This window comes from Nyctibius grandis, chromosome Z (assembly GCF_013368605.1).
Source record: "Nyctibius grandis isolate bNycGra1 chromosome Z, bNycGra1.pri, whole genome shotgun sequence".
In the NCBI taxonomy this organism is placed as follows: domain Eukaryota; kingdom Metazoa; phylum Chordata; class Aves; order Nyctibiiformes; family Nyctibiidae; genus Nyctibius; species Nyctibius grandis.
The window spans coordinates 70,055,889-70,282,786 of NC_090695.1; the positions used below are offsets into that span (position 1 = coordinate 70,055,889).

The 226,898-nt window shown below is 40.7% G+C and overlaps 1 protein-coding gene, 1 long non-coding RNA gene and 1 other non-coding gene across 6 annotated transcripts; 2 read left to right on the forward strand and 1 right to left on the reverse strand.

Annotated features, from left to right (window-relative positions):
- Positions 1-24,012: 24,012 nt before the first annotated feature.
- Positions 24,013-28,648, forward strand: LOC137676657 (uncharacterized). The gene is made up of 4 exons (XR_011050113.1): positions 24,013-24,191; positions 24,903-24,973; positions 25,798-25,928; positions 28,462-28,648. It is a non-coding gene; the product is annotated as an uncharacterized lncRNA (long non-coding RNA).
- On the forward strand, positions 25,124-25,254 carry LOC137676968 (small nucleolar RNA SNORA13). Its single transcript, XR_011050199.1, has one exon. It is a non-coding gene; the product is annotated as a small nucleolar RNA SNORA13 (small nucleolar RNA).
- Positions 28,649-31,174: 2,526 nt separating the features above from the next.
- EPB41L4A (erythrocyte membrane protein band 4.1 like 4A) lies at positions 31,175-174,734 on the reverse strand. Of its 4 annotated transcripts, XM_068422367.1 has the most exons (23): positions 174,353-174,734; positions 117,734-117,838; positions 107,901-107,952; positions 106,683-106,761; positions 102,918-103,015; positions 101,115-101,235; positions 95,507-95,594; positions 93,270-93,358; positions 92,816-92,879; positions 81,472-81,563; positions 80,447-80,524; positions 76,458-76,570; positions 67,777-67,858; positions 63,541-63,624; positions 60,895-61,008; positions 58,990-59,037; positions 55,638-55,715; positions 45,185-45,304; positions 39,515-39,562; positions 38,807-38,875; positions 37,809-37,919; positions 36,862-36,943; positions 31,175-35,308 (listed from the first exon to the last, which is right to left on the reverse strand). In XM_068422367.1, exons 1-23 carry the CDS (start codon positions 174,449-174,451, stop codon positions 35,180-35,182), a joined length of 2,043 nt encoding a protein of 680 aa, XP_068278468.1. In that variant the 5' UTR covers positions 174,452-174,734; the 3' UTR covers positions 31,175-35,179. The 4 variants fall into 4 exon arrangements, with proteins under 4 accessions (XP_068278468.1, XP_068278470.1, XP_068278469.1 ...); XM_068422369.1 differs by lacking the exon at positions 63,541-63,624; XM_068422368.1 differs by lacking the exon at positions 58,990-59,037.
- Between the last annotated feature and the right edge of the window lie 52,164 nt (positions 174,735-226,898).

The following is a 226,898-nucleotide window of genomic DNA, read 5'->3' on the forward strand; positions in this document are numbered from 1 at the left end:
CTCCTTTCAGGTAGTTGTAGAGAGCGATAAGGTCTCCTCTGAGCCTCCTTTTCTCCAAACTAAACAATCCAGTTCCCTCAGCTGCCCCTCATCAGACTTGTGCTCTAGACCCTTCACCAGCTTCACTGCCCTGTCTTTGGACATGCTCCAATACAACTCCCCATGAGCCTGCTTTCTAAATAAAGTCAGAGTCCAAATTCAAAGAAAAAATAAATCAAGTGTAATTAAGAGAGCTTTACAGAAAAAGCTTGAAAGTTATCTTAGCTTTCTAAACTGTCCATTACTGACTCAGACATGGCCTGTATCAAACTAAACATCTTTGTTTAAAAATAAATATAATTCTCATTATTGAAAAGATCCTTTGATTCCTCTCTATCCATCATTCTTTTCTCCACACACGGTGGGTTGGCCACGTGTTTAGAGCTCATTGAAGTGGGATGCTTACAGAAGAGAAGGGAGTTTTTCTACCAAATAAGTGTCAGCAAAACCACATGTTAAAGACCCTCTTCCTTTCCTAAAGATGGGGAGAGACAAGGTATAATTACTATGGATGGTGCATAGAACACACTAGTCTTATACTTTCTAGTTTTTATTTTTCATGATAGACTTTCTGTATCTTATTCTTCTGGGCAATTTCATGGTTTGTGCATTTGAAGCAGGAAATGAAACTCAAATTCCATCACAGGTGTTGTTGACTGATAAAGATAAAGTCTATTTTTAGAGCTAACTAGCTAGCTAATAAGAAGTTTAATTGTTTATCACTAATGTTCCAAGACTCATATGTCATGAAAATTGCAATGGATAGTCTGAAGTGCAAGAAACAGATGCCATAAATGACAAGACATGAAAATGTTACACCAATGTACTTAAAGTTCTACTTCAATATATCCTATCCACTTTTAAAAAAAGACTTAAAATCTCAAAATGTAATGATTTTCTTCAAAAAGATCTATTAATTACAGCTGGAATTAGGCTTCATCCAAAATATGGTTTACTTACATTACATCACTTACATAATTTGATTTTTACCACTTAATAAATGCAAGAAAAAGATTTTGAAAATACAAAGCCCGTAGAAAGTAAGTAGTGCTTGGGGAAATTTCACTGCGAATTTTTAGATTTGTCTGCCTCCTCATCTTGTTCACATTTACTCTTTATTCAAGTTGAATCACTTAAGTTGTTCCTGGATGTCATCTGGTCCAACCTCTCACCCAAAGCAGGGCTAGCCTCCAAGTTGGATTAGGTTGCCTGGGACATGGAATCTCCAGGGATAAACATTACACATCTTCTTGGGGCACCTGTGCCAGTGTTTATTCACTCCCACAGTGAAGTTTTTATCCCTTATATCCAGTTAGAATCTCTTTTGCAGCAAGTTGGGTCTTTAGCCCTTCAAGCATACCCTCCTGAGAGCAGTATGGTTTCATCTTCTAAACAGTCCTCATTCTGCAGGTGAAGATTGCAATAAGATCCCGCCTTAGTCTTCTGAAAATTAAGCCAAACAAGCCCATCTCCCTCAGTCATGGAATATGTTATGTGCTCCACACATCTTCTGCTGACCTCTCTCGAGCTTGGCAGTATCTTTCCTGCACTGGGGTCCCCAAATTGGGTACAGTACTCCAGATGTGGCCTCATAAGTGCATAAAAAGAAGGGAGTAATCACTGGTGGTTCCATTCTTGCCAATGCAGCCCATCTTTCACACACAGTGTCCATCTTACTCACAGTGCTGTTACTACTTAATATTTGTCTCTACAGGCACTCAAGATCCAAACAGGCCAAAAAATTACATTTGTGTAAAGCCCCGTAGAAATAAAATCTACGATACAACTTCTTTAAGGAATTATTAAACAAACTTTTAATATAATGTCTCTTCAGACAGTCTGACAAGCAGAATAAATCTAGATGTCCAAATCTAAGATCATAAACCCTTAAACCATGTAACATGGAAGTCCTATTATTTGAAAAGCTCTTCTAACCTCAAGTCTCCAGCCACTAACAGTATGCAGAAAGCAATGATTAGTACAGTTCCAAAATAGCCTGCGGCTGGAAACTAAACCAAGCATTGGACTTCAGACTGGTTTGATGACAATGTTATTGTCACTACTGTTATTCTGAAATGCTAATTTACTCTGAACAATCGCTAGTAATTTGAGACTGTTCTTTGCTAACAATTTGAAAGGTGTAGCGCACCATGGAACATTTCTTCTGTTCTGCTCGGATAATTGTACATATTGGTCAGTATGGTAATTTCTTTTCTTTATAAAAAGAGCTGGTATCATGTTGAGTACTCTTGTGTACACAAACCTGAAGATATTTCCTAAAATTATTCACTTGTTTGCACAAGCAAGTTCTACAAGTAACTGAGAAGCAGTGGAGAGCTAATTCTTCATGTCTTCTCTTACATGGGCACTGGATTCTTCCTACTAAACAGAGCTTCCCAGAATGTTTAAGTACAGTCTACTTAACCCTGTAGTTACTAGTCTTGTAAATAAGTGATAGCCTTGGATAAGATAATTTTCTTAACTTGCTTTACACTATCTCTTCCTAAGCATAAACTACTTATCTGCTAAGCAAGGTCTGACAAACATAAGGTATAGAAAGAAAGATGATTTATTTTGTTTCCTATGACAGTTTTCAGGAAGGATCGAAAATGCTGTCTGAATGAGACCTTTTTCATGCAATGTTTTTTCAAAGTCTATCTAGGCACAAGCAGTGGTTTTGATAAAGTTTACAATAATGTAGGGATTGAACTAATAGTTTCTCGGGTCACGTGCCAAAAGATTAGAGAGAATCAATAAGCAATTACCTATATGATTCTGAAGCCAAAACAGATCTCACTGTTGTGGGAAAGCACAACCACAAAATGAAGGATAGACAAGATTTTTACATAAGAAGGTAAATGGTATTCATGTGTATATCACTGAAACTATTGTCTCAGCCTTGGGGTAGAAAAAAGTGAACAAACAGCTGTTCACTTACGAAGATAAAGCCCGTATCACTGAAAAGCACCTCAGGGAGAGCAAAGACAGTCTCCACCATTCACTTTTTTTCTTTATTAATCAGCATCTCCATTTCCATCTCTTGAAGTTTAACTCTTCAAGTCCTGTGCTGCTAGCACACTGCAGTCACATGTCTAGAAATGTTGGTGTCATAGTGTCAAAAAAAGACTGAGGCATATTTCATCCAGAAAAAATGGAAAAAAAAAAAGCTTTTGCTGGTATACGCTAGTAAATTTGCAAATAACTTGCAGTTCTGTTAGGAAAACATGTTGGTTCAGCTAAACTCATGAACACTACACTGGCAAAATCTTTCAATTGGGCATGAGTCATTTTTCCAGGGTACTTTATACAGGAATGGAAACTAATAAACCCAACCCATCTCCCAGGAGTTTGAAACTGCTGAAAAGGCAGGCAGGCCACTGGTGGCCAAAACCCACCCAGCCACTGTGCCAGCCACACTTCTTCAAAGAACTAAATTACACCATGCTTAATACCAGTGGCTGGATACACTCAGTGTCGACACTTTGGGAACAACTCTGGTGGAAAAACATTTTAAAAATTCATGTAGATTAGAACAGCAGATATGGGGGAAGAAAAAGGAGCATGACTGGGGGGAAAAAAGAGCACAAAGTTACATAAAAAGTCAGAATACAGAAGCAACTGCAGAGCCCTGTGGAGCAGAAACAGGCGTTTTCCACTCTGAAACGTAACTTGCCTATGAGAACAGTTCAGTTACAAAAAATTAACTTGGAGCAACTGTGCAGCCTAGATTAAAACTGTGAATTCAGAGGAATTTAGTTTCCATGGCTGTCAGTCCAGTATATTTAATGCTCACTAACCATTAGAAAAAAACCTAAAATTTTTAAAAATAATACTAAGCAAAAGACTGTGGTCATCATGAAGAAGACAGATATTTAAGAGAAGCTAGAATACAAAGTCAAGCAGCCTGAATTGTCCACATTCGATTAATTCACAGAAAAATATCTAGCTATACTTCAGTTTCAGCCCTTGTAAAAACAACCATTAGCACAGCTACTTATCCATCTACCAGAACAACTTTTGCACCCACCTGACAGGAAACTGATCAACAAAATATACTATAAAAATTGCTTACAATTCCTAAATAGACTATGGAAAAACAAATCCTAACTTACTTACTCTTCCCAAATTTACAGCATTCCACTCATGACAGAAATGCATTTCACTCTTTGAAACACTAAGGTCATATATTGTCAAATGAATTGGTTCCTAATGAATCAATCAATCGGCTTGGGAAAAAAAAAAATCCTCCAAGAAATCCTATTACATTATGATGACGTAGCAAATTTAATTCCTTTTGTCTTCTTATATTCAAAAAATATTATAATAAATGAGCGTGCAGACAGGAATGTCCCCCAGACAACATGGCCTTTTAAGTGAATATCCAAAAATTAGAATTATTCACATCAAAAACACGAACCTAAGAAGACGGAAATTTCTTAAGGGAAGAGAAACATACCTGATGCACAGGGAAAAGCAACACACCATATCATGTGACTGCTCTTTTCAACCAAAACTAATAAGCCTTTTCAATGTCATATATTAAATACGTGCAAAGAAGCACTCATAAATTATATTAATAGAAATTGCTTAGCAACTTATTTCAAATAACAGACAAATACAAGGAAACTACAAATCCTTCACATTAATTAACAGAAAGAGAACATATTCATTGAATGAAGGATTTGAATCAAATTATTGTCTTGCATCTCCCAGTTCAAGTTTCCATGACAACTTTTTTTTGCTCCTGAATAGCAGGTTATGAAGTAGTAACAAAGTATGATTCAGATGTACTCTACATTTTATTCGAGTTTATAAAGCAAAAGCCTCAGTAAAGAGAATAGAAAATACATGCTTATGACATTCATTTTACAAAGTACATCAGCATGCATTACAAAAGACACCACAACTGTGATGTGAGAGTAATTATTTAAATTTAAACTCCTGACTGCTTGCACTAGTGACAAATACTGAAAAAGCAAAATTTTGGATTAGTTGAGGTTCATCATTCCAAATCAAGCCTATGTTTACAAAATATTTAATTGCTATAAATGAGGCTAGCCAAATTAATTTCAAATCTGAAAAAGTTTTGTTTGCAACTGAAATATCTCCATATGTAGTAGGTCTAATCTTGAAAACTGCAAAGGAACTAAAACTCCTGCTAACATCAATGTATCAGTATATGAATGACCAGCAGTAGAAAGTATAACAGGCTGTTCCATTCTCATTATGTGAGATGAGTGTTAAATGAAAAGAAAAAAGTTTATGGTAAAAGTAGCTTTTTTTGTCCTTCCACTGACTATGGTGTCATCACAGAAACTATTTTAAATAAACCTATGATTTGGGGGCCTTTAGTACCTTTGTATCCAAAAATGCCCAAACTTTTCAGGATGACAGGATGAAAAGAGATGAAGTTGATAGAGCATGAGGCAAGGAGCTTTGCAATACAAATAAATGAGCTGGACTTCTTTTTCAGGATAAATTCTTCTTGCACAAACTCCATTCTCTAATTGAGTTCATCAATTTGAAAACCTCCCAGAATGAATAGGGTAGATTTAAAAGAAAGCATTTGCAATTATCGCAAAAGAAGTGTTCAGCTTTCCCCAAAGGACATATCTTTTTTCTGTCTCCTGAAGTAGTTCTGGATACAGGTGCAGAGACACATGAGCTTGCTCAGCACGGCTTATTAACTCAGGCTCAGAGCCATTGTAATGAAGCTATATGATCTGCAGGCCAAAGCTGGCCCGCTTACAAGCAAGTTTAAGTGCAGTCAGAGCAAACGTATTCACTTTTTATATCTACCCATAAAAATGCACTCACAGCCAACATTTCAACTTCAGGTATTCATTCTGGTTGTCTCCATTTTTAGAAGCTCACCATGAGATATGCCAGGAGTGAGTTTGGGAGATGTTAAGCACTGTGCACATTTAGGCATCAGCTATGTTAAACCCCAGAAACAGAGCTGTTCATTTGAGTTTACTGGTCATGTGCATTATTTTTATCTATCTATGAAAACCAGGCCTATCCTCCACAGGTTAAGATTAAGAACAAAAGGCACATCTACCAGAGTGCTTTTTAGAGAATCTGCAAGGTGAAAAGCACTGGCAGCTCTACCCCAGAAGGTACTCTGTTCACTGCCATGGAGCATCACTCCCCATCTCCCAGGACTGTACTGAGACTTCTCATCCCACCAGGCTGCTGAAAACACAGCTCAGGTGCAGAAATTTTTCTGCCCTCTATTTGTCGGTAACATTTTCCTCTATGACTAAAGTTTTGTGCATTGTTACTTGGCTTTCTGTATCTGCACAGGGCACCTGTTTTCTGTCACCTTGTGCTAATGAGTATTTACTCACAAAAGACTGTCACCAAGCACTACTTCAATCTGTTGCAGAGAAATGATGATTTTGAGTGTTTCAGAGTGTTTTCCTGAGGCACTCATTTGACCATTGCCTTTTACTTACTTGTGAAAGAAGACATTTTTAGGCACTCTTAACCAGCTTCTGTTGTTATCTTTTGTCCTTCTCCAGGAGATGTTAAGACACTAGAATCAAATTCTGTAAATAAAAAGTAGGTTTATCACATTAGATTTGTACCACATAAACTCTATCCCTAATAGTCTATACACAGGCTTTCTCAAGTGGTGTTTAGCATGCCTGATTTACTAACATGAGTCAAAGTCACAAGTAAGAGGTAGATATCCCAATTCAGAACTGTGTTGATTGATCTCAACACAAGAAAACAATATGAATAAAACATGCACAGTTGAGTCCCGAATAGCCAATCCTAGTGTTTTAAAGGCAAGCTCAGTTGTTCTTCTACCACATATATAGTTACGTTATCAGTAATTTCTGCCAAAAAAAAAGTACTAAGAATACTACTTAATATTACTAAAAAACACAAAATGAGGTGTTATGTATTTCCTCATAGTGTCTATACCATGTCATCTCACTTCTATACACTACACTCATCATATATATGAAAACAGAATTCATGAACACTAAAATATGACAATATTGTATAGGATCTACATTTTTTTTTCTCTGCTTACAGCACTTTTTTCTCATGTATTGTGTACCCAAATTACTGTGCTACAGAGGCATCATAATGGCATCAATAAATTATATAAGCTAGCTTTTCTAAAAAAAACTATGGATTTGATGTTTTAAGTCTTTTAAAACATTATACAGTTTTCAAACATACTAAATAATGCAGTTTTAAAGCATATTTTCCCTTAAAATTCCAAAGGTAGAACAAATACTGGATTAAATTATATTAATAATAGTTCATGAATAGAGATTATTTTGGACAAAAAACCTACATAACTACATATTTTGAGAAAGAGAAGGAAACATTTTGTCATGCACCTTTTTTCCCCTAATCATTTGTTGTGTTTAGAGGTTTCAAAAGTTGAAATAGGTGATAAATTAACGGGAACTGCGCATTACCATGATCAGAGTCATCAGATAAATTGTAGGGGTTAGCCTACTTATCAGACGAACAATCCTGCATTCATATAAACCTATAGGTAGGCCAGATGGAATGCACATGGGTAAGTCACTCTGTTGACGTTTTATCTGGAAAATACCTCAGCATTGCAGCACCATACAAAACATGACAGGTGGAAGATAAAGAATGATACTCTCTTTTGAACAATGTAAAGGTCGATTTATATTTTATGACATTACACGTCTTTATAAAAAACCAAGGGTTTATTAAAAATCCAGAGAATATTCCTGATATTCATAATATTCATAACCTGTATGTGCAACCTTTCAGAGCTAAACATACTTCCTACCAGTGACCTTTTCTATCAAGACCATAATGAGATAAACACATGGTGACTATCTTTCTTTAAACAAAGGCTTGATTTTGGTGTGTTAGGTTATCTGTACAGCAAAGCACACAAACAACTAAACTTCAGTAATAAGTCATAAGTCCTCCATTAGCTCCATTTTGTGAAAATAGTTCCGTGAACCATACTGAACTGTAGCAATGAAGTAGCACATATCTTCAGCACAACGCATAATGAGTGCCTTGATCTGGAAGTTAATTCACAGAATGCATCAAATAGTATTACCTGTATTCACTCCACAATGAATTTTTGTATGTGTATATGTCTGCAAAAGGGGTTTAGCAAAAGTCTATGGAAACAAAGATTTTATGTTTTCATGGCAGCCATGTGAAGTACAATTCTGATCAAGGGCCTTACATAATTGTGTTGAACTGTCATTCTCTACAAGACCAGACATACTAGAAAGTCTTACTTCTGCCAGGAGAAAAATCTGCTTGCTCTCCTCTCCATCTGCTTCCAGTCTCCCAGAGCCACAGTGAGGATATACAGGGACCCTCTGAAGCCCCTGTGCACACCACTCCACGCACAGCAGCTGACGCTTTGTGCTACACACTTATACAGCTTTATGGGCTGAGCTGCACAAGCTGCACAAGCTGTGTGAGCCACGGGTCCTGATCTTTGGAAGGTAATTATGTTAGCTGTCTAGGGATGAGAAGGGTTCAGTCTCTGTACAGAGCATGTTCTCTCAGGCTGAGGTACTGCACCTCTCTCTGACTCAGAGGGAAGTAACTCTGAAGGTGTTCAGCAACTCCCAGCATCAAGTCCAAACTTAGAAAAATAAAGATTGGTTCTGCAGTGGTGGAACCAATGAGAGCTTTCTCATATCCTCAAAAGAAGATACAGCATTTAAACTGCTCAGAAACAGCTGACTTAATACAGCTGCAAATCATAGTCAACAAGCCTTGGCATCATGACTGCTTGGAAATTCTGCCTAAATAGAGACTATCTTCAGCATGACTGACAAGGCCTGGCTCTACACATCTTTACTTTTATTTTCTTCCACTCCAGATGCAGTTAAGTCTTATATTAAAAAACAAAACAAAGCAAAACAAAACACTAGCTATTTTAAAAAGATACTCAAAGCTGTTGGTATTTGCATAGAGATAAAAACAAAAAAGGGGTAGATTTATAGTTACTAAGGATTCCACCACTTATGGAAGAAACTCCATCACTCCCCCACACTCTTAACCTGCCCAAAGTCATATCAAGCCCTCCATATGATCTTCACCATCTCCATCACCTGTTAGCATATATGACCAAGAAGGCACTTGTCCTGTAAAATGAAGTTCATGGAATTGACTTTTCCTTCTTCTTAGAACAAGGGTCCATTTGTAAAGTTGTGCAATGCTTCACTTAGATCACAACACTGTGATGGAATGACTTTGCGTAAAAAAGCACATTCAAGGACACAATTTTGTCATGCAAAAACACAATTTGGTTTATGATGCAACATAGCAAATTTTCTGAACTTCTCCCAGATCATTTCAAAGCAAGCACAAAGATACGGCTAAATTTTCAATTCACTTGAACCTATATACCTAAGCTCTCCACATCTTGTTGATGGTATATATGAGCTTCTGTTTAGTATTACGGCACTGGAATCAAGATTATTTTCCTTTCCAGTGTAGTATGTTGCTGCCAAGAGTGAGTCATCTTAATCACATGGCTTTTTAAGTGGCTAGTACTTGCTTTTTGAGTTGAACAAATTAAGCTTTCTGCAATCCTGACCTGCTGTGGCCTCTTTTTAACATAACTGTTTACCTTTCTAAAATCAGATAATGGTAATAGACAAATGCCTAGTTTCTGAGCTCACCTACATTTGTGTAAATCACCAGCTTTGCATCTGAGTTCAGTGAAGTTATTCTAGGGACAAAGTGACAAAAGCTTGTGAGTATCCCTTGACTAGAAACAGTGCTTTCTCTAACAGATTTTTAACCTAGGCTTAAAATACAGCTGTCCCTCTAAAATCCTCCAAGTTATGGCTTCCATGCCAGCTCCGATACACAACATGTATAGTGCTGTACAAAAAAAATATAAGAAAGATGCCCAAGAACTAATAAATTTATGTCCTGGTCCAATCTCTTTTCAAGTGCATTTTTCTAGAGATGGTCAGAAAACAGCTCAGTTATGTGGTGCATTATGCAATCACTCTAGCAGTCAAGTGCATTATATTGCTTCTTTTGAAGCTACTGTACTCTTTACTTAAAATTTAAAAATCCACATATGAGTGTTTTATTTTTCCCTTAGTAACAAACTTGCCTTTTATCTAAATGTTTTTCACACCTAAGCCAAATGGTATCTGCTTTCACTTCCAATTTTTAAACAACTATGTAATAGCAATGTAAAGAATGTAAAAGTATGTGGACATGTTTTCAGATTACCTTTAACATTCAGATTAAATTGTATCCCTCTTCTCTTTATTTTCAAATTACTCACTTTCTTAGGCCCAGATCTTGTATTTATGTATGTGCATTTAACCTTAAGCATACAACTAACAGCACTGTTACCCCGCAGGAATGCAGATAATCTAATGACACTGTTTTCACTAGGTCTTCACCACAGATCAGGCTTTCAGATAACAAGCTCTTGAGGCTGAAAATGGCATTTTTAAGAATTTTATTCACATCTAGGACAGCAGGGCTCCATTGGAGAGGTAACGGGCAGAGATATATGAAAAATCAGCCTAGATACAACAAGTGATTTCAGTTTGGACCCTGCATGTTTCTTGGTTTATCTGTAAAGAATGAAAAAGAAGATTAGCTCCACAAATAGAAGAGTGTGTCCATGAGCAATTTAGGATTTGGAGAAGCATCCAGCATGAGCATTAGGCCGTGCTAGAGTACATGTCTGGCTAGGCTTCAGCATTGATGCTCATCAACTACTGGGGCTCCAGCACACACTCTCTGATTCCCCCATTTCAAGGGCAAGTGAATTATCTGATAGTCATGTTCGGGGCTGTGTGCAGTGGGCAATGACATGTTTACCCTGTGGTCAGAGGTTTTCCTGGAGATGATCCAAGCAGGTTTTATACAGGTAACTGCAATTGCAGCGGTGTGGGGTTCTGTACAATCTGTTCCCACAAAAAATTGTGCAGCTAGCTTCTGCAGTGCTGCACACTTCTAAGGCTACAGTATTGTTAATGTCTGAACGGCACAATTTAACATTACCTTGCAGGTGTCTGCATAAGTGAAGGTCACACATTCCTCTACATGTGCAGGGAAGAAGAAAGTCGACTTCCACCCAACCTCCTATCCCTCTGCAACACTAAAGGATGTTCTTGTTTGTTCTGATTGAATATTATTAATTGTTCTGTTTTAATATTCTCTAATGTTCCCCATATAGATCCGGCCAGCCCAATATATCAGCAGTCCTGAAGAAAGATCTTATTTTACATTTCACATTGGATCAATTTCTGTTTTGAAAATATTGATTTTCTCATCATCTAAAAGTGTATTACAGGGTGTTCTGTGTGTAGTGGAACTAACAAGAGGGCTTCCTGTGGGGTTGTGTCCTTTGTTCTCTGCAGCCTCAGACAATACCCTCACAAGGCAAAAAACAGGACACGCAGCTGCTAATATGCAACTGTATGTGTTACTGTTGGCTGGCTAATGGGCTGCTGAACAGAACATCTAACAGCTGAGTTGTCTGTCTTTTTTTCTCAGTGAGGGCTTCTGCTTCTACAAAGCCACTAGTTTTCATTAGATCTGTAGGACTATACTTCATTCTCAGATTTTTTTTCCCTCCCCCTTGAAATCAGTTTAAAATGTCCAAAAGGGTTTAATAACTATGGGAAGACCTGGCAGACAGAAAGTCTGATCACAAAGGTTTAGTTTCCTTAGGAAAACAGGCTAACAAAAAAAATAACTGTAATAATAATAAAAAAGGAACGTATAATGTGTTCTTCCTTCTGAAAAACCCTTCTGGACAAAAACTGGTGAAGTTATTAGATCTTTCACTTAAGCAAAGGTATAAACTGTAGACTTTTTTACACTCTACTTCCATTGACTGGAACACCTGTGAGGCTTACAGAATTTCTGGCAAGGGGAAAGTTCTAAAAAAATTATTTGAAATGCAAAATCTTTAATACTTACCATGTTTAAAGAAAACATATTATTACACACATTTGTGATAGCCAGCCTCTGTGTTAACTATGCCTGTGTTCCAGCTGCTTGATTGCTCCAGCACCTGTTACCCATTGTCTGCTTCTGGTTTGTAAACACTCCATGGGATACAGGACTATCGATTATCATTTACCACATATTAGCATGCTGCATAGAGCTTTCAAGCCTTGTTGGTCCTTAGAAGTATTGCTAGCTTTAAATATTAAACAAAAATGAAAAAGCAGTGCTGCTGAAGTAAATCTATCATTATTTTAAGCTACTCAGCTGCAATTCAGGCATGGCACACTACCTGTCTTTATCTTTTCATGGCAGTCTTTCCTTCACATAAACCCACAAAACCAAAGATTTTTTGTTAACTCCAAACATTCTGGCACCTAGAGCAAAAAACCCCGCAACTTTACTGCACGCTACTTTTGATAGCTTGTTTTTTGGAAGTAAGTGAGTGATAATACACCTTCTCCCTTATAGCCATATGCCAGGGAAGTTCCCTATGAAGAACTACAGTGACACCTCTTTCTGAGAATCAGACCATCACACATTTGAGATGTATACAGATCTATTCTCTTGGCTACTTATGTTCCTGCCCATCTGTTGGAGTGGCAAGGTGCCTGCTTGCAGACTGATATGTCAGTTTCAATAAAGCAAAAATAACAATTAAACAAAAAAAAAACTTCCAGCTGACGTAATACTTCCAGCACTCATACTTCCACAAGGAATCCCTCCTCAGTCATAGCGATACCATATGCTTCTTTCACACAACACCTAGTTACACTTGTGCCAAACTAGTACGAGAAAAGAAGACCAAGAGTTCACAACTGCCAGGATGACAGACTGTATATAGCAGTGGGAACCTGAGAAGTACACTAAGGCAACATGTGGTGTCCAAACATGTCACAAAGAAGCACAACTGGTATCTGTGTCTGGTAAAAGCATTCATCTCTGAAGTGTAACAATTGTAACTGAGATATTCCAATTTGTCTCCTCTAACTCCATACTAAAGCAATAATGTAAAATAATTTTTTAAACTTGTGTCTCTTAGGCAGGTGTTTTGGGTATTCTGTATTTATTATTCTCCTGGAACCTTCATATCAGTATGTCCACATTAAAATGAGGTAATTGCTAACAAGCACAAATTTAGCATGGGATTTGAAAGGCGAGCTGAGTTAATTCCTGTTTGCATATGATCATGATAACAAACATTCAACAAGAGAGATTTTGCCTTTGTGCAGAAACAGGGAAACCCATTGTTTTCAAAAGACTTACACAAGTTGGCATTCAGTAAGCAACTCCATGAAGAATGTACAAAAAGAGGATTCAATGTATTCCTTTTAGACAAGCTGATTCTAAGGTTAACAGGAGGAAAAGTTGGTTAATACTTGTTTATCCTATCCTTCCTGAATCCAGTGGCCAGATTTGCTGAGAAACAAAGGCCTTTCCTGTAGCCACTTCCTGGGACAGAGCAGAGTCTTTAAGTTTGAAGTAAATGTAATTTGGGGCAAAATACTACCTCAAAATGCCATATCTGGTTGCCAGTTTAGAGGCAAACTTCCAGAGTAGCTGCATATATTCTAGATTTTAACCAGTTGAGATGGTTAATATAGAACACTAGGGAATTACATGTCAAGTTTGGAAATCTGCACTTATTCCAAACATTTAAATGACAAATTTGAACCAGGTAACAGCAGAGTCCTCCATTGAGAACTCTGAGTGAAACAGCAAGTACACATTGGTAAGCAAAGCCAGCACTAAATAGTGATAAATAGGCCAACATACATAGTGAAATAGTGACATCTATGTTTGAAAACTGTTTTCATATGGATATCAGGGTGCTCTGAAAGGCATCCCACTTCATGCCCGTATTGAGTCATATGCACAGGTCTCAGTGCATCCCAGTGCAAAATCAGGACTTGGCTGCCCAGAGGTCAGATCCACAGAGGAATGTAGGCTCCACAATGCTGAGTGTACTACAGTGATACCATGTACCCTTGACTTTGAAGCCTCTCTCTTTCTACCCTGGAAAAGGAAGAGTTAAATATTTCAGAATGAGCACCAGAAAAACCCCAGTATTTTGAGCAAGTACTAGCTATAATGGTCAATTGAAAGGCTATGACAAAAGTCTTACACTTTCCTTTCCAGAGTTTTGGCACTGTATTTACCCCAGCAAGAGGTCAGCCCTGCAAGGAGGCGTGGGTATTTGAGGGATCTAGCCCCTCAGTTGCCTCAGCCTGGTATGCAATCAATGTGCATGCCTGCATTGCAGCTGGGTATGTCCTCAACGGTCCCTGAACACGAACATCTTCTACAGAATGGACACATGTGACCAGCAGCTGTTCTACTTTGAGTTAAAGCCAATAGCTCTGGAGGACGAGTGAAAACTTGTATCCCATTTTACTGGTGAATAAAGCTATGGAGGTTTTCATATACACAGGACAAGAACTGAAAACCTATTTGTGTTGCAGTACAGATGAATACCACAGTGTATAATTTATCATTTATAATTCATATTTCATAATTGCGCTTAGTGAATGGGACAAATATTGTAGATTAATACTGACATTTTTCTTATTGAAGCCTGAAAGGATCTTCCAGTTTGTAATTTCCTAATTAAACAGGATGTGCAATCATAGAATGAAAGAAAAGCTCTGATTATCTTAGTCTACATCAGGCCAACATATTCTTCCAGTGAAACTACAATGGTGAGGGTTAACGTGCAGTGCTAGTGTAAAATAATGTTAATGCTGCATTTTGCCACCAGCAGATAGCATTATTTCTCAACTATTGCACAGTCTCACAACTGAATGTTTCATTCTCTCAATCACACAGTGCTGCCATTTAAAAAGAAAAATCTGGGATTTTACATCCTACTCAGAAAGAATGTATTACAGTAGTCTGAAACATGCAAAAGATAGATGGTCATCAAAGAATGTTATGGAGGTGCATGGCAGAAGAAGGGGAGGGAGAAAGAAGGAAGAAAAATGCATGGATTAAACTGATTTCCAATTCTGTGGGCTATTTGCAGCAAGCCAAGGCAATTTCTCCAGCCTGTAGTTTCCTTCCAGCTGCCCTCTTTCCTGAGGGCTCAGTGGAAGCAGGTCACAAGATGCACGAATTGTTAGGGCATCTGCAGCCTGCACCTAGCTGCCTCCTTTTGAAGGATCCCTCAAGGATTGTCACTGATTTATTCCAGATTTCTAGAAACCATCAGAACTACCATATAAGCAGAAGAGAACTGAACTATATGCATAACTGCTTTTTCTTGTCAGGGGCTGAGAAGTAGGGCTAACTGCTACCAATAAGAAAAACAACACTGCTCACTGACTAGAAAAATTGGCCAACAAGCAAACATATGTATGTGTCAAAATTTTCTGGATTTAAAAGGGCACCACTTCTTTCCTTATTTGTCCAAATTAGGCAATTCCTAAGCACATTAGGACTAGGAACTTCTAGCAGGGACACATAAGGAGGAGAAGTGGAAATGTCAGAACACTACAGAAAAGGCAAGATGCAAGACTTATTTGTTAACTTTTTTGAGGTGGCCATTTTTAAATAACTCTTCTCACCAGAAACTGTGTGTCAGTTCCACACATCCCTATGCTTCCATTTCGCCTGTGTCCCAGTGACCCAGAGACACAGTGACTTACAAGATAAGTCATTTGTATATAGACAGCAGCTCTTACAGTAATGATATGCCAGCACCCTTTTCAGGGTGAGAAATGATGGCAGCGCAGTGAGTGCAGAAGGAACTGCGACAACCTCTTAAACATATACAGAACCAAAAGGCACTGATGCATCGCTCTGCAATGCAACTATGGGCTCCATTCTGACAAAGTCAGAGGAGCTGCGATTATGGACACATTTGCCAAGAAAATCTGCTGGTAATTTGAGTACCCATATGCCCTCTCCTGATTATCTGGACAAGAACAAACAAGCCCTTTTCCGTACAACAAACCTGAGATCTCTTCTACCCCTTTTCACTAGAAAGTGAAGAACAGGGAAGAAACAAGTAGGTATCCCTGGACCTGTCCGAGGGACTCTGGAAACACTATACACTCTGAAGAAGAGTCAAGATACTGTAATCTTTCTCACTGTTGTCCTACCCATTGCCACAGGGCAAGAAGAACCTTATTCCAAGAAAACAGAAAAAAGGAGTTAAGCAAGACCTAGAAGCCATACTTCCAATGTGCCCAGTGCCAAATGAACTGAACACCCTACCCCTGCTAGCATGCAAGTGCCGAAATAAGACTGAACTTGTGTGGGAAGAAAAAAACTACTTTCACAAACCACCCTGAGAAGCTACCAGCACTACCACTACTACACGGTGGTAATTTAGAGAAACAAATAGTTCCTATGTTTACTCAGTGCCCACCTTGACTGAGCTTCTCAACAACAAATAAACAGTTCAAAGCCATAACAATGCTGGCAAGGATAAGTGGGTGTGTGTTTACATTAACTAATGTTTTGAAAATAAAAGCTATTTCTAGAATGTGTGAGTGTATCAGGAACTAGGTTAACTTTTCCAAAACAAGTGTAGTGTATATATCATATACAGAGCAAGAGAGTGCCAATATACACACAAAACATCTTGCTCTGAAATGAATCAGTCCTCCTACACAAAAATTAACAATCCTTTGGCTTCACAAAGGCTGCATTCTCACAAGCAGAAGCTGGGGTTGGTTCCTCTACCAGCTTCACAGAGCAGCTGAACAGTTCACACCAGGCTGCTGAGAAGAATTGTGGACACTCCACACCAGGAACTAAGACGTCATTTTCCTGCACCAGTTTCAAGTTTTCTTCTTAACTCAAGAGTAAATAGATACATGCTGCTGTTGAGATCTCTGCATCAAGCAGTTCCCATACTGACTTTCTGTGGCTTCTTCAATAAGTGTAAGAATTATTTATATCTACCTGTGGAAACATGTTTGCCTAAAAGTATATTTAAGGGAGCAGTCTGTGATTTGACACTGGCACCCAGATGCACACATCAGCAAATGAGTCCTCTTTTGGGGATGCTCAGAGTGTCTGAAAATCTGGTTTACTAACTGATTTGCCTGAGCCTGGGTTAGGTACTTCTTGTACTTGTTTCTACCAAACTTTCAGTCCTAGAGGAACCACAAAAGAAAGAGTCAATTAGTGGATTCACATCTCAGAGGGGAAAAGATACTTGCTCAAAATCTTTTTTTCCTCCAGGATAACCTAGTCTATTGCCATGTTCATAGTGGAAGAAATCATAGAACAGGAAGGAAAAACACTTCACCTCAAAGAAACAAGCTCCAAACGCAATCCACCAGATGAAGACTTGTGATACACAGTGGCTACAGAAACTTCTGAAAGAATAAAGTATCCCACATTTAACAGCATTCTTAAAGTGCCAGTATTTTACTGGGTTTTATAATTAAACATAGTTATTCAGGCTACCAATAGAAGCTGAGAGGAACTTCAGAAGAGCCTGCACACATCAGCTGAATAGGCAAATACAATGGCAAACAAAGTCAGTAACAACAAATAAAAAGTAAAACACATTGGAGAAAAAATTTTATGGATAGGAGTCCTAAAACGTTTCCAATTAATATCCTCAGTTCTGAAGGAAACTGACACGTCACTGTAGCCTGGTGAAGACCTTTATTCGATGCACAGGTGCCGCTAGGAAAAGGAAGGGAAACGTTGAAGTCTGTTGATGAAAGGGAGATGGGAAAATAATAAAAATAATACAGTGCTTCTGCAGAAACCAGTAGTACAGACTTAGCTGGAATTTTGTATGCTGTTACCAGGCATTCTACCTCAAAACAGGTGGGATTATTTCCTAATAAACTCAGGAAAACATAATAAGAATAACGAAAAAGAGAGCCTAAAAGACAGGAGTGCCTCTCTTCCATGGAAAACTGGTAAAACTGGTAATAACGTGCAAAATAATGAAGGGACAAATCCTGGGAACTTGTTCATCCTGCCTCATGATACTAGAACATAGAACTGAAAAAAAGGTGAGAAACTGAGTATCAAACAATTTTCTCCTTCAAACTGCAAATACGCTGTGACCTGTGTTAGCCACTAAGACAAGAGCTTAGCAAGACTTGGCCATTTCTTTGGCTCTCCAGAATATCTGGAATGCTGCTAATTGATGTTAACATCCTTTGAAAGACATAGCAAGCTTCATGCTTCTGGAGTTTAGTCAACCTCTAACACTCTCACCATCTACAGGTGACTTCACATTGACCTATTGCCAGCTTCATACCCTTCTCCTAATTCAACTGGTACTGACAGAAGACAAGGTACGCTGCTAGACAGATCACTGCTGCACTCAAGTAATTCCTGTGATCCTAGCCAGCAGCGGAACCTCGGCATTACTGTCCTGGCCCTACTCCTCGGCATTCCTGGCATCACACTGACCTCTGGTGGGTTGCAGGAAAAAAAATTGTAGAGAAATGAAGCACACAAAAAGCCAAAGAAATCACACCCTGCAACTTTGGTGGGAATTCAGCAAGGGCATGCAGAAAGCCTGGCGTTGAAAGTGCTCCAAATCACACAAGACAACAGGGCAGGAGCAACATCACACTAATGAGTCACTGCTCACAAAGCACTTTAGAGGTATTTCAGCTTCTACTCACAATGCCCCCTCGAGATACCCTCTTTATCAGCTTGTGTTAGGATTTCCTTTAACATCACTAAAATATTGTGTACACAGCAGCTCCTTGTTATGTATGAGCAAAAGGAAGAAAAGAATACGTGGATTTGCAAGCTTTCTGTGCAACACACATCCCAAACTAAAGTGCGTATGTTAAACTCGAACCTTTCTTGGCTCTACTAAGGTTCTATTTAACTATTTTTGTTAATTTTATTTTCTTCTATTGCATATTTTAATTGTGCCCGAGGCCAAATCACTTGTTTTTAGGAGTCCTGATAGTTTCAGTGACCTGTTTTATAGCATGCTGCCAGAAACACTGGCACTGACAAAATTCGTGGAGCAGTTAATTGATGCTGGGAACAGGAACAAGAGGCCACAAGCCAGGAAGGGCAGGAACTGTTTTTTCTCGCTGAAGAAAGCACAACGGGGAATTATACCCTTACAGTTAGTGTTGGAATTTACTCAGGAAAACTAAGGACACACCCAGACAGAGTGGAACAAAACAAGATGCTTATTACACATTCAGATTTTGACTGCTTATTAGTGTCCTGGGAAATGAATGACTACTGAGAGGGATGGGGATCCAAAAGTGTTTCTACTGCACTGTCCTTGCAGACTGAGACTGAACATTGAATTGGGTCAGACTATTAGTTTCACCCTCCCTTGCATGTAGTGGTAAACTTGTAATAAACTATCGTAATTTGACATGACATTTCCAGGAGGGGAAAAAAAAAAAGCCCTCATCTGAAGATGTCAGTTGCCAGCTGTTGAATTATACTTTGAAAATAGGAAGTAACAGTGAAATAAGAGATCATTGCTGCTGTGCAGTATTTTCTAGAACTACAGCCAGTGCCATCAAAAGCCTAAATAGTCTCTTTCAGCGCTAACTTGTCAGAAATATTCTCAGGTCTGACAAAATACTTCAGAGGCCTTTAGTGCATGCTCAGGAAGTGCTCAAAAATATTTAAACAGAAAGGGAAAACCTCAGGTTAGGTAGCTGGTAAGACTTGCTTCAGTGCTGGGTTCTAAGCAGCTCAGTGGAGCTGGGAAACACAACTCCTGTCCACACCTAGTTAGAGACAGGCCCACACCTACTTAGAGACAGGTACTTCACTGCTGGAAGATTGCTGTGCCACTCACAAGCTAGCTTTATGGATTTAAAAGAAAATTGTGGAGAAGTATACATCAGTGAGTGTAGATATTATCACTCCTCCCTCCCATGCTTTCTCCATTTGGCAGGATGACAAGTAGCGCATGCAATACTTAGAGGGTCTTTTGGCTAGCCAGATGACGATTTTTCACAAAACCTTCAAGAACTTAGTATTCCTCTAGCATTTTGACAAATTTCGCTGAAACCAGCTTTAAAAATATCACCAACTGACATAAAGCAAAATCATTAATCACAATCATTAAGATCATCATTAATCACATCTTTAGGAAATCAAATAGAAAATATTAACTTCAAAGCCAAAAAGGCTGAGTGTCTCAAGTCTCCAGCCTTTCACTAGGTAGGTAAGCTCTTCTGTCTTAAACACTGCAGGGTCAAGCTCTCCCCTTGTGCCCTGTGGCTAGGTTGACAGACTGGAATACCTCAGCCACTGCATGCTGCAGGTCCATGGTTTAGCTCAGACACCCCACAAGAGGCCATGAAAGCTACAACAGGGCTTTGTATCAGAGCAGCTAATTCACTCAGCTAACCGTGCAACAGGTACAGTAATCTGTGGCAGAACAACAAGGCAGACTGCTAGGACTGCAATGCCTTAGCCTGCTAAACCACGATTCACAAGCACCTTCTGTTAAAGCTCCTAGAGACTTAAATGTGGCAGCAAGGTATTTGTTTCCACCTCAAGACGACATTTTTATCCACTAGATAACTAAGAATTATTGTTAATTATGCCCTTAATTCAGCATGTCCTGTTTTCCTGAGGACACTTAAATAAAATATTCATGGTTTCAGAGATTAGGAATTCAGATTCCCTGTGATCATCTAGATCAGAAGCCACAGAAGTGCCTGACATGAAGTCATTCCTTTTTGAATTATATTGCCACTTTCAGAAAAATCCTATCCCTGATTGGACTAAATCAATCAGGTGATTAAAAAAAAATTCAGCAATGCAGAATCACTTCCTGTCCTTTGTAAATTGTTCCACTGATTATTTTTACTGTCTTGTAAGGTGTTCAGTAAGGAGAGGAACCACAAGATTTGTGACCAATGTAACTAACCCATGTCTGTCATATAAAATCAAATTTGGTCACTCTTTTCTTATGGTATCTGATTGTTTCAGCAACTTTGCACATGACACCAACCTGCTAGGCTTGAGGGCAGGGATGCCATTCAGAGAGGGACCTTGATAAGTTTGAGGAGTGAGCTCATGTGAACCTCATGAAGTTCAAAAAGGTCAAGTGCAAGGTCCTGCATCTGGGTCAAGGAAATCCCCAGTACCAATACAGATCGAGGGATGAAGGGATTGAGAGCAGCCCTGAAGAGGACTTGAGGATCCTGGTGGATGAAAAATCGGACATGAGCTGGCAATGTGTGCTCACAGCCCAGAAAGCCAATTGTATCCTGGGATGCATAAAAAGAAGCATGGCCAGCAGGTCGAGGGAGGGAATTCTTCCTCTCTACTCTGCTCTTGTGAGACCTCACCTGGAGTACTGCACAAGAAAGACATGGACCTGTTAGAGTGAGTCCAGAGGAGGGCCACAAAAATGGTCAGAGGGCTGGGACACCTCTGCTATGAAGAAAGGCTGAGGCTTGGGGTTGTTCAGCCTGGAGAAGAGAAGGCTTTGGGGAGACCTTATTTCATCCTTTCAATATTTAAAGGGGGCTTATAAGAAAGACAAGGGGGCAATGGTTTAAACTAAAAGATGACTAAAAGAGGGAAGATTCAGACCAACATAAGGAAGAAATTCTGTACTGTGAGGGTGGAACATATTGCCCAGAGAAGTTGTCAATGTAAGTTGTCAATGTAAATTGTCCCTGTAAGTGTTCAAGGCCAGGCTGGATGGGGCTTTGAGCAACTTGATCTAGTGAATCAACTTGATCTAGTGAAAGGTGTGATCTAGTGATCTAGTGAAAGATGTGATCTAGTGATCTAGTGAAAGATGTGACCAAGTGAATCAACTTGATCTAGTGAAAGAGCAACTTGATCTAGTGAAAGATGTCCCTGCCTGTGGCAGGGGGGTTGGACTAGAAAGTCCCTTCCAACCCAAATCATTCTGTGATTCAGTAACAACTTCTGGGGACACTTGAAATGACCCAGTTTTTCATATAATCAGATAGTGTTTTATAGATAGAATGTTTGCTCATGTAGCTATTTGAGCTCTCCTGTATGCCCCGGCACAAATAACAAATGTCACAACATTAAAGGCTTTTTCTTCACTGTACTATTCACTTACGTAATCAAATCTGGACTAGTTCCATTTGACTTAAACTTCTGTCCAGGCAGCTGTCCCTGAGCTGCAAATCAATGCTTGACTGCATCAGCAACACACAATAACAGATCTCCACTGATTTTCTAGCCTGACTGTCAGCAACAGTCTGATCAGCATCCTCTGCAAGACCAACTACATCTTTAAGTACCACTTTACTCAAAGTGACGACCTTTATGCATGCGCAAGTTAGGCCTGAGGAAACGCTTGAGACAATTTCCTTTATGTGGAAGACAAAATTTTGAATGACAAGCCAAATCTACTAAAGGTGAATCTGCTTAAAACTAATGTTAACAGTATTTGTTAGTTCTGCTATAAACTAACACCCTGTCTGCTTTGGAGATAATGACATAAAAGCAAGTTTCTGTGAAGCAAACTGAGCCTAAATTACCCAAGGAAGAATCCTGCACTCCTACAAGCCTGTACACTTCTCCAGAAGCTGTGAGTGGTGACATTTGTGTGCCCCTTAGCTTTTTCTTACATTTATCTTTTTTCCCCAACTATCAAGGCTGCAATGAAATCATGCCTCTTCTGTAACACTTGGGCATTTGGCAACCCTTTTATGATCTCCTGTAATTTAACTAAGATGTCACACATCAGCCTGTCCTGCAGAAGTGACTGCAACTCTGCCTTCTGGACACCAGACATAACCACTCTCTGCAATTCCCAGGTATGGAGGAGCTAGAAGCAGCAAGCAGGCATTAGCAACTGTAAGCAGCAGGGCAAGAAAGGCAGATAAGACAGCTGTACAAGGCTTAGGTTTCTCTACAGCTAGTACTAGCCTCACTCTACTTTTTCTCCAGACATGGTCCCAGTTTATCCTCCTGGTGTGCGTAGCTGCTCTGTTCCCCACTTCTCACAGTCATTCAAACATGTACTGCCTCCACTTACAGGGTCAGCAAATCTGGAAATTGTGCACTCAGAACCGAGCCTCTGCCAGCATTCAAGCGGTCAATGTCCAGGGCTACTGCACATTTCTCCTACCTGAATTGAGGTTGGTTACTTTGCATACACTCCTCCAGCTGGGGAGCAAACAGCAGGGCACTACCAACACGATCACAAATAAGTGATACACAAGATCAAGGTGTTTATGTGCTGTCACCTCACTATGAACCTCATCACCTTACACAGGAGAGCTACTGCACAAACACAAACCCAGCGTGCTCAGAACTGAAACCTCATGCGGCCTGTGAGCGCGAGGACCACCTCCCACCACGCAGGTCCTCCAGAGAGTGCTGCCCTGGAGGACCCGGTGCCTGCAGCAGGAAAGCTTAACGGCATGAGAGCTTCAGGCACGAAAGACGTTTCCCGTGGCAGCATAACTGCACCTCAGGGACCCAGCTTGGACAACCCATCCAGGGGAAGGCCCCACAGCGCGCTCAGCCCGCTGCCGTAAATACGCCGCACGCACGGCAGACCCTTTGCTACAAGAGAACAGCGACACCGGTAAGTTTCCCACAGCAGCCACTTGGGCACCACAGCCCGAGGCAGCGCGGGAGCGGCCGCCCGCCACCGCCGCAGCGCAGGGAGCGCCCACCGCGGGCGCCATCGCCCCGCGCTCCGGCCAGCGGCCCCGAGCGCAACGCGCCACTCAGCGGCCAGCGGCGGCAGCGGCGGCACTGCGCATGCGCAGGTGTCGGGGCGGGGTGGGGCTGCCCCGCTTCTTCTCCCCGGGGTGCCTCCATCGCTGTGTCCGCGCAGGTGGACAAGGGGCGGTGTAGGCCCAGACCTCGCCGCCTTGTTCCCGGCGGATTCACCTGGTCTGGACTCCGCCTGCTGAAGAAACTGAGGCTGTAGCCTCGCTTCTGTGAAAGACCCGGTACGCGGCCTCTGCGCTGCGGGAGAAACTGGCGTACGGTGTGTGTCCCACCCCTCCTTGAGAGTATTGGTTCGCCCCTCTTGAGGGACGCTGGGAGCAGCAGGGGCCGCTGGTCTCTTCCCCGGCCCGCGCGGAGGCCGCTGGGTGGTGGCTGGGTCAGGGGGGCAGGCGCGCGCTCGCGATGGGGCGCGCCCGCCAGTCCGTCCGTCCGTCCGCCGGGGCGCGGGGAAGGAACCGAGGCACCTTACGGGTCCTGAGCCTGACCGCTCTCAGCTAGCGGCGGCTGATCGGGTCGGGGTGCTCGCTGAAGCGGTAGGCCAGGCTGCAGCGGGCACTGGAGCTGTGGGGGCTTGGCCGGGGCTGCAGTGCCGCTCTGTCAGGGGAACGGCCGTGCTGCTTTAGCAGACGAACGACCTTCCCTCCCCGCCTCGTTGTCTTGTCTCTATGAAACAAAGCAGTGAGTGAATTGGTGGTCCTTCAGCCTCTGTTTATAGTTTTGAAGGTTTCTATGTAGGCCGCTCACTGCTGCTTGGGAGAACTATCCAGAAGCTCACCTCTTGGAAGAGCGAGTTTTCTAGTTTATCTACATAGTTGGTTTACGTTGAACTCTTTTAGGCAGGCTTTTGCCATGTGCGCAGCACTGCATAGTCTTAAACTCTCTCTATATATCCCTCGATGGGAGCACCACCCATTTTAAAGGAATACTTTTTCAGTAATGTGGAAGAGAGGAACGTGGCTGTCATACACAGTCTCCTGTGTCTGGCTTCCTGAGATGTTGGTGGGTTTCCGCATAATTCCTTGCTGTAGCAGGCCACTGGAACTCGTGTAATAGAGTAGCCCTTAATCTTAAACTGTGCTGATGGGGTGATTGGGCCTTTTTTTTTTGCTGCCAGGGGCACAGAGTCTGCTGTCTGTTCTTTGAAATGGGGCAATTACTTCAAGTCTTTCTTATTAGGCTCCTTGTACTGTTCATGTATCTCGGTCACTCTTCCAAGTGAAAGTGTGTTCTCCCTTTTATTTCAGATGAAAGCAATGGAAGTCTGTCGATGGGGTAAGCAAGCATCAACATGACCACGAGATGTCCCAAGAGCATGGTATGCTTGGCTTTTCTTGTTAAATGCTCACTCTGTATAAACCATTACGTACTTGTGAATTTTTAAGTATTTGCCTGTTGATGAATTGATCTTTTTAATATTCTGTTAATTTAATTTTGCAGAGATGATCAGTTCTAATACTTAAACTTTTGCCTTTGTGTTGCCCATTCATTCCTGTCCAGAATGAATGTGGTGTCAAAAAAGGCAAACAGGAATTCTTGCTCAAACTGTTTAAGGAGCTGGTTATTTACCTCCTCCTCCCTGTTTTTGCAAGGACAAAAGAAAACTGTAGAAATCATATGGTTGATTTTATGCTTCAGTCTTTTTAAATGAAGAATCTGACAGTTATTAAAAGAGGAAAAACAAAAATTATAATGGCTACTTTAGCATTGTTTAGCTGTCCTGTCTGTCATGGTAACTTCTTACATATGTGCTGCAAGTAATTAGTACATAACATCTTGGACTCCTGCAGTGGCCTCTAGTTTTTCTGTTGCAAAAAGAGATCTATAGCTTCAGAGTACTCAAGTTACAGAAAAGATTAAAATCTTTAACGGGGAAAAAATGTGGTTTGCCTTTGTGCGTTTGTCTTTTTTGTTATTTATGTCTGGTGTCAGAAAGGTATAAAGAGAATCCCTCTATTAGGACTATTCGATGTTGGATAATAATGTGTTCTACTCCTTTGCTGTACGTAGAACAGTCTTTCTTTGATGCACTTTTGAAAGTGTGAAGTATACTTTAATATTGCTAGCAGTGGCAGCTGTTAACTTGAGGACTGCAGGGTCTGTTCCTGCCAGAATGCTTAACACTATGAATGCTTCTTACAGAGTTCTCGCTGGAAGTTCAGAAGCTCACTGAGATAGCCCTATGTGGTGAAAGCCTCTGAGCATGAGAAGGGCCTGTAGGAAAAGGTTACAAAGTACTGATTGCCCAGCTGTCCTGCAACTTCCTTCATGAGGTGAGTGACAATAATTTCTTGTGCAGCTGTGTCCTTCAGCCTTGTCTCACTGAAGGACACAAGATGAAGCAGACTTTCTGTTGTAAAAGAAGTTCGGCAGAATGACTTTAGAGCAGAAATTAGAATTGAAACATTGAGAGTGGGATCAGCCTGATGACTGTGTTCTTATCAACAAAAGCAAAGTGGAAACCCTAAAGTAAAAAGTTTGGTGTGTGTGGCTTATCAAAAGCAGTGTGTGGCAGCCAGTGTGTCCAAGAGGCGTCTGTGCTTTTCCATGTTTGGTTTTTGGGGGTGATACTGTGGATCAGTTCAGAATATAAGGACTGAAAATGTTTAAAGACTGGCGAAACATGAAAGCTCAGAATCTTAATATGCAAAATGCTGTTTCACTGTAAAGTCTTGGAAAAGCCAACCCTTGAAAAGTTAAGTAGTGCAGATCAGCATGAAATTCAGTGGTACAAACAAGGCATTAATAAAATTGCATGTATTATCAAAGATTTCTTCAGTGTCGAAACTGTGGTTTATGAAACCTATGTACCCAAGGTCATGACAAGTAATCCAAGTCTTTGAAGCCAAGAACTTCTTCATCAATATTGGAAAAGTGATGTAAGAATGATCCAGTACTAGAAAAATCATTATGATACCTTACCTGCATTTCAGGGGATGTAAACCATACTGAATAAACTATTAGACAGACTATAAATTTATAGAGACTAAGTTGAAGGTGAGATTCAGAGTGCAAACTTAAGTCAAACTGAAGAAATGACTGATTGTCTTGTAAATTAGAAAGGGTTGCAGTGTTACACCACATGCTAGAGAGTGGTGTTCCTGTTGAATACTTTATGCAATACTCAGTGAAAGAAAAAGATGCTGGAGGTTTTTTTAGCAGGAGCAGATGACTTTTGTGACTGTGAACAGACTAGCTGCTCAAACATAGGAAAGTACAGCAGTGATGAAGTGTAGATTGAATGGAGTAGAAAGCCAATAAAAGATGTCCTGCTCACACATCTTGTGCAATTATGCCTCATTTAAACCTCATTATGCAGAAGCTATGTTCCCAGATGCAAAAAGAACCAAAAGTATCTTTTGCGTATTTGCGTTCTTGTTTTTGTTGTTTCACTGGTGCATCCAGCTCTCCTAGAGACATAGTGACAGGAGGGTACTGAGACACAGTGCTGCCCAGTGATATTTCTAGGGAAGAACTATAAATACTGTTCAAGAAAACACGGAAGAGAGAAAAGAAGTTCCGTAAAGAACCGGGGTGGCATTTGGCACCCATTAATCAGTCTTTTGGATTATTCAGGCTTTTGAGTCATAAACAATTTTGTTGCCATCTTTTTTGTTCTTCTTTCTCTTTTCACTGTGCTAGAAATCGATAATACTGTACGAACTACTGCAGAAGAGAAGTATAGATTGTATAGTTGTCTGGTGTTTGCAGTAGCAGCTTTCAAAATGTGACTGCAGCTCTGGGAAAGCAGACTGATTATTTGGCAGCTGCTCACAAAGACAACATGACAAGCTCTTAAGCAAAGCTGTGCAAACTGAGCTGAGTCAAGCTCTGAAGGAAGTTTGTGATTCAATAGTTGTCAGTGCTGGAGACACTCAGAAAGTTACTTCCCAGCAGCTACCAGACCAGTTGATCTGGCATTGTTTAAAGGCTATTTCTTGATGAGAAATAACTCAAGTAACTTTTTGGGAAAAATAAACTGAAGATGGTTTCAGTATTTTGCATGAACATATACATGTTCATACAGAAGTGAACTTGAGTGACACAAGATCCACTACATCACTGCTGGTTTCCTTGCAGGAGAGAATGTAACAGAAGTCTTCAGCGAAGTGATGAAATTCCTTCAAGTTTTTCATAATGCCCTTGAAGGTACTAGAATCAGAAAGTTTCATGCATTGAAATGTGAAAATCTACTTGAGCAACATGAAAAACACATACGCACTTAATGCTTTACCAGTGCTGTCACTAGAAAATGAAGTAGTGAAATCCATATCAGACCTTTAGCATCATAGGCACTGGGGGTTTTTGCAAGGCTGAAGAATAAGATGGGCACTTTTTTTCTATGAACCTGTCAGACACTGGGATGAGAAATGTATGTGTAATCCACTATGAGTTATGTAACAAATAAGAGGGCTGCAACTTGGTTTTAAACATAAAATTACTAAATCTTGGCTTTCTATTACTGGCTTACTATTCTCTTAAACTGTCGTATAATGCACAGACATATGTGTGCATGAGTTACTACTGCGAAGCTTTCTGTTGATTCCCACTAGCTAGGTGTTAGTACTGCCACCAACTTGTAGTTAGGATCTGAAGTCTTGCTTAGATGGGCAAAGAGCCTCTCTTGCATGTAGGCTCCTTAAAAATTAGATTTGCGGATTTTAGCTTTTGACTTTTTTCCAAAGGAATGAGGGGGAAACTGATCCTTGTAACTTTGTACCAGTGTTGGGGATCTAGAGGATGTTACTGAAAACAGCTGTGTGGTACATATGTCCAGTCTCACATTGTGTTTACTTTTTTCCCTAGAAAGAATTGTTAGAACCAGCCTGAGACCAGTGGCCATCTATGCAAGACTACTTCATAAAGAATAAAAAACTGTTAAAAAAGATGGAATATTAAGCCTGCATGTAGTAACAAGGTGCTTTTAACTGTATTGGGGCAGTGTCCAGTGATATTTATGTAGACAAAAAAAATAAAGATTTATGTTTCTGTTCTCAGAATCTCTTACCTTTCCCAAGCTATAATAGCAGTTGCTTCTGTTTGGCAGTTCTGACTTCCTGTACGTTTTTTGGGGGGATAACAATTCACCCCTTTGGACTGAATAAAACTTAGGAACTATTAAGTGGATTGGATGTGGTCTCTGAAACCATGGTCTTCTGTAGTACTCGGAGACTGGGTTACCTGAGATTTGTATTGTGGTGAGGAAAAGTAGAAGTTAAAATTCAGCAAACCTGGGTTTAAAAATAGCAGCAAAGGTATTTCTCCAACATGGAAAACTGCAAGCTTGGTTTATTATTACCTTGATCATCTGCATAATATGGTACTTCAGCTAAACTTGGAGTGAAATACTGTAGGGATAGCAACTGGAATTCTTGCTTGTTTCTTCAGGAAGACTTACTATAAATTAATCTTATCAAAAAGCAAATGCTGAAATTACGTATCTTGCAATGTCTGCTTTTTCAGTACTGAATGTAAGCAAATTACTAATGCAAAGTCTAAGCATAAGTTAGTTTTTAGTTTGTCAAGAGGGAAGGAAATTTAGACAAGAGTAATTAATTTTTAGGGATCCAACATGTAATTATTGGATACACTTGAAAGCTTACCGTTTCTGTTAGGGATTATGTTCCCTGAAGATAACCATCTGCTCAGGAGTTTTGCTCATGGGTCTTTGTTCTTAAAGTGCAAGACTGCAAGGAGTAGCTTTTAAGACTTTGTTGTTGTTTTTAAAATCTTGAGAGCAACAGCTAATGTCAAGTTTTAATGATGGCTGTCAAAAATGTTAATTCCCTTTCAACAAGAAAAACGTTAGAATCTTAAGCTTCAGTGTATAATACCTGCTTCATAGTGTGGTGGAACAAAGAAAAAGTGAGGTAGAGGGAGGAATAGGTGGGTGGTAAGAGGCACTGATTACTAAAATAGTAATGCTGGCAACCATGTAAGTATGGTGTTAAGCATTAGGACTGCCTTTTAGTTTTTATGAGTGGCTAACTGGACTGTACCCTTGGAAAAAAACCTTGAGACTCCTTAATTTTTTTTTCCCCTTCCTCTGTTTTACATGAACACAATGTCTGACAGACTGTTGAAGTTGATAGTATTAAAATGTAGAAAGGAGAACAGATTCTGAGGGGATTTAGGGGAGTAAGAGAACAAAGGTCTCCACCAACCCTTCTTTCTGTTACTTGCCTCCAGCGGTCTGTGGAAGAGGGCTCTTGGTAGCAAAGGCTCAGAACTCTTGAGAGGTGTGCACAGAAAGAAAACTGGCTTGTTCCAAATTCCTCTTAGCCTTTTAGCCCACTGCATCTGAGTTGACTAAGGCTAGCTCTGTTAAATGAAAACAGTCTGTATCAGTGGGTGACCTGTCGGGGCATTCTTGAATGTATATCTGTTAGCCCTTTGGCCTAGTAAAGCGGCTCATTTGTAATAAATGTAATGGTAGTATTTTTATGAAGAATGTCAAGTACATTCTGATATTCTCACTGAGGAAAAAAAATACAGAGTCCTAGCTATTTTTGAGATCTTAACATTACAGTAAGTAAGGTGTATCATTTAAATTATGACCAGCTAGGAGGGCAGTGGTTTTCTTCACTCTTGTATTGGGTCTGGTTGAGATGGAGTTAGATGCTGCTTTTCCGTGTAGCAGCCCTCATAGTGCTGTGCTTTGTAGTGGTAGCTAGAAAGGTGTTGATAATGCACCAGTGTTTTGGCTGCTGCATTACCGCTGTCTCTCCAACATTCCCCCCTCATCCCAGTTGGCTGGGGGTGGGCAAGATCTTGGGAGGGGACACACCTGGGACAGCTGACCCAAACTGACCAAAAGGATATTCCATACCATATGATGTTTGCTCAGCAGTTAAAGCCAAGAGAAAGGAGGGGGTGGGCGGGGGCATTTTTTAGTACAATATTTGTCTTCCAGAGCAACTGCTATGTGTACTGAAGCTCTACTTCCCAGGAAGTGGCGGGACATGGCCTGCTGATGGAAATAGAGAATAAATCTTTTGTTTCCCTTTGCTTCCATAGGCAGCCTTTGCTTTTGCTTTATTAAACTGCCTTTATCTTGACCTGTGAGGGTTTTTTCCATCTGATTTTCTCTCCCTGCCCTGTCCTCCTGAGGAGGGGAGAGATAGATAAGCTTGGTTGGCACCTGGCATCCAGCCAGGGTCAACCTACCACAACTCTTTATCAAGGAGAGAAATTAGAACAGGCACGTTAAGGAGAGAGCATCTGCCACACTGGGTCTGCATCTGTATGTTTGGTTTAACAGCTTTTGTAGTCTGCTCTTGCTTTCTGGTGATTTATAGGTAAGAAAGGGAACTGTAGTATGGATGTGCACTGGAAGTATAAAACTTAACGCTGACAACTTTCTGTTACCAGGAAAAATACTTAATCTGGAGAAGCTGTATCTTCAAGTGGATTTTAATTGGTACTACACCTGTTTTTACCAGATGGTGTTGTCAAATGAAGCTATGTTTCTGAAGGCTTTGCTCCTTTGTGTAATGTAAATAAGACACACAGGCAACCATGGAATGCCCTAAAAATTCAAGTTTTACTTGACTTTTAAATAACCTGGACACAAGTATTGACACAGCCATCTATCAAACTCAATTTAAAATAAAGCACACAGTTGCTTCATGAATACTTAATGTAAATAGAACATACGCATCACATTGATATGTTTATGAATGTGGTTTTCAAACATCTTTCTAGGGAGCTTTGAATTAAAACAGGCTTTCCCAAAAGAATATGTGCTATCTATTCAGTTCAATATTCACTTGTATAAAGATGATTGATTTGGCAATTAAATGGTAGTGATTTTTTTTTCCCCAACCAACATCTTCAATAAAATAAGCTTAATTAGAATACGAGTTGCAAGGTTAGGGATACTGGTAAGAAGTGCAGTTCAGAAAACAGCAGGTCAAGGATAGCTCCTAATGAAAGAAACCAGCTAACAAGCAAGGGGACCAATATGGGATATAAAAAAATGCTTTTGTGGTGTGGTTAGCAAGCCCTCTTTATTGTATAAAACACATGTTTTGCAAAGAGGTATATCTATGTTGTAGGTGTTGCTAATTAGTAAGTGAGAGAGTTCCATAACTTACCTATTCTTAGCAATTACAGAAATCTATGAAGAGGTAAATGCAGAGGCACAAAGTTAAAATTGTTGGCCTGAGATCAATTCAGCAGACTAGAAGCAGAATTAGGATGAGAATGTCTCTCAAATATCAGTCCTTCATCCATGCGAGAACAGGTCTCTATGGCATCCAACCCCAGGGTAAACTTTGCCTGACGTGGTTGTACATCTGTCTTTTGCCTGACTCATCAGGAGGTACAAGTACTTTGGACTGACATCCAAATTCCAGGTCTGAAAACATAAGTGCCTCTAGACAGTGAAAGCCGCAAGAAAGCCACAGAAGGGTAGGAACAGTGGAAAGGGAAAGGTGTAGCTCAGAGCTGTAAGAGGCCGGCCACTTAAAGATGTTGTAGGGCTGGTTTAGGGCTACAGAGCATAGCTGTGACACAGTAAGTGCCTTCAGTGATTGATCACTTGTAGGTATCTCTCACACAGAAATAACAAGATCTCAAGAAAAGGTTCATTTCCTCAAATGACTTGTGGAAAAGGAGCTTGAAGGGAAAGGAAGCTCACGCATATGGAAGAAGTTTCTTTTTCTGTACTATTAGCTGACAGTGACATCCTTGTCCAAGTTTTGCCTTGTTCTAGCACTGACACTTTACATGTAATAAAGGCATTAAGCTTAGTCTTTCTTTTGTGGATACAAAACTGTATTGTAGTGCCCCAGACTGAGCATTACACTTGCTAAAAACCTGCTTCCTACATAGTCTCATTGGAGAGAAGACCACTAACTCAAATCCAGGACTCTCTGTAAATTACTCATTTAAATGCAAAAAAAAAGTTGGCTTGATTTACAAAACAACTCTCCTGTGACTTGAGAATTGAAACCTATCACTATTAGACTAAACGGAAGCCTATTTTCTGATGTAATAGGATAAGTAAAATACCACATGCTTGGCTGATGGTATCCAGCAATAATACACAAAAGCCCACAGGCAGATGACAACATACAGGAAAACATGAGGTTGGATATAAACCTTACAAGTAATTTTCTTGATCAGTATTTGAGAATTGGCAAGATATGGACACTATGTACAGATAATTCTGAAATAAAAGTAACACAAATCCTCCTAAAGTAGTAGATACATTCTACTTGCCTGTGCCTGAGTAAGGAATGCAGAATAATGGTAATGATTTAGAAAGCAACAAACTACAAGCAAGTGCACAATGCTCCAGCGAACACCTTCTTCAAGAAATAAGGAGTGGCTTTCATTGCAGACACTGTAACCAGTTCTTGTGTAGTTTGTCATATTTCGGTAGTCTTCCGAAATATGGTGATGCTCTATAGATTAATCTGTATCACCACAATCTTTGCCACAATGATTTTTTTTGTGTGTTTGTGGGGTTTTTTTGTTGGTTTTGGTTTTGTTTTTAACTGGTGCTTGTGAGAATACTACACAAGGTCATAAATAGATCCTAAAGAATCACTTTCAATTGGAGCAATGACAATGAAACCATTTAACAGACTTACAAAACAGTTTGAGCAAATACTTTAACCCAAGCCCAATAATGTCCTAGGATGAAATCCATAGTAAATTCAGAAAATGCTGAAGAACTCCATGAAAACAGAATTTTTACCACATAGGGGTTCTAAGCTCTTTCCTTAGATTTGCTCACTGAGACTGAAGAAGCAGAACTGTCCAAAGAAGTGATCAAAGAAAAATATTTATGAAGTGAAACTGCCTTCCCTGGCATGATGCAGCATCTCCCAACCTGCAGACCAATCCATATTGTGACAGGAATATACAAACTGGATGGCTACCACCCTGGCTAGTAGCATCCACCTGACCACCTCAAATCATGAAACAATAAAGAATCAAAAAAATGAAGTGGAAAATAAAACACATCATACAAGGTTTCACTTCTCAGTTTTGTTACTTAAAATGTGTATTAGTAATCCCATGCCTCTTGTAAAGCATAACTTAGATGCCTTATGATCACTCCAGTTCTCAAACAGCATTGCTCTTCTGACAGCTGCAGTCCCCTGGTATGGTGTTGCTAGGGGCAGAAGACACAGGATCACTGCAAATCGCTGAAGGCGGCGGGAGTTGAGTTTAAGGAGAACAGATGTAAAAAGGCACATGAGCTACTACAGACATTTCCAATGCTCTTTGACAAATTCAATATTTAGTTTGGGGATTACACTTAGCAAAAGTTACTTTCACAACACAAAGATTTTGCTAAGCTTCTGAATAAGTTAGCAACGCCAGAAGGTTCATACCTGTGCTGACTGTGGACAAACGGGAGGCAGAGGAATGACTTTCAGCTATTTGTACAAAGTGACAGGACAGGAGAAGAGCTAGGCATCACTTCAGACACATACTAAAAATAACCCACTCAACGTGCAGCATCATTAAAACTTACTATTCCTACCAATAGAAAAAAAAATGCAATTTTTCATACCTGAAATACTGCCTTTGTCATTTTATCATAGTAGAAACGGCTCAGAGAAAGTATCAGAAGGTACTAGCATTGATTGTTTCATACGAAAAGAGATTAAGGCAGACTTTGCTAATCTAGTTTTAAAAAAAAAAAAGGCAGCTAGCTGTCTTAAATCCTACTCTACAAGTTTCATTTAACCAATACGTAAGTGCCTTGCTAAGCAGTCTTAATACAGTGGGTCAGTACGTATTCTCTAGTTTTTTTCCAGTGTGGTTCACTATAAGATGATAGATGTATTTCTATGGTATGGAATGTTCAATTAAATAGTCCACTTACATAAAAGAGGCACTCAAAGTTGAGAACACTTAAAACTGCCAAAGGAAAGTAAGTCTGTATCACCTCTGGAACTCTCTGCTACAAGGTGTCTATCCTTTCTGAGCTAAAATGGGTTGAGTCAACATTTATATTAACACAAGGATCTGTTTTGTGCTAGGCTAAAATAAACCTTGTAAGAGCTATTAGTCCTTATGCCTCAGGACATAAGTTGATCCCCATAAAAAATTGTGAAGATAATTCTCCCCATATCACACTGTATTGCACAATTGGCCAAAAATATGACTATCTTGCTTCTCTTGAAGCACCTAGTCCTGAACATGTCAGTTAACAGTCATTTTTTTGGAAAAAGGCTATTCAGTTACAGAGCAGACCATAAAGCCTGTTTTGTTGCAGCAATTTTTTTTGTTCATTTTTTTGGAAATGTAACTGCTGATCATTCAGTTTTACTAAGACTTTTCTTTTTGGTTGTCTAATCAGGCAGCTTCTCCTCCATCAGTCACACCACTAGAATGGTATCGGTGATAAAAGCATTGCTTGCCCTTCCCAGCAAGCAGGCTGCGCTTCCAAGCATCCCAAAGAAATTGCTACCATGTTGACTTCAGTTCCTTCCCTTGCACACACACACAAATTCTCAGTTTCCAAAGAATAAAATCCATTCACCATCTTCAGTTACAGAAATCAAGTCTCCACCTTGAAGCGTGACACCTGTATAGTTTTCACAGTTTTACTGGTGGGTTTTCCATAGACGTTGTTAGTGGATAGCAGAGATGTTTCTTCTATTAGACTGTCTTTAGATCCGTTCTGTCTCTGAAGGGAACAAATTAAAACATGTTGATGAAAAGGTATATCAGAATTTAAATACTGTATTTTGGTAACTGCTGCTATGACAGCCTTAGGCTAAGGATATAACAATTTTTATATATATATATATATATATATATATACACACACCAGGAATATTAAAGTCTCTACATTTATTTGATCAAACAGAACTCTTTCCCCCTCTCGCCTCCTCTCTCCCCTGCCAGCTGCTGCCCCTCTGTGCTATTTGAATTCATATTCCCTATTGAGGAAATGCCATAACTAATTATTTGGTATTTAGCAAAACACTGCAACCAAGTGCTCGCAAGGAATTACTGGCCACTGTTGTGAGGGGGCTGGGGCAGAGGGAAAAGAGAGGTGTTTGTGGACACTGAACATTGTAACATTAATTCCCTCCAGGGCATGAATTTAAGCTACGCGGTATTGGATAAGAATGGAAATAAGACAATGTGAATTTTGAACAGGACTCAATCACACAAGTTACCTATTTCTACAAAACATGTAAATGTGCTTAGCCTTACGTATAACAACTTCCCCTTCACTGCTGGAGCAAGTCCTTACAGAACCATCAAGGACAGCTCATTTTTTTTCAATTTCCACCCTATGCAGAAATACAAATATCCTTGAAATTAATTCCTATTAAATAACAGGTAGTGTGTTAGCTAGCCTTAATGTGAAAAATACCTGTTTATTATTTTAAAATTGTTCAAGCTTGATTTATTCTAACTGCTTATAAGATAAAATATGACATGTTTTGCTGGTTGTATTTTGTGCGGTTTCCACACTACATACAGTATCAGCATGCTGTTTTGGTATATCCATATGCCAGATGAACAGACGTGATGACTGGTGTGGGATGTTAGGTAACTGGAATTCTTCTGTGTTTTGGTTTTCCTTTTGTGTGCGTGTACAACAGACCTGCAAGTGCTTTTTGAATATAAACTGCTTCTCACATTTTGAGTTTAATAAAACTATTAAAGCTGAGAGATATGGTACCATAATATATGATGAAAGCCAGTGATTACATCTAAAAAGAGAAGTTCTATCCTTTTTAGGTTTCAATAACGTAAAAAAACATTCAGCATTTGGGGGGAAAAAAGAAAAAAACAGCAATGCTTCAAGCCCAAGCAACCTCTAATAAGGTCTTAGAGTAATGAGAGGCGAATAAATGATAGCAGGTTGTGACTACAACTCTATCCCAAGCACACTTGCGTATTTTAAGAAATTGTGAAAGTTGATTCTCCTCCTGTGGAGAACAGGGTATCATCTTAAGGAAGCATCAAACTCAAACTGGAAAAGATTCCTCCAGTAGCAGAAGCAGATGTTCATAGGAGCATATGCTACAGAACTACATATATTTGGAAATAGAAACAAAGTGTAAATATAAGCAAAACGTAAAATTTCAAGTCACCTTCTGCTGAAACAACCTCAGCCAGCTTTAATTTTCACGGAAAAACAAAGATTTAATTCAAATAAAGCACTAGACCCCCCTTCTCCCTCCAAAAAAGAAAAATTGCAAAGGATGCACAATTACTAACCTGTTGAGTCAACTGGATGCTGGGACCTTTCGTATCTGAACATAGTGTAACAGGCAGTGGAGGCACCAGATCAGTTTTTGCACTGGAATCACGATATTACAAAATGGATATTGCTATAATGAAGTAAATTTTAACTGTGCAAAGGAATAATAATGAAACTGACCCAGACAGCTACATAGATCTGAAAGGCAAAATCCAAAAGGCTTATCACCTGACTTTAGACATCTGAAAGCTATCATGCTGATCCTCAGCGGTCAGTGGGCACCTTCAGGGCATAGATCAATCCCATCCCTTCTCAAGGGGCCTGTCTCCTCCTGGTCTACAGAGGCAACCCAACTTCACGTGAGATGAGTCTCACCTGAAATCATGGGTGTGCCACACCTCCTTCAGGGTGCCATCCAGCTGAAACTAACCTCCCAAGTGGGTGGTATCATCAGGGGACTGCTTTTGGTATCTAAGGCCTTAATAAAACTGAGAACAGGGCTGTCACTTTTCCATTCATAAGCACACTCTTTACAAATCAGTCTTCTAGGAAAGACTGATCCACTCATTGCTGAAGAGGGTTGTACTAGAGTTCCCATAAAACGAATTACAGAGTTAATACAGATGATGTCTTAACTCTACTAAGAATGAAGGTACCTGGAAAGCAACTCATTCCTTAGGCAACTTCATGACCTACCACTGAAGAGCAATAGAGGTTTATTTTGGCTTTTTCAGTTTTTCCACCTTCCAAGTGGATCAAGCAAGCCTCTGTGGCCCAGAACAGACCAGAAATGTTTTTGTACTTGTCTGACTCATTCACCTCTGAAGACCTACTATTTAGAGGGTTGCCTGAATCCTATGCCATCAACCAATCACGTTTATGCCACTTCCAATCTAACCATGATCTTTGAACAACTTTTGGGCCACACTAAACCAGTCCATTGCTAATAACCACATTCACATACTTCACTTCAGACAGAACAGATCTTTCACCATCAGAGCACTGGGACCGCCGATATTGACGGTAGCTTCGAGGTGAATGTGAATGCCTAATGCGGATCGGGTCACCTTGAGTCCTAAGAGAGACACAGAATTCACAACGGTAGGTTAGTAAACCAGATCTTCAGCGCAAAAACATAAATTCAACTGCAGACTGAGAGATCCTCCCATTTCTTATTAAAGTATAACAGACAGCTTCTTGTGCTGGCTGAATTTAAAAGGCTGATGGTTTTCTTATGAGCCTGTACTTGGAATTCAATGCTTTAAAAGTGCAAAGGTCACAAACTGGCATGCCCACATTTGAGAATGAAACTACTTAATAAAGAATGCATTAATATATACAGCTTTAAGATCAGCCTTTTCTTTTAGTAGTGTTGTGGAAGCACATTGTAATGCAAACTGGGATCCCATTTCTGCCACAGGCAGCTGCTTGCACTGACATATGGCATCCCAAATGGGCAATTATCACAGTGAAATAGATGTTGGTCCTTAAGGAAATAGCTATGCCCTGGCAGCTGCCCATGATAAGCAAGGAAGAGGCTGAACAGGTCAAACAGTGCCTTAGATGATCGGAATAAAAATTTAAAAGGAAGGAGAAGTTTAGGAAATAAACGGATTTGCTTGTTTGCATTCAGTTCTCTCCAGTTCTGTAGTGTACAACTAAAACAAACTGATGGATGGCATAGGGAGACATCAGAACATACAGACATCCAGCAGGTTCAAGAGTGTGTGGGAGAGATTGGGAGAGATGAAGATGATTTTTTTTTGTATTTTGTAAAGAGAAAACATTAGGTTTTAAAATGATTAAGTATCCTCATCCAAGCCATCCTAGATAAGCATTTGGAGTAGATAAAAACTTAGAGATTATGTGTAAACCCACTCCTATTTCAGTATGACAGAGTTCCCAGTAAAATAAGAAAAGTGGGCTTTTAAATTCACAAGAAAAATCTTGACATAAACTCACTCTATTTTAGTGTACGGAATTTCTTTCAGTTGCTCCTCAGACAGGCCAGATGGATCCACAAGCTCCTTCCTAGAAAGGATTAGGCAAAGTAAAAAATGTAACAGTAGCTACCAATTGCAAAACTGTTCTTATTTTTATTATATTAGGCTGAAAAGATTTTTTGAAACAAGCTGTTGTCAGCCCTGAAGCTATCTTGACATCAAAATAGGAAACCTATTAAGAAATGTGTCTAACTTCACCTTGATTGCTTCAACTGCGTGTCGCATCCTGTTCCACCTTCCTCTCACCTTCCTGCAAATCTGATCTTGTTGCTTCAAAATATATATGAACATTGTGTACATTGAACATCAACTATGATTTGGAATAGCTAACTATCCTCCTAACTGGTAGTTCTATAGCATACAGGGCCTCATTCTAAAAGTGTCAGTATTATAAACAAGGACATTTTGGAAGCCACAGAGGAATAAATCTCTAAAATGCTGTATTCTTGTTTAATAATTCATCTACATACAACGGTGATGTGTATTCAGTGCATTCAGTGATCTGCAGTATCTTCTACATGTAGCAGGTCATTAACACAAGCATAATTTGCTGTGGCACGTAACTAAATCAGAACGTAATGCCTTATAGCCACAGTGCAGGGGATGTGAATAACTACATTAGAGGCAAACCAAGCAGTCACTCAGGCCCTACATGGACCATACTTACTGAATATGTTTCCACAGTTGTTCTTTAGCTTGTACATCTGGGCTTCTCCTATAAATACCAACAAAGACAATAAAGGCAGAACTGTGAAAGCCATTGTCTGACATCTTGCTGTTCAAATAACTTTTAACAGCACAGACCCTGCACAGAAATCATGGTAAACATAATCCACTAGTGACTTCAATTTTAAGGTTTATCACAGAAACTGCATTAAACTTCATCGCTTTATTTCAACTGAAAAGTCATTTCTTGAACGACAGGCTCTCAATCACAATTTCTGTTCCACTAGCCTTCAAGCAAGAGTATGCATAAAATATAAACAACAGCAGAACTTCCCAAGCCAAATCAGTGCCCAGCTACTGTCACCCCTTATCCAGCTGAGGACAACGTGTTTTGGAACAACGCTTTTGTAAAACGCCCTCAGAAATGTCCTGTGGCCCCCAGAGACCTTTGTGGCCCGGAGGAGGGACAGGCCACACCAGTAATCCCTGGCCATTCCCAGTGAGCACTAGTAAAGAGGACCTGTTGCCTAGCTGTGATCACAGTACAGTCTCTCACTTTCTGGTCACTTCATTTACCTTTGTGACGTCCAGGACAAAAAAAATGACGACGAACAAACCAAACCAGCAACCACGCATACTCATGCACACAAATATTTTAGCAAGTATTTAATTCACAGAGAAAGTACTTAGCCAAAATCCTAATTTCCCTGTTGCAGACATAGTAGTAAAGCAAGCCTGAATGGCATGCCTCACACTTGCCACTGAATTGCAAAAAATACTGTCTCCAAACTGGATCCCCTTTTTTTTTAATTTTTCTCATCCTATTTTATTGCAGGGTTAGTGCAAAACCACTGCTGTTGCTGAAGTTGCACCTAGAATTCACCAAAACCCATGCAGAGTAATAGATTAAATAAGCATTTTACACAGTGGCAGGGACTACATTTGTATGGAGAGGTCAGATAACTCCTTTCATTGGGATTACATAAACTCAGTGTCAACAGCTAGACTGTTACACACCATCTGAGATGTGAGGGATGCAACTTTTAGACAGATTCAGCATGCATAAATGCTCCCACTGAAGTCACAGTTCCTCAGAGATTAAGTCTTACATCATCAGATCATACAGCTTGCTTTTTTCCTTAAACAAAAGGGCCTATCATATTCAAAGATCCTTTTGGAGTGATATAATTCAAATTAAAACGACAATCAAGGAAGACAGCACGCCCTTTCCCAGTGACAGAGATGTATTAGAAATTATTCCAAACTGCTCTTTAGCACTAACAGTTTCACTGTTTTCTTATTTCACCGTTACTGTGTTTGGCTCATTTCCATATTGCAGTAGATGTTTTACAGTTGGTGTAAAGGGATATTATTTAGGGACGGTAATTTTGGGTTTGGTTTTTTTTTTTTTTTAGATTTTACAGGTGCAGAAGTACCAGGAGATATTAGTTTACTGCTTTACAAATACCAGAGACAGAAGGGTGAGAAATAACCTTATGTTTGTGATTCCCTAGTGGGACTAATATGAACTAATCCATAACCCTCTCAGGCTCCAAGGTGGCAACGGCTTTCCAGGCAGCGTGACGTAGCCACTCTAGATGACTCCTGTCCTTTCAGACCACTCTGCTGTCCGTCCAACTGCTCAGGTCCTCATGACGGCAACAGCTATGGTCACGAGTAGCTTGCAGTCCAATTTTTCTCAGCATTCAGAGATTTTTTGTGGCTTTGTGTGTTTGTGTTTATAATAATGCATTTAATTTTCTCCGATTTTCACTTCTCCTGTCTCTCCTTCTCCCTTGTTGCATTTACTTCTCCTCCCCTTCTTTCATCTGTCCATGCTGGTTTTGCTTCCCTGATGCAGTAGCTTGGTATGCCTGCCGCATTTAACAGCCTTTTTCACACGTGAGTTTTGAATTGATTTCTCCTTCCATGCAACCCCCTGCTCACAAAGTAGCAGCTGCAAACCCTGCATTCACCCTGGGGCTGGGAAGATAGGCATCCTCTTCTGAGGCTGAATAATGAGGCAGTGGGGAATGCAAAAGCTCCCTGAAAAAAAATGCCATCTTCTCCAAGGAGGCTTTGTAATGCTTATCAGCCCTAGTTTGCCCGAGGAAGCAAAGCCTCAAGGTCCCTCCCAAATCCAGGATCCCCACAAGGCAGGGTACTGTGCACACCACTGACCCAGCTGATCAGTCCATGACTTTTGCTTATTCATGGAAATACAACAGTTCAGGATGTGGCCTTGCATATCACCAAACATCATGTGAAGCCTCACCTACACTAAGAAATATTGATTTGTGGGGCAGTGTGAAAAGAGAGTGGTTATATAAGAACCTTTATAAGAAACTTTGTTTCTCCATTTTCTAGGAACTGCGCCTCCTCCAGGCATTTAATTCTGTGATCTCTGTCATTCTCCCTCCTGCTGTCCCTGCAACTACACTAACAAGGAAGCCACTGCTGTAAAATACCAGTTCAGCAATATGGCATCCCATTAAAAAAAAAAAAAAAGTAAAAGGGCTTAAACACAATGATTCCTCAGAGCAAACTGCTTTCATGAATTCCCACCTTGACATTATTTATTTCCATCTGTTTAAGAAGTGTTACCATACTGGGACAACCTCACAGCATTTACTCAAGTTAACTCCCCACAAAAGAATATCCAGAAATGTGATACAGATAAGTATCTTAATAAAAGCAGTTTCCTTCCAAAGGCCTGTTCCTGCTTCCTTTGAAGGCAAAATGAAGAAAAGCTTACAAAAAGAAAGGTCTTGTTAAGGTGAAATGTAGGTATTGCATATACTGCATAGGAAATTCATGTTTGTACAGTTCTTAACAGCCCACAACAATGCTTCTATTAAATCTTTAAAGCCAGATCACAATCCCTCTTCAACTTGTTTTCGTCTTTTTACTGTGAATTGTTTTAGAAGTCACAGTTTTGATATATAACTTATACTCAGATTGTCCTATTGCAGTATCTGAATCAATAGCCTCTGGACAATTTGTATGCTAATCAGATTTTCTAATGCACAAGAAATCTAATGGGAATTCCCAGTAAGTGATGAGTGTCCAGGGGGGTTTTTTGTTTATTTTTATTTCATTTTCACAAGCTCGAACAACTCTACACATTAATAAGGTCTACATTATTTTTTTTGTCTGCATCTGCACCCCTATTAGTATTTCAGTTTGAGTCACAAATGGTAAAGTTAAATAGCCATGGAACTTTAATGGCCATCCTTCTTAATTAAAAAAAGCCCTTTGGCTACACAGATGTTTTACATGAACTCTTGAAAATAAACCCTGTAGAACTAGAATTGGGAGCTCTCTCTATTTGCTGATTCCTTGAGGAGAAAGAAAGGTCAAATTCTTGTCAAATATTTTTATTCCTGAGACCAAGGAGACACCACCCATGATTAATATTACTCATTATCAAACAAATGAAATACACTGTGCCAGGTACAGTAACAAATATTTCAGCCATTACTTCACGCTTCCAAAGTGAACCTCTAGTTAAGCTGACTGCAATAAGGAACTTAATGTGAAAGACTTATCTGTACTACTAAAATGAAGGGTTTGTATCAATTGTTAAATGTGCAAATTGCAATGACCATATGACCAGATTTAAAATCAAAAACAACCATACCCTACAACCTAGGGAATCACGTTTCCCTTCCCTCTGACCTGCATCCAGTCATGTAAGTAAACAGCTGAGCCAAACTGAATTAAATAAATGCTATTATAACCTACTGCAGGTTAACAGTTAAATGCCTTTTACAAAACTTTTTTTAAAGCACTTTTAAAGGAATTCCCATTTTACTTTTTTTAGTTCCTACTTCTATATATCAAGGATCTCTGCCATACTTGGGAGCTTTGGGCTTATTCCATTGTTTTGGTTTTGGTTTTTTTTAAACTGAAGAGTGAGACAAAAAGGAAGAATATATTCATTACTAACACAACAGGGAAAAGAAATGAGAAGCCACCCAAAGTCTTCAGGATTTCCTCATTTCTTTGTTTCTTCTAGGACCTTTCATTGTTAAGTAAGATGCTACACATTTACCTTTTTTTGCTAATAGTAGTTTAAGTAAAATATAACTCAGAAAGTCACTGTGCTGGAAAATAAAAGACATTTCATAAGTTAAGTTAGCCACAAGAGGGACCCCATGCCGTCCAAGCAATGAAATTTACTTGGCCTATGGGAAAAAAGAAAAGTTGGCTATATATTTCATCTAACCATTATTAACTGAGTACATTTCCTAGTTTACAGCACTTTCTGTATATAGTAAAAAAATGTAAATCAAACTTAATCAGCTATATTTTGTGGATTCCATACAAGTGAGCTTTAATATTCCTGGATTTTTAGTAATATATCATTGTATAATTACACCTAATAACATTTGACTTTTGTGCAGTTGAAAGTGAACAAGTCTGTACAAAGCCAGTTAAAGTAGAAATTCCAACATTTGGAATTTTAATGGCAAATTCTATTTCTCATAAACGAATGAAAACTGTACACTATGAAACTGGAGACAGAAACGAGTTCTAGAAACAGAGGAAACTGAAAACAGAACTCAAGTGGATTTTAATACTGGAAACTTCAGTGTGGATTACAGTTTCAATTGGTATGAATGAAATAATCATTTAAGGTGCTATACAGTTTCTCTTGGTAAGTCTTAACATGAAGGGTAAATTTAAGAAAAGACATTAACGGGAAGTACCTAAGTAAGTGTGTTACAGTGGTCACATGTTACACCATCAGCATCAGGGCTGGCAACTCATCCACGTTAGCCAGGTAGTGAGGGTGCGGGATACAGTTTCTAAGACTGCTCTCTTGCCTTCTCTCCCAGTGCCTCATAGCTGCTCTCCTGGCACTCTTCAGCACCCCCGGCCCTGCCCTGTCTTGCCCTGCCTGCCGGGCTTGCTGGTGCTGGCGCTGCTGTGGATGGTTGCTTGGATGGCAGGTTAGGCTGGACACAAACATGATACAAAACAGCGTGTCTATACCCCAAAAACACGCCATTAGAAGAAAAACATAAATTAAAAGAAACCAGCATTTTCATTAGTTTGAGAAAATTAATTTTAGAAGCTGACAACTTCACCGTGTCAAAATGGGCTGTCAGCAGGAACGGCACTGCCTGGCAGCACGGCTCCATCATGGAAATCCTGACATCAGGATGCAATAAATCACTGGCTGCTGCTTGCCAATGGTAATTGGACATGGAGGCATCAGCAGCTGGTCTCATCTGCAACAATACTGCAGACATTATATGATTAAACAAGCGTGCAGGCATTTCACAAAAATGCCTGCACCTATCACACGAAATCTGAATGATTTGACAGACTTGCTGCCCAGAAGAGGGGAATCGCTGTCCTCATTACAGAACTAATGCTCAATGAGCCACAAAACCACCCAGGACTCCATCCAAGGTGATGGGGAGAGCTCCTGACAAGCTCTGTTACAAAGCCCTTCCTGTATTACTTGTGCCCTGAAATTCAAATCACTAAAGGAAGGGAGTTTGATCACAAAGACAAATCTGCTAATGTGAGAACGTGCCATGTGAAAGTCTCTTGTTCCTCAGCAGCTGAGGGCCACCACCACACTGGAGATACTACTCCTGCTTTTTAACATGCTACAGCAGCCTGAATTTTCACATCAAAGAGGGCAAGGGTTACATACGATCGCGATCTGTGCCTGGATCGCCGGTAGTTTGGATCCGCCTGGTTTTTCTCCTTCTGTCGCCGTAGCACAGCTTCCCACTGAGGAGCCGAGTCAACCATGTCATTCTCTTGCCGTAATCTGAAAAAGAAGTACCTAGAGTTTAGCTTGAAGTCTCTGATGCAGGATGCTCAGAGAAGCAATGGGGTATTTTCTTCCCCACAAAAATCCAGCCCCTGCAATGCAATATTTAAACTTCTCATCTTGTTAAATTTTAATTAAGGTTCCAAAACTACAATAAAATGTAAGAACCTGTATCAAGGAAAACTCACTGACTTGTTATTTAGAAACAGCATAAGTGGAGGTGTCACCGAGGTTAAGTCGACCGAGGTTAAGAGTCCCGTGCAGAGCCACGAAGATGATTAAGGGAGTGGAACATCTCCCTTATGAGGAGAGGCTGAGGGAGCTGGGTCTCTTTAGCTTAGAGAAGAGGAGACTGAGGGGTGACCTCATTAACGTTTACAAATATGTAAAGGGCAAGTGTCATGAGGATGGAGCCAGGCTCTTCTCAGTGACATCCATTGACAGGACAAGGGGCAATGGGTGCAAGCTGGAACACAGGAGGTTCCACATAAATATGAGGAAAAACTTCTTTACGGTGAGGGTAACTGAACACTGGAACAGGCTGCCCAGAGAGGTTGTGGAGTCTCCTTCTCTGAAGACATTCAAAACCCGCCTGGAGCGTTCCTGTGTGATATGATCTAGGTAATCCTGCTCCGGCAGGGGGATTGGACTAGATGATCTTTCGAGGTCCCTTCCAGTCCCTAACATTCTGTGATTCTGTGATTCTGTGAAGTCAAAAATGAAACGACCCAGACCTATAAGAACAGGCCCACAACTTGAATTCATCTTCCCAGCCCGAGCCAAACATCTTAGAATTTTTTTCTTGTTTACGCATTCCAGTTCACCTCATCTACAGCCAATGTAAGCCCCACATCATGATACAAGGCTCTACTACTACAACTTTTCCAAATACTTTGTTGCAGCACACACCTTCCTAGGACCCAGGGAAAATCCACCGGGGATGCTTTTGGCGAGGTCCTGCTCAGAGGAAGTGATACCCTCACCCTGACCTGCAGCAAAGCCCAGGATGCATGTGGATCTCCCTGGCTGCCCCAGACACATATAATCCCACCACTGCACCCCTTCTGCACCGTCCCCTGTGGCTTTGGGCCCTGTCTCTCCTTGTGTGCTTCTAAATAACATGATAGGACTTTCATTTCTTATTTTTCTTTAAATCCATGAATCCATTATTGGAACGTAGTAGAGATTAAATCAAATGTCAAAATCCTATAAATTCAGCACATTTCCTAGCAGACTGAAGTAACTCTACAATGCCACAACCAGCCAGGCCAACCAGCGTGCCATTGTTTGGCCATTCAAAACTCTACAGATTCTTCACAGTTTTGGGGATTGCAGACACGAGTGGTGTGATGAAGCGCTAAGGTGTAACAAATGGATACGCTTGATCGCAGCAGTGAATTCAAAATTTAGCAGGAATTTAGAAACAACCCTGGAAAATATCACTCCAAGAGTGGGTTCTCTGATAGGACAGTATGTAAGGCATACTGAAGAAACCAGAGAGGGTTAACAAAAAATGGGAAGACTGACAGGTAAAACAAACAAACAAGTCAACAGAGATAAAGGGATTACACTGGAGACGTGACCGATAGGAAATGCAAAGCATGCTGTTGTTGTTGCTCTTCACTTCATGTGTACCTTTCTCCTTGAGTTTGAATTATATCAGGCTAAACTGGCTACGCAGGCTGCTGCTTTTCCTTTAATCAGATCTTCTCTCACATGCATAATGAATTTTGAGCTGGATCCCCAACTACTGTAAATGGCCACAACTCTACCAAATGGTACCGAGCCTCTGGAGAAGACTGCAACATCAGGTCTTGATTTCTAAGCAAGTCTTTTTAAAGCTGTAATCTGGTGACACAGATTAATATAAACTTCTATCTGAGGATTTAGTACAACTCCTCATGCAGCAACAAGTAATGAATTGTGATTTTCATCCCAAATAATCCAACTTGCAGAGACTGCAATCATCCCACATGGTATAAACACTATCAACTGCCTCCCACATACAGCAGTCACTTGCATAAAAAGAAGACACGTGGCTGTCAGACCAGTGCTGCTGCCGTGGGTGGTAGGTCTGCCCTCTTGCCAGTACCTTGCCCCATCTCTCCCTAACAAGTCAAGTAGGAAGCTGTGCTCTGAAGGAGGCATTCAGATGCTTGCCATAAAATAACTGAGAGCTACTCGTTCTTCTCAGGAAACTCACACAATGCAGCAGAGCATGAGGTCCATACTCCGGTACAGAGACATGAGATCCTGCACCTCTGTGTTTGAAGCCATACTGCCATACTGACTACGAATAACCTCTTGTTAAGGGAGTAAACACATCTTTTCTGCTCCAGTCCATTCTACTAATCTAGTAGATCAGCATCTACTGCTGCATGGCAAGTACAGTCCTTAGCAATGCATTCACTCATCCCCAAGTACTTCATATTTCTACTCTGCCTCCTTTCTTCTACTTGTTGTAACATGCAAGTATTCATTACTGTTATTTATCTCTTTAATTTGAGCAAAACACTGAAAATCTAAATAAATAAAGTAGCATGGCAGCTATTAAAACAAGCAGAGTCAGCACACTCAAAGTACCGTTGTACCACAGCAGAACTCTACTAGATGGAGATACGAAGACATAAAGCATTAATGTTGCAGCTGCAAAGAAAGGTACTATGCTCACATTTAACAATGTGAAGGATGACCAAGGTAACACAATCTCTACATAAAATACATTATTTAGATGCAATGATCAAATCGTAACAATTTTGGGACAAAATCTTAGTTCTTTGGCACCAGAGATGACAATCCCCCGCCCCCAAATAAAAAAAGTTGAAAGAAATTTAACTCAAACCCTAAATGTTCACTTAAATACACTTTTGACAAAAAAGTGTTGCCCTTGTACTCCAAGTCCATTAGAACTTTCCTTTCATTCTTCTCACTTTTTGCTCCCACAAGGGAACAAGTTGATTTATGCCTTATGGAAAAAAAATCCTTACTACCGGCATGTGAAATAAATCCAGTTGAGATTAATAGCGATCACAGTGACAAATTAGGCATTGTTTGCAGGAAGACTTGATGGTAAAATGGAAAGTCATAAGACTATCATCACTCATCTGTTGACTTACAGATGTTTTTTCCCCATTTCAGGTGATACAATAGCAAGCTACATTTATGTAATGATAAATTCTCTTAAGACAAGCAACCCTGAAGACTTGATTCTTGAAACCTCATTCAAAATATCTGAGCATAAAGTTATCATTTGGGTACAATGTACAATGAGGGCCTCATTGGGTATGTGAAGGCCGAAGGCAGCCTTGGCTGCAGTGACCATGAGATGGTGGAATCCAAGACCCTGAGAGGAGAGAGGAGCGCAAAAAACAAGATCACAACCCTGGACTTCAGGAGAGCAGGCTCTGGCCTCTTCAAAGATCTCCTTAGAAAAGTCCAGTGGGGTAAGCCCTGGAGGGAAAAGTGGCCTAAGAAAGCTGGTTAATATTCAAGGATCACCTCCTCCAAGCTCAAGAGAAGCCCATCCCAACGAGTAGGAAGTCAGGCAAAAACGCCACGAGGCCTGCATGGATGAACAAGGATCTCCTGGCAAAACTCAAACACAAAAAGGAAGCAAACAGAGGGTGGAAGCAGTGGCAGGTAATGTGGGAGGAATACAGAAACATTGTCCGAGCATCCAGGGATGAGGTTAAGAAAGCTAAAGCCCAAATGGAATTGAATCTCGCATGGGATGTCAAAGAGAACAAGAAGGGATTCTATAAGCAGACAGGTGACAAAAGGAAGGATAGGGCCTGCTGCTGAATGAGGCAGGAGACCTGGTGACATAGGACATGGAAATGGCTGAGGTACTTAAAGCCTTCTTCACCTCAGTCTTTACTAGCAAGACCTGCCTTCAGGAATCCCAGGCCCCAGAGACCAGGGGGAAAGGCTGGAGCAAGGAAGACGCAACCTCGGCAGAAGAGGATCAGGTCAGGGAAGGCTTAAGCAAACTGGGCTTACATCAGTACATGGGCTCACGGGTTCAGAGGGAGCTGGCTGATGTCATTGCAAGGCCTCTCTCAATGATCTCCGCATGATCATGGCAACTGGCAGAAATGCCCAAAGACTAGAGGAAAGCAAATGTCACTCCTGTGGCCGGATGAGCAGATAGTGAGGTGCACTGAAAACTGGCTGAACAGCCAGACCCAGAAGATGGTGATTAGTGGCACAAAGTCTGGTTAGAGGTCAGTAACTAGCAGTGTACCCCAGGGGTCAACACTGGGTCCAATCCTGTTTAACATCTTCATTAATGTTGTGGATGATGGGGCAGAGTGCACCCTCAGCAAGTTTGCAGGTGACACCAAAGTGGGAGGAGCAGCTGATACACCAGACAGTTGTGCTGCCATCTAGAGAGACCATGACAGGCAGGAGAAACCGGCCAACAGGAACTTCATGCAGTTCAACAAGGGAAAGTACAAAGTTCTGCACCTGGGGAGGAACAACCCCAGTACATGTTGGGGGCCACCCAACTGGAAAGCAGCTTTGCAGAAAAGGACCTGGGCATCCCAGTGGACACCGGGTTGAACATGGGCCAGCAACATGCCCTTGCAGCAAAGAAGGTGACTGGTGTCCTGGGATGCATTAGGCAAACTATTGCCAACAGATCGAGGGAGGTGATCCTTCACCTCTACTCAGCACTAGTTAGGCCACAGCTGCAGTACTGTGTCCAGTTCTGGGCTCCTCAGTACAAGGCAGACATGGACATACTGGAGAGAGTCCAGCCAAGGGCCACCAAGCTGATGAAGGGCCTGGAGCACCTCTCCTAGGAGGAAAGGCTGAGAGAGCTGGGACAGTTCAGCCTGAAGAAGAGAAGGATCAGAGGGGATCTTACCAATATATATACACACCTGAATCACAAAATCACACAGAATCACAGAATCAACCAGGTTGGAAGAGACCTCAGGGATCATCGAGTCCAACCGTTGCCCTTACACCACCATGTCAAATAGACCATGGCACTAAGTGCCATGTCCAGTCTTTTCTTAAACACATCCAGAGATGGTGACTCCACCACCTCCCTGGGCAGCCCATTCCAATGGCTAATAACCCTTTCTGAAAAGAAATTCTTCCTAATGTCCAACCTGAACCTCCCCTGGCGAAGCTTGAGGCTGTGTCCTCTTGTCCTATCGCTAGTTGCCCGGGAGAAGAGGCCAACTCCCACTTCACTACAACCTCCCTTCAGGTAGTTGTAGACTGCAATAAGGTCACCTCTGAGCCTCCTCTTCTCCAGGCTAAACAACCCCAGCTCCCTCAGCCGTTCCTTGTAGGTCAGACCCTCCAGACCCTTCACCAGCTTGGTCGCCCTCCTCTGGACTCGCTCCAACACCTCAACATCTTTCTTGAAGTGCGGGGCCCAGAACTGGACACAGTATTCAAGGTGCGGCCTCACCAGTGCCGAGTACAGAGGGACGATCACTTCCCTAGACCGGCTGGCTACACTATTCCTAATAGAGGCCAGGATGCCATTGGCCTTCTTGGCCACCTGGGCACACTGCTGGCTCATGTTTAGCCAGCTGTCGATCAGCACCCCCAGGTCTCTTTCCGCCGGGCCGCTTTCTAACCACTCTTCCCCCAGCCTGTAGAGCTGCATGGGGTTGTTGTGGCTGAAGTGTAAGACCCGGCACTTGTTCTTGTTGAACCTCATGCCGTTGGTCTCGGCCCATCTATCTAACCTGTCCAAATCCCTCTGTAGGGCCTTCCTACCCTCCAGCAGATCGACACTCCCACCCAGCTTGGTGTCATCTGCAAATTTACTGAGGGTGCACTCAATCCCTACGCCTAGATCATCTATAAAGATATTGAACAGCACTGGCCCCAGAACTGAGCCCTGAAGAACACCGCTAGCAACCGGCCGCCAGTTGGACTTTGCCCCATTCACCACCACTCTCTGGGCTCGGCCATCCAGACAGTTTTTAACCCATCAAAGAGTCCACCCATCCAGGCCCCAGGCAGCCAGTTTGTCCAGGAGGATGCTGGGGGAGACAGTGTCGAATGCCTTACTGAAGTCTAGATAGACTACATCCACAGCCCTGCCCTCATCTACTAAGCGGGTCACTTGGTCATAGAAGGAGACCAGGTTGGTCGAGCAGGACCTGCCTTTCATGAATCCATGTTGGCTGGCCCCGATGCCCCGATTGTCCTGCATGTGCTGTGTAATGGCACTCAGGATGATCTGTTCCATCACCTTGCCTGGCACCGAGGTCAGGCTGACAGGCCTATAGTTCCCTGGATCGTCCTTCTGGCCCTTCTTGTAGATGGGCGTTACATTTGCTAATTTCCAGTCAGCTGGAACTTCTCCAGTTAACCAGGACTGCTGGTAGATAATCGAGAGTGGTTTGTCAAGTTCATTTGCCAGTTCCTTCATTACTCTGGGGTGAATCCCATCCGGGCCCATAGCCTTGTGGGTGTCCAACTGGCACAGCAGGTCACTAACCGTCTCCTCCTGGATCATGGGAGGTTCACACAGCCCCCCGTCCCTAACTTCAGGCTCTGGGGGCCGAGTCTCCTGAGGACAATCGATCTTGACATTAAAGACCGAGGCAAAGAAGGCATTGAGCACCTCTGCCTTTTCCTCATCCCCTGACACTATACTACCCTCCTCATTCAGCAAGTGGTGGAGGCTCTCCTTGACCCTCCTTTTGCTGTTGATGTATTTGTAAAAGCTTTTTTTGTTGTCTTTGACTGTAGCAGCCAAATCAAGCTCTAATTGAGCTTTGGCCCTTCTAATCTTCTCCCTACACGACCTGGCCACATCCCTATAGACCTCCCAAGTTACCCGACCCTTCTTCCAGAGCAAGTAGGCTCTCTTTTTCTCCTTAAGTTCTAGTCTAAGTTCCCTGTTTAACCAGGCCGGTCTTTTTCCCTGACAGCTTGCCTTCCTACAGACTGGGACAGCCTGCTCCTGAATATTTAGCAATTCCCTTTTGAAGCATGTCCAGCCTTCCTGGACTCCTTTGCCCTCCAGGACCGATTCCCAAGGGACTCGGCCCACCAGCCTCTTAAACAGGCTAAAGTCAGCCCACCGGAAATCTAAGGCAGGAGTTCTACTCTTGCCCCTCCTTACTTCCCCCACTATCGAAAACTCTAACATTTCATGGTCACTGTTCCCAAGACGGCCACCGACCCTCACATCTCCCACTAGTCCTTCTCTGTTCACAAACAACAGGTCAAGCAGGGCCCCTCCTCTAGTGGGCTCATTTACCACTTGCATGAGGAAGTAGTCCTCCACACATTCGAGGAACCTCCTAGATTGCTTCCTCTCTGCCATGTTGTATTTCCAGCAGACATCCGGCAAGTTGAAGTCGCCCATGAGTACAAGGGCCGGCGACCGGGCGGCTTCTGACAGCCGCTTGTAAAACGCCTCGTCCGCCTGCTTATCCTGGTTGGGTGGTCTATAACAGACTCCCACCGTAATGTCCACCCTGCCAACCTTCCCCCTGATCTTCACCCATAAACATTCAACCTTGTCATCCTCACCATCTTCCTCAATTTCAACACAGTCCAAGCACTCCCTCAAATATAGCACTACCCCACCTCCTCTCCTGCTTCGCCTGTCCCTCTTAAAGAGCTTATAGCCATCCATAGTTGCACTCCAGTCATGAGAGTCATCCCACCACGTTTCTGTGATGGCAACCACATCATCACCTGAAGGGACAATGCAAAGAAGATGGAGCCAGGGTCTTTTCAGTGGTGCCCAGTGACAGGACCAGAGGCCATGGGCACACACGGAAACACAGGAGGTTCCCTCTGAACATCAGGGAACACTCTGTCATTGTGAGGGTGACCAAGCACTCTCACAGGTTGCCCAAGGAGGTGGTGGAGTCTCCCTCCTTGAGATACCCGAAAGCTGTATGGGAATGGTCCTGGGCAACTGGCTCTAGGTAGCCCTGCCTGAGCAGGGAGGTTGGACCAGATGACCTCCAGAGGACCCTGCCAACCTCAACTATTCAGTCATTCTGTGATTCTAATCAGATGGATCTTCTAAGTGTAGTCAAGTAGAAGACTACGCTCCAGTACACATTGTCTACTAGTTTAATATACTTTTATAAATTTTGACCACAGTATTAAAAAAAAGAAAATACGTTTCTTCTGTGATTGAAATATGCTCATCATAGGTTCTTCTTCAATTTCATATGAACATCTGCTTAGGATAAAGCATTCATATGATGGAGTGAAACCTCAAAGACTGACTGAGATCAAGAGTTTCTCCCTAACCTTTTTCCACTGTTGTATCGTCAGAAGTTCTCACCTGCATTTCTGTTTTTTCTGATAATTTGTTTTCGTCTGAAAAATCGTTCACAGTGATCTCTTCTCATGTGAACAATATATTCAACTCTTCTATGATCAGAAGCATACTCTCTCAGATACTGTGAGTATTCAGTCATTTTATTCCAGTAAAACAATACAACTTCGTGTCTGCTTGTGCCAGGGACCCGATTATCGTACTGGGAAATAAATTAGTATTAATCTATGCAACAGGTAACAGCAGTTGCAAGCCTCATTATATTGTTCCATTTAACCCTGTTAGGGCTGGCTCACCTCTGCTACCAGGCAAGCTATTCAGTGCCTGTGCCCTTTCAGCTTATTACATTCCTGCCGTAGCTGCTAACAAAATGTAGAAATTCATTATGACTGGTGGTTTTCCTGCACCTGATGACAAGTAACAAGTCTGAGACCTCCAGCTCATTTAGTACTTGTTTACTTAAACACTGATAATGACTTTTTATCTGATCTGATTTTAAGTGACCACCTAAGAGTAAGAGATGCTGCAACATTAACATTTTTGATGTATCTTACATTTCTGAAAATCTGAAAAACATAAAAACAATCCACACAAACTGATTGTTTTTAATTTTAAGCGCTTTTCCATGGGGTGAGGAAGGGCTGGTAAAGGACTTTTTATTCTTCAGAAAATGATAAGCAGTATTTAATACTTCTTACAATTCAATCCGTATATTGCAAGAAGCTCTTAAAAACATTCGGTGGTCAGCCTCTAGTTTCCTTCACTTGCTTGTGGAGCTCCCTGAACAAGAAGTTTCATAGGAATAAAAACCTGGGAAGAGTGTTCTAAGAGAAAGGGATACAACATACCATTTACCAACTGATCACTGAAACTATACTGAGCATTTCACTCAAACTTCAGAGCTCACCTGGAAAACAAATCCTTCCATGCACACTAAGTTATTGTTAGCAGAGTAGCTCACAAGAGTGTGCTCTAATTTAAGTAAACTCCAAAAAAATCTCATGGCTCAGATATGCTTTACACGAGCCCATTTGAATGTCACAATGATTTTTTAGCATTTTTATGACTTGCTAACTACTGCAAGTCATGCTTAAGATATTATTATACTGCATACTTCTGCAGCACTATCTAGCATATAATTATTTCTAAGAGCTTCCAAATATCTGAAAATCATTTATCACTCGTAGTACTACATGTGAGACAACAAGAAACTATGGCAGCTTGTGCAGCCAGCTTCTTAGAAAATTTGCCTTAATCAATTCCTCTTTTGTCCAGTGACATTTCTCTTATGCTCTGTTTATGCAATATGAAGAAATTCTATGTGCTTTTTAAAAATACATTTTCATAAATAACTCTCAAATGCTGTTATCTGAAGTGCAACATAAAAGTTGCAGTTTTAAAGGAAATTTTTTTCTACAATAAACCAGTTGTTATACTAACTTTTTCATATCAGCAACAAGAAAAACAGAATATAAAACCAAACCTTGCTAGCATCACTTGATATTAACTACTGTTGTCCTATTAAAAGTTAATGCTGTACACATTTGGGGTTTAGGCCCACACTTTACATTTTGGAAAATAAAAAGATTTATACAATTAAATGCATGCATTTAAAAACAACACTGAGTTTCAGATCCATTAAAATATTTTTACTGTTCTCCTCAAAAGCTTATTTTCTGCTAAAATTCTGCACTTGAAATTTTTGAGGTATTGAAGTATATGCCATGAATATCTTGTCATCAGTATTACCCACTTTATTTGCATTAATATTGCAAATCTTTTGTAAATATGCCCCGTATTTGTTTTTGCAGTTCATTAACGAGTTCTTCCCAAACAAGAGGAGGGTATGTATTCATTGCATACACCTATGATATGTATGTGTTTTGGCAATTATCTCTCTTCTTATTCAAAAAAGGACCTTAATCTGCCTCAGGAGGACTGTGCACACATAAAATACGTTAGACTCCTTCTTACTAGGTCAATCTCAGAAAAGACCATCTCCATTTGTTTGTGTTTCATGTCTCTATGTCTAAAATATATAAAGGTCACCTGTTTCTCTTCTTCCGATGCTCTCTGTTGGAATTTTCTGATTCACTGCCACTGCTGGTGTTACAGCGAGACCGTGATCTGCAGAGCAGAAAAGCAACATCTCAAGATGGATTTATCTAGTAGCACAAAAAGTATTTAAGTTTTAAACATGGAATGAACAACACTGCAATGACATTACTAGGAAAATCAGAATTACAAGACTCTAGAGGGCTTGTCTACACCTGAAAGTCATATTATCGTTTTCTCATTAATTGATCGGGAATAACTGCTTCGGAAGTAGTGCACCCAGAGTGCAGTGCCAGGTGAGTGCTATTTTCCTTTTGGATCACTGCACTGCATTTTTGTTTATTTTATCTCTAAGCATTCTATGTGTATACACCACAGTGAAACATTTCTTTGAGGTGTGAAATGTTTCATCTTTAAACTGTACCCATTCTGGCTCTTTTCTTCTTGCATATTGTGGGACACCCAACAGAAACAATAAAGTAATTCTGGTTTTGCAGGCGAAACAAAATGTTCATCAGATCTGTCTTTTTCTATTCACCTCAACTTCCATCTGGCTTCTAGTAAATTCATACAATTTTTCAAGTGTCAGGCAGTATGGAAGAAACACCACTAACACTATGATTCTACTGGTCTTTATAAATTCAGAAGGGCTGAAGTGCACACATTAGCAGGTGTGTGTATCAGCACAGCTTTGGGATGACCCAATGCACAGCTACAAAGATGGTATGTCACGTGAGGAAAAAGAAATACAGGAGTTACTTCTGTATCGCCTCTCACTGCGAGCTTCAAATGGTAAGGTGACATTTATGGCTGTGATTATTTATTACTGAAAAAGACTGGTGGAACAGGCTGATGCTGAACTTCAAGAAGAAAATGGGCATATGCCTACCTACAGGCAAACTCCTCTCAGTAGAGAGAAGTGCTTGGCCACTACTGGCTGAGACCCTTAAATCCTTGATTGCCAGTGATCAACATTTTGATCACTCAGTATATGGAGTCTGGTCTCCCCCTGCTCCTAAACTAGGAAATCATTAACTCAAATAACTCCCATTCAAAAAGAAATGCTTTAGAATAATAGGACAACTAAAGCCTAGGAAAATTAGTTCACCCCAGCTTGTGTGAAGGGAATAGGCTTGGAAAAGTGAAATCTCCCCAGAGGAGAAGCAGCAGCCTCTGCCCATCCCCAAATTTCATGGCTCATAATTTAAAGCCACTGAGAGGCTTAGGATAGCCAGCTTCCCAGGTAAAAATACAAATTTCTGGGCAAAGCTGAAAGTGGGGACAAAAGATGTATGTTACTACAGAAAAATGTAACGCCAAAGGAAGATTAAAAGATGGCGTCCAAAAGATTGGCTCAAGCACATACAGAGAGTTCAGAGCAATAAATGCCTTAGGACTGCAACAGACCTTACATGCCCAAAAGTATACCTTTTTTTTCCCCAAATCTTATCTGATGTTTAATAAATATTCCACTAATCTTGAATCTCAACATTACTGGGTCACCCAAGCAACACTGTTCTTTCACACTTTCAGGTCATTTGAGCGACTCCATTCTTCTACGTTTCTCAGCACTTGAAGTATTTTCTTACTCTGATTTAAGCAATTTATCCCATAAGGTACCAAGGCAGCAAAAATCACACTGTGGCAGAATTGCAAGATAAAACATCCTATTTGCTCAAATTCAACATAAGCCTTTCTCTAACTTTTCAGGAATGGAAATCTGATCCACCTTTTGGATACTGCACATCAAATTACCTTGTGCTCCCTGTCAGGAAAGCACTTGCGGGGAGACAGAAGGGCTGCTGAGCTGTCAGCTGAGCGGCAGCTGCTCATGTTGGCTGTCAGAATATTATCTTTCACTGAATATTAAACATCAGCTTTTACTGAATTGAATAAAACACCAAAAATGGAAACAAAGGTGGTTTCCTAAGTCAGGTGCAAGAACACGAGATCACCCTGATCTCTGACAATTACAAAGCACCTTTCATCCTTTTTTCTCGTGTTTTCTTGGTCATGCAATATATTTGATATTTTGCAGGTGGTATATCTATATGGTCTGACACAAGGAGCAAGAAAGAAGGCATAGTCAGTTTGGCAAGAGACAGAGAACACATACAGTCCAGGATGGGGCTTGGGGGCTGGGATGTGTGGAAAGATTTGGTATTTCAGAGAAACAGTTGACAGAGAAGGCTCGTATTCTGGTGCAGTCCTTTTTTAATTGAAATGAGAGGAGAGTAGCCAAATCGTGAAGTGGAGAAGGTCTATTCCAACATACAATAACAAACCTGTACATTTGTAATGTAATACAGCAGGCACAGCCTTTGGGAAGAGGTCCCTTCCGAGCACTGGGGTTTTCCACCTGAGATGCCTAACTAAATCCTCTCAGTTTTATGTGCTGGACATGTACCACAGGACTATCACTGGCAGCTTGTAAGGGTAACATCCTTCAAAAAATAATCTGTTATCTTATAATAGGTGCAAAGTATGTGAGCACTTTCCCTGACTTCCTGTGATTGTCCCTGAGATGTCTGTATCTCTGCCAGAGCTCCTTTCCCACGCTGCAGCAGTGGATCAGATCCTGGGAATGCCTCCTCTCCTTTGCAAGCTTCAAGAAACTCTGACATCGAAATGCACTGCACTGTCTCCTTTTTCCAGCAGCCAGGGCAGGAGCACAGGAGTGAGGAGAAGTACAGCACAGAGTCACATCAGGCACATGTGGCACTAGAGAAGTCCAGGTGCAAAAATCTGTCAAAAGCTGAGATGCTGAAGAGCACACCGAATTCACACCAGCGCTTTATTTGGAAATGTGACTAGTCAAGACTGCACAGGAAAAAAAAAGCAGCTTAAGAAAAAAATCAGCAAAAAATGTGCAAGACAGACAGTGAGAAGATGTAAGAAGCTGCGTATGCCTCTGCGCCTACTTTTGCAGGACAATTCATCTCAAATGATAGTAGACTTGCTCTCAAAACAGATTAATTAAATGTCAACTAAGAGGCTGGAGAACTCAAAACAAAATCTGCAGACACAAAATCCAAAAGCTAAAACTTCTGGAATTGACTTTCAAATTGCAGACAAGCCTTTAGTAAACTTCCACAAACTGCTTCTAGCATGGTGCAGTAACAATGTGCAAGGCAGCTTGTAGGAATCTGTGCTGTGATGAGGCTATGCTACAGAGCATTTTAGCAAAAGTAAGATAGGAAAGAAAAAATTAAATGGGTGGAACACAACAAGCCTTTTAAACATTCAAGAAGATGGGGGAGAAGGAAGGAAGGAAGGGAGGGGATGCAGGGAACCAAAATATGATCAGTACTTATCATTTCATGGCTGTTATAGATTATATATTTACCTTCTCCTTTGCTTTAAATCTGAGTCTTCACCACTGTTTTGATTTTGCCTGTGACATTAAGGAATTTTTAATGAAATATCATTGGGTCACCTAACACACACAAAAACTCCCATCTTTTAAGAAAAAAAAAGCTTTACAAAGGTTTTTTTTCAGCATGACTTAAGGCAGAGAAAAAAGGGCATGTGCTTGTTTTAAACTTTTCAGGACACCTCTAGAGTAAGTTGTGAAGGCATGATCCCCAGTCAAGCTCTCATTGCAAACCCCTGACTTGCAAGGTTAAGCATAGTATGCCGGCCTTTAGAGTTTCCTACTGTTTCCAGCATAGCAAAGCCTGATGTTTTTGTCTTAATTCCAGTAAAGACGGCATAAACAACATGGCTATTGTTATTAAACAGTTGAAAAAGGAAAGTACATGAATAAAACCAAGATTCAGGAAGACATAACTACGTTAGAATCCACCTACTATTGTCAGTCTTCACGGTCTTACATATGAGATAAGACTTTTAAAAACATTTTGTTGGTGTGGTGGCCCAAGAAAAAACTTGCTATTGGCATGACCACCTGACCACCGAGTAGATCAGCCAAATGCAAATCCCAGATGATAAACACTTTGCATCTCAAAAAATTTCCTACTGCATAGTACACAAACACTGTTCTTTTCTTGGTACAAGACAGTTTTGCACTGCACATCTCTATTCCTTTGTTTTGCAGAGCCCAACAAGTCCTGCTGACAACTAAGCTAGCAATGAATCAGAAAATCCATTCAGGAAACACATTGTTACTAACACTTAGAAGGGCTCTATCCAACAAAGTAAATCAACATAACTCTATTGACTTAGAGAGAGCTACAATGATTTACTTTAACTCAGGCATGAGGTCACTAAGCATACACCATGCGTGAGTTTCTTCACTCCTGTTCTGGATAGCTAATGGCAGATAAAAGGTCTGGAGCAGCTCAGGAACCTGACACATATAAAAGCTCTACATTGAATTAGATTATCTCACAGATACAGCTGCGTCGTCAGAGACCCCTTTGCAAACCCTGGCTTTGAAAACCAAACAGGTAACCACTTCAGAGATGTCAGAAGGAGATGTAAATCCCAGGTGCTGGCTCTTACGGCAGTCTTAGAAGAATGTGATGACTGTGTCACAGTAGCTCTGCTTGCCTATACTTCACAACAGATCACAGCACCATGGTACCTCAGTGATGAAAGCAGCTTCTCAGCAGGACAAATCATCTCAGGTAACATGTAGTTTCTCAAAACTGTATCATTTCGGAACTGTGCCCGTAATTCACATTTTGGGCATACGCCAGGACACACAGCACAGAATCTCCATCCATATAATTTTACTTCTCTAAATTAGTCAATTCAGCATGTTCCCATTAAAAACACATTAAGTATCTCATAGTTGTATTTTTGCTGGTATCCTCTCTAATGTAAAGTAATTCACACATGGGAGTGTTGAAGACAGCTTTATGGCTCATTCATTTAATCTTTGTTGCACCTAAAGCAAAGCAATGTACTTAAAACAAAATACTGCTCTCTATTAGAAGCTCATTGTCAAGCAAGCAACATCCATGAATCCTTTCCTTCACCAGGGAAACACAGCTGCAGGAACTGAAGGGATCTTGCACGTGTCAATAATGCAATTTCTCGTATTTTTAACATCATTTCCCCCGTACTAAGAACGGCACAAAAGCAAAAAGCCTGACCAAAGCTTCCTTTCCAAAACCAGATCTGGTATTCTTGCTCAGGTTTTTTTTTGACTGGTAACTGACCCCTAGAGTACTCCTTTTCCCAGGACGCAGCTGTGTCTCCAAGAGCATTTACTGAACACAGAGCATGCAGGACCTCAAGCTTTCTACTGTGAGAAGCTAACAGTAATCAACCCTGTAGCTCTTACCTCCTCCAGACTGGCTGCCCAGACTCATTCTCGCTGCCACCTGATGGGTTCCGTCGCCGAGAGTAAGGAAACTTTGGTGATTTATTGCGGTCACCAGGAGAATTATACAGCCCACTAGGGTCAAAAAGGAAGAGCAAACAGTCGGCTTTAAGACTTCCAGGACAGTTAGGGCAGCTGAGATTCAGCCTACAAAAATGAGAAGGCTCACACACACTCTTACATACATACTCAGCTATACATGTGTGTGTGTGTGTGTGCGCTATGTAAATACAGATGGTACTGCTTTCCAGCAATAAGTATTTTATACTGAACCTTGAAAATGTAGGAGAGACACCTCTTAGCATTACCAAGCCAATAGCTCTAAGCTTACAAAATGTAGAATCAAGTATATACATAATTCTTTCAGCATAATAAAATTTCTGTATTTTAATATGAGTTATCCAACCCAGAGCTAGGCATTCAAATGCACCTCTATTCTTTACGTTTTCCACAGACGTAAGTATGAAAATAGTGTTCCTTTTGTGACATACATCTTCATCACAGAGCTAACGCTTGGGACCGTGAAACAATTTTAGCTCCAGCTCTCTGCTGTTCATCCACGCAACCCTCTGCCAACGGTGTAGAGGTGTTTCAAGCTGCAGGTTATGTACTTAAGCCTGGGTGGAACCCAATGGGTTGGGTTGTTACCAAATTAGATGTAGACTATCAAATGCCTGTGTGGATTATCCTGCGACACCTTCCTACAGCAGTGTGAGGACCTCTTCCAACAGTGTAATGGAGCCTGCGATGGAGTACATATCACTCTAAGGTGGTCTACTGATGTTCCATGACTTTTTGCAGGCAGGATGCTAAACTCAACCATACATCTTTATCTAATATTACTTAGCCCTTTTCACAACAACTATGTGGTAAATATGATATTCTTATCAAATTCCAGTTAAGGTATTTCTTTCTGCTTTCCTAAAACGCTCTGGCCTTCAAATTGGATGCATTCCACTTCACCTGCTTCTGCAGACTGCTGATTACAGCACTGCTCTGCACAATTGAAAAGCTGCCACAGTTCACCTCAATGAGAATTATTATTACAAGCTGTGAAAGCCTCAGTGCAGCATACAGTCTGCTTATGTGTCTAAAACTGCATAGTCCTTTAAAACAGATGAACTTGCAAAAACTCAATCCTACCATTCTTTGGCTCCTGGGGGATCAAACTTCCTGCTATCCTGAAAGCAGTTTCAACACTGGAGCCATAATGTGACAAGCTGACACCACTACTTTTTTAAAAATCACAAATAAACATCTATCCTAGCAAGAGAATATTTGCACACTGCCTTGTCCTTACTCTGAAAACTCTTGATGTTTACTAAAGAAACACACAAGGTAAATCATCACGGTGCCCCAAAAGACACAACATGTATAGACCTGAATCATCACAGAAGAGCAGGACTGTATTGGGTTGCACTTAATGTGCCATCTAGTTCAGGGACCTGTTTCCAACACTGGCTGTAAGCAACCACCTACAGGAAGCTAAAAGTTGAACACATATGACAGCTCCCCAGTGCTCTCTCCGTCCCCCGACTATTCCCAGTCCAGGGGATGTACTGAGCCAGCTGCTGTACCTCTGTCTTCAGAAGCCCTTGGAGGTTTCTCTTCCATGACTCACTCAGCTTCTCCCATGAATCCATTAACTTCCAGCATCCCTTGTAAAGGAGGACCACAGGTCTCCTACTCATGGCGAGTCACTACTCACTTGCCTTTCTCAATGTCTTTAAACCACCTCCAATAACTTCATCTGAAGATCCCAAGTTCTTATGCTGGAAAAATACAATCTTGATCTCCTCCTTTCTCTATACTACTCATGATTTTCTAGACCACATACCCTGAAATTACCTCTTTTCCAACTGAATGAAGAGTCCTGCCTGGCCTATGCCATTGCTCCTTGTACAGATTTCTTGCACAGCCATTCACACCCTTGCTGCCCCTCTCAAAGCCTTTTCCTTTTCCTGAGGTAAGGACATCAGAACTGCACTCACAATTCATGGAGCAAATATGTGATCCACAAATTTATGTAATGGCATAATGATGTTCTCTCACTTGCCTAATAATTGCTAATTATTTTTCTGACTGCTACATAGTTATGTTTTCATTAAGTTATCCGTCATAACTCCACAGCACCTCATTTTACTCAGAAATTTAGGGTTATTTTTTTGCCCAGACGTGCCTCTCTTTACACTTACTGACTCAACATCATCCACCATCTAGTGACTTGTCACTCATACTTTAGGGGTCTCTCTGCCACTCTTCAGAGACAACTTTTACTCTCACTATCCTAAACAATTCTGTCCCGTTGCCAAACTTCGTCACCCCTTTTCCAGGTCTTTGACAAATACACTCAATCGCAGAGGTCTAGAAACAAATCTCTGTGGAAAGCCACTGGTGACTCTCATCCACTGACCACTTCCTCCTATACCCGCTTTCCTAATTTTTAACTGATTATTTACCCATGGTAAGACCCATCTTCTTATATGCAATACAGATTTATTATGACCCTGTTAATACATTAATATATTATATCAATATCCTGCAACCTATTGCCATGGCATGTTATTTACCATTGCACAGTACCTAAGACACCATGCCTTGCCTTACCTCTGTGGGCCATTTTCCTCCCACGGTGCACTTGTTTTACTTCTTTGGGTTTCTGGACTGTTTTCATTTTTCATCTTTTTAAAGCTAAATAAAAGTACAGATATATATTTTTTCTTTTTAACCCACAGTGTACAGATTAAATGTTCTCTCCCCTCGACCTCTTAAAAATTAATCTTAAAAGCATACAGTCATTACAGAGACCTACCCTGGCATATAGCTATTTGTCTGCTATGTGAAAGAGGGCAAACAGCAGCTATGTTGAAGAATCTCTCCTAGAAAGACTGATTGGAAGGAAAAAAAATCTGGAAAAAAAAAACCCTGAAAATCAGCTCTACAAGCTCATAATTATGGCCACACTGAGTCAGAAAAAAGGTCAGTCTTGTCTCAGAATAAATGATAACAGATGCTTAGGCAAAAAGTCTAAAAATAGGGCAAATATATGATATGCTCTCACAATCTTCCACAATAAGAGTTAACAGATTATTGAACCAGAGGCTTTATCTGCTTTTTATTCTACATAGTTCATGATGTAACTTTCTTCCATGGATTTACCTAAACACCTCTTGAACATTTTTTAATTTCTGGCATAAATAGTGCCTGGTAGCAGTATGCAGTATGCTCCAGTATTTATCTATGGCACAAACAATTATTTCATTTTATTTCAAAGCTTTCATCCTGTGTTCCTCGCTAGTTCTGTGCTCACAGAAAGAAAAAAAGCCCTATGAATGATGGTTCCCTAACCACAAACTCCACCCCATAATTTGTTTTTTATACATTTTTAACAGCAGTCTCATTTCTTTTCCAAGTGAAAGAATCGCATACTATTTAATCTCTCCCAGTACAGGAGTCACCACATACCTCTGATTATCCTTATCATACCTCTCTACCGTTTTTCCAGGTCTACCGTACCTTCTTTAAGATGGAAGCAACAAAGGCAGGGGTGGTAACTATTCAAACCATGACAGACCACAGGTTCATAAAGTAGCATATTCTACTTATTCATTCCCCAGTAACTCCTTATGTTTTCTTTTTGCTAGACACTGAGCATGGATCTGACAACGTGAAAGAGCTGTCTTCACTGACTGCTGCATGGTAAAGTACCAGGACAGTCAAGATAGGCACCTGGCTTAAGATCAGTGTTTGTAACCTGTCTCCCATTGTACCTACAGGAGATGGGGTGAAAAACAGCAGGATGCTCCAGTTCTTCCTTTATTCCTACCATTATCGCAGTGTAGATTTTTACAACTTCCAACCCTTTAATAGGCCTAGATAGCCTGCTCACTGACAGTCCAAGTGCTGGAAGGCGGCTTCCCGCTCAAGCATGCTTTTGCACCCATCTTCTCACCAATGGCTAGTCATGCTTATCCTGCATCGTATCTTTCCAAAGTGCAACTTAAGCACCAAAAAAAAAGCTTTACAGATGCTTACAGAGAGAAGGACATAAGCCAGAGTTCTTTGCCCAGAGCAGGAGATTACAGATTCAGCTTTATGAAGGAATCATAGCTACTTAACTCACTAATCCACTTTTAACCTCAAACTTTGGTTACTACAGGTCACTGAGTTAATCATTTAGTTCTCACATAGCGAACAAAATGCAAAGCTACAGTAAGTCAGCGGGAAAAGAAATTAAATTACACTTTATCAGGTAAATCATGTTCTTAATACTGCACCCATTAATTATTGACTCATATTTCCATACAACCTACTCCCAGGTTTAAAAATATGTGCTTACTACAGACTAAGCAAGCAACTCATGTAAATATGTTTCAGTCCTATATGGCAAAAAACAATTGGTTTTGCACAGCATAAACTACTGAACAGTATTTAGATTGAAGTTGGACTCAAAGAAATTTGAATAGTGTTCTCAAATCTTAAAAAGGAGAGAGAGAGAGCGTGCAGTGATCCTGGGAGGTGAATTCACTGCATTAGATTCCTAAGTCATTACTCATTCAGAGCAGAGACACACTTTACAGCTAGAGAGCTAGAGCATGGCAGCTCTTCAGATACTAGTATTATCTCCAGGAATGCAGTCGCAAAAGGGACTGAATTCATTCTAAGTATTTGGAAAGGTTAGGATCTGAATTTCACGTGAGATTACTGTTGTTGGGTGTTTTTATTGTTTACCTTGAATTTATACCACTTATGCAGAAGTGACCAACTACGTATCTCAACAATGAACAAGATGTTAAACTACAAAAACTCAGCTTGTAAGAGCTTATGAAAGATGCTTTGCAAGCATGATTGACAATTAATGCGAGAATTACATAGGATGGAGTAAACTACCAAACTACAAACCCTTTACAAAGTATGTGTGCTACCTGTCATGCATACTAAGCCTAGCAGACCTGAAAGGTGTTTTACATGCACAGACAGAGACACAGAGAAAAACAAATCCATTTCTAAACAGAAAGAAGGCAAGAAAAACAACTTCCAGCACTTTTTTGCTAGAAGTGACTAACACTATTTAAAACCGTAATTCAGTGAGAATCTGCCTGTGAATTGCTTTTTAACTTTCAAGGTAAGAAAATAAACTCAGAAACCCTGAAGCTGCCACGTTGGGAGCCCCCTATTTTGGTTCTTGCTCTACAATCTGCCTACCCATTTCTTTTTAACAGTTCATTGCTAAAAATTTATACACAGCATTTGGAGCACAAGCTATAGTGAAGGGCTCTTATCCCTTCCCAATGTGACCATCTCTGTTCTATGGAATAAGGGTACCTCTTGCTTTGTACCTTTCTCTCTCGTAACAAGTCACAGAACGACAGAATGGTTGGGGTTGACAGGCACCTCTGGAGGTCATCTGGTCCAACCCCCTGCTCAAGCAGGGCTACCTAGAGCCAGTTGCCCAGGACCATGTCCAGACGGCTTTTGTCTGTCTCCAAGGATGGAAACTCTACCACCTCCCTGGGCAATCTGTGCCAGTGCTTGGTCACCCTCACAGTGAAAAGTGTTTCATGATGTTTGGGAGGCACCTCCTGTGTTTCAGGGTGTGCCCATGGCCTCTGGTCCTGTCACTGGGCACCACTGAAAAGAGCCTGGCTCTGTCCTCTTTGCACCCTCCCTCCAGGTATTTATATACCTTTGTATTGTTTTCTGCTCAATGCTGTAGCTTCAGCATGATCAAGTGCTAAAATCATAAACCTTCTTTTAACCCATGATCACTACTATTTTCTAAGGCCTAGAATATTGGATGCAATTTCCCTCAAATTGAGGAAGCAATTGAACTCAGCTCTTCTTTTTTGAGGCAACTGTTCTAAATATTAGGCAATAGGAAACACTATGCACCAGGTATTTGCAGTAAATCTTTTACACTCTTCTTCAGAGGTCAGTCCAGATACCTAGTATGTGAAGCTCGCAGCTTCAATGGAGAGAAAAGGCCAGAGTTACGCAGCTCAAACAAACCTGTCAGGGTTACTGGGCATGCAGAGACAGACTTTTGGACAACTAAGCAAAAAAGTTAAGTGCTGAGTTTTTGACTCATTGTTTTGTCAGATCACTCTGTTTTGATTCAGGCACCCAAATACCACCTAAAATAAAGGGTGGGCATATAAATCTCTTTCTGAATCTAAGCCTCACCTCTTTCTCTCAAATACGCCCAATAACCAGAGATGCGCTCTTCAGCACTGATAAGCAGTGCTGGAGAGCAGACCACACAAGTCCAGAGGAGCCCTGGCAATTCACTGCTCCTAAGGATCAGGCACAAACACTTGTGAGTTTGCTCTTGATTGAAGGGTGTAATGGGTAACAGACTGCAAGATTAACATCACTGCTGGAAGAGAGGCCATGCCCAGCTCTTCCCTACCCACACACCCCAAGCAGAGCTTACCCTGTGCAGGGGCAGAAGACCCATGCCCTGAAGGCCCCACCAGCCAGCCCACAGCTCCCAGGGGAGAGACACATAGGACTTCACAGGACTATCCTGACCAGTGCCCCTTGGGTCATTATCTGGGTTTTTTCATTTTTAAAACTGAAACTGTTTGCCTTCCCATCAACTTGACCTAATTTGTGTGTTTCCAAACTCTGTGTCACCTGGAACCCCTGTTCCAGGTTCATCAGAAGATCGGGGTTTGTTAAAATGAATTACAGAACAACACTCTCTGACCTTCGTCAGCAGAAGATCAGACGGTCCTGAGCTTATGGGCAGGATATACTGTTACTAATGATTACTAAATGTGTTTCTCAATCCAATGCAATACACAATCTTAAAAGCTGAAAGGGAACTGCTGGTCTACATACCTTTTCACAGGGGAAGGTGCAATAATTTTGGTAGTTCCTTCATTTTCCCCATTTGTTGTAATCTGGCTCGTGTTCTTAGATCCTGAAAAAAACACAGAAACAGAAGAGTCCTGTAGCGTATATGCTTGCACACTTATTCAGCATAATCACCTACTGAACACAGTGCAGCATGAGAGATAAAATGATACACAAAACACCTGGTGCATGCTCTACTTGCTAAGGGTATATAAGCATCACGCTTCTGTGTTTTATCCTTATTTCTAGTTATACCACATCACAAGAAAGTTTAACATTCACTACTCTTCTACATGAGACAGAGGCATTTGAAGCTGTTGTTCTCAAAGGGATACTACGCCATTGCCACCAGAAGGGAATTCCATGGTCAGTCACCAATGAGAAGAAAGGTGTGAGGAGAATACAGGCCATGAGAAAAGCCTGGGAATCTCCAATGCCTTCTAAAACAATCGTTAGATTAGGTGGTAAAGCAAGATGAGTATGTTTGTTCTAAGAAAGCATTTCAAATTGATGTAGCAACACAGCGCTAACAGCACAGCAACACTAACATATCCTAAATTATGATGAGGAAAATAGTAACTGTAACTCAATGGATTAGAGAACTAATAATGTAAATAGAGAGAGACAATAAAGAGTAATACTCTGACAGAGACAGCTAAGCATCAGTTTCAATGACTCAGAAATTTTTGGCCAATATTTGAAAGTTACCTGCCTAGTTTCCAGTTTTGTGCTCAATAATCTTTCAATCTTGATTCTGCATTTTTTGCACTGTTGGCACTTAAGTCCCCACCTGAGCCATGAAAGGGAACCTGAAGAAGCAGGAGGAACATGCACTTTCCCCTCTTTTTGAGCACCCATATAACAGGCTTCAAAGAAACAGATTTGCGTATTCATGATTTCAGAGCACTGAGGGCCAAGGAAATCTGGATATTTCATACTGGGTTAACGTCAAAGTGGAGTGGTAAGATTATGTTCTACAGATTTATACAGCTCAGTATCATGGAAAAAAAAACCTGTCCTGTTCAGTTTGGTATGTAGTAATATATTAATCATCAAGACAGATTTGTTCCTAATGCTGCTATGATTTCAGTTTCCATGCTGCGCTATTAATATTAATCTGTAATTTTTCTTCAGTTCACACATTCTCTTTGCATTTAACTGGCAATTTCAGTCATTTCTAACAAAACTGTTGCCACCTCCAGAAACAGATGTTAAGTAAAACAACAAAGCAACACCACTGATGATGTACATCAGCTATGGACAGGAATCTGAGCATGTTCACTGAAGATAATGAAACAGATTGACTGAAGCCTGTAAGACTGCTAACGACAAAAGACTATGTCCTCCGGGCACGACCTACAGCATCATAGAATCACAGATTCACAGAATAGTTAGGGTTGGAAGGGACCTCTGCAGATCATCTAGTCTGACCCCCTGCCAAAGCAGGTTCCCCTAAAGCATGTTGCACAGGGCCGTGTCTGGGCGGGTTTTGAATATCTCCAGAGAAGGAGACTACACAACCTCCCTGGGCAGCCTGTTCCAGTGCTCTGTCACCCTCAAAGTAAAGAAGTTTTTCCTCATATTGAGATGCAACTTCCCATGTTTCAGTTTGTGCCTGTTGCCACTTGTCCTGTCACTGGATACCACTGAGAATAGTCTGGGCCCATCCTCTTGACACCCACTCCTAACATATTTGTAAGTATTGATAAGATCCCCCCTCAGTCTTCTCTTCTCCAGGCTAAACAGACCCAGTTCCCTCAGCCTCTCCTCGTAAGACAGATGCTCCAGTCCTCGGATCATCTTCGCAGCCCTCCACTGGACTCTCTCCAGTAGTTCCATCATAGTGTTGTTAATATAGTGGTACAAACTCAAAGCCTTTTTGTTTGGCTAAAACTAAAATGTAATGTCTTAAATTAAGCTGTGAAGAGACTTTGTGTTATAAGCTTTCTCCACAACCTCAGAGAAAGAATTTCTTCACAATCTTCCTCAACTTTCCATACCACCCCTTTGACATACAAGTATCTGGACTCTCCTCTACTTCAACACAAATACTTGAGATATCCTAAGGCATCTTGTCTGGCCATCAATTGCCTCTCCTACAGGTTAAATCTGCTAGTCTTCTGCAGATGCCTCATACACTGCAGAGGGTCTCAAGTGGCATTAGTCGCCTTTGCTTAAGCAACTCAGCCAAGCCCTTTATGTGTTTGACCTTACTGCTTTCAACAATGTAGTTTACTCCTTTCCCTACTTAGTTTTTCAGACTAATGCCTGGCAGGTGAAGGCAGCAGCCTGGGTCCTGTCTTGTACAATATTTGCTCCTTCAAGGCACTTTTTGTTGTTTATGCAAGCAAAAGCACTAGGAAGAATTTGAAATATTCTGAAAAAGAAAACACAGAATGGGCACAGATTCACAGACAGAAAGGAAAGTAAAGTTTTGGCATTCTAAATGAATCCTCTATTTTCTGCAATAAGAGACAACCAATTCTCCAGACTCTCTGAAGCACCACGCATCTGCCCATACCGTTATTTTCTGTTTTCAAGAATGAAGCAATAGCTACACTGCCACTATGACCTGCTTGGTAAAAAGACAGAACTACGGAACGAAAAACATTCTTGAATTAATATGTATGAGAAAATGATCAGAAAAAGAATCATCAGCCTTCATTAAGGCCATAAAAGACTACTACAAAAATTCTTGCTCTGACCTCTAAAAAAGAGAAGGATGCCTACAGTCAAAAAGCACAAATAAATGAAGATGACAGCACATAAGAACAGGAAGCAGAAATTTCCCACCTTTAAGGAAGGTACTGGTAGTGAAATGAAAATGGAGTAAGTCAAAGTGTTAAACTGCAAGGATATCTCGGGGTTTCTGAGCATATTTAGCTTGCCTTTCCTAGGCCATCAAATACGTAAGATAAAAGAACACACTATAATAACCAGGCCCACAGAAGTATTGAAATCAGCAAAGATACAACTTTTTCAAACAAAGGAAATAATTTCAATACTTCACGTATTACTGCATAAGTGAGGTAGCTTTCAGTTAAGCCCCTCAGAGTGCTCACAACTTGATGGAGCAATAAGAACCCATGCTCCAAAACATGTCATAGCTATAAAAGAATTGCCAGAAAAAAAGAGCCAAGGGTCAAGTGCTACACAAGTAATAGCCATGTCCAGAACTGATCCTTTGCTATGTTTGGCAACAGCCTCACCATTCTACTGACACCCAGTTGTCTCGGGGTGTCAGGCGATGGGGGTTATGAGATGCAGAGTCAGTCCACCCAAGTGCAGAAAGTCTGTGATGCATTTGCAACTCCTTCAGCACACTGCACGAAGGCTGGTGCTGCAGAGCCTACATGGGGCAACTCAGCTTTTGGAGCAGCCAGTACCAGTAAATCCTTAGAAAAGAAGCAGCTCCTTCTCACTGTTGAGTTCCCCGGTTACCACTCCACTATTTTAACAAGTAATTAGTTGAGGGAAAACCAAAGAGAAGACAACACACCAGTGCCCATCACACACAGGCAGAATCTACCCAGAAATACAAAATAGGTTTCTACTGAGTCAAGACCTCCTATTAGCCATGTTTGACTCCACCGCTGCCTGCAACAATTCTTTTGTACAAATAACTAGCTTAATTAGGAGCTTTCTGTCCACACTTACAGAAACAGCAACAACTGCCTTTAAGTATGTTTCACCTCGTGTATCGTTTACTAACTACTCTACTGTTCCACCAACAGACACCTCTGTATGATACCATATCCCTAATATAAAAGAACAGACTCCAGAAAAACTGTTCAAACACTAACCCCATTGCAGTACCTTATCTATACCACTGTTTCTTCTGCGCCAAGGTAATAGGCCTCTCAAAAATACCTTAGATAGCCAGAAATCTTGAACAGCTCACTTGTAGCAGGTTTTCCTGGTTGTTTACCTTTTGTCAGGTAAGTTACTGTGAGCATTCACTGCACTGAACTTTTCCAATAAGGTGAATGCACACACTTCGATTCCCTTTTACAGCCATCTTGATGCTGATTTATGCATTCAATTTAAATAGACTATTACATTTTTAAAAACTCAAATGTCCAAACCCTCAGGAGGCTGACAAACTAACTAGCTCGTCATGCCTGTTATCAACTGAAGTCATTTCACTGACGTTATCTGGAAGCAGTGTGAGTATTTAAATCTGTTAATGAGAGCAGAAGATAGTGTGATCAAAAGGAAAACACGCAGTTAAGAGCTCGTGCTTTGCGCTGTGTGTTACTAAGAGACTATAAAAATTAATGGGCTTCCATATGTCTACACTAGCATAGCCTATTCTGTGATAACGTTTATTTTCCAAACCAGTTTCCAAACCTGTAGCCTCAAGGGTTTGTGCATCTCCCACTCCATGCACGGAATGCAGAAGTAGTCACATCCATCCTTTTACAAAACCTTGGATTTAAAACAAACTTTAAAGTGTAAAGCTCAAAGTAAATAAATAAGTAAAATATCAAATTACTCAAAAATTCATTTTCTAAAATCTAGCTTTCATACCCAATCTCACAACGTTCTGGGAAAAGATTCATGACTTTGAATGCTCCAGACCAACAGTTCTAGCTACCATGGCTGAGGTTGGTGATGTGGAGTAACGATAGGCATCTGTGGTAATACGTAAATTAGTTATGGCAGGGACCGTGACTGCCTGTGAATACTTACAGACTATTATAATACAGACAGTACTATAACTTTAATATCCACTCCCAATTCTCCACCTGGCTTTTAAACCAGAATGGCAGCACTTACTTTACACTAGTTTATACAACTACCGGGTGTGTAAGGCATGGACAAATCAAGTTCTCAGCTACCAAACAACAACAAACCCTAAGCAATGTGTTTTCCACTGCTGAACAAACTCAGCCCCACAGCAACAGGTCTGGTCACATCAATGTTTGTCCAGAGAGGACGTTCCCAAGGAGCTTTTCGTGTGCAGCATTAAGTCAAAAGAATAATGAATGCTTTCACCCTACGCAGTACTGCGAAAGCTGAACATTATCAGTCTTGCCCTAAAAGGGTGAGACAGAATAATGAAAGATCCTGTTCCATGGTTGAGTTTATGATTTGCAACCAGAACAAAATGCAACTGTAATTCTCTCTCAGCTGAAATGAAACAGGACAATAAGCAAATGAAACAAGCTACACATATCTCACATATAAAGCTTTACAGAACAAAACAAAAAAAACCTTCTCCAACAGAACACCAATTTGAACGCAAACCTAAACATACACAAAAAACCCCCGCACTAATATAAAAACATTGATTGCATAGCCATTGAAGTTTCCTGGTCTGATTTTTCCACTAACCCTAGAACAACTGATATATGAAATGTATTAAGCAAGTGACAAAAGGGAAGTTACTGCACTTTAAACCACTGTAATCTGGATTCTAGGAAAATAATCTGCCATGCTAAAGCCAAACTGTCTGCACTGTCTATCCTGTCAGGGTAATCAGTCAATGGCAGTGGCTTTTACACAAGAAAACTAGTTTCTCTCTGTTCACAGTATCATCTCCTTCAATCCCTCTCTTAAAGCACAAATATTTTTACTGAAAACATAAAAGTAAATATTTTCTATTATTGTCTTGGCACCTACTCTAAGAGTTCCCCATGACTTTAGCATACTTTAATGGACCAATGAGACAAAGAAACATTATTAGTCGCTCAGCTCTGCAAAAGATAGCTAACCCCTACCTTCAGGTGACAGAAAAAAAATGTAAAAACCACATACTGTGTAACTGCTTATAACACCAGAACATGTATTCAAAAAGAAAGAACAAGGGAAAACATTTTAATGAGATGACAGAGGTTAGAGGCTTTAGCACTTCACACACTCCTCTACAAAGGAGACAATGCAGACTCAACATGCTACAGCCACACATTTGTAGCTAGTGGGTCATCAAATTACCCCCAAAACCACTGCTGTAGCTGGTCCCATTGCTGGCACCAACAGATAAAAAATGAAACAAAACCAGAATGGCTAATTGAACTGGCTGCAGAAAGGAACCATTTCATGCACTTAACTTTGCAATCTTAAGGAAAAAAAGTAAAGCAGTAGGTGAGGAAAGATACTTAACTTGGAGAAGGTAGAAGGATTTTACTGTGTAAGAACTATTTGTAAGTTGTGATTGGGTATTGGGTTTTGGGACAATAAATGGAACTCTGATTTTCATTCCAAAAAACTAAATTATAAGCCATGTCCAGCTGGATCCTAATTTAAGTACCATTTGGCAGAAAACACCTTAAGAAATACACAACACATGCAAACTAAAATCACTCTGTTTAAAATGTTGAATAAGGCATATTTAATCTTATTACACCATACCAGAAACACAAAATCAAGCACAAAGGACTAACCATCAATGATAACCAGCAGCATAATCTCATTATGCAAAAGGAATATTTATTTTAAGAAGAAATGTCATATTATTCTCTCAAACATTTCAGTTAGAGAAAGTTTTAAGTAACTTGTAAAACTGTTTACACCACTAGGCTCATTTCCGAGATAAAAATTATTCTGTAAAAGTAAAATCTACATTGTGTTAGTATTTTTAAACAAATGATGCTTAAAATATATCAGACAGACTTGATTTATTGTGTGAAATGGACTTTGCTGTATCCAAGAACTAGTTTAGGTGAAAAGAGGTGGATTTATTGTACTGACATGCAATAGACTATCACATCGTGTCTGACCCATGGAGGAGAAGCAGCGTTAGTCTGCCTTCAGCATCTGAAAGCTCATTTAAATGGAGAAAGAGTACTAGATGTTTATTATTGTGAATACCCAAATACAAAATGAAAAAATAAAGAGTAAAAAATATGCTCATTTTTAGGGAAAGATGGAATTTGAATGGCATAGCTCTTTTCTTTTAGCCCATATTTTCAGTGGGAAATGAAACAAATGCGTTTAACTTGAAAATCATTTCAGGTACTACACCTGCCCCAGTGGAAAATGACTGCACACTTGGAACACATGGATAATTAATTAAGTTTAATTACAAGCAAAACAATCCAGATGCGTGATACAGATTACACAAATACATATCAGTAAGATGGTGAAAAAGCAGCCTTTTTATTTTAAAATAAAACAAAGTATTTAAATCCATCAAAACAACAAACACACATTGCCCAGAGAATTCTCTTTCACATTACATCAGCAGAACAGGCCACGGGAAGGTTTCACAATTCCAGTCAAAGAGACTGAAAAAAATCAACACGCACAACACACACCCCCTTGCAGCAATAGACTGGCTTTCACTGCCTGCACTAAGGCTAACATTATTTTCAACTAAGGGCTGAGTTTCAGGTGACAAGTTTACCTCTGAATAGTCACACAGTTTTCTGCACAACTGGGGACTAATGAGGTGGGAAACGCTGTTCATCTTTAATTACCACCCTAAGAATAGGACAGCCCAGCTGAACAAACGTCTATGTCACTAGGTTCAAGGGTGAACAGCTTCTTGTCCTCTTAGGCACCCACTGACAACTGCAGACACAACAAAAAGATACCATAATCAGAAAGCAAAGCAATCCTTCTCTTCTTACATTTAACTAAATAAAATAAAATAAAATCTCTTGTAAACTGCTTGTATTTTCCAAGAGCAAGGTTTTTAATTACACTACACTTCAAGACCCACTGCAGCTAAAAGGAAGAATGCATCCGCTTTGTTTCTGAGTCAAAAGACAGCATCCACAATAAACATGGGAGGTTTCCAGATGGGTATATACCTGCTCTCTTTTTAAAAACAGTGATTCTCAAAAGATTATTATGCCATACTAATACATGATAAAGAGAAATCTTGCCTGTATTTTAAAGCCCAGGCAAGATTTTCTCAAACTGCTAACACATATACATATATACTTAACTCCATACACCAGTTCAACTGAAATCTGCGTGACTGCTGTCACAGATGAAGCTAACCATACACGTGTAATCACAGACAGAACTGGAGCCTGACACCAGAAAAGCTTTTTGCCTTTATTACTATATTTCAGGAAACATCCATTATTCTGGGCACGACTCCTGTGATCCATGCTTAATCTTACATGTTTCCTCCAACATATGTAAAAACTTCCAGGCTCCCCTGACATCTACAGCATGCAGAATAGATTTCCAGCTCACACATCTGAAGCATGTTAAAACTGCAGAGGGCATGGCACTAACTTCTGCTCCGCTTAATATCAAAACAAAGGAATACTGCCCTTGAACTGGGAAGAGGATGTACAAGAGAGACAGCTTGGGTCAGCAGCTGGAACAATGGGACAACGTTCCAAGACACAATGGGACAACACCCAAGACACATGGGTATAAAATTCTTTAGTGAGAGACAGGACTCCTGAAAAAAAACATGTTCTCGCTGCATGTTTTCAAACTTCCCTTTCATACTTTACATTAGACCTACAAACATGGGGCTTTATCATGTTTGATCCACACCACCTCTTTTACTTTTATCCACAAAGCTGGAGTTTTTAGATCCAGTTAAGGTGATGTATAAATAACGACCTAATGCAAAAGGTAGAATCCATTCTGAGTGATCCTTGAGGACACTGCAGGAGTTCTGAGTCACCTCTTGAAAACAAAATGAATCAAAGACCAAAGACGACATCTCTCCACAGGCCCAGCAGAGAAGGACTTACCTGTCTGTTGTGTTCTTTTGGGGTAAGTCTTGCTGCGACTTCTTTCAATGCACTGGTCAGGCCGTGGGAGCTGCACAGAAGGGTCTCTGGTCATTTGCAAAGATGTCCTGCCACTTGAAAACGCAACAAAATCATGGGAAAACACTTGGAAAAATAATCAAAGAAACAGAGGATCTTTAGACTGAAAAAAATGCACGGGTTTTGGGTGGCACGTGGTAGCATGTTTTGTTAGCTCTTCACTTCTCACCCCACCTCTGGTTCTCCTGCTGAGTAGCACTACCCTGACTTTTGTTTTGAATTATCAACAGATTGCACCAACCTCTTCTGTATTTGGCATTTTCAAGAGGAGCTATGCAACTAAAACAGTATGCTGGCTTATTAGGTATAGGCTAAGATAGTGTAACCTTTTGTAATCTCAAATATCCTTACATATGACTTTCTTAAGTAATTTGATTGCTTCCTGAATTCTTTCTGTAAGTTTTCATCTCAGGAAAACACATCTTTAACATTGTTCAGTTCCCATCACTAAGGGGCTGCTTCTCTGCCATGTGGAATGACAACCTAAAGGGCATGGAAAACCCCGTGCAAAGCAAACTGTAATAAAGTACTCTCATCAGCACAGGCCCAGATGATAATAAATTGAGTAGAAGTCCTGATTCCCATTTACAGTAAGGCTCTTCTTCATTGCACAATTTAAATAAGTTATTAAGTTTAAATAAATTATTTTATGCTCATTTTAATGTTCCTGTCCACATGAATAAGCAGGATATAATGTTCTTAACAAAAATGTAGAACAGGCCTCATATTCCTCCCCAAAATTCCATGTTTGCTTATGGAAACTTACTACACAAGAGAAATAATTGTTACTATTAACTCCCAGTTGCTTAAACTCCTGCAGTTTGATGACTTAGAAGTAAACAGGTATCATACTAGCAAGTGCCAAGCAACTATACAGACATTACATACACAGATTTTCTGAGTTATGCAAATAGATTCCACTAAATACTGATTGTATTTTCACCAATAGCCCCACAGGGGTAGTCAGCACTGCAGAATTTTTATCTTCTCAAAATCTGTAAAAGAATTAAAGGACAAAAAAACCCCAAATTCTAACACTACATCACAGTAATGCTGTTTTTCGATATTTAGTTTAATGGGTTTTTTTGCTCCCAAGCTACCCAGAAAACACTTCTGCTCAACTTTTAAATTTGGCAACTACACTAGTCTTGCAAATTCCGGAAGCAGTTTTAACAGAACATCTGGGGATAAGACCTTCCACTCACACTAACACCTCCACGTATTAACCAAAGTACCTGATCTTAAGACAAGGAAATTGCTTTCCTTGAAACTGTCTGCCACCTAATAAGAACTACCTAGAAGAGTAAAAAAAAAAAAAAAAACCAGAAAGAAAAGAAGCCAAAAGATAATATTATGGTCCCCACACATACACAGTGAAATGGTTGGATTATGGTTTCTGCTTAGAGCTAATGTTGTATACAGATACACAACACTGTCACTGCTATGGGTGCTACAACAGGGACCAAAGGTAAAGAGGGAAGACAATCAAAGCTGATGGATAAGCAAAGAGAAGATTCTCGAAGCACATGAAAATGCTGTTACTGATGCTCTGAATTCCAAGAAAAGAGTTAACCTGCCAATCACCAATTGATTATCATTATTTACCATTAACACCATATAATCAATATTATGCAACTAGGTGTCACAACCCACAGTTACTAAATATCCACTCAGGTCAGGAGGAGTCCTCAAGAGTCACTGCAGCAAAACAGAGAACACCATACTAGAAGGGAAATACATACTTTAATGTTTTCTAGACAAAAACAACATTATAAATATAGCTGTCAGTAATGACCATCATCCCAACATGCCAAGTCATATCACAGATCACCCTTGAAACTTATTAAAAAAGGAAGACAAACTTAAATGCACCACCAGCAGGAATAACTCAAACGTAGTTAACTGCTTCATGGTGTTTTTTAAAATTGACTGGAAAGTCCTGCTAAGTACAAAGTTTTCTCCTCCCCAGCACCAGTGCCCTGCTCCAATCTGCTGAAATGGTGCAATGAGGAAAGCTCTCATCCTCAGTACTCTGGCAGAAATCCACTGAGCTCCTATTCATTTTCACAGATGGGGTAATGCGGGTCAGGATCTAACTAGAAACCCGAAGGGCAGTACAATCGTTCCCCTATTATCTACAGTAAGGAGAAGCTGGATCATGCCAGATAATGTGATAACCCAAATAATCTGGATTATTATGAAATACGTTGGAGAAGGTGGGACAAAAACACACCAGTGATCCTGGCTGGAGACAGTCCAGATTCAGACACATGAGCTCAGTCTCAGAACTGGCATAGTCATCTCTCCATCAGTAACACCTTCCTTACAAGCAAGATCTTACATCCAAGGGTAACAGACAGTTGACTATGAATTCTAATTGACTGAGGACAAGCGTAATAAAGCTACTATCATGAACTGCTATTAGTACCTACCACAGACACTAAATCCAATTCAGGAGCTGCTAGAGAAATTAGGGGTTATGGGTTTCTTGTTTTTAGAAAAGTCTTCCTAAGAAGCAGTGACAAAGAACTGCCTAACTAACAATTGTCAGCCTTACTCATTATGATCCATGTATTCCTTGAGCGATGGTGGAAATACAGACACAAGGGAGAGACAGACAAACAAGCTAAAAACAAACCTAAACAAACCTGGTACATTTGCAGGCCATGGAAAAAAACTCTAGAATTTGCCATTATAGTAAATAGGGCTTTTTCACGCAACAGCTTCAAAATAACTACAGAAGATGAAGAACTGTTTTTATCCCCTCTTGACCAGCAGGGAAAATGAAAATGGAAAAGGAGAGGGGCCAGGCTTTCAGATGTGGTTTTGATTTGCTGCTTTCCACCCTCCCATTCAGGTTCATTTAATACACAACTCTAAAGCAATTCTAAAAATCAGGTAACAAATTATTTGGCTCAAAATTGCTCAGCCAATGAGACAGAACTGGATTTAAAACCGTGGTCACAACTTGCAAATCAAGTGCCTTACTCACTAGACAAAGACCCAGTACACAACAGACTTAAAAACATAAAAGTCCAATAAAACTCAGTAAAAATTATTGGATTATTGGGTTTCTGACATCCTACAATTTTAACTACATTCTATATTCTGCTAGTCCTTTGTGGCACAGCAGCTAGAGGATCTTAAATCCACTCTCTCTGCCACATCTTCCTCTGTATCACAGTATTAACTGCCCCTACGTCACACTGTCTACTTGGCTAACTCTGCCTAAAATTGAGACTAAGTGCTCCCTATACACCCTTAGTCTGAAGTTTACTGCATCTTTCAAGGCTTGCAGCCCTGAATGCTTATCCAGTTTTGCCAGCTATTCCAGTCAGAAGAGATACCCCAATCTCCATTCAGATCTGCCCTCATTTTTATTCTTAAATCAACAGCACTGCACCAGCAGTACTGCTACAGATTAGACATAACCATTCGGATCGAGAGCCTTTGCCATAGCTCAATCACAGCTGTAAAGAAGGGCATCACAGTTACAGACTGTACATACTTCTTTGCACCAACCCTTTGCTAATTTCCAGAAGGCAAGCAGCAGCCAACATGCCTCCTCATTTTGGTACTTCCCAGTTCTCAGGAAAAACGTTTTAGGACATGAACATAATTTCAGGACTTATAAGGAGATTTTTGACTTAAAGCACTCCCAAGGCTGCTCTCACTTTCACTACGGGCTACTGCAGGCCCTCTCCAACTCTGGGGATCTGGAGAACGAGAAGTAACTCACATTTGTCCCCAAACTGCCAGATTCCCAAGGGGAGTCTGTTAAAATGGCCCTGATTCATGCTTCGTCAGCAGAATCACTCTGAGTCATAGTCTGGGTGGGGTTTTTCTTTCATTGGAAGAAAAGAGGACAAAAGAAGGAATGAACTGAAGTTTAAACAATGAAATAACTTCACCTGTACCGATGTTTATAACCTATGGATCCAAACTTGCTGAATTTTCTTGACAGAGAGTTTGATTCATTCTCTGGCACTCTGTGTAGTTTGAAAAATAAAACAACAGAGCAAGTCAAATAGATAGGTCTCAATTACAGTCCCCTTCCCAAGAAAAGAAAAGAGAAATACAAAAAAAAATTCAAAAAGAAAATATTTTCTGCTAGTTCCTCTTCATCCCTACCTCCAGGCAGACTCTTATGGGGTTGAGAGCTCCACAAAGCCACATGTTTATGCCCTCCTCTTTTGACTACATACCTCTTTATTTCAGGGTCTACTGTAAACTGCTGGCAACAGCAGCCTTCCGCTTAATATTTCACAGGAACAGGCAAAAACATCATGCCACAGTAATGAGACTACAGGAGGGATTCTGAGCTTACTCATTTACAGCAGTCCTAAAGCCAGCCCCAAGCATCCCATCGACGAGTTCCAAGCTAGACACCCTTGCACGTTTCTGTCAGTGTTTTTGCGACAGTAAAAGAAAGTGGTTTTGAGATGTGTAATACTGGAAACACTTCAGTAAGTAACCAAAACATTACGGAAATTCAATGAGTCTTTCTATCAAAAACCAAAATTTCTGTTTATTGTAGGAAATAGTAATGTCTGAACTCCAAAGGCCTCACTCAAGTCAATGCTGCTACAGAAAATGTGATGGTTAAATACACAAAAATGTATATGGCAGCTTAAATCCTGCCATATACATTTGTGGATGCTTCTGTTAAAGCCTACTTTATACAACCTGAGATACTGTTGCGAAGAGAATTCTAAGACAAATGAAACCACCAAACTACCCAATTTTAAAATTACTGTTTGACATCATTGTAAGAAAAAGGAAGGCATTAGCTTTTAAGAGCATTCTATAACCAAGAGCTAAAATGTGTTTCCAGGCAGCAAGCCTGTGTTACACCACTCTGTAGGCACAACTAGGTTCTTACTCAGTATAGTCTCCCTCCTTTTGGTAACGAAACCACAACTTCTGCATCACTCACCTGAAAAATGTATGATATTCTACACAGCATTTCCAGAGATGTTTGCATGTGATCTTGTTATGTGCTTCAAAAAAGAAGGAAGTTTCATTGCACTGAAAACAGAACAAACCAGATCAATATTGTTATGATGGTTTCTGTCAGGGAAGTGAATCTTCATTTACTGAACACAAGAACCAACCATCTCATATCAATGCACGTAAGAAAAGACATCATTATGAAGAAAAGCAGGTTCTAGAATTCTGTAGAATTCTTTGCTTAAGAGGTTTTCTTTTTGGTTTCTCACTGCCTGAAAATAATTATTTAAATACTCAATTCCTTAGATACAGAAAAACAGAAGAGAAAGGAGATTATTGGAACACTTCTGTTCCTTCATTCTTGATCGTAGATAACTGCTTTTTTCCTAATTAAAAAGCACAAAGTTTTTTTCAAATAGCACGTTTCTGATGTTTTCTGAAACTGCACCTCTCATGTCAAGCAAAAATATAAACCCAAGGATCTGTTCAACAGTATACAAAAAGGCAAGAATAAGTGAAAGAAACTCATGATTTGTGATAAACTAACATGAAGCAACAACATAGAGAGAAAATGCACAAAACACACATGTAGAGAAGAACCAAAATAAAACTGGAAATAAAAGAGATGAGAGGAAGGAAACATTAAAAAAAAAATAGCTAACTTCAGAATAATTCAAAATACTAGGAAAAAGGTCACAGGTAAAAGCCATAAAATTCACCTTAAAATCTCTTAAGGAAGATAACAAAAAAGAATATTCAAAGCTTAAAACCTAATCACTGGAAATTGGCAGCCAGTACAGTAGAAAAAGTAGTAAATGAGAAAAAGGCAAGGAGGGATGAAATCTCTTTCATCAGACATATACAAACTCTAAAATACTTCCAACAGACAAGAAGAAGCAACAGACACATCACACTGTTTGTTTAGAAGAAACTAAACATTCAAATATGTTCACATAAAATACACTTCAATGTATCTGTCACTCAGTAAACTTAAGTGCTCGAGTTTGTATCTGTGATTGTCCTGGTTTGGCCTAAACCAGGCCGATTTTCCTTTCAGTGATTTTTACTTTCAGCTAAGTCTCCTCTAAATAACTGCACTTTCTGAAACTAACTGCATGTTTTTGCAGACAGTGTCTGCTTCCAGGACTGATAACGCTCGAAGTTTGTAGTTATCGCTGAGGCACCGGTAGGGATGTTGTGCAGTAAGGCTCTTGCTGTACTTTTTTCTTAGAGAAACCAAGGTCACCGCTGGATTCCTCACTGCTTACAAGTGAAAAGCCGAAGGGGGGTCGCAGCTGCAGCGGGGAGCAGACAGGGCAGGTGACCCAAAATTGACCAACGAGGGTATTCCATCCCATACACGTCATTCTCGGTATAAAGCGGGGGGATCACGAGGGTCTCGCTCCTCTTGCTCGCTCTTGCTTTTTTCTGCTATGGCCGGTGTCCAAGGAGGACTCTGTCTGTTTTCCTGCTGCCCCCGATCCTGATCTGTGCATCCCTGAATCCAGCTCTCGACCGTCGCTAGGCCCAGCCTGGGCCTTCCCGGAGCCTGCCCTGCAGTGCCGGTGGTGACGTTGCCGACATCGGGGGAGCTCGATCTTGGTTTTGTATATATATTTGTATATATTTGATTATTCCAATATTATTATTATACTCTTTTTCATTATTATAGGTTTATTAAAACTGTTTTAACTTTCCAACCCGTAAGTCTCTCTCCCTTTTCCCTTTCCCTTTCCCTTCGGGTGGGGGGGGAGGGTTAACAGAGAGCGTCTGCTGCAGGTTTAATCGCCAGCCCAGCTTTAAACCGTGACAGTGATTTGCACAAAGAACGAGTAGTCCCACTGACATCAGTGTGAATCCTCAACATGGTACTATACTGTCTGTAACAGAACTGAGTTCTAAAACCATTTCCCTGATATGTGATTTACAAAGGGGGTATGATTCATACCACTTTCAGCAGCTGATTTTAGGAAACTGATGCCCTTGCGCTACTTACACTTCTGCACTGCCACGCATATATAGGTAAAAGAGTTCTGGCAGATTTCTCCCACTCTTCTTCAAATGAGGTATGGTGACCTGCAAGCACCTTGCGAACTGTGAACTAATTCAGTATGTTCTCTAGAATTCAAAATTTCACTTCTAACAAAACCCAGTTATATCTCTTATTAATGGCTGTCAGGCAGCCTCACAAAATCACGAATTACCTGCTCAAGTAGCCTCTCCTCCACCTTGAAACAAATAACAGTAAAAATGACAGAACTTTTCACCTGTGGTTAGAATAACTGAGATTTCATTCCCTCAGGGAAAAAAAATAACAACACAAATTGGAGATATACACATGAGCTTATTTTCTCCCACGTATTACAGAATCACAGAATCACAGAATGTTAGGGATTGGAAGGGACCTCGAAAGATCATCTAGTCCAATCCCCCTGCCGGAGCAGGATTACCTAGACCATATCACACAGGAACGCGTCCAGGCGGGTTTTGAATGTCTCCAGAGAAGGAGACTCCACAACCTCTCTGGGCAGCCTGTTCCAGTGTTCGGTCACCCTCACCGTAAAGAAGTTTTTCCTCATATTTATGCGGAACCTCCTGTGTTCCAGCTTGCACCCATTATTTTGGTTAGTTTAATGGCTGGCAGAAACAGTCCCATAGAATATCCAAGGAATGAAAATCATCCTCTAACCTTCTCCCAAAAGCACATTTTCCTCTCTAGGGCACCAGAGCAAGGAAGAGGAATACAGTAAGACATATGGCCACTGAGAATGCTGAATACTAGGATTTCTGTGAGATTGCTATGCATAGCATAAAATGACTATATAGTACATTAGTCCCATAAATACATTCCTATAGTTCCTTAAAATACAATTTCAGGCTTGATAGGGATCTTCACCTCTCTGCAGGATTCATAAGGAGTTTAGCTTGGAGCAAAAATTAATTTATAAAAAAGTAAAACCAGAAACTTAAAAAACTGAAACACTTCTACAACAGGAAAAAAAAAACACTAAGTAACTGGGGAAAAAGAAAAAAAAAAGCTTCCTGGAGAATCTTGAAGACTATCAAGGAGAAAAATCTATTTTGACTAGAATTTTCAAGAGTAACCATATTGCTCTTGCTCCTCTAGCAATGAGAAAGAAGAGTCTACCCACTGAAATATCATACTGCATTTTTACCTTTTTTAAAGTTTTAAAGAAGACATATCAAGGGGTACTTTTCATTTGCTTATTTTACATAACAGAAACATAGCTTCCGATTTTATGATTTAATTTACATTACAATTTCTTGATCAGACTGTCATCTGATGTGATTTTATATAAACCCACACAACTATAGTCACCAATGCACTTTTAAAGAATAATACCAGATCAGGCCTCTGGTATTGCAGACTTTATGCAATATGATGAGTCAATTTAACTTCTGTTAGGAAAGAACTCAATGACTCATTTTTAATATGCAGGATCTTGCTCCTTCTTTGTCCACTCCTAAATTTTACTTTTAGGCAAAGAATCCTCTGTTGCACTTAAATTTATTTAATTACAAAATCTTGAAGGAGGGAGTGTGTGGCTTGGGGTAAAGAAGGGGCAGAGAGAAGCCAGGGGTGTTTCAGGTTTTTTTAAAGAGACTTTTTAAAATAAGCTATTTCTGCTATATCTTATTATTAGCCTGAATGCCACTGGAATTCAGGGAAGAATTTTCATCAGGGAAAAGCTTCTACTTGTCCATTTTTCCTTCTTTTTTAAGTTAAAGTTGTAGAATTTTCCCATATACAGAACAAATGGCACATAACACCTGAAAACCAGTAAGTGACTAAAAGAGGCATGTATAGCTACACTGCCATACAATTGAAAGATCTGACCCACAAACACTACTGATTCCATGATTTGAAGGCATTATTTTCTAAGGCGGAAGAAGGCTCATCTCAGCTGGTAAGAAAAAAAATTTTGATGATTAACAATGTGCTGAAACATCTACACTTAGTATGCAGCATCAAAGGCACTTAGGAAAAACCACCACAGCCCTATAGATCCAATTTATCAACAACTTGAGGAATTCAGATCTGGAATATTAAACAACTGCCTAAAAATCGGGGGATGGACCAACAAGCTTTCTGATAACACACTGAGGTTTATTTATTTGAATTTGAAGGAAAAGCACATGTCTGAAAACTATTGCCTCAGAATGGATGCTTGTAATAAGTAAAATGGCACAGTTAATAAAGAGAAAGCAAGCCTAAAACATTCATCTCCAAGGTCTTTCACCAACACAGAGAAGAAAATTCATAATTCTTTCACCATTTTTCACCTTTTCTGCAAAGGATTCAGTAACTTACTGCAACTAGGTCCAATATGACAGTGGATACGGCACATCTAGGTTTAGGACTTCCTCCGTTTACTTTTGAAGACTATTTAAGGCTTGCAAGCATACTGTGATAACCCTCCCAATTTATAAACGCATATATAAAAATTAAGCAGTACTGGAGGCAGTAATGTCTTCTTTAATCTTTCTCCCCTAAGGGAATTAATTGATTTGTATAGGTAAAGCAAGGATGACCTTACATGTTAACACCACTAACTTTTGTCTCCAATAAGAAGCAACATTTTTAGCATCTTGAACAATTGTAATTTCTTACACATAGTGAGAGTTAGCTGGGTTTTTTTCTTATTAGTCTCATATATCTGAACCAAAAGAAACAAAGACCTATTGTACTTTTACTAATGATTTATAGGAAATGACAATTCCAAACTCATTCGGTGGTGTTTGGTGCCTCATAAGCTACTCCTTGCTACTCATCCTGTTGCTTTCAGAGTGCCCAATGTACTAAAGGTGAGGCATTGTAAACCACAAAGGCTCACTGCTTCCAGAGCACTCCTGGTTGTCTGCACACTGAAGATCTCCCCTCTCCTTTGAACCAGCTTTGGTTCAAAGCTGTGGTTCAAAGCAGAAAACAAGCAGAAAACTACTTATTTTTGTACAGTGATTTTTTAATCACATCTGTGGCTTGCACCAGCAAGGGAGAGGGCAGGACGACATGGACAGAGGCTGCAAAAGGATGGGCATAACCCTTGCAGCAGTACCCAGCTGTTGAGCTGTTTGACTACTTTCTCCTAATCCTGAAAAAGACACTAAAAAACTGTGTCGACAAGCATAAAACATTCCTCTCCTTTTAAGTGTTTTAAAAGCTTGTCCTGCAGTCTCCACAACATCCTGAAGTTCATACTGCCATGGCCTCGCCACCATTCTTACCCATGGGAGGAGAGATAGACTAGCACAGGGGATGCAGATAGCTTGGCTATACTACAAACTTATAAATAGATGGGCACTCAAACATGTAGCTGCAGCCCTTACCTGTTTTATGCTGCCTCTCAAATCAGCTAGAAGACTGATCTGGCAGGGCCTTTGAGATCTCCACTAAACACTCGGTAATTGGTATGGCACTCCACCATAACCCCCGCACCACATTTAACTGAAAGACCAAAAGCATGCTACTAAGGCCTTCAAAGGAGACAAGTCAGAGGGGTCATTGCTCCACCTAACTACAAAATGCCTCTGGCACTGCTAGAGCTGACATAATAGTTCAGCAGTGCCCACACTGCCCTTTGCAAACAGCTCCCGGCCTGCTCTGCCACGCCAGCATGATTACACGGGTTTCAAGCTCAGAGCTGCTTTGCACCCAGCTAGCTCAATGACCAGGCAGGGCAAGCTCAAGTCCGCCTGGCAGAGAACTCACACACTTAAAAAGACAGTTCTTCCCTCTGGGGGCTGGAAGATCCCTTGTTTGTGCAGTTCATGGATTACTCCAGAGATGAGCGGGTTACTGTCAGTAGACTTACACCTGTTCCATGGAGCACTGCACCAGTCCACAGATCAAAAATGTTTTGAAAACCTATGATTCAGAGCAGGCTTCAGCTGCTATAATTTATGACAAGACATATATTAGTTTCCACCAATCCAGGCTCAGAAAATGAAGAAGAAAAACCCAAACCCAAAACCACAGCAGAAACCCTGCCAGCACACACACCACTCTTCCTAGTCACACTGAATATTACTATAGCATAAGGAGGGATCTTGCCCTGTTACAGAGCACACTGCATGTACATATAATACATGTGCATGTACATGTAATAGAAATACTAACACTAGCTCTGAAGCTACTGCTTCCCAACATTATTCTTTGCCAGGTTAAGCACATACCTGGATACTATCAATTGTTAACTCCAATAGGAAATGTTCTGGTTTTATATATTTACATAATGGATACCAATCATAGCTTATGCAACAGACAATGTATTATTACTGGTTACACAAGGTCAATCTTTGAGAACATTATACAAATCAGGAATTAATATTAATAATGTTGTGCCAGTTTGCATTAAGCATGTCAAGATTGAAACAAACATCTACCAGCCTCATATTATACCAATTTAAAAAAATACTAAAGAAGAACTTACAAAAAAAGCTGACAGTAACACCTTAGTGGCAATGAATTTAAGTTTATGCCGGAATTTTAATCCTAGTTCTCCTTCAAAAAGGTTCATTACTGAAGATTTTGCTATCAAGCCTTGAACCAATCTTACAATCCATCTAAGATGGCTCAGAAAGTGGTTAAGAAAAGCCAAGAAAATCCCAACCAACCAAAAGAAGCCAAAACTGTTCTATATGATGTATTAAGACCACCGTACTTGCTCACCTTCACCCTCCGCTACCACTCTGGCTTAAGTGTGTGCACATGCAAATGACAAAAACAGTCATTTGTAATTCTTAAACCATAATAAAGATCAAAACACTATTTTTGTCTGGAATTGAAATCTAAGCTAAATTGGACTTTAGAATGGGAGGAACATCTCTTCAAACCTTGTTCAATCTTCCCAAGAAACTGCAAGAGGAATAAATCAAATTAAAAGTTCATGCCTAGAACTTGTAACTCAAGATGGAATACAGCGTGTGACAGGGCAGGAAGGGGTACAGCTGAACCACCTTATTAATGTAGTTACTTTTCAGACTTCTGACACTTATAAAAAGCAGATTAAAAAAAAAAAAAAAAAGCATATTTCCAGTGTTTCCTGAGACTATTTAAAAGAATACAAAAACCTTGTATTTACACAAGTTTCAGCCACCAGAATGGGGAGCTTTATGTGCTTTGGGATTGCTCTGAAGTTCCTGTAGCATGCATCAGTGGTTGCTATTGCTCCTGAAAAGAGTCTTTACCAACTTCACCTTACGAATTCAGCAGAATTCAGAGGTGGGCCTCTTCATCTGACTAAGCAAGACTGCAGAGGAAGGCATGTCTTGAAAGCATGTAAATAATTTTTAACTGCACAGTTTGGGAGTTTGTTTGACTTGAAAGAACCCAAATCTTAAAGTCCCTCGAAACAAAAATTTCAGACTACCAAAAGACCCTTCTCTTACAAAAAAAAATAATGAAAGCAAGTGTTTTGCACATTCAACACTTCCTTGTTTGGTGCAAGAGAAACATTAAAAGTAAGAAGTACAGAAGCTTTGCATAAACTCTGCGAAGGAGTGAAATCATTCACTTGCATGTTCAGACACCGTGCAACCAAAGTAAAAGGTGTTGTTACAGAAAACAGTATGGGATTGCAGGGAACAGCACAGAAGTACTTGGTACCTACAGGCAAAAAAGCTCCTCATCTCTCACTTCTGTATATTATTACATTTACTTTCCCAGCCTACACAATCTATCAAAGCAGGTTTTTCTCTATTTTGTTTCACGTCCTCAGTTGAGAGAGAAATCTAGGAAGCAAGCCATGTTCCTCACCCGGGGAAAGCACAGTAGGTGTGCCGTGCACTCCTTCCATCACCCACTTCCACATAGTGCATCCACTGTGATTAGGCTCCGTTTTGCTGCATCGGTGGGGCGGAGGGTGGCCCTTGGCAGCCACCTGTATTGCTGGATCATCTCCAGCAAGGTTGCTTAACAGACATCTATGCTACCAGGAACTGTGCACAGGCATCAGATGGATCTCTCGGTTTTCTTAAAGGAAACTGCATGAAAATACACTTTTCTCATCTTCAAAAATTCTTTGCGACTGTTTGTCATGTTCAGGGAACCCTTCCGTGCAGTCCTCACGGGGGAAGGGTTCCTAATTTCATGCTGATACTTGGAGGTTTCACGCAAAAGCCTAACAAGTTTCTAGCTCAGAATTCACAGCATGGGTCCAGCTCAGGGCACAAAGAAACACTGATTCAATGATTAACATCACTGAAAAACAGTTTCTGTCACCTGATCCAGGTCATTAGTCTCACACGTCAGGATAAGTCACAGACAGCCAAATATTAAGGGCAGCATTTTGTTTACGAAGGGGCAATAGCAATAGCCTTAGGGAGAAAACATATAATACAAGCAAAATAGTGAAAGGTAAAACCAAACTACCGATGGTCCCGCTTGCACATAACAGCTACAGGTATGCAGGAAAAATATGAAGAAGTTAAATATACAGGAAATGTTCTCATGGAAGAGATATGAAGAATTAGAAGAGATGACAGTACAAAACAGGAAAGGTGAAGCACCTTCCTTTATTATGACAGTAAGCACAAATACCTTTTGCTCAGCAAATCGTCAAGTTTATGAAAAGTGAAACAATGTAAACAACAAACTCAGCAGCCATAAATATGGCTGACATAGACACCCCACAGTGTATTTTTTAGGTAGCCTAAGGACATGGACCTGTACATTGAGACTACCATGGCTGCCACCTCTCAAGGAGAACAGAATGTCTACTTCCACGCCTTTTGTGGGAAGTACACATTCAAACTCTTTTGGTAGGCTTGAAAAAATCTCAGATTATTTTATTGAAAGGGAGAACAAAGAAGTTACCGCAAGTAACTCTGCAGGGGAAGAGCAACACTTCATCGGTACTAAAAGCACCAACAGGTTCCCCTTGATGAGCAGGTGTATCCGTGAAAGGTGACTGTCAGTGTCAATAAAGGCAGTGGAAACACGGACTAAAATCCAGTCTGCACACAGTTTTCACTACAATACAGAAAACGTGATTCACACAAAGCACTCAATATACTCAGAAATAATCAGCTCTTCTCATTATTACATGATGTTAACTTCTTCGCTATATGCCATAAAGCTCCATCTAAGACATGGGAAAGTCTCCCTTACTTCTTCTCTTCCTGGATCTTTTCTGGCATTCTCTCCAACTCACTGGAAACGCATAACATGTTCCAGACTTGGTATATCCACATCTGAAACAAGGAAAGTATTAATGCCCTGGGCCATAAAGTGACACCCCAGGAGGCATGGTGAAGTAAAAATGGCACGTTTACTCTCCTATCATACACTACAAACTCATGTCCCACATGGAAGGACAAAGTGATAGCACTTATTCCAAACAACAGAGGAGTAAAAGAAATTTGCAAATTAAGTTTTCGAGGACTACTGGAACATACAATCATATAAATACACTGATGAGCTTTTCCTCATCTGGGTGCAGAACAGCATAAATTGTTACGACAGCTTTAATCTAGAGACTAAGGCTACTGTTTACTTATTCCAATACATAATTTTGTTCAAAATAACGCCAGCAGAATGTTTAAAAAAAAGGGAGAGGAAGATTTTTCTGGGCCATTTTGGCCTTTCCTGATCTTGTTAGGATATGAAGCACTGTAGAAATATTTCATATGAGTATTAGCTGCAAAGGAGATTTTAATGATGGTACACACCCTTGTACTTACTATTCTCTTGAACAATTTCCTAGAAGTACCTGTCGAGACTTGAAATTACCAAGTGCTGTCAAAATGTTTGCCTTATGATCACAATAGTAAGTGTTCGCCATCAACATTCACAGTCTCAACTTAAGCACGTTTTCCAAAGCTTCCAGGTTTTCTGCTCACCATGTTAAATCTTTGCAATTCCACATGGTTCAGACAAAACTTACTTAGAGGAGACTTAGCTGAAAGTAAAAATCACTGAAAGGAAAATCGGCCTGGTTTAGGCCAAACCAGGACACCTATACATATGTGGCATCAAACAGAAACTACAGTATCACTTCAACGCAATTCACTCTAAGTCAAACTCGGACTTGTTTCTACATGAACAGGCATTCACCCTTCACATGAAACATTGAGAAAAGTTTTCCCAATCTTCCCCCAGCCTTCAAACAACTCTCCAATTTCAACAAACACATCATCAGAAATAAAGTTCCCATAGATCACCACACCAAGTGGCAACAAACTACTTGGGTATAAACAAAGCAAAACTTGCCAATACATTTGCAGAGGCACAAGAAATGCTGTCCACGACAGAAGCAAGACAACCAGTCAGGGGTATGCTTGCATTTCCCAGAATGTACCAAATGTACCAAATGGCCTTGTGGAAAAATCATGGACGAGACTAACAACCACTACACAACTACACAGATGAATGAAGATATATAGATAATCAGTAAAGGGGAATACTGCCAGCAGGTTAATACTTCTTCAAAACTATAAACTTTCAGTTTTGATATTCCAAAGAGACTTACAAAGTATTTTCAAAAAATAACTCAACAGACTAAATTTATAACTCAACCAGATACCAAAAAGCACAGACTGACTGCAATTATTTGTATTATTACACTTCATAATTTTCCCTACACCCCCAACACTCTCCTCCTCCTCCTCCTCCTCCCCCTGCCCCACATGCTTCATAGGTGATAAATATCTTTCTCTTTTTCCCACTGACTCTATCTTAAAACTTGTTCTCTTGCTATCCACCTGTTGTCCTTGCTCCACTGGAACCAACACTGTTTTCTCTCACATGGTCTAATAGCACAATGAAGTTAACCTCTGACAAATGGGATTTGAGCTACATTATGTGGCTGCTTCTGTTTCCAAGCTACAACACTACTTGTGCCTAACAGCTTTGTAAGTTTTCCTTCACCCACATTTTGGTTAATACTAGCTTTCTCTGTAGATTTGTCCTAGTTTAAAAGCACTATGTAACACCATAAACAAGGCATTGCAGAAGTAGTCTACTCTGATTTACAGAGCATGATACAAAATGATAAAGGTTTCTTATAAAATGCCTACTTCAGTACTGCTCTGCTGAAGTTCTCTCCCCTTGCCTGCAAAACATGGACAGAAAATCTTTCTTCCTCCTTTTTCTCTAATAAAACTGTAAGCATTATCAGGAACATACTACACTTGAGAATAAGGTAATTTTCTTGCATTAACTATCAATAAAGCTAATTTCACTTTGATGGTTTCTGCAGTAAATTTCAATAAAATAAATCAGACTTCGATGGACACAAAAAATTTCCCACTTCATTAGACCTGAGACTGCTTTTTTTTTATTTATTTTCAGGCTTAAAATAAAAACTCACATCTTTTCCCAGGACTCTAAGTTCAAACTGTGTTTCCTTGAAGTGAACTTTTGTAATTCTAGGCCTGTAAAATTGGAAAAAAAAAAAGACAGACAGAACTTCATGAGCCTTTAATTTCATGCATAATAATATATAAAGTTGCATATATTTACATAAGAAGACAAAAATGAATTGACAGGTAGATTTGTTTTTCAGGCATGCACCAGCTATCAACAGAAAATTAGCAGTATTTAAACATTTCAGCATGAGTATGGTAAAGGTGAACTATTTTTTTCAATACTTGGATTATCAAAGAATTAAAATCTGTATAACCTAGGCAAAGATTAGGAATTCCAAGTACACTTTTTTTTAATTGATACAATTAAACTTTCAAATAGATAACACAAATCATATATTTCCATACAACAACATTGTTACTGTTTCAGCACAGACTGCACATTTAAACTATACATACCAGAAATATTTTCCTACTTGTTTTTTGTTCTTGTAGACAACAACTCCTATGGGTGTTAATCCTAAAAAATATTCAGATTTGTTTTCGCCCTGGAAAATAAAAATGTACGTCATTCACACAGTTTCAAGTTATATCACTGCAGCAGTGAGGCCTAGTGAGGAAGTCAGCCTGATGACTGACTTAAACATACTGTTTCACTCTCCTTGCAAATGGGAAAATGGTACTTGATCTACTGACAAAAACTGCTATACGAAAACTTGTATGCATAGAGGCAAAGAGGCAAGAAAGAATGGCAACGAGGGAAAGAATGAGAGACTCTACATGTCATGGTGGAAAACAAAAATAACTTTTTTTTCCCAAGAAGTTACTTTTCGATATTTGGCAAATGGCCTAAACTCAGAAACTAAAGTCTTTATTCAGACATGAATGCAACACACATCCTAACTTTCAGCTGAAGGTAAATAGTGATTTTCTGACCTGTTCTACTATAATATAACCTCACAGCTGCCTTCTCCCTCCTAAAATAGTATCAGCTGTGTACTGCTTCCAAGTGAAGTAGCTCCTTTGAGAGATTCAGAGAATTTTTTTGTTCAGAATGGGTAGCAACGTGCAAGGAACAGCAGCATGCATCATCTCCTCCAAAGAAGGAGGTCTTGAGGTCAGGTTCCTGAGGTCAATATCCAAATAGCAAATTGTGTTGGCAGAGAACAGGCTGAAAACCCTGGTGCCAAGTGGCAGAAGGTCTCTGCCTCCCCAATTTACGGTCAGTAACCAAAATCAGATGCACCCTACACTTGACAGAGTGCAAACCTTAGTGCATGAGGTTAAAAGAAAGTCAGCTGCAAAAGCTCATTCATCTGCCTACTTGAGGCAACGAGGAAGAGCCCTGCAAGCTCTAAACCAGCAGAGCATGAACCGCAACAAATACCAACTATGAGATGGACTGACTGTAAGAAACTGTCCTTCTCCATGACTACTGGTGTGAGAAAGCTCCAGTACACCTGGCGAGCTCTGCCTGTGTTCCTCAGCGAACCAACTGTTAAAGGCAACTTTACTTTTAAGTGAGGAAAAGAACTACCCTCTTCACGCATGCAGCTTCAGTCTCAAACAAGGGCTTCTCTTGCTGTTGTAATATAAATAGAAACGATGATATTCATGGGTTAGACTTGGGCATACTACAACTTATCCCTCATTACTCAGGCAGGGATGTCATTGCACAGCAAAAGCAAGCTATGAGAAAAAAAAATTTCCAGGCTCTGCTAATTTAACATGATTTTGTTGGATCATGTTGACTCTTGTCCCAGTAACTCCCCCAGCTTTCTATGGGTGGGAGGGGCACAGAGCATGTGATATGAATACAATTAAGCCACAGGGTGCCGTAAAAAATACTTCATATTGCAGGCTACACAATTTTCAGCAGGAAATACATACTTAATCTTCTGGTAGTATCTTGATTTCTTTATTTTCTTTCAAGTAATTTTACAAAGTACTGACATCTAACTCAGTGAATTATCTACATTACAACTCCCCATTTGAACATCTGATTTTCTTTTATTCAAAAAAAACCTGCCACAAGTACAATTATTCAAACAAGACAGAATGATGTTTCCACCAGGAGCACATAGCCTCCAGGTGATGACTTGGATCCAATCCACAACATACATGCTGTTTTACAAAAGAAGTGGAGGCTTTTGCGGAGGCAATACATACAACTTGCAATGCTGCATGATACAGCAGAGGAAAAGCTAGAAACATACTCTGGATCTTTAGCAAAACCTTCAAAACAAATATTAAAAAAAGCCCGAATGCTGCTGCTACCCCACCCTAGTTTTTGCAACAGTATTGGAAAGGTTTCCGGACACACTTGCTGTTATTTACACAAGAATAATGTGTAAATTCTTGTGTCAAGGACAAAGATTATAACCCTCTCTCACCTCTCCTGACACTTGCACTAATTACTTCTTATCTATCTAAATATTTTTTTCCAGAGTATAACTGATTTGTCTTTTATAGGCGTAATACAATCACAGCCTTTCATCTGAAAACCATTAGGCTTCTGTATGTATGAATGACTGAATCCCCACAGTCTGTAAATGTCTTCGGTTGCATTTCTTAAGTACAGTGTTTCCTTTCAAGTTATCCTGCGGCAACTAAACTATATAAATACTCTCCCCCACATTAGTACAAGAAATTTTTTTTCATTGTTACCAAGTTTAAAAAATTTAAACAATACTCACATAAACCGGATGGAGATCCACACCATACATTTCCAGGGATTTGGCCACCCCTAAGAAGTTCACTTCTGCCTCAGCAGGAACTTGACCCCTGTAAACAAAATTCTGTGTAAGAACTTTGCACTTCCAGTCAACATATTAAAATAGATCATATTAATAAATACAGTTTGCTGGACAGGTATGCAACCCTTCCTACCATTAGTTTAGACTGTCATTATCCTTTCAGCACTGTACTTCTCCCTCCAAGTGACACTGGACAGTAGGCACAAACTTTTACTAAACTCTCCTCTGTAAGGTCCTACCACAGACATATGCTATCATATATACAATGTATGCCTACTACAGTGGCTAATCTTTTCCCTGCTGTCACAAACACACTTCAGACATTCCATTTTTAGGCTTGCATATGCAAAATAACCTTTTTCCCAATAACTACATTATTAACAAAGCAGGAATGGAATGATTGACTGGGATACTATTTCCCCATAGCAGTGCTGAAGCTACAAAGGATTTCTGAAAGCAGGATTCATGACTTCAGATAAAATATTCCTTTCTTCATAAAATCTTGCCTGCAGGAAGTCACACCAGCTGGTAATACCCAAGTTTGCTACTGTGAAAACAAAGTTTGGAGTCTGTCTCACAAGATTACCATTTTCAAAGATCCAGCTTGCCTTCCTATCAATTCATCAGTTAAAAACTACCACCAACTGCATGCTGGTAAGAAACAATAGCGGAAAACTGGTGAGGAAAAACAAAACTCACTACTAGGAAGATACTTGACATCACTGATGAAGGATTTATTTTCAAAAAGAACAAAATTACTAAATGCATTCAAAGCCTTCAACAGACTTATTCTCAGAATTTAATTCCCTTAATAACTGCCATCGATACAAGAGCAAGACACTCTGTTGCAAGCCTGAAATAATTGAAGCTGCATTTTCATCTTCACTCCTTTTTCATACTTCTGTGAAAGCTACTGGACAGTTATTGGGAAAGTACTTCACATCTTGAAAAACATCAACTCAAAAAGACACATGTCCTGCTTCACCCTGTGATTGTTCTCTTGGGGAAATACTTCACTGCATTTGCTACCTTTCAAATTCAAGGTGTGAAGCAGAGCTCAACATTTTGACTCAAGACCTGGAAAAGTCCTGCGATATGCACATTCTCCCTCCTTGTCTCCCTGTTCTCTCCAGCCTAGCAGCTACTTTCCAGGTTTTCCCAACTTTGTGTTATGCCTGACAAGGTAAAAAACACATCCAACGGGAAAGACATGAAACAGCAGTCCTAACATGAATGCAATAGCATAGGTATTTAAAATCCTTCTTTGTATCTGGGAGACGGGCTCCTTCAGTCCATCTTATCCACACAGCAGCACTGATACTGTCTCAAGTGTTAGCCCTTCTTTCCAAGGACTCCTGGAAAAGCAGCAGACCCGAAGACTGTAAGAGAAATCTCTTTCTTCAAGAGATGGATTTCCCAGTAGATGTGTGATTCACCTCCATGTTCAGAATATACAGAACACTGGATACTCAGCATATCAGCGTGGTCACATCTGACATGTCTTTTATCCACTTCTGCTATAAAAATTTACTCTACAGCTTGTTTTTTTTAAAATATTGTTGGTAGCTCTCAGAAATGTAAGCAAAATGTTCACTGGAGCAGTATTGTCTTACTGAGCTCCCAGGTAGGCTAAATATCAGTTCTGAGCAGTGGATTACCACATTACTGAATTAGTGCTAGAATCCAACACCAATTTAAATACTGCTGTTAGTGTTTCCTTACTGACTATACTTAGAAAAATGCTGATGGGCTTACCCCACTATTCTCACCTGTCACTGAAAGTACCAAAAGGCTCAAATGTTAAATAAGTGTGTGCGCCTGTATAAATATTTTTACAATAATACATCATTTATAAGAAAGTGTATTTGCAAAAATGTTAAAGGAAGTAAATACGTGAGCTGGAGCTTCTGAAGGAAGCAGATGGAAGCTGCAGGAAGAAGTCCTCCCAGATGCAGATGGAGAAGACAGAACATGAAGGGGAGAGGGGAATGTCAGGGACTGAAACAATTCCCATCATTACAAAGGGTAAGTGCTTCATTTTTACCATGTATGAAAACACAAACTCTCCTCAGGATCATACAACCTGACAACACACCCTCAAACCCCCAGTCTTTGCAGCTGGTAATCACAGAGCAGGCAATCTAACAGCCATGCAGCTGACATGCACCGCTCATTTAGATGGACAAAGAGCACCTGAGTGCCACTGATGACCCTACACAATATGGAAAGCTACTCTCAAAGCTATCAGGGGTATTTTAACTCTCCTTATGCCCCACTGACAGCATGTAATACTGATTCAAAATTCACAAACAGCTGACTTGCCAAGCACCAGTTAGTCCCAGATCTGCTGCAGTCTGGAAGAGGCAATGTCACAGGGCCAATACAAGCCCTCCTATTTGCACTGAGGGATCATATCCCTCCTTCAGCACCACCAGTGTCTATTTCCTCACATGCAAGCCCTGAAGCCACTGCTTGCTCCTCCAGATGTGCTGTCACCTGTGCAGAAGTCAATGCTGGCAGTGGTGGTGATGACAGTCAGGCTGAACCAGCAACGGGTACACCTTAGTTTCACTCTCTTTTCTGATGCTGCTAAATCCCTGACACCCAACTGCAGCCAAGCAGCCAGAGAGTATCAATAAGCGTATAAAACAGTGAAGACAGTGTTAAAACAGTTATCACTCCTCTTAACAACCACTGTTCCCCCGGCTTCTGAATTTCATCTTTAAGGTTACAAACTTTTTGAAACAAATTGGTCCTAATCTGATTTACTACACTAATGACTACAGAGAGAGGAATGAAGGTTGCTTAGTATCTGTGCCCTGGTACATAGCAATTAATCTCAAGTTTCACTTCTCAAACACAACCTCTGATGTTGAACCAAACAAACACTCTGTGACTCAGTTTACAGTCTCGGGAACAGAAAAAACAGTGCTTTTTTACTTCACAAAAGGACCTGTAGTAAGGTTCTCTGTAACACGTCAATTACTGTAAGACAGTCAGGCAACCACACAGAAATAATTACTGAACAGCAGACTCTCTTCCCTGAAAGAGAAAACTCAGGTCAATGTGGCAACTGGCACAGACTCTAATTACAGGAGAACTTTTCAGAGAGAACAGCTGTCTCTCTGAGTTAATACCTATTCTCATTAAACAATGCACAAATAATACCAACATGCAAAACTACAGGCAAGAAATTACTTAACCTTTATCCAGACTTTGGCTTCATTATATTATATTCTTGCTGGATTCAGCAAGAGAATCAAGAAATCTAGATCTATGTACAAGATGGCTAGCTCTGATTATCTCTACATTACTGTGACAAAGTGTATGATGAACGTACTCGTAAAATGTTTCTTACTGCTCTCATCTTAATAAATGGTTTTATCACAACTGCATTAACTTGGATTTGTTAGAACAAGCTTCTTCACACTTACCAGGAATATGAACTTGGAGACAAGCAAGTAAATGTTTATTTTGGCTTTACCTACAGTTGAACTTCTGGCATATGTTTTATTTTCAAACTCAATTTCATGTTTTGCATTTTTGAAAGCACTGTGGTCTAATATTTGGAACAAAATAGGTTGCGAAGCCAAATCTCTCTGACTTGTAGTGCTTTCACACAGTGACTGATGGTTCGGCCTCTGTTACTCATACACCAAGAATACTTCAGCCTAAAACTAATCGCACTGAAACTATTTCATACGTTGAAGGCCACTTCTAAAAATGAGTAAGTGGGACAAAAGGTGGCTCTGAATTGCTGGGTAACTTTTTATATTTTTTGTACACCTAGAGACAGTATAGAATTAAACCTCCTCTTTAAGACGACTACTTACACAGCTGCTGCAAATGCATCTAGCATTTAAGCTATATTCACACAGTATTACTTTCTGGCTCTGCCTTCTTCACTGGAAATTACGTTCTTTGCTCCAACTTCCCTATTTGATTGCTATGTTTTCTTTCTCTATGTTGCTGCTGTTGTTCCTCTCTCAAGCACTGACAGAACTGATGGGGCCAGAGGTTAATAGTTCTTATCTTGCTTTGCTCATCTGTTGGGCACTCCAGTCCATCTCCTGGTTGTCCTTATTGCAGTTTTGCTTCCCACTCCGCTGACAAGTAAACAAGACAAGACATCGTGTGCACAAACTGCAGTATGACAGAAAATTAACTGACTCCCAAAGCAGCACCCTGGGATCCACCATCAGGCAGAGATTATCCACAATATCAATGACAGTACAACTCACATGTTTTGTGTCCAAGGTGATTATTATTCCAACAACTGGAAGCTGGAGAATTGAAGTTTTGCAGTCTCTGTTATAAAAATGGATCTGTCTTTCCCAGCTTTTACAAAGGTTAAATTGGGATTGCATGAATCTCCCAGGTCTGCTGACATACATGTTTCGGATCTCTGAAGTTCTCCTTTGGCCTGTCTGCAGTGCGCCTAATATTCTCCTCCTGCAATCTCTTCAACAGTTGCCCCTGCCAAATACTGTAGTTTACTCCCAGCTTCTCAGCTCCTTCTCACACAGAAGAAATGTTATCTGGTAGTTTCAATGCCTGTGAACTTCTGTTCAGTTTAACCCAAAATTATTTTGAGGCCCACCAGATACCCTGTGTTCCCACTGCTTTAAGGTCACATGCAAAGTTTTGGAACTTGTTTGGATTTTCTCCAGAAACCAGAATTTGGAATGCCCTCTTATTTTTCAGTGCTGATTGATGACTCTGTTTCTAGGCGCTGCTTTTTTTCTTACAAATCATATGTTGTCCTTACAGTGGAATCCTTTATATTGACCACTGCCAATATGCTTTATGTAATATATGTTGGTTAATAAAACGAAAGGACTTTATGCTTGTAAAACCAAACTGTCTCTTTAATTCACGCAGATGTTGCAATTGAGATTATCACTTAAACCATGGGCATACAAACTGCTTTCCTGGTACCTCCTGCAATGTGAGCTGCTCCCACAAAGATTCATGCAGGTTGCTACAAGCACTCCTTCATTAACCCAGCTAAGGATCTGGCAAGAAAATAGAGGCTTCATTGTACCAAATGCTGTACATTATTAGAGTAAAAGTGGGTTTGTTCTAACAGTTCATTTGAATACACAGAGTAGTACAAAGAAAAAAAATGTTACTATGCCCATTGTACAGAGAGTAGACTGAGGCATGGGCATAGTAAGCAATTTATCCAAAATTGTGCAGGAAATCTGTCCTGGAACAGGGAACTGAACTCACAGATTTTTCTTTCTTTCTTTTTAACTACAAAACTAAGAGGAAACAGAAGCACTATTAAAACTGCTGGTTCTGAAACACCTGCACCTAAGTCTGACAGACATTGTATTTCCAGTCATTGTCCCACTCAGTTCCTAAAAGAACAACTCCAATTATGCGAAATGTTTTCTGTTTCTGAGGGACTTAACTGCATGCCCAGTGTTCTTCCCTCGAGTCTAGAGACCTCCACTCTGCACCGCAAGCTGCTCCCTTCCCCACCTATCAAGCATCTCTGAATCTGATGTTACCTGCCAAATTCCCGACAGTACTGAATTCTTACACCAGAGTTTTGTGTATCCGCTCTACGGCATCCTCCAGCTCTTCCTTCTGGTCTGGAACAAAGCGGTACTCCGAGACGTAACCTGCAGTGTGCTTACAGGGGTCATAGTCCCCCAGCTCAGCTAGAGGACACAAGAAGAAAAGAAAGGTCAACTATTTTCAACACTTTACACTAAGCAAAAAATATGTCATATAATCCACCTATTGGTGCCAAGCCACCTCTTTCCAACTGTCTGTCAGTTTACTATGTAGTCAGTTAAAAAACCCAAAGACAGTACAGAACTGTTCATATTAGCACACATAAAAGCAAGAAAAAGTGTCATGAGTAATTTTAAGAGAAATTGAAGGTTCAAAGAGCTAGAGATAGAGTAAGTCTACCACTTCTACAGGACTAGATATAATTTTGCCTAAGTGAGCAAAATTGAAATTTGATGACACTATTTGGCAGCATATGTAAAACAAGTGTAGAAGAAAAGTCTAGTGTTTGCAATATCTATGCCCTCATAACAAGCTGTAATATTATAGACAGAACTGATCCACATTCTTGCTGGGACTCCTAATATAAATGTCAGTGTGGGAATGCGAATGGAGACAAATATCATGAGACACCTAGAGGTATACCCTTCTAAGGGAAAGTGTTGTTTCTTGTGAGGAAACAGAAGACTTCATTTTTCAATAAAATATTGATATATTTCCTGAACATTAAATTCATCTTCAAAATCAAAATTTTTTTTTAAAATAATATTCTTAAAGAAAAGAACATAATGAATAGCTGATACAATTTTCTTTGAAACAACCGTGAAGTTGCATACATTGGTCATATCAGTTTACATGTTGCAATGTAGTTACAAAATAATTATGCACCCTGGTCAGAACTCACTTCTACTGATCTTAACTATAATACATATACATATAACACACTATGAAATTCTGTATAATGCCCAGTCCCTTTTCGTACACAAGTTATTCTGCCTTGTTATTCTAAAATGGAAATGAAAGGACTATTTTTTATGTTGCATTAAGTGTTGTTGAGTCACACTTGGAACACCAATAATACAAATAATCTTTGCTTAATATATATCACTCCTGAGAAATCTAAATTTAACATAGAACAAATTACAGATACAGGTCCCAACATGGCTCATTATATGATTTTTGGTTACAAACTGTGTTTGAATACAGAGCTTGAGCTGTAATGTGAAAGGAATAACTAACTGGTAGACAGACAGCTCCTTTCTGATTGATTGCTAGTCCTATCAAGTATGCAGGATATAACATCCACTTCCGAAAAGCTAACTACTGATGGGTGAATGCAGATAAATGACAGATAGAATTAACATTCTTCACTTCAGGTCAAAACACATCCTCCCTTCAAGCACAGCCGCATTCATATTGACATAATGTAATTTTTCAAAGAATCTTTTATTTGACAGATGTTGGCTGGAGGCTGCCAATAGCCCATCAAATCTGTAAACTTCCTGATGTAGGTTTTGTCATACTCTATATGCAGTCCAGAGTAAGTCATAATGCCTTAAGTACATGACAAGATATTCTTCAGCAAGGCAAAGAGTGTTTGGCAGTCTTCAGATTGACTTTTCTGTTTCTTCTTTATATTAACTTCTATACTGCTTCTATATTATCTGTTCAGAATGGTCATTCATTTATAGTTCTTTAGCTGAAATCATTCATATTAGTTTTGTTCTGTTTTGAAATGAATGCATAAAGTGTTAGTGAAGTCTTCAGCCACCACTTAAAATTAATCATAATGCAGGATCAAAAGAAATAAGTTCTCAGAGGACCTTACACTGAATTATATACGCTCCCAGCTGTGCTGCAGTGTTGGTTGGACAAGGCAAACGGCCCTGTAGAACATCTTGCTTGACCTGCAAGAAAAACTGATATCTAAAACACAGAGAGAAAACAAAGTTATTATTTCAATATTGAGTCTGATGCACCAAGTAATGTTTCATCATCTTCCTGTTTACTGAAGACATACCACATACCATATGTGACAGTCAAAAACTGTATTCGTCTCTGAATGACTTTTCCCCTATTGACCTTAAAGTAACAACTAAGATTAATCTAGTGGAAGAACCTAGATAAGGGAGCACGCTGTAGTTTTCCCATCTGCTTATACTGTGCAGATACAATCCGTTTTCCTCCTAAAAGTGTACTGTCTCTCTTTTGACTTTCACAGAGCAGTTAGGAAGTGTGGAAGAGGGCTAGCAATCAGAAAAATTGAAGAAGAAACCTATCAAAGGGCCGAAGGTTAACCTGATCACTGGATCAACGTAAGGGAGAACTGGGTATTGGATACTTCTTTACTCATAGGTTTGCTCTCCACACATCAGAGTATCTGTTCCAGAGCAGCAAGCAGATTTGATGGAGTCTATACCCCCATGAAAAAGATGGATGGGCATACCACCAGCAGCTATCTGTCATAGCATAGGGTACTCTCCTTCTTGGAATAGAGATAGCAGGGGTAAAAATCTAATTTTCAAAGTAATAATCTGCTTCTACATTTGATGAAGCATGTACTGAGACCACTTACAGTGTAATAATATGCACAAAATAGATGGAAAAGTAAAGAGAAGAAAACAAGCCATCATACAAAGGATCTGCTTGGTTTTGCAACTCCCCATATTCATTTATAGGAAATCTTTTAAATACTGTTTGGATTTTGTCTGGTTTTGTTACAACAGATTTACCTAGTGTTTCACATCATCCTAAGCAAATTTTTTGAACAAGTTCATACAAAAGGTAACAACACTGAGAAGGTAACTTTTTAAAGAAAAAAATGGTCATCCATACAAGCATATAGCTTTTTCATTATTCACTAATTCAACAATCTACATAGAGCCATCAGTTACACTGCAACTAATTTATTCTGTGTTAGTACAAGTTACTTATGAAAGCACCTTGGAATGATCTGTAAGTTCAAAGCGCATCTACGCTGATTTCAGGGAAGTTTGCAAACTGCAGGTTACATGATAGCTGATCCACAAGTCATTTAAGATCCAATCAAATTTACTAGACTTTATCAGCCCAGATGAGCCTCTGAATGAGGATACCAGTGTCTTTCTGGTTAATGATCCCCCAGAATTTGTGCTGCAACAGATATTATAGCAGGAATGTCCATTCTTAAAAAAAAGGCTAATACTCTCTGCCTTAAAGAAACAGGGCACTGCCTAAGAATTTTCTGGGAACATCATTAGGCAACACAAGGCGCACACACACAGTGTTTCTTCACTCTAAGCAATACCTCTGTACTGCTTCTAGCTTATGCTTGCCAGTCCTACCTAGATAGATCTTCTCTGTATCACAATGATGATAATGACAAAGATGATTTTACATCTACCGTGGAGTACACAGCATCTTCTTTTTAACATGAAATGCATTTCTGTTATGCACCCATCTTTCTGTTAGCACTTCTCCATCTCTGCAGTGCAGATCTTCATACCACACGATGCTACAAATGTCTTTTCCATGTAGCAGGTATCTATACTTCTGCATTTCATAGTGCAGTCTCAAAATAAAGCAGGACAGGAAACTGCAAAAAACACCACCTCCCTGCAAAAACCAGTCAGAGTGAACTGTTAAGTGAAGTGCTTAAGTGACTCCTCTAAAGTGAACAATCTCAATTCCCACCGAAGCTGCTGAGCTTCTCAGAAAACCAAGCCTTTTGTCCAAACTCGTAGCTAAAGCACTCTCATCTTGTGCGCTGTCAAATTTCTCACGCATATATAATAGTGCCTAAGCACTAGTTTGCTCTAGCACACACATCCAGAAAATGTTAATATGAATCACCACAGTGTTAGCTTTTGCCTACAAGCCAGACAGATATTGCTGTGAAGCAATTACAAATTTGACAGGTTTTCATTATTTGCAAATAGTAATCATGTAACGCCACAGATCATCAACATCTAATAACAACAGACTCTGCTCTTATATCCATTAAAATAACAAACACATGCTCCAAGGAAACACATCGGTTAGCACAAAACAGTTAACACATCACTGGAATTACACACTTAGGCAGAAAATTATTATTATAAAGGAAAATAGGGCCTTTAATCCCTCCTAAGCAGAAGGAGGTTTTATTATTATTATATTTTTTTCTGAAAAGATACACCTTCCTTCCAAGGTTTGAGAGCCTACAGGAATAAATGCCCAGAAATGTTGAGGGCATTTGACTATTCAATGAGTTTTGTTGAAGACTGTCGATACAAGCATATCGCTTTCTTATGCCCTTCCTCTGTACCTTCTAAGGTGCAAATTCTGCATGACCAAACACTGTGCAGACAATGAAGACAGGCCTACCAATGATACTAAAATGCTTCTCGACTAGATTTGCACACCTAGTCAGCAATGCAAATCACTGACTGACCTTATCACAAGGCAAAGAGAAACAGTTTTTGAAAATTTAGCCCCTGTCATTTCCCAGACAGAAATCCACCCTGCCTCCCGGGTAGCAATCACAACAGGTTCGGTGGCCGAAGCTCCCTTCCCAGGGCCACCTGACTTCCCTGTGGAGCAGGGATGAAAGTGCTTCTGGAAAAGTACAGGAAAACTGCATCAAACTTTCACGGTACAGAGGCATCCCATTGTGGTCAGCTTATGCTCTTTTACCTGCAAAGCCACAGTGTTTGTTATTTTTACCAGGCCAGACTCAATCTTGTTATATTGGAGACTTCCGTTCCTGCTGTGCCAGTATGGGAACAAAAGAATTTTCTCAGTCTGGTACAAGAAAAATATTCTGCCTATGCTGCAACAGCTGCCACCTTTGATTAAGGAAAATTAAAAACCCTGCATGCATTCTTATGAATTCTCATGTGTCATATTCCTAGGACATCAAAAGAAATATTTTGGCATTTATTAATGCAAGCCAGTGCACTAATTTCACCCATCTACCTATTCAAATTCTCAAATTTCCTTTTGAACCTACAACTAATTGTCTGAGACCTTTCATAAATACAGCAAACAGAAAACCCTATGCGTGAGAGCTCAGGCAAGCACGTGTGTGTATGTGTCTGTGTGCACGAATATGCATGTGTTAGTGCAGGCGTTCCTCTTATTTTGTAGAGACCAAGCTCAGTCAAAAGAATCAAAAGCACACAACTCTTCAATTTCCTTTGCATATTTTTAGAAAGACCAAAAGAAATCCTCTTGAAAAACAGTTCTGGAATTTAAGCTATGGCCAATGAAGAAAATTCCCTGTATTTATATTTGATATCCAAGTAAACTCTAAACTTGATTATAGCACAATATAAATGCAGATGTGACAATGCATTCTTTGAAAAAAAAAAAAACAACCACATATGCATATCGGATCCCTTTGGTTTTTGATGCACCAGAGAGCACCTTTTCATCTTGGGCTTCCAAATAGTTGTCTATACCAACCACTGTGAAGCTAGTCACAATTCTCTTCCTACATATACATGTTCAAGCAAAAACGTTCAGATATTCAAGCAAAAAATAACCAATCCAGCCACACCTCAACAATATGTACCTGGCTGGAACAGATTACTACTCTGAAATCAACAAACCACACTCTTATTGAATACTGTACCTTGTTATTTCTTCTTTAAGTTTACATGGATCCTCTGCATAGAATTTAACGCCAAAATACAGAGTGTATGGTGGTCCAGCTGAGGGAAAAAAAATATTTTGTGCAAAAGTTAGTTGTTATGAACTGTTAATTGTTATTAATTTTTACTAGTTGACTACAAAACAGCTACTAAGAAGTCTATTTAATATTTTATGAAACTTGAAGGTTTCAGAAAAAAAGTTACATCCACATAGAAAATCCATACATCTACACTCATTACACACGAGGGGAAAAAAAAAAAAGAAAAGAGTTTTTATTATTATTTTTCTAGCCTTGTGTTTATTTATTCACAGCTTGTCTGTCTACTTGGAGTTTTTGCTTATTTTGAAGACTTAACTTTAGATTTCATTGCTACTTTACTACTTCTCCAAGATTGTTTTTTAATTGCTTGATTTTGACCTTCAGATACTCTTTCCACTGAAACTTTTTGAAAAATGTAATTGTGCATGAAATGTGATTCCCTGTCATAACTAGTAATACTGAATACTAATCCCTTCCACACTTTCAAAAATCTTATGGAGCAACTTTATTTATGTGCCAGTTTAATTAAGAAGTATTTGGAAAAGCTTTTCTAATTCACCTTTTAAAAATGTCATTCTCCCAAAAGATTCAGTTAACTCAGTACTGAAATTCTTAAGAGCTATGTTTATTCCATGCATGCTTCACTTCTACATCTTTTTATAGAAGGTCTCCAAATTCTTAAGTAAAATAATCTTACCATATTTTTTAATTATAATAAAAATAACACACCTTGCATCTGTGATATCTGAAGAGTGACAGTAACAGCAGATACTCCATTATCAGTAAGAGGCACTACTTCTACTTTCAGAAGCAAAAAGGAATCTAAGTTGGTTATGGTATGGTACAGTTTGATAAAGGTATTACAGCTACCTCAAAATTAATTATATAATTTAAGAATAGCACCATTTATTATTCTAAAATAAAACTTAAGCACACAGAAATCTTTGGACAATAATCACACAAATTATTGCAAAATGATGGTATGTTCAATCTGTGTGTGAAATTTTGACACAGCTATGAACTGCAGTAATAAATTTGTTCAAGAACTATCAATCTGTTGTGACTAGAATATAAATGTTGTACACGCTGTATATACGGAACATTGCCTCTGTTACTTAATCTTCAGATAAGTTCTTTAAGTTCAAATTAAATACATACTGTTTATCAATTCTTTATGTTCAGCAAGGGTCTTTGCAGGATCCAGCCAGTACTGTGAGACAGATAATTATGGAAATTAGTCACTTAACATGGAAAATTAATACAGAACATTTGCAATTCTATATTTATTCATATGTTGATATATTAGCAGACAGACACACTTCAGTCTGCTAGTGACAAACTCGTGCCAGCTTCTGATCAGAGAAACACTGTCTGTACAAGTCTAACGCTGCATATTGTCTCTGGAGGTATGGGGTCTTCCTAAAAGGAAATCTATTTGGTAAAAGCCACCATATCTCAAGCTCATGACAAGCTGACTCTACAGAAGTATCATACTAAGTACCTGTTGGTGTCTACCTGGTCTGGTATAGCTAGTATACGGATGTGCAACCTTGCTGTTTTTTGCCTGGGACATTAACCTAAGCAGGATAACTAAATAACAGCAACAACAAAGCATGTAAGACAGGACCTACAAGGAAAGGATGAATGTTTTCTGAAAAACAAAAGACTGTAGAGGGAGAACCAGCATAACAGCACTCTTCCAGCACCTGAGAAATTGCTTTAAGAACACAGCGGTCAATTTTTCCTCATGTCCACCAAGTATGAAGAAAGTGGCTTAACTAGAAGCAAAAGAAAATTAGTTTGGATTTTCAGAAATGGTTTCTACTAACATGAGGAGAGGATGACTGGAAATTGGCACCAAGGTAGAGAGGTCACAGACTCTTCCACTGGCCAGTTTATAGGACTAGTCGGACAAATGTGTCAGAGATGATCGAGGTACACTTAGTATGCCGCAGAGGGATAAACTGTTACATAGGTTCCCATACCATTTGATAACAATCTGCACTATAATTTCTCACTGATTACTCTGCCTTGGCTTTATCAAACTTCTAATAAAAGTTATCCTGGTGTTACTGCTGACCACAGACCAGCTGTGTACTTCACATTATGGTTACACAGGTCACCAGCATCCTCCTCTTGTAACCCCTCCAGCTACTTATTTCTTCCTTAGCTTGACATTTCTACGATTCAGTTTTGGAAGAAAGTGCAGAGGCAGCTGCCAAGACCATTCTTGTCTTCCTTTTCTTCAGTCCTCTTCCCTCATACACAAACTTTTTGGACCAGCTGAGATTGGCACTCCTTCTTAAAACACTGGAAACAAAAAGGCTGCAGAATACAGCTGCTAGAAAAAGCAAAATAAGGCAGATTGAATCTACTCCCTTAGTACCCACGCCTTTTTTAACTAAGGAACTACATAGACCAAGGAACAAAGAAACTCTTACCCTGCACCCCTGAACTAATCCTATAGAGAACGAGAATAAAATGATTAATCAAAACATCTCCCCCTTCTACCCAGAGAACTTCTCTCGACTAAAAAATTTCACTATTAGAAGGAGTAGCATAAAGATGGGAGGGAAAAACACTACAAAGCATTTGAGTGGAAAATCTCAAGCAACTAATTTCATAAGTGGTTGTAAACAACTACCATTATTTTGACAAAACATAAAAACAAACTACCTCCCTTAGCTGCTGATCCACCTGCAATAGAAACAGCTGTATGCCCTGTTCTTAGCCATTGCTATTTCAAAACCTGGAATGTTTGTTAAGAAATTTCCTAAATTTCTATGGAAAAAAAAATATTCAGTACATGCTTGTATCGAATACATCCAATAGCTATTCAAATATAAACTCTCTCAACCTCAACAGAAGGTGCGAAGGAAAGAAAAACTTGTCACACTTGTTCAAATATCTTATTAGAACTCCATATCAGCAATAATCTGAGCTAGCACAACAGGCTGATAAAGAGATTTTACAGTCAGCAGGCAGAAAAAAAGGCAGAACAACTCTGCAGTGTGCATTCTGGCTATGCAATGTGGTCAAAATGTGGTATGACCTCTTGTCAAAACTGGCATCACAGTACGAACAACACCCTGTCAAGCTAACTTGCTTATCATTGACAGCTTTGTGTCACACTGCAAGAGATCAAAATTATCCTGTTTCAAAATCAGATCAAAATCTATCACGGAATAAGTCCTTCATGAAGTTCTGAACTGAACAGAAATTGGCTTCAAGATTATTGCCTTACAGTCCTCTTTGCAGTTTAGCTTTACATGCACAGGTAGATTGATTATTTATTAAAAAAATAATGAATATTGATGGATCATCATTCAAGTTTGCAAGTAAAGCACAGAATAGTTACACATTTCTGGTTGTCTCTGCAGCCTGAACTCCACTGCCTCTTGTATCCATGTGATTCACTGGCTGCCGTGAGACAAACCAGGATACAGCCACGTATTTAAGACCATATGGACACATGTAGGCAATATAATCAAAACAGAGTTACATTGGAACTCAATTCTCACTAGGCTGCACTTGACTGACAACTCAAGTGATATCCTTTGTATGGTCTTCCAAAGGCAATTTCCAAGCCTGGGGGAAGGGGGCAAAATTCAGAGGCAAAACTGCAAGTTCGGATTCAGAGGAAACCTGAAAAGAGGAGAAGGAACAAATCTGATTATTTGTATCGCTAAACGTTTCCTTTCCTTCCCCCAAACTGAGCCAGCAGGAGGAACTGCACTTCCAGCCCTCATCCTGTAAAACAGATTGCTGCTGCTCCTGCTAGTCAAAATAAGCATCAACCGGCAAGAGGAAATACGCTCTTCTGAGGGTACCACGGGCCTCGAGATCCCTGTGCTGCATAGCTGAAGTTAAACACTCCAGCTCAGACCAGTTTACTGCTGGGACAGAGAGTTGTGGAGAAGAGGCAAGAATCTCGTCTGCCTTCTCATTTCTCCAGTAAATATTTTGCATAGTGGCAACGCCACTAACCCACGCTTAAAATCTCTATGTAGCTATTTATTATTTCAAAGGCTGACAAAATTTTCTCAAAGAATGCAAGGGGTGGGGGGAGTAGAGGGAGATTTCTAACATTTTATTTGTAAGCCAAAGATGAATGCAATTTCATGGATAATGAAAAAGCATTTTTCAAGCCAACATTAAATAATAAAGATGAGAACATTTACAAAACCAAGAAACCAACAACAGAGCCCTCTAAGCATACACATGCACGCATACATAATAATGTGTATTAGATACCTGTTAAATGTTTGCATATACATATAAATAGTGTTGGGTATAGTTACATTTTTGAGCTCACATGCTAAAGCGCCAAGAGAAACTGAACAAAAAAGCGGAGTATTTTATTAATCCAATACACTCGCATAGCAGGTGCTGACAACAAGCCCTGCATTCGTGAATGCCAAAGCAGCTCCAACACGCAGCCTCGCTCTTTTTATCTGTTTGGCAGCCAGTGATTTCCCACCTGTATTTCTCCTGCACAGACAGCAAGGGTTAGCTGACTTATAAACAGTTCACCACTATTGCAAAGGGTTGGAGGGTCCAGCATATACCCATCCAACTGCAAGGGACAGATTTTGTGAATCTGCACAGGGAACTTAACATTTACAGAAGAAATGGGAAAAAAACAATGATTTCTAAATAGTCTTAATCAATGCAATTATCCATTTACTAAAGTGATGGCTACTAGATTACTAATTGTGATTTACAGAGACCATATATTATTAGTTTAATTTAACAATTTTTTATTTTCTAAGACTGATTATAAATGTACAATGTTATTGAAGAAAATAATTCCCTTTTAATTTTTAGGTAGAGATTATAAAAAAAGATGGTTTAAAGTACAGCATATCTAAGAACAGACGGGCTCTATCGTCCTTCTTTCTTTTACAAATCTGGCTCCCATACAAGCCAGATGTGTAAGCAGTATGCATCCAAGCGCCATGCAGTATTTCGTATTAGCCCTTTTAAATGACTGCAAACTTTTTTCCACAAATCTGGAATCTCATTACTTCTATCTGCATAGGGTTAAACCTCGGTCAAATTCCATTAACCTGTTTGAGACAAAATATTAACTAGGTTGAAATGTTTGCTGTGGCATCAATCAATGAAGTGTCTGGCAGAGAAAAATCTATCAACCCCAAACTAAATCCTGGGCTGTCTTAATTAAGATTCTTACAAAGCTGTACCCATCATGCCACACATGCTCCTTTTTGTTCACATTCACAACAGGAAAAACTACAACTTTCAAGGGAAAACACGGTATTTTTCAATTCTAATCTGAAATTATCAAGATTTTTCCACAATCTAAGACAACACTAACAATTAGAACTATCTTGTCAAGGTTTTCTGCAAATGTTCAGTGCAAAGAATCTAAATCTGCTAAGCTCAAGACATCCTTATTATACAAGAAATTTATAATTCATCAGGCAATTCCTACATACAAATATGTATTTAACACTTCTGTCTTTTCTTTATTAGAATCTGAAGTTATATTGATTCTATTTAGTATTAGATCACCAGTGTGAGTATCCTGTTGCTCCTGCTACATTCTAAAAGCTTACTCTTACCGCCTTTAACTCACCTGACCACCAGCTTCGCCTAAGTTGTTTTAATCCATTAACAATTTATAGCTTCTAATCTATATTATCAGTCTCCATTTTCTTTCCACTGGCTATGCCACCTATTTTAACGAGCACAACAAGCCTTTTTCTTTCTAGATAATTTAGTATACCATGCTTGTGGGCAAATGTCAGATGCATACGAAAACAAAAATCCATACAAAACCAAAATACAACCTGTTCATCTGTTTTTCTAAGATCTTTAGATCAAAATGTACACTACATTATATGACAGTAATTCCCTACAGAACAGACATATTTGACTGTAAGCAAACCTTTTGTTAAAATCATGCCCTTCTTCCTAGTTAAGTTACATACAGACTGTTCAGTCTGTTACCCTAACCAATTTGGTATAGTAACCTGGCAATCTGAGCACGCTGCAGTTACTTTATTAATCACGCTGGATGGATCAAGAAACAACTTTCTGATATATGAGTTTGCACAGCAGGGATATGCAATTCATGGCATAGGCTTCCATGCTCAGCTGTGCCACAGCTGACCTGATCTATCACTGCAGCACTCACAGTAGAAAGTTCAGCTTCACAGCAAACTCAGACCTGCATCTCCCCTCTGTCTCTACCCCCCCTCTGGGCTACACAGATGTGAAATATATTGCCATGGCTACCTCCTACCTGCTGTGCTCTCAGCTCTGTATGCTCAAAACAGAGCTTCCTCATAGCAGGGGAGAAAGAACACCTCCACGCTATAGAGCGGATGCACGGTACAGAGACAGAGCACTGCCCATCTCATGTCAGCTCCAGATCTTGGAGCAGTACAGGGGTGTTCACAAAGCACTGCACCTGAAATGAGCGTGGCTGCAATACTGAATTAATATGGTGACACAGCTTTCTGTATTTGTATTTCTCCCCTTAGAGCCCCAAGAGAGTACCAGTATGCTGTACACTGTGAATATAGTAGCTCAGTTAGCATTATCTCAGATAAGAAAAGGAGGATATGAGCATCATAGCCTGCTGTGCAATGCAGACATGCCTCCTGAAGCTTTAGGTTAAGCAGGGTTAGCATGAGAGTTTGGTTAAGGATGGTGAGGGGAGCAACCTGACCAATGTGAGATTGTAAAGTGCAGCCCAGCTTCTGGAAGTAAAAAAAAAAAAAAAAGCTTTTATTATCAACAGACCTTTAAAATGCTTTTGGTTGTCTAGTTTTCTGCAACAAGGGAGTTTCAAACTCTTTTTTGTAAGAGAAGCTCTAATAGCATGACTCTTTTCAGCATGCTTTTGTGATTTGACAAGGAAATGCCTTTGGGCTTCAAAAGTACCCTTTCCCTCATCAAATTCTGCTCAGCTTTTCCTGAGATATTATGCGTTAAAATTGCCATTTCCATTCTCTCTTTTGTGCGCCTGAAGAAAATACTGGCCTTCTGCCAGAACAGTAATTAGCACAACTATCCTAAGGCACACTGGAGATGCCACAAAGGCAGTAGCAAAGGGACTACGTGGAGAGCACCTGGGAGCTGCAGCACGATGGGAGCCAGAAGTGAGAGGGGCAGGGGACCTGCACAGCCCTCCCAACACTGGCTTACCCAGCATTTGGCCCCTCCTCCACTAAAGGAGAGGTACATCACTGGGCCACTGTTTTCCCCAAATACTAAAGCAATGAGAGACTAAAAGGCAGGACAGAGCTTCCTAAGCCACCTTCAGCTTCTGCCACACAGATTCTGTGTTCGCCTGAAAATACCAGATGGGGCACAATGTCATGCATTTCTGGCAGATGAGGCAGAAGACAAAAATGCCCTGTCAATCAGACCCAGCTGACCATCCACACTAAGAAGCTAAAGACCGTATCTGCTCTCAGCTTAGCCTAACTTGAGTGCCAGCAGTCTCTGCAGCAATGCAAAAAGGCTCAGGTGAAGGGCTGACGATGAAGCACACCAAGAGATTCAGTGGCAGGCAAAGAAAACTGGTCTTCCTTTTAAAGTATTTACACCAAAAAGGGTACTCATATACTACGCTAAAAAAGCACCATGTAGTTTGTCAAGCAAAGTACTCAGAGGTTAGGAAACACCACTGGCAACCTACAGCATTAGTTCAACCCATCTGTTCATTCGGGTGTAGTTTTATATGATAAGATTTTTAATTAATTATTAAATGTTACATTTTAATTAATTATTACAAGATGCTTTTTGTTTTGCCTTAGGAGTCCTGGCTTGTTCAGAGCACAAGATAGACAGAGTTTACGCTGTTCTTGCAACTCCTAATCTTCCAGAGCTTGATTTTGAAAATTAAATACCGTCCGTTTACCATGGAGAGTTTGGGGGAACCTGGAATGTCAATAAAACAAAATTTGTGTAATATGACCAAATTAATACCCTAGAGACAGTGTCATCCAATTTATGTCTTATCCTACTGTTCATGGCCTTCCCAGTGCCATCCAGTTCTGTCAGTCTGTTTGCTGCATCCAGCTATTCTCTCTCACGTGGTAATTAGTTTGTTAGCTTTTCAGGAAGAGACCATTTTAATGTTACGCATTCATATATTACACAGCACAGTGAAACATTGTTCACTGATTAGCACCCTACTGGTACTACTAAAATAACTGTACCACCCACATACGAGGTAGCACACCAACACAGCACTTAGAAGACCACGTGGAAGTGCTGAGGCATTCAAAAGTAATGGGGAAAATAACTAAACAAGTTATTTCAAACCCTTAATAAAAGAATGCTTCTTTTATGATTGGGCTGCCTTCTTTAAAATACATAGTTTTGTTCACCCTGCTTTATTCATCATTCAGTTAAATATATAGTGTGAAAAAAACCCTGACAGAGCAAATAATAAAATATTCCCCACCTCAAGCAATGTATTAATAGGTAGCCAAACCTCCAAACGCATTTCCCTGTCTGAGACTAACTCAGGAGCATAGTTTTAAAACTAATTAGCAAGGTAACCTTTTTCCCTTTCCCTTAGGATATCTGCTGTGGCCGATCCAAAACATACCCAATCTAAAATTCAAATCTAGGCTTCTTGCCAGCCATTACAGGACTAATCCCCACAACAACCCAGACAGTTTTAGCCATATTCAGTGTGCAACTGAATATATGTTTACAGCTAAAGCACAAGGTGCTGTTTGCTGTGTGGAAGCTTTCCCTTGATACTGGCCATTCTTAAGAGCTTACAAGATTGCACTAAAAATAGCAAGCTAGCAACAATTGTCAGAAAAGACATAAAACTAAACACAATAGCACAGGTTTACTCAGTTATGAACTTTCCAGAGAAAACAGTATCAACTTTTAATTACCCATATACAGACAAACAACAGGAACAGGCATTTTCACAATATTTTGCTACAACACAGCCCAGGTCCAAAGCCTGCAGCACAAACTCGGTCGGTCACTGTGGCAGCATGGCATGGGAGGTGCAGTCCATAACGTGGCCCACTGTTGTGGTCTCTGGTTGTTACCTCCTGGCTGCTTCCCAGCTGCGTGTCAGGACAGAGCTGATCTGTGCACCGCTCCCCCACGCACCTGGGATTTCCCTGCAAAGAAAACCCGTGGGTGCGGGGAGACACAGAGTGTTCCCACCGGTGCAGAAGACAGGAAAAACATGGGCCAGTAGACCTCCACGCAGAGAGAGGCTGGAGGTCCATCTCTGTGCTAGTGCAAACTGTATCCCGACATCATGACTGGTGTCAGTCGAAGAGCAGGCAAAAGAGGTAAGCTGGATGAACATCTTCCTGATCCATGGGAAAATCAAAAAGCACAGTGGCTTCCTGACCTTGGGCTGGCCAGAGAATAAAGACAAAGGCTAACGTTAAATTTACACCACTAGAGCATCATGTGAGAGAAAAAGGCAAAAAGGCTGTAGTTGTAATTGGAGAGGCTGAGTTAATGGGGTTATGGCCCATAGCTCATGCACACTACCATAATACAAAATGCACTGGTATCATACAATCAAATCATCTACTCTGATAGCAGGATGCGTCCTAAAATGTGCCTTTATGTGTTAAGACGCTCACAGAAGAGATATAATTTTCTCTTATTTTCATAATGCCATATACTCCATTAAATACACAGTATGCGTGCCTCTGGAAATGTTCCCAGTAATAGCCATTTCTATTTTATTTGCCTCTACAGGAAAAAGGGAAACACTTTCGAGAGCAAAAAATACCTACGTGCTCTTCATTCACACCTCGATTTCCTCAGGAAATCAAAAATACTGTTTTTAACAGTCTACCTTTAGTTCACAGATGAATCTGACTTTCATCTCTGTGGAATGAAACTTGGTTAGAAGCTTATGAAGGAACTGAATTCATAAATGTCTAGACTCTGACACAGAAATACTGAGTAGGGCAGTCTGTAGCTCTCAGCAGTAATCAACAATCTTCTGATAATACTGTTTGACTTCAGTCTCTACATGTTCAACTTCTGCTGAACAGAAGGAATTGGCAAATACTTAGCCAATTCAGTAACTTGTTATTATTTTTAGATGAAACATGACATCTTTTCATGTCAGGGTCTTGTGCAGTACTCTCAGCACAGAACAGTGACTTTAAAAGCACAGCTGCTTGACCAGGCATGCCAGGCATTATTCCCTTTATAAAATCAAGGTAATATGAAGACTACCCTATGAATACAGCACTGGTCCCACCTGCTGAGCATCCCCTGCTCCTCACCTCTGACTGCAGGAACCCTGCACAGGCCATTTTGTGGGGGCACTCCAGACAGCACTGCCCCAAGCCACTGCCTGCTTTGGCTGAAGAATCTCAGCCTGGTTTCGATTTTCTTGCCTATTTAGGACTGTAATCTCCTGGTGGAAAAAGCTCTCAGACACCTGGGGAGCCCCTATCAAGAAGGCTCAAGAGAGCATGGGCTCAAGGACACAAAGGTAGTTCAGGTGGAATGAAAATGTCATTGCCAACACCCTGACTCCTGGGGCTCTACCAGTGAACAGGCAGCCACCACACCAACCATACAATACACTCTGAAACAGGTGTTCAGCAAGTGGTCCAGGTGAGGCAGCCTGGGACATGCTCAGGGAGATTGCTTCCCAGATATCAAGCAAAGCCAGACAGCATAGGGCACCAAGCACTGGCTTCAGGGCACAGTATTAAAAGGGAAAAAATATTAATCCTACTTTCATATCATAATTTTGTACTATTAATACTTTCTTCATTCAGTTTTCAACAACATTTAGCATTTGATTCCATTCCTATCTAAAATACTAATGGCTATTCCAAGACTTTGATGCAAACAAACACAAAGAAATTATTACTGGAAACCTGAGCCAGGAAATAGTGAAAGTTAGTGAAAGTATGACAATCTAATGCTGTATAGGCAAACAGCACAAACAGGGTAAATTTTACATATGGAAAATCCAATCTGTGGTGTTTTTTACTCACCGTTTGATGACTTCGGTCACAGTAGCGCAGTCCAAAGTAATCTATCTCCACTAGGTTTAAGTGACGAAATACGTAGCCCAGGACAACCGACCCTTTCGTTGACTTCTGTGGGAAAGAATTTACAGAGCCTTTTCACAAAGATGCTCTGCCTTTGTCAGCTATGTGCAGTGGCATTCATGCATTCAGTTAGCTTTGTCTTAAAAAAAAAAAAAAAGGAGGCAGTTCCCAGTGCCTTTAACAAAACTTTCAGCTGTACAGAAGAAAATAGTTTGTCCTCATACATGTTTAATCAATCATTCCTAAGTATTATTAGGTAGCTGGCGGGTCAATAGTTACAAAATACAAAACAAAACAAAAAAAGCTCAAGTGTACTTGCGTAAGCACGATGCTGGTAAACCTAGAATTCTTCTAGAAAATTTCTGTTCTCTGATCAAAATTCTAATCCCCATGATATATTTTAATTCTAAAATCATACTCTTCTTTCCAGTACAGGCCTATGACTCAAACTCTGACAACGAACATCAGGAGGCAAAACTTCGCCTTTAAGATCTAAATTATACATCATTAGCTGCTCTGTTACTACTCTTTGTAAAGAAGGTTAGGTGTTATTTGTTCTCTTTTAAAATATTTTTGATAGTAGATGTGGAAGCAATCCAACACTGTGAGTTGAAATAATCCTATTGTTTTCTTGAATAGTACCTCATTAAGGGTCTACGCCAGTATTTGCAAACAATGCTGGGGACAATACCGCAAACAACATTGTACTGTTGAGGATGCATTATAAAAAGCTCACTTCCACCTGAATGCCTCTTATTTGTCCATTAGCCTGGCAGCCAACAACAAACAGATTAGGAAGACTGAGAACAATTACACAGAATGATCCCCCCTAAGAATCAGTTAGAGCCTTTGACTATTACAGTCCTAAATTCCACAAGAAAATATAAATATAACTCATAATTACGTTTTGGTTAACTGCTTCATATTGTATAAACTGCTAGAGTGTAGTAAAATCACCAGAGAGAAAAGAAGCAGGAAGAGGAACCTGGGGGATATCGTTTGTGCTATTTCACTTTTTACCCTATGAACAAATAATTTCAAAATTAAAATGGCAAATAATATTAATTAAAACTTCACTTGATTTTGCTTTGCTGGTGAAGTATCAATAACGTAACGACAGTGAAGATACATCCATTTTTTTCCAGCACGTGCATTTGGTCAGGATTTGTACCTAGTCACATGGGCAGGGCCAGTACAACAATTTCAGATGGCCACTCACAGTCCAAGCAAGTTATGACGAGGTAAGCATCTCTGGTAGGCTGGGAATTGCGTATCCATGCTATTTACCAGATTTACTATGGTTGCTTAAACCAGGAGATGTTCTTGAAAGGTTCTCGGTGTGTAACAGTCTAAAGCCATCATACAGGTTGTTTACACGAAGCAACTGTAATTACATATTCCCTCAGCATGTACAGAGACTTAATGATCAGCCACATAACAGAAAAAAAAACAGGGAAACATGATTAAGGTAAGCAGAAATTCACTAAATCTCATTTTAGCATTTTGGATAAAGCAGAGCAATACAGTGATTTTATCATCAGATTCCTCAACAAGAAACTGAACTTGGGTTGTAAGAAAAACGCGAGACAAGAATCAGCCCCTCTTAGCTATAGGGTGACTATCAGGAGCACGACAGCAAAAAGACAGAAACAAAACAAAACACACCTTAAAAATTTTTTTTAAAAATACAGGTTACGTTATTAGACAGCAGGGATTCAAGACTGAAACAGTAATTGCCCTGCCTCATTTTATCTTCAAACCAGTTGTTATTCAAAGGAGCAGGAGAGATGTCCCGCTAAAAGGCACGTAGTTAACTCATCCTTCATACATCATATAAGGCAAATTACCTTCACCATTAGAACTGTTTCCACTATCATTTAAAAAGTACAACAATGTCTTGGGAACCTAAAATTGACCAGGCATCTCTAGGAACAGACACAGGAAAAGCTCAAAGTAAACAAGCAGCCCTGACTCCAAATGACCCACGGATAAATGATGGCGACACTTCAAACTGGATACTAGATGTTAAAAGAATAATACAGAGAGAAGGGGCTCCACCATCATCTGCTCAAAGCCACAGCATTTTGACACGGTTAATCAAAACGTGCTTAGTAAACCCTTGCAGAAGGCATAACAAGGGCTGCCTGCACCATGGCTTACAGGGGACACGGACCGGTGCCCATCGAAGGCATGCATAGCTTCTGTGGTCATGAAGCTCAAATCTGTTCGCTTTCAATGAGCTTTCCACTCTTCATCTGACCAATAACATTATTCAGAGCATCAGTTAGTTTTATTAGCAGAATTAAGAAATAGTAATCCAGCGGCAAAGATGAGGCTATCAATTTTCCATTCAAGCATCTTACAATAATAATACACACTCCTGGGAGTAATCAAAGATACTAACATAAGAGAGAAACTTAAGTCTTATAGGAGTTCAACTTGCATAACTCTGGACTGGTTTAGGATTCAGCTAGACTACTTGGCTGGAAGTCAGCTTCGTCAGTCAGCTGAGGACTGCAACGGGCTCTACATAAAAGAGTCTTTGGGACAGCTTTCCTGCTGTGGTGGCTAAAGCTACTGTCTTATACCTAAGAAACAAATACTTTTCACGCCTGGTTTGGCTGAAATTAAAGACTCCCTTCTTTCCTTTCAGAGATAAATGGTAACAATGCATAAAAAGCTTTTTAACTGCTTTTTACTTATATTGCCAGGCTGAGAGAAAACATAAATGCCAGTTAATTTATTCTCTTGACACAGCTCAGTCAACACTTCCATCGTTGCAGGTCTTGCAGAAACAGGTCGTCCAGCTGTGGGGAAATGCTGAGCAAAACCATCCAACTTAAAATGGCTCGGGTTTTCCACCTCTACAGCAGTAAGATGCTTAATGGTTTGGTTATCCCCAGCCAAAACAGACCACGTGCAGTAGTCTCTGTAGCCCTCCTCACCAATCCCTTCCACATCCTCCATCAATGCCTGCATGTACACAAAGCAGTGCTTCGCAAGGGAACTGCCAGGATGAGAGCCAGCAGGTATTCCCACACCCCTCTAACCTCACCTTCCTTTCCCAGCACTGAGGAGCACTCTTCAGGTAAAACACTGACCCTTGCTGAAACCACTGCAACCTCATTTTCAATTAAAGCTCTCATTTTAAGCCACCTGATTTCAGGGTTTCATGCAAGCAAATTGCCTCTTCAAGCAGAGTTAAGAAAGCAGTTTTGCTGATGAATCCCTAAGTGGCTACTTCTCAATCTCAAAATACATTTTTGCTGCATTTGAAGAAAGTTTTGCAGACTAAGAAAAGCCGTCTTATTTCCCCTGATAAAATTACAGCAAAATTCAGCAAAACCGCAAACTAAAACTATCATCAAAGATGTTAACAGGATTACATTCATATCATACGGCATTGCAAAAATTACATAACCTGCCTTGCATTAAGCTCAGACTTGCTAGAGGCTTGCATTCTTCAGGGTAAACCCAAGTACATTTGAAAATATCATCAGCAATGCTTTCAGGAGAGAACAAAGAATTGTTAGAATGAGTCATAACATCTTGCTTTACATGTTAGCACCATGGCTTCATAAACCAGAAAGGCAGGTTTCTACTGGGTAAAGACAATGACAGCCAGAACTTTCAGGAGAGATCTGATTTAATTGTATTTTTTTAAATCAAATAGAAATCATTCTTTAAAAAACAGTACATACAGTACTAGATTTAACATATTCACATTACTGTATATTTAGTCACTAGGAATTCTTATCTTCCACACTGCTCATTGCTTTTTAGTTCCAGTGAGGTTTTTCTAGTTGGATATTTTTTAATTTTCTCTTTTGTATTGTACACAGCGGTGCAGGACAAATCAGATCCATGATCGATGTTAACTGAATTTAAAGACAAAGCAAGATGTGCAACACTGTCTGCCTCAGTAGGATGCTAGTCCCTCTCTTGAAAGAAAAGTGGTGGAAGTAGTGAAGCCTCTTTTTATTAAAAACAAAATAAAAACCACATCACCTCTTTTAGTTTAAGCACTGATCATGAAACCTTTCTCCTGAAAGTAATTCAGTCCACAGACTCTACCTCTTAGAACCTCATAAATGCTAAGGAAGACACAGATGAATTCATGAGCCTTAGCTCAAAAAAAAAGGCTTAAAAATTTGGTTGAACATAACCGTTGCCTTTTGAGATGCTCACCACAACCATTGTTAAAAGTCTATTGGAAAGTCACACCTGACGCTGAATTAGTTATTCTGCTTATATACTGGCAAGATATAAAACACGGAACAAGAGCAGAGGGTTTCCAATGCTGAACAAGGCTGTTTATATCAGAGTACGGAAAAACAAGGAGGATGCTATAGGGGACAACACACAATCCTGCCAAGACATTCAGAAACACCTACGTAACACTCCCACATTCCCCTGTCAAGTACAGGGCTGTGTGGGTTACGCTGCTAATGAGCCTTCCAAGTGGGAAGTGCATTTAGTCCGGTGCCTCTGTGCCAGACAGGAGCTAGTGGCCGTGCAGTACACAAGGTGCTCTGCACGTGCTGGCAATGGAGAGTGGGCACTGGCACTATCCCGGCCAGCACGGAGGGAAGGGCAGAGAGCAAGCACACATCTTGACATGTGTATCAGCACCGACCCACGTGCACGGACCAGCCAGACAGCATCAGTATACCGAGGCAGACATACTCCAGACAGTAAACTTCACGCGGCATTTTCAGAGACCAAACTGCAGTAGTTTGCCCTAAGTAAAGCTTACTGAGGAGAGATGAAAATTATGCACAAAAGCAGCGTACGGTCATGCAACTGAGGGTGAGCAGAACCACCACTTCATCCCACTCCTGGCAGATATGTAACAGAAAAAAGTGTCTCCAAACAGCACTTTCTCACTGTTCTTCTTTGTCCGTTTTTCCCCCTTACCTCAAGCTCAGAAAAGACCAGACACCACTTCAGTTTTCCATCACCTTCCATCTATAAAAGCAGCAAGGCACAAGGCTCTAAAATCAAAGTTCTTGGTGGTCTTTACCAAGCACTCCTTTTCCCCAAGGCAGTCAACCAGCCAGGCCTCAATTTGCACAGTGCATGTTCAAGCAAGAGAAAAATCTTTAAATTAACAATACTAAGTATTTACAAATACTCACCTAGATAAAACAGCCTGACCTCAATTCGCAGAATGCATGTCCAAACAGAGAAGAATTTACATTAGTGTTATTTTATATGTGCAGACATTCCCCAACACAATCACATGACAGAAGTAAATACTTTTCAGAAACTGAGGATTGAACACATGCTAATATAATAACACAGTCTGCCCTAAGTATACATCACAGAAATGTACCATCCAAACTGTACTAATCCATCCCTCCATCTCGCCTTGTCTTTCACCAACAGCAGACATGCCAACCTGTTTTCAGAGCTTTTTTTTCTGAAAACTCCTCACAAATTTATGGACACAGGCACAGACCTCCCCATCTCTCTTCCCAAGAACTCGACACAGTGCCGGATCTGTCTGCTGGATGTAACCTACAGCACTGACTTTTAAGTGCTGTGCATTAAGATGCGTGTAGACTTGTTTTGTTTTTACTAATGGTCAATCTAATGCATTCCAGTTAGAAAATGCTATTCTAGAAAAACATCCAAAGGTGCATCTTATTTGGTTGGTTTTGCAATGAGTGTATCTGTCCCAAATTTATGAATACCTTTAAAAATCCACTTAGGGGCCAAGTCCTTAAGAGAGGGGAAGATTCCAGGGAGCAGGGTCTCCAGCTAGTTAAACCTCTCCCCTTGTAACTACTGTCTAGAGTACACTTCGAGTCTTTCTCACAGACAGATGTAAACTGATCTACTTGATTATGATAAAAGATACACAGAAGAAAAAAGTTAAAATTAAATATTTAACAAAATATTTGGCTTATGGGAAACTACTCCAGCTCAGTGGGCTCCTTTTTTGGGGGTAGATATAACCAATTATATTTACTTGGTAGAATAATGCAATTTGTACATGCACACACATTGTAAGAAATGCTCCAAGCAGGAATCAAAGTCCAGTGAAGACAACAAAGGACAACTAGAGCAAGCCTATAAGTAATGGAAAGACAGCTAAATTTTGGAAATGTAATTAAATACTTAGCAGTGCTTTAAAACTGATCTCTCATCAGCCATGAATGATATTTTGTAAAATGGCAGCAACCAGTTCTGTGTAGAGGGATTCTGGCCATAGCAATTATATTTAAAAACCTGTTAACTAATCTATGCCCTAATATTAACATTATCCAGTTCATTAACATCTATATTTACCGTACGACAGATGACTTAAGATATCAACAATAATGCATTTCAGCTTTTCATAGAAAAGAGCTCTGCTGAAGAACTGAATACCAATGATCGTTTCCATCATTCCCATGAACTTTGAATAATTCCTACATCAAAGAAAGAAACTATTATAATAATAATGAAGTTCAAAAATACAGCTGACAACCACTCATTTGGAACAGTTAAGAAGCTGGTTACTATTATTTTTCTACTTTTCAGAAAACACTGTTCACACATAGCTGTGTGACCTGGTGTGTCTTCTTGGCAGGCAGGGGCTCTGCGCATCCCTGATTAGGGATGCTGCAGAAACAGACCACAAGCACCTGGCGAGGCAGAAGACAAGTACACGTGAATTTATAATGCACACACTTCTCAGGCACTCTCACAGATCTATTTTAAATAATTCCCTATGAATATGGAAGACGTAGCCCGCTGGACCCACCAAAGTCTGCGAAGCTGCGAGACAGGAGGAGGCCCTTTTCTCTTGGAAGCTGTGAGCGGCTCTGTGGTTGAGCAGGGCTCTCATGGGTGCACGGTGGAAGGCGAGAGCTCACATCCCAGCCCTGGGCTGCCTGGCAGTGGGTGCCCGGCAGGGTGGCAAGGGCGAGCCCAACACACCAGCTGCTCTGGAGGAAGCCCCTCTGCGGGCAGGCTGCCTGCAGAAGCGTGCTGCCCTGGGACTAGGGGGAGAGGGGCTCACGCTGCCCACCCGGGAACGGCACCCGCATGGGGAGCGCACGAAGGCTGCTTCGCCCTGACCTCACCCTCCTGCCCGCCCCGCCAGCAAATCCCACCAGCAGTACAAGCAGTGGGGCTCTCTGGTTCTTCCCCAAAGGACAGCACACAAACACACTCTTGCTCCAAACGCAGGGAACACGTGAAACCCTGCAAGTGTAGGGGCGGTGGGCTTTAGTGGTTTCCGCAGAGCAAAGCTCCGTGCGTCTCGAGCCTCTTTATTCCAACTTGCACCCCCTCCAGAGGACAGCTCTGGGTCACACCCAGCCTGAGCTGCCTTCAGAGGTGCCTCAGCACAGCTCACTCTACAGAAAGGTCAGCTCTAACTCATGAGGGTGCGCATCTCACAGAGGGAAACAGAGCAAAAGATATGTGTGCTCTGAAAGGCTTGTTTAATGGAGAAGGCTACCCTTTTTTTTTTCTTATACTTCCCCCTCTCTTCTTTCCCTCCGTCACCCATGTCAGATCCAGAAAGAAAAGGAGCCTCTGTCTTTTCAAGAAATGAATTCTCTCTTTGTTTCTTCCATTAATTTTGCATCTGAGAAGGATTCCAGTGTTTTTCTGGTAACTTTTTCTTTTCAGCTTCTTGTAACGTCTCTTGCCTGAATGATAATGAGACAGGTCATTTAACTGAATAAAATGATAAGCAAAACCAAGTCTGACATGAACATCTTTGCTTTTGAAGAAAGAAAACATGAGAAATTTTTCAAAAATGTTTTTAAAACTGAGCTTGGTAGAGGACTCTAAGATATAAATTGACTTGAAGACACACAGCTTTAAACCTCTGCATTATTCCATCGTAGCCCTTACTCTTGAACAAGGGGAGTGGAAAAAGGGTTAAAAAACAAATTGAGGATTTATTTGTGAGTGACCATCATAAGTTGCGGACTCCATGACCAGAGCTTTGAAAAGGCTTAGAGAAAGAAAGTGGAGGCAAGAGGGAAAACAAAACAAACAAACAAAAAAAGTGGGATGACACAGGTAAAAGTCAGCGAGTAGCAGAAATAAGTATCCTATGAAACAGAAGAGGTTATTTACACTTACAAGTCATACTGAAGGAAAATATGGTCAAGAGGTTAACAGTGTCACCAGGGCCGAGAGCAAGTGCTAATCAGGACACCAAGTTTGGGCTTTGCCTGGGGAGAGGGAGCGTGAGAAGGTGGTTCGCTCTTTGGTCAGAGTCTTGTGGTGCTCTGTAGAAACAAGCTTTTGCAGGTATGCTCGCTCTGACAGTACAGCTATTCCTTCTGAATGAAAGAAATGGCAAAATAAAGGATTAACACGATGTATACCGATCTTTTCTCCTTCCTATTCTTCTTGCTCCTAAAAAATCCCCAAACAATCCAACATAAAAAACCCCACCATTCCCTTAACAGTTTGAGCCAACTCCTTATAACAAGACTGTAACCGTATTACTGTTCTGCTTAATGGCTGAAGTAGTAGTAAAATCCTGAAACGCTTTTGACAGAATGAGTGTCTCCTCTTTAGTTTTAAACATTTTCTCTTTCTGAAAGCCTTTTAGTATTTAGGTCTTATCTAACATTCTCCCTTGACAGTCTTGCACTTAAAGCCGTTAATCAAAGCATGTGGCATATTTAAATTGTAAGTTCTTGTGCTCTAAAAGTCATCCATAATGAGCTTAATGTGCTCCATAAAAATGCATAAAACACGTAATTTAAAAAAAATGTTCAGACTGATCACCATAGGGAAAGTTAAGTGAGGCTTTGGTACTTAAAGTGCATAGGCAGAAACCACAAAGTCTATCAAAGAGGTGGAACAGAATCAAAAATACGAGAACTAGACGATTAAAATGAAAAAATTGTACCTTTGTACAATTTTACTGCAAAAAATACTGCAATTTGGATTTTGCATGTACATTGACAGAACCAACTTAAGAAATATTGCTCCAGTAAAACATAAGAAATAAAGGAAATAGGGCAAAAGAAATAAGGCAAAACAACTGAGGAGGTGACAAAATGGAAACTGAAAATGCTTCAGAACAGATTTATTGTAATATAAGGCACAACAAACAACATCAGAAATAGATTTTTAAAATCGCAAAAAATTTGTATGAGAAAGGTTTCAAGGAATGCTTCAATGAATGGAAAAAGATTTTGCAGAAACGATGTCAAGAAAATTAACTAGAGAATTTATTTATTGTTCCTTTATTGGGAATGAATGTGCCAAAAGTAAGTAGACCATCTTTTCTCTGCCAGGAGAAAACTCTGCTGAGGCACCTCTGAAGGCAGCTCAGGCTGGGTGTGACCCAGAGCTGTCCTCTGGAGGGGGTGCAAGTCAGAATAAAGAGGCTTCGCAAACTTTGGTGGGTCCAGAGGGATGCGCCTTCCATATTCATGGAGAATTATTTAAAATAAATCTGTGAGAGTGCCTGAGAAGTGCACGCATTATAAATTCGCATGTACTTGTCTTCTGCCTCGCCAGGTGCTTGTGGTCTGTTTCTGCAGCATCTCTAATCAGGATGCGCAGAGGCCCTGCCTGCCAAGAAAATATCATGGTATTTTCACTTGCTGCTCTCCTACAGGCTAGTCAAGCTATTTCTTTCCACCTGTCAATTGCAAACTGGGTATTTTGGTACTGAATTCAATGGAGTCTACGCTGCAACCAATCAACAACTTTTTTATATATAAACTTGTAGTTCATATAGGAAAGTGCTTATTTTCAGGTTGATTCATTTGTGTTTGAACATACTTCCGTTGAAACACATGCTGTCCTTCTACAGTCTGTGTAATAATGATTTGCAACATCCCCAAAAAGCTTTTCCAAAACGTTTTATCATTTTAATTAGTTAACAGTTTTATTTCCAGTTTGATGGAGTTTAACTTCTCATTTTGACTGACACTAGAAAATTACTTACTCCTACATTGCTGCCAGAAAGCAAAAGGACACATTTGTTAACCTAAAAAATGCACATATTTTTTCTGTACAGCTTTGATAACTCGATTGCCACAGTGCTTCCCATAAAACTAATGTGATACTAGTGGAAACTTAATTCTCATTAAAATTTCTCGTAATAATCATCTGGAATTTTGTTTGAAAAAATTAAAGATTGAAATTTTTTTAAATGCCTTTTTTTTTTTAATAGACATTCCTCACGAGAGCAACAGAAGATACACCGCCAGTATTTTTCTTCCAAAAGTAGTTTTCTAGATATGCTCATTAGCAAACCCCACACACAAAACCACAGTCAACATGTTTGCACCAGGACAGGAATAAGATACCCATTAGCAGGCTGTAATGGCTGCTAATGAGGAACTCTATACACCTGCATTCTCTCCTGCCCCTTCTAGAGTTCCTGGCTCTCCTGAAGAGCTGCTATCCAGTGCCACACACTGCACAGGGTCATATTACCATTTTACTGGTATTGGGCTCCATTCAATTTTAACAACCTTGACTGAAAAAAACAAAAAAGCCCCTCCATGGGAAAGGAAGGACTCTAACAGACCCGCGGCAGCAGAGCGGGATGAAAAGGATGTAACATCGCAGCTCCTTGCTGCTCTTCACCCTCTAACTAGTGCTGCCTGCCCCCCTCACGCCCACGCTCACAGCAAGGCTGCCTCATTCAGCTGTCAATCAATTCCTGATTCATTCAGCTGTCAATCAATTCCTGAATCACTTCACATTTCAGCCCTGCATATTCAGAATTTAAGCCAGGTTTTTTTTTTGAAGAATGATACCCCTGCACATAAACAAACACACAAGGCAAGTGTTAAGTTTAAATAACAACATATAAAATAAAAATTTAAAGCATTAAAGCAAACTGCTAATTCAGCCTCTCGCATGTATGTACTGTGTCAATGTAACCATCAATTGTTCCCCCCCCCCCCCCAACTCACAAAGGACTATCGTCATCTTCTTGGCATCTTTCCTCCTCCCTGGCTGCCAGTCCTGAGCTCCTTAATTAGATCTACCTACCATGTTAGGTGGGGGTTTTTTTCCCCGTTTTCCCTAACCACTTCCCAGTTCCTTGTCCTTCCCTGCCACCTGTCTCTTTGCAGGTAGCACCCTCCATGCTCATACTCCCTTGTCACATACATCGCCACTTCCCTCAGCCTCTCATCCTCACTGGTTCCTGCATATTCCTTGAACTCCCTTCTGCACTGAATCACAGGCCCTTCCTCCCTCCTCTACTTTGACCCTTCTCCAGTCTACTTATTTACTCCCTCAGGCCAGTTTGTCCCTTGTCCCCACATGAATCAAGCCAGGAAATTTCTCCACGGTGTTGTACTGTGGGACAGGTAACAGAGAAACATATCTGACAGCTCCAGATGCAAGAAAATTGTTTTCAGTTCTGGTGCCCAAACTCAAGCACCAGAAATACCATTTACATAGCTGATGTGGTGGCCACTGGGACCTGATAGGAATGGTAAGAGAGAGCATCCTTACAGGATTTAACTGATAGAGTTGGAGGATATCTCTCCTGAGAGAGGTATTTCAGCATCACAAACGTGTTAATTGTGGGTATATCTTCAAAAGAACAGAGAACAACACATCTCTGGCGTGGTGACCATACTGATAGCAATGATCAAGTCTTTGCTTCAAGAGTTTCTCAGACAAAAGTTGTCTGCATTTCTTTTTCTTTGACAGCCAATTTTTTTCCTTGCTTCACTCTTGGAAATAACTGAACTGTTTTGAACAAAACTTTGTGAAATAACATAACTCATCACAGAGTTCAAAACTTGACGACTGGCAAACTTACAAACAGAGCAAGCAACTTCAGTAGTGGTAACAACCCTCTCCCTAGCACCTTCCATTCAGGAAGATACCACAAGATTTTGAGACTGAATTTATAGCTATTTCCTCAGAGATTTTATTAAAAAGTCAATATTATTCTGAATTAGTTCTTGGGCATGGAGCTATAGTGATAACCCAGCTTTCTTCCTCTGAAAAAGCAATGCACAAAATATTCTGTGTGGTTTATGGGAAACTGTGGCATATTTTAGCCAGTTCTTTTTTTCCCCTGTAATCTCCATTCCTTTCCCCTTTTAATAATTAAACCTTTCAAGTGGTAACTTGATGTTAATCCCAGTGATTCGGACAAGGACACTACTTCTTCACTGCTTAGTCTTCATTTGTTCCCTAAATGGTTAGTATATTTTGAAGTGCCTTCATATGCTATGGGAAAACTGAGTATATACAAGAACACAATTTTGCATGCTCACATACAAGGAACAGTAGGTCACTGTCCAACCAGTCAACATTCAGTAGCTACTTGACCATCAATACTAAATCCATGTTGGAAGTTTATAGCATATAACAATACAGACAATCTTCTGAAAAAATCTTTTGATTGACCTGTAAAAATTTTAGATATACCACAGTTTTGATTATGCATAGAAAATAAGATTTCATATGCACTGTATATCTTTAAAGATCATCCAGAACGATTTTTCTAAAACTGTATGTACAACCTGTCATGATTAACTTGTAAACTCATCAATAAAAATAAAATTACCACAATCTCTTTATTTTTAATAAATATTTAACATATTGAGGTTGTTGGGGAAAAGTGCTTTTAACATGAGGATACAAACCAAAGAACTGCTATACTGTGGCTTTGAAATCTGTTCCTACAGAAGGTTTTTGTTCTTTGATATGGAACCTAAAAGAAACTGAACATCTTACACATGGTATAATCTGATATGTATGAGACAGATAGATATATATGAGATATATATTGACATACATGGTGGCTACCTACCTGTGCTAATGAAAATACTCCACATACTGAAGAAACAAAAATAAAAAAAAAAAACACTTACTTAATCAGCACTTCTGTAATACATGTCCATGAAGGAGAACATAAAGAGATTATATAAATGTGCAACATTGGATGAATTTCTTCACTCCCAGCTGATAGGCAGATTAGTGATAAGCATAGCATAAAGATCTACACACCAATACGGCACTCAGAATTTTGCAGAACTAGACTCTTCTTTCTTTACATTTAGTACAAAACTAACAAATATGTCTGTTCATTAACAAAAGTGTTCACAGAGATGGGAGCAGTTAACGCCTCAATGCTCATAGTCGAAATATTGTGACTCTAATGAAAAATGCATCCTTGCAGCATCTTTAGTATCAGACTCAAGAGGTTAATTAATAAAATGCCTCAGGCATGCTATCCTTTGCTAATGGTGGTGGTGATCTGCTGTACTTCATGAGTCTACTCATACATCTCATGCAAGAAGGAAAAGAGTTTTTGAAACAGCTTTCTGAATACAGACATGAAATCACAAACATATTTCACATTAGAAAAAAATGTTGATTAATACCAGAAGACAAAAAAGTCCGTTTAGAATCCACCGGTGATGTGAAAATAACTCATTCAGCTTTTTCACTCAGAGGGAATTTTGATAGTCAGAGTGAAAACCTGATCCTGTTTAAATCAATATGAATTTTATTACTGACTTTTGAGGCAGAGGATTTTAGATTAATGTTAGAAATAAGATTTCAAGCCTTCAGCCTAAACTCTGCATAAGACCAACAATTACTCACTGTGAAGCTACTGGAATCATGAGCTTAACCACCTTTGTTTGGATCCAAGCAGTAAACAGCTCCCAGCTCCCTCCTAATAATCTAACAAAGTAAAAACTGATGATTGTAATCAAAGCAAAATAAACTATGAAACTGAAGACTGATTGTAAAAAATTTCCTGTTTAAATCACGAGGTTGCAGGTAAGCCAATAGTGTATTGTCAGGAGTCTCCATCAGAGTACCTCCAGTTCTGTCGCAGTTGTACCATGCCACAGAGCACTAGATAAACCTCAAACAATCATACTTTAAAATGAATTAATTTGACATACTGGATATGCCTAGTGCACTTCTTTCACTGCAGGCAAATCATAACATGCTCTGCAGATTAGACATTAAATTTCAAATAGAAAATCACCACTTTCATTTTTAGCTTGCTTGAGATGTACTTGGTTATATCCATTTCTTGAAGCCAAAATGATTCATCTCTGATCTGTGTTGAATACAAGACTTTTGGCAGCATTACTTTTGTTTATGTTAAATATAGCTTACTGTGCAATTTGGACACGATCCTATTCACACTGAAATCCAAAGGCAAAAAAACCCTTTTGTTTGAAGACGGGAGGCTCACATCCTTCAGTTTTGATCAGACTGGTTGAAGATAAAATAATATGGTTTACTTAGAGTAAAACTAGAAGCATATTCAGCACGACTGAATGAAGTAATAGCCCCTAGGTCCCCCCTTGCATTTTAGTTAAGTCTTCATTTCTGTAAGTTTTTAAGGCATGCCACTTCATGCGGACCTCAACCATGCCTATACGCATTACTGTGGCAACGGGCTAGTAAATCAGATATGCCCAGGTAGTGCTTCTTGAAGTGCTATTATGAAGTCAGTGACACTCATATTCCAGAGTGAAATATTACTAAGCACCCTTCCTTGTAAAATAAAGATTTTGAATTTTTACATTTTTTTTTTGGTGATATAAACTCCTACTCACTAAACCTCTCTGCTGACAAGAACGACATTAGGACTGTTACATGAGACAACACCCAAAATCAGAACTTTAGAATATATATCTCTCCCAATGTACACAGTTATAATGTATATCTAAAATTATTTTTAAATAACTGCATTTGTTTGAAAGTTGAAGAAGCTGTTTTATTATTTAAAGCAGCCTCTAAAATACAGATGCTTTCCAGCCAGGGTGAGATCTGAAACTTCATCCCATGTAGCTAATAAAAGGAGGACAGATAGTAAGACTGCAAGCAGACTGAAAGGTGCGGTTCTACGTGAGTCAAAACCTCCCAGGCAGGTTTCAGTAGAATTCTTCTACCATAGAAGTCCAAACTAAACATTTTATTTCCTAACAGGTGTTAGCCCAGTATCGACACACACCACAGCAAAGATTCATCCCAGCACTATTTCTCCCAGGCTCTGCTCCTAAGCCACCATGATGTACTACAATGCCTCAGCCACAAAAAAGGACCAAGGCACTCATTTATCTGCCCTGTAAACTGTCTTACAATTCCATGCAATACAAACACCCACAAAACAAACATCCTCAAGAACAGCCTCACTCAACTTGCCAGCTGAAACAAATCTAGCCACTGCTCACCCAGACGACGAAGATGCCACACATCCACTTCCCTGTGCTTAAGAAATGATGCACGCCAGCCTACACAGCTGCTCCTACTCTGCTGAGCTGCTCTTGGGAGCATAACTCATCTGGTTTCACTGGAAATCACAGAATCATAGAATCATAGAATTGTTTTGGTTGGCAAGGACCTTTAAGATCATCAAGTCCAACCGTTAACCCAGCACTGCCAAGGCCACCACTAAACCATGTCCCTCAGCACCACCTCTATAGGTCTTAAATCCCTCCAGGGATGGTGACTCCACCACTTCCCTGGGCAGCCTGTAAATAAACCAGGCTAGCACAGATCTCTCAGTTAAACTGTACAAATCTAACAGATTTTGACTCACCATAGACTGCTGAGGTCTCTCTCAGAAACCTCTGGGAATTTTAGGCTTTAGGTATCTAACCAGTACTAAAATGAACAAGTCCCCGAAACTGTATGAGTTACACTGGGGTAGTGACCCGTTATCCTACCCACAGCAGAAGCTTCCAAGGCACTTGGTATATCTAGTTATGCAAAATGCATGAGATTTCAACAGAAAGTTGGCCAACTCCTAGACGTAATTATGCTGATAAAAAATGAGATTTACATCTAGCTTGGGCCTGGGAGGAATACCACACTATGCCAGTGATGTACTGTAATTCATCCAGTTATTAAGGAGGAGTTTATTAGCTAATATCAGTGGCTTTGACACTTCTAAGGCCTGGACCTGCTGCCATGCAACACCCCACAAAAGGCAGTGATCGCTCTCTTTCATGGATGAGCGGACAACTCTATCACAGTATCTTCCCTGTATTCTAATCTAAATTAAAAAAAAAACCCAAACAACAAAAAAAACACCTCATTGATAGAAGGATGATCAAAAATCTAACTAACAGATGAACAAAGATTAACTAACAAACTATGGAAAATACACAAGTTGGACACTGAACGTTTCCTTGTCCAAGGCACACTCACTCTCCCAGAATGAAGAAGTTCTCACACTTTACATTCAAACTGTTCACATCTATGCACTTTAGAGTTGCCTGAAGGCTTTTATAAACTCAGCTATTACCTGACTGTCAGTCCCTGCCATGAGAGCAAAAACTTCTCTTGGAAACACTGTACAGAAAGGCGGCACTCACACCATGCTTTGAAGACATTATCAGATCCTGAAATAAGCTGCTGACACTTCCTTAAGAAAGGGAATTGATGGATTTGAGGATGTCACATTTTGTCACAGAAGCAACACAGTATGATAATCAAGTGCAGAAAACGGAAAGCAAGTAAAATAAGAGGAAGCATCACCTCCACTTGCACAGCTACACAGAACAGTTCAGCCAGGCTGCTGTACTCAGAAACAAAGATACCCATTTTGCTCAATTCAGAGTTGCTGGTTTTGACAACTTCACATTTTTGACGCAGAAGTAACATTTGACTCTACTGTCTGGCTAAACCAAGGGAGCTCATCTGTTGTCCTGTTCAGAGCTGCGATAACCCAAACAACACTAGAGCTTTCAGCTTAGGCAGGGCAACCATTAACACTTAGGCCAAATGATTTGATCAACAATACTGTTTGGAGGTGAGAGGGGCAGCTTCTCATCACTACATATCTGAGGTAATGCTTTAACATATGCTGTCTATATCACTCTGCTTTAGTCTGTCATTACAGGATTAAATCTTGGTTTTAAAAAACCCAACAATTAGCAAGAACAAAAACCTTGCATGTTCTTACTGAAACTAGGGTATACCTAACACTAAAGGTAAGAAAGCAAGACTATGTTAATGTTCAAAGACTGGGATGTTTGCACATTTGTATTGACTTCTTTTTGTTCACGTGTATTTTCATTATAATTATTAAAGCTCATCCTGATCTGATAGGAAAGCTGTCTATGGCCTTCTTCCCTTGGTACCTCAATAAGAATCAAAATTTTTCCATTTTTCACCTCCATATTTACAAGCATGATCATTCGTCCTTTCTGTAATACGAAACAAAATGCTACTCACCAAAATTCTTATTTGTGTGTTCACTGGCCCCTTCTTATTTTTTGGCATAAATCCACTTAAGTCAATAGAGATGAGCTACATCACAGGAGAATTCAGCCTTTTCTTCCTAGACATAATATCATCACACAATACCAAGATCCAAGTAGCTAAAATAGATTAATTACCCAAATTATACTAAGGAAGTCTACACTTCAAATATACACCAGTGAAACTTACATTCATTATGCAACTGTTTCTTTCAGGTAAAAAGCAGTTGGCTGTACTGTTCCAGGTGACAAATCTAAAGGAAATATTTGAATAGTTTAAATGCATAGCTGTTGAAAAGTTAAAAACATTGTTGGTATCGCAAACAGCAGAATATTGTACGCCTTACTGTGTTTTTCTATACAATGTTTGCTCTCAGATCTGTCATGAAGGAGAAAAGGTATATAACTCCACTGTCAAAACCAAGCAGCATAACTACGCTGCAAAATATTTCAGTGTTTGACAAGCCAACTGGTAGCATAGCCATTGTGACAGCAGACACTCAACTCATTGTGCCCTAATGATACATTCACTGCACAAACGAAACTCAAAAAAAAAAGGTATTTCACAGAAGCATTTAAACAGATAAATTAGTGCTTAATTTGGTAAATGTTAAGACCTAACAAACTTAGACTGGAAAGTCTAAGATTTCTGTTTTACGGAAAAGGCTATTTTGCTGCCAAATTCTTCCGGTAATTTACTTGAGAAACAGATGCCTCATTAAAAATAACAAGCAGAGTAGGTGGCCACTAGAAGTATGAAGAAGACAAACAGTTACCTCCAAGTCATTTTATACTTAATACCTATTTTTGCCTGTCTTCATAAGCCAGACCTGAAATAGCTAAGATTGGTTGCAGTCAATCTGGTATATTCACACCTCTACCATCCTGGGGGAGTTCTAGGTTAATTAGGATCAGAAGTTACATATTAAAAATCTTGATAATTTATTATCATCATAATCTAGACAGAGATAAAAGATAGCTTTTTTTTGTATATTACGTATGGGCAGGCATGAGAAAATTCATGTCTATACCTCGCACGGTACTGGCTGCCTAGGTTATATCGCATTGATTAAGTCTCTTCTGTAAAAATGGGTTGTGAGTCTGGCGTCTCCACCACACAAAACTTAGTATAATTTTGAAGAAAACAATTATTAAAGCCACACAGGTCAGCAGGATGCAACAAGACACATTTTCACTGATTGTGGGCTGTTGTGAATACTAAGGAACCACCCCTCATTGATGAGAAGTGATTTTCAAGAATAGAAAACACAATACATGTCAGCAGTCTGAGCTTCAGTAAAATATCTGGTTTGGTATCACATGAGATGTTATTAATTAAATTGGATAAAGTATATTGTAGTAGAGGAACTGTAAAACAGACAGGCTGGCTAAAGAAAAATGACAGTAGATTTTTCATTTTCTAAAGGAACATTGCCAAAACAAGTTCCTCTAAGGTTGAAGGTGGAACATATATCCCTTGGCATTTTTTGCATTTCTGCAGTTAATGTAAATGCCAGTCCACAATTAAGAATTAGAAAGGAAGAGGACTGACACACCTTACAGTAAGAAAACTACCTGGAAGACAGCATCAATAGAAATGAGATGAAATTCAACCAGACTAAATTGCAAGGATATGCTCTTACAGACCAAAACCGTACAGTTCTGTTACCACTGAAACGTCACTAAGCAGAAATAAATGGAGTACAGAGGACAAGTTGTATCAATCAAACACAGCACCATTAGCACTTGTCATGAACACTCCAAGTCAGTTGTTTACAAGATGGTCTGACGCAGCTACAGCAAAGGTGCAATTCATCACCTTTTTGATATTTGGCTGAAGAGCAGAGTGCCATAACGTGTTCTGGTGCCCCAGCCACACAGATTACCACACCAATGGGAACCCAGCATGCCTTCTGAGTTTCCCACTCAGCTTGAAGTTTCCTTTATACTACACTAGTGTTAATGTAAAAGCAAGGAATGTTTGCAGTCTCACAGTCATAAACTAAACAAAGACCCCTAGTAGGTCGGAGACAGAAGGAAACGACAGTAAGTTCACCCATGTCTTGTACAAAGATAAACTGGGATGAAGTTCTGCAGAGGGCCACAAAGCTGGCTAGGGAGCTGCAGCACGTGAACATACAACGCGTGTCTACGAGAACTTGTCTACATTGCAGAGAAGAAGTCATGGGAGGATGCAGGTGCAGATAAGAAATGACAGATCCAGACTCTCATCAAAGAGAGCACAGTATGAAGAGGAAACGATCACAAGATGCAGTAAGGGAAATTCCTTACTGCAGGGTGAGTCAGTGCAGGAACAGGTTGCCCACAGGTTATGGAGCCTCTGCCACTAGAGACAGTCACAGAATCACAGAATGTTAGGAATTGGAAGGGACCTCGAAAGACCATCTAGTCCAATCCCCTTGCCGGAGCAGGATTACCTAGATCATGTCACACAGGAACGCGTCCAGGCGGGTTTTGAATGTCTCCAGAGAAGGAGACTCCACAACCTCTCCGGGCAGCTTGTTCTAGTGTTCGGTTACCCTCACCGTAAAGAAGTTTTTCCTCATATTTATGTGGAACCTCCTGTGTTCCAGCTTGCACCCGTTGCCCCTTGTCCTGTCAATGGATGTCACTGAGAAGAGCCTGGCTCCATCCTCATGACACTTGCCCTTTACATATTTATAAACATTAATGAGGTCACCCCTCAGTCTCCTCTTCTCTAAGCTAAAGAGACACAGCTCCCTCAGCCTCTCCTCATAAGGGAGATGTTCCACTCCCTTAATCATCTTCGTGGCTCTGCACTGGACTCTCTCTAGCAGTTCCCTATCCTTCTTGAACTGAGGGAAAGCTCATCTGGGAAAAGTCCTCAGCAATCTGCTCTAACTTGGAAGGCAGCTAGACTACATGACCTCCAGAGGTTCCTTCCAACTTAAATGATCCTATCCCATAACAGCCATACATTAAACAATCTACAGGAGAGAGTAATGCTGCATCACTTTACTTGCATCTGGCTGAAATTAGACTTGAATGTGTATTCATGGAAACAGTAGCTTGGGGTAAGGATGCCCCTATCCCTGGCTTTAAGGGATGTTGCAAGAAACCTCTTCCTCATACAGAAAATATTAAAAGAAATGTATATAACTGATAGCACTATAAACACTGGGAAAAAAAACACACTGGAAAGTGGTCTGCAAAACTCCCAACTCCTAACAGAGCCTGTATAGACATGTAGACTATACAGGCATTATCAGTACTTTTTTATTTAAAAGTTTAAAAACAGTACACTTACTGTTCCAAGACAATAAAATACTGTTTAGCCAAATGCTATTCATTCTAACTTTGAAAACATATTTTGAAGGTATAAACATGCAAATGAAAAATATTTTTATTCAACTGTGATAGCATATGATTAATTCACAGTGCACACACAAAGACTACCCCCTCAAAAATATTTTATGTTCATTTTTATATTGCTTGTGTTGATATAAAAGGAAAGCAGGACTTCAAAAAAGTTACACAAAGCTCTTAGATATTAACTACAACTCTTAACTACAGTGAAATATTCTAGTGTTAACCAGCAAGCCTGCTTAACTTTAAAAGCAAACACACCAAAAGATAGGTTAAACATAAAGTCAATCACACCACTAATCTCTGTTTACCTTTAGCATAATTTCGAGAAATGTTACCTCTGAGGATTCTAAAGAGAATAGTTACTAAACTCTAGGCCAGCAATACTTGTCATGAGTTCCTTTAAATAATTATTAACAGAAGTCTCTTAGTTCAAGCAGCCTACTTTCAATAAATTACCGTGCTGCTAACAGGTCCACTTTGAAACAATGGCACAAGCATCTCAGTGACCCACATAGAAGTAATTTCGAGCACAGTGTGATCCGGTAGCCTAGCATTAATTATAACACAGATGACTGACTTTGAAATTCTTACATTTACTTTTGTCTTTCATGTTTTTAATTCAGCCGATTTAGCTACACATACTACTGTGAACTATTACTGTTAAAAAGAGAAAACTGTTTGGACAGCTTAAACAGGGCTAGCTATAATCACCTCTATTGTAACAGAACAATGCTTTGACTTTCCTCTGGGAAAGGCAATGCAACCCCGAATTTGCTTACACTTACTAACTTGATGAGGAAAGCAAACCAGTCCCAACAGAAACTGGACATCAATCTTTCATTCTTCAGTAATTACTGCTCGTGAACTGGCAAAAACTCAAAAAGAGCCATGCCATTATATACAACAGATACATCAGAACTTAGCACTGAACTGTAGCTGTTAATGGTGTGATTTCTGCCATCTACATCACTGGGCCAATTTTGCTATGTTTTGGAAACATTCTGTTGATAAAGAAAAACATCTCTCTTACATGTCACTTATGTTAAAAGACATAGACAGTTTCCTTACTATAGCTTTATAGCTCAAGCATTTCACAGCCAAATCTGTGGATACGTCATTTTTTCTTCCTAAAGCTAAGATCCTTCATTGTCCCTGATTTATATATGGAAATGAGAATTGCAGTATCTGAAAAATACTAAGTTGAACACCAAATGCCAAGTATCTTCACCTGAATTTTTTCTTTTCCTTTTTTTTTCCCCTTAAGGGAAAAACAAGTGCTACCTGCCTGCAAAACTCAGGCAGGCCATATAGCATCCTCACACTTCAAAAGTCATCTCCAAAACAACACTTGCAAGTAATTTAATTATTTTTAAAATTTTTAAGCCCAAGTTTGTTAAAAGCTGATTGTTCTAAAGGCAAGACATGTTTCTTAATTGTAACAAGCAAAATAATTTTAAAGTCCTGGCTCAGCTAACAATGTGCTAGGTACCATCACAACTGTGTAAGTTTAAAAGTTTCTTTCAAGCCAGTGTGTTCTTAAAAATGTTATACTTAAATGGCTTTCAAGGAACATTTCTAACACATCTTCATTTACTATTTTATACAGAAAAATGTAAGAAACATTCTGAGCTTATGTAATTTCATGACCCAAAACAAAAAGCTAATATCCCTGGGTGAAATACTGTTTCATAACCTCTTTCATACCCTTTACTATACAGGCAGCTAGCTAACTGATGCCTTCATCAGGTTACACGTGTACACCAGCTTAAATAGGTGCAATCAATTAGCATGTAAGACATTCACATTAACAATGCACAAGAAAAGATATTTATCTTACTGGTCCTTCATTTTCTTATCTTTATAAAGCTGTTAGAAGGAAAATAAATTAAGTCAAAATTTCAGCCCAAATCTGTGGTACTGCAGCCCCAGGCACTGTGTTGGAAAGGAATATTGAGATAATTGGACCCCACACAGATACGCCAGGAAATCTTGATTTAAAGCTGTTGCATTGGGCGTTGGTCCAATGCCTCTATAAAACAGGAGAACTGAATCAGGTCTTAACCCACAAATTGTGCTGTGGATGAGAAGGCTGTCTGTTAGTTGAAATCACACCATTTTCCATGGGCAGGTTCCACAAAAGGAACACATTTTATACATGAGAACGTATTTCCAAATGTTTGAAATGATCCAGTTTAAGAACACAGAAAACTGGCATTAACAAGAACTATTAACATTGTTGGGTCATTTATCTGTATGGTAACACACCTAACTATTCAGATGCTATTGTCTCATTCAGACCTCCTGAATTCTTTGAAACCCAGCCCACAAGGTCTATGAGACAGACACATCTCAGTGGCATCTCAGGATGCACAAGTCCTCTATGTCCCCCATCCCGATCATATGATCCTGGCCGGCCACAGAGCTACCTTGAGGCTGAGTAATATGCAGCAAACCTGTTGCAAGCCTGAGGAGGCCGTGGCCAGGCACCAGTTCCTGCCAGTTGCCTCTGGCATGGGAAGCTGCGGAGCTGTTAACGTGTGGGATGCCAGCATCCCAGCAGAGGAGCTTGTTACAAGCAATTCTCATGATTAGCATGTAAAATTTGGCAAGTTTGACTTCAGCCAGTGCTTGTATCATCCATCCAGAAGGACAGGTAAATCAATCCCAGGCCATTTTATCTCCTTGAAATAAAAAGACACAACAGGAGGTTCCAGGACCTAGTTAACATGTATTTCATTTAGAAACTTTCAGCTTCTTTGAGAAAAAAGATAAACATTACATAAACTCCAATCCAATCACATTCCTACTTTGCTGGCCTTTAACCAGCACAACACTTTAAACAGAAATAAAATCTTGATTGTGTATGAAACCAAAGCCATAATACTAGGTTTCATTCTGCTAACTCAGTCTCCCAGAGTGCATTTGAAAATAGTCTCCACTCTGAGATATGATATACATGGTATTAGTTAAAGAAGATACAAAAATAAAACATATTGCTCTGTGGAGCATGAAACAAGTGAGTTTCACAAGTGCATGTATCACAAACCTGGTGGAAAGACCTGAAGATGTCTTCATGCCAGCTACTGTCTATCCATACAGTAATAATAAAGTAGCCTTTTTCACTATAAATTATTAGTAACACTTTGGTAGCAGAATAGATCTCAAGGTATGCACTTCACTTTTAAGCCCACTGAAAAATGTGATTGTACTAGGAAGAAGCTTCAACAGAAGACAATAAACACTACGCAGGTGAACGGGTGACTTCTGTGTTCCCACAACTACTATTACATTAAATAACTGGGAAAAAAAACCCACATGCTTCTACAGACACACTAATGAAGCAGACAGAGGACATATTCCTTACAGCCCACCATGATACATCTGTGCCTGTTAATTTAAATACAGTAAATAAAGCTATAGTGAAGAAGTAAGCCTACAGTGAAGTGGGGCACAAAATCAGAGAAGAAACCAAAAACTCAAAAAGCAAGCTCCCCCTTAGCAGAGCAGATATGTCAATGTTCAGGATGTTAGTAGATAAATACAAACACACCTTACAAGTTACTGAATTTTCTCCATACATTAATTCACCACCCTCTGCTCTTCAGAGCTTTAAAACTTGTATGTTGGTCACATTCCAAAATAAACTATCAGTAATTCACTATTCAGCATTAATTTCTCATATGCTGTTCAAAAATCCACTGACTGGAGCTTGCAGTAAGAAACAATTACAAAGATCTTCCATGAATAATAAACGTCGGCATTTTTTCCTCCTTTCAATATTTTTAATTTTCACTAAGGGAAGAATAGCAGTATAATGCACCAATACTAAAAAATTTATATAAAAGAGTTGTTATTTTAAACCAAGTCTATAATGCCATGTAAAACCCTAAAAAATGAAATCATCAAGAGTGTCAAAAGCTATTCCTTCTGCAGCCAGACTAAGATGATTTGTATTTGAAAATGTGTTAAAAGCAACAAAATAAAATTAAGGATTATTAAAACAAGCATAAATAGCTCTTATAATTAGTTCATTTTCAAAAGACAGCAAAGTATTTTCGAAACACAGTGGCAGAATAAAACAAGTCAACTCAACGCCACAACTGGGGAGGGAGAACAGTTGTCCACCATGACTATTGCCAAGCACATCTACAACTTATTTTTTTTATATGTTTCCATTTATCCAATACTGCTATTCATTAATATGAGCAGCATTATCATCACCCTTTACAATAACATATTATTGTTCTAATTCAAGGAAAGAAGACTGCTAACTTTTTTTGTCAAAAATCTTCTTTACTGTTACGGTGGGGTGACTTGGCTGGCTGCCAGGTGCTCACCCAGCTGCTCCCTCAGTCCCCCTCCTCAACTGGACAAAGGCAGCAAATAAGATTAAAAGTTCATGGGTCAAGATAAGGACAGAAAGATCACTCATCAGTTACTGTCATGGGCAAAACAGACTCAACTTGGGGAAAAATTGAGGAACCCTGGACTTCAGTAGGGCCAACTTTGGCCTTTTCAAGCAATTGCTAGGGGAAATCCCATGGGACAGGGTACTAGAAGGTAAGGGGGCTCAAGATAGTTGGTTAGCATTCAAGGACTGCTTCTTCCGAGCTCAAGATCAGAGCATCCCAGCAGGTAGGAAGTCAAGGAAGGGTACCAGGAGACCTGCATGGTTAAACAGGGAACTGCTGGGCAAACTCAAGTGGAAGAAGAGGGTGTACAGATCATGGAAGGAGGGGCTGGCCACTTGGGAGGAATATAAGTCTGTTGTCAGAGGATGTAGGGAGGCAACTAGGAAAGCTAAGACCTCCTTGGAATTAAACCTTGCAAGAGAGGTCAAGGACAACAGAAAGGGCTTCTTCAAATACATTGCAGGTAAAGCCAACACTAGAGGCAATGTAGGCCCACTGATGAATGAGGTGGGGGCCCTGGAGACAGAGGATAAAAAGAAGGCGGAGTTACTGAATGCCTTCTTTGCCTCTGTCTATACTGTTGGAGGCTGTCCTGAGGAGCCCCGGACCCCTGAGGCCTCAGAAGAAGTCAGGATAGAGGGGGAATCTGTCTTGGTTGATGAGGGCTGGGTCAGGGACCAATTAAGCAATCTGGACGTCCATAAATCCATGGGCCCTGATGGGATGCACCCGCGGGTGCTGAGGGAGCTGGCGGAAGTCATTGCTAGGCCACTCTCCATCATCTTTGCTAAGTCGTGGGCAACGGGAGAGGTGCCTGAGGACTGGAGGAAAGCGAATGTCACTCCAGTCTTCAAAAAGGGCAAGAAGGAGGACCCGGGTAACTATAGACCGGTCAGCCTCACCTCCATCCCCGGAAAGGTGATGGAACAGCTTGTCCTTGGTGCTGTCTCTAGGCACATCAAGGATAGGGGGATCATTAGAGGCACTCAGCATGGCTTCACCAACGGGAAGTCATGCTTAACCAACTTGATAGCCTTTTATGAGGACATAACCCGGTGGATAGATGGTGGTAAAGCTGTAGATGTGGTCTATCTTGGTTTCAGTAAAGCGTTTGACACGGTCTCCCACAGCATCCTCGCAGCTAAACTGAGGAAGTGTGGTCTGGATGATCGGGTGGTGAGGTGGATTGTGAACTGGCTGAAGGAAAGAAGCCAGAGAGTGATGGTCAATGGGACAGAGTCCAGTTGGAGGCCTGTGTCTAGCGGAGTCCCTCAAGGGTCGGTACTGGGACCAGTTCTATTCAATATATTCATTAATGACTTGGATGAGGGAATAGAGTGCACTGTCAGCAAGTTCGCTGATGACACAAAACTGGGAGGAGTGGCTGACACACGGGAAGGCTGCGCAGCCATTCAGAGAGACCTGGACAGGCTGGAGAGTTGGGCAGGGAGAAATTTAATGAAATATAACAAGGGCAAGTGTAGAGTCCTGCATCTGGGCAAGAACAACCCCATGTATGAGTACAAGCTGGGGACAGACCTGTTGGAGAGCAGCGTAGGGGAAAGGGACTTGGGGGTCCTAGTGGACAACAGGATGACCATGAGCCAGCAGTGTGCCCTTGTGGCCAAGAAGGCCAATGGCATCCTGGGGTGGACTAGAAGGGGTGTGGTTAGCAAGTCAAGAAAGCTTCTCCTCCCCCTCTACTCTGCCCTGGTGAGGCCGCATCTGGAATATTGTGTCCAGTTCTGGGCCCCTCAGTTCAAGAAGGACAGGGAACTGCTAGAGAGAGTCCAGTGCAGAGCCACGAAGATGATTAAGGGAGTGGAACATCTCCCTTATGAGGAGAGGCTGAGGGAGCTGGGTCTCTTTAGCTTAGAGAAGAGGAGACTGAGGGGTGACCTCATTAATGTTTATAAATATGTAAAGGGCAAGTGTCATGAGGATGGAGACAGGCTCTTCTCAGTGACATCCCTTGACAGGACAAGGGGCAACGGGTGCAAGCTGGAACACAGGAGGTTCCACATAAATATGAGGAAAAACTTCTTTACGGTGAGTGTGACCGAACACTGGAACAGGCTGCCCAGAGAGGTTGTGGAGTCTCCTTCTCTGGAGACATTCAAAACCCGCCTGGACGCGTTCCTGTGTGATATGGTCTAGGCAATCCTGCTCCAGCAGGGGGACTGGACTAGATGATCTTTCGAGGTCCCTTCCAATCCCTAACATTCTGTGATTCTGTGAAAAGTGATTTAATTTATTGCTGATTAAAAGTAAAAGTAGAATGGTGAGAAACAAAGACAAAACTTAAAACACCTTCCCCCTCTTCTTTCCAGGCTCAATTTCACTTAATTTCCAACTCCTCTACTTCCTCCTCTGCCCAAGAGTGCAGAGGGATGGAGAACAGGGGTTGTGATCAGTCCTCAACAGCTCCTCTCTGCCACTCCTTCCTTTCCGCTTTTCCCCTCCTCCCCTCACAGAGGCCACCCCTGCAGGCCCCTGCTACAAAAACCTTGCCACGTAAACCCAATACAATTGTGTAAATAGATAACAGAATAGGCCTTTGGGAGTCTGACAATACAGTTCAATAATGATGTGATTCTGGAGGACAGGAGGAGGGAAGACTTTGTTCACAGGTTTACTAACATTTCAGCTCTAGCTCCAGAAATTTCATACGTAACATTTCCTTCCTCAACATAATTAACCACAGTCAAGAGAAAAAAATAAAAATCAGCAATTTCCTTTGTATAAAATAAATGGGCATTATGGTAGGGATCTGTTTTTTCCCCCACACACAGTCAAAATTAGGAGCCTGTTGCAACTGCAATACTGTACTGGAGAGCTCTAGCAGTTATAAGTAGTAAATCTACCCTAGCCAATGTTAAAAAGTAACACTATAAAAAAAATAATAGAAATTAAATTAAATAAATATGGGGAGAATTATAAATCCCAAAATACAGTTTTCAATAGAGAACTGCCTTCCAGTTTTAGGCAGGGTTTTGCAACAGTTTGTCTACAACCTGTAAGACAATACAAAACCACCCTAGTAAAATTTGTAGACATCCCAAAAACTACTAAAGTGACAAATAATGAGGCAAGACAGTTATTTGTGAAAATAACCTGAGTCACTTAGTAAGACAGGCTCTTCTGAAAGCATGCATTCTAATAACTGCAACAGGAAAGATCATCTATAACAAGAAAATTATGCCAATTTTATGAAGTAAGGTTTGTGTCCTGAAAAGCTGCAGCTCTGAATGGGACTTGGGTATCACCATGAATAAGCAAGTGAATGTGAGATCACAGTGATGGAGTTATTAAGCTGGGGCAGGGGAAGAATACAACAGCCCTATGAACAGAAAAGTATGCAGGTAGGAAGGTGGAAACACTTTCATGTAATTGAAGAAACAAAGCTAGTCCTTTGCATCTGTATACCTCAAGAAATTAAAAGTGGTTCAAACCGGGGTTTAAAAAAGACAGAGAAGCTCTGGAAAGCTTGTCATTTGGGAAGGAGCGAAGAAAACTTGAAATATTCAGTCTATCAGAAAGAGATTAAAGGGGTGACTTGGTCAGTGCCTCCCAGTATCGACACAAGGAAGACAGTTGACAGATGGCTTTTTAACAACAGAAAACAGAGTTAGGTCAAATGGGTGAAGGATACCTATTCAAATTTACATTAAACATTAAACAAAAGTTAACAGTGATTATAATAAACATGTCAACCTAACAGGTGATACAGTAATTCTTAATTTGAAACCTTACATTCTCATCGCTGGCTTTTTACAAATTGAGCAGAAATTACTGGAGAGGTAGTTCTGCATATATTTAAATTCTCACCAAGTAATGAAGACAGAATGGTTTCTGAGTCAGGACTGCTAACAAGATGTTACCCTAAACTGAATGATGTACTTACTTTAGTTACTTATCACAGCTCCAGTGAAGGACATGTGGCTGTCTACAAATACATCAGGAGCATGTACATTCCGCCTGGACACTTGACTCGCGTTCATCTTTCCAGTTTCCTCAAAGCATTGCCAGCTGCATTCATTTGCCTAACCAGCTGCCAGCACCAGTAATAATAAACTTCCTGACTTCCTGTTCTGCTAGTGGACATCAACTACATCGAGCTGCAAAAGATTTTTTGTTTGAGGGCATTTCCCAGGGTGCGTTGTCTATCAGCAGGTATCATGCTCCACACATACAAAGACAAATGGCTTTCACCATGCACTAGATATTATTCCCCTTCACCTATTTCTTACCACTCCCCTTCCACACAAGGTGCTCCCCCTTTACCCTTGCCCACATCCCTGTATCCTCTCCCACCTCTTCTCCACTGACAGCAGAACCCAGCAGATTCTGCTGAACCCTCTGCTTCTACCCAGTGCCATGCTGCAACCCACACCCGCTTCTCCCTGCTACACTCAGCTTATAAATGTTTACATGAAGCCTTACTGTTCATGGTAGGGGAAGACATGGGTACCGAATGAGTTCATGTGGGTGCAGGTGCACTGAAGAACTGGAGCAGAACTGGAAAAGGATAGAGGGAAGGGGAGAAATAATGGATATACACTTGCTCTGTCAAACACATCATTAGCCAAAGCAGACCTCAACAGCTCCGTTTCTTCTAGATTAAGCCCCATTTCACTCACATGACCATGGATGTCCTACATCACTACTCATTCCTAATGCCCCCTTCCTGGGAGGAGCAGAAGGGCTCACTACCAGTCAAACTCTCCATAATCTTCCTGAATAGCAAGGCTAAGGATCCAGAGGCATATTACCATGAAAATGAATGAACGTGAGGGTGGGGAGGGGAGCAATCCTGAAGCTAAAGACTGCTGTGGTGGAGGAGTTAATTTCCTTTTTCTGTCCAGCAGGGGTGAAAAGGCACTACCGTCTGGGAAAACTCTGCTTGCCCTACATCAAAGCATCGGCTTTGGTGGTGCTCAGATTTTCTCACTGCATCAGGTGGCAGCAGAACCTACAGAAACTTCTGGGGGTCTCCTCCTGAGACAGGTTAAGCTAAATTTTACGTGAAACATACACTACCCATTGTGCTTTATGTCATAGCTATATCACAAAATATCATACAAAGAATATGGATGATTACTCAGTAAATATACTAGGTCACTACATCATCCTCTCCCACTTCAATACCAGATATCATTCTCTATTTCCAACAGACTATGGGAAAACTATGTAAGCCAGCAAAAATGAGCTGAAGGATGGTTAGTTTTATATAATGATTATTGCAAATTTGAAGCTGCATTGAAATTAGCACTTAAAGCAGAAACAAAATCCTCTTCCTTCACAGTGGTTGGGGCAGCGGAGGGTGTGCTTTAATTTGACGCAATCTGGCATAAAAAACCACTGTATTTTCTTCTTATGTATGCTCCTTTTTTAAGAACGTAAACCATTACTAAATTCTTTAGATGAAATAAACAAAAGCAATTTCTGAGCAAGATCTTCACAGACTTCATCCTCTTTGTCAGGTTTGTGTATCTGTATTTCACTCACATTTATCCATCTATGTAACTCCAGACGCCACAAACTCCATGTTCACAGTTATCTTTGTAAGTAGAACAGAAACTTCTCTGAACTTTTTAAGTGTCACACTTTGACTTACATATGCAATACACACATGCAGCTTAACCTGTCATGACTGTCTTGATCTACACCAAAAACAGACAATGGATACTTAAAAACCGCCCTTCAGTTCCCCTCCTCAAAAAGAAGTGAACAACCAGGAAGAGAATGGATTTTGTTTCAGAAAATGATAGAAACTAATTATACAAATGTTAACTGGATTTATTAAAAGGGCTGGCTTTGTTAACTGCCATCAGCTCTAAGCTCCTTCCAAACAATTCTGACCACCACTATGCAACAAACCAACCCTCCAGATACAGGCAGGGCTACACAACTCACACAAACATGCCTGGCAGGTAAGTCACACTCAGCTGGGAAGCCCTAGGAATGGCTGCAACGCGCCCAGTATTAGCTGTTTTCAACCAACCCCAGCACACTGATGACCCTTTCTATGTGAAGTTTAATAACAGACACGGATGCATTTTGAAAAGACTAAAACGAAGAGTTCCCTTTTATGGGATCTCTCTGGCTGAGTGAAAGAGAAAATGACCTTACAAAATTTGCCTCTTGCTTGTAAGCCACGTTCCTGAGACCAAAAGATCTCGAGCTGTACTTAAAGCAGTCATGCATTACACTTCAGGTATTGATAAGCCACGGAACACGCAGCAGCTGAGGTCTACCTTCAACACCCCGCAGTCTGTTTTCTTAAAGTAATCCTTTTTCATTCCTGCTACAAACCTGAAAGAACATAGGTAGCAAATGGAAGGATGGGTGTCCCTGGAGCTGCAATCAGGAAGGAGAAAGCCACAGACGCATTAAATGGAGGCAGAGCAAAACAGCAGAAAGAGGCAGAGGCACAGCGCGCACAGCTCCTTCTTCCTTCCCTATGCAAACACTGTGCCGTGTGTGAAACAACAAGCACCTTGTTTGGCCCTGCCTTCTCCTGCCTAACGGAGGCAGCAGCACAAACATCTGCCTTCAGGAAGCAGCACGTGAGCTTTGCACGTCCCCTGTGCCCCGTCCTCCTACTCTCACACTGTTGTGAGATTCCAGTTGTGAAATTGTTGGCTCTGCAGAACCATCATCTCATCGTACACAACATGGTGAGAAACACCATACGTAATGAGCGCATGCAAGCAACCAAGGAGACAGAAAGGAAAAACTCATACAGTTACAACACCTAATAAAAACAGAATAAAAGAAAAAGGTAACAAGAGAGCAGAGATGAAATAGGAACCAAGCAGCAACCAAAGTGCACTGCACAAGGAAAAGCACTGCCTGTCAGGCATCAATTTATCATGCAGTTTATCCATAACTGGTTTTAAAAGCATAATTTTTACTTCCCCTTGGGTACTGCATGTAAGTCTAATTACACAACACTCCCAATCAGGTGAAGTGTACAGCACGCAGCCTGGATTGGCTTTATATTCCATCATACTATTCACCATCTACAAGGCAAAAATCCCATGCCTTCTCCAGTCCCTACCTTCTCTGGTAGGGTTTAGTAGGGTTAGTATTTAGTATTTATGGTAGCTGGTTTAGTATTTCACAAACAGCAGCCGCTGTTTGCCCAAGCAGGGATGAAGGAAAAATTTTAATTGCTCTTCCAGAATGTTACTAGCTTGTTGGTAACCACATGCATAACCCACAAAATTATCTGAAACAGACCCAGATGTGCTGTTGAGACTTGTTGTTTATCCACTTTTAAAAGTGGCCAAGACCGTGTTCGTTTGTGACACCGTCAGAAGCATACCTGACTTTATCAAGCCAAGACTGGCACCGTGCAGTCGTGTCAAGACAGATTACTTCCACAGTGATGCTCCACAAAACCTGTCATGAACCAGGAACTGTAACACTGCTATTTTCTTCACAAGCCCTCAAACTATTTAAAATCCAGACAACAGCTATAAACCCACTTCTAAATATTACACTAACAGCACCTTTGGGAATATTCAGATCACACCCAAAGGCTTCCCAGTCTGGCCCCGCTTCTACTCAGAACACACCGCTGCACACAAGCAAAAGTACAAAAACGTACCTGGCCTACTCAGGCAATGCACTGTAAACGTCGTTCAGGAAACCAAAACCAAAAGAGCTCTTTGCTTCCAGGGAGGTTTCACGCTCCCTGCTGTTGTGAAGGTTTTGCCACAGGGGCAAGCAATTCTGTCTCCAATGACCTTATTTCCCTGATACCTTGTTTTTCCACGTCTTAAGCAGAAATACCTGGAAATGCATCTCAATGTTAACACTGTACGGCTAGAATCATCTCTAGTATCCAATGCAAGTAATGAGAAGAGACTAATGAAGGACATTTTAAAACAGCCAGTAGTTGAACTGGAAAAGAAAGGCTGCAAAGATAAAACACCAGAGAAGAAACTGATAAAAAAAAATCCTAGATAAAACAAATGCAAATAACATAAACCATACAAAATATCTATTCTGGAACATTTACAAACTCCATAGCTTACAAATTTAATGCACAGTCAATGGAAATCTACAAAGCTATGTAAGATACCAAACACAGCACTAACACTTGAAAACCATACCTGAAAATCCTGGCCTTATGTTTTCTGAAAAAGATACTAGGAAATGTGAAACAACACACTTTTAGGATTTAAATGGCTAAAAATGTGAGTTCATGCAGTCACATAATATTATATTAAATCATGCTTTTTTATGCAAATACTGTTTTTACATGTTAAATTAGTCTCTTGACAAAGATGATTAATACATGAAGCAATCTTTATGCTATGCATGTGTGCACAATCACATCTAAAATTAAAAGATTCCAGTGAATACTAATGTTTTGAAGCTTTCTGCACCAATTCTAGTTCTGCTAGAACAACATTTACGTACTACAAACAAAGTTTTTAAATTTCTTTTGATAAAATTACACACACAAACCCCCATTTTTTCCAGGCCCCTGTCAAGGTTATCAAAGGTCTTTTTCAAGAAAGGAGAAAGGACAACAGTCCGACCCTCAGCCTTTTGACTTCAGTGGAAAAATTTCCACTGACAAAACAATTGTGCATCTAACGTAGATCACTAAATATATGGGGGAAAAAAATGCAAAGAGCTATTCACAGACATGCTTTCATGCACACAATAGAGAAATGGGGAATAAAGCCAGAAGTTGTGGACTGGGGGGTTTTTTTTGGTAACTCACTTGGTTGTCACAATGCCAAGTGCCACATTTATCTAATGGTTTAGTTAATTAACTGGTTTAAGTGGTTTAATGCCACACTAAACTAATAGTTTAAATATTAACTACGTCTATAAAGATACAATTCCAATTCTTCAAATTTACAACATCCTAGTCAGTGAAGACGACTAATATTGCACATTACACAGACAACACATCTGTAACTTTCATCCCATCATCAACTCACTCAAACAAAAATACTGAGCACCCTCTGTTCCTTTACAAGGAGTTCAAAAACCTTTTCCGGACTCTTAGGAATGGCATGTGAGCTACAGCAGTTCCGCAGTTCTTCAGCACACAGCACTCCAGCCACTAGTCTGCTGGAAAAGACCTCTGACCTTTCAATTACTTTTTTAGATAGATAGATAGATATACGTAAATATATCATAGATTTATACTTTTATATATATTAAATCCTATTTAATATATATGATTTTTATATATATATATACACAAACACGTATATGTAATCTACACACACACAGACACACTCACACATACATTAGTGCTCCACTTGTTTATCTACCAAGAATTGCTACTGCTAACACATCTGACTTGGGAGTAACACGATCAACAACTAGTGCTGGACTTGTAGGATACTAAGTCTTCACAACGTAAAATGAGGAAAAAAATGATTTAACATAACTGAACTGCCACCACTAAGCCTTAAGCCTAATTACAACTGTCAACACTTCATTGTAATGCCACTCTAAACTGTCCACCAAGCAAACTACTGAACTTGCCAGATCAAAGGAGGCAATATTAAAAAACAGAGATGCTCAATTCAACAATTTTATGCATCACGGTAAGATGTTTGAGTCTGTTTTGTATGAAAGATCAGTCCTTTCATAAACTCAGAAAATGTGTATTTTATACATTTTTCACCAAATTCTGCACAATCAAGTGGGAAGCTTCAATATAATGCCTATTAAAACAATTCTTTCACTTCACCAAAAATGCATCAGTGTAATTTCTCCATTTTGACATTATATATTAATCCATAGCAAATTTACTGATGAAAAGTGAAGTTCTGGGGAAAGAATGAAAAATAACTTTATGAACAAGATGACACTACAGTATAAAATAAAGATACAGTCAAAACTTTTACATAATTGGTTTGTTTGATGACTATAATTAGTAAACTTTTTAAGATTATGGATTTTTTTCCCGGATTTTTTTCACCACTTCCCCTATCACACAAAAGGCAGGAAAAGGTTTTGAGAGGCATTTTTACACTATGTAATTTTTTATTCAATTTCAGGGTAATAATAAATACTCAATAAAACCAAACCAATAACAAAACTCTGCAGGTAATTTGCACAGAACACATCCAGATGCTCAAAAATCCAGAAAATTCATTTTCATAATCAATATTTACTCAAAGTTTCAGATTTCCAGTTATACAGCTTAAAATACTCTAGTTTACTATAATCTTAAACCAGCCCAGGTTCTGTAAATGAGACAGATAATATTTTTCATCACTAATTAATCTGCTAAACTGTAAAGTGAAACTTTTTCTTGCTGAGAACAGGCTACTGCAACATGAAGTGAAAGGAAAACGTTAAGACGGGGAAAAAGAAGAAACTATTCTTTGCTCTGCTTTTCTTGATAACATTATGGCAAAATGATATTACACATTTTAAGATGTATCTTCCAGAATTATGAGCCTATTAAGAAGACTGCGGAGAACAATTCCCATATATTAAAAAACACTTTTCTTAGAACTGGTACAACACATTGGAGCAACACTTCTATTTTTATATACTCTTGTAATGACATCCCCATTCCTAATGAATTACAAGCGTGGTTGCATTAATGCTACCATCAATGAAGACAGAAGTCAATAGTGGGCCTAGATATAAATCATGAAGTTTAATAAATACATAAAGCAGAACACTGGAAACAGTATTGGTGATAGCATATCATCAGTGGAGGTGCCTTTTTTTTTCTTTAAAGAAACAATAGCTCTAGAAAAATCACAGACAAGAAATCAATTCCTACACTTCAACACAAACATTTTTAATACTGACTCCCAAAACATGGACTTATATAAGGGGCTGAAGGAAGAAGGCTAGATTTAACAGCATTTATTAAAGTATTTCTGACCCAGAGGAGTGGGGAAAAAAACAGTTTACAGGTTGAATGAAGTATGACCTGACTTTATTGTGTAAGACTGTATTCTGTAATTATTAATGGCATTTACTATTCATATGCACTCAGTTAAGTGAAACAGCACGTTAAAACTCTTTTCAGCAAGATTAACAATAAACTCATTTTCTGTAAATTAACTAAGGCAACTAACTTCTCTTTGGAATATTCCTATTTTGCTAGTGCAAGTAACATTTTTGCAAAGGCTTCAGACACAAAATATTAGCACCTTTGATTTCCAAACTACAGTGTAGTTTAACGAAGGGCTTTAAGCAAAGAAGGTCCCTGACAAAGCACGTTGGCTTCAGTGCAGAATCACAGAATCACAGAATCACAGAATGTTAGGGATTGGAAGGGACCTTGAAAGATCATCTAGTCCAATCCCCCTGCCGGGGCAGGATTGCCTAGACCATATCACACAGGAACGCGTCCAGGCGGGTTTTGAATGTCTCCAGAGAAGGAGACTCCACAACCTCTCTGGGCAGCCTGTTCCAGTGTTCAGTCACCCTCACCGTAAAGAAGTTTTTCCTCAAATTTAAGTGGAACCTCCTGTGTTCCAGCTTGCACCCATTGCCCCTTGTCCTGTCAAGGGATGTCACTGAGAAGAGCCTGGCTCCATCCTCTTGACACTTGCCCTTTACATATTTATAAACATTAATGAGGTCACCTCTCAGTCTCCTCTTCTCTAAGCTAAAGAGATCCAGCTCCCTCAGCCTCTCCTCATAAGGGAGATGTTCCACTCCCTTAATCATCTTCGTGGCTCTGCGCTGGACTCTCTCTAGCAGTTCCCTGTCCTTCTTGAACTGAGGGGCCCAGAACTGGACACAATACTCCAGATGCGGCCTCACCAGGGCAGAGTAGAGGGGGAGGAGAACCTCTCTCGACCTGCTGACCACACCCCTTCTAACACACCCCAGGATGCCATTGGCCTTCTTGGCCACAAGGGCACACTGCTGGCTCATGGTCATCCTGTTGTCCACTAGGACCCCCAGGTCCCTTTCCCCTACGCTGCTCTCCAACAGCTCTGCCCCCAACTTGTACTGGTACATGGGGTTGTTCTTGCCCAGATGCAGGACTCTACCCTTGCCCTTGTTATATTTCATTAAGTTTCTCCCCGCCCAACTCTCCAGCCTGTCCAGGTCTGTCTGAATGGCTGCGCAGCCTTCCGGCACATCAGCCACTCCTCCCAGTTTTGTGTCATCAGCGAACTTGCTGACAGCGCACTCTAATCCCTCATCCAAGTCATTAATGAATATATTGAATAGAACTGGTCCCAGAACCGATCCTTGCGGAACTCCGCTAGACACAGACCTCCAACTGGACTCTGTCCCATTGACCACTACTCTCTGGCTTCTTTCCTTCAGCCAGTTCACAATCCACCTCACTACCCGATCATCCAGACCACACTTCCTCAGTTTAGCTGCGAGGATGCTGTGGGAGACCGTGTCAAACGCTTTACTGAAATCGAGATAGACCACATCCACAGCTTTACCATCATCTATCCACCGGGTAACATCCTCATAAAAGGCTATCAAGTTGGTTGAGCAAGACTTCCCGTTGGTGAAGCCATGCTGAGTGCCCCTAATGATCCCCCTGTCCTTGATGTGCCTAGAGACAGCACCAAGAACAAGTTGCTCCATCACCTTTCCGGGGTGGTAATGCCTACCTTTAAAATCACGGGACTTTGGATAGTAGCATTCAGACTTTTCATCGTGGGGATACGGGAGTATCTGAAGCAGGTTAGCAGGCGTTTTGTCCTTCTATGCACCCCAAACAGCTCAAAGTGGAACCTCTCAGCAAGTTTCCCGGTGGGGGCTCCCTGCTTCGGGGTGACCTGGCGGGCTGCAATCCAGCAGATCCAGCTCCCACACACTCCTGCCCACAGCACCTTCTCATGGTGGGGAAAGGGAGCGGCTGGGGTAATCCCTGTTCAGGCCATAGCCAGGTGGCATATGACTCCTCCGGAATCACTGCCAACTGCAGTACAATAAAGTAGACCTCAGGCTACCTTAAGACAGGGCTGGGCCAAGTCAGGAGAGAAGAAACATGCAGATGTAATTAGGACAGAGTTCAAGGAACACATACTCTCTTAATCAAAAAGTTTTTCCTCTTAATTTGGTCAAGCATTAATAGTTTTACAAAGGCCTTTGTAGCGTACCTCCTGTCCTTCCCATCTCTGCAGCCACAGATACAAATACTAGCAAGTCTAGGAGGGAAGAAGCATGGATGGAAGGGAATACTACCTCTGCTGTGTTACTTCTATTTCTACTGCACTCAGGATTTTTGGAACCTAAAAGAAGGGGCCAGATGACAAAAATTCAACTGCAGTATCAGTGCTGAGAACGAAGGTACTCCTCCTCCCCAGGAGATGCATCAGGGAGGTAACTCAAAACAGGCTGTCACTGAAGACAAGCATCTCAGCAAGCCAAGAGCCAAATCGGAGACAAACACAAACTGTTATTCTTAAGTTCTACACAACTTCGGTAAAACTGAACCCAAACTGGAAGAACACCAGAAAATTCTGGTTCAACGCCCTTTTTCTGCTCCTGTAATTTTGCTGCCTGGATAGCATTTGGCAAGAACAGTGGTTAATACTATTTACAGTTTCAGGCTAATGTTACACTGTCAGAAGAACAACATGATCACAAAGACACTGGAAAAATTTTCAAATATGAAAGATGAGAACTGCCTAGTAAGAAGCCATTACAGATCAGATGCTTCAGAGCCTGAGACCAAATTGCAAATAACTTTGCCTGTGGAAGACATGAGTTCACTTCGAGGAACTTCCTGAAAACAGCAGGCTCTTCTAGAAACCAGGAGTTTCCTAAAATCTGTAAAAATCATGAGTTTTACCTTTGGGAAGTGAATTCATACAAACTTTTAAAATAAGGAAGGGATACTGGATGCAATAGTGTCATGGAGATGTCGACAATCAGATGCATAAAACCAAGCCAACAAACTTTAAAATTAAGTCTGCAGAGAGAAATAAATCTGTCTATGGCTGCAGGCATTTTTTTGAAAGGAGAGGGGTCAGGAAGCTGGCAGTGCTGGTGGTGAGGTTTGTTTGCATATTTTTTTGCTCTGCTTCTGTTTTGTGGGTTTGTTTTAAGTCAACCCGTGTTCTTTGAGGTTAAATAAAACGCCAAATTTTTGCCTGAACACATTTACAGTCTTCCAAGGTCCTCTCAGATCTTCTAACAAAGAACTGTATGAGAACTGGTATCTGGTAGAAGGACTTTTATCTGATAAGATTGATTTTAATTAAAATATAAAGTAGCTGTTTCACACTGCTGTGCTTATTTCCCCTCATATCACTTGCCTCTTCTGCTCTATTACCATCACTGTCATTTACAGAGATGAGACACAAAGAGACTGCCAAAATACTCTAGTTCCCTGTGGTAGGGATTGTAAAAAATACATCTACTAGTCCCTAACTCCCAAAACTTAAAGTCAAAATAATGAAACAAAACAGGAAAAAAGAAAAAAAAAGAAATATAATTTCCCCCTTTAAGTGCAAAGACTTGAAGTCCAGACCCTCTCAAGGAGGTTAGACTGGTAGAAGCAAGAACTGCACTCCACTCATTTACATACCATCTCAAGGCTTTGGCCAGCAGACCAATCTTACCAGTTTTCAGTCTCCTCATAGTCTTCTTCAGAAGACTCTTTCATATCACATCTTCTGGATTTCTGCTGGATCCCAGCCTGGCTCAGTTTAAAGCTGCCTTGGAACAGGAAACGTTCTGCCAAGCAAATAGCTCCAGGGACAGCCAACATGAAGCCCAGAGATAATGACACGCGTTCGGAAAGTGTGTTGTGGTTTGGAGCAGGGGAGGGAGAAGCTGCCAAAGCTTTTGCAGAGTCACAAGGTTAAGTCCTTTCTGCATGGAGATTTTCAGAAAAACACAGCAGAACAATAATCCTCAGAGGCAGCAGCCTAAGGACGGACCACTGCTGCTCAACCTCTCAAATAAGAGTATCCATACAGGAGCATAAAAGTATATGCTATTTAAAATGTACTAACAACATTAGCTGATTTGCTGCACACAGTGAAAAGGGGAATCTAAGCACAACCTTCTACCCATGGATTAAATTGCTGCTCAAGGTTTTTTGCTTTTGTATCACTGACAGTGCAAGGTATATGCTGTCATCTACTTGCTGGGAGGCTTCTGTGTCCCTCTCACGTACCAGAATAGGAAAAAACAAATGAAAGAAGGTGAGGGGACACTAAGAAGGTTGTTTAGATTAATTTAGCCCTCTCTACTTATCATCCAGGAAGGAAATAATAGAACATGAACTATTCAAGAAAGACAAAAGGGAACCACAAAGCAGGACTTCAATGAGGACACACTGCGGAAACAAAGATGAAGTTTTGTAGGGGTACACAAAAACACTGGGCAGAAGAGAAACAGGTAAGGTAAAGCAAACCAGTACTGATTACTTTCCCTAGGTACATGAATATGAGATGGTAGTGGAAGACATCTGCACACAACCTAATGTCCCATATATGCATAACCTCCCTCATCTTCAGTGCCAGACAATTGCCTGAATGCCTGTCCCTGCCCAAAGTCAAAGCTTCCAGCATTTCCTAGCATCAGGTCTCCTAACATACTATAAAAAAACATGTTAAAAAAGGTTAAGGATCAAATGTACTCTATGCACAGACCCACTGAAGTTAGGAAAAAATGAAAGTAGCTTAACTGAAAACAAAAGTGACCCTGGCTAGATGTCAGGGAAAGCTTTCTAACTTAGAAGAGTAACAAAGGACTGCAGCTGAGCTCCTGGGAGGCTCCTTTAGTAGCGGTTTTCAAAAACAGATCAGACCAAAAGAACCTGTAAAGAATGAACCACATTTTTGTGACCATGCCCTCATGTAATGTAATTCACTATAAATTGTCTATATATGCTATTCATCTAATTCACTTCAACCCTATTGCTCTACAGAAGCAATCCTAGCCATTGAGAAATGATGACTTTACTTTCAAGGGAAAAAAAAAATTCGTAACACTTGCTTTAATTCTGAGCTTCCTCACAGAAATATGCAGGCTTACTGGTTTTAGGAGTCAGCAGGGTTCACGCTATTGAGTTCCTCTCTGCAACCATGACAACAGAAATTTTAAATTATTTTAAATGAGAGCAAGAAACAAATCCAAACACTTTGCATTGACAAAAACACCAAAGTGAAACCCACTGGAAGAATCAGACTGTAACACTGCAGATTTGAAGCCTTCCAGAGAAATCAGAGACCCTTGAAGACACCTATGTAAGCTGAACTACCACTACCACAAACTGTGCAGGCTCTTAGCCAACAGCAAATGAAAGGTAACGCAACTAAATCCTCTTATTGCAATCTAAACTAAACTGAATTACTAAATATTTGCTATTCATGCATGTGGGTAGCTACCATAGCTGAACACTTACCAGCTTGATCACGTGCCCAAGTTTCTTTTGATAGAAACTTGTAAGAATCAGCAGAGCCCACAAATACTGCCTGCAAGTAAAAGATTTAGATACTGTAGTCCCACTGGAGAACTTTATTTTAGATAGCGTAACACAGCTACCTGAATCACAGAACTTTCAGCTCCATGTCACTACATAAGTGACTCTGACAGTCAAACCTTCCTTCTGAAATACATGTTTAATATGTTCCTGTGTGAAGAATCACAGTATTGCTTAGAGGCAAACATTTCTTTGTGTCAGCAGCAGCTGTTCCTTAAAACTGTTAAATCCACATTTAACTATCTGGCATTGTTTGTTTATTAAAAATACAGACTCAACAGCATAAAATCCTCTGTCTTCTGTTTCTAGAATTGAGTAAGAAAATTCAAATTCATAATGCTAAGATGCTGCTTCCCAGTTTCAGCTCATGGGTCTAGCTCTCATATACCAGGCATCATAAAGGCATCTCAATGTAAGTGATATTGTCATACTGATATTTACTCTATAACTGGTAATTCAGGCCTTGAGACACTTTTTCAGAATTACCTGCGTGCCAAGCACAATCTTTAGAAAAGACTTTTGAAAGACTCTTATGCAAGCACCTGAATACTTTTAAGAATAAGTATCATGCCTGTGTCCTGTGTGTACAATTCCAATCCTGCCTATGATTACGTGATACAAGATAATCCACATTGACATCGACAGGATCTTCCTCACCAAGATCAGATCCTTCCAGTTTCTTCTTTTTCATATGCATATTTTTTTCTGTTTTGATTTGATTTTTGTTTGCTTTGGTACAGTACTGCTTAAATGACATTTGAGATAATCCAACAAAGGATAGTAGTATTTTTTTCTCCTGTAACAGAACATGTGTGAGCTGACTAAAGCCTAACCACTGACTTGTCTTATGTTGGCTTAATCAAGTGTCACTGGACGATGTAATTCCCAGCTGAAGCAAGAGCCCAAAACCAGAACAAACATTTGTTCAAAATAAAAAATCCTTTTAAGCAGATCCACCCTTTCTATCTAAATGAAGTAAATTAAGAAAAAAAAAAAAAGCACAAAAATCATCTGTTCCACCAGGGTTCAAACAAGCCTCTTATTTTACCAAAATATTTTTTCTGCTCTAATCCTCAGCATACAGAGATATATGTTTCAAGGTGCATTAACCTTCTCCAACATATTCCTTTTCCCACAAGTGAGTAGCCTATATAACACGAGCACTATCATTTTGTGTAGCCAAACAGACTACAGGGGGATTGTATTTCTTTTCCCCATGAAAGCACATGCAGTTAGTCAGAAAGACAATTTTTGCATGGAGAGAAAATCTTGAGGTTTGGGGGTTTGACGGGCTGGCAGGGCTGATGGGTTGCTCAAACAGATTTGATAGATTGTGGGTTCTGTGTTTTGATACAGTCAGTACTTACTGTGGAATTACCTGCTAGGCCTTTGGCAGATGAGCTACCTCTGTAGTTTTGTGTTAAGAGATGCTGAAAATCCTCAGGCTTCCCTAGAAACCTTCTTCAACTCACACTGCTCCTGGAACCACAGCATACCTCCCTCCCAGCCTGCCCCAGGCGAGGGCGGTTGAGCTGCTAGTGCTAACCTATTACCTTTCTCACTTAATGAAAGGTTAAGCTAGGTAAGTACAAAATCACTTGTATCAGTATAAACTGTTTCCATGCTGGTTTACCTTTATAATTTTTTTGCGATGAAAACAGAACACCCTTAACCAAAATTATGACAGCCGTGCAAGAACTGGGTACACATCAGTCCAGAGCTACCCATAATATGCACTTATCATTTGGGGCAGATGCCTGGTGCAATTTACTCACAGTAAAATTCTGCAAATTTATAGTGCTGGAGCAACAACCCCAGACAAGTCAGCTATTCTACTGTCTAGAGACAGTATTCCCTCGACTGACGACTTGGCCTCTTTTATCCTCCATCCTACCATGCTCCCCTCCCACACGTGCCAGTTTGCTCACTCCTATATTGCTGCAGCCCTAGACAAGAGATCTCTCTGAGGCCGGGCCTGCTTCTGCATTGCTTGTTTGTGGAGTACTTTGATGTTTTATGGGAGTGCTCAAGTGCTACCACGACTAAAACAACATATCACTCCACAAAAACTCCTGCCCCAACTTTGTGCAGGAGGGAACAGCTGTACGCTTGAAAAATAACCTAAATCTCCATGTATCATGAATGCTGGAGCATAAACTAAGAGTCGAAGTCATTGTTTAATTAAATGTTCAGTCCCTTCTTCCAGATTGAAAATGGCTAGCGCTCCCGACAGAGCACAAGGCTTCCTTTTGTGTACACTTAAAACAATCACTACTGCCATTCCCCTTAAATCATTCTTCTGGTTCCCCCCTCCTGCTTCAGACTTAAAAGAGCTAAAAGAATCATGCTTTTCCCTGCATTATGATTTTTTTTTTTCCTTTTCACAAGCCTGTACTGAATAGAAAAAACCTGTATCAGGCCGGTCAGGTTTCCTGCTCGCCCGTAACTGTTCTTAACTGACTTCAAAATGCAAGCATATTTGTATGCACAGGGAACTTTATAGCAAACACCTGCTTCTTAAAGGCACTGTACACTCTGCTAGCTCTTGTAATTTACTGCTTGAGTACATTCTTTTGCTTCATTTTTAGTACACTCAGAAATCAATGTTCAGAATTCAATTACACTACTTTTCCACAGTTCAAGTGATTTTTCTTATCCCCTATTTCTTCTGTATGCAAGAAAAGGAATATGAACCAGAGCAAGCTTGAGAAACTAGGTAACAAGCAGCAGCCTGTTAGATATCCTTCTTCTTACAGATAATAATACTAAGTCCATCTGCTGTATGTGGTGAGATTTACGTAGGAAAAAATGCATATGAAGATGAAGGACTTCAATCAATTGTAGGAAAAGGCAGAAGAAATTCCACCAATTTCAATAGAATTACATCAATCCACTGGTGGATTAGATACAAACACACACAGTATCATCACCTCAAGTTGAGCATGGAGATGGGCATAGCATACATTTATATAACTTCAAAAGACAGGTGAACGCAGTAATGAACACTGGCTTGTACTTCTGTGACTTTTCAAGAGCATGCCTAAACTTCAGTAGAGCGGGCATATAAAAATCTAGCTGTTTTGAATCATCATCAAGAGAGGACACACGTAGACTGAAGAAAATTTCATTTACCTTCTTGATTTTGGAGTTTCTTTGGGTGTATTATTTGCTTATGAAAAGTTCTGGATCAATATTCTTGGAAGTAGCGTGCTATAAGTGCACTACATGTATGTCACATGCAGCAACAAAATATTTCTGTATTCTGCCCTACTGCAAAGCTGCAACCCTGATCTATGTAATACTCATGGACAAAAAATAAAATTTAAAAAAATTTTTTAAAAAATCAAGAAAATAGAAAATGTCAAGGGCTCAGATACAGACTATGCAACAGGGAAAAAAATCACATCTATAACAAAAAGCTGGGTTTGATTCATTTTCAGGGAACTCAATGTAGGTGGTTTAACTCCCTCCCCATCAAATCTTCCTCTCAAAGTATGCCAAGTCAGAAGCATGCTTTCCTGAAGGACTTCTGCCTTCTTCTGGAGCTTCTGCATGCTACAGTAAAAATTATGAGCTCTTACAAAAACACAAACAGGACAAATCACTGCAAGGAAAGATTTACAAGAAAAGAAAGGAAGTACTGAGGAACTTCTTTCCTTCGACATTTTATAGATTCCTCTCCTCGAACACTTTAATTTCACCAAAACCCCTCCAATTTCTGTATAGATGTGCACACTATATCACAAATAAACCTAGTATTTTTCTGACCATCCATGCTGACTTTTGCTCTCTAAACAAAGACTTCAGGAGGCAGTTTGTGGAACCTGCTTTTATAGCAGAATTTTTTCAGGTAAGTGGGAAAGGAGAAAAAACAGATCTAAGATCACGGAATAAAGATTCAGTCATGAAAGCAACAAACACAGCTTTCATGCTCTAAACAGTCAGACTCAAGATCTAAACACTGATGAAAGGTCAAGGACGACTAAGAAAGTTTAACTTTTATTTAAAAGGTAAAAAGATCTAACATCTTCCTACAAGATCTAACACATTTTATTTTCAGCGTCATCATTTACTAATTGAGCCTACTCACAGAAAAATTGGGTCCAATTTGGCTCCTCTTGAAGTTGGTGCCAAAGCACACCAAAACACCTACTGTCCCCTTTGGAGCTGAAACTGGGTCCACAATTTCAAGTATTCCCAAATCAGAGAAAAGCTTTGGTAACTCACTGTTGTCTTCACAAGAAAAAGAAATACCAAATTGCTGCCTGAGGAAGAGAAGGGGCTTTTGTGCGAACAGCCCAGGGACACTGGAGGAACAGCTGAAGGAATCACAAGGCCAAGAGCATTTTCTTAATAATAAATCTCATCCACACCTACCTGGGGCATTGGGAGAGCAGAGAATACCCCTCATTTTTGGAGAAAGACAGTTTGTAGAGGTGCTTTTATAGTGCTTTTAAAGGCACTATAGTTTGTCAAGCCTTAACACAGAAGAACAAAAGACTACTCAAAGTAATCCAGAATAAATGTGGTACCTTTGAAGGACACCAAAAGCTTTTGTTTCCAAGTATGATCCCACTGCTTTAGAGTTTGCTATGTTCCAGGCAAAGAACATACATGCTGAAAAGAGAACTGATGGGTTCAGCCAACTTAGATGTTATACACGAAAAGAAAAGGCATATGGACATGTGTTTTGGAACATCTAGGTCCTGCTGAAGGACTTTTACAGAGAAAAAAGAACAGGGGGAAGAATATGGCTGAAGAATCTGACATTGCTTCAAAATAATGGCAAAATATTTGATCTTTTGAATTTAAGGGCTTTATTCCATCCTGAAAATATGATTTAAAAACACCTTCAAGCCCACTGCTTCCTGCCCTACCCAAAGCAGCCAATGCAAATTAAACCTAAAAAGCTGAGGGCAAGTCAGGACATTCACACACCTCTTCAAAAGGTTCCACTACAAGGTCTTGTGGCTTTCTTCCCTTCTTTAACTGAGGAAACAGCGATAAGAAAAAAGTTTTTTGCAAGCATAACCATGCTGTCAATTTGCATCTCTCCTTCATTTGCCCAGGGCCTTTTTCTCCCCATCACCACTACTGAACTTAGGCTACCTTTCTCCCATGACCCCTTCTGAAGCATCCTAATTTCCTCTGAATGGAGATCCAGGCACAACCGTCAGGATCATTTGCTGCATGGTCTCCAATACAAATAGCTTGGTTTCAGTCGTTCAAGCCAGGCTTCAACATTACCCAGCAATGCGTGTGCCTTCAAAGCACCCCAATACATATCACAGAATCACAGAATCACAGAATCACAGAATCACAGAATCACAGAATCACAGAATCACAGAATGGTTAAGGGTTGGAAGGGACCTCTGGAGACCATCTAGTCCAACCCCTTGCCAAAGCAGGTTCACCTAGAGCATCTTGCACAGGGTTGCGTCCAGGCAGGTTTTGAATATCTCCAGAGAAGGAGACTCCACAACCTCCCTGGGCAGCCTGTTCCAGTGCTCTGCCACACTCAAAGTAAAGAAGTTCCTCCTCATAAAGAAGTTCCATCACTCACCCCTTACAGTCATGCTATGACAATCAGAATTATGATAGTGTGAGACTCAGCTTTCTTTTATTCTGGCATATTGAATAAACAAAGCAACCATACAGACAAAAGATTGTCTGACAGCATCAAGCAGAACTCAAAGGGGTGGTCTGGGCTGTGCACAACACAGCGTAGATGTGGCCAGCTGCACCACTTAGCCACGATGCAATGGGCTCCTTGCACCCCCTTGTAGTGTCTTCCCAGGTAGCACAGACACGGCCACAGAAAATAACGGGAAACGAGAATCTGATGGTTCCTCAGCGTGAATGAAAACTGAAGAAGTAGTAGCATTCATGGCTTTCCAGTCCCGTTTGGTTCTGATACGTGACTTCCTTTCCCTGCAACAGCCTTCATGAGAAGATTACGCTACTTTATAAAAAACACCCACCTTCTATATCATAATCAAGTAGATAACACCACTGAAACAGAATTAGAGCAGAGGCAAGGCTTAATGCAGTATGCTTCTGTCTCTGGTGTTGACCAACACCAGCTAGTTTTGAGGACAGTTTAAGATGCCCCCAGTAGAAAGATGTGGAGCGTCTGCTTTCATATTACTTGTCACACCAATATTCAGAGATTATTTTATTATTTTATATAAGATTTTCCCTTATGTTTCTGAATGTAGCCCCTTAAAAAGGCAACTCTTATTCCGGTATTCTGAGGGGAAAACTAACTAAACCCCATTACATTCCTTCCAGCCACCATTCATCACCAAAGAGGAAAGAAGTTTGTCACAATTTTTTTACACTGTGACACTGAGAATGTCAATAAAACTGATGAACCAAAACCAGAACTCTAATTTTTCCACATCTAACTTATCTAAAAGATTAATAATAAACTAGATCTTCAATATTTAATAAATAAGAAGTGGGTATTACTATAGACAGAAAATGGTTTTGGTGACACTACAAATAAGCTATTCTCAGACATAAATTAGAACTTACAGTGAAATATACAGCATGTGGAAAACAAGAACCAGGTCCAGTATTTTTTATCTGGATGATCTTTCTTCTGGCTCAATCCTGCAAGATGCTCAACTGCCTTTAGTTCTGCAAAGTGTTAAAGCATGTGCTTACATACATTAGCAGCCATGCCAAATTTTACCACTAATTACATAGGGAAACTGCCATTTTCTGCCTTCCAAATACTTTTCATGCAATTGAGATATAAAAGATCCTCCTTTTCCATTACTAAAACGCATTCTGTCTCAGACAGCCAAAGAATTTATCCCTCAGTGCATTCAGTTCTCATTTTCCTGAGAACACAGGAAAGATAGTAAAGTGCTGAGCCACTTATTATCAAACTGGCTCACTCAACCACAATCAGATTTTACCCACATACCCAAAACTTTAAGAACTACTGGAAAAGTGTCTTCTTGTCTGGCTTACAGAGAGCCATTTGTAACTCTGCAAGGTTTAAAAGGTAAATACTGACAAATAAATAAGTTACACACACCATGCAAAATACAGGCCACTTTTTCCTACACATTAGTAACTATCCATGACTATAATGACTTTATTATATATTTTAAACGTAAGCAGAAGGAGCAGTTGGATTTCAGAGAATGTAAAGGATTCCCCTTATTAAACATAACTAATACAAATACCTAATAGGAGGGAGGGTTTGCCACTTGCATGCACTTCCCTCACGTCACACGAAGACAGAATAAAAAAAAAAATCACTAGGGGCATTAAGAAAGAAGGGTTTGTTTAAAAGGAATCCTTACAAACCTCTGAGACTTCTACCAACCAAGCTTTAATGTAACACCCTTGGTACTATAGGTTAATGATGCATTCAACTCACTGAAGTTTTCCATGAAGAATGATCAAACAATCCCTACACAGGTATTTTAAATTTTTGTTATTTTCAGTAATGACAACTTGTACTGTTAATTCAAAGAAACTACTGAGGTGTCTTTTTTCTAGCTCTGGAAAGGTACTACTAGAATTACATTTCACAGAAGGTCTCTTCCCTTGTCATCACAGCATTTATTTTCCTCTCTCACTCATATTCCCAACTGTCTCTCTCTCTCGACTTCTAACCTCCCCAATACTACTGTGTTTCTTTTCCTTTCATCAAAAAAGGATGCAAATCCACTGGCTGTGTGATTATTGCTGCCTGTGTTCTCTTATGCCCCTCAGGCTGGACCATCCTGACCCATTCTCTTACAGCTCAGCACCTGCCTCCCAGAGAGTCACTAAGCACAGTTTACTTCTGACCAGTGGGACAACAGGCAAAACGAGGTATGGTATATTTATGGTGATACTGAAATTTTAGCTTTAAAAAAAAAAAAAAAAACAACCAGTATTTATGGTCACAAACCAAGCAATATAACCTTTTATCAGAGACAAAAAAAGCACATTTCCCGCTTGGCAAAACAGGCAGATTCCCCTCTTAATGCTGAAGCAAAACCAAAGGAGCAGAGCTCTCATTTTGCAATGTTTCTATTGGTTTTCCACTTCTAAGTAATAGCATGGGTTGACCCCAAGCATGTCCCTTTGACCTTAGTGGCGACCATGTTCAACCATCCACAACACAAGACGCAAAGGAAGAAGTGGGAACAAAAGCACAATCAATACTGAAATTACAATCTTCATTTTAAACTATGAAATGAAATCAGTATGCAGCAAGCACAAGATCCAATCAAAAAGGCAGTATCTAAAATGTGTACTTAAAATGCAGTCTGCAAAATTCTACCCAGATATTGAAATATGATTATTAACTTGCAAATAAAAATATTTTGAATAAAATGCAGCTAATGTAGCTGCTCTATCATTATAAAAATGAAATCCTCTTGAGGAAAATAAGTTTAAATAAAAAAATAATACTGACAAGAATGAAGAAACAAGAATGCATCAGTAATTTCTCATCATCAAAGTATGGATACTAGTAATGATGCAACATGACCAATACATAACTTCTCGTTTTCTCATATGTGTTCAATACCATCTTGGCAACAGATATTTTACAGTGTGAAGTGACATAAAACTATAGCTTCTTAATGAAACTCTCTTTCTGAAGCACCTTTCAAATTATTTAGTGTCTTCAAGAGTTCCCTCATATCACGTGGTAATTTTTAGCAGTTTTCTTTCTTGAGGGGAAGGCTGGCAATTCTGCAGTTGAATTTTAGTTTAGAACTTTAATAAACTAAAACGAATACAATATCAACAGATGGTATTTAACTATATTAACTACTGTAATATAAGAAATGCTCAATCCAAGTTACAGAAATCCAAAAGCGTTTAATAAAAAGGCTGCCTCACACAGCTTACATTTGCCCTGGTTATATTAAGAAATTATTGCTCATTGAAAGCAGCAAAACAGACCCCTCTGACAATACTATTGCTCAAACCTCAGGCTGACTAAGAGGTAACTTCATTTAAAAGTTAATGGATTTCCTTCTTGCTGTCATGCTGGTTTCATTAATTTAGTTAAGTGCACCCAGGGAAAATAAAGTGTCTCAGTGTTCATTTATTTTATGTTTTTTCCCTGGGGTGTTCAAAATTACTGGTCTGATCTGTAAAGATACTGGAGAAATTAGTAATCTATTTCAAATATGTGACAGTAATTTTAAGAAGTAGTTAACAGCAAGGTTCGTGAGCCCTTTTGTTCCTTTCATTCTTTTTCAACTAGAATCGTGCACTATTTCAGTCCATTTTTAGAGGACTGAAACTGTGCACAAATCCACATGCACCACCTTGTACTCAGTGAGTAATCAGATGACTATTTTATACCCACAATAGAAATTCAAGAAAGAATAGCATCATTTTAATATGGAAGTGCTATGGAGTATCATTAATTTACATTTTTGTTAACATTTTTTTGTTACTGTTCTTACAAACAGTACTTAGATGTATATTGTATCTACAATATTAACGAAGAAAACATGTACTTACTTACGCTTGGAGCCTGACAATATTACCTGTTTAGTTTCCCTGCTGCTGTGCAAAATATGCACACATAACAGAAAACTGTAGCTTTATAAAGAAAAGAAATTACTGTTTTCAGTGTTTAAAAAAAAAAAAGCTGGATTTCAGGACTGTGTCCTTTTAACCAATTCACTTTTTATTAACTATTCTTTTCAAAACAATATCATGAATATCTAGAAGAATCTGCCTTGAAAGTATCTATTAATCAATACCAAACAGGGCAAAGGAAAGAACACAATTTAATATGCTTGACCTTTGGTATTATAGTTTAGTAATTACTGTAGGTGGTAAGCAAATTACCATAGGTGGAAATCAATTGGAATCTACCCTTAAAAAGATTTTTAGGATTTCTGAAATAGTGTACCTGCATAATTAAGAAAATTTCTCACAGAAAGATACTCTCCTTTTCAAAAAATGTAGAAGTATAAAACAGCAGAAATGACTATCACAAAGAATACATTCCATATTCACACAGCAAATGACTACCGATTTGACTTTTAATGCCAACTCTCAATTAGAATAATTAACACAATGTAAGATCTTTCTATTCATAGGGCTCTATTTCCTGCTGACATGTGCATTCATTAAGCATTTTCACCAGGGAAAAAAACAGGAACCTACCATTCCCATATTGACTCCTTGGAGTCCCTACAGCTAAATTAGCTTGATCCAAAAGTGCACCCCACATTTTCTGTATATACTAAATTTTGAAGTTACGAAGCCTGGAACATCTTGAAGTGCTCAGATTCAAACAAAAACCAACAGACTTCACTGGGGAGTGAAAAAAAGAAGAATGCCAGAATAATCGCCAGAAAACTTTCTAAGAAATGGTATGTTTACCTATTTCTATATATCATACTAAATTGTCAATTATTCTGTAAGTTTCTTAACAACATGTATTATATTCTGATGAACCCACTCATGTTTTTTACATATCAAGTCATTTAACACAGTTCCTAACCTCAGTCACTCACTATTTCAGGTATTTTTGTGGGCGTGTTTTTTTGTTTCTTGTTTTAAACCACGTTGAGATGTTGAAGCCTGCTTTTAGATTGTTGGATCTCTTTCTTTTAAAATTCTCAGTAAATCGTCATGAAGAAACATCTGTCTGCTTATTTCCCAGATAAAAACCACACACTTTCTTTGGAGACTGAGTACCTTATACAGATTCGACCTGTAAGCACAGCTTACAAACCATGAAATCCATCTCTGTGTGGAGGGCCACATATGGAGGGCCAGACAGCTTTGTGTATCACAGAAGTATCAATTAACACTTTAACATACCAAGTAAGTGGTATGGTGGCCAGATATCACTATTAGATGGTACTACCTAATAAAATAATGTTACAGAATATATACTGTAAACGGAGCCATCCAGGAAGAATTAGTGTATCTATCCTATTCATCAGTTCTCTTATAATGAAACTTTGCTGTTGGCACATCACACACGTCAACTTAAATAGGACTTAGCACAAAAATAGTGCTCAGAGAGGAATTTCAAAGAATACTTCGAAAGTGTAATGATCAGAGGCTTAAGATTAATTAGAAAGCTTGTTCACTGGAGAAGTAGCTAATTTTTTTGAAGAGCTTTATTCCAACAAAGACATATAAACATAAGAGATGTTTCATAATATTTTAACTTCTTCAGGAAAAAGAAAACAAAAATTTGCTTTAACTAATGTTTTCAAGACAAATAAGTAAAAAAGTTGTTAAATCCCTGTTACATACACAGGACAGGATGACCGTTCTTTCTAAAACAGCTAATCACAAATAGGCTTCATAGCAGTATTTTCTGAGGGCCCACAGAGGTTTCCTTGACCTTCAATAACAAGTTTGTGCAACAAGGCACACCAGTCTCCTTCTGTGAGGACAATTACTCCAATTCTTACCAGAGTCAAAATATGTAATGCCCAGAACCCATTAGTCAGGTATCATGTCAAAACACTACTGACGTGTCTTGTGACATCAACAAATAAGCTATACCTACCTACTTAGAAGGTAGTGCCATACCATAAAAATGCCTAAATTATTGTTTAATCTGTGTGAAGATGAGTCAAAGTAACAGTCCTGGAAAAGTGATTTTTTTTCATTTAACAGCTGATTCTTACCATATTTGCAGCAAAAGTCGGTTAAAAACCCATTTCTTGTTTGGTATCTTGAACATCCTTTTCAGAGGAAAAGCTGCCCCATGTACCTTTATTAGACAAACTGTACCAGAACCTGGTGAATAGACATTTTAATCCAAAATTGGTTGGACTAACATCTGCCATTGCTTTATTATCGTAAAACATGTACTCTCCAAAATATCTCTCACTGTTAATGTACTATAGGGAAACATAAAAATTGAGATTATGAGATATTTGATGCCCTTTCCTGATTATCTAGCTGTTACCAGCCTGCTGTAAACCTGAAGGCTGGAGAGCCAGCTTCCGCCTTTTCACACAACAGTGCTCTGACCTTAAACCACAAAGACATAAAGGGAGAACAGTGCAAGACAGCACTGGTAACAGTCAGAAAACAGAAACAATGAGAAGCAAAAGTCAGTTTGAGCAACTACAAGGAAGCGATCATCACAAACCCCTTCAGACAGCATGGCCCACGGCAGACTGGTCAACTGCTACCAGCCTAGAGGGCTGGGAACTTTATTCCTGGCTCTGGTGTTGACTTGTAGCACGACCTTGGAAAGTCACTCAACCTCTCTGCACCTCAGCTTCCCCACCTGGAACCAGAAAAAAACAATCCTTTCCTTTCCCTAACAAGCTCTTCAAAATCCACAGAGAAGAGACAAGTATCTCTAAACGGCACTCAAAGTCTTAGTCTCGTGCCACCTCTGCTCATTGTTTTAATCTGAAGTACAACATAAAACCCACTGTAGTACCAAGAATGTGTTAATAAAAACAGTAATTCAAAAATGTCATATCTTGCTGCGTATAGTTGCTGTCAAGCATAGCAAGCCAGCAATAACTACCATGCAAACCAAGCAATGCATCTTCAAAACTCTACATCAGTTCAGAAACAAGTATCTACTTAATGCCTTTATTTCAGATTCACTGAGGAAATGAAGTTGTCTAGGTCTCCTGCAGTGACAGAGCTCAGTCTTCCACCCTTCAAAGCAAATAGGACTAAATCCACTAATATCAAGTAAGTACATAGAGGGTAAACAGCTATTAAGTTGTGGTTTTCATTTCTAGCAGACATGCACCTGCGTGGGGGAAAAGGAGGGAACAAAGTTGCTTGTATAACCACTTAAAATCTCTGCTCTTGTAATAGTTCAAGATTTGTGAAACAGTACCAAAAACATAAGCTTCCTGTGCAGCTGCGAACCCAATTAAAATTGTAGAGAGAAAAGAAAGATCACATCCAGAATCAGAAGTTCTAAGGAAAACTTTGTTTTAAAATAAAATACATATGAGCATTTACAATCTATACGTTGGTGCCAAAGCTGAAATTCTATAAAACAAATACGAGACTCCGCCTTTTCAGATGTGTACATGCTAACAAAAGAATTAAAACATTCTTATTTCAAGGTTTAAGTGCCAAATGACAGAACATGACAAATTTTAAGTTCTGTTTTACGAAAAAATAGTCATATAACTTCATTGAAAACCTGTAGAATAAAAAGAACATAAATGCTCCCTGAGCAGTTCAAAATGGCATAAGCCAGGGCTCAATTGAGACAGTTCTGCACTTCTCCAGCTGTGAAGCCTATCAGGGCACCGATCCAGCTGAAGACTAACTCAGCAAAACCAGTGGTTACCCTTCGGCTGGACATGTGCTGCTCTTCACAGGCAGCTGCACAAACACTTGTGCAAGTACAACGGCAAGGGAGAACACAATGGTCAAGCCATTCACCACGGGAGAACTATGCAGCTCTTCTCCGTAGGTTTTCAAAGGCTCCTGGAGCTACAGCGCTGGGGTGTGGTTTCATATTATACAGATTTAATCTTTAAAAAAAAAAAAACCAAAAAAAAACAGGCTGCTACAAAAAGGGATATTCTCCTTTCCCTAAAGTGCCCTGCTGTGCAGTGTCAGTGCCTACCCCAAAATGTTAACAAACTACCACCTTCTGTGAGATCCACACACTGTTCCAACATTCACAACAGAGAAGGAGCAGGTGGAAGGGGTGAAACCTTCAGCATCATACCACATCCAGATCACACTAAGAGTGACAGGAAACCACACCCTCATCTTAAACTAGATGGTTCCCAATGCTGAAAGTCACATGTTCTTAAAAAGAAGTTACATCTTCAGACCCTTTCTTTCCCATGGGACATGGATTTTTACTAGACACTGCACAAACCCGTCACCTTTCAGGGTTTAGATTCATGAAGCTAACCATAGGACTATCTTTGCAGATTACTCTTTTAATGTACTTCTTCTGCAAATGCACATTTAAGGCAACAAAAGCATATATGCATGCATAATATACATACCCACATCTGCGCGTGCAAAGGTAAGTTCTTCAGAAGTGTCTAAACTTAGACTTCAAAGACCCTACGTATGTACTGAAGTGCCGCATCACAGTGATTTACTTAGTCCTCTGTGCTATCCATGGATTTATGAGCCCATTTGCAGGCAGCAGTTGATTCAGCAAAGCTTGACAGTTCTCAATACATGTAGAGCTGGTAGTGCCACTGACTATAGTTAAAACGACACTCTTAAATTTAGACTCCCTCTCTCTTCTTTGGGTTTTCCTTTCCCCCATTGCTTCACCAAACATACAGGCATACATATTTTTATTCTTTGGATGCCTCGGGTAAAATAGATCAGTCCCTTCCAAGGATAAATTTTAGAACTGAATTCTTTCTTTTTCCCTTTTTCTGATCCAACACAGAAACCACGTTCTTATGTTGCTAATAACTTAAAAGTCCCTGGCTTTCCGAACAAGGGCTTCAAGTGTCTGAGAGATGCCATTCGCTGTCATCAGGCTTAACCAAACACGACCAAGTTAAGAGCCTTTAGAAAAATCTTAGTTTTCACATGCTGTCAGGGCTCATTAGCGTTTGGCAGAGGACTACTTTGAAGAGTTCATCCGTGCCGAGCGTGCTGCAGCAGCGCAAGAGCTTTTCCCACCGACCAGGCTACCGGCCACAGGGCCGGAGAGAAGCCTGGACCTTCACCCCTCCGCTCGGAAGCTGCTGCCCCGGGGGCCGGGGAGAGGCGCCCGGCTCTGCCCCGCTGCCGGCGGCCATTCCCCCGGAGAGATGAGCAGCTCCCGGGCGGGCACGGCGGGGAGCACCGGCCAGAGGGAGAGGGGGTGACTCAACATGGGTGCGGAACAGCCCGTGTACACAGCCGCCTTTTTCTTTTTTCAGGTAGCATGTATAGAAAAATACTTGCGCCAAGTGTCCCGAGTGCTCCGGAGTGGCCGGCACCTGCTCATTTAAAGGAGCATCTCAAAGCAAAGTCTCCAAAGCCACGTCCAACCCACCTGCACGCGTTTTCCTGATTCATCTGTCCCTTGCGCGACCGCAACGAAAGTTACGAAATTATTTTTTCGCCTCCTGCGGGATCCCGAAAACCCTTTTTCCTACCGCGGCTCCCTCCCCGGCTAACCGAAACGCGGTGGGGAGGCAGGCGCCGCCGGGCAGCCGCACCGCACGGCGCGGAGCCCGGGCCCGGGGTCTCTCCCGTAGCGCATCCCGCAGCCCCCGCCGGCCGCCCTCACCTTGATGCCCTGCTGCTGGGTGGTCAGGGTCAGCTTGGACTCGTCCAGCAGCAAAACTTCGCAGTAAAATTCCTCCGGGACTGCGCAGAAACAGCCCATGCCTGCTGCGATGAACAGGGACGGGACGGGGAAGCGGCAAGAGCCCCCAGCGGCGGCGGCGAAGGGCTGAGGCACAACCGGGGCTGGGCCGCGCCCGGCTCCGCGCTCCACCGTAGTGGCTGGACACCGCCGGCTACTAGGGCGCAGCGCCCAGCCCCATGGGGCGGCCCTCCGCCGCCATCCCGCGGGAGAGCTTGGACGGGGGTGCCGGGAGCTCCCCGTGGGAAAGGGGGAAGAAAAAGAGCGGCGGCTTTTTAGGAAGCAGCTTAGGGCGCAGCCCTCGCCGGCGGCTGGCTGTCACGGCAGCTCCCCCGCCGCTGCCGCCGCGGGGAGGTACCGAGCCGCCCTCCCGCCCCGTCCCCCGCCCCGTCCGCGCACGTTTCCGCGCCTCCTCTTTGTGTGGTGAAGGCGGCGCCGGCGGAGGCTTCTCCGCCGCGGCCGGGTCCGCGAGGGGAAGATCCCCACCCGGCGAGCGCGTTACCTCCGGCCGCGGACCCTGCTAGCGGAGCGGGGCGGCGGCAGTGCCCGGCGGGCGCGGGGCTGGCGTCCCCCGGCTGCCCGCGGCCATGTAGGGAGGGCACCGGCAGCCGCTCACCTCCTCCCCCGGCGGGGGCGGAGGGATGGCGGGGAGCGCCGCTGGGCGCCCGGAGAGACCCTGCCGACGGGCAGCCGCCGGCCGCCTCCTGCCGTCCGCCGCGCAGGGTTCGCCCCCGGCGTGTGGCGGCGGGCCGGGGCGGCTTTGAGACGGCGGCCGGCAGACGGCACCTGCTAGGCCGAGGAGCCGCCGCCGCCCGTGGGCTGGCGGCTCCGTGCCCGCCCGCCCGCCCCGCCCCGGACACTGACACCGTGTCCGGCGCAGCCTGCGGACCGTACCGCGGCACCGCGCCGCACCGCACAGTAGCCCACCGGCATCCCAGGTCCGGAGCCGGACCCTCGCTGCCCTCTCGCGGGGTTCAGCGGTGCCGGTTGCCGGCGGCGGGGCGGGCACGATGGTCCCGGTGCCGGTGCCGGTGCCGTCCCGCTCCGCTCGGGCTCCCCCCGCCGGCTCCTGCCGCCGCTGCCCCTCCCGGCGGCCCCGGCCCCGGCCCCGCGGCAGCACTGCCCCCTGCTGGGCCGCCGGCCGCTGCGGGCACCGGGGCTGCGCTGCCCCCCGGACCGGCGGCGAGGGCGGGCTGGGCGGTGTCACGCCGGGGCTGGTGGTGCTCCCCGCAGGGCGTCAGGTCGTGGGGCGAGGTTTGTCTCCGTACTTGGTGGGGAAGGGCGTCAGGAGGCAGCGGTGAGGGGTCCCGGAGAGGCTGACTTTAAAAGCAGCCTTGGCAGGAAATGTTTTCTCCAGCACGCTGCTAAATACTGACCTTGCTACTGATATATTTAATTTAAAAACCGAGAGCCCTGAAGTGTTAAAAAAAAAAAAAACCAAACCAAAACAAACCAAAACAAACAAACAAACAACCAAAAAAAAAAAAAAAAAAGAAAAGGCAAAACAAAAAAGAACTTGTAACTGCCTTAGCAGTTGCTGTCTATAGCTTCTGGAGCACACACCAGCCCACCTTCGTGTTTTAATTGCTGCATACAACTATATGCTATGATTTTTCCCCCTCAGACAGAAAGTTAGGCCCTGATCCCACAAGTGCCTCTGCATTTGCTTAAGTTTGCATGTATGAGTCATCCTATTGAAGATCATATGATGTTTGCATGTGCAAATTTAAGAATGTGCGTACATGTTTTTCTTATGATAGCTAAGTTGCTCACATTGCATAAGAGAAGGGCACAAGGAGATTTTCACTTGACAAACCCTACTAGGTATGTAGGTAAGTGGCATAAAGAATGATACCTCTGCTTTTAAACCCCTGTCCTAAATAAAACTCCACTGTTCCCAGGAAACAGCACTTCCATTTTCTTGTGTGATGCAGGTAGCGTTTAAACTTGCACAGTGGGCTTTTGGGATCTCTGTATCCACCCTGTAGCTGCAAAAACGGTGTTCCATGAGCACTGTGAATATCGGGACAAAAAACCCCATCATATATGTTCATAAAAATACAGCCTTTTGAACAACTTATGGAATATGAAGCCTTGCAAAAGCTTAAAAATTCAAGTTCCTGACCTTGTTTGTTGGGCAATATATACCTGATGAGAATGTCATCCAGACAACACAAGAAATTTAGATAAATTTATTCCTGGTTTTCTAAACACATTTTTCAAACATGTTTCTTGAATCCTTCTGACAGTGGATGGTTTTCTAGAGAACAGATGGTTGCTTTTTCCCTCTCCTTAGTCTGTTTAGATACATATATCATGCACATCATGACATAAATTACCCCCAAGTCAGTTAAAGTCATTATATATGTATAAATCACTGATTAATCAAGTGAGAGGGAGGGCTCAGTGAACTTAAAACCTGTTTTAAAACCTTTAATTATAATTTTAAAATGGCTGATATAGCTGCCTCACAATCCCACAGCTGAGCTGTTTAAATGAAGACTAGTCTTAGTAATAAGCAGTCCAAGTGAGCTATTACATGTCTTCTTGTTTTGAAGATCGATTTCATGCTAGTGTGCACTAGCTGATTGGTCCACAGGGAATATATAAAATATGCACTCATGTTCAGCTGATGCCAGCATTTGGAGCCATTAACATCTGAACTTGTCTCGTTACCAGCTACTGCCAATAGCTAGCTGCTGTTTGAGCAGCAGTACCAGAACCTACTGTTTGAGGTAAAAACCTGGGAGGGGGTCCTGGACTGAAGAAGTGAGAAAATTAGCCAGCGGAGCGGAGGAAGAGGGGATGGGATGTATGCTAGGAACCTGTATGAGCCCTGAGAAGCTCAGGAAATCAAACAACTATTATTTATAGGGGCAAAAATGTAGGCCCCAACCTTTGCTTGGAGATTCATAGTAGGTAAGACCAGCCCTTCCTCAGTATTTCAAGTATCAGGCCAGCTCAGAACTTGTGAGAAACATAAGATAGTCATCTGTTTTCCAAATCCATTAGGAAATTGAGCTCCTTTTTACTTCTCTCTACAAGAAAAAACACAGGTCAAGCACCGCAAAGGAGAACTTGCTGACATAAGCTCTCATCACACAAACACTTATGGACATGTTTAACTCAGGCATGTAAGTACAGGACCAGGGCATAAAGGCATTTTTGTCCATTGCCTGTTTGATGAGGTACCCACTGCAATTCACTGCAGCCACTATGATCCAGTACACCTTCATTAAAATAATCAGTTTTAGCTGTAATCAAGTACTTTCAATGAGGTCACATAAACAAGACACTGAGCACCACAAGGACTTCTATATATGAAGTGACCTACATCCATATTCTAACTTATCGGCAATGAGACTAACTGCCCAAAGGAAACAGGTTAGCATATCTGGTTTCTCACTAATTTTTACAGTTCTGCTCATAAACATTTGCTGACAATAGTTGAACATGTAGTAAGAGGCATGATCACCTGTTTTAACCATTATCACTATCACTTACTTTGACTGTTATTTACTGATCTGTAGAGATGCAATTCCTATATCTTATCCATGTCGGCTTCCATGGGATGAGTGAAAAGTTAAAGCAAGCCACAGAACAACCTCTTCATCTTCCTCCTCATGTAGAGACAAGTCTCCTGGACTCAGCTCTCATGCTCACAGAGTCAGCAGAGAAAAGCGCTGAGGTCTATTGCAAGAAGTTTAAAATGAAAACAGAAAGCAACATCACATATTCTCTGGGCTAAATGTACAACCCTGAATGCATCTTCCGTTAAAGAAAAAGCTCCTACCAAGAGTACCGTTCAACAGTTATTGCCCAGTAGGGTCTGGGTTGTTTACAGGAGAAATAAGGTCCAAGTTCTGCAGCAGCACTGCGCTGCTCTGGTTCAACATGTGTCCACCTGCCCATACATCACTGCGCCCAGACGTCTGCAGTCCTTCCAGACAGGTTCTCCAGTTGTTCAACGTGCTATTGAGATCTATACTTATTTACATCTCTTCCACCCAAAAAGAGGACCAAAGCAGGCAGTGGAACAAGAATAATTTCTACATAGCAGTTTGCAGCATTTAGAGGCTGAAGTCTGAGTGTGTCACAAATGTGCATGAATTCACATTTCTTGCTTAACTAATGAAGGTTTTACTTAAAACACACTCATGGATGCTATCATGTAATGATTTCTCCAGACTCTATGTTACTACTACACATCACACACATATACATCCACTGCACAGTAACAATCCATGGTCAAAAACATTGTAAAAATAAATTTATTCATATATTGATCAGATTTGTATTTCCTCCAAAAATATAGTGACTTAACATTATACTGTATGCAATACACTTAGGGAGCCCTTAAAGCAAGACACTCCAGTCAAGACCACTTAAATATGAGAAATGTTAAATTAAGGCCGATAGATCTATAATGCAGTGATAACAGGAAAAAACCCAACTTAAAAGGCCCCAAAGTACACTTCAACAGCTGATTAAATTTATTAGTACTTCTATAGCAGTAAACACCTTGAGGACCTCTGAATTGACAAGGCAGTGAGTAAAAATGCATTGTTCTTTTTGTTTGCTTGTTTAACAAGGCACTAGAAGATTGCAACACTGCAAACACACACTTAATAATTAAGGAAATCATAAGCATCTCTCACTTTCTGATTTTTTAATAAAGGAAACATGACATTAAATGTACCTCCTCCACCCAAAAATATAAAATAAAGCTTTCAGGATATTTATTGTAAACTATAGAGTTAAAAATAGAAACTGCAAAATCTGTATACCTCTATCAAAGCAAGAAAAAATTCTGTCTTTAGCTACTGTTTATTGAACCTAATTTTGTGTGTGATGTGGTTTTACAAAGTCTCTGTCAAGATTTTGACAAGTTACCCCTATGCAAAGAAGAACCAGATGATCCTGTTTTATTTTGCTTATGCTCAGCTTCCTCAGCAGAACTTAATATGTTTTAATAGTAAAGATAATTGAGTGGCAAGATGTAACAATCTACCTTACCAAGAGGAAAAGAAATACATTCTCTCCGGGACTTTAAGTCATGCTCTGACAATTTAGATTGGTACCTTGTGGCCCCAGTTGGCAGAAAAATAGAGGCTGTGCAGACCTGCAGACATTTAGGAGGTGAGCTTCCTGTGGAGAAAAGCATATCTTTTTTGAAGAATACTACCTAACTGATGAACTGTCACCTTTCTTAGTAAGACAGGACTGAGTAGACACATGCTCAAGGACAGAAAAGGGAAGATTATTGTCTCCAAACTGCTGCACTCTTTCCTACTACTTTAGAGGAGCTCCAGAAGTATATCATTGTGGTAAGACAATGAGCAATGATGTGCCAAAACCTTCATGCCCAGGGAGCTGGTGCTATGGCTGTTCCAATGCACTAGATATACTCTGATATTCTTGTGAAAGGCAGTTGTTCTGAATACATTAAGTGAAGCAACTTTTATCCCAATGACAGGCTGGCTATGGTGACTGGCAAATCACAAGGGACTCAGGTCAGTCTGCTGTTGCTTGAGCCCTGTGCTGTTCAAAAACAATGGAAACCATCTTTTTCTGTAACTATCACCTCTTTTTTTCCTCTCCCCCACTTGCTGAATGCAAGTTTTGGGGGCCATCATTGTCAAGAGATCCTCAGTTCTGTTTCCCAAAGGGTCAGACCTCTACACGCCATGGAAATAAACCCAGGGACACACTAAACCTGAGGAATGACTTTGGCAAGCAAAACACAGGCTAAGAGGATTCCCCCAGCCAGAATTCCAAGCCAGTTCAGGGAGGCAACCAGTCAAGACCTAGTTAAAGTGACACAGATGTCAAGTAAGATGAACATTTTGACAGGGAGAGTCTCCCACCCATGAAAGAAAGACAGTGCTTACGTAGACAAGCCATCAGTAGGAAGCTCTGATAGAGAAAGCTACTGACTACCATTTTGAAGTTTATTAAACTCATTGCTGTGAACCTTCCTTTTAAAAAGGTCAGGTCCAAATTCTTTTTGCTGGTATTAGATCTTTATTTTCTTTGTCTTCTAATGTCTGGATATTACAGCTACATTCACGAATGAGATCTTCCATGCTAACCTTAAATACAGTTTCTAAATTAAAGCTGTTATTCTCATATAGCTAACTTGATTTCTAATATTGTGAGATCTATGCTAAAATAATATCAGCTGTAGTATGCAGTAAGATTTCAGGTTTTGCATAATCTGAAATTCTGGATATTTTCTCATACCATTTGTACAAAGGATTGCTCTTCCTGGAAAAGCAGTCCTCTTTAGCTGTATCTTGAATGCAGAAAATGCAGTCATTGCCTGGAGAACATCCCTATCATGAGCTGTAAGATGGGATGGTAATGGAATGTTGTAGGTAATCAGAAGAAATAAGTCTTTTTTCCAGTGACTATGTTGATTTCATAAGCAAAAGGATTTCAGCAGCTCCCTGCAACTGGTCAAGGAAATAACCAGCTCATCATACATCAACTCAGATACTTGGTAAGTGAAAATACAGACTGAACCATGTCACATGTTGCCTGCTGTGACTTCCTTTCAAGTTTCCTTTCTGTAGAGAGAGGATGGGAAGGATTCCTTCAAGCTTCCACACCAGTCACTGAATCTGAGTGATGCTGAGCCTGCAGAGGGATTGCTCCAGTTCACAGTCAGACCAGATAAAGCATATTTTCTGGAATTATCAAGTCAGGCTGAACAACAGGAAGATCTGGAAAGTTTGCCCCTTTTCTGGGAGTTTGTTTGTAAGTGTGGTTACACCTGACTGACATGTTTGTGTGTGCATCATTTGATAGCCTTTGATTCTCTTCTTAAAACATAAAAAAAATGTAAATGAGAACTGCATGAGACAGGAAGTCCCTTAATAAACCAAAGAAATTAGAGAACTCAGCTTGGCTTCAAAAAATATTTCTCAGTCGCTGAAGTTATTTAAGAAACTGGATGAGGTAAGTAAGAGATTCACAGCATTTTCTAAGTCCTGGTACTGCTGCATTTCCTAAGTCCTGGTACTGCTGCATTTCCTATTGTCATAGTGTAAGTCTGACATGGCCTTTAAGAGTATAGCAATACTTACTGTTCCTCATTATTCTGTATGGCTAACACTCTAACTTCTTGCCACACCACTTTTTAAGTTCAAGTTACTTGGTCATCCTAACATTCAGCTGGCTGAAAAGAAGCTCGGCTTCCAGTATAGGGGAGAAGAGAGGAAAATACAAGGAAAGGGCAAGAGAAAGGGAGGAGGAGAAACAAACTGATGTGTTTGTTGTTGGGACGACAAGAACTGCAAAGTAAGTACACAATACAGAGGTGAAAGCTAGGAAAATAAAAGAAACAATAAGAAGCACATCAGAATAGAGAGAAACAAAAGAAACAAAAGTGGAGGAAAAAAGCATAGAAACCGAAAAACAGAAAGAGGATGAAAGTATAGTAAAAATGCTCTAAGCAGGAGATGTTTCTGTAGGAGCTGGGCCTGCCAAACAGGACAGAAAGACAGGATCAGACTGGGTCATGAACAAGTAAACGGCTTTGATGGTATTGAAGTGCAAATGTTGCTTGCACAGGTCTTATCCTCCAATGTAACATTTTGCCTTGAAGGCAACTGGAGTGTGGTCTAAGCACCATGGGTGTTCCTCCCCATTATCTGCTTCCACAGCCCTCCTCTGATCCTCACAGTCCCAAGCTGCCCCCCTCACCTGGCTTCTTACTTTGCTACATGGTGTAAAATGATTTTAAACTCGGGCTTCTTGTGTTTCAGGCAGTGAGCTAATGATATGTCTTGCTGTAACTCCTCCTAACTGCATGGGGTAAACAGCAAGGCATATACTATTTGTTCACATAAAGTCTTTGGCATCTGCAAGTTTTTTTTCTCGCAGCTGAATGTACAAAATGAAGCAATTGCTGATGAAGCAAAATACGTTTCTGTACCTTGAAAATAAAAATGGATTTTGTCACAGTCTTGGAGAACAATGTGTCCTGCATTAGATGTTGGTAGATAATCCTGAATATCTCAAGGTTAAAGTGTACACCTCTACGTGTTGCACACAATATTATATACAAATTGGCTACAGCATGGACATTCATATATTTTCTAGGACACAAAAGTAGGAATCTTCCTTAGCTAACACAACATGTAAAATGTATTACTATTCTAATATATGCATGTTTTCAAACCCACCACATTACAGAATAGCACAGATTGCCAAGGATTGATATAGCAGTGCTCCAAGGATGTAAGAGCTCTGTACACAGCATCTGTGAAGTGAAGATTAGTGAGACTAAGCCATTCCTTCCCTACTAATACTTCTATAGAAAATCTTATTCTTTACTACCTGATAGTCTTCCATAAGATTAATGCCAAGTTCACTGATAATGTTTCCATTGCTGCTAGCACTGAATGATCACAGTGAATTCTTAATTTGCTTGTGTGTGCATTTTGTATCATGTTCATGTTGTTTTGATAGGGTCTGAATTCCTAGCATCTTTCTTCATTGCCAGAACAGCATACCTGAAATACCGTTTTGAATGGTTGCTTATTTATACCTTAAAGTCTGTTAACCCAACTGATGCTTGTAGCCAAGTTCTACATAATTCCTTGCATACTTATAGACATGTGTTTGCACAGACTGTAATGTTAGTAAGTTTACCAATTAAAATTTAAGCCTAATTATGTTGCACTTCTGTTTGCTTCTGTCTGTACCGTCAAAAGTTAATTAATAGATCATTAAAAACTAAGTCTTTTATTTATACTGCTCTCTTTATAGAGTTGTAAAGAAAACCAAGCAGGCAATATTGACTGCATACCAATCATTACCAATGCTTCAGTTTTTTTGTAAATGGTGTAAGGAATGGCAGAGATCTGGTTAAAACAATTTTGACCTTTTCAGAATAATAATTAAGTCTTCTAAAGTGATTGTTTCACCTACTACTTCGAAGCTTTGAAAGAAACTATGACACTACTCAGCTTGGTATCAGCATGAAGTTTCAGGATCAGGATCCCATTTCAGGAACAAATTTAAGAAGCTCACCCGCTTCTTGTTCCTTCCTGTGTAATCCTTCTGGCCTTGGAGCAACCAAGTTTAGAATGCTGTTGAGCAGAACTTGTACTGGCTGCAGGTGCCCAGGTGCTGGCAGGGGGGGCTGCAGGGGTGGCCTCTGTGGGAAGAGGATGGGTCTGCCCCACACATGGACAGTTCCAGCCAGTTCCAACAGACCCACCGCAGGGCACAACTGAGCCCCTCAACCAACATGGTGGTGACTCCATAATAACATATTTAGGAAAGGGGTAAAATGCTGCACAGCAGCTGTGAGGGAGGACAGAAAAATCTGAGAAACAGCCCTGCAGACACCAAGGTCAGTGAAGAAGGAAGGGGAGGAGGTGCTCCAGGTGCTGGAGCAGAGATTCTCCTGCAGCCTGTGGAGAAGACGATGGTGGAGCAGGTTGTCCCCCTGCAGCCCATGGAGGACCATGGCAGAGCAAATACCAACACTCTAGCCCACGGAGGACCCCATGCTGCAGCAGGTGGAGATGCCCTGAATGAAGCTGCAGCCCATGGAGAGCTCACTCTGGAGAACCTGTGGCCTGTGGAGAGGAGCCCATGCAGGAGTAGGTTTTCTGGCAGGACCTGTGACCCTGTGGGGGACCCACACAGGAGCAGTCAGTTCCTGAAGGACTGCATCCCATGGAGAGGACCGATGCTGAAGGTTAGGAAGCAGCCCAGCGGAAAGAGACCAGGGGGTGCTGATCGACAGACAGCTAAACATGAGCCAGCAGTGTGCCCAGGTGGCCAAGAAGGCCAATGGCATCCTGGCCTCTGTTAGGAATAGTGTAGCCAGCCAGTCTAGGGAAGTGATTGTCCCTTTGTACTCAGCACTGGTGAGGCCACACCTTGAATACTGTGTCCAGTTCTGGGCCCCGCACTTCAAGAAAGATGTTGAGGTGTTGGAGCGAGTCCAGAGGAGGGCGACCAAGCTGGTGAAGGGTCTGGAGGGTCTGACCTACGAGGAACAGCTGAGGGAGCTGGGGTTGTTTAGCCTGGAGAAGAGGAGGCTCCGAGATGACCTTATTGCAGTCTACAACTCCCTGAAGGGAGGTTGTAGTGAAGTGGGAGTCAGCCTCTTCTCCCGGGCAACTAGCGATAGGACAAGAGGACACAGCTTCAAGCTTCACCAGGGGAGGTTCAGGTTGGACATTAGGAAGAATTTCTTTTCAGAAAGGGTTATTAGCCATTGGAATGGGCTGCCCAGGGAGGTGGTGGAGTCACCATCTCTGGATGTGTTTAAGAAAAGACTGGACATGTCACTTAGTGCCATGATCTAGTTGACATGGTGGTGCCAGGGCAACGGTTGGACTCGATGATCCCAGAGGTCTCTTCCAACCTGGTTGATTCTGTGATATTTCCCTGAGGCAAACATGTTAATAGACCTGGAATTCAGCCTTGAATTTTGTTTCCTTCAACATGGAAGCAGTGGTAGGGAGATTGTGTGTGAACCAATCTGTGTCTGTACAACAAAAATGAGAAATCAAACATTTTAATTTGTCATCTTACTCAAGGACAGAATAATATGTTCTTGCTTTGCTGTGTATAATATAGGGTCTTGGGATCAACCCCATTTTTCTCCTCCAGAGAAGCCACAGGAATGAAAACAATCAGCAGAGCACAAGTTGCACATAATTTATATACATTATATAACTTGTGCCCTAAGTGTCTGGAAATTATCTGCTATGACATTAGACCGCAGAGTGAGGGTGGGACATGTGAACTGAGTCAGCCTAGCCAACAACAAAGCAGCATATTTAAGAGCTTCGCTGATGCTGTCACAAGAAACCACTTGGAAGCAAGGACATACCTGTTCTTCTCATGGACCTCAGCCTTCTGCACCTTCTGCCTTTGGATCCATCTCTTTTGCTGTGCCATAGAACCCATATTCTCAATTGTATCTTTTTGCTTAAAAACTGGACTTTTTTTTTGTTTGCTCCTGGTGATGACATTCATTTGGTAGGACCATGAGGAGAGCAAAGCCCACAGCAAAGCCCTGCGTGCTCCCTGATGACAGAAAACAGCCAGACAACTGTGGCTCCTGTCTAATCACTTCCAAATGGACCATTTAAAAACAGCCTTCAGATAACTACTTTGTACTACAGTATGAGGAGTGTGACCTTCACACAATGAATTACACGGTCCTAATTTTTTATATTGCTACTCCTCTTTGCAGAAGAACGGGCCATTTTTCACTCCATAGTGGTTAAGCTGTACCTCCACAATGAAAACCAAAGTCTCATTTCTGGATATGATAGTGCCAATGTGTTTTCCTATGCTTTTGCTTCTAGAAACACTAAAGTACGGGTGTGTAAAATTAACAAAAACAGAAAGAATGCAAACACTACTGGGTTATCAGGTACATTGTGCCATCAAAAGCCTATCATATAAATATTCTTGAAGATTCATGATAATAAGATTTCTTGTGAAAAGCTTTTAAGCACCTTGAAAGAACTCCAAAGACAACATTAAAGTCAAAGTTGCGAAAGACGACTGAATGGTAAATGCCAGTAAATTATATCAGTAATTCTGGAAGCAGATTTCATTAAAATAGCTTTCTAATAGCATTTATAGCATGTCTAATGAAGCCTTCTGACACTCCACATCTTGTTCCCAGTTCTTATATAGCACTCAACTATACCACTATAACAAAAATAAAGAGTATGCCACCACACTTTATGCCAATAGAAAAGAAAACAAGGAACTATGTATTTTCCTCCTTTTCCATGAAAGCTAGAATGTCTCCAAATAAATACCTGAGCTGATATTTAATGCCTAGACTTATCAGACAGGTCTGGACGGGTCACCTATTAAATTATGAGACCAAGTCTATTAAGTTTTCCATGCACACCCAGCTCAATGAATTTTATTCAGTGCTTGCTGACAATCCTTACAAGCAAAACTAGTCAGGCAAGTGATAGCTCCAACTACTGGTGCTATTTGTTTTGTGGTAGACAAAGAGGCATTATTTTGAAGTTGACTAATATTGGTCATTGCAGCCAAACGTCATGTTGAAGTCAAGATGATCTGCCACAGCTGAGTTACTTGCCAAAAGCAACTGACAAGGAGCCAGTTTCCCCCCACCCTCCCAACTAAAGGGAAAAGGGACATTACCAAGATAAAAAACTGATTTAGAAAGAGATTTTTCATTTGCTTGTCATGTTAACACCACATTGTGTCACTGAAAATATGATTTTTTTCTAAGTTAAGTTTCCCTGTAATTTGTTCTGGTTTTCTATGTGCTCCTGACTAAACTCAATCACTAAAGCAAGCTGGCGAGTATTGTATCATTTCACTCATTCTGTTCCACTACCACAAACAAGTCTGTTGCCTTCAGCTTTCAGTACTGAAGAAAAATAACTATTTGGGGAAAGAACAATTTTACAAAGTTAAGTTGATTACCACACAATCACAGAAAGAAGAAGAGTTGAGGTTGGCAGGATCCTCTGGAGGTCATATGGTCCAAAATCCCTGCTCAAACAAGGCCACCTAGAGACGGCTGCCCAGGACCATGTCCACATAACATTTGAATATCTCCAAGGATGGAGACTCCACCGCCTCTCTGGGCAACCTGTGCCGGTGCTTGGTCACCCTCACAGTGAAAAAGTGTTTCCTGATGTTCAGGAACATCTGGAACCTCCTGTGTTTCAGTGTGTGCCCATGGCCTCTGGTCCTGTCTGGGCACCACTGAAAAGAGCCTGGCTCCATCCTCTTTGCACCCTCCCTTATATACATTGATAAGATCCTGACACAATCTAAAGGGTTACATAGCCTGTGAGTGTGTAAAAATTGCAAACCTGGGTTTGTAGGATTCTGTAATATACAAGGACACAGAGGCTTTTATGCTCTAAATTTCTCTACTTTATTACAGATTCCAAATTCCAAAAAAAATCACTACAAGCAAGTATACCTATGGCTAATAAGGAAAAAAATATATATCAAGCTATTACAAATTACTGTCAGCAACCAATAATGTAGTATCAATCAACAGTATGGCAGCAGTTAATAATAGCAGCAAACCAATTGTGTAGCAACAACCAATAACAGCAACAGCCAAGTAGATATATACTGTTACAGGTTTCTACAAACTTATCATTAGCGAAGCAATTTATCAACAATATAGCAGCAGATACGATTATGATAGATGACTTTTATGTATATCTAATAACAATATCAAGTGAATTAGACAGATTTCAGAAGGGGCCAAACCACCCCAAAGGGGAGAACAAACTGATAAACCAGTACAGGTTGAGGGTTGACCTACTAGAAAGCAGCTCTGCAGAGAAAGACCTGGGAGTTCTGGTGGACAAGTTCACCATGAGCCAGCAATGTGCCCTTGTAGCCAAGAAGGCCAATGGTATCCTGGGATGCATTAGGAAGAGTGTGGCCAGCAGGTCAAGGGAAGTTATCCTCCTCCTCTACACTGCCCTAGTGAGGCCACACCTGGAGTACTGTGTCCAGTTCTGGGCACCCCAGTTCAAGAAAGACAAGGAACTACTGGAGAGAGTCCAGCAGAGGGCTACAAAGATGACTAGAGGACTGGAGCATCTCTCTTATGAGGAAAGGCTGAAGGAGCTGGATCTCTTTAGCTTGGAGAAGACTGAGAGAGTGTCCTCATTTAGCCTGCACCCAGGGCTAAACAATAAACAGTTTTTCTATCACCTAATGTCCCATCTCCAAATGAGTAAGAGAATTGGGAAAAGGAGGGAGACCTGTAGGTTGAAGCTAAACAGATTTAATGAAATAAAGAAATCAATATAAATGACAACACAAAAGAGATGAAACTATACTTATCTACAGAGCACTGGCAAGTTGCTCCAGGAATCACAGTCACTGGAAAATGAGGAAGAGAGAGAAAAGGAGAAGAGAGCAAAAAGATGCCAACTCTTCCTACCAACCCCTTTCTTTTATAGTGAACTTGATGTTAATGATATAGAATACACTTGTGGGCCAGCCTGGGTCAGCTGCCCTGCGTTTAACTGCTAAGGGCCCTGATCACCATGGCTGACCACAAAATGAAACCAAATCCCAATGAAACCAGAACAGAGGGGATCTTATCAATGCTTAGAAATACCTTAAAGGCAGGTGTCAAGAGGATGTGACCAGTCTTCTCAGTGGTGCCCAGTGACAGGACAAGGGGCAACAGGCACAAACTGAAACATGGGAAGTTCCACCTCCATATGAGAAAAAAATTCTTTACTTTGAGGATAACAGAGCACTAGGCTGCCCAGGGAGTCTGTGGAGTCTACTTCTCTGGAGATATTCAAGACCCGCCTGGACGCATCCCTGTGCAATGTGCTCTAGGGGAACCTGCTTTGGCAGGGGGTTGGACTAGATGATCTCCAGAGGTCCCTTCCAACCCTAACCATTCTGTGATTCTGTGATTCCAAAAGGAGGACCCAACCATCCCAGAGGAGGGAGGACAAACCAAACCAAGCCCAGAACTGGGCCCAAAAGAGGACAAATACAGTAAACAGAAAAAGTCCCACTTCAAATATTATCTGCGTCACAGAGTCTGGAGTCAGCCAGGCACCCCAGTGAGAGTCTAAGACCTTGCAGAAAGTTTGTAAGGAATTCAACCTCTTTAGCAAGGGAAAAGTACATGCAGCACAGGAAGTTCTCAGAGACAAAGGCTCCATTCCAGATAAAAATTAAGTCCTTTTTATATCATATAGACATGAGAGCATAGGACATCAACAATCTGAGCAGCCAATAAACGCTGTTAATTTCAATTTTTCACCTTAAACAGCTAATAAATTATGCTGGTTTCTGTCCTTTCAGACCAATTTTATTTTCCCAGACTGTTTCCACTTTTTCAGACTATATGTTGCTGTCACAGTTTCTTTGAGTTTTTGCGCTTATCAATGGTATCTCAGGATGTCTCTGGTTTCTAGGTACCCCAGCTGTACTTCAAAGAGGCCAGCAGCACTTTTCAAAGATGTTTCTGGTTCCAAGGCTCACAGCTCCCAGGCTGGCAGGGATTTTCTTTTGTTCAGTAACTTTCCCCTTCTCACCAGGCTGCCCTTATGACTGCTCACACCATATCCCTCTGAGCCTTCTCTTTTCCAGGCTGAACAGTCCCAGCTCTCTCAGCCTTTCCTCATAGGAGACGTGCTCCAGTCTTCATCATCTTGGTGGCCCTTGGCTGGACTCTCTCCAGTAGTTCTGTAAATAAAGGTGAGCAACCTTGAAATACTTAGAATAGATCTAATTTGTTCAGCTGATTTATCTGTTACACATGAGTTTATGTGGTACATATGAATTTGTATGGTATACTTGAAATAAGGTAGCATTTTTGAACAAAGATATAAGGTGTGGATTGATTAGAATCTGTAAGATTGTCCACCTTTACTGTAATCTCTGATTTTGGTCTGATAAGATTTTGGTAGAAGATCACAGACAGGAAAGGATGTCAAATTTCAGGAAAAAAGAAGTACTACCAAAGCAATTCATATCATCATTTTTTCAGGAGGTGCTGTTGACTTTCTTGAGGGACAAGAGGCCTTGCAGAGGGATCTAGATAGACTGGAGCACTGGGCAATTATTAATGACATGAAATTTAACAAGTCCAAATGCTGGATTCTGCACCTGGAATGGAGTAACACTGGATAAAAGTATAAATGGGGAGGGGAGTGGCTGGAGAGCAGCCCCACAGAAAGGGATCTGGGGGTGCTGGTTGACTCAGTATGAGCCAGCAGTGTGCCCTAGGAGCCAAGGGGGCAAACTGCATCCTGGGGTGCATCAAACACAGCATAGCCAGCCGGTCAAGGGAGGTGATTTTCACGCTGTATTCAGCGTTGGTGCAGCCTCACCTTGAGTATTGTGTGCAGTTCTGACCCCACAATTTAAGAAAGATGTGAAGGCACTTGAATGCATCCTGAGGAGGGGCAACAAAGCTGGTGAAGGGGCTGGCAGGCATGTCCTAGGAGGAGCGGCTGAGGACTTTGGGCTTTTCTAGTTTGCAGAAAAGAAGGCTGAGGGGTGACCTCACTGTTCTCTACAGCTTCCTGAGGAGGGAAGTGGAGAGGGAGGTGCTGATCTTTTCTCCCTGGTACCCAGTGCCAGGACGCGTGGGAATAGCTCTAAGCTGCATCTGTAGGGAAGGTTCAGACTTGACATGAGGACACATTTCTTTACCAAGAGGGTGGTCAAACCCTGGAACATGCTTCCTGAAGAAGTGGTGGATGCCCCATGCCTGTCAGTGTTTAAGAGGCATTTGGACAACACCCTTAATGCCATGCTTTAAATTTTGGTCAGCCTGAAGTGATCAGGCAGTTGGACTAGGTGATCAATGTAGGTCCTTTCTAACTCCTCTCCTCTTCTCTTCCCTTCTCTTCCCTTCTCTTCCTCTTCTCCCCTCCCCTCCCCTCCCCTCCTGATATCTTCTGGTATTTTGAGAAATGGTGCTAATATCCAAAATGTAAGTAAACAACAAAGTGTGAAGAATTTTCCAGTCTCATGATTTTATTTAAGATTCACTGTGTGACAGAGGAAAGACTCTCTCCATAAAAACGGCAACTCCTTGAATCTTCTTGTGAGATATGAAGAGCAGTTTCCCCTTTCTTGAAGTTGAGAGCCCTCCTGTCCTCCGGAGCAGCTCGAAAATGCAAAGTCTTCAAAAAGAAAAGGCAATTCCATTTTTATTTTGCCTTACTTTGCTTTTTATTTTACCTTATTTTGATTATTTTTCCTTATTTTCCTTTTTATGTAGCTTTTTATGCAGCTTTTTATGTTGCTTTTTATTTTGCCTTATTTTATCTTATTTTGCCTTATTTTAGCTTATTTTGCCTCATTTTTTTTCCTTTTTATTTTGCCTTATTTTGCCTTCTGCCTTATTTTGCCTTTGATTTTCCTTTTGTTTTGCCTTCTTTTACCTTCTATTTTGCAATCTCTTTTGCCTTCCTTTGCCTTCCTTTGCTTTTTAGTTTGCCTTAGTTTGCCTTATTATATATTTTTATTTAGCCTTATTTTGCTTTTTGTTTTTCTCTTTTTTAGCCTTATTTAGCCTTTTTAGCCTTATTTTACCTTATTTTGCCTTTTTAGCCTTAATTTCCCTTATTTTCCCTTATTTTGCTTTTTATTTTGCCTAATTTTGCCTTCTTTTAGTCTTCTTTTATAATTCTTTTGTCTTATTTTGCCATCTGCCTTCTTTATCCTTCTTTTGCCTTTGGTTTTCCTTTTGGTTTCCCTTCTTTTGCCTTCTGTTTTGCCTTCTGTTTTGCCTTCCATTTTACTATCTATTTTGCCTTCCTTTGCCTTCCTTTGTCTTCCTCTGCCTTCCTTTGATTTTTAGTTTGCCTTAGTTTGCCTTATTTTGATTTTTATTTTTCCTTATTTTCCTTTTTATTTCACAATGAGCAAGAGAGCCAGGGCATGAGCGGCGCGTTGGAGGCGCAAGAGCAGCAGGCAAGAATTGGCCGAAGGGGCCCAGCGGAGCCTTGACAAGGGTCTGTGCTTGGTGCTACGGAGGAGAAGCAGCAACCCGCGGGGCCACCCTGGGGGCTGCCCTGGGAGTCTAGAGAGCTTCCTCCCCCAGGATGCAGGGCACGAGGGCCGCCTGCGTGGAGCAGGAGCAGCAGGCACCTAGTCAAAATGGCCCAAAGGAGCCCTGGCAAGGGGCCGTGCTCAGTGCTGCAGGGAAAGGCAAAAAAAACCCAGGAATACTTGGCTAGCCCACTGTGGGGGAGAAAAAGCCCTCCTCCCCCGAGCTGCAGGGCACGAGAGGCCATCTTCGTGGTGCACGAGCAGCAGGCAGTAACCCAGGCACAAGGGACCAGAGGAGCCCTGACACTTAAGTGGTCATGCTCAATGCTGCAGAGGAAGGCAAAAAACCCACGGGGACCAGTGCCAATGTGCCCCGGGGGAAAATTCCTTCCTGGCCCCAGCGCTGGGGCTATTCCCTGAGCATGTGAGCAAGACCTGCCTCCTTGTCCCACTGCCTGGTCACGCCTCCCAGGAGATGACCAAGCCCTGTTCTCCCTCAACCTGAAGCCATCTCAGGGGCTTCTGAGAGTGGCCAAAGGCCCCCAGCCTTATGGGTCTCGGGGGCAAGAATCCTTCCTGCACCTGGCAGGGCACCAGTAGCTGCTCCAAAGCACTGGGACCCCTGGCAACATCTCTGCATCCCATTTCTTACGGCTGTTGCCCCTGGCTGTGCAGGGGATGAGGACAGCATTGCCAGGCAGTGGCATTGTGACATGGGGGTGACAGGCCCCCCCAGGCGCAGCCCTGCCCACTGCCCCTCCACCCAGCATCCTTCGGAGGAAGCCTTTGGGCTGCTGGCCCCGAGGCAGTCCCTGTACCCAGGAGGCTCAGGGGGCTGTCCCTACCCTTGGTGGCCATGCACTGGGCACAGCTGCTGGGCGTCCCTGTAAATTCCTCTGCGCCTCCAGACTATGTAAAGGGCACTTACACCATAGACACTGATTTGCTTGTGGGGATGCCCAAGGTCAAAGAAAGGCTTTTGGTTCCCTCTGCATGAACTTTGCAGAGATGTAGAGAGCATGCAGCATTTCATCACTATTCCTTACCAATGCACCAAGGGACATTTGCTACTACGCTACCTACAGTGAGGTCATCCTCTTGGAAAGATGTCTCAAATTGTTCTCTGTTCTTGACCATCTTTTTCCTTGCCCTTCATTATGATATCTTTCTTGAAAGTGATGACAGCCTTCTCAGCCTCTCTCTTGCTCCTGCTAGTCATCGTCTTCTGTAGGCCCTCCATACCCCTAATGAACTGCTTAGTCTTTTTTCGCCTTCATCACAGACGGAATTGGTCTTTTTTGAACCCGAGGAATGAGAAATGTCCCTAGTGGTACAGGTGACTTTGCACAATGCTTGCCTTTTCTATGGAAATATCTTGCCTGACACACAATTATCCCATTCGTAACTCATAGCCATGCTCTGATCTCCTCATGCCTCCAGGAACTTTTGCCTACTCCCATATTTCCAAACTGAAGCAGAAACTGATGGCACTCCACCTGATGATGTGTTACCTGCAGTTCTTCATGAATGGTTTATTGATGTAGGGGCTGTCTCTTGTGTCAGAGCTTCAGCTGGTATGGACTATGGATGCCATAGAAACACACCATGGGATACAGCTTTTTCTGCTTCATGGATACCAAGAAATCCCGAATGTGATGTGGACAATGAATGTATCTTTTGGAGAATGCAGGAAGCCTACTTATCTTGAACCATGGTTTTCTGCAATCTAAATTCAAAAGACCTGACCATGACCTTCACTGTCTCATACACTTGATGGCATCAAAGCATGAAGGGTGGAGCCTGAGGGACGTGTTAATGATGCTTCACCCATCGGTAGCCTGCCGGAGTCCAGCTCCACGCAGTCACGACCAGCAGACACAGCTCTGCACCGTCCGGGTGACTGCGTGGACTCTGAGCATGAAGTTGGTGGTGTCCGTCCAGTCACTTTCAAAATGGGTGTCTGCCTCCTGGGAAAGAAAATAACCACAGCTGGCATTAACTGAGCTTCCATTTTGGAAGTTTCCTTGGAGAAAAAGTGCCATGGGTTTAGGAAAGGCAGGTCCTGCCTGACCAACCAGATGTCTCTTTATGACCAGGTGACCCGCCTAGTGGATGAGGGAAAGGCTGTGGATGTAGTATACTTGGATTTCAGCAAAGCCTTTGATACTGTCTCCCACGGCATTCTCCTGGATAAGCTGGCAGCCCACGGCTTGGACAGGTGCAGTCTTCGCTGGGTTAAGAACTGGCTGGATGGCTGGGCCCAGGGAGTGGTGGTGAACATCCAGTTGCTGTCCAGTCACTAGAGGTGTCCCCCAGGGCTCAGTACTGGGTCCAGTCCTGTTTAATATCTTTATTGATGATCTGGATGAGGGTATCAAGTGCACCCTCAGTAAATTCATGGATGACACTAAGTAGGGAGGGAGTGTTCATATGCCTGAGGGTAGGAAGGCTCTGCAGAGGGACCTGGACAGGTTAGATAGATGGGCCAAGACCAATGGTATGAAGTTCAACAAGGCCAAGTGCCGGGTCCTATGCTTTGGCCATAACAACCCCATACAGCGCTACAGGCTGGGGGAAGAGTGGTTGGAAAGTGGCCCAGTGGAAAAGGATCTGGGGGTATTGGTGGACAGCTGGCTGAACATGAGCCAGCAGTGTGCCCAGGTGGCCAAGAAGGCCAACAGCATCCTGGCTTGTATCAGAAATAGTGTGGCCAGGAGGACTAAGGAAGTGATCGTCCCCCTGTACTCGGCACTGATGAGGCCACACCTCGAGTACTGTGTCCAGTTCTGGGCCCCTCACTACAAGAAAGACATTGACGTGCTGCAATGAGTCCAGAAAAGGGCAACAGTCGGCCTCTTCTTCCAGGCAACTAGTGATAGGACAAGAGGACATAGCCTCAAGCTTCGCCAGGGGAGGTTCAGGTTGGACATTAGGAAGAATTTCTTTTCAGAAAGGGTTATTAGCCATTGGAATGGGCTGCCCAGGGAGGTGGTGGAGTCACCATCTCTGGATGTGTTTAAAAAAAGACTGGACATGGCACTTAGTGCCATGGTCTATTTGACATGGTGGTGTCAGGGCAATGGTTGGACTCGATGATCCCAGATGTCTTTTCCAACCTGACTGATTCTATGATTCTGTGAACAAAGCTGGTGAAGGGTCTGGAGGGTATGTCCTGTGAGGAGCAGCTGGGGGAACTGGGGTTGTTCAGCCTGGAGAAAAGAAGGCTCAGGGGAGACCTTACCACTGTCTACAACTACCTGAAAGGAGGTTGTAGCATGATGGGGGTCGGCCTCTTCTCCCAGGCAACTAGCAACAGGACTAGAGGGCATAGCCTCAAGCTGCGCCAGGGGAGGTTCAAGTTAGACATTAGGAAAAATTTTTTCATAGAAAGGTTTATCAGGCATTGGAATGGGCTACCCAGGGAGGTGGTGGAGTCACCATCCCTGGAGGTGTTTAAGAAAAGACTGGATGTGGCATTTAGTGCCATGGTCTAGTTGTCATGGTGATGTTAGGGCAAAGGTTGGACTCGATGATCCCAGAGGTCTTTTCCAACCTGGTTGATTCTGTGATTCTGTGAAATCAGCCCAGATGCTGAAAAAGCTACAGGAGATGCAACACTGGTGGGTCAGTGCGATGCAATTCTTGGAACTGCTCTCTGTGGGTATAAGCCTTATTCTCCAGGAGTGTGAAGAAAGGTCACTGAGTTTTTAAATGGATTCTGCAGGCACTTAGTGAAGAGAAAGGTTGTTGCTGATAATGCTGATGTGGGTAAGGAGGTGGCTGGCCAGGTGGCTACGTGACACTAAAGGGCAACTGCCTCTCTTGAAGAGTCCCTACGCGCCTGGAAGATAGCTGCCAAGAAGAACTGAAGATTTAGCTTTTTATGCGCCCACCTGAAATTACCTGAGAATGTGGGTGTGATGAAACTACTGATGACGTCATTCAGGTACAAAGGAACTTCATGGTTTGGTTTTTTAAAGTAATAAATGAAACTGTGAAAAACAATTTTCTAGCACACACTTGGTAATCAGTTTGCAAAGTTGGTGCAGTATGTGCAGAAAGGTGCCAGACTATGTCTATGCAGTTAAAGAGTCTCAACATTTTGATGCAAGCTCAGTGTGAGGAGACAAGCCTTTGCATGTGTCCAACCATGGATCTGATGGATCAGCAGGCAGAGGGAGGCTAGAGACAAATTCCCTTGCCAGGACAGACCCCTGTCCAGAGGGCTTTCAGGAACAAGACAGTCTTTGAGTAGCAAGGATTTCAAACTACGTGGATTTTGTAAGCTGAAACCATTGTTTTGAGTTAGTTACACTTGAAAGTGAACTGGTAGCCCATGCATTTGAAGACCATGCTTTCCTCTTTGCAAAGGGGAAATAGCACGTCTTGAAATAATTCACTATAGCTGCACTAATTGCATTCCTGTACTGTGGAGGATCACAGTACAGGAATGCAATCCCGTAAACTGGGCCCCAGCATTTAAAAAAGATGTGAAGGTCCTTGAGTGCATCCCGAGGAGGGCATCAAAGCTGGTGAAGGGGCTGGCAGGCATGTCCTAGGAGGAGCAGCTGAGGACTCTGTGCTTGTCTAGTTCAGAGAGAAGGAGGCTGAGGGGCAACCTCACGGCTCTCTCCAGCTTCCTGAGGAGGGGAAGTGGAGAGGGAGGTGCTGAACTCTTCTCCTTGGGGTCCAGTGATAGGATTCGTGAGAGTGGCTCAAAGCTGTGACAGACATTGGGAAACATTTCTTTACCGAGAGGGTGGTCAAACCCTGGAACAGGCTTCCTGGAGAGGTGATTGATGCCGAAGCGTGTTAGTGTTTAAGAGGCATTTGGACAATGCCCTTCATAACGTGCTTTGACTTTTGGTGTGTGCTGAAGTGGTCAGGCAGTTGAACTAGGTGATTGGTTTAGGTCCCTTCCAGCTGAAATTATTCTATTCTATTCTATTCTATTCTATTCTATTCTATTCTATTCTAAATTCTATCCTATCTTATCCTATCCTATTCTATTTTAGCCTGTCATTGAAAGACTTCTCTCATGAAGACAAAGCCTTGCTCAAAAACTAAATATCCATGGATTGTAAAATCATCCTTTATATTTGATCTAGTCAAAGTAAAGCTGACTAAAATGTGCAAAGTAAAATCATGCATTTTGCATTGAAGTTTAGGTGCATGCTAGTTTTCATTGTAATTCTCTTTCAGAAGCCCTAGAACATGACACAGAATTCCCAATCTATTTTAAGATTTTGTAAATTACTTCACAGAAGTACATTATAAATGGCTAGTAGAGAAGACAATCCCCATCAGTAATTATATAGGAGGTAGAAGGAAAGGATAATTCAATATTAAAGGACAAAAGCTCAGAGAAGCACTAGGGGAAGACTGATGACCTGTGTCACAGTAGCTGTGTAATGATGCCACCATTTGTCACCCTCTTCACCTCCTCTGCAGCAGAAACACCTGCTCACATCACTACACTAGTGAACAAGCCAACAGATCTAGGAAAGAAACATCATGTTCAGGGCAGACTGAGGCCAGAAACAGCCAAAATCACACCAGCACAGTATCCAACATAGCACATTTCAGCACCTGGGCCAGATCTGAGCAAGGCTGAGCAGCCTAGTCAGTAACAGTAAATGGGATAACAGGGGCAAGAAACAACAGCAGGAACAAGAGTTTAGACCTGAGGTAAGGATCAGAGTAGGAAGACAGGTCAGAGCAGAGCTCCAAGGGGGGCCAGAAATTTCTGTCCTGCTTGCTAGTTAGAAAGCTGTGCATGGCATGGAGTCAGTAGCCTTTGCTGAAGTCAGTCAATTGCTTGCTACAAGTGGGCAATTGCTTTTGCCGGCACAGATTAGAGCAGCTGAAGAGGGATTAGAGCTGCACTCACTTTCTGCAGATTGAGTTTCTCTCATTTATAGGAGAGAAGGATCAAGGCAGCAAAGACTAGCAGTCCAAAGATGCCATAGCCTGCTTTGTCCTGATACCCAATCTCGACAGCCAGTGCAAAAGATTAAGGGGAGAACAATCTGTCTTTTGCAGCTGTGCAAATCAAATGTACAGGTTTGCCCATTGTAAATAAACCCAAGAAGATGTTGCTGATTCGTTCCAATTTCTGTGAACTATTACATTTTGCAGATTAGTAAGAAAGATGGATATTGTATGTGCACTGTAAAGTACAGGGAGAAGAGAAAACTGGCTGTGTAATTGTTTCCAAAAACCATTGTGGCAAATTTCATAACCATTAATATTCTTGCAGAGACTCTTGAATACTTGTAAGAACTGAATAAAGAACCGTCAGGCCAAGCTTTATTTCTCTTTGTCCAGGGCCATTTAATCTTCTTCCACTAGTACTAACAATCCATCACGCTGTATTTGTTTCAGTTCATCACAGGTGTTCCTGCCTCGTGGTTATGGATTACAAGGATAGTAGCATGAGAAATTTTTTCACTTCCCCTTTAGTACGGCTGGAGCTGCACAAATCGTCACACCACTAGATGGCAATCAAAGCATCAGCCATAAATTGCACTGCAGCCTTGTCAGGATTTCCTTGACGGCGCCAGTAGTAAATTAAGGGAGGCCATTATGTGCCCAGAAGACCATGATGCTTTATTCAACGAATTCGTAAATAATGATACTGATGCCTCGAGGGAATCTTGAAACAGAGAAGCACCAAAGTTATCTGGCTAAAGGGCATTTCTCTCACTACAGTACTGTAGAAAGCAGGAATTTTGAAGCAGAGGACAGTATGATCCTGAAGTGAAATATTATATAAAATACCCCAGAAATGTTCCCATTACATAAAATAAATCATAAAAATGGCAAGAAAAATAGAAGACTATGGAGATGGAAGCAAACCGCTATTTACATACATGTGCAAAGCATGTATATACATCTTATCCCTACACCTATGCCTTTTGACATGGCCAAGAACTAATGGCCTAGCCTCCAAACAAAAACAAACCTGGCCAGAAATCCTGAGCTCAATTTTTTTCATCTATCTGAAACTACTTTATCAATTCATACAGAAAGGAAAGTTTGTTTAAAAATACAGGTGCCACAGTTTAAAAGTAGAAAGAATAAGGTCTTAATTACATTGCAATGAAGAAGAATGCCTGAAAGTTTCCATTTTCTCTCTCTTGTCACATCTTCTGTTTCTCTTCTTCAGGCTCACACAAATATAAATACACACACCTACTATTAGTTTCAAAGTTTAAGAGAATATGCATGCAAGAGGTGGTCAGAGGCAGGTGTTCAGAGGTAGTTTTATGCTACCTTTGCGCATTTCTTAAACAGACCTAGCAGCACTCTGGCAAAAACGGGGGGGACACCTCTCCTCATTCCCATTTCCCAAGAGTGTTCTCAGTTCAGCCTGTGCCAAGAGAATATGGAAAAGGTACAGCATCTTTATGCCAGCTCTCATAGTGCCTGGGGAAGATCTGTTAGCAGATTTGGTATGTGATCAGTTATAGAAACTCTACAGCCTTTAAGCTGTAATAGTGCTAATGTAATGAAACCACAGACTGATAATATATTGGAACCAACTGCAAGCAAAGTTGAAACTATTATCCAAGTTGAAACTGTTATCCAAGACCATTGTGGAACTTCGTTAGATAATTTTTTTTGTCAATTAACAAATACAGGGATTTCCTTTTACAGGAAAAAATATTGATAAAATAGAAGACTAGAAGTGTGAAGTATGTTTTTCTCTGTTTTTTAGGGAGGAAATAATGAATTGCTTGTACTACAAACTCTTAAGGAGAGAGACTTTCTCCTTGGTTTGTGCAAATTGTCACATTTGTGCTACTCCAAAACAAATCAGCAATCATCATGATAATAAAAATTGGCAGTCACAGAGAGAATTACCAAAGACATCTGAAGAGACAGTAGATAAAAGATGGCAGGATGACAATGTCATACGGAAAGGGATATCATATACTTGGAGTCATGCTCAATGAAGTAATCAGAGAACATGAATAAAATAATGCCAATATCCCAGAAGCCCAAACAAGACAGAGCACAAATAAGGGCATAAGCACATTTTTCTGAAGGAGAATGAAGACATGGCAGTGGTCACTAAGGACAGTTTTTAGTTTGTTCAGAGCAGTCTTGACTGATCATGGAGTAAAAGGTAGATTGTTAGGAGCTGAAGAGAAAAGGATGGACGAACATATCACCCTCTGGAGTTCATAGAAAAATCAGACAGGGACCAGGGTAAGTAAGAAACTGCTCAATAAGGAAGCCAGAATCTCATTTTTAATTTTTCAAAGGTTTAAAGCCCTCTGTCACATGATAAACTTCAAAGGTAGCCAGCAAATTCTTGAAACGTCAGTGAGTTCTCTGTGTTTCCCACGTAAGTCTTGACTTTGCTGTGGTACATGTAACATTTGCCATGAAAATCAACATTCACAATTTATATTTGATGACCTATTTGAAAGACTGCAAAAAGTTTGTTACATTACGACACACAGTGGCCAAAATACATAAATCATTCTGGTATTTCATGTGCAGCTAATTCTCTGAGCAAAGCAAAACAGGAAATTCATTATGCTAATAATTTTATGAATGCTAGAGACGTATTTTTGTTATGTGGATTCCATTTTGAACTACCTTGACTACTTCTCAGCATGGAAACCTTCAGACACCTTTTGAAATGATGTGTTGAAAAAGTAAAGATGAAACATTCAATACAGTAGAGTGTAACACAGTGGGCTTTGTAATACACCATTTGTATTACCTTTCCTCATTGGCTACAGGGGCATATGAAATTATATTGGACTGCTGCATTTACTTCAATAAAATGAACACAAGCAGTAGGTTGTGATGTATTTTAACTTCAAATAGGTTAGCAGGAGTAGAACTCACATGGCAAATCACAGTGTCTGTAAAGGAAAAGCCATTCAGCTATTTTATGTGAAAGTACTATAGAATACACAGAAACCTAATCCTACGTCTTTTTTTATCTAAATCAAAAATGGTTATTGTTTCCTTACAAGTAGATTTCAAGTGCAAGAGTAGATTAGCTGTCTGGAATAGATCTGGTAGCATCTGCCTAAATTATTTCCACCCATTCATGAGGAATCTTGTTACAGATTGAAAAATGAACTGAATAAAAGTTTATAGCCACTTAATCCAGATTATTTTTATTATTATTAGTCCATCCAATAAAAGCACCCCAAGGCTGAGGGAACAGAAATAGCTTTCATGCCTTTTGTGTGATGTAAAATAATACCTTGAAACCCCACAGTCCTCACTACATCTTGCTCTGTTTATGGTCAGGTGTGTCAGGTGTAATCCGCAGAGCAGGTTCTACACTGCATCCAAGCCATAAAGAAGCCCAGAGTTGTTCTTCTGGCTGAGTTAATGAGTTAACTGATCCAGAGGAGGCTGCTGAATGTGTCTGTTTATGAGGTTAATTCTTACTTCATAACTCGGTAGATGTGTTGTTCTTTCTCTGTTCCCTTGCCCCCTTCCAAGCTTAACCTCTCTTCTTTCAGCCTTATCTCTTTGCTCTGACAGTTTCCCTTGCTCTACCATCTCTCCTTTCTTAAGTACTCTCTCTCCACATTCCCACATACTCTGGCTCTTCTATAAGACTTTCACCAGGGGTCAAACAAGCCTGAACACGCAAATCCTCTGATTGATTGGCAGGAGTGGGGGGAAGGCTGCACAGGCAGCTGCACAGATAACCCTTGAGCCATGGTTAGCAGTTGCAGGTGGTCGTACCAGTGGTTCTGCAGCTTGGGTGCAGTGAAGGCAAAGGAATTTGTTCTCCTCAGCCTCAACATGTTTCAAACATGACCATGCTCTGATACTCCCACATGACTGGGCTTTGGCTATTTGTCAGTAGGAGAAAAGATCAGGAGGAGCTGGACATCAAAGCTGAAACACTGTGTTCCTCCATTTGCCCACAGCGTGGGCAAAATAGAAGATCTGGGGCAAGAGACTGGTGAGATCTTTGATGTGCCTGCCATGGGAAGCAGGAGGGAGCTGCCATGCAGGTCAGCAAGCAGCCAGGCTTGCTGCTCCCTTGCTGCCAAAGAAAAGGGCTGATGGGTGCTGCTACTGCTGGAGCAGTCAGCTTTGACCTGGGGTAGGTATTGCTGGACGCTGCTGTTTCCTCAGCAGCAGAAACACATAAACTGTTTAGTTTCCTGGTCTGCAGCATAGGCTGAAAAGGTAAGGCAATTTTGTTTCTCCCAGCAGCCTGTTGTCCGTGATGGCTGCCTTGAGTTAGCCCTGTCTCTATATTATTCAGGCTGCAAATTTTCGAATGTCAGAAGATGCCAGAATTAAGGTTTGCTTGTATACGCAGTCTGAGACAGCCTTTGGTTACTTCTGTCTTGTCTCTGCAGAGCCCATGCCTGAGTCAACATAGAAAAGGCAACATTCAGAAAATTGCTATTTTTTCTACTCACTGTCAAAGGTTTAAGTTATAGACCTTAGGGTGGTTTTCTGCAAATTGTAAACCCCTTTCTTCAAGGGAATTATTGTGGACTTTTCTATGAGGCTCCTTACAACAGTATCCAGCCACTTCACAAATACTAATAAACACAAAAAGCACTTGTGAGAGGAGTTGTACCCTGCTGATAATCCACAGAGCTCCATAGCACTTCTGGAAGCTCTTAGTCCATTGCACAAACCTCTGGCACTGGAGCTGAGTAACTGACTCAGTATTAGGATGCTTTTCTTTCTGCAGAAGGTGATGAAGTATATGACCAGGGAATGAACGAGATGCTTTGCCTTTGAGTTTCACATACATTTTTTGGTTGTAAAGCAATAGGGAAATTCAGGGCACATGCAGTCCAACCTGGTACAGAGATCCTCACACAAGCGCTGTATGAACTAGTTCCAGGTCTAGCTGCATCAATGCAGGACTTAGCAGCCCAGGAGCATCACCATGCCAAAGAGGCTGCTGTTCTGGGATCCAAGCTAGTATTCTGCCAGGAGGTGCATGACAACTCATCGGTCTCAGTCAAGGATCTCACATATCCGAGGTGGAACTGTACAGCAGCAGGCAGGGCCGTGGACTTGGACACACATTTATCTGCTCTCTGTCCCTTAGGCTTAACATCCTCTTCTCTGTTTCTTCCACTATGTTCATCTGAGCTGTGTTCCTAAACCACTATTTGCTCTTTGTCCTGCTCCTGTTCTCCTCTCTGATTTAGTACCCATCTTCCCTACTCAGGCTGCGGGTCCCCATCCCAGCCAAGAAATTCTGTAAGGAATTTTGAACACCAGGTGTCATTCCTGCCTCTCTTTCAGCCAGATGGCTGCAGGCCAACAACATCCTTCTCTCTGCTTAAAGTGAAGCTTTAGCTGCAGACCACAAACACATTGTTATGTTTACTCCCGATTATGTATTACAGTATCACCCGTCCTACTTCTCAGCAAGAAAGGCTCAGTGAGAGCAGGTGTCTCCCTTATATAAAGGTGTCACCACACAGTGACCATAGGAAAATAACTTTCCTGGGGATCCTCATAAATACACATGCGTTGTTAAAAAAAAAATCTCCCAAAGCTTCAAGATATTCAAATACAGGTTACTAGTGTAAAAGAAAGTAAAATGAGAGAAACAGAAACACTAGAGTTACAGAATCAAAGGAAGCACAATTGGGAGGGACCTTGAGAGATCATTTCCTTTGTAATTCTTGCAACAAATGCATGTCCAAGACTACTCCTGTCTCTTTTGGCAGTCCCCCTCCCAGTACTTCACTTCCCATTAGAACATAGTCCCCAATATCTAGCTAAAATCTCTTTTGCTCTGATTTAAGCTCATTACTTCTTATCCTCCTCACTTTGCACAGGTAGCAAAGCATTTGAGTTTATGGCAGCCTTTTACTCAGCTGCAGATTATTATCATGTGCCCCATCAGTCTTCCTTAGGCCAAAGAACACAAGATCCTCTGATCTTTCCTTACTGATCATATTTGATAATTTTCAATGTCTTCTCCAAACTATCTCCAATTATTTACATCTTTCTTAAGGGCAATACCCAAGCATGGGACAGACTCCAGCTAAGCTTTACCAAAGCTGCGTTGAGCAGACAGATTAATGCTCTATTATACCCCAAATATCCTGTTGTTGGCATGGGCAACAGCGAGCAGGAGCAGCCAGTGGCTGAACCCCCTCCCATTAGTGAGAATAGTGTTTGCCACATAAGCAGAATTGAAAGAGATAAGGAAGGTTGTGGAAAGAGGCCACGCATGGATTTGGAAGGGAAAACACCAGCTGTGTCCGGATAAAGGAGCAGCTGAGGCGAGTGAAGGCAATGCCACACACAAATGAAGAACTGGGAAACTACAAAGTGGTTGAGCAAAGAAACTGTGAACACTTAAAGCAGATGCTTCCGGTTGTGCCCAGATCTCTGGCGTGTGCCCTCTCCAGGTTCCCAGGGCTCCAGGCTGTGTGGCCAACAACTTCAGGCTGCACACTCGTGTCTGTATCCATAACGTCTGCATGTGTGGCAGCAGACTGCCTCAGCAGCAAGCTGCTCCACTGGCCATGTTTATCACCCGTTACTATTCTCACATATACACATCCTGGAATGTTGTTTCCCTTTCTCACAACAGCATTACTATTTTTTATTTTTTAACTGCAGTTCATCTTGTAGTTTGGTGTTCTTCAATTTCCTCTTTGAAGGACTGCTGCCTCATCATTTTTCCTAGGTTTTTATTAGTGATAACACTTACCTACCTTGCCCTTGTTTATTCTGAATGCCATCCTAATTATTTTATTCGCCAAAATTGTTTTGATTTCTAAACCCATCCTCCAGCATACTCACTGTGCTTTCCATCTTCATTTCATTTCAAATTAAACAAGCTTATACTTTGTTTATGCAGCTCACTCATACTCCTTGTTTAGTATCAGAGCTTGGAACTGGTATACTTCAAGACAGTATTTAGGACTAATTTTATTAGTTGTTTGTTTAGGCCTTGTTTTGCTTCCTCTAGCAGCTAAGGTTGAGAAAGGCAGCTTTTCAGCAACAACGTGTAAAGTTTTCCCCCTGCCCAATTTTTATTATAAATTAAATTTTTAAACAATTTTTAATAATTCTAATTCAAATTAGTAGATCTTAGTCATATCAAATGGCATAGCTACTAAATATGTGCCTGTTTCTCAACCCTTTCAGAATTTTAGTCACCTGAAATACTATTTCAAATCTTTTGCATTAAGAAAAACAATAAAATCCATATGTAAACTGCTTTCCATGCCTCCCTCTAATAATAAATCTATATTCAAGTAAGCATTTTGTTAAATATATTAAAATGAAATGGTAAAAATTATATACTAGGGTTAAAGCAAAGCCATTTACTTTGAAATCAGTTTTTTTTCCCATTCCTATTTCCAATAAAAACCAACAATATTGCTGCTTCTTAAACAGTCCAAAAAACCTAACTTTGCAATGCTCCCTCTCTGAATGAAGGACACTATCTGCAGCCTGAGTGCTGTAGACACAGCGCATACACCTCATTTCAAGTCCACCCGTTGGGTCACTGACTTCAGCATACGCACAGGCACCAGCATTCGTCACGGTGGGATGTAAGAAACAGATCCTGTAAGTTTTCCCTTTTCTCTGTGTATCTGAAGGTGTCCCGCCTCTGGCAAATACCGACTTTTTCCACTGTCAATGCGATCAGCCCAATTGCTGTTAACGCATCCTTATTCTCACCAAATTTCGTCCAAAGTACTGATCTCCCCAGCTTATTTGATGTGTACAGTTTCAAAGATTCCTCTTCGTATTTGCTATAATATGTACTTTAAAGGTGAAACGAAGGTCTGTTTTCTGAAGCCAATGATCCCCCAAGAGCTAAGAAACCCTACCCTGCAGCTACCGTGTTTCCACTGCATTGGTGCCACGTTCAGTGCTTTCTAGACCACATCGGAGCAGCACTGACCGCAGTGAACAAACATCTCCCTAAAACATGTGCAACCAGTAGTTACCATAGTAACACAGAGCTGTCAAGTGAAACTACCAAAGATCTGCAGCTCAAACTACTTCACCAACACTGGCATTAATTAATATTCTAGATGTTTTAAGCAAACACTTGAAGAAATAAAGAGCTAGCAAGGCACTCTCAAATAGATTGACAAAGTAGTCTCTGGTTTTAAAGCCAAATCAAATTATTTTATAACCACACACAATTGCTTACAAATGCTTTCCTAATCGCTAACTCCTGTTTGATACAGAGCATATTCAGCTACAGCCTCTGTTTAGTTTATCAAATGCACAGCAAATATACCTTTAATTTTTTGTGACATTCCTAGTGGACAGCTTCCCAAGTCTTACACTGCATGGATATTACTGTGAGATGAAGGGAAAAAGGCAATTTTTAAAAGATCACAAGTGGAATTTTCATACCCAAATTATGTAATACAGATGTCTCCATTTCAAGAAGACAGTAGGTCTAGATATTGACTGTAGTGAGGGTCAGCCTCCTTCATACCTCTGTTTATACATCTGTTTATAAAAGGACTTGAGGTCCCAAATAATGCAGATACTTTTTGAAATCTTGCTGTTAAAGAACAACTCATCAGCTGTAAGGAGTGTGAACAGAAGGCCCGCATTAAGTTTGCTTATCTCCATTTTTTGGGGCCTATCTTGTATATTCCTGATTAACTATGGCATTGGGATACATCCTACACTGAAAAAGAAATAGTGGTGTTTGAAGTGGGTGTCAAAAAAAGCATCCTACAAACTTAATAAACTTTTGGAACTTGACAGTTCCCCTGTACAGCAATTTGTGGGGTTCAACACTTTACAGTAAAGAATAGCTGATCTCATTACCTGACTTTACTTAGCTGTACTTCTAGAACAAGAAAAACTCTCTAGCTTTCTCTAGACCAGTTGGACAACTCACCTCCATATGTTTTCAGAAAATGCTGTATATAGACACCGTTAAAAAATTCTAATAAGCACAATATATGAGTGGTTGTGTTGCACTGACTGGGTATAAAGGCTAATGTGGCAAACAGCATCTGTAACCCGCTGCTGATTCACAGAATGTTACAAGATCTCAACACCTTTAAAGATTAGGACACACTAAAGGGCAACTCCTTTAATAGCTTTTAGAGGAACAGTGATAAACTTAAAAAGAGAAGTAGCAAAATATTTCCTATTGGTCAAATCCATGCAACGTGAGTTTCAAGTCCACAGGCAAAAGCAATTTGCATCATCTCTGTTCAAGTCCTTCAGGAAAGTTTCTTTCTGAAAATATAACACTCGATTTTCTCAAACCGACATTACTTTTCATTTTTTCATTCTCTCGTAAAATGCTGTTGAGTTGCATTACCTTTCATTGGATTTTGAACATTCAAAACGATTTTTGTTATAGAAGTCTCTCCCTCTACTGTTTCCATTAATAGAATCATTACATTCAGAAAGATGTACATTTTTTAAAAAATGTAATTCAGTCCTCTTTTCTTACCTTTATTTGCATAGAATAAAGCTCATTATTGCCATCCAGTCTATTCTAGACTACCTTCTTCAATTTTGTTAAGAAGTTAACTTGAAAGATTGCTGTTTCTGTCTTTGAAGCGTTGTGAAGGGTTTTACCAAGTCAACCTTTCTTTATTTTGCCTGAGGTTTCTCACTTAAAACTTTAAAAAAAACCACTAAAAAAACAGATAGTACCATAAGTATCAGTGGTGTTGTAAGTACATGGTGGTCATAATACCATACTTTTTCATTCATACCAAGAGAATACCAAAACAACTTTTTAAAAAAGGCTATTTGGGGTGAGTTGCATGCATCTCATTTGCATCTGACTCGAAGTGAAGAACAAGTTCCCTACACTTAGCTGATTCTCCTCTATCTAACGTAAAAAGATAGCTGCAAATCCATAAATAAGTGTGATATGCTGTAGTGGCATTGCTGCAAAACCATTTGTTATACAAATGCTGCAGGCATCTCCTTTTTACCTGCTCCTTTCTTCAGTATTTTTATTCCAGACAATAAGCATAAAGAAAATCTTCAAAGCTATTTTTGTCTCTATATGTACATATGAATTTCATATGCTCTAAAAACACTAAGCTAACAACTGTAGAGAGCCAGATTCCTTCTTTTAAGTAGAAAGGGAGTGGCTCAAGCAGAAATCATTCAAACAGCACAAAAAGGATCTGATTCATTGTTTTCCTACATTTTCTATGATTGCTACCCTAGAGCAGTTTCATAATGAAAGCAAATTATGAGTGGAGTCCCCAGCATTGAGCACAGGTGACTATATTGTCTAATAAATCCCCAAAAGGATTTGAAAAAGAAGTTAAATACAAAGGTGAGGAAATTTGCTGATAATACTGAACTATTTAGGATAGTCTAATCTAAAGCTGGGTGACTGAATAATAAAACGTTAAGTGAAATTCAGTGCCATTTCCTGGGAAAACCAAATATAACTACATATACCCAGTGATGGGCTCCAAATCACAACATCTAGGTGAAAGAGAGTTTGGAGTCCTTGTTCTCTGAAAATGTCAGCACCATGTTCATTTGTGCTTATAAAGGCATGTAGGATGCTAAAGGACAAGTAACTAGGGAATATTAAGAAAGAAGTGGAGGGTAAATCAGAAAATATCATTATATCACTGTATAAACTCTGCCATTCCTGCATTTTGAACACTACATGCAGGTCTAAGTCATGTAGTAGAAGTACGAAAGATACAGGACTTGGTAACAGAGATGATCAGAAGTGTACAACAGCTTTATGTTTCTATATGAGGTTAATCCAAGTAGACCAGGACTCTTCAGTCTGGAAATGTGGAAGAGAAGGCAATGGGAAGCTGAGCAGGAGATAGTTGCTTACCATTTCTCATAGTTCAAGCACAGGGGGCACATAATGAAGTTATCAGGCAGCAAGCTTAAAACAAGTAAAAGGAACATAACACACAGCTAAGCCAGGGAATTAATCATCCTCAAATACCAAGTAGTCAGGGTAGGAGGGGGATTAGAAAAATTCACAGTAAACAAATTCAAGGGTGGCTATTAAACACAATAGATAGGATTCAACCTCCAGTTCAGGAAGTTCCTCAATCACTGATTGCCAGATGCTCCTTACTTCAATACTGCATACTTTCAATATTATTATATAATTTCCTAAGTTACCCGCTAATGGTCAGTGTCTGAGATGGGTTACCGGATGGTCTTTGTTTTGACCCAGTTCTGACTATGCCCCTATATTTTTGTCCAGTATAATCTAAAATATGCTGGGTCTAGGGCTGGAACTGACACAGAACCAGCAACAATATCAATGAGACATAAGCAATTTCAGGCATGGGGGGATCCTTGGGAGCAGCAAGGAGTCTATCCCTGCATTTCTATGATTTTGTGGACTCAAGCTGTCAACGCCACAACAGTGCCAGTTTTAAGAATTATTATTTATTAATGTAAAAAGCTAGAAGCTGAAGTCCAGTGGGAATGTGACTAAGATTTCCAGTTAATTTCCCACAGGTAACGTGCAGTCACCAGATGCCAAAGACATGTGGCTATTACCCAGCCAGGATCAAACTCCAAGCGGAGTTCCTGTGGTCAATGCCTTTGTATCCATTAGCAAATTCCCCCACTCACCAATGCCTTTGTTTTCATATTTTTGCCATGGTAGCAAGCCTTACTCTAATTTTGGATGCAAACAGTGCCATTCTTAGAATTAGGAAACATGTGCCACTGATTAAGTAAGAAAATAAAGGAAAAAGTGTCAAAGGCAAAGGTTCAAATTAAAATACCGTTGGAAAAATGGGAAGACAACTCTTAGGTGGTTAAAGTAAGATAACCCTGGAGGAGACTTATTTTTAGGAAGAAATACACGTGTATCGTGAGGTTGATCTGACAGGCTACATCAGTTACAGAGCTCTGCAGAAAAAGGTCACCACACTTCTTACTAATGTATTATTTCTCATGCTGCTCACAGCAGTCATCTCTGGCACACAGAAATCAGCAATATTAAAAGGCTACAGATCATGAATCATGTCATACTCTCTTCTCTTCTCAACTTCAGCTCATGAACCTCACAATATGTCTTAATTTTTTAATGTTTTTTTAAATTAATTTTTTTCATGTTAAAATATTAAAACATATTGTAAGCAACATGTTAGAGCAGGTAGAGGAACAGGAAGATAAAGAGGACATGATTAGGGAAATATGAACAATATAGAAAGATTATGCAAATAAATGTCTTTAATAACTGTTCTTGATGAACAGAGTTTTTTAAGTAGAATAACTGAGTGCCTTATGTAATCTGTTGTGATAAGGAATGATGATAAGGGTTTTCATAAAGAAAAGGTGATACGTTGAACATCTGTCAGTTCCTTACCTGTTACCTCATGACCCAGTCTTTTGTACTTTGGATGAAACAGTCAGAGCAGCAGCCAATAGAAACACGAAAGGAACTCGTCCAAGTGTATTTTACACATTATGCAAACATAGTGTTTATTAGACAGCCAATTACTTCAAAAGTCAGTGTTTTTTCAATGATCCATATATCTCCTCAGAAAACACTAGTTCACCAATATCCCCAAATATGCTTATCGTTGTAAAATTAAAAATTCAAATGCAGAACGAAATCAGGCTTATAACAAAACAGAACAGTCTGGGTTGAGGTCTGAAATGAGGTCTTAATAGAAAACTAAAAGCTTGGACTTCAATTCAGTTGAGATGAAACTGAATTTTCAAACTGTGGAATTCCCACAGAACACAACCTACAGTTTACAATCAGCTTTTAAATAAGTCTCCTTTATTTCCACGTAAAAGTTTTCCAGTTTGCTTATCTAAGGGTGGAGGAATGAGGTGCCCTGCCATTAAAACCTAACAATAAATAGGTGTTTTCCATTAGTTAAAAATATACTTAGAAGTCGCTCTCCTGGTCATCCCTAGTCTTCAGATTTTCTCAAGTACTAACCCTTGATATTTATTCTCCAGATTTCTAGGAAATCAGGTTGACCATTAACATTTCAGATGGACAGCATTCCCCCTCAGGGTATCCTTCTGACCTACTGAGCTTTCCTGCCAGTTTAACCTCAAATCAGGAAAAACCTTTTGCTGGTAGAATAATTCTTTCAACGTGACCTAGTTGCTAGCTACAGCAAGATTCATCTACTACAACGTTTCAGTTAAAAGCTTTTTTATTGCTATTACTGTTCAAGAGCTTGTTTTTTTTTTCCTTCCTTCCTGTATACACTTGCGGGATAAAATGAATTTAGGTGTCTTCTCTTTGAGTGAAATGTTTGTCTGTATCCAAACTGACAAAAGATATTTGAATATACCCTCTTTCTAGCTAGAGTCATTTTTCTCCATTGTTGGATGCAAATTCTTGAAGATTAATTACTCCCTTACAATCATACCCCAGACTGATACACATTACATGATAACCTTGTTGCAGGCTGTCCTTTTATTGAACCTCTAATCTCAGCACAATCGTATTTGCAGCCTCAGTACATAGCATATATGTCACCTTGATTCATCCCATAATTGGATACCAACTGCACAGGAACACAGCCAAAGAGCCATCACACCCTGCACAAGGCAGAAGTAACCTATTAGCAGAGAGAACCATGACAGCACCAGAGCTTCAAACTACTTCTAGAACTGCTCCTCGCCGTCTTTGACAGTCATACGGTAACCTACTGCTTCACAAACAGTGTCTGTTCATAGAAAACATTTTGTTTGAGTTGCCAGTAGCTTTTCTTAGAGAATGAGATTGCTATTCCAAGAGAGGCAATAATTCGCACATAAAAAAAAACGACAGGCTCTTTTTCCCATGAAGCACTAGTTTGTGCCAATAATACATACAATATTAAGGAATCCACACAGAGCCAACTTGCACTGAAACTGTTTTTTGGTATTTCATGTCAGGTTTTTTTTTCCAGGAAGAATTCATCCAGTAACACAGCAGGAACTCACTAATTTGCATTACACTGCACAACACAACATAAGCTTGCAGGGCAGGAAGATTGTTTCAATATAAGCAGGCCAGTAGTTTTATCTCTTCAGAGATGTGAAGATTTACAGCTGGGCCCAAAAATTGGACATTATTTCCTCTCACTCAAATAATGGCCAATTACAGGTATTATGAGAATGAGAAGATATGAAGGACATTGTAAATACAGACAGGATGAAATATTCCAGATTCCATGCAGTTAGAAAATGTGGTATGATACAGAGTTTTGTTTTCAGCTTTTACAGACTCTGTTGCTAGGCTTGCATCCCTCATGAGGTCCATGAGGATAGGCGTGTGCACCTTTCTTAGCAGTCCTTTGACCGTAGTGGAAATCCATTCTGCACAACTTAAGGAAAAGGACCCTAGCATGAAGCCTTCAATCCCATGCAATGAAGCTCCAGTGCAACGTCTACGGCAAAGAAAATAAAATCCGTAGACTAGAGCTATGCTTTCTCTCTTTGCCACTCAATTTTCCTTGTAACCTTCTTCCTTATTTTCTTTACTTCCCTTGGCTAGAAAGCTAATTGGAGAACACATTGACACGATATTACATGTAAATTTAACATGTAGAAGGGGCAAGAAATTCAAAGCCTCAGCTTTCACAGCAATTATAATTTAAAACTGCAGGTGTTTACTCTAAGATGTAATAGTGGAAAACTATATTTGCATGCAGCGTAAGCGATGAAAATGAGCTTTTTATTAACACTGCAAATTACATTAGGGTCAAATAAAATTATATGAGTAAACTAGGCAAATAAAACTAACTCCATTAGGAGTTTCAGAAAAAGGTCTTCCTTTATGCTGGCTCCAGCAGCAAGATAAACATTTACCAGCAGTATATCATCAGAAAAATTCATTTGCTGATCACAAGCCTGAGGGAACTACACTGTTACCTAGCAACTAGTGAGAGTAGATTTTTTTAATAAATTAATGCCTTGATGAGTGTCAAATGGATAACTGGTCTGTGGGAATCGCAGCTTCTTGCTGGTCTAAGACTGTTTCTGACCGCATCAGAATGAAAGCCATTTTTTTTACCATTTCAAATGGCCTGCATTTGGCCTCTGAAGACATAAAATTATTGCACATCTCCCTTCATAACCAACATCTCCCATAAAGATGAATCTGTTGCATTACATCATGTCATGTTGCTAAGAGCCTCGGCCCAGAAGAGACCTCTGTGTGACTGAGGTTTCTACACAGCCCAGCTTTGGTTGAGAAGTCCTGGATTCCTGTACAAGGAAATTACTGTATATCTTTTACACCTCTTTCCGCATTAACCAGTTCAAAATATGCCAAAGTAATGCTGCCACATGGGATCCTTGAAGATCCTGTGTGCATGATACACCTTTCAATTTGTTCTAAAAAACACACAGTTTGAAGTTGTTGCTTGGCAGGTATGAGTTGAGAAACGGTTATAATTTTCTGATAATGGATGTGAACGAAAGACAAATACTTGGGCAGCCAGCACATCCAGAAAGCCATGAACACCAGTTAGACCCTAGAAACTAAAGGGTTTATTATGCAAATGACAATGTGTTTGAAATAAACTCTCAAACTGCATCTATTACCTAAATGCCAGGATACAGTAACAACCTGTCAGCAAGGCTGACTTATTAAATTCGTTTCCTAGAACTGTATTTACAGTGGATAGAATACCTAAGATCGGTCCTCACGACAGACATCAAAACTGATATCTCTCCTATAGCAACATAAATCTGGAGCAAGTCCACTGAAATTAATTGAGCTGTGGTACACAAGAAATCAGAGTCAGATCCTAGAGACCACAAGCTTTTGACAAAGGACAGGAAAGCCCATCGTTTTCAAGGACTGTACTTAAAGTTTTTTAGTGGGTAAATATGGAAGCACCACTGTCTAGAGTCAAAAAACCTTTTTCTGTCCTGACCTCTGCCCCTGATCCAGTGAGAGCTGAGCATGCCACATAAACTCTCTTACAAAGCTTAATGGAGGCAGCAGCAAAACTCAAAAGAAACAGAATCAGATTCAGGGCATGAAGCACACTCAGGATGTGGTGAACAGCAAAAGCAGCTTCTCACGTGGCCGAGTCTGGCAGATGTTGAAAGCTGTGTAAAAGTGAGTGAAACTGCAATTTTTCAGAAATTTCAAATCTATTTCAGTGTAAATACAGGCAGGTTGGACTGCAGATGATACACATCCTCTTGCTACACAAAAAAACCTCTTATGTACAACATAGTCACTTTTCACACCACAACCCTGATATATTATGGAGCTCTTAAAATGTCTGAGGAAAGATCTTGAATATACCACATAACTCCGGTGATTGGCCAGGACTTTTTATTTGCTGGTTTTTTGATCCTTCAACAAAGTCTTTCAGACAGATGTCTTTTGCTCTGCAGTATGTATACCCCGCTAGCTGCAATATTAGAGAGAAGAACACCTTCAGCAGGAAAGGTTGGAAGTGTCCCAAAAAAGGGGGAACATCTAATGTAAAGAGAAAATATGCAAGCAAAAGACATTATATTAGATTTAAATGAAAACTAGATAAAACATTAAAGAACTGGTTACAGAAATCTGTTAAAAGAAAAACTATACAACAAAAATTCTAAGGCTAGACATTTTACAGAAAAAGATTCTGAAGTTAAAAATCTTAAGTTAAAAATAGAGGTCAGAGAAATCATGCCTGTGTTAATTGGAGTGAAAAACAATTGCTCATGAAGCGATCATCTCTCTCTTTTAAGGGCAGTTTAATATTTCTCATTCTTTACCTATTTCTGACCTACTGTTTTAACTTATAATGCTCTTTTTTTTGACAATAACTGTCTCTATTGTCTCAATACTTTCACAAATTGACATTTTTTGTTTGACAGTTTGACTTTTAATGTGACCTTATTTTGCTATTCCCTGTGTGTATTTATTAACCTTACTTTGATTTGTTGCAAATGTGCTGACACAGCACTAATTCTGGTTTCAGCTTATTAGCTGTAAGCAGAAGTTACACCTGAGTCCTCTTAATGTCACGAAGAAAACCTAATTCTCCAGTCTCTGCAGCCTGAGTCCTTAAACCTCAGGATAATGTAGCAACCTGTGAAGCACTTGCATTCCTACAGGCAGCGCTAAGGAAAAATGTGATAAGTAATTAGGTTTCATGATTTATATGTCTGTTTCTTCTAGATCCGACTTGCTTCAAAAGTACTAATGTTTGATTAATGTAGTCTTCCTTTTGATATCTCAGCTGAAAATACTAAGTCCTGGGTGAACAGATGGTGAATTAAATTGAACGATATGAGGGAAGAAGTTAAAAAGCTTTGAACAAGAAAAAGGCAGGTACAAAATGGAAACTGCATTTTCCTTCCTTAAAGGGGAAATACACAATATATCTCATTGACCAAGGGAGGACCCTCTTAAATATCCTATTTCTTCATTTGTAGTTGTCTGTGTATTTAATTTCTAATATTTTTAACACAGTGTTAACTAAACACTGAAAGCTCCAGTTCTTCCTCAGAAAATTGTGTTCATATCAATGCTAAAAAGAGAGCGTGCTTCCTCTGCAGCACTGCCTATTCAGTCCTGGTAAATTCTGTTCTGTCCTGGGAAATACTGTTTTGGTGGGGGTATGCAGCACTGCCAAGACTCCTAGACCATGGACTCCAGATGTATATCACCAAAGAAGAAGGGACCAACTGGAGAGGTGGAGGACACGATATCTCTGTCCCTTTAGTGGAAGAGGAATGATGATTCCTTCTCATCGTGAAGATTTCTGTAGTAGTCTGACAGAGTTCCTGTAGAGACTCTGCATCTGTCACCACCACACCAAGCATACAGCTGAAAAGACAGGGCAATTCCTGAAAACGTTCTGCTTCTGCTGAGTTTCTGTGGCTTGTGTCACTAACATCTGGAGTTTCTAAGCTCATTGTAACACTATCACATTTCTGGTTTATAACATCCCGTATCTCCCATGCAGCATTCTACATTTTACTGACACATCAATAAATCCAGCAGCAGATGTTTGTGTGCATCTCATCTGTGAAGTTATGCCTGGCCATGACAGCATTTCAATATATTGTGTTTTCTACTGCCAGTCCACTTGAAGAGACTTTGTTCTTTCCTCTCGGCTGCTAACCTTTCTTCTCCGACTCCCATTGCTTAAAATAAAACCTTTGAACGGGAAGTTTAGACAGTTTTACACACATAAAAAGCATGCAGATGTATAGAACATTTTCTAACTCTTCCCTGTATCTTTCTGGCCTAGTTTTTAGAAGATTAAAGAAAACTATTAAGCACATACAGATGTGTTCATTTTATGTTTTGTGCATCTGCTTTTTCAAAGTGGAACTTCTGTGGATGAGCTGCCAAGAATACAGTTTACATCAAATAAAACAAGAGTACCACAACACAAGTGGCTTTGTAAACAACCACACAGAAAACTACTGAACTCCAGCGGTTAACCCAGGGGAAAAAAAATGGGCTTCATTAAGGAGATTGAAATAGCTACATGAAACGCTTATAAGATCTTCTGGTTTGGTCCAGATATCCACCCCCACAATACCTGAAGCGAGATACTATACAACCATGATCTTTGCATTACCAGCATTATATTGTGGGTCAAAATTTTGCTTATGCTCCTTTGTCTGTTGTTTTCCATTTATTCTTATTGACCAGCTTGCAGGGCAGCTGGCCACTAAGAAACACTAAGTCCTGGCACTTTGATGGGATCGAAGTTATATGAATATAGTCCTCTTCACAAAACAAATGAGGTACAGATCCTCATGAAACATAGCTGCACCTATGTTAGGCATCCATGCACCCCACCCTTGTTATGGCACTAATCATAGCCTTAGGAGAAATAGGTTGGGTGATGCAGTTGGGAGTGCCTATAACAAAACACATTAAGGTATCTCAGAATGTGGTGACTTAAACCTGATTTTCAGAGGTGCTGAGCTTTAGAACTAAAGCAGTTCACTATATGTTTTTCAGTCCTTTCTAGGCGTATACTTCACCACTGTAACCCATAAAGAGCTAAAAAAGCATGTGTCCTTTGGATCAGGGAATTGCAATGATGTTAGTCGCAGAAAGAAGTAGAAATTCATTATTAATGCCAGCTGAAGTAGATCCCATTCCAATTTCTCTGCTGTGACAATTGGAAGCTGCATGTTCTGCAGATAAGGGAAATACATGTGTCTCTAGAAAGTGTACAAAGTATGTGCGTGTGTGCTCCAGTTCATTGGATGCTGGGAGAACTGCAGATCATATCAGAATACAGGTGGAGGTTAAAGGTAAATAAAAATGCTTGCAAATATATAGAATTTAAAAGATGGCTGGGCCTTCTATACCAGACGCAAAGAGATGTGCAGAGAGATAGAAGACAAAAAAGGAACCATTACAAATATTTCCTGTTGAGTTCCACTGGTGCTAGCAACATGTGTGTGCAACACAAGCAGCTGCTTAAGCTATTTTAAAGTTGCTTAATACCTGCTGGAGATGAAGTTCCATATTTCAAGATCATGTTGTTGGCCACACTGTAACATGGTGTCACTCCAAGTACTGACAATACATGGTAACAGGGATTTAAAGGTGTTAAATATTCTCTAATTCTATCTAAATTTAATTGCTGTTTTAGCACACAGCACGTGTCTGTTCTACTGTTCTCTTTCCTAAACAAATATAGTGTATAAACACAACAGTGCATAAATATTACAGTGCTGAGAAGTTTTTCTTCATATTTGATTGACCACAGGAATTACTGAGATGAGAAATGAGCTGAAATGCATTATTTACACTTTAGAATTTATTTATGACTAAACAGTACGGCTTAATAACTTTCTTGTTAAATGTATAGTGATCCGTTTAATACAAAGGCATTCACGATGCTCCTGCAACCATTTGGAGATCATAGAATCACAGAATCATAGAATGGTTTGGGTTGGAAGGGACCGTAAAGATCATCTTGTTCCAACCCCCCTGACACAGGCAGGGACACCTTTCCCCTAGACCAGGTTCCTCAAAGCCCCATCCAATCTGGCCTTAAACATTGCCAGGGAGGGGGCAGCCACAGCTTCTCTGGGCAACCTGTTCCAGTGTCTCACTACACTCACAGTAAAGAATTTCTTCAGTGTCTTCAGCATCCTCTCTAAATTTACTTTTCTTGGCAAAAAAAAACCCAAACCCATTCTTATATGCATTTAAAATTCAACTCTACAGGTACCACTGCCTCACCTAATCATCTAGGCACCTGTTCCCTGAGTCCAGGTCTCACCCTGTAGGTAGGTGTCACCTCAGCTGGCTCCCCTGCAGAGCCTGAGCTTGTTGGCATGCCTACATCACAGCACCACATGTGAAGAGGCAGAGGATGTCACCTTCTGTGCAACAGGCTAACTGCCAAAGAAGCTGTGCAGAAAGCAGCAGGCTTGTCTTTGTGGTCCTCCAGAGCGCAAGGGAAATCAAAATCGTTCTGGTTTTCGCCTGTGGTTTTATAACAGTCCTGATGCCACCTGCAGGTGAAGTTTCCTCTGACACCCATCTCCCTTTTCTTTCTGCCCACCACATGGTCTCATCCATGCCCTTTGATCTGCTCTGGCTCTTGCTAGACCCTTCACAGAGATGCCTTAACACAGCAATACCAAAAACACGAAACAAACACCCACCCTCCTTTTCCTATGGTAATTTCTGCCATGTCAGTGAATTAAATCAGCTTATGGAGGTTTAATTAGTGTCAGGGGTAAGTGCAGCACTCAGCAACAGAGTCTGTTCTTCTTTTGGTGTCAACAAGCTATAATATTAGCTAAACCCTTCTCATGCAGCTGTATTTTAAACCGGTGGCTGGCCACTAGGATAAAGGCTCCGTTGTCCTGCGTAGGTGCCTGAGAAAGTTACCTCCCGCTCTCCTTGCTGGTAGTGTGCCACTACATAGCCAGGAATACAAGTCTGGGAGATCCCAAGAGAACCAGCAAGTGACAAAGAGAATCAGCTTGCAATTTAAAGCTGTTCAAAACAGGTCATTACTTATTTTTGCCACCTCATTGCTTCTTATATGAGGAAAAGGGAACTTTAAGTGTTCTTCCTTACAATTCACAAAACCTTGCAATTTTTTCCTTTCTGACTTGTTAAATATCCATTTCACTTCTTCACACGGGCTCTTAACCAGTAACAAAAGCATAATAGATTACCAATGACAAAATTAGGTGGTTTACGGCAATGCAGTGATATTTCTGATCCTTTTTCCCTATTTCTGCTTCCAAAATAGAAATGTTAATAGAATGGAATATCCATGCGTCTAACAGCTGTGGCAATCTGAAGAATTGGTTAAATGATCCCTTTTTCTAATAGTCATTGCCAGTTTTCACCTTTAAAAACAAAATCTGAATGCGAAATGAAAGACTGCTTATAAACCTGCTATTTCAAATCTGATCAATTTAATATGGGTTTTAATAAATGTTTCCTGTGCTCATCACAATTTTGCAATTAAACTGAAGGAAAACATTCATTTTATACTGACATTGCACTGATGATAGGACCATCTCCACTACATACATGTTTAACTCATCCAATATTCCATTACTTAATTAGGAAAAAGGAAATGAAGTCTCCTTCTCCCTGGGTGATCAATTAGACTCCCCTATTCTTTTTTCCCTCCATTTCTCATTATTAACATTAAAATGAAATTACATGGATTAGTTCCTCTTTCCATCTGGAAGGGAGCTCTGTTATGACAAATTATTGAGCTAAAATGCAAAATTTAGATTAAGAAATAAAGCCATAGCACTGTAATAACTATTTGGTTTAAAATGTGCATTTCAAGGGAAATATTTGTAAGCTTATTTAAGTATGGATGAGTTGATAGTCAAACAGTAGGAGGACGGAAGATTGCAGTGAAGAATCTCATTTATAATGCTGTTCTTTTCTAATTATTCATCAGGACGATTACCTGATCTCATATTAATATAAAGTTTATTTCATTTGTTACACTTCAAATTCACGTTCTATGAAGATTAATGAAAAAGTTAATCGGAAAGGCAGTCAATAATTAATAAGCCTGACCCCTATCTAGTGCTTATATAATTAGGAAAGGTGTGATTATTCTTTTTCTGTTAACAGTTCAAGAAGTATCCTGTGCCTAATACATCCATCCAGACTTCAGCATCTAGCATCCGTATGAAAAACTGACTTCAAGATACGGCAAGAGGTTGCCTGGCAACAGCTCTTTTATTTTGAATGGCATTTTTGGGGCAGAGAGTGAAGAAGGGAAGAGCTGGAAAGGACGCTCGACTAGAGAGGCCTGCTCTGATCTAGATTCCCGTGTTACCATAGGACTGTGATTCTGCAGAGCATGGATGTGGATCACACATGGAACCGCATTTTGCAGCTCTGTCAGTATATAGGATTGCATGTGGCTCTGCTTTCCCTTTGTGTCTAGTTCAAGCTGTGTAGTTTCTTCTTTGACCCAGCCAAACAAGCCTCATTAAGAGACACAAATAAACTGAGTTTATTTTGATGTCGGTCACATGAGAAAGAGCTGTGATGTCTGGCTCCAGAGAGGAGCGCTTTCTCTTTGGAATATATGCCAGGATAGTCATACTGAAAAAAAAGGATCCTCATGCAGACCTGGGCTTAGATTGATTTCTGTAGATTGCGCAGCAGTCCTCCTACTCAGCCTTCCTCAACGCTGCTAAAATTTTCAGCTCTGCTGACATGGAGGGAATGATTCATTAAGTCTTGGGACTATAGGTAGCAAATACACATTCAAAATGTCCTTTCTCGGAATACTTAGGAACCGTGTCCCCCTGATCTTCAGCTTATGCTAGATAGGATAGTCCAGTCACCTTTTTAGTTTTTTGGAGTGATTTCTTCTGACTCAGTTATAAAGTAGTTTATTTTAAATTAAAAAATAGCCCAAAGGAAAGGAAAAGTTGGAGAAGTCGGGAAAAACAAAATACACCAACAAAGCAATACACTGAGAAGGCAAGATATGAGCTTAAAGGCATGTTAATATGCCAATGGTACCACCAAGAAAGCTGAACAGAAGCTAAAAAGGAAGAAAAAAAAAACCCAACAAAAAACAGAGAACTTAATATCAGATATTCTATTTTTCTGTCATATGTCTGGACTATCTACAACTCCAATGTGTTTCTCTACAAAAGCAGTAGTAGCTTAGAAAAAAATTGTATGACTGGCCATAAAACCTTCATTGGGAAAAGCAAATCAGCTCTTGCAAAATCCCTAGATATTCCAACAGCAGTAAATCAAGACAATGAGGTCCTGACTGTCACGGTTTAAACCATCTGCTGCTTATGATGCCACCTTTTGAGGACTGTAATTTTCCTCCCCGCTGTGCTGCCATTCTTTTCTATCTATTCCATCCAGGTAGAAAAAAATGAAATAACTTGTTTCTTAAGTCCCTTGAATCATTATCCAACAGTTTCCCCTATATCCTGTTGGGTTCATATATTAAAACAGAATGATTTTCAAAGGTATTGCTAATCTTTGAGATTTTAACTGAGCTTGTCCTTGTCAAAAAATCCGATTTATCTTACTACTTCTGTTTTAGTTTTTTTTTTTTAAAGTAAATGTGGCACGCATGAAAAGTGCTGACGAGACAAGTGCCTGATGTGTTAGCTTCTGTATTAAAAGGGGTCCTGCTTTACTTTATGGACTCTCTTGATATCCCAGAAAACAAATTATTGTGGAAAAATATCAAGAAAATTTTTCATACTTCTCTGTTCATGAATGCTGGATGCAACATGGGAAGATTTAGATCAATTTTGCTGGTTTTGTTTTGAGGCAAAGTAAAAAAACAAGACAAAACAAAACAAAAAGGTGAGATAAAAGCAAAGGGATCAACATCAAGACTGAGGGAATGACCTTACTATGAAATATGTCCTTCAGGTCTGCTTTTAAGCTTCCACTTTTTCTTTAGTTTTCTGCTCTTACTTCAAGTTATAACATTATAGGTGATAACAACAATGGGAAATACTAAAAAATGCAGGCTGCATGCAACTGATAGCCTTTTAATGCTGTTATTGTTTCGGCCTTCTCTGAAACAGTAAAATCTCATCTACACCCATGTTCCCACCATTTTATATTTTAAAAGGAAAGGATCAGCACAGATGTGTCCTGGGGTCAGCAAGCAGTTTATGGTCTGTGCTTATAAAATAAGGATTCATGCAAATTCTAATAGCAGTTGTTAATTTATTTAAACCACAACTTTCTGAACAACTGCCCTACTATTGGCAGAAAGGTTTGGTGTTTTTCAGCATCCACTTTTTCTATGCAAAAAAATGTTTCAGGTTTGAATTCTGATACTGCCTCTCAGTGTGACTGCAACCTTTCCTATCATGGTGTTATCTGGAAACTGCACAAGTATAGTATGTATTCAACTATGAATGGAAATTCTGTTAAGCAAAGGATTTGGGACAGTAACGTGTTGACCCAGCCTGAAATTCTCTCTCTCTCTCTAACAGCAGCTCATTGATAGTTAATTTCTGAGAGCAGCCTTAACCAGTGGTATATGAATATACTAGTAATTTAATCTGGAACCTATTTTACTAGTTTGCTTTACAAAATGTCAGAGGCAACAGCAGTAAAGCTTTTCATAAAAGGCAATAGATATAACAGCTGTTTTCCACTTTGTCTACTACAACTGTCACTCTGTCAAGAATGAAATTCAATTGATGTGACATGATTTGTTCTTGATAGATCCATGCAGGCTCTGTCTTATTGCTTTATAATCCAAATGCTTTGAAACGGTCACATATAATTTGTTCCCGTATCTTCCCAAGAATCTGTATCAAGTGGGACTGCTCTGTAACTCTTCATGTTGTCCCTTCCGCTTGCCTTTTTTAAAGATAAGTATCACAGTTGCCTTTCTCCTACTCTTCCTTTTTCTTTGAAGAGATCTTGAAAATAATTGCTGAGGTTTACAGAGTGCTGACTGGAATACACATAACTTATGTCTGAATTCTTTCAAGGCCCTTCCATTTTCTTGTCAATTCTTTAACCCTTAGTTAAATCTATGCATTGTTCAGGCAGCGATCACAAATAAGCTCTAAGTGCCTTTCTGTGAAGAGAGAAGCAAAAGAGACAGCTGAACACTTCGGCCTTCTCTGCTTCCGCCATTATTTCCCCCCCCCTTTGTTACATTGCTGAACTATATCTTCCTTTGTAGACCACCTACACGAGTTTACTTCACTTCCCACATTTTTTCACCCCCTGCAACACACTGAAACTCAATTTGTGCCTTAGCCTTTTTAATTTACTCTTACATGCTCATGTTAATCCTTTAAATTCATGTGCTGCTTAGTTGTACTGCTTTAATAACAGTATAATTCAGGCACATCATCTTTCCAGAAAGAATTCAGTTTAAGCCGAATTCAGTCCATGCCACTTCTGCATTGAAACACAGGCTTTGGCAGGAGAAGCTTATGCATGCCAGCATAACAGTGTTCCCATCAGCAGTTGCAACCCTAAGGCTGCAGTTGGACCATTTTTCCCAGAACTCGTATACTGCTTTGCCCCCAGCAATGTGTCACCTCTGTGCCTCCGCCCTGCCTGCAGGTTTGCCTACCTGGTCTTTACCAGGGACAGGTTAGGAAACACACAAGTAGTTAATCCAGCTATTCTGACAGATGGAACTACCAAACAGGGAGAGGCTGATGGGCAGCAACCTTCTTCACCAATATGGCTCTTCGTAGACACAATGTGTGTCTGCTCGCTATTACCAATAGGAAAATACACTCCTAGCAAAATTTTACACCAGTATAAAATTAAAGTGTAAGCCAGATCTGTGAATTCCAGTGACAAAAGGTATCCCTCAAACTACATCAGTCAAGTATAATGTTTGTTTTCATCTTCCTTTCTGCAGGAGCTTCCAGTAAATGTCTAAGAGTCATCATGAGTATCACTTGACTGTAACCACAAATAAAGTAGTGGCATTTTCCGATATGCTGTATCTTAGAATCATAGAATCATAGAATCATTTTAGTTGGAAAGGACCTTTAAGATCATCAAGTCCAACAGTTAACCTAACACTGCCAAGCCCAGAACTAAACTGTGTCCCTAAGCACCACATCTACATGTCTTTTAAATACCTCCAGGGATGGTGACTCCACCACTTCCCTGGGCAGCCTGTTCTAATGCTTGATAATCCTTTCGGTGATTTCTGAATTTTTCCTAATATCCAATCTAAACTTCCCCTTGTACAACTTGAGGCCATTTCCCCTCGTCCTATCGCTTGTTACCTGGGAGAAGGGACTAACACCTGTCTCACTACAACCTCCTCTCAGGCAGTAGTAGAGAGCCCTAAGGTCTCCCCTCAGCCTCCTTTTCTCCAGGCTAAACAACCCCAGTTCCCTCAGCTGCTCCTTATAAGACTTGTTCTCCAGACACTTCACCAGCTTTGTTGCCCTTCTTCGGACTCTCTCCAGCACCTCGATGTCTTTCTCTTAGTGAGGGGCCCAAAACTGAACACAGTACTCGAGGTTCGGCCTCACCAATGCCGAGTACAGGGGGACGATCACTTCTCTTGTCCTGCTGGCCACACTATTTCTGATATAAGCCAGGACGCTGTTGGCCTTCTTGGCCACCTGAGCACACTGTTGGCTCATGTTCAGCCGGCCATTGATCAACACCCTAAGGTCCTTTTCTGCCAGGCAGCTTTCCAGCCACTCTTCCCCAAGCCTGAGTGGTGCATGGGGTTGTTGTGCCCCAAGTGCAGGACCTGACACTTGGCCTTATTGAACCTCATACAGTTGGCCTCAGCCCATTGATCCAGCCTGTCCAGATCCCTCTGCAGAGCCTTCCTACCCTCAAGCAGATCAACACTCCCACTCAACTTGGTGTCATCTGCGGAGTTACTGAGGGTGCACTTGATCTCCTCCTCCAGATCATCGATAAAGATATTAAAGAGAATGGGCCACGATACTGAGACTTGGGGAACATCGCTTGTGACTGGCTGCCAGATGAATTTAACTCCATTCACCACAATTCTTTGGACTTGGCCATCTAGCCAGTTTTTACCCAGCAAATCGTACGCCCATCCAAGCCATAAGCAGCCAGTTTCTCCAGAATGCTCTGGGAAATGTTGTCAAAGGCTTTACTAAAGTCTAGGTAGACAACATCCACAGCCTTTCCCTTGTTCACTAAGTGGATAGTCTTGTCATAGGAGATCAGGTTAGTCAGGCAGGACCTGCCTTTCATAAACCCATGCTGACTGGGCCTGATCACCTGGTTGTCCTGTATGTGCCACGTAATGGCACTCAAGATGATCTGCTCCATAACCTTCCCCGGCACCAAGGTCAGACTGACAGGCCTGTAATTCTCCGGATCTTCCTTCTGGCCCTTCTTGTAGATGGGCACCACTTTTGCTAATTTCCTGTCACTTGGGACCTCCCCGGTTAGCCAATACTGTTGATAAATGATGGAAAGTGGCTTGGTGAGCACTTCCACCAGCTCCCTCAGTACCCTTGGTTGGATCCCATCAAGTCCCATAGACTTGTGCATGTCTAAGTCGCATAGCAGGTAGCTAACCATTTCCCCTTGGATTATGGGACTTCGTTCTGCTCCCCATCCCTGTCCTCCAGCTCAGGGGGCTGGATACCTGGAGAACAACTGGTCTTACTACTAAAGACTGAAGCAAAGAAGGCATTAAGCACCTCATCCTTTGTCACTCTTTCCCGCTGCATCCAATAAAGGATGTAGATTCTCCTTGGCCCTCCTTTTGTTGCTAATGCATTTATAGAAACATTTTTTATTCTCTTTTTATGGCAATAGCCAGATTAAGTTCTACTTGGGCTTTGGCCCTTCTAATTTTTTCCCTGCATAGCCTCATGACATCTTTGTAGTCCTCCTGAGTGGCCTGCCCCTTCTTCCAAAAGTCATAAACTCTCCTTTTTTCCCTGAGTTCCAGCCAAAGCTTTCTGTTCAGCCAGGCTGGTCTTCCATGTCAGCTCATCTTTCAGCACATGGGGATGGCCTGCTCCTGCACCTTTAAGATTTCCCTCTTGGAGAATGTCCAGCCTTCCTGGACTCCTTTGCCCTTCAGGCCTGCCTCCCAAGCGACTCTGCCAACCAGGCTCCTAAACAGACCAAAGACTGTCCTCCAGAAGTTCAAGGTAGCGGTTCTGCCTACCCGCTTCCTTACTTCTCCAAGAATCAAAAACTCTACCATGATCACTATGGCCAAGACGGCCTCCAACCATCCCATCACCCACAAGTCCCTCTCTGTTCACAAACAACAGGTCCAGCAGGGTGCTTTCCCTAGCTGGCTCACTCACCAGCTGTGTCAGTAGTTATCTTTCACACAGTACAGGAATCTCCTAGGCAGTTTTCTCTCTGCTGTATTGTATTTTCAGCAGACATCCGGTAAGTTGAAATCCCCTACGAGAACAAAGGCTAGTGATTGTGAGACTTCTCCCAGCTGCTTATAGAATATTTCATCTGCCTCTTCATCCTGGTTGGGCAATCTATAGCAGACTCCCACCACGATATCTGCCTTGTTGGCCTTCCCCCTGATTCTTACCCATAAACATTCAGCCCTATCGTCACCACCATCAAGCTCTAGACAGCCAAAGCACTCACTAACATACAGGGCCACGCCACTGCCTCTCCTGCCTTGCCTGTCCCTTCTGAAGAATTTATAGCCATCCATTGAAGCACTCCAGTTGGGCGAGTCATCCCACCATGTTTCTGTGACGGCAACTATGTCATAGTTTTCCTGCTGCATGATTATTGGTAGAATTGAACATACATTTAAGTAATGACATTGATATATTAGTTCCTTTTTCAGCTGGCAAATCAGCTGAAACAATTAGTGACTTGGCGAAAAAGAAGTTATATTTACATGTCATCACTGGTGATTTGAGCCTTGGAAACAACAAATTGATTCCAATAGTCATTTGCTACTTGTGCAGTTGAAAAAGAAATACCCCCATGCTTGCTTTGTTATTTTCAAGACAGAAATGAAAATGCTTTAGGAAAACTGAGAATGAAAAGGGACTGCAACCAAGTGGTTTAATTTTGGTAGTAAGTATCATTTGCAGA

What these genes read in the sequence shown, in the direction of transcription:
- EPB41L4A (XM_068422367.1), bottom strand. Translation starts at nt 174,451, where the DNA reads ATGGGCTGTTTCTGCGCAGTCCCGGAGGAATTTTACTGCGAAGTTTTG. An exon ending in GGGAGCGTATATAATTCAGT is followed by an intron (nt 101,236 to 102,917) that starts GTAAGGTCCTCT and finishes TGTGTCCTCTAG; the next exon opens with CTGAGCTGGGGGACTATGAC. An exon ending in TGGATCTCCATCCGGTTTAT is followed by an intron (nt 93,359 to 95,506) that starts GTGAGTATTGTT and finishes TTTATTTTCCAG; the next exon opens with GGCGAAAACAAATCTGAATA.